The 286,289-nt window shown below is 43.0% G+C and overlaps 5 protein-coding genes and 4 long non-coding RNA genes across 22 annotated transcripts; 6 read left to right on the forward strand and 3 right to left on the reverse strand.

The window, feature by feature from the left end:
* The first annotated feature begins 11,489 nt into the window (after nucleotides 1–11,489).
* On the forward strand, nucleotides 11,490–49,359 carry PPP3R1 (protein phosphatase 3 regulatory subunit B, alpha). 2 transcript variants are annotated; one of them, XM_084515031.1, is made up of 7 exons: nucleotides 11,490–11,742; nucleotides 13,746–13,781; nucleotides 35,228–35,267; nucleotides 42,755–42,931; nucleotides 44,689–44,748; nucleotides 45,708–45,892; nucleotides 47,195–49,359. In XM_084515031.1, exons 1-7 carry the CDS (start codon nucleotides 11,740–11,742, stop codon nucleotides 47,240–47,242), a joined length of 549 nt encoding a protein of 182 aa, XP_084371157.1. In that variant the 5' UTR covers nucleotides 11,490–11,739; the 3' UTR covers nucleotides 47,243–49,359. The 2 variants fall into 2 exon arrangements, with proteins under 2 accessions (XP_084371157.1, XP_084371158.1); XM_084515032.1 differs by lacking the exon at nucleotides 13,746–13,781 and having other exon boundaries at nucleotides 11,491–11,742.
* Nucleotides 49,360–50,835: 1,476 nt separating this feature from the next.
* Nucleotides 50,836–55,349, reverse strand: PNO1 (partner of NOB1 homolog). Its single transcript, XM_084515023.1, has 7 exons — nucleotides 55,093–55,349; nucleotides 54,863–55,012; nucleotides 53,770–53,853; nucleotides 53,133–53,193; nucleotides 52,270–52,387; nucleotides 51,693–51,763; nucleotides 50,836–51,126 (listed from the first exon to the last, which is right to left on the reverse strand). The coding sequence occupies exons 1-7, from the start codon at nucleotides 55,249–55,251 to the stop codon at nucleotides 51,059–51,061; spliced, it is 711 nt and encodes a 236-aa protein (XP_084371149.1). The 5' UTR covers nucleotides 55,252–55,349; the 3' UTR covers nucleotides 50,836–51,058.
* A 1-nt stretch (nucleotide 55,350) lies between these two features.
* DNAAF10 (dynein axonemal assembly factor 10) lies at nucleotides 55,351–62,327 on the forward strand (the record flags this gene model as incomplete). 2 transcript variants are annotated; one of them, XM_084515015.1, is made up of 8 exons in its annotated part: nucleotides 55,351–55,586; nucleotides 55,722–55,822; nucleotides 56,657–56,787; nucleotides 57,254–57,355; nucleotides 58,658–58,773; nucleotides 58,965–59,099; nucleotides 60,565–60,662; nucleotides 61,424–62,327. In XM_084515015.1, the coding sequence occupies 8 exons, from the start codon at nucleotides 55,380–55,382 to the stop codon at nucleotides 61,629–61,631; spliced, it is 1,098 nt and encodes a 365-aa protein (XP_084371141.1). In that variant the 3' UTR covers nucleotides 61,632–62,327. The 2 variants fall into 2 exon arrangements, with proteins under 2 accessions (XP_084371141.1, XP_084371142.1); XM_084515016.1 differs by lacking the exon at nucleotides 57,254–57,355 and having other exon boundaries at nucleotides 55,380–55,586.
* A 3,639-nt stretch (nucleotides 62,328–65,966) lies between these two features.
* LOC311434711 lies at nucleotides 65,967–72,241 on the reverse strand. The gene is made up of 4 exons (XR_014691657.1): nucleotides 71,629–72,241; nucleotides 68,349–71,519; nucleotides 67,912–68,017; nucleotides 65,967–66,676 (listed from the first exon to the last, which is right to left on the reverse strand). It is a non-coding gene; the product is annotated as an uncharacterized lncRNA (long non-coding RNA).
* Nucleotides 71,403–84,659, forward strand: C1D (C1D nuclear receptor corepressor). 7 transcript variants are annotated; one of them, XM_084515024.1, is made up of 5 exons: nucleotides 71,403–71,649; nucleotides 79,360–79,506; nucleotides 80,834–80,900; nucleotides 81,390–81,445; nucleotides 84,013–84,659. In XM_084515024.1, the coding sequence occupies exons 1-5, from the start codon at nucleotides 71,491–71,493 to the stop codon at nucleotides 84,187–84,189; spliced, it is 606 nt and encodes a 201-aa protein (XP_084371150.1). In that variant the 5' UTR covers nucleotides 71,403–71,490; the 3' UTR covers nucleotides 84,190–84,659. The 7 variants fall into 7 exon arrangements, with proteins under 7 accessions (XP_084371150.1, XP_084371151.1, XP_084371156.1 ...); XM_084515025.1 differs by lacking the exon at nucleotides 71,403–71,649 and adding an exon at nucleotides 72,350–72,448; XM_084515030.1 differs by lacking the exon at nucleotides 71,403–71,649 and adding an exon at nucleotides 72,725–73,087.
* A 7,879-nt stretch (nucleotides 84,660–92,538) lies between these two features.
* On the reverse strand, nucleotides 92,539–93,982 carry LOC311434718. Of its 2 annotated transcripts, none has more exons than XR_014691672.1 (2): nucleotides 93,717–93,982; nucleotides 92,539–92,760 (listed from the first exon to the last, which is right to left on the reverse strand). It is a non-coding gene; the product is annotated as an uncharacterized lncRNA (long non-coding RNA). The 2 variants fall into 2 exon arrangements; XR_014691673.1 differs by lacking the exon at nucleotides 93,717–93,982 and adding an exon at nucleotides 93,424–93,506.
* LOC311434720 lies at nucleotides 93,449–161,887 on the forward strand. Of its 2 annotated transcripts, none has more exons than XR_014691675.1 (4): nucleotides 93,449–93,584; nucleotides 104,371–104,548; nucleotides 105,786–106,066; nucleotides 161,595–161,887. It is a non-coding gene; the product is annotated as an uncharacterized lncRNA (long non-coding RNA). The 2 variants fall into 2 exon arrangements; XR_014691676.1 differs by lacking the exon at nucleotides 161,595–161,887 and adding an exon at nucleotides 114,268–114,323.
* LOC311434715 (uncharacterized protein) lies at nucleotides 133,496–147,206 on the forward strand. 4 transcript variants are annotated; one of them, XR_014691665.1, is made up of 3 exons: nucleotides 141,378–141,817; nucleotides 142,064–142,173; nucleotides 143,691–147,206. XR_014691665.1 is itself a non-coding variant. In XM_084515041.1 (3 exons), exons 1-3 carry the CDS (start codon nucleotides 141,523–141,525, stop codon nucleotides 144,281–144,283), a joined length of 489 nt encoding a protein of 162 aa, XP_084371167.1. In that variant the 5' UTR covers nucleotides 141,378–141,522; the 3' UTR covers nucleotides 144,284–147,206. The 4 variants fall into 4 exon arrangements, 1 of the variants encoding a protein (XP_084371167.1); XM_084515041.1 differs by lacking the exon at nucleotides 142,064–142,173 and having other exon boundaries at nucleotides 143,691–143,840; nucleotides 144,240–147,206; XR_014691663.1 differs by lacking the exons at nucleotides 141,378–141,817; nucleotides 142,064–142,173 and adding an exon at nucleotides 133,496–133,621.
* A 44,994-nt stretch (nucleotides 161,888–206,881) lies between the features above and the next one.
* Nucleotides 206,882–232,887, forward strand: LOC311434717. Its single transcript, XR_014691671.1, has 3 exons — nucleotides 206,882–207,000; nucleotides 207,166–207,280; nucleotides 231,083–232,887. It is a non-coding gene; the product is annotated as an uncharacterized lncRNA (long non-coding RNA).
* The last annotated feature ends 53,402 nt before the right edge of the window (nucleotides 232,888–286,289 follow it).

Consider the following 286,289-nt stretch of genomic DNA (forward strand, 5'->3'; position numbering starts at 1 on the left):
TAAAGCTTAATGATCACTATTAGGCATTAGTAAATTAATAATTTAAACCTACAGCAAGAATTAACAAAAAGCATGTGAAAAAACGGGGAAAGAGAATCCCAGCTCTTCTGAAAACTGCCTAACTCCCCAGAGAGGAAGATAATGCTTGGTTTTATGTGTTTTCTCACTTATGAAAAACGGGAATGATTACAGAAAACTTTATTTCATTGTTTAACAGAACTTAAGCAGTAACTATTATTTGAATCAAAAATGAATGAGTCGTTTACTTCTGTGCAACCACTAAATTAATCACCCCTACTTGCAAAACAGAAGCAAAGTTTCCCAACTCTCAGATTATTGTAAAAGCAGTAAGCTGATATACAGATCGATCTAGTTAAAATACTTAGCTCCTAAACTCATGAGTATCTTTCCTTTTCAAAGGCTTATGAATCAGTAATTACAGCAGAACTATTTGCCACAGAGATGAATGCTCTGCCTTGGGTTTGGGGAAATGCTTTGCCACATTTATCATTTATGTATAACTGACTTTTTTTTTTTTCATTCAGAAAATCCAATCCTAAAATCTGATCATTAGTTATATTCCCTGGTATCTAAAATTGCTTTAAACTTACGGAATACTAAATTCAGAGCAGACAAGATGGCTTCCTAGGACTAGCGACTATAAAAACTAATGACAAAATTTAACCGAACCCTGAATTCCTCCCTGAAGAAAAACAAATGATTGGCAAAACGCAGTAGAAATGTTGCCAGCTGATGAGCTGCCTCATTCTTTCCACTATGATGCCATCTGTTGCCAGCTCTTCCCTGTCCATTTGCACTGAACTCCCTCTGAATCTCAGCCTGACCCAGATCCAACACTGGTGTCAGAAGTCTGAGAATAAAATCCAGCTTTACCCACCCAATGGATGTCAATAACCACAGCTGTGGTTGGAGGTGGGGCTTTGGTGACAGTGGGCAAGTAAAGAGGCTTCTGCTCCCAGCCACATATTATCACTCTTTGCTTTCACTGATTTTTTTGTCCATTCTCCCCAGTCCACCAACAGAACTTCATGTGCTTTCACTCCCCAACATGACTGTCAAAGTAACTTTGGACAAACTTCAGCTACACAGAGTAAGCTAACACAGATAATATCTTAAGAACTGAGTTAGGAAGCAGCCACATGCAAGTTCATGCAAATAGATCGTATCGGGGAAACTTTCAGTAAGAGGGGCAGCAATGACAACTTGCATATACTCTTCTTTTCCTGAAGCCCAGCAGGAGCCTGGCATCTATCTGAATATTATAACCTCATAGTAAAGAATAATGAGATCTTAACGAAAGCATTGAGTAACATTTCAGCCTTCGTATTTAGGCTGTAAATTCCTCCAAGGCAAAGACTTTCCTCTCTGCCTTGCATACATTGTTGATACACAAGAGATAATACAAAGATGTACAGCTGTTCATGAAGAGGCAAAGTAATTTTGACTTGCTCTAAGAATAGGCCAAGCTCCTTCCTCCAGTTTGTATGCAAATTTATTACTGAAGACAATGTGGGTATTTGAGTGAAGAAATTCAGCTTGGAATCTGAATGTCTCTTCAGGGACCACTGGAATCAAAGACAGCCTTCTCAAGCAGCACGGTTTAGCCTCTTTCTGTGCAAAGACTTGTAAGTGACAAATATTTAAATATTTATAGAAGAGATCCTCATATCAATTGAATAGTGATAGCTACAAGGAGCAGAGTGCAAAGGACAATAACTAGGCCAAACAATCTCCATTTATCCTTAGAAAACTCGCATTACTCTCAACTCACAAAGCATTCACTGAAGGCTACAGTGAATACTGTAGCTACCCATAGCAAGGGACCAAACTGTGAAATAATACATTGTGGAAATGTTTTAAGTCAAGAAGAAACCTTAATCACTTCTGTTTTTTTCCACAGAAAAGTATTTAGGCTAGACACATCAGGTGATGTTGAATATACCATGGTTGGTACATAATGTATATGACATTCAAATATAAGTAATTATGAAATATACTACGGCGATATTGGTACATATACAAATACACTACGTATTTGTATATGAATTTCTGAATCTTCCATCTAGTATTGCTATTGCCTTACCATTGCAGAAGAGCCCATTAAGTTTATGTGCCCACCTAAGATACCTAATGTGTATGGTCACAAAGCAAATGAGTGACAAAGCTGGTGATAAAAATCTTCTATTTAAACTTGCTGGCATGAACAAAATATTAGTTGAGGTGTTCCTAAAGCGACATTCAGAAAACCATGCATACTAAATAACTTGTCTCGGAATCATAGGGTCAACACTTACCTACCTCACAGAAGTTAAAATGCCTCATTTGTTAATAGCTGTAAGCAAAGAATCACCGTGGTCCTGATCAAAGTTTGGAATACCCAGCTCCACAGGAAACTTTGTACTCCAGTGCTTGGTAATCCCACAAAACAGAACAGAGTTAATGGGGTGTAAACTAAAGCCTATGCAATTAAGAATGTCTAGAGCTTTTCCTGTAGTCTTCATTGCTACAGCATCAGGTAGGAACATATTGCTACAGGATACATTAGGACACACTGTTCCTTACCCACAGATCCCAAGCACTTCACAGGATTTCAGCTCTGACTGCTTTGATGATGGATGGTTTTTTTTTACCTTAATACCAAAAGCTTTGCTGGATTTAGACATTCTCTGATTTTCTCTAGCACTTTCAGGGACCTTGATCAGCTAGCAGCATTTCCTCTTTAAAAGACCACGCACAGGGTCACTCAGACTTTCCAGCAACTGGGAAGCTCTGAAAGCAGGACAGCTCAGATCTAGGGAAGCCTTTGGTTTTATTTTTAAAACACTGCTTACTCCACACAACTATTTCAAAGGCTGTGACCTCCCAAGATGTGTAACAAACAAACAGTTCTAGGCTATATTCAAAGGTTTCTGAGTGCTGACAACCATTTTATAATGAAAATGGCTTCCCTGGAGAATTCATCTAAAACACGCTCTATTTATTGCACTGAGAACTGCAGTGCTTAAGAAAAAAAAAAAAAAAAAAAAAAAGCTACCAGCCCACACAAGAAGGGCTGCAGGTTGTTCAGCAAAGGTGGATTTCCATTTATGTGTCTGAGTGGAAAGAAAAAGAGGAAGCCTCCATACATGCTGGCCAAATTCTGTACCAGATGTACCTGCACCTGCCACGCTGTTGATCAAGACCACCCTGGTCAGCAGAGGGACAACACGGTTCACTCCCAAGAGGATTATATACACCCTCCTCCTACTGCTCCCTAACAGCAGTCCTTTTCTCTTTTCCCCCACACCCCAAGCTAAACCTAGTACACTGCCACTGCATTCAATCAGTAGAAGACTGAGCACGTGTTCCCTAGTATAGAGGCATTAATTAGTCCCTTTCATCCCAGGCTAGGATTACAGTATCCAGGCACAGGGAATGAAAGCTGTCAAGTGCTTGCTGCTGAGCTCCTGAAGTATTGCTAGAGTTAGAGAGTTCATATCTAGAAGGGCAAGGCAGTGTTGATGATCTGTATTATTCTTAGCTATATATGTCAAAATCCCTATGTAGCGTGCTGCCTCACCGTGCCATGAGGGGTGTTTCTCAGAATTGTTCCTATTTGAAAAAAGGCCAGAACATAAACATTTCCCAGACGTGGCCTACACTTTTAGCTCTGGTGGGTAGCAACAGGAAGGTAGCAAAATACTCCTGTGAACATAAATCAGCCAGAAAACTGCAAATTATGTTGACCAAAAAGCCACTAGGGTGTTGTTTATCCTAGTCCAAAATTGGTGGAGGCCATAAAAGGGAAAGGACACCTGCAATGTCACTAGGAAGGCTCGTCAGAGTGGTGACAGTGTCTCACCCACAGGCTGCTACTACCTTCAGGTCCACCAGAACTGGACACACTGCAGCAGATCTTTGTCCAGTGCAATTGTAGGATAACTCAGAGGTGACATGCTTATTATAACATTAAGCAAGTTTGCCTTTTTCAATACCAAGATTTCCATGCTTTACAGAGCCCTCACAGCACTGGGAAATACAGTTATGTACTTCACCTACCTGTGCATCAGCTCTTTGTGGTAATTTTACCAGCTACCCCTATATCTACACAAACAGTTATGCAGCAACTTCAGATGAATGGGAAAAGGCATAAAGAAGCTGAAGTTTTTTACCAGATAACTGTCTTTTTCTTTTCTTTTCTTTTTTTTTTTTTTTCAACACAATACCAATGAGATTATACTACTTAGTTATACAAAAAATTATTAGTCTGCACTGTTATTTTTGTGCGATATTGCTCTTTTAAACATCCATTTGGTTATAGACACATGTATCTACACCACAAAATACGCTGTTGAGTTTTCCACCAGCTAAAAAGCACTAGAACCACTACTGGTCTTATTCTTCCTGCATCAGACAAGACTTACAGGAGGTTTTGTTTTTGTCTCTTTTGGTGCTTTTTGGTTTGTTTTTCTTTTTTCAGTGAAACCACATTTTATATTAAGAACTGCTTGGAATATCTTATATATGCTGCTCAAACTAGAGACAGCACATTTGAGGAGTTTGTCATCAAGTGGTGAAATTGGTTAGGTTGTGGTTGAATTCCAGTGGTGGGTCTTTACAGCACATAACCTGAAGTTGTTCTCAGTGTGCAAAGCAGGGTGCAAAATACAAAGCACAATCTCCAAACAAAGAGCAGAACTCATCCCTATTGACAGAGGGAAGAAAAAGAGTACTGTATAACTAAGCCACCCAAAATTTCGTGGTATTTACTTAGGAATTTATGCCTATCTTTTGTCTGTAGTGGGACAGAAGTAGCGGCGGAAAGTTTGGTAGGAAAGCATGATCAAATGCCTTTGACTTCAGCAAGTCCTTCTGGAAAAGGAAAATCTTCATTCTAGCAACTTCTTGTGGGAGAGTTCAGCAACAGCATGACTGATCAGAAACTGACTTTAAATCCACTGAAGTTACAAACCCATTCCACACCAGAGAGTGGATGGTACTTTGCCAAACAGGTAGGAGGCAGAATGACTTACAGTGTACCACAGTGTAAAGCTGCACGCCACCCCTGGCCAGTGCCCTTTTTCATTAGGCAGTCTTTTGCAACACGGAGGCCCAAAGACTTAAAGCACACAAAATCTTCAGATTAAGAGATTAACAGTGAGACCAGACAAGTTATAATTCCTGAAAGGGATTCTTTACCCTCCCTGCAGAGTAAGAGCTCCCAGCAGCTATAACGACTGTACACAGAACAGTTGCTGTTTCATAATTCCTTTTTCTTCAAGGAAGAGGATGATGCAGGGAAGCTAGATCTTTTAGTTATTCCTTCAGTGACTGTTCTACACTAAATGCATGGACCAAGTATTCAGCAACTAAATCTATCCCTTCCACCACCACAGTGAAAGGATGAAAACAAGGATGTTGAAACTCTTTGGATTCAGAACAAACCCTTTGGATTCAGAACCTGCTTTATGGGAACAGAACAAGGAGACCCCATCCAGTGAGAGAATAACTTCACTCTTCTACTGAGAGCAGCAGAGCAGGACTGAAATTTCACCCACCACCAAAGAGAAAAAGAGGAACTGAGGAAATTCTCTAGTCCAGTGCTGCGGACATCGTATCTGAAGATTGCTGTTGTAAAAAAAAAAAAAAAAAAGTTGTATCCAATGATGATCAAAACACTGACAGACAGGCACAGTTGATAGACCAGGTGCTTTGAACCTTAAGAGCATCTCCAAAACAGTTTTTCCATGTTTAAAGTAGTAAAAATTGTCATAGCTATAAAAATATAGGTGGTATTCTACATTAGCACCAAATGAGTTCCTCAAGTTCTTAGATGCACTTCTGAATTTCCATGACAAAAAATCGCATCCTGTGCCAGACTTAATTGACACCCAGGATTAACTTCCTCCCAGTTCTCAAATTGAAGCTACAAACCATACAGGCCTCAATACATGCTACTGAGGAAGTCCCTGCATGGAACTGAGGCACACAATGGAGAATCACACAAGCACAGTGATCAGAAAAAGAGAGAATATTACTTACCACCGTGTGGTCTCATCTCCTCAGCTGAGGGGATCTTTAAACATTCATTTACATGAATACATGTGATGATGCTGCATCACATTTTTTCTTGAAAACTCTGGCAACTTCATTTTTCACACAGATGATGGCACTGCAAATTAAAACAGATTATATGAGCACTGAGAACGTGTGTGGCAATCAAAGTTATAGAAAAACACACGGCTAAGATGGACACAATTTACTGTATGATACTACAGCGTTTGTTAATGCAACTCTTTTACTCTTCCATGATGACAGAAGGAGATAACACACATAGAACTCCATACTACATTAATTTAACTCCCCACAACACAAACTGGTATGCTAAAAGGTGTTCTACGTGACAGTAACATCTACTTTGATTAGTTTTGAAAGAGTCATGTGACTTACTGGTATTTAAATGTTGTCCCCAACTCATTAAGGGATCAACAAGCAAGCAGTTCCCCAGTTTTCTCTCTGCTACAAGAGAAAGAAGGAAATTGAGACATTTGGGCATTGTTTCAGTTCAGTTCACTACTAAATTATCAGTCTGTTTGTTATTTAAGTCATCACCTTCAGAATTTGTACTGGCCAGAACCTGAATCAGTCAGCCAGTGATAGAAAGAGGTACAACTTTAATATAATCCAAGTGATTGTTTTCACAATATTGAAGTTATGTTCATTAATAGCTCATTAAAATCCTGTGCATGCCAATCTCTGCTTCATAATCAGTTACTGCAGGAAGATAAAATCTTCACAATGCAGACCAATGCATGCACATCCCTAGTAGAATTAAACATAAGCAACAATCCTTTACACCCATGGGAGACAAGTACATCAGTGAAAAATCAAATGCTGTACTCGTGTTTGCAACATTTACCTCCAGTTGCTGTGAGAAGTCAGCTCACAGTTCTTACCAGAGTTCCCCTGAACAAATGTCCCTACCCACTTCCCCCAAAAAAACAGAACAAAACAAAACAAAACAAAAGCAAAAGTCAGTTATACCAAGCCCAGCTATAGCTGGATGCCATTGAGAAACCTTATCAACTGTTAAGCAAATAAGATAACCACATTAAATTATTATGCCAAGAGTATAGTCTCCAGAAAAAAAAAAAGTAAGCTTTTAGTCTCAGCCATCCTTGCAGATTGTTTCCATATATTTGTTCTGCAAAGAGCTATCTGATACAGTGGTATAATCACAAGCAGAGGGGCAAAGATGCAGAAAGCATTTTTGTCCCCAGCTTATCCTAGCCATCAGCACCAAATAAGTATAGGAAATCAGAAGATTAATCTTTAAAACCCAGTTACGATTAAAGAAAAAAAAAATACACTCAGTGATTTTCAAACTGTGACTTCAACTTCTCATGAGCCGTTAATTACCACTAAGAGCTCAAAGGGATACCTAAAGAAATAATCCTACTCTCGGGATATTTAATTCCACAACACCTTGGGCAGCAAGATGCACAGATCAGAAATATTCACTGTTTTAGTAAGCGCGCATGCTCAAGACGACTTCACATCCAAGGCAGTTCTAGCAATTTGAAATCTACTGTCCTGCAGTGCTGCAAAATGACCCAACAGGTTACCAAAAATCACCCTTATCAAGCCACAACTTCCCAAAGATTCCGTGCCTTTCACCTTGCTCCCAGTTTTAAGACAAGTCCCCTTCTTAATTTTCTAGGTAAAGAGAACAGTGTTCCCCTGTGTCCCCAACCCTTTTATTTGGCCATTTTTTTCTATTGTACCTTACTTGATCTGAGAAGTATTATCTCCCTCTCCTCCCAAATCTTGGCAATTTATATACGCTCTCGCAAATATGCAAGAAAATAAGGGCAGACTCCTTTTGATTTCTTTCAACTGAAAAGACAGATGTAGGTGTAAGAGAAATACAGTGAGAGAGGTACTTTATCTTTCCATCTATTTGTCAGTTCCAGTCAGTATTACATCTTTAGACTTGCTTATTATTCTACCCATTATTACAAATGGAAGGAGATGAATAAATATGGTGCATCAGTTTTACAGACTTAACAATTCAGGATCTGCAGCACCAGGGCAATTCAAACATGCTGAGAAAGGGTAGCTTTCATTTCTGCCTAAATAGCCTTCCTCTTTTGCTGATAAAATATAGCCCTCCCCCCAACCCCTGGTAGCTAAAAGTACGTTCCCTCGAAGTCAGGTCATAAAAGGTAGCTTCCCTTTTTACCTTCTAGAGCATTAAAGAAGAATAATAATTTATTTTAAAACAAAACACCACTGGAGCCAATAAGAACATACAGATGCCTAAAAATGGCATATTTTCAAGCTTTACTGCACTGTCCCAAGAGTTTACCTGCTTTGCTGGGAAAAGCTGCTTATGGCCTTTTAAGGGTCAGGACAGAAGATTATTTAATTAGGTGGCAGTCCTAACCCTGGGTTAGCAGAGAGAAGAATGCTCCATACAAAATACATCCTGTGACATCTACAAGTAACGAATATTTTTATGAAGTCCAGCACAAGGCAAGATAAAGGACATGCTAAAACGATCAAAGATACATATATATATGTATATTTATTTTTTTTCAAAATTAGATAGATGAGGCACCACAAACAGCACTTTAAAAGCATGCTATGAAAAGAACTGCAGCTAGAGTCCAGTCACATAAGCAGGGGTATGGAAATTGTTATCCAGCCCAAATTTTCTCCAGGTCAAGCACCATGCAAACCACATCATTACTGTTTACGACACTGAAGAACCTAAACAGGTACCGAGTTAACTTACTTTATTTATCTGAAACTAAAACAGCTTTCCATCCCATGGAAACACATCTTATCCTAGTTTGAATGGTTGTAATTATTCTGCAAAGGAGCTTTATTAAAAACCAGAAAGTGAGAAAATACAGCATTGCCTGGAACTTACTCTAAAAATACATTTGAATATTGCTATTTGCAAGAATGCATTAATGTTGTCTGCATTTCTGAGTAGTAAAGTGTTAAATGCAAGTCACGGCTTTCTACAGATTGTTAGCTACGCTCTAACAAATGCCATCTTGCATTTTTAACATCTTTAAGAAGCCAGATATAAAGGAAAAGTAATTTTGACACGTCGAGACAACAGGAAAAAAAAAAAAAAAAAAAAAAAAGAATTAAAAATTAATTAGCATGTCTTTGTACTGCATCTAGAGGTTCAAAATTGCTAGCAACAACCTAACTGCATAGCAAGATAAAAATTATATTTTCATAAGCTCTTGGCTGTCTCTACTCAAAACCTAAAAAGGTAACAATTAAGGTATTGTATTCCTCATTTCTGTTTTAGTCCCATTACTTTATGCAATAAAAATTCTAGTCATTTCCAACTTCAGTTAGCTGATTTTACTCCATACTTGCATCTGCTAGATAAGGCCACACTGACAGAGATGTAAGCAGCAAGGCTGTTTGACGTCAGAATTTATTTTTCTTTTGGAGTTCTTAAACTTTGATTATTACTAGTTTTGTCTAGCTTTCCATAAAAGTCTAAGATTTTTTTTATTTTTAGACATCCTAACAACTAGATCTGTTTATTTATTTATTTATTTTTCCCAGGAGAATGGTTATCCTACACACCTTTATCTGTCTGAGGAGAGGCAGGAACTTCCCCACCTGGATCAGACCATTTCACACTGTGCAACCTCTCATTGTAGCAAGGCTTAGGTTCTTATCACCAAGGCCTTTTCTCTGGTTTTCCTATTAACTTAAAGCTTACAAGTTATGCACTACTGTTTGTTTTGCTTTCTTTTGGTGCAAATTACTTTTTGTTTGATGCCATTTAGTTTTGCTCATTGCCATGTTGTTCATTTCCTCATCTTTGTTATGTTTTTTCTCTGCAATGTCCCTAGCTTACTCTTTATTCTTTTATTTATTATTTATTAAGCTTCTAGAACAAGCTTTTGTACAGGAGATTCCCTGTTCCTCTTAGTATTTACGCATTAACATTTTAAGATTCTAGGTTTGTCCAGGAACTTTTAAGGTAATGTTTGCTAGCCTTTGACCAGCTCAAACTCTCACAAACACGGCAACAGTGATGAGGCAGTCGGTTCCTTTTCCATAAAGCTAAAGAAAGAGGAAATTACTATTTTAGACTGGGAAGCTCAAGCTCAGCTATGATCCAAATAAATCAGCCTGGTTTTAAACTAATAATCCAGTTTCACCTTTCCCCACAAGTAACGTTGCCATTCACCTCAAAGTTGGCAAGATTGATTTGCCTTTCCCTGGCAAGGCATCTAGCTATTGTGAGCCAAATATCAAATGCCTGAAAAACAACATCAACGTGGTACTGAATCTACTCTTTGGCAGTATTAACGCAGTAATATTTTATATGTAATTATTATTTTCACATCACCACTTCATTTGTCACAGTGCTATGCACTGTTATGGTGCTCCAAAATAAACACATTCAACACTGCGAGCCCAGAGAGAAGAGCAAAAGCAGCAATGAGAATGTAAAATCCACCCATCCTTATTTGCTATTTCACATTACCCTTCACAGAGGTTTTTAAAGGCATCCTCTGGCCTACTTGAAACTTCACAATATAGATAGATCATTCCCTGAGGGTCAGCCTTACTTACACAAGTAGTTACATTGCCCTAAATCTTGCCTCAGAGGTGTTATTAAACCTCTTTTATCTTAGTTTGCATTCAACAGCATCAGACATTTTATTTTGTAAATTATCCAGGATACAAAGCCTAACTACTGGTAAGGAAACCACAGATAGATATGTAAACACTTCAGATTTACCTCATCAAAGCACATCTCTGTTAATTCGGTCTAAGTACCTATTAGTGTTACAGAAACACAATTCACTAAAAACCTGTTAAATAAGGAGCACCTCTTGCAACGTTTATGCTAAAACTTGAGGAAGGCAACAGCCAGAAAATGAGGAGGCTCCAATTAGGAAGGCCTACCTGAGGCTATGTCCCTGCCTGGTTTTCCATGGAGAGAAGTACAACATATTTTAATCTTTAAGCTAGGGCAGCGAGGGCCCTGACAAGGAGGTTTACACAGCAGCTGATGGGGATGAATCTCCATTGAGGTGTGTGGTGTTGGTACAAAGCACAACTGCAAAGCCTTGCAGAGCACCTGAGCAGATCGACAGGGCCGCTCCCTGAGCGAGGGTCTTCATGAAGCACGCTCAAGCCCATCCTGTGGCAACACCCAACCAGCAAAGCTTCCTTACAGTGTGGCAACCTTTCACTTGGGACTCCCCACTACCAGCTTTTCATTTATGTGTGTGTATGTAGGTAACAGATACATTTAACTTCATTTTATTTATTTTATTTGCGGGGAGGGGAGAACCCAGCGCAGCACCTCCCCGCCCTCTCAGCCCGGCCGCCATTTTGTGCTCCCCTCCCGCCGCGGCCGCCATGTCGGCGCCCCGCCCCGTTCCCCGTTCCCCGCTCCCCGGCGCGGTGCCCGGATGTGGGAGGTGCCGCCCCCGCCGCCGAGCCTCAGCGCCGCTCGCCCCCGCCCTCGCTCTCCCTCCTCTCTCCTCTCCTCTCTCTTCTCCGCTCCGCTCCTCTCCCTGCGCCGCCGTTGCGGGTCAGCGCCAGCCGCTGCCGCAGTGAGGGGGCAGCGGGAGCCGGCAGCGGGCCCGGCGGCGACGCCGAACAGGCTGACAGCGAGGCCGGGGCTCGGCGGATTCGCGACCGCAGGGGGGGGGAAGCAGCGCCTGACGCCCAACCGCCGCCATGGTGAGGAGCCGAGCCCCCCGCTGCCGCCCCGGCGGAATATTCCAGGCTGCGTGTGAGGGGGGCGGCGGTCGGGGAAGGGGGGGGATAAAGGGGGGCGACGGCGGACGCTGCCCTGCCTCCGAGCCGGCTCCTCCGCCCCCGAGCCATCCACGTCCTCCGCCGGGCTTCCCCCTTCCTCCCCTCCCTCCTTCCCCGGGGGCGGGCGCGGCCCCCCCGCCGCCGCCCACAGCCGCCGCCTCGCCCCCGCTGTGGGGCTCAGCCCTTCCCTCAGCCCCCCTCAGCCCCGGGGTCCCTCTCCCTTTCCCCTCACCACCACCGCCACCCACCCCGGGTCTCCCCTCAGCCCCCGGGGTGCTGTGGGGGTGCTGCTGCAGCCCCCGAGGCCGCCCCCTCGTTGCTGCGGCGGCGTTTTGCTGCTCGTGTGGAGGGCGGAGAGCTCCCAGAGCACGTAGCCCATGGCAGGAGCCGGGCGATTTTATAATGTCCACGGGGATTTATTTATTTTTTTTTTTGTTTAAAAATGCGAGCGGCAGGGGGTGTTGGGAGCGTGCGGGTGAGGGAAATGTAGGGTGTCCCGGTGTGTGTGTGTGTGTTGAGCTGCTCTGCTGTTCTTATTTTTATTATTATGATAATTAATAATAATCATGGCGATTTAAATTTCCCTTTTACTGCCGTAAAATTAATCCAGAGATTCAGTATGGAGTCCTGTAGTATTTTACGTCGACACTAGGGGTGTCTCCTGCTTGCCACCACTGCCAAGAAATCAACGCCCTTTTTTTTAATAAACATCTATCCTAGCCTAAATTATCCGGTACCCTGGCTTCAGGAAGACTCTGGCAATATTTTGGGTTTTTATAACTGGAGAAATACAGATGGTTTAAGCTTTTCCATTCTGACCTCTTAAAGAGCGAAGCCAGCTGTTTATCACCATTTCACATGAGACCTCACAGGGCCTAGGAGCCAGAAATGGGTTTCCTTTTCTTTTTAAGCAGGGGGTTGCAGCCTCTGCTTTTAAAAAATAAAACTGTAGCCAAAACTGATGTAGCATACTCTTTGCATGTATGCTTCAATGTCTTTTAGATGTGCATTTGAATAAATATTTTGAAACATGCAGAGGTTGGGTTTGTTTTCAGTTGTGGACTAAAGCAATGTATTTAACGAATGCCTTTACACACTCTTAGAATAATATAAGGCTGAGAAAAGAAGGTTTGTATTCTGAGAGCAAGAATCAGTGAGACTGAGCCTTGGAAAAAAAAGTTACGATTAGAAATTATGCCATAGTTGCAGCAATGCCAGTACTGCTGTGAATATACAGATGAATGGTGATAATGTGCTACACAGTGGTTGGGTTTGTACTGCAATTAGTTGGGTCTTTTGTGAAAACATTGCTCTCGAAGACTTGTCTGATGAGACATGCCGACATGCATGAAAGGAAAGAAAATGTTACTCGATGGTGATGTCCATGTGTGTATCGGTGACCTGTAACGAAACTAACTTTCATATATCATTAATTTTATTTTTTTCCCTTTGTTTTGCCTCAGCTGAAGCTACATTAGCATCTTTTGCTGGCATAACCATGCTGGTTATTACTTTGACTTCTTGAACAGTGTTTCTATATGATCAATTACCACGTGTAAATATAGATACGTGAAAAAGGTGTTCTGAATGTTATCTCCACCAGTAAAGCTGTTTCATTGCTACAGTAAGCAGTAACAACAAGTGGAAGGTTTTGACCACAGCTGTATCAGTACATTGTTTGACAGCACCTGATCATAGGTACCTTGTAAAAATCATGCTAAAAGTAAACAGTTAAATGATGGTTTGTTTCTTCTTTCAAATACATATTAAGTTGCCATTCTTTCTACTGTTGTTACCTGTGGATATTTGCACTGAAGGAGTTCACTTTTAATGACAAAATAGAGTAGATCTTGTTTCAACTGTTAATTACATTAGAGCAGCCCTTTTTTGCAGTTTGGAGTAACTTTTCTTTTGTGTTCTTGCAGGACCAGGGAGCTGAGAGTTCTAGTGAAGAACAAGAGGTGAACATATTGTTGTGTTCATAGTAGGTAGCTTAAGATAAACATCTAGTAAGTAAAAGAACATAGCTCTGGATGTTTTGGGATAGCCAGTTCTAAAATAATAACCTATCAAGCAGAGAGCATAATATGATGCATTACGTAATTCTAGAAGTAACACAGATGAGCTGTTTATGTCAGAGTTGGCTTAGAAAATACTGCTCATAGCAAGACTTACTAGAAAAAGGTAAATAGCGCAGATGTTAATAAACAATCTTGGATTTGGTTAAATGTTTTGTTGGGACCATCTGTATTCTCGTAGGTCCTCGTTCGTATCTAGCTCTTGAGCTTTATACTTGTGGGACGGAAAAGACAGAAATGCACTGAAGTCACCCAAACCATGTTACATAATGCACACATCTTTTTAGCAAGCCGAGAGAGTCTTTGGAAAATTGAGGAGACCGATTTAAATTTGGACACTGCTGGTGCTAGACTCTTCTTCGAAGTTGTGACTCACTTGAGTAGTGGTGCTTCTGGCACTTGAGCATTTTCTCCAGATGAAGCGATTCATTCACAGGCTGATCTAGAACAGGGTTTTTAATTTATGGAATCCAAGAACCACCAAAAGTCTTATTTTTCTAAAATGAAACAAAAATACATCAGAAGACCAAGTTGAGTCTTTCTTTACTACTTATCAGTTAAGGTACTAAATAAGTTCTTGAAGAAAAAACAGCTACTCTGCTGCCAAATCGCAATTTGACTGCTATCATTACAAGCATTTGGATAGTCGTTTGAGTTTTGTGATCGTTCTATCTGTGCCTGAGTACAGACATGGATGGTAGGAACAGAGAGGCCATCAAGCAATCCCTCTGTTGTGTTGGACTTGCTGGTGGTCTACTACCACAGGTAGAATAATAGTCTAGGATTCAAGATGGGAAACTCACGTGTAGGTCTTAAGAAAAAAGTATGTGGTAGGCTTATTTAAGCCACTTCGATAAACAGAGGAATTTGTTGTGGCAGTAAATGTTCAGGGGCTGCCTTTTGAGGCTGATTGGAATATTTGAGTTCACTTAGCTTTGTGATCTGCTAAGGAAGAGCCTGTTGATTGAGGAGGAAAGAGACTTTTAAAAAATAATTATAATATTCCAGTGGAATCAAAGTGGAATTCTGTCTTTCTGTGGTGCAAGGTGCTAACTTTTAAATCTAAGATTTAAATCTTTAAATACTCCCTAGGAGGGAAAATGGAGTAGTTTAAGGGAAAATGATGTGTGATGGGCATGCCTCAGGAGCTTTATTCATCTTCTAAGGTACCAGACCTAGCACTAATGCTTTAAGGGAGTGAGATGAATAACACATAAATTAGGATTTTTACTGGTATGTTAAAGATGGGGCTGCCTTTTGCCCATCGGTGCTGCAGGAACAGGCAGTGTCAGTAATCTGGTATTTCTGGGGAAACAAATAAGGCAGGTATGTGCATTTTAATGCTAAACTGTTCTTCAGTCTGCTTCTGCCTCATCGTTTCTTCATTTTTTATGTCATGTAGACATACAAAAAGTTGCTGAGGTGTAGCCAGACTAAGAAATATTTATGAATTTTTGTTGCTGTAATAATACGTGCTGTTAAGAAAAAGAAAATTAATCTAGCAGTGAAGATTTTGCAGCTTTCCTCTAGTTGGGTATTACAGCAGTACCTATCTGGCAGCATCATAGACAGAAGAGATTTTTTAGCTGTAGGTATGCTTTATAGTGTTCTGCTACTGTAATTCTTAAGTTGCACTTGCGTGAGATTTTTCAACATTACTTTGATTTCCCTGCTGGTAAAAGAATTCCTTTCCTACCCTTTTTTTTACGGCCTGTGATTCTTGAAGTTTTGTTAAAGAAAATTGTATCCTTTCCTAAATTGTAAGTCTGAATGGTGATTTGACTGAGCATGAAGCTGTTAAGACCTTAATTTAGTTATAGGAAATGGTGACCAAAAGTTGTGTTCATGGAAGACTTTTTTTTTTTTTTTTTGTAATTTGAGATAATGTATGATTTCTTGAAAGCCGTTTGCTCTTGATTTGCTTGCCCCTTCTCTTTCCTCCCAAGCCTGTTCTCCCTGCTCTGGGTAGTATCTTTTGTAAATTGCTAATAGGGGGAAAAATTATGCTGCACTGTTACTTGTTGTTTACCAGCCAATTCATTTAGCAACACATCTCCCTATTTTTCCATCTTTTCTTTCATCTGGCTTACATTTTTTTCTTCTCCTCCTAACCTTGATTATTCCTGTGTGTTCCTTACAGAAGGACCACAGAGGCAAAGGGAGCTGTTTGTTCCCGTGCTTCCTACATGCTTATTCTTTCCCAGAATCATAAGTAGAAATAGGGAAGGTGCTACTGTGCAAAGGCCTTGTCACGATCAAACTCCTCTGCTTCTGGAGGAGCAAGTACTGGAAGGATGGGGGAGTAAAGATTGGAGTGATGGGAAAGGGATGATGAGAGGCATGGATCTACATCAGAAGAGAGGAGGGAAAAGTGCTTGCACTTAAAGGGTAAGCAGCTGGAACCTTCTGTGCAGCGTATCGTAAGAAAATAAGTATCTTGTTTTACTTGCGTGTAAGTCTGGTAATTAAAACAGAAAAAAAGTTGGAACTCCTTACTTCTGGAAACTGTAAGAATTTTATTGGCTAACTTGATTGTGTAAATTACTTACACGTGTTCTTTCTTTCCCAAAGACCGTAAGAGCTTATCTTGCAGTGCTGTCACGAAGCTGGTAAATATTGCCCTTGTTCTACAAATGCAAAAGGTTGAGGTAACAGCCGGGTAATAACTTATCCAAGGCCCTTCTTGTCATTTAGAAGTTAACAGTAATATGTGATCTGGGAAGTGGATAATGTGTTTGTAGTTCTGAAAAAAATGCTAAGTCTAAATCAAACGAACTGCTCAGAAGTTGAAGTCTTGGGGCTGGTGGATTGGCTTGCGTGCAGTCCTGAGGAATCTTGCAGTACATTGTCCGGTTGGTTTAAGGCATTTGGCATTGACTGTACCTGAAATTTTGGTCATATGCTTCAAGTGTCTTTGTAACCTTGTGTTAGCCATTTTCTTTTAGAGATTAGACTTGGAAATGCACCTTTTATATCCAGTGGAAGCTATTCAGGTGCCTAGATGTCCATGGCCTAAAGTAATCTTAACACCAGCCGTTTGAGAAAAGATCTGCTGCAAAGATTACTTTGCTGTGGTGAATGAAGAGGGACAGACTTGGATATGGACCAACATCTTTTAATCTGGCATAGATAGATATTTTGGTATATGAGTTCAAGTATTCTGGGGACATTTTCACTGATGTTTCCCTAGATTAATTCTCAGTGAGCTTAAATGACTTGACATTCACGATTTCGTAATGATTTAAGTACCGGGCTAGAAGCATTATGTACTGCTCTGACATACAATGTAACTAGATTCTTTTGGTCACCATGTGAAACCTTATTTCCTTAGTAATTCTGAATATCAAGATAAGTTTAACCAGAGTTAAACTGCGGCTTGTCTTCCTGTTCAGATGTTATATACAAGTTGAATGGCGAAAGTCTGTGCAGTGTTTAGAGTGGGAGGTGGAGGGGGTGTTCGGGTCTTTTTAAGAATAAAACCCACATCTTTCAAGTGAAGTCACTTCGGGGGTGAAAGTTCTTTTAAACAAATTGGGAAAAATATTGGTGACATTTAAAATAGCTTTCAAAATGCATAACTAGAAAATTTTAGTTTGGTGCCGAACTTTATTAGGCCTCTTGCACATACAGGAAGGCCATAAAAATGTTTTGTGTTGCTTTTAGATTGTACCTAGCAGAGCCACAAGCACTTTTTTTATTATAACTGCTTGAGAAAACTACATAGGTGCTGCAAAGAGGCTGGAGACTGTATCTGGCTTGCTTGTGATTTCACAACTGGTTGAGCCTGCTATTGATACTCTATTCCACAAGTAGTGAACAGCCCCCAGTTATAGAAATAGTAATTCTTACCTATGTTAAGAAGTCTCAGAAGTCATTTAGATGCTTTGGATTAAAGAACAGCATTGCTCAGGAAGTGCCAATGAAAATCTTGGCTTCCAAGCTGTAAACAGGTTATGGCAGCTAATACTCAGGTGAATATTTGTGAAGTCTGTGTTGATGGACATTTTTAAGCAAACTGTTAAGGCAAAGAACCGGAACTCCCCCAGTAAGCTGATATTGTGTCTATTTTGAAAAGCTTATGTAGTCAGCTTGAAGTTCACGAGCACTTTATATCATTGCCAAAGTTAGTTAAAGTAGGAATTAACAAATGGCTTCCCACAGTTTTAGCTGAAGAACTTCGGGGAGAGTTTGGGGGAGCATGGGGATGGAAGGGGTGAAGGGGTGGGATGGGATAGGAAAACAGATAGAAAGCCCAGAAATTAAAACCAGGGATAATGTGTTTCTGGAAAGAAACCAGGCTACTGGAAAAGTGGAATTCAGCTGTGATGTGCATAAGAATATGATCTTAGTTCCCCAGCTTTTAAAGATGATCCTTTCTTCCTTCAATATGTCTATGACAAATACAGAGGCTTCTTACTATTTATTTTAAGTAGCTGGAAACCTTGGGAAGGAAAACCTCTGCTACAGTATTTGTACCTTTTCTGTCTTCTTACGTCTTTTCATATGTCGTCTTGTGAACAGCTTCTCTGCATTTATCAGGTGTTTTGTTTTCTTCATAATAGGTAGTAAAAGCCAGAACAACTGTTGTTCCACTGCTGACTGCATAGGTTTTGAATAGCATCACTGAAGCTGACACAAGTCACCTGAAGTCCCTCAGCTCAATACTGTGGTTAGCAGAGAGAACTTCAAAAGGAACATTTTGGAAACAAATTCCGTGGGGTTGAAACAAACTGCATGATACAACTTCAGCCCCTTGAATTTACAAAGAATAACTCCTCATACTTGGTAGGCATGATGACTGAACAGCTTTTTCAGTGTTGTAATGAAACTTTCAGTGTGTAATGATGTTCCCTTGGGGAACTTTAATTCAGTATTGGGTCACTGCCTAACAAGCTTAACACCTTGGTGTCTCAGCAGTAATGGGTCAGTTTTGTTGGTAACGCTGGAAGGACACTTTGCAGATTTCACAGATCAAAGCTTGATTATATGTAGCCTGTTAAATTGTAAGCAGCAAAAAGAAAAAAGCCATGTGAATTAAATAGACTTGATTTCTATGATTGACTTCAGTTGATTATATTGGCACTCCAATCACTGTATTAGACAGGGGTATCTGATAAAAATCTGTTCCTTATATGGATTAGGGTTTATAGTGCCAGCAGTTTTCCCTGCTTGGGAAGGCAAAGTGTTTTACTCAGAACACGAAGTTTGATTCTTCTAATAATGAAACAGATTAAAGCATTTGCATGGGATGTTGTTATATTTCATACAGTGTATTGAAAAATCAAGTTAATGACAAAAGTAATTTATAAAACTTGAAAGTTTAGTAAGTTAAATCTTCTGTAGTCGTGAACATTAGAGTGCAGTTCTCATGTTAAAACTGAGTTGCCGGAGCTCAGTTGTGAAAAGCTTTCTTTTGAGAGGCCTGAGTTAACTTGAAGGTGGTCAGATTCCCTTTACTGATGAGAAAGCAAAAGGTCATCTGAGTAAAAGGGACTAAAATTGACAGGATGTAGCAGATGATGTTTTTTAAAATGTCAGTGTTGTATATAGTGGCAGCGCTGGATTGTTTTCCTAATATTAAAGATTCCAGAAGAATTTGGAAGAGTTGGTCTGAGCAAGAGATTTTTAGCAGTGGCTTTATTCTGGGTTCTTTCTCAGGGGTATTGTTTAACATCTGTGCTGTTGTTTGTTTTGTAAAGTCAATTAATCCATGTTTCCCAACATCTCTCAAACAGCACTGAAAACACTCATTTTAAAATTAGAAGTGTTTTATCACATGCCTCCATTAAGGCTTGCAAGCAGTAAACTTCAGAAAGCATAGCCTAGAAGAGAGAAGATGGGAAGCAGCAGAAAGACAGTAGTTTGTGGTTCTGTGGGTAAATTGTGTATGCGTGCACAGTTGTGTCAGTCTTCGGGGGATGGATGCAATTATTTGTGCTGTGCTTTGGACTAGGATGACTAGATTCTTGATTGTGAGCCTCCAGAGCAACTGGTAATTATTACTGGAAGTCACTGGGGCTCTGCAGGGGTGCGTCTACTTGGCTTATTTTGGGAGACTGTGGACCCTATAAATAGCAGTAAATTTTTAATGCTGCTTTGTGTGTACTTTCATGCTTGCTTTTATGTGCGTTTACAACTTAATGTTTACAAATCTTTTTTGGGACGGCTGTTTTTAATCTTACTGCTAGTTACAATTAATGGGCTTTGATTTCAGAGAGGTTGAAGTAATCTTTTCTTTACCAGGTGCTATGAGTCATTACAAAAATGCAAGCTAAAAGTAAGTTAGACTTGTGGATAATTCTTCAAACATCTGACATATCCATCATTGTTTATAAACTACCAAAACAGGGTTTGAATTCTCATCCAATCTGTTGAGTACCCTCATTTTATTAGCTTGTAGTAAAGGCGCTACATGTCTGTATTTGCTACTGAATGGTAAATATTTGCATTTCCTTGTATAAAAACGTGAAACAAGTCAGTCACTGCCCTGCGGAACATAACCTAAAATATTCCTTCTAATTGTGCTCAAATATTATATCACATAACTAACTCTTGAATGGATATCACCTCTCCATTATGATACGAAAAAATCAGTATTTCATCCATCATTCGTGTCATACAAAGAAAACTGTGTCAGACTTCGAAATGTTCCTTAGCTGTGAAAACCTTAATTGAAAGTAGTGTGGTGTTCTTGTGTCTTACTATTTTTCAGTTTGCATTCCTTTGATCTGAAAGACTAATAATCATAATTGTAAGACTTTGGAAATACGCCGTGCATCTTTTTCAGAAAATAAATTCTTAATTTGCTGGAGCAGCAGTACTAGAAATTCTGCAGATTCCCTTAGAAGGTGAGATGGTAATGCGCCCAAAGACCTATTTCATGTTTTGTTAAATTCCTGTTATTTTAATTATACTGGTTTTGATTCCTCTGTATTGGATCACTGTCTTGGTAGGGCCTGTTTTCAAACCATGACTCATCTTTATTCTTTACTGAATTAATTCTTCATGCATCCGTGAGTGTCATAAACCAAACCGGAGCTTGTTAAAATGTCTTAGTATCTGACAGCTGTAAGTTCTGATGAAGTTATTTTCTTTTTGGAAGGAAGAGCTAAGTATTAAGATGAGTTTTAACTATTAGAGACAGGAATACTGGAATACAGTCTTTTTCAGATATTGTATATGAGCAACTGTTCTTCTTCAGCACAGCCTGGCTCTCCTTTGGTTTGCACATCTTGCCCAATTATGTGTCTTTGCCTCCTTGTTTTCTTTTCTTGTCAGTTCATGAATCAAATCCTGTTTCTTTTCTGTTCTCAGATGCATGTCCTTTACTCAGTTCTTTGTAATGTTCTTCAGCCCTTTTTGTGACAGATTGTGAAGGACGTTCTATTAGTTGTCTGCTTTCTCTTATCTTCTTTTGATGTGCACTTTCCATTTTCTCTCTCTCCTTCTGGCCACCCACAAGACTCTCATCTCGTTTCAAACTCAGACTTCCATTTTTCACTCTAAGTGTGGTATCAAACTCTTTGTAAGCTGCTTAAACAAGGAGGGCTGATGACAGCATCTATTTCTGCAGCTTGTTCTGTGCTTGTTCGCTACCATTGATTAAGTACTGTGCATTGACCTGTGTGACTTTCCTGAAACTTTGAAGTTCTTGTGGCGTAGCCTTTGTGAATTGATGATTCTCTAAAATTTGCACTTAAACCTCCCTGCTGAAGGACACTTGCCTCTTTTAAACTGTTACTGGGCTGTGCTATGCTGTAGAGTTGCATCAGCTTTCTTTTTCTTCTAGGCCCTCTCAGATCCATTTCAACGTATCTGTGCAACCGGTCCCATAGCCTTAACTTTTGCAGTCAACACAGTACTGAATAAACTCTTGAAATCTTAAAAACTTGAAGTGATCTGTTGGTAGACAGATACATTGGTCATGTTGTTTTTCAGTATTTATAACCTATTTACTTGAATAGGGAGTTACATTAAACCGCAATACAAAGTAGAGCCTTTAATACCAAGCAGTGTGCTATTGCAAGATGTAGAAAAATCTGTTATTTTTGTTTGTTATAGAATGTATCTTCGCTATTTTTTTGCTCTCCAAATACAACTTGCAGCAGTACAATAATATGTTATGTCTAAACCACACAAAAAAAACGAAGCCTTTATAGCTGATTTTCTGATACCAGTCTCCCGTCTTCAGTTGCACAGTTCAGATAAGTGTTTATGGCAAGAGAACTTTGTTTTGGGAACAAATAAGTTAATTTATATGTTTGTCTGCTGTCAGAGGATAACATGCTCCACTTAATTTCCAGCTAGGTTCTCATCTTTCATACTTGCCTCAGTCTCGTACGTACCTCAGATATATCTGATTAGTCACAAGCAGGACTGTAGCCTTTTCTTGCCAAAGTTAGGAAGATTTGTTTTCTCTCCTGGGAGTTCTCTGACTGCTATAGCTCACTTTCTGCTTTTGGAAAATCCTTTGCAAAGAGAAGTATTATTACTCCTTCCTAATGCTTGTAGCTTTGAGTATTAGTGAAAGTGATCTAATGATTAGCAGTTTTCTTGCTGCATGCTTAGAGTTATGGCTTTGTGTTAATATCCGACTTTGGTACAAGCAAACTAAGGTAGTTCAGAAACTTCAGAAGACTGGACCACCGTTAACTGTGCTCACTTTTTTTTTTTGTATTGTCACAAGTCATATTTTTAAGAGGTAGAATTTTTGGTTCTACAGATACTGAAAATGCTTAGCTATAGCTTTTTCAAAATTGTTACAAAAATAAATGTAAATTTCCAAACATAGTAACAAATAACAGTGATTTCCACAACATACTAGAGCGTGTTTAAAAACAATTCAGAGGATAAAAAAAACTGCTTGTACAGCTCTCATTGATCCTGTGACAAGAGAGTTTGGTTGGAAGTACTATAGACAATAAACATTTTAAAGTTTGTTTTTTTTGTGTGTTTACTATTTCTGGTAAATTTGGAGGGTGGTATTGAAATACCAGTTAACTTGGCCGAGTTTTTGCTCAGATTGTTCTTGAGGAGCTGTTTGCTAAAGCTCCCTGGCTTTTTCTTGTTTTTATAGTACCTGGAAGTGCTGAGAATTAAATTGGCATAATTGAAAGCAGCCTCCTGAGAGCATCTCTATAAAGCAAATTATAGTTCAATATGGCTTTAGGTCAAATTAATATCTTTATAAAAAGTAACTCTTCTGTTCCTATTTTCTATATGGGTCAGCCAGTGATTAATTCTCAGTTTTGTTGGGCCACTCTTTTAAGACTTCGTGTTGGAGAGGAAGTCTCAAACATTGTCAGTTTTCTGGGAGGTTACTTTGTACAAAAACCTTTGTTTCCAGATGCTTACAGAGAAAGGGAGAAGCTGACAGAGCTTTAAGTACCTACTAAATATTTTACCTGCAAAGCAGGTGTTTTGACTCTTCAGTTTTGTTTCATCATTTGACAGGCTGTAAGATGCTAGATAATAGCTTAAGTGCAATCTGTTTTTCATTACTAGCTAAAATTGTGACTTCTATCCTAGTCTGTCCAATTTTTCAGTGATGCTTGTATACTTTGGCCTAATGTTGAATCAAGTCTTGTTTCCTTTGCTGTACAGGTTACTTATTTTTTCCAAATTGGAAGTTGTTATTCTGTCACACAAGTGCATGCAATTTACTGTTTGCAGTTTCTTGGTTTTCCTGTGTTCGTAATCACCAATGAAGAGAAAAACATTCATTTTATAAGTCAAAGCTTTAAACCAAAGAAGATTATAAATCACTATTAATGGCCAATTTATATCCACTCATTTCCCTAAGAACAAGATCAATGTGCTATGCTTTGTGTTTTTTTTTGTTATATATTATCCTATGAAGTATAAGTTGTACTTGCTTTGGAAGGGATTTTTTTTTTTGACATATTTGGTGCCTTACTGTCATTTCTTCACCCTTAACTGTGAAAATCCTGTGATACTTCAGTCACTTGTGGTCTTCAGTCATGTATTTTGCTTTCTCCCATGATGTTAATTACAAGCTTCTGCCAACTTGAAATAAACAAATAAATGCCTTCCTTGAGATGCTCTATAAAACTCTTCAGCACAACTTTGTCATTCATAAAGATCTATGTAGTTTTCAAACGTGTCATTGATACCTCTGTTTCCTTGTAGACTTCTCTGTGTCTTTTACCGGGCTTTGTACTTGGATTACAACTTTTCTGGTTCGGCGGTGGGGTCTTGCTTTTGTTTTCCCTGGCATGTAGCACAAGGTATCCTTGTGTAAGGGCAGTGTATTAGGGTGGGTTGGTGGGGCAACTCCCTTGCGTTTATCTTTTAAGTCCCTAAAGAAGGCTGCTGTGGTCATTGAGTAAATTTCAGTAAAGAGCATTGTGTGTTTGTTTCCTATGTTTCTGTGATAGCATTCCTAAACAGAAAGGATTGTTAGCACAGTTATCTATCACTAGGTTGTTTTTTTTTCCGACTTTGATAATTTCTTCTATCTTCTAGAGTGAGGTGCTGTTTTGGTGCTGTGTTTTTTGGACCCTCTCTCAAGATGTTATGGTGAATGTGTCTGAAAGAGTGGTTAGAGCCAGGCTTTGGAATGTGGGTGTATATCCTCATCTAGAGTATCAGTTTGGAATACAATTAACAATTTTTGGACAGTGCAAATCTGATTTATTTTGTGGTTTGAAAACAGAAGTTGTAACTTGTGAGAAATCATTACTGTTTTTGAGAGCACATCTGGCTTGCCACTAGCAATTGCCTCTGTTTGCCAAGAGTTTTCAAGCCTCCTCGTGGCTTGTATAGTGGTCAACTGGGGAGAACCAGGGACAATATGCCAAGCTCTTCTGGATCTGGGGCTTGAACTTGAGTGCCTGGAAGGTCTCTGCTGTTCCCAGTAAACCTTGTAAGAAGTTTTATGGGTGCAACCAATATGTTAATGTAATCAGAGCAATTAAATTGGCATCTCATAAACTTCTTATGCCTTATCCAGTAGCTATGGAGGACCAACCTGTCTTACTCCAAAGACTTCCTAATGTGAACTCTAAATTGCATCAGAACTTTGATGTAGCGACAACAGAACCTTATTGTTCCCCTACAAAAGGTTGAGTTGCTTCAGCATCTTTCTGGGAAAATGTCCTGTCCTTGGCTTTTGGAGGATTCATTATTTATGTACTGAAAATTACAGGCTTTTGAGATTTTTTTTCAAGACTGATGCAAGCTTTAGAAATGCTAACTCTGCAGTGATTGCAAAGCAGACTGGGTTGTTGCCTCTGAAGAGCAGTAGCTGGAAACTGCCAAAAGTGAAATTGTCTCATAGCTCATAAAGTTACCACTCATGTTCCTGTCAGTATGTTTCTTTCAAGATTCATTTACAGGTCGTGGTACTTAGGTAGGTTTCTGCAATGACAGATCTTGTTCTGTACGGGAGTTTGATTACTCATGCATATCAGGTTTTCATCTTCAAGTAACGAGGATTATTTGTTTCTTTTCTTAATGTAAGGTAGAGGCAGGATTGTACCATACCTTGTTTTAAAAACAGCAGTATGTTTGTCTCCAGTGCTGTTAATCATCTCCCTGCTAGACTTCTTGTAGATGCTTCCAGGGAGTTCTTCAGGTAGACCAGAAGACTTAAACATGTCAAAGATACAACAGTTGAGTTATATTAAGTTTAAAGCAACCCAGTTACCTTTTTAGGTTTTTATGTCTATGTAAACCTGCATAAGAATACATGCGGGGGTAGACACAATAACTGGTGTTATTGATGCTGACTGTACCCTCAGACCTGATGGATCATTTTCACCTGCAGGCTTAGGAAAAGGACTTTGCAGTAGAACTGTTCTGTCACTGATTGTGCTTTCTGCTTCAGTGGTTTTGTGAACTGTTCACTGGCATTTCTGCTGAGTCCTTATAAATCGGTATGTCTTAGGTGACAGGTTTTTTTCTTGGAGGCACCTTTGGATTATCTGCAGATGAGTGTTGTGTGTGCATGTGTAGATACGATTATTTTACCTTTTAAGATCATGAAAGCTTAGATCTTTTTCTGAAAGCTGTGCAGTTGTAATTATATTTAGATTTTAAAAGCTGTGATGTTTATATGAATATAAATCATAGTCCCTGCTGTAACTGCAGAGATTTTCGATTGCTTTTTTGGTCCTGAACACTTCAAATTCAAAGAGAAAAAAAAAAACCACTTGTTTTAAATTTTAATACATATATGCTTTGTTTTTCTATCTTCCCTTTGACACTAGTAAAGCAAGAGGGCATGTTAAAGTTAAAGGCTGAACTTCAACTCTGCTCTTGATTCTTTCAGTTTTCCTGTCTGGTCGAGGTTTTGGCAGCAGCAGCTCTCTCGAATATCGAGTTCACTTCTTGCTTCATTGGTCTAGGGCTTCCCTGTGGTATCCTAGAATAGCTATTTGCCTGTGATGGCCTTAAGCCATTAATATCTCATTTTGGAGGAGACCCCTGGGCAGTGTAGGATTTAAAGCATAGCAGAAGTGACTGGCCAACTGCCAGCCAGAGGACAAGTGGCTTCCCTTGAAATGACTGGCAGAGCCCGAGCACAGCCACGGCTGGTGGTGGCTGAGGAGTAAACTGCGGCCTTACCCTGAGACCTGAGCCGTCTTCCTGGCCTGCTGCACCTTGGAGTTGAGGGTGTGTGTGTAGAGGAACCTGATGTACAAGCAAGAGGACAATCTTCTAAAGAATCATCACCTATTTCATCGTGAACAAATCAAATTAAAAAAAAAAAAAAGTGTCAAAAATAAGTTTTTCATAATACTATTTTTTTAAATGCGTCCAAGTGAACTGTAACACCTCTTTTTGCATTTGTGCAAAGAACAACAATGCCAGAATACTGTAACAGCTTTAACCTGACTTGATCCCTACAGTAATCCCAAATCCAGCAATCCCCTTTGCCTTGGTTCATTATCTCTGATGTCTGCAATTTAAATGCCATGTTCAAGAATTAGGTATTAATCTTTTTTGAATTCCTTTGGTACTGAAGGTCAGAGTGTTTTCTTTAGAGGCAGGATTAATGAATTCTGGCTTTTTTGTAGATAACACATTTTAAACCTGAAATCTTCCAAAGGTAACTTGAAACAAGCTGCATTTTTTCCTAGCAGTGCCCGTTTTTGACTGCAAAATGTTCCTAAGGTTTTTCTTGATGTTTGGTGTTGATTAGTGCTCAGATGAGATGCTGAGTTAGCAACAGCTGTGAGACCTGGCTCTTGGAACTTTGTAATTGTTTCAGTTGTATTAAGATGATTAAAAACTGAGAGCAGGAAGTTCAGAGGTTTATCAGAATTCAAGCAGCTAAACTGAAAGTGTTGAGTGAAGTAATACCGCAGCTACAAGGAACGATGGTTATGGTTGTCAGTGGGTATTTGAGAGGTCACAGTTGATGCTGTGGTCTCAGAGTGGAGTCTGTAGCAAATGCAAGAGAATAATCTTTTTTTTTTTTTTTTTATCCCAAATGAAATGCCTGTTTTTTCTCTTTTAGATTCAAGGTGCGTGTGAGGGAGAGATGTTACTGTCTAAGACATTTAACAATTCAGTTCTTATCTCAGCCCTTAAAAATATATGTAACAGTTTCTTCAACTATTGTAGAATCAATATTTGGAGAATATTTCTGTTTGAGTAAAAAGTAGAGGAGAGCACATTAGCGGTACCTTGGCAAATTTAGAGTTGAAAAATACTTACTTTCCTGCATGAAGATGTGAGCATTATGTGACGGCAGTTTTCAGTTTCTGTTTTTCTTTATTGTGGGATGCATTTGGTTTACTGTCCTCAACATGAGAAGCTTCAAGAACTTGGGTTGTAGCTGAGTCAAAGAGATGGGAATCATTAGAGAAATTCCTAAATAAAATAAACTTTTGTACTAGAACAAACAGCCTTTCTGTAACTTCTATTTCTCGTGCTATTTTCCTAATAGGCAGCAGTCATAGTTGGGAAAGCAAATGTATCCCAAAAGCACTTGTTGGAGGAACTTAAAAGCAAATGACTGAAGTCTGGTTTTTGTTTTTTTAACACTTAGGGAACATCCTAAAACTTGATTGGTTTTAAATCCATTCCTTATCTCTGTATCCCTAGGAGACTTTTTCTTTTATGACTTTTCATAGGAACTGCTCGGTACAGAGACTTTTGGTCAATATGTAACTTCATAGTTCATTTCTGTAGATGTAAGTTCTGTAGACTTTTATTTCTGGTTTACTAAAGAATAAGAAACAAATGGCAGACGCTAGTCTGTTTAAATATATATATATATATATATTTGCTAACAAAATCTTGCAAAATCTTTTTGGTAAAGACTACGTTCTGTTTCTTCCATGACCGATACCATTCTGTGAATTCAATATTGATGGTAACTCCAGCTTTTGCTAATAATCATTATTTTTTTTTTTTAAATTTGGAATTTTACCCGGAGGAGAGCAGGAAAGCACAACTCTTAAGTATCAGATGAATGCCAGAGTGCTTTACTGTCACATTGGGGGTCTGTGCTACTTACTGGGTACCAATACTGCTGCTTTTGTGATTTTCTTTCTTGCCTTTTTTTCCTCCTCCCTAAGTTTATTTTCTGTAATTTCCTGCTTGTCTGGATACCCTGTAAGAATTCCTTGCTTGTACTTCCTTGCTGCTTAATCCCTTCTGTTGCGCCTGTGGATAATCTAAATGCTCACACCAAAGTGTAACGTGGAGGCCGGATCTGACAGTCCAAATGCCAGAAGAGAAATGAGATCGTTGCCAACTTCCAGGTGCTATATTGGACTTCTGGATGGAGAAGGGGCTGGCCATGAAATAGCGGAGGGATTCTTCCACAGCTTTGAGCACAAAAATGAGGGGTGTAAGCAGAGCTGAGGCTCTGAAAATACAAATTCTTGCAGAACATGAGGCATGTTCTGAGTTGGGTTCAGCTTGGAAGTAATGCATCCTGAATTCCTGTCATAGTGTTTTAGTTCCATGAGTAGAGGGTAGTGTTTTAGTTCTGTAAGTTGCCCCTCAGAAGAGTAACAGGATTTGTGGATGGCCTGGAAAAATAATGTAGGATTGCCAGTGCAGTACCACTAGGTGATGCTTCATTTTGGGAACTTACTGGGGCAGCTGTCAGGCATTTTTATGCATTTCTTTAACTCTTTCTGTGGGTCAGAATCTCAAGAATGAGGTTGAGAGTTTGGAGTAAACAGTGAAGCTCACTGCTCTTGAGTTGCTCCAACTTTCATGTATATTTTTAAGATGTTTGATTTCTTGTCTTAACTTCTTTTGCATCACAACATCAAACTCAAAATTGTTATTGTTTTAAAAGGACCTTGGGGTAGATTTATTTGTTCAATATTCTTGGAGAAGTGCCGGAGAGCTGCTAATTCTGAGCTTGTGTTTGGGCTCTGCCTGGTGGATTTCTATGGAAAGCAAGTACGTTGCTTTTATATGAAGCAAGTACTGTGTAGCAACGACCGAGCTATGTTAAATGTTAATGTCTACATTTTGGCAGTTAGTCTGCCGTATTATCAGCTCTTAATTTTAGTCATTGTTTTCCGGTAACTATGCTGTGATATCCCAATTTTAAGTAGACTTTTTTTTTTTTTTTTTTTACTCTTAATGGCTGCAATGAAAAGCTTAAAAGGTAGCTTAATTACCAAACACAAATGCTGAATTTGCTGGCAGTCTTATCTATGACATTATCACAAGCAAACTCGTAAAGAAGATCAGTAAGATCTTTTTCTGGACTTGTTGGTCTTTCTGGTATTACAGGCTCCACTCAGGCTAAGACACAACTTCTGTATGTTGAGTAACTTGTTTAAAAACAAAACAAAACAAAACACAAACCCTCATCCATTGGATTTAAACAAGAAGTATATTTTTGTGGTTTTTGAGTGGGGTGGGTGATGTTCTTGCTGCTTTTTCCAGTTGTACCTTATTCCTGCTTGTCTTGTTCTAAGCCATACTTCTCTGATTTGTTGGGGGTGTCTACAGAAACTTTGGGCGTGTCTTTCCTCTGTGCTGTGGTAAGCTCCTTGTAGGTTTTCATTGCTCTCATAAGTCACATATGAAATATACAAATTACAAAAGGTGAGATCTTGCATGTTTTTCTGACCATGAATTCAGATACTTGAATATTAATGTGTCTTGAAGCCTCTAGGGCTTTGTCTGAAACTTATTTTAATAAATATTTAAACCGATGTGGATGTGTGGCATGTTCTTCTCAGGCAAAAGTTTTTGCAGTCTTGGTAAGAAACACCATTTGTCTTAAATTAGCTTGCCAATTTGCTTGTTGGTTGTTAATGGAGAATACAGTGCCAATCTATATGACAGCCAAAACTCAGGTAACATGTTAAATAATGGTCATTTAAAAAAAAAAAAAAAAAAAAAAAAACTCTTCACCAAGCTGAAAATTCATCATTAAAGCTATGAAAACAGCAATATGTGGAAGATGAGCTTGGAGGAGGAAGAATTCTCTGTAAGAGGTAGTAATTTTCAGTAATTGTTAATTCAGGTGGTATGGAGAATACGGAGAAAAGACAGAGAAGCGCTTTGCTTGTTTGTGAAGGTGGAATAGTTCTTTAAATGCTGACTACAAGCCTCTGCTGTCTTAGCATTTCTGTTCCTCTTCACTAGTAGTAAATGATGGAGAACAGCTTTTTATGTAATTTGATAACTGAAATTATTTATCTTGATTAAGCCCTAGTTCTGACTCCCAGGTGATGTGGCTTGGTTAATTGTTGCATTTGCAGGCTGCATTTTTTCTTGTGAAAAAAATTATAGTAATTTAGAAGATGGAGGAGCAGATGAAGTTCATCATATAGCAATTCTGACAAGACCTCATGATGTGCCTGTGCAGCAAAAAAATGCAGGAACACACTTCTGTGGGAGGCTTTGGTACTTAGGTGTAACAGCCAACTGCAGTATCAAGGCAGTCGGTGTGTTTTAAGGCCATTCACAGCAAGGATGAGCTATTGCACTTGTACTTTGCAGAAGAAATAGCAGATCTCAGACGGCTCCTCCTGTGCACGTACTTAAACATCAGCCACTCGACATTTCAGTGAATTCATTTGTTGTCTGGCTGTAGAAACAGAAGCTTTGAAACAACCTAGCTTCTCACCTCTTGCAGGTGTTTGTACTGGTAGGCACTCAAGCTTAACTTTTTGAGGACTTTCTTTTTAGGACTCTTGCTGACATTTAAAATATTTTATAAAAGCAAAAAAGTATTTGGAGGCTGACACTTCACCCTTTGAACATTTGACAAAAAGATGTGCAGACAAGTTGCATACAAACAGATCCAGAAATGTTGCTAATGTAGAACAGTTTCATTGATTTTGTGAAGTGCAGTTTTGCTTTCGTTTGTCCACAGCTTTTTGTCTTTCAGTAAGATGAAGCTGTCATAAACATAATGACCTTAACTAGCCTGCCGTGGAGGAGTATGTACAAAACTGATCTCAAGAAGAGAGAATGATTAGTATTTGAAATAGTTGCTGAAGAAAGGAATCAAGAAACATATATATTTTTAATGGATAATATATGGGAGAAATAAAGACTAAAGGCCATTGGGTTATCCTTAATCAGTAAAAAGGCAGAGCTGACAAAAGAAGAGAGATTAGTACAGAATATAACTGCAAAGCTCACTTTTTTCTTAAATGAGCAAACTACATGTCATACGAACTTCTGAAATTGCTTCCGTGGTGTGCTTTGATTCATCTTTAGTGAACTGATACTTCTGCAGCATTATGAATTTGGTCAGCTTTCTTGTTACTAGACTTAGGACTGTTCCTTGATAGGTAATTATTTTGTCTAGGAGTCATGATGTTGCTGGTGGTTAATGAGGAAAGAACTTGCAGGGATTTAAGAGTGTTCAAGAAGGTCTCAGGACTGTTTCAAAAGGAAAAGGATTAGAAAATATCAGTTGTTTTCCAGCCACTTGTTTTAATCGCGTAACTCAAGAGAAAAGAGTTAAACTCGAGCAGTGTGGATCTCTGTGAATCCCCAGATGCAGCTAGGGAAAGCACGTTTTACACTAGGTGTAGGTGCCAAATAAAGCTGGTGGGGAGTGTTGATGCTGTACGAGCTGCATTTCTTCAAGAGGCTGCGTCACTCATCTCTAAATGTGATAATATGGTGTACATGACAGGATACTCGCTTATGTGAGGTATGCTAAATATATATCTGGCAGGAAGTACTAATAATACGTGTTTTTTTAATTGGCGATCTTGGAGTTTTGTCAGAACCTTTTACGCTACACATTACAAGTATCGCTGCATCAGAGAATAAATGACAGCCTCTGTTTGGAGATTTTACAATAACTTCTGTCTTTATAAATGAGTATCACATTAAAATCTTAGAAATAAAGTCAGTGCAGTGTCGATTTGCTGAATAAGGTTTACAATTATAAAATGTGATAACTGTCAACTTTTCTGTTAGCGTGCGGAATCTAATATTTTCCAGCATTCTGTAGAATACTGCCTGGTGTTAAATCTTAACCCTGCATTAAAACCATGCAAATAACAATGTGCACCCATTTTTTTTCCTTTTCTTGAAGGGCTCATTTGATATTTCATGAAGTTCTGTAGCTGTGCTTACTTGCCTGCTTGTTTTAAGTCATTAAGGTGGGTGTTGTTGTAGGCCTTAATCTTACCCACCACCTATCTGTCATTCAACAGCAAGAAAATATTCAACCTATTTTAGCACTTGTGTTTCAGGGCTTATGTTTCACTTCATGCTGTCTGAACACATGCTGATTGCATCTGGAGACAAATAAGGGACATTTCTTTACTGCTTTTCAAAACGCAATGAAAAATGCCAGCTCCCAAGACCAAATCATTAAACTCACCTATGAGGAAAAAGTCTTTGGTACATTGGAAAACCTTTGTGTTTGTCCAGCTCACAGGTGTGTAAACAGGAATCTCAGCCATGGCATGAGTAGGTTGAGCCTCTATTCTCACCAAAAAGGGGAATTAAAACATTTTTGAAAATCTAGTGGATTTTTGGATTCTCCTGTGGAAGTGAACACAGCATATCAAAACCAGGTAACTACTTTTTAAAATACCCTAGTAAATACAGCAAATACTGAATAGTCATATATGCCTTGCACTGCTGCTCATTAGATTTTTCTAATTTTTTTTGTAGAGATCCAAGTTCCAGTCCTGGATAGGTAAGTATTCCTAACATTTCTTGTTAGCATTAACTATTTCACAGAAAAACTAAACTGAAGTTGAATCACTTTTTTCTCTACTCTCCAAACAATTCATAGGCTACTTCACGTAGATAACTTGCTTATGGCTTAGCATGTGCATCTAGATGTATAGTAAGACTGCTTATAAACATTATACTTCATTAACTGAAGAAAGCTACTCCCATTTCCTTCCCAGTTTTCAGAAGTATTTTATGCTGTTTTAGCCAGATTGATTTCAGTGGCCTGCACTAGAAATTAACTTTGTCCCAACACCTCAGCAAGTATATAAGTTCCCAGAATAGGCTTTTAACGTAGTTCTGATTGTGTATTTGTATGTGTATGTGCACAAGTGCACTGGTTTTAATTCAACTTTTCTCCTTTAATTTGCAGCCTTCCAGTCTGGTGTCTTTCTTGCCTCTTCATGGCCTCGTGTCTTAAGAGCAGCCTAGCTGGATCCCCTGGTTCCTGTTTCTTCTTGTTTCAAAATTCTGTTTTCCCCAATGTTAAATCCTATACCTTTTTATATTCATATACATACACTAGGCTTTTACTGCTTGTTTTGGTCTTCACTGGTTTTCGAAGACTTCAGTTGGGTTCCATCCAAGATTTTCCACGTGGCACCGTTCTCTTTGATTCCCAGCTGCAGTGAAAGAAGTTGCTCTTGCAGAATAAAGAAGTTTCTCTTGCAGAATATCTCAGTCATGGTTTTTAGGTTTAGGGACCTGACTGTTCCCTCCCTGTCAGTTCCTATTCTGCTACTTTGACTTGCTGTAAGTAGACATTGGGGAAGATGTTAAGGCTCTCTTCTCCTACTCTACTTATAAAGCAAGTGTATGAACTTTTTTAAAGAAGTAAGAAGACTTGTGTGTTATGGGGACATACGGGTAGTGAATGTGTGTTCTGGATGCAAAAAAAGAAAAAAGCAAACAACACACACAACCCAACACATCTCTTCTCAGACATGTTTAGATTCATGAGATGTTTGTTCTGCCTCTTTCCGTCCTTAATAGGAAATGCAGTCGCCTGCTTCCAGGCTAAATGTAGTTCTTCTCTTTTTTTCTTCTGTCAAGTAATCTCTTATTTGTGTATAATTTGCATAATTTTAAGGACTCTTTCTGTGCCAGAGCTCAGCTGTGGAATCCCTTACACTCCACACCAAAAGAGAAATGCTTATGAATAGAATGTGTTCTATATTCATCTTAAATACGTTTTCTTCTATAAAACACTCCCTCAAATAATTTTTGGGAAGGTCTGGTTGTGAATCTCTTCAGCTACATGGTCACTCCTTTGCTGACCGAATCCATATAAATATTAAGTGAGCGTGCATTGCGATCTTCTCTGGCTCCAAGGCATTTGAGGAAAAATACCAGCATATATGTCTACTGTCTTTTGGAATTCATGTTATGGTAGTTGTGGTTTCCTCTTAAGTTCTGTATGTTTCTGTATGATTTAAGTTCAAAGTGACTGTACCCCCATAAAGTTTTAATTTTTGTTGCTGTGGATATTGTAGTACAGCAAGGATTTTAAATCTTAGTGTTTAACTTTCCATTCAGCTACAATGTAGGAACACATTAAGATACAAAATAATATTTGAATGTCAAGTTAATTTCTGGACATGTAAACCTCATTTTCCCATTGCTTTTCCTGTGTGAATCTTTTGGGGAGGGGGAGAACATTCACTGGGATTTTCTTCTGCTAATCGGGTAAAGTTTGTCAGGGCAATTCATAAGGACATGTATGTTTTTGTTCTTAAAATAAAATGGTAAAGCAGCTTCCATGTGTGTGAAGTCTTGAAGTTAAATCCTATCTTAGCTTGAAAAGTAGCATTTGTGTAATTTGGAAGTAACTGGCGACTTCAGTTTTGGTTTTTACAATACAGGGTTGAAGGTACTACTCTGTATCATGAGGACTGCTGGTATTTTCATGGGAATTCTCATCAGAGGGACACATCAGTGGTTTTATATTACTTTGTATATTTCGGTGACATAGAACTATCCAAATAAAATAACAAGCTGGTGTTGTTGGTTTACTGTGTGTGTGTATGTGTGTATATATGTGTGTGTGTATATATATATAAATAAATATGGATAACTTGTATTACCCAAGATATTTACAGTACTGAAACTTAAAATAGTTCCTCGAAGTGAACCTGGGAATAATTGCGGCTTTGTTCTTTTTTGTGTTGCAGGGAAATGAGGCAAGCTACCCTTTGGAAATGTGCTCGCACTGTAAGTTTTTTTGACCACTACATTATATTGTTACAGGATAATATTACTTGTGTACAGCTTCTCATGTGAATTTACAGAATTTGCTGCTTGAAAAGTTAACGCAGTTTATACAGTAAGCGCAAAATTTAAAAGGTGAAAGATTGCCTTTGGAAAATGTAGGCTTTTGCTGTTGGACTGATATTTTTTTTTTCTATGGACTTTATAAGTTTTTCATACTCAGGTGTCCATACAATGAAGCGTTAACTGGTAGTTCAACCAGTCAGGCTTTTCCATGGGTCCCAATGCCAGTTTCTCAGGGCTGTGGAACAGCTTGTGGCGCAGTATGTGCTATCTCAGGAGCTAAGTATATTGCTTAGGCTGTCTTGGCACCCTTGGAGAAAGAGAGGTTGAAGCTGTAAGAGGATTTTTTTTCTCCCCTTCCTGTGTATGCTTGCAGCCAGGCATTTAGGTGAGAAGCCACTTAAGTTGGTGTTATTTGCTTTTGGCCATGTGACAATAAAACTCATTGCTCTGTCTCATGAGGTTAGGCTACCCTGTAAAAATACTGAAATACTTCTTGCCTAAAGCTGCCCAAAGAAAGGGCTGTCTTGTGAAATGTCCTGGAAGCGTTATGCTGAATGTACTTATTTTTAACTGTTTTTTTTCCTTGACCATTTCAGTTCAGCACTAAATCATGCATAGGCCTGTGCATGTATGTATGAACTCTTAATAGAATTACTATTCTTTGGTTAATTGGTTCCTAATTTGAAGATTTTTTTGTTTAAAAATCAGAATTAACTTCTAGACTACTTTCACAATGCTAGTCATTGAATTCCAGCTCTCATCATAAGTCAAGCAGTAATGTGAAATAAGTAGATGCAGAGGCATCTTTTTCTAAGCGTTTTTTCAGAGAAATGAGGCTTTTGTTAATAACTCGCAAGCCTGCAATGCCTAGTGCATGTCCAAGTTAATTAGTTTGTCATCAGCTAGCAAAGACTTGCAGGAGCAGCTTACCCACTTCACTAAAGCACTGCACTGTGGTGTTACGCTCTCAATCTATATCTTGTTAAGTACGTGTATGTGGGTAGAACTTCCTAGGCAGTGAAGACATTATCAGTCTTTTTCTGCATCTTGTATCTGCTTTTATGCTACTGCTCTACTGGTCAGATTTTCCTTAGAGACAAGTTGACCTTTGAAGATTTTTATTAGCCATATCTCTGTGTGAGTTGTAAGCAGTAAGTTGCTATTAACTTTTAATTCTGGGACAAGCTGTATTTATTTGTGGCTACTATTAACCTAAAAGTTCATTGCTGAGCTTGTTTACCCACTTCTATTGCAGAGGAGATCATTTCTGTGTTATATTCTGTGGTTAAACAGTATTTTGAGGATATCATGTAAATCTGAGGTTTTGCATGATTAAAACTTTCTGCTCTGATGGACCTTCTCACGGTAGAGAGCGTGTCACTGCTTGTCTGGGCAACGCAACTACAAACAGTGGGGAAGATGGAGTTATTGTAGAAGTCCCTCTTGTTTGTGACTGGTCTCCGGAATGGGTGCACTGTGCTTCAAGATTCTGCGTGCCTGAGTAAAGTGAAAGATCTAGGGATTGAGGGCCACGGGTACAGACTGGACAGTGTTCTTAAAGATCATTTGATAAGGATTTTTGACTGGAAAACTTCTGGGTGACTGAAAGCAGTAACAAATTTATGCTATTCCCCTGGTGGCAGGGTCATAACCCCCCTACCTGGCCCTGCAGTCACTGCTGTCTTGGTGTCTGACTTTATAAGAATTTTGTTTTGAAGTTTGCAGTAATGGAAAGGAAATTCAGGATATTATGCAGGGTATGTATACCATTAACAGAATACTATTATTTTTCTGTAGGTAAATTGGCATTGCTGGATTTCTTAAAAATAAATAAATAAATAATGTTACTTTCTTGGCCATGCTGTTTGAGAAATTACTGAAAATCTACTGCTGTTTCATATGGAAAAAATTGATTTGAACCAAATTGTCAAATTATCCACAAGAAAAAAAATATCATAGCAAAAAAACTGAAGAAAACAGTTTTATATTTATGTTTTGGTTTTAGGTTAAGGAGACTGGTACCTCTTTTCTAACTTAGAAATTGTAATTGACACATCTGAAGTCATGAAAAGGATTAGACCAGCTGCGTGTAAGCATATACAAGACAAGTGGTTGAATGTGTTCTCAAGGGCGTCATCTTTTTGAAATTTGATCTCCAAGACTGAAATGGCTGTCTTGGTTGCTGCTCTGAAACATTATATTCCTGCACCAGACAAGGCTGTGGCTAGACCTTCAGCAACAGCTCTCACCTCTGTTTTATTTTGAGATCTCTGCAGTCCATTCTTATAGAAAATGTGTAATTTTTTTTATCTGGAAACACTTCAAATTTAGTAATGTTCTCTTCCTATAAAGCTTTTTTCTAATGTTTCACAAGCATGTTAAAGCATTAGAAAAATATTTTCACTGATATTTTAAGAAGTGTAATACAGGCTTTCTGTCACCATATTTTCTCTTCATTTTTTTCTCGTTATGAGTTAAAGTTAGTATTTTAAGAGTATCTGAAAAGCCAATCTTTTATGTGCATCTTTAAATATTTAGATAAACATTTAGATTTCAGCAGTGGACCTCTTTGCTGAGATGTACAGCTTTTCTCAGGTTAGTGCACTGTGCAGATGCCTACATACATATCGTGTATCTGCAACAATGAATGCACAGCACTTTTGAAGACACAAGCAGTTACCCTGTTAAAATACCACTGAATCTAGTGGATTTTAAAGAGATGGGGATTTTAAGGTATTCTTTTACTTGTGGCTCTCACATTAATAGCAAACTAACCATGCAGGTGCACCTTGACTTTGACTGGAAAAAATAACACTAAAACAGATTTTCTGAAATAACTTAATTCGAAGTAGAGTGCAATGCTCTTCAGATGCGCTTTTAATGAGGCTTTTTGAGTTGCCACTTGAATGCCTTTTATAGTACTACTTGAGCATCAGTGATGTGAATAACAGCTTGAAACAAACTTACTTTTTAAAATGCTTTATGGATCATCTTCTCTGCTGTTCTGTGTTGAGGAAAGGAGTGGTATATTCAATAGTCTGTAGCAGCATATTAGATAGCATCCAGCTAGAAGATAAAGCTGGTGTACTAAAATGGAGTTACACAGATCTGTTAGCATGTTGTTTCGTGGAAGTGTGTAGTTGTTGTGTTTTAACCTGATTCATAGCATTTCTAGGTGTACACAAATGAGTTCAGAATATGAAGCAGGTATTGTTGCCTCTGGAATTGTAATACTTGCTTGGAAGAGGAGTCTTTTGGAAATACTGATATTTCTTTAATTAAAAAGGTGAATGAAATAAATTGGATTATGAAAAAACTTAAAACTGAGTAACTTGATATTTTTAGAGGGTTATGAGCAAAGCATTCTTAAGAAAATCATCAGGTATAATTCCTGGCTAGTTAGTATCTTCTGTAAGGCCAGGCGTGAGCGATAAGCTGATGGGATATTTTTCTGTGTAAAAGCCATGGGAAGCACAGAGCCTTACATCAGTGGCTGAGCGGAGCACAAAAAAGGCCAACTTGAGTTTGAGGTTAGAAGAACGCTCGCTGCAGCCAGAGCTCGAGGAAGCTCAGACCACTGTGATGAGTCACAGGCAAGCTCTGCCTCAAATGATGTAAACAAAGCTTGATCCTCCTTATTCTGCTCAGTGATGTTATCACCCTGTTTACACTTCAGTGGACTTGGACCTCCTTGGATTTCCCAGTGTTTTCATCTCTATCCTGGTCTCCTGAGCTTGAGTCTTGTAAAATTCTGCCTGCTACTGCCACCATCAGTCCTTCTGGCTCAAATACCTTCATCAGGATTATCCTATGCCTTGCATTCCAGTAGAGCTTCGGGATGTTTGTGTGAGCATTAGGTTGCCTGTAAGGGGACCTTAGAGAAGAAGGAAAGAAGTATTTTTGTTCAGCCTCTGATAACTTAATTCACTGCTCTGGTCTTTAGTGATAGCTATGTGAAATTCTAGGAGAGTCAGCCTGCTGCTAAATACTAAGGAAAGAGCAGCCTTGTAAGAAGGGGGCATGTCCATCATAGGTGAGGACTGTTGTAGGTGTGTATTTGTAGAGTAAGTCTGAACAAAAAATGCATAGGATAATATTGGAGTTTGCTCTTACAATAAATGTTTGCCTTCTTTCCTTAAAAGCTAGCCAGGCAAAATCTCTATGTGGTTCAGCTCAGCCAGAGAGAATTGTCACAGGTGATGGCTGAACTGAAGGAAAAAAGGATAGGCAAAACCTCTTCAAATTTCAAAGAAAGCTTTAAAAATCAAAATAAAATCAGTTTTATTATTTTTTGAATTTTTGAAAGCCATTTTATAAAGAGAAGCATGTACTGAAATATGACGTTAAGTGTATAAGCTCTTTAAGTTAGGCCTTTTAAAAATCTAGGTGATGCTTGCAGTGTATTTAAAGAAAAAATTGTTCTGATAGGAGACGCTCAGTCAATTAAAATTCAGAAACTGATCTGCAGATGCTGATTTTATGTATATGTTCTTGATGAACAGCAGCTTTTATACATGTGAACTGTTAAAGGAAACTTGCCTGTTGCCATAATTACTCTGATTGCCTTGAATTTTTTTCTCCCAGTATGCCCATCCATGTTGTGTCTGCTGCCAGAAACAAAGCTTTGGACAAAACCTACGCATGGCCAGCTTTGGCAGAGATGCAGTTTCGTTACTCCTGCTTTCTGACCTCCCTGTCCCTGCACGCCCTGCTCTGCCCCTCCCAAGGGTAGCACCTCCTCAGCTCTCCACTGCAGGCAAACGCTTGTTTGAATGTGTCAAAGTTAGGAGTGAAAAATTTCTATTACTCTTTTCTCCTAGAATCTCTGCTCAGCATCTGCATTCTGTACTACAATTGAACTGTCTGGAGACTTGTGATTTCATAATTTGAGTGGTTGCTGCTTTGCCACTGTTCAGCAAAACACACAAAGCATTCTGGAGTAGTTTCCTTAGGTGCCTCTCCAATGTCTTCATATTTCTGATGCTTGTCTTCACTGTCCTTAATCTTGAAATCCTTGACTGTGATCCTCAAAAAAAAAAAAAAATTAAAAAATAGTGCTTCATCTCCTCTTAAGTATTGTGATTGTGTAAGTTGAAGGTCTCATGCATGACTGGTTAACAGCGGTTTGTACGCCTAGCAGCTGATGTTAGAGCACTGTTACAGCACACAATCCTGACAAGCAGTGCTGTAGATCAGTCTCTGAATATCCTAGTAAGATGTGGCTTTTGAATTCATATTGGTAGGTCCTGTTAAAACATAGAGACTAGCTTGAGATAAAATACCCTTGTAGTTTGCCTTCTTAGCACCTCTTGCAGAAGTTCTGCTCTATCTCTTGGAGCAGGTGAGTGTGATGGCAGAACTGGTCCAGTACTTCAGTGTCATTTTTTGTGTAATAAGCGAGTGTAAAGCTGTGTTGGACTGGCTTGTGGATGAGGTGATCAGCGCAACTTAGGGCAGGCTGTTGACAGAACTCTGGGTTTCATTTTTGGTCTCCTCTTACATACTTAAGAGGAAAAATACCATGGACTTCAGCTTCCAAACGAGGAAATGGACTGGAGTTGTCATGAGACAGGACTCTACTGAATGCTGCTTTGGCATTCTGAGGCAGTGATGCTGTGGCTGCTGGTCTTCAGGCCTGGCTCAGACATCTCTTTGTGTTCTAGTTTAGTATTTTTTTTGTAGTTGTTTTTGGATACGCGTGGTTTTCTTAAATGTAACTTAATGGTTCAAAACTTGTAATTCATAGCTCATTGATTTGTGTGGCAGGGGAGGTAAGATCAGGTATATTACTGCTTCTTTAATTTTTCTCCATTGTCATTTTGTGAAATTACAGAACTATAAAGTATTTCAGGTTGCTTAGGGAGCAATAGTTCAATTTTAGTCAGTGTTACCCTTTTTATTAAGACTGGAAGTGACAGACACTTCACTGATCTGGTAAGAGGACAGTATTATGTACACAATAGATAATACTTTGAATTTGCTTTTTAGATATTCTAAAGTGAAGTTAAATATTGTTACTAAATAATGCATGTATCTTCATTGGTTGTAAACACTGATATCAAGGAACTTAATTGAAAGTTTGTGACCACTTTGGTAGAGGAATCTTTTGGTCTCTGAATCTGCTACAATTTCTAAACATAAAGTTCTGCATGTTGGCAGTCCTTAAATATCAGAAAGTGCTATTTGTTTTTATGTTGTGCTTGTGCAAAAGCCTAAGAGGGTATTAATGTGATGTGAAATGGATGAGGTGGTATGCCTGTGCCTCACAGAAGTTGAGAAACAATTTATTTTGCTATCAGAGGAAATGCATTAAACACAGCTAAGAAATTTTGAGGAGATTGTTAATGTTAGGAAAGAAACTTGTATGGCAAGCTGGAAACCTTCAGGTGCTGTAAGATGTATTTGCTGTGGTTGGTTGTATGCTAGCCACTTTCTAGTACTTCCTACGAACCACAGTTCCTCCTTCATACCCAAACATGGTGAGTAATTTGTGAACTAACTTCAGTGTGTTAAATCAAGCTGCTGATAGGAAATTTCTAGGTTGTTATGGAGAAAAAAATTTCAAGCTTTTCAGCACTGACAGGGAGAGAGAGGTGGGGTGTGTGTTTTTTTTTTTTTTTCTTTTAAGGAGTGATTATGTGCTTATAGCTTTAGTCTACTCTAGAAATCAGATGCGAAGTAGGGTACGAGGTATATGCTGTAACTAAGGGTTGCTTTAAACGTGAAGAGAGGTGAAGCAGTACTACTGCAGAACCTGAACCTGTTCTAACTTCTGTGACAGAAAATAGGGGTACGAATATTATGGCTACATGCGTGTCTATTTCCTGTTTGAGATGGACAGACACAAATTATCTTAGATCTGTCAGGGTGATGAGTGAGTAGGTGAGTGGTAGCTGGGCAGCAGCCAGCCTGCTAACCTGCTTCACTTGGCATGTGTGCCAGGAGGTCTCGTGTTTGGTGTGCTAATACATTCACTAATGTAACTGTCTTCATAACTTACTATGTTGTTTACTGTAAACTTAATGCTAGGTGCTTGCAAGGAAATTTGGTCTCTTTTTTTATTTCTTTATACCTGGTATTTATAAGAGCTCTCTGACTAAGAACTAGCTAAGCATCTGCAATCCTTTAAAATGTTGTGTCAGCATGTGGTGTTCAGTGAGTCACAAGGCTAACTGTATTATGGCTGGTGCAGGGAGGAAAAAAGGTAAGTTTTAATTAAAATAAAATGAAAAGGCTTGTTTTTTTTCAGAGTTTGGCATTATAATCTTCCATGCAAGTGTTTTGTGGTCCTAATACTATAGGAGAAATGCTGATTAGGAAGCTAGGGAGAAACGTGTGGTGGGGTTTAACTGGCAAAGGGTTTACTGTGAAGCCAAAAATACTAAGAATAGGTGTTGTGTTTTTTTTTTTTTTTCTCCTTCCAGTTGATGCTGATGAGATTAAACGACTAGGAAAGAGATTTAAGAAGCTTGATTTGGACAACTCTGGTTCTTTGAGTGTGGAAGAGTTCATGTCTTTACCTGAATTGCAACAGAACCCGTTAGTACAGCGAGTAATAGATATATTTGACACAGATGGCAATGGAGAAGTGGACTTCAAAGGTAAGATACAATGCTTTCTGAGAGGTGGTGGCATTTTTATCAGATTAACTGGAGACTCAGAATTTAAATTTCACTTCTGTTAAGAAAGGATGGGTGTAGAAAACTTCTTAATCAAAATAAATACTAATTTCTAATGAAATTGAGTGCCAGTAAAACTGCCAGCCAGAAAAATTCTCTGGTGTGTTAGGGCAACGGTTCAGCCTAAATTGATTAAAAGAGCAAAGTCTTTAGTAATATGCTTTCCTGATCCTATTGATTTATGACTACTCATTAAGCATCTCTTACGTGCACTGATTTAGACTTCCAGTCATGGTGCTATCTGAAGTATTATGAAAGAAAGTGGGGTAGACTGCAAATGCTGTGTTTCTGCTTGAATTGTATTTACCCAAAACTTGCTACAAGATATCCTTTGAAGTATTTTGAAAATGGTTTTCTGAATTGTGAAAGTGATATATATTTTTCTGTTGATACTTCCCTTACAGGAGTCTTTTTTATGGTTTTGGGTAGACACTTGAGGCAAAACCAAGAGACTTAGATTTTTCCAAAGCTTTAGATTTATCTTAACTATTTCTGGTTAAAAGAATCAGCAGTCAAAAAACTTTTTTTTCTACTTTGTTAAAACAACCTTACTCTTGGAAGTGATGGTGTCCAAGCTATTACAGGTCTCTTATAGATCATGAATAGAAAAAGTTGTTCAGATATTTTTTGCTCTTTATTTTAAATTGAAGAAAGTTAATAAATCTCATACTGACAGACTGACCTTTCAAATTATTATCCATGTTAATGAACACAGGAAAAAAATAATGACAAAGATTTTGACTTTACAAACCCCCTCAAACTTCTACAGACTTACAGTATAACTGGAATGTTGATTTTTCGTGACTTTTTCCATTGTATCTGTTTCCAAAACGATGTTTTACAGTTCAAAATCCCCATGTGAAAAATAGGCAGTGAGGAAAGATGATGCTATATTGTGTGTGACATTGAGCTGTGATTAGCAAAATTACCAAGAGCTGTTTCTCTTGGGTGGGAACAGGAAGTTGTCAAAATCAGTTTGCTGTAGTAAAATCATGCTGTTGCAATCAGTGGTAATGAATTCTGCTGTTGTCATCTGGCAAAGTTTGACTCGCTTGACTTCAGCCTCAGGGAAGCTCAAAAAAAAATCACTGGTGTGAGGAAACTTGTATTGCTTTGTTAAAGGACCTGAGATTTTCTTAACCTGTCAGAAACACAATGGTTCAAGAAAGAAAAAATTACTAGCCCAGTATTGAGTTGTTCACTTAATTTCACAAAATTTGCTGAAGCTGTGGCAGGCCTTTCAATCTAATGCTATATTGCCATACCTCTGTTTTTCTGTACCATGGTTGCAGTTTCACACCGTTGTCACTTTCACCATTCAAAGCTCTGGGTAGTCTAGTTATGGGAACTCATCCAGGTGCATCACGTCTCAAGGTTTTATATTTTTGGCGAGAGATTTAGTAGAGATGGGGTTTTATGAGACTGCTGAAAACATAGTTCAGAATTACTTAATACTGACATGGAAAAATCTGTTCAGTGAGTGCAGTGCTGGGTTTGAAGTACATCCCACTAAAGACTTGTCCAAGTACGTGAGTTGAAGTGTTGCAGGGTAAGCAATGTATTAAAGATTTTGCAGTAATTTAGAGTCCTAAAATATCTCCAGTTCTGAACACTGTTTCCTTTGCTTTATTAAAAAATATACTATTTTTGTAAATGTTTTTCTGTGCTGTATCCCTTAGAATTTATAGAAGGAGTCTCCCAGTTCAGTGTCAAAGGAGATAAGGAACAGAAGTTGAGGTGTAAGTATTTTGATTTTTCCTTAACAAAACTGACTGCTCAAAAATGTACTTTCATTAGTTAATATTGATAAAACAGTAAGTCCAGATTGTCCTTGAAAGTGGGAAATTATGAAGGTAGTTTGGAAGCTTTTACTCACATTTTTCATTTGTGTGAGGAGTTTGCTAGCATTCTTTTCTTCATGGAAGGTTTCAGGAGGGTGCCTCAATTGTTTCTGATTTCAGCGGTGGGGGAAGTGCAAATAATATTTAAGTATACTTCAGAAAACTGTTAGCAGTGTGCTTTGCTTTACGGGAGCATAAAAATAAGATGGCTTTTTGGATGCTGCAGTAGAACAGCACTAATTTCTTCTTGTTTGAGAACTGCATCTCAGGAACACGTCCTAAGCCTTTGGTGTGGGGAGGGGAGAGGCTCAGTCATGGACGTAGCTTTCAGTAGCGTAAGACACAATAGAGGTTTAGGAAAGAAATCTGCTCTATTTAAATGTTTAAAAATAAATTCAGTCCTATGTCAAACTGCAGCAAAGCAGCAGGGTGGGATTTTGATTCATCCTTCCTTAGAAGGTTGCAATTTTTTTTGTCTTCCTTGCAAATTAACTGCTACCTCGGTACTTTAATTCTGGTAGTGAAGAGTTTCCAATTTAGTGTTTATAAGGTGGTTCTACTGTTGGGGCTTAAAAACAGTATTAGCTGACACTTCCTAAGTATATTTTCTTCTAAGTCCTGTAGTAACACTGTTCGTTTTGTTCCTGATATTTCATGCTTTTTTTTAGAATGAAACTGAAAAGGTGTTAAAAGTATATCCCACTTAAATTGCAGTATGGTTTTCTGTTTGTGATGACACAATCCTGCACAGCCTTGTTGCAAAGCACACAAATTCTTATTGCTCTTTTCTGACCCCATTTGTTGTTGAAAGTTGTTTTTTAATGTTTTTTTTTTTTTTTAATGTTTTACTTCTGCAGTTGCTTTTCGCATTTATGATATGGACAAAGATGGGTATATCTCAAATGGAGAGCTCTTCCAGGTGCTGAAGATGATGGTTGGGAACAATCTCAAAGACACTCAGTTACAGCAAATTGTAGATAAAACCATAATTAATGCAGATAAGGATGGTGATGGGAGAATATCTTTTGAAGAATTCTGTGCTGTAAGTAACCTCTAAGGAAAACTTACTTTAAATAAAAGGAGGGTAAACAGTATAAAGGGTAAGGTTGTAAAAGCAGAGCGTTTCTTCTGATCTGGCCACAGCTCCTCACAACGCAGCATTATTATAGATGGCATTGTTGTCTTCTGGCTTTCAGTAGAGTGCAGCGTGTCTTCTGATGTGTGAGTCAGTCATGAGTTGGTTCGTTGCGGATGCAATTTTCCCATTGAATCTAGTGCCTCTGAAGGGGAGGAGGGTTTCATTCAGAGAATAGCAACTTTTGCAACACAATTCCTATGCTGTTTTATGGCATACTAAATGCAAGACCAGTTCAAAATAATCTCTAATACAGAGACAAAACAAGCTAGCTTTAAGATGTGTGTTGGTTTCTACCAGGCCTTATGCTGGTAGAAAATGGCAAATTTAAAGATGATTTGCAAGTGACTGGCTTGTCGTAGGAGGCTGGTTTTCTTTGTTTTCAATGGTTTGATTAAAAAAGAAACAGCACTTCCAGTTGTTCTGTCTCTAGCTGTTTAACAGAATAGACTGGAAAAATCAAAGAACAGTGGGCAGGCATGTAAGTCTGCTGAGTGAAGACAAATGCTTCAAACGATCTGGAAGCTGTGAAAGCAGTACTTCACAGCGGATCTCTCTTTTACAAAGTGTCTTCCTCAGAGGTGGTAGCTGGAGGGGAGAGGTGTGTTCCCCAGAGGTTAACTTCAGGTTAATCTCCTGTCTCTAAACTAGGTGTCTGCTCCAAATCACTCTTGAGAAAGGTTTATCTTTGCACAGAGCAGAGAGAGCCTGGGGAGATTATCAGGTCTGCAGCACACAGGGATTTTGCAGAGGCCGGGGTAGTGGGATTTGTCAGTTGCAGGGTGAGTAACTCCTTGAGTGCTGCTCTTGAAACAGGACAGGCAGATGAAAGGCACGTCTTAAAAACTGAGGGTGTTGCTTTGCTGTTGCTCCTTGCTTCTCTTTGTAAAGCTGCACGGTTTTGTAGGATGTTTTAGAAATGAGTTAGTGTTTCAGTTAACATGTAGCAGCATAATACAAGGTCAGACTATGAGATGAGGGGGAGGAAAGCCAAGATGGTGTAACTTACATGATTGTCTAACCTGTACAATATAATTACCTTGGGTAATATCTTATTAATTTGCATATCATGCAGTGTTTAGATTGAAGAGGCCAGAGGAGTATTGTGATTATACTAGAGATAAATGCATCTTTTTGAATGAAGTGTGCTTGTTCTGTCTTGCCAATTTTCAATTCTTGCCTACTTACGAGCGCTTGTTTTTCTCCCAGGTTGTAGGAGGCCTAGATATCCACAAAAAGATGGTGGTAGATGTGTGACTCTGTAGGGCACCACCCAACACTTTTGCTTTCTTCTCCATCTCTGAAGATCTGCTCAAGACGTCCAGCAATGCTCTCTGTGTATTTAAATGGAAGTATTTTTCTCTGTGAAGCCACATTTTCCAACATGAGCCTCATGAAGCCAACTAAGTGTTATTGAACTTTTATTCTCTCAATAACTCGGTGTAGCACTTTAAAGTCTGAAGGACAGCAAAGATGGAAAGAGCATATCAGTGTGGTGGAGAAAGGGAAGGGGTTGGCTTTTTAATTTATTTTTCTTCATCTTTTATAACAAGGAAATATCTATCTATATATATATATGTGTGTGTGTATTTATATATAGATATATATGTAGCTTTCTATATGTAGTAGCTAGGTGGGCTTTAATTTAATATACTTGATTCAGAAACAAAACTAGAGTACAAAGTGCCAAGCAGAATATTAACAGTTCAATATATGGATATACATCCTTACTTTTATTTCACACAGTTTTATATATATAGTAGAAGAATGTAAAATTTTAACTGGGTGTTAGGTCAACTCTTTTCCTTTTCCTGTGACTGTTCAGATGTTTCTATATATTGACTGGCTGACAAAGCATTGCTTCTTATTACTTTACCTTAATGACATTTTTTGTAACACAGGAGACTAAGTTTATTTATACCTGTTAATATATTACCAGGGACTGTGTCTCTTTGCTAAATAACTTAGTACAATTCTACTTAATATGAGAATATAGTTTAATGCTACTGCCAAGAACTAGCCCTCATGTGCATATAGTAACTGCAGAATGCTTCGGTGGCCACTAGATTTTGTCACTTAGGGATCGGGAACAGTTAGAGCTGTCCCACGGTTAGTGCACATCTGCTGTTTTGGATTCATTTTAGATACGGCTGCTCAAGGTGTTAGACACATTCATGATTTTCTCTTGTGCTTAGCTTAATGGAATTAGGACCTACGTAAGTGTGCAGGATTCCCATCTACTTATTTTATACAGTTCTTAGACTATAAAGTGTTCTTGCCATTTAAATTCTGTTGTTTCAACAGTGATAGTTTCCCCTCTGCATTTAAAGAATACTACAGGTAGCATAAATAACTGGTAATGTTTTATATATAATATATATATGTATATAGGATTCATACAGGGGGAAAATCTTGTTAACCTATGCCATAGAGGAGGAAAACTTCACACTATCTAAATTTATACCTCTTGCGGTTCTCCAGTCCTTTGCCTGGAGAATTTTTTTTCTTTTCTAGATTTGTCCATATCATAATTTGTAATGGATGGTAACTTGATATATTTGTGTGATATAAAAGTAGCGAGCCATGTTTTACAACTTTATATCATCCCTTCCCTTTTCTGCAATGGTACTATTGGCTGGAAGACAAACATTTGCTAGATTTTTTTAGGACAGTACATCTTTCCTGTATAGTAGTTTTTCTATTAAAAACAATTGTTTTATAATCAGCAGTGGAAAGTGCAGGTTGTCTGAACCTACTTCTATCGAGCACCTGTCTGCCATAGCTGTTCCTTCAACTGAGTGCTGCACATCATGGGCTCTGTCTGTGAGAGAGAAATCCAGGTGCTTGGTGTCCTTGCATGACATGAAGTTTTGCATGTAGATCGATTTGAAATGTTCCTCTTGTTTACATAATTTGCATAATTTAAGATAATGTTGCCAAACTTTGGTAAATGTTAATGTTCAAAACAAAAATCTCCACTACATGTAACTTTCTTCCTCTGGATCAGTACGTGGCTTGTAATCCCAGCCAGTGGTTGTATCTGTTCCAGTGTCAACTGCCATGTGCTCTGCTTCAAGGGGGAACTAGTCTTTTGTGAATTTTTTGTACATAAGTATTTGTTACAAACATTTTAGCAAATGCTTTTGATTTTCTCTTACTTGCTTGTGCATATCTTGGCTGGCGTTATAGAAATTTAGTGCTACCGTTATTTCCTTAGGGGGATTGGAAGGGGAGGGATGAGGTTTTTTAGTTTGTGTGGGGAAAAATGATTTACGTTGAATGTTTAGTTTTTCCTCTGCATGCTACATCATATGTTGTGGGAACTATAAGAACCTTCATACTATATGAATATAAAATAAAATATTTGAACCTTGGCTGGGGTGCTTCAGTACTTACCTAGATGCTTCTTGTTAACCTTAGGGCAGCTCTGCACCCTGCTCTAAGAAGAAAAGTTGTTCAGTTTTTTGTTCCTTGGTAAAGACTGACTGTCAGCGGCACAGGGTGCAGACAGTCCCCTGAACACTCCCAGGCTTTTCGTGTTTCAAGACCAATCTTTAATGTTTTTCATAAAGGCACACCTGAAACTTTAAATGCCCAAATGAGATAAAATACCTTGTTTAAATCTTACTAAATTGGGAATGATTGCTTTTTAAGCTGTGTCACACCGAAACAACAACAACCCTAACCGAAATAGGTGGAAACCCAATGGCAGCTTCTTTCTCAGGGAAAAGTCTGAGACCCCTGCTGGTGGAACCAACCCTCCCTGTAGGCAGCTATTTCCTTTTACAGAAGCAGCCCGGGAGCCCTTTGCTCTTGCTCTTTGCGTTGCCTCCATTGCTTCATGCATCCTAAAAGGCAGCCTTCAAAGTCTTCAAGTTATCTGGGCATTCTGCATGCTGCCCTGTTGCCTTCCACAGCTTTTGGCCAGGATCAGTATGTACCTGCTGCAGGAGGAGGGCTTATCACCTCTGTGTCCTTGGCTCACTCTCACCTCTTACCTTTCAAGTTAATTGAGATAAATGACACAAGCAACAACCGAACAAACTGCGTTGGTAGCGCGCTGTTTTACCTTGAGCTGCTTGAAGTGGAAGCTCTTTCCTCTCTACAGCTTGGGCTTCAGAGGTAACTGAAGGTAACCAATTTAGGCAACTCAGTAAGTCTTAAATCTCATGAGCTGAAGGCTTGAATGATTTCAGCTGTAAAAATATTGCTGGGCTATGAAGTGCTGCAGTGTTTATGTGGACAAAGAAATGCTTACTTGTTGATTTTTTTGATAATCTCATTTCACTTTCTGTTTTGATTCACAGACCTAAGCTGAGTTATTTTGCAAGATCTGTAACAAGGCTGGTGGAAGGCGGGAGAAAAGAGCCCTTGTTTAATAAATCAACTCAGTATGGTTACTGCAGCCCCCTGTTCTGTCACATGCAGCATTTTAAGAGGCAAGACATCCAGCACTGACAGCTGGTGGTGCTCCAGTCCCTGGCACTGCCCAGCATCTGGACTGGGAGGTTCTCAGCCTCACTAGGCTGCCCTTGCATGTCAGTTCTGAGAACAGAATGAGAATCCTGGTAGGTGCAGATTCTAGAACCAAGTGCAAATAAGCTCTTTACCTCTTAGTCTTCAAACTGTTTCTTTCTGTGACAGCATTGCAGCAGCAGCAGTCTTCCAGTAGCCTGTTGTTAAACTGGGCATTAGCTGACTCTTCTTTTCCCTAGGAAGATGCTGATCCATGCGTGGTTGTAAGTGCTCAACTATGCTGATTAGTTCTGGCTCAAAACTTAAAGGCTTTCTGATGTACCGTGAGCAGTCCCTTAATGCTTAAATAAACGTCAGGCACCCACACCTCAGTATAGCACTTTAAATACACAACTTTTAATGGCTTTTCAATACAAAGACTGTTCAAATCAGATGGTGTGCCTGAAGGAAGTCAGACCGCACAAACAGTCCCATTTCTCTTCTGGGCTTCCAAGGCAGAGGGCTGAGCGCTTCTGCAGCCCCCATGAACGCGCAGCTTGTGCGTGCGGTGAGCACGCTTCCCAGCCCCAGTCCTTCATAAAGCAGCCAGACCGCACCTCAGAACCTTTCAGCTGCTCTGCTGGCCACAGCCCTGATATTGCCATAAACTTTTGATGGAGGACTTCCTGCAGAAGAAAAACCAAGTCAGCAAATGTGGTAACACGTTACAGAAACAGCTCCCCTGCTGGCGTGCTTCAGTCTGTGTTAGTGGGGAGAACTTGCCCAGGAGTAAGAGATACTCATGGTTAGCTACTTCATTGATTACTACAAGCTCTGCATCAGTCCTGCTGGCAGCAGCTCTGCAGAGCAGCACCAAGCACTTTACGGCTGGTGAATGCTCCTTCACGGTGTGTTCAAAACAGCACTGCTCCCTGACACAGAATCCTTCAGGGAATGCAGCAGCAGGAGCAAAAAGCTAAAAATCTTCTGCATCATACAGAGGGCTTTGCAGGCAGAAATCAAGCCCTGGGCTAAAGGAAGGGGGAAGAAAACTAGGAATGAACAGAGTTCCTCCCCATGTCTTCCCCTGACTTCCCCTGACTCTTAAGCGCAGCAGGCAAGTCTCAGCAAGCTCCACACCCCCAAAAGCAGCTGTGGACACACTAGGGCACAACGGGAGTCCCCCAGAAAGCAGTCTGAAACTGCAGAGTCTCTCTTCCTGTAATGGAGAAGGTTAACTAACAGGACTTACCTAAAATTAGATTACAAATTGCTGTCCGTGCCATTTTGATGTTCTGAAAAGATCCTAAAATATGAATTTTCCTAAGAAAAAAATAGAGCAATGTTAACGGGGGATAAAGATTCTCCGTGGTTGCATAGTTAATAGCACATAGCTCAAGCAGGAGTTCAGAAGTGAGTATAGCATTCTGGATCAGTGTACTACTTTTTTCTCCACAGCTATAATTAAGAAAACTACAGCATAGAACCCATCCTCTAAATCTTTTTAGAAATAGATGTTTACAGTTTGCAAGCTTAAGGCTATAGCAGCTTTAGAAGAAAGTGTTGCAGGGTTGGTGGGTTCAACTTTGATTACTCAGAGGAAGGAATTCTTCAGCAGTGTGGAAACAATGCTTGATGAGCTGGTATCATTGTTGCCATAACAAAAGGTCAAATACTCAATTAATGTTCATTAAAAATTGCACTTAAAATATTTGTCTCACTGATGCTCTACCAAAGTTTATGGTAACTTGAACCGTGGTGGTTCCTAGGAGACAAGATAAGTCAGTGAAGGGATTATACTGTCGAGAAGGAAGGAAGTCAATACTTACGAGTCAGCAAGAACTATTCGTGTCCTTGTTACATTTTCTATTGTGAATTTTGTTTTTCCACCTTTCCCTGCTATTCTCCCTATTGCTCTCGACAGATGATCTCCTTTCAAAGGTTTGACTAAAATGAGAACAAAACACTCGGTAAAACAGCAGTAGTACACAGCCCTCTGTAATGCTTCCCTCGTTCAAGTTTTTATTGAAATAACTCACTTTAAGTAACACTAAGGCAATTTTACTATTGGTGAAATATTACCTACGTTCACCTGTGTGACTAGAAGGGAAAAATCACACCAGTGATAAGTGACCATGAGGTCTGTCAGAGAAATCCACAACAGAAGGCATTCCCTTTGTTACAGGGCGATTAAGATTGAAGAAAGAAACAAGCAAGAGCACATGGTTAACATGAGTGGAAGTGACACAATTAAGTTTAGATGCTACTCTTCTTGGAGCCAGCTCCCTGGAGTCCCAGTAATGTGCAAAACAAACACTTTGCCTGCTTCCTACCTCTCTGTCATGATACTTGGAGGAATTTAAAAATTTTAAAAAAATTATATATTCCCCAAAACACTCCTCCATGTGATGTTTATGTTAAAAAAAATAATTCCTGTAACGAGTCACATCAGTGGACAATCTGACAAAGTGCTATACTTCTAAGGATGAAGATTTTGAGCATTTTCTTGGGAAATCATTAAAAAAAATGACAATCCCTTTAAGCCTCCTGTACCTAGACAATAATTCCATGTATTGACATGAAGATTTTCCTGCTCCACAAGGATAAATGACACAAATGGAGCAGGGAAAGAGACAGCAAGAACTCGCAGATGGTACACACAACTACGGGAACAGGAGCAGAAGCCACTTACCGTCTGTAACTTCAAAGGACTCTAGAAAAAGATCATCTAATCTGATGAGAGCAAGAGCATCCTAGAATATTAAGAGATTTGTTATCAGCACAAGTGTTACAGCACCACAACACAGGGCAAGCTTGTGTTTTCTTTCTCAACAGATCACATGAATATTTCTCCATTTGATGTCTCAAACAGCTGGCTAAAGCTAGATCAGCTTCTTTTCAGTAGAAATAAAAACTTCTGTGTAGAGAACCCTGGAAATGCTTAGACCCTACGACATTTACCCAGACCCACCTTTACTACCAGAGTCAGTACAAGCCTGTGACAACAACCTGACTGTTCTGTACTACAAAAGCTTTGTTTTTTTTCCAAGTAAAGTTCGAGTTTTGAACACAAATGGCTATTGGCTTGGACGAAAGCAAAATGAACACTCATACACTACCAGGTATTTCCTTCATTTCACAATTTTACTTGTGTGCTTTTTATTCTGAATTAGTTTCGGAGATTAGCCTCCCACTTCAGTCATAATTCCAAACAAGCTTGTTTATAGAAAACCACCCTGAAGATTTTCGTTTCTTAATACAATTTCTGGAGAGGCCAAAGATTTCAAGCAAGTTCATCCAACCTCCCAATCCAGCTGCTGGGGACTCACCTCTACTTGGAAGCCAAGTATAAATGCTTTCACAAAATCGGCTGCTTTCGTTAGAGCACTGAGATCCTTTGTCTCCTGACAAGTCTGCAAGACACAAAGTTCAGTTCGCAAATTAAGAACATGCAAGTAGGGTCAGGCCTTGAAAATTGTTAGGATATGAAAGCTAACCATAGAGGACACACTGAGGTAACGCCCTTCTATATTGAATAAAAAAAAAAACAAACAAAAAAATGAGACCACAGAACAGCAGAGAGAAGAGATGGACGATGGTGGGAGACAACTTGAGGAACTTATTGAGATGCCAGTAGCATTGAGATGTTTTAGCAGATTACAGAACATGGACAGGTTCAATACAACATACAGAATAAAAAGATTAACAAGGTATTTGAAACATGTAGAAACCAACCTAGCAAAGCATCAAATATTTGAGTTTTTGTTTTTAAGTTTTAGACTTTTTTTCACCCTAGGAGAGGCAGCAGCATTTGCAGTCACGCAGCATTCTTTACTGCTTGTCCTAAAACTCGGCCAAGGCCTTCCTCTGCTGCCAGGGGAAAAAATTGTGTATGCATCTACATTTACAGACCTCAGGGGTGTGTAAACGTAGATGCATACACAACGCAGTAAAAACGCAGGGAAAAGTTGAGAAAGCATAGTCACTGAAGCAGCAGAAAAAGCAAGGCAGGATAACTCACAAAACCCACTGTTAACCTACATTCCTGGATCTTCCGTAAGAAGCCAGAGATACCGAAAGTTTTGGTGCCCCCTCCAAAGTCAGCTGGCTGCTGAGTGCCACATGTGCGCTTAGTCAGCTTCCGTGTCGGGGAAACGCCTCACAAATGACGTTCAGCGCAGACACTGGGGCTCTTCCTTAATGCTCAAGTAAATGTTCTCCTATAAAAGTCCTCCCAAAAAAAACACCACCCAACTCTAGAAGAGCCTTAATGCTTTTAGATTCTACGTGTACAAACCATTTGCTTCTAAACACGTTTATTTTGGCCGCCGGTGCGGGTTTCCCCTCCCGGCTATGCCGCTGGACGCCCCGAACCCGCCGGGCCCCCCAGGGGAGCAGCCGCGGCCATCCCACGGCCCCCACCTTGATCTCCACGTTCCTCGTCTTCAGGTTGAAGCGGATCTGCAGCTGCAGGTGCTCCACCACGGGCGTGAAGATCTTCATCCAGTTCTCCTTCAGCGGCGTGTACCTGTTGGCGGGCACGGCCACCTTCCGCACCTCCCCGCCGCCGACCTGTCGCGACAGAGCCCTCAGGACCCCGCTCCGGGCGCCTCAGCCGGGCCGGCCCCGAGCCCTCCCCGCTCCCCGCTCACCCCCAGGCTCTCTGCGGGCAGCGCGGGGAAGGCCGGCCTCTTGCGGGGCCGCGGCTCCGCCATCTCCTCATCCTCCCCCTTCCTCTCCTCCTCCCGCCGCCGCCGCCGCCTGCTGACTGAGGTGAACCCATCCCCTCCCGGCGCCGCTTCAGTCTCCATGACGACGTCCGTTAGCCGCTCTCCGCGCCTCAACGGCTGCAACGGCCGCACGCGGCCCAACCGCCGGAAAGCAGCCGTGAGGGGGCCGCTTCCGCCGCGCCTCAGCCCGCCCCTTCCCGCCGGGCGCGATGGCGGCGGCGGCCGGTGCGGGTGGTGCGGGTGCGGATCGTCCGCAGGTGGTGTCGCACGTGCAGCAGGCGCTGAGCTACACGCTGTTCGACTGCAAGTGGGTGCCGCGCAGCGCGCGCCTCCTCTGCCTGGGCAGCGCCGCGCGCGGCACCGGCGTCCTGCAGCTGTACGAGCTGCGCGCCGGCCGCCTGGCGCTGCTGCGCGAGGTGAGCGGCGGGAAGGGGAAAGGGCGGGAACGGCCGCGCCTCAGCGCTGAGGGGGGGATAAGGGAGGAGGATGGGGGGGGTCCTGAGGGGAGCTGCGCGCCCCCCGCTGAGCCCCGCGTGTGCTTTCCTGGTAAGATCGAGAAGGCCAAGCCCATCAAATGCGGGACCTTCGGCGCCGCCTCGCTGCAGCAGAGATACCTGGCGACCGGGGACTTCGCGGGGAGCCTCAATGTGTGGTAAGCGGCCCGCCGCTTGTCGCCCCAAAATATGGGTGCTTCGGTCGGTGCTGCCCCTGCCGTGGTCGAAAGCGCCTCAGCGAGGCCCTTCGGCTGTAAAAGGGGCTGCTGCGTGGGTGCGCGGCTCTAGGAGGCTGCCTCCAGCCTTAATGTGACACCTGTGTTGCATGCACTTAGTGGGCTTGATGGGTTTTCCTGGTCCCTCAGTGGTTCGTGTAATAAGTTTTTGTAGGTACATCAGTCATCAATTAAGCAAGAGTGTCCAAAAAGCACTTTTTAAAGAAATTACTGCTGTATTTCATGCGCCAAAGAGCTATTGGTTCTGTGTTGGTGGAACACTGAGAATGGCGTGGATCAGTCCCTCCTTGAAAAGAGATTAAAGATGCAGCGTGATGAGGGGTTCTCCAAGGATGAGAATCAGCAGGAAAGCCACAAAACCCAGAGGTGGATGCAAAGCTCCTTTGGAGGCCACTTGTCAGAGCTAGGTGGGAATAGGTGAGATGGTTGCTGGAAGTAAAGCTAATGAGAGTGTTTTGCAGTAAAGCATTTTGATCTGCAACATGATTTGCTTTGAGCCCAGCATAAAAACCCGTTCCCGAGGGCTGCTGTGGCGAATCCCCGACTGTTTTACAAATAGAGGAATCCAGACCTGAGCAAAAGCTTTCAGACCCGTCTAAAGAATCAGCCAAAAGAATCAAAAATGTGTTCATAACATTGACACCCATTATTTGAGTTCACTTATTTTGTGCTCACATTTCAATTTTTATACAGATCCTGACTGTCAAGGTAAATGCCATATTGTCTGTTCTTTTTTTTTTTTTTTTTCTTGCCTAGGAATTTAGAAGCTCCTGAAATACCAGTGTACTCTGTGAAAGGTCATAAGGAAATCATAAACAGTATAGATGGTGTAGGTGGCTTAGGAATTGGGGAAGGTGCACCAGAAATTGTGACTGGCAGTCGAGATGGTGAGTTAGTGACCTCTACAAGTCTTTTCAATTATTCCAAGAAAGCAGCCTGCGAGCTGTGATGGCAGGGGACGCTCTGCCATCTGAACCAGTTACAAACCTGTTGCAACTGGTTCTCGTATGAAGTCTGTCTTTTGAATCTTGTTTGGGACAAGGGATCTCTAACTCTTGTAGAAGCAGTAGAGAAGCAAAAGATATTCTTGTCACTGAGCGTGGGAGAGAAGGAACGCAAAGCAGAATAAACACAAAATACCAGCTAGAGAACATACATCCTTGGCATACTTTTAATTTATTTCTGTTGTTTTGTTTTGCTTTGCTGTCCACTAAACCAGTCTGGCTTTCTGGAATTTAAAGAGATGCTCCTGTGTTTTGAATGACCAGGCTGAAGAGCAAAGGCCTTTCCTGGGAAAATGAGTGCAGCGTGGCAGCGTGTCCCTAATACAGAATCCCCTGCCCTCCTTTACAGGGACCGTGAAGGTGTGGGACCCAAGGCAGAAAGATACTCCTGTGGCTAACATGGAGCCTGTGCAGGGAGAGAGCAAGAGAGACTGCTGGACAGTAGCATTTGGTAAGGTACCAGATAATTACTGTTCCCCCCTCTAATGTGACCTCTATTTCAAGGTGTTATGGAATGGTTATTTGTATGGATGAGTCAGTAGCAGGTTTTGTTTTTCAGCATTATCAAATTACGTGTTTTTAATGTGTTTTTCAAAAGATGCCTGTTTTGTGATACTTGGATTTGGCCTAATTTTCTTACAGTCTTTGGTCAATCACTTCCCAGATAAACCGTGCAAGCTTTATTCCTAGGTACTTCTACAGTCCTAGGTGCAGGAATTTAAAATTTGTGTGTCTAGGAATGTAAAAGCAGACAAGCTGCCTTGTCCTAACATAGTGTAACTGTTGCAGTGCATGGAGAGCCAGCCGATCACTGGTGTAGCATAATTCCAACTGTCAAGCATTAAGGCATTAATTTAAGAGAAAATCCTCAAAGCTAGGAGCTAATTAAAGACAGAGATGCTTCACTTGGGCCCAGCGTTTTTCCTTTGAAGAGAACAAGCTGTCTGTGTAGTACACGGGCTGGTATTTCTGGATTAGCTCCATTTCTGCCTCCAGACTCAGGCAGTAAGTTTTACAAACTGCGAATAAGTGCATGGATTATAATAACAAAATTGATAGTAGGGAGATGACATTTCTTGGCAAGAAGGTCCAGCTAAGCTATAATGCTCCTTGCTATTGAGACCTTTGTCTTCTGCTTTGACTAATAGAGAGAAAAGTGGCCTCATACTTTCTTCTGCTTGCTTTTGAGTTCCTGCTGGTTGAGCCAAGGCCGGGTCCATCCCGAGCTACGCACTGTCCATGCAGGTTAACTGCTCCCAGGTGCTGATGCGCCTCCTTGAGCCTGTCTGCTGGGAGTCAGGTTTTGGAGGCAGGCTTCTGTGTGTGTGTCTGAGGGCTACTGTAACACCCAGGGCCCCCCTAAATGCCCGTGTCCTCAAAGGAGTCTTGTCCCTGCAACACTTCATGCATGAGGGACCAGTTAGTGAACCGCTGGACTGCTCTGTGCTGCGGGGCCATTGTCCTGCCCGGGGAGCGTGGTTTGTAGCAGCTGAAGCAGTCTGTGCAATTTAGGCAGCGCTTGGCAGGGGAGTAAGAATTTGTTCACGCTGTTTAAAGAAACAGACTGCCAGTGTTGAAGCTGTGTTTGCTGTACCTTTTGGGTTAGAAAACTGGCCTGTTCATTCAGTCTTACTGTCCCAATAGTAATGCTTTTCTGGCGTAAATCTAAGTTGAAATTGCAGACTTAGGAGATCTGAAATTTATAGCCTAAGGAGGGTTTCTGTATTCTAACTATTTCTGTCTCTGTGTCCAGGTAACGCTTACAATCAAGAGGAGCGTGTTGTTTGTGCTGGGTACGACAATGGGGACATTAAACTGTTTGACTTAAAAACTATGTCACTGCGATGGGAGACCAACATTAAGAATGGGGTAAGGTGCCATAAAAATTACAGTTTCATTCCACCTTCAGTGTATCTGTGTTTTTGGGTGATCTCGTTAAGTCCAAGTTGGTAGTGATGTTGTTGTAAAGATAACCAGAGATTTACAGATCTCACACAAAACATTATTTTTAGCAGTGGCTAGTTTGAAGGCTGAATGCATTTAATTTTATGCATTTCCAGGTCTGCAGTGTGGAGTTTGACAGAAAAGATGTAAATATGAACAAGCTAGTGGCTACGTCACTCGAGGGAAAATTCCACGTTTTCGATATGAGGACTCAGCACCCAACTAAAGGCTTTGCTTCTGTTTCAGAAAAGGTATGTGGAGACAGATAACTTCTGAAGAGACAAACTTTTGCAATATATGCTGCTAAAGTAGTTGGAAGCACTGCAGGTGTAAAATTACTGATAGGTGAGAGATGCCCAGGTTCCTAGGAACAAGCTGTGCAGTGGTGTGGCTGGTGTGGCCCAGGTGCAAGCAGTAAAAGGGCTCCTGTCTGTCCTGCCAGCGTTCACTGAAGCTTCCCCTCTTATACCTGGATTTTGGGTCCTGTTGCAGTTTCAAGTTTGTGCACTCAGCTGTGCCCCTAGTCCAGGAGTCTTGTATGTCGGAGGAGTATATCAAAGTGGGATGAGCATGCAGATTCAAATCTTAAATATATCCAAAAATAAAGTAAGCCCTATGCAAATGCTGTTTTATCCTGCATCACAAGACCTTGTATGAGCCACAGAAATCATTATTTCTCTTCAGAACCAAAGGTTTTTGGCTTGCTATACTGAGGGTGAGCAAAAGGAATATGTAGGGGAAACTTAGGGCCCTGGAAGCTCTTTAATGTGGAGAACTTAAAATAATCAACAAGAGTGGTCATAGACAGAAGACACAAGGTTGCGAGTTCTTTATAAAGCCGTATGATTATTTTTGGTGAACAAAATCTGATGTCAATTAGAAAAACTAATTTTTTTTGTGGTTAAGTTCTCTAGGACTGCCTAAATTAGAAAAATCTGAATTTCAGCTGAATATCTTTAAATCCCTATTTAACACATCTCCAGGCAAAGCAGATCAGATGTTGGAAGTATTTTGATTAGATAACACAGAAGTATTTTCCAAATTAGAGTTTGTAATAATCAAAATACGAAAGTGGGATTTGTTATCATTCATTAGTTGCATCTAAGTTTTTTGTTTGTTTGTTTTTGTTTTGTTTTGTTTTTGGACACTTGTAGGCAGGTATGCATAAGGTCAGAGTATGAGTGTTAAGACTTTTCTTCAAGTGATTTCTGTTGCTGTGCGATCTTCCGTGCCCTGGCTGAGATATAAATGTGAATTGTAGGTGTGTGTGTTGTGTTTGCATAGCGTTTCTAGTATGTTCACTTGCAGTAATGATATTTAAGAGTTGTCAGATGTTGAAATTCCCCTTGTGGTGCCCATGTCTTAAGAGCCTGGGAATCAAGTAGTTCTAGAACTGTTCCAGAGGAACTGCAGCCACTTCACCTCCGTTTAGCTTTGCTTAGATGGCCCAAGAAGCTGAAGTATCCCTGGTGGCCTTGGTAGGGCTGCTGCCACCTTATCTCTGTGGAGGAATGGGGCACGCTGGGGACCTGACTTGGCCTTTTCTGTGTGGGGACTGGCAGGAGCAGGGGAAGGGGCCTCAGAATGGACGTTCTGGTGTCCACCGTGAGAAGGATGGGGTCTTCTTGTACAAGTGACTCCAGTTTAAGAGTCTGTGTCCTCGTGAAGCTCATCTGTAAATGACTTCAGTATGATGCTTTTGTTTTTTCTTATTAGGCCCACAAATCCACCATATGGCAGGTTCGGCACCTACCGCAGAACAGAGATATATTTATGACGAGCGGAGGAGCTGGGAGCCTTCATCTCTGGAAATAGTAAGTGATCACTCTCCAGCCTACAACAGGGGAATAAGAAACCAAAACAATAATCTCTTGTTTTAAGAAGGAACCTTTCTGAAAATGGTGAGTTGGGGTCCTGCTTCCAAGCTCAGAATATCAAGTTAAAATTATTGCTTACGAGTACAGTAGAAATGGTGATTTTGGTGTCAGTACCCAATTCAGAATCCTGAATTGATTCCTTAAAAAAAAGAGATTGACAGCAGCACAGGTGAATTCTGCCCTTGTCACTTTTTGTAACATATTCAAGATCTAATTACATCTTCAGTTAACATGGTAATAAATGGAAGAAAATAGGTTTCTTAAAGTTTTTGTGTGGTTGCAGTTGCATCTGTGAAAAATATCGAAAGCCTGGATTTGTAATGATCTTGTCGTAATGTTTTATTATAGCAAAATAACTTAATCATCCCAAATACAGTGAAGTAGGTGCATAAGGTTTCAGAGGGATAGCTCTGAGATGAAATTTTTTTGCCTGTGGCAAAAGCCAAACTGTTAAAAAATAAAGGGCTATAGGAGAGACGTGCCAGGATTCAGAACTTCCTACCTCATTGTTTTGTCATGAAATATTTGCTAAGTACATACTATAGATACAGCTGGATATGATGGCTCATTATTTGGAAGATGTTTCTTTGCCCTATCTTGAGAACAGCCCCTTTTGTGTGGTCTTTTGCAAACAAAAGGATAACGATGTGTTTGTATCGGTAAATGTTAAGTGCGTGTTTTACTTTTCTTATTGCCAGCGAGTACCCTGCTCAGCGCTCCAAGAAGGATTCTGAAGGAGCTGAGATGGGGGTGGCAGGTTCTGTCAGCCTCTTGCAGAACGTGACCCTGTCAACGCAGCCGATCTCTAGCCTAGACTGGAGCCCTGACAAAAAGGGGCTGTGTGTTTGTGGTGCCTTTGACCAAACTGTGAGGGTACTGATAGTTACCAAGCTTAACAAAGTCTGACAGGAGAACTTGGATCTCTGATGAGAAAGCAATATAGTTTGCAGTCTGTAAATATGGGAGGGAGAGACCTCCTGGTTCTAATTTAATTTCTCCCTTATTAAAACTGGATTAAAGAAATAGAAACCAGATCTTTCTATTGAAAGTTCAGATACGTGCACTTAGAGTTGTTTGGCTGATTGCACTGCGATGACTTGAAGTGGCCTGGGCACGCAACTTTCACCGTCTGGAAATGTGAATTTACGTTAAAACAAGATGTGCCTTCGTGTTAACGCAGCCTGTAACTTCAGCGGTAACTTGAAATTGCTTGTGTTGGGTTTAACCGCAGCGCAGATCTGTTGGTGCTTGTTGAATGGTCTGGCTCTTCTGCATATAGTATTGTCCACATGCACTCGTGCAATGGGAACTACTGTGTGCTCCCCATAGGAACTCTTTGTGCTTAGTTAGAATGTTTGTTAAAGTGACTTAGGGGTCTTCAATACACTAGAAACCATAACGAATACTAAAATATTCAGGTTTAATTGAGTAGACTTCTTACTGAAGATGGTATTGCAATTAAGCTATTGAGCAAAATGCACTGTTTAACCATTTTAGTTTGGTTTTGTAACGAGTTTTTATGTTCTGTTGATTTTATATCTGTTTTTAACTTTGTATTCTACAAATAAAATTATATGGAGTGTTGTCTTGATATAAACAAAATATGTTATTCAAACATCCGGACATGTAGGGAAGGAATAGACTTCTGTAGGTTTACAAGAACAGCCTGTAATAGTTAGAAGTTCATCGTTTTGCAGCAAAAATTACTAAAACTTATTTTTTTTTTTTCAAAAGGGAGGTAAGTTTGCCAAATCACTTTTTTTTTTTTTTTTTTTTTTAACATTCAGTATTTCTTCAAAACCTGCTGTGACAAAGTGGCTTTGTGCTGTAGTTGCACCTGAACTCTTTGTAATTTCTCTTACCCACAGTCTGTTTCTGATTTTAACACTGTATGTTGCTGCCAGCTGTTTTAACAGGCACACCCACTTAGCCTCTATTTGTGCGTGTGTGGTGGGGGGCTTCCTAATTTCAGCAAGCATTAGTAATTTCACTGGTCACTTTCTTTGTCTGGTCTTAGCCTACAGCTCGCTTATTTGTGTAAATGCAAGTTTCAGGTAAAAGTATTCAACTGTTTTTGAAAACAGATTGAGGTGGAAAAATGTCAACTTTGTCCGTGCCAACAGCAAAAGAGCCCTTGTGCCCATTTATGAAGAAGTTCAGTTTTCTTAGGCTTCAGAATGAGGAATTGCTCTCTGACAAATCCAGGTGAGCTGCCTGCATGGCTTTTCCAGCCTGGCTTTCTGCTGACAGCTCCTGACAACCAACTAGAGGCTGCTTGGCAGAGAGAGAGGCACCAGCTGTGTCTGTGCTGGTCCTGCCACCAGCTGGAGAACAGGCAAGATGTAGGAAGAACAGGAAACAGCAAAATGTGGAAGGAAAGTTCTTCTGAGGAAGAAGTAAGGAGGTCTGTCCATCTGTCAAAAATGCAGCTCTAACCTCTGGTGTGGCACAGGGATGCGCAGGTTTCATTCTGGCTCAGCAAGCGGCAGGTTGTGTCGTGTGTGAGGTGTGTATTGGCCCGCAAGTGCTCTTTCAAGCAACGTAGGCTAAAGATTTGGCAGAAAGCAGAGATTTATGAGATCCAGCTGTCTTCCTGAGACTTGATGGTTTGCTTGCAAGTGTAATATTTAGCATACTTTTTTTTTTTTTTTGACACAAGTAATCCCATCTGCTTACATACATAGCATAACACTGAGTGTATCCTGAAATTATTTTAAATGTTGTCCTTTTTAACGTGCATCGTGGGGTGGGAGGGATTACAGGGAACCACTGCTCTGCAATCTTGGCTGCAGATTTCTTTGAAAAGCTGGGATCTGAACTTCAAAGAATCGGTTCAAGCACTTGAGTTAAAAAGCATTTTTTAAAGATGAGCTCCATTAGCTTTGTCCTGTAAATGCTTTGTACTCACTGAAAGGTACGCTGGGCAGCACAAGTTTGTGGAAAACAGCTTTTCTCTCTTTAACAGCAATTTGGAGTGAAGTAGAGTGAGGGAAGAAATAGCTCTCACTGTAGGTACCTGTGAGCAAAACCAAACAATTGCAAGTGCAGGACGAGGCTCTCGGTGATATTTCCTGTTACGTACTTAGCCTGCTGCAGCAATTTTCTTTCCTTATACAAGCAACTTCATGGAGAGCTCCTAGTGAGCCTAGATGATAATAATTAAACAACACTTCTTAGTGCTTCGTGGGCCTCAAAGAAGATGAAATTTGTGCTACCTCTAGATGCTTAATTATGGGATTCATTTTATTTGTTACTTTGAGAATGAAGGAATGGTTTTCCCTCATGAGTAGCTTGTTTCATGGAGATGTGGCAGCCTTGCATGGTGAGAGTTTGCAAAAAACTAAGCTAGAGGAAAGCGTAGACAAATGATGGTGCTGCCCCTGTTCAGGAAAGGTGAGTGGCTGTTTCTGTGTACCTAAAAAATGAAAGGTAGTGGTTGGAAGAGAAGAGCTGCTGCCAGTGCCTTTTTCTATGCTTTATCTCCTCAGCAGATTGAATTTCTGCTTCTCCCAGGCTAAACAAGAAACTTAAGCAGACCAAGAGCTGCCCAGAGCGGCCTAGCTTGCTCTATTTATAGCTCTCCCCCTCTCTTGCTGAAGACTGGCACCTTGCCTCTGCAGCCTGGAGGCTGAGGAGCTGAAGTGTGTTCTAAATAAAATCATAACGCATCAGGGATGAAATGCACGAGTCCCCTCTGATGCAGGACCGCGGCGTGCTCTGGAAAACCCCTGCTTGGTCCAGGGGCAGGGAATGGAATGTGCTGCTGGGTTGTTTGGCTTTACCATCAGCGACCACATTTACTAAGTATACCTGCTTGGCAGCTCTCTTCTGCTTCCTGTGCAAAACATCCCCATGTGTGCTTGGCAGAGAAGAACCTGTTTATGGACATGGCTGCAAACAGAACGTAGGTATGCGTCACACAGGTTTTTATCAGGTGCCACCCAGTTATTTCAAATCAGGGGCTCTTCTTTCACATCAGTGACACTGATTTTCATCATTCATACGGATCCTTGGTGATTACAGTTTTCTGTGCAGGTATCCTGTGTGAGGTCTATAGCTCATACTTTTTGTCACCAAAAAAATAAATTAAGGCTTATCCATGCTTTGGGTTGAATTTCAAGCAAAGTAACACAGGTGATAACTCTGTAGGAGAAGCCTCAGTACAGTGCCGGTGAGGGAGATGAAACATCACCTTTTGTCTCTAACTTCTGAAGTTCATCCGTGGTATGGAAGGTATTCAAAACCAGCATCAAAAGAAACATCAGACAAAAGAAAAGACTCTGTGAAAGCTTTTGGAGCATGGCAGCATTTGAGGATTTACCCCAATAAAGCAGCCAATGTGCTGGTTGATTGAGGACTACAGCATGAGCAGGGGCTGCTTCCCAGAGGCAGCCTCCACGTGGCAGCCCTGCCTTGGAGACCAGCTCGATTTTAAGGTGGGTCACAAGCTACCCCGGCTGCTCTCTAAGCTGGGTAGCAAGCCCATCGCTGTTAGCTGGGTACAGCCGCAGTCCCTGCAACAGGTGTGTGTGCTCCAGTTTCCTCTACCTCCAAAAGATGCGTGTCCTGCCCACCTGTACTCCCAGGCCTGCAGGATGTCAGGAACTCTCCCCACCCCCAGTCACCATCTCCGTGTGAGGGGCTACAGAACCACGCGGTGGTACCTCCAAGTTCCCCTGGCAGTAAGAACAGCCTGTCCAGAAGGCGCACACAGGGCTTCCCATCCCACACCAACAGCTCCTTCCTCTCTCGTCAGCGTGCAAGAAGCCTCCCAAGGTTGCCAGCCTCTCAGGACGTTTCCTGATCAGAACATTACACCCTGACCTTAAGCGTGGCAGTGAACCTGAATGTTTTTCATCACTATAAAAAGCCCGTCAGCAGCATAAATAAAACAGGCACAGGCAAGCTCTCCTAGGTTGCCTGGGATTTTAAGGTTACGAAACAGTGAAGACGCTCTGAAGCTAGGGGACGCGCGGTTTGCAGAATGGCAGTAAGGCCCACGGTACTTTAAGTAAAGCACAGATGAGGTCTCTGGGTCCCAGCTGCTTCCAGTTTTTCCTCTCGCAGGTAGGGGCTGCCTACGTGAAACCCCCCCGCTAGCTATGTTTGTGTCTCAGAAAATACTTAGGGCACGATTTTTATTATTTTTGTGTGTTAAAGGTTCTATTAATACAACATAAATGCAACTTCATTCTCACTTTGCACAGATGCGAATGACCACGTGTGGTGCAAAGCCTTAAATTCTTATTTGTGGATTTGCTGGGGGCTAAGGAAGCTGTGCCCTCCTACCCCCTTCCTGATACCCTAGGGCATAACGGGGCTGTGCCCCTCTCCTGCAGCTGTAGCTGTTTCTGGCTCTGATTTTGCTGGGATGTTGCTCCAGCATCTGTCCCTCAGAAATATTCCAACGCTAGTGATGTGCTCTATTTATGAGAGGCTTTTTCCCTCCTGCTATCTTCATTTTTTTTTTTTTTTTGTCTGTTGGAAGATTTCTGAGACAAAGGCAATTTTTTCCTGAGGGTTTCCAGCTTGTAGCACCACGAGGTTCAGGTTTCTAGGCAGCACTGCTGAAAAATAATAAAATGTAGGTGCAGTTAATGAAATCTGCTCAGTTCAGGTGCATCCCATGCTAAACCTCTCATTTTCTGAGTCATCAATCTTCCTGCAGAGCTGACAGAATTTCTCCTTCATGCTTCTTGCTGGTGTAGTTCGGCCAGGCAGGGCTGCCTGCTCAGCAGATGTGGAGACAGACCCCTCCTGCTGCCTTGCAGAAGCGCATGGTGGCACAGGCCTCTGGCATCTTCCTAGCCATCAGCATTTTCCCTTCCTGACATTCACATTCTCTTCCTCCCACATCTGTTGTTGCAGAACGTGTGACAAACACAAAAGCAGCCACAGTGGTCTTCCAGCCCGGCGTCCTGCCTCTTCAGGGGACGTGCGCAGGTAAATAACTACCAAGGAAAAAATCCTTTAAAATGACAAGAGCAATTTGGGTTCTAATTTTGATTTACTCCTGAAATTGTCCCAGGCTTCATGCTAAAATGAAGTTGGAGAATGAAATATATGGTTCTATTGAGTTTATGCACAGAAGCTAGGAAGTGAGAATGGTGGAATGCTAATGCCTTTAGAAACAACATCTCAATTTCTAATACAATTTTCTTTTACAATCTTAGTGAGAGAGACAGCTATAAAAAATTACAGCTTTACATACTAATTGGAAAAAATGCAATCTTGGAACAATATCAGAACAAATACTCCACGCATGGTAGATTGCCTTCCATTTATTTCTCTGGGTTTCATATATAAATACATATAACCTAATAGATGTATCTGCATTCAGCAAATAAAGCTTTGTACGTGAAGTAACCAGATACGGTACCCAGCACTTCACCACATCCTGTCATTTAATCTTGCTGGCATGAACACAAGCTCTTTTGATCTGTGCTAACTATCTTTATCTCAGCAGAGATCTCAGCCTCCCTATCTGTTATGTTCAAAAAGCTTTAATCAGAGAGTTTAAGCTAGTCTTATTGAATTATATTATTTTTCCTCCCTAAAACAAAGTTACGTCAAGCTCAGTTTCCTTCTTTCCATGTACTTTTACATCTGTATTTTGATTAGAAATGTTATGTTTTCAAAAGGGAAAAGAGTCTGTGTTTAGTATGTTTAAAGCCATTCTAATCTAATTTGAGTGCATGGAAAAGAAAAAAAAAAAAGATATTTCCAGAGCATTTTAACTGAAAGGTGAGTCTAAGTTCATCTGGGCCTGGGGTGCCACATACACTACCCCCACACTACCGCAACAGGGAAAAAATTGAGGTTACACTTTGCCACTGCCCTGCATCGCTGGCACAGCTTTTTGTTTGGTTGTTCTTTAGCTCCTGAAGATGTGAGACATCCCTGGGGTTAGCTTCTTCAAGACTATTTCCCTCCTCACTCTAGTGGTTGGGGCACAGACCTGGCAGGTCCGATTATTTTGGTCCATCTTCATTGACTCGCTGTCTGCCTTGTAATAAATCACTGAATTCTCTATTCCTGCCTTGATTTCCTGCTCCCTGCATACCTCTGATCTCTACAGACTGCAGACGGAGACATAAATTACCATAAACGTGCCAGTGAGCTGCCTGTAATCGTCCTTTTGCAAGCGTTTGTCTTGTGATGTGCCAGGGACACGGCAGGTACTCACCCCTTGTCTGCTGAGTGGCAAGCGCAGGCAGGCAGGTACCGGCGAGCAGATGGATGTCGATGCTTCAGCTTACTCCTGCTACACGCTCCTCTGGTAATTGGTTGCTCTGACCAGTGAACAGATGGTGGAGAAACAGGCCTCAAAATCACAAAATGCCTGTCCCAGGGATTTCTTTACATGGTTGAGGCCTTCAGACATGAGTGCTCTACAAAGACCAGGATCTCCCAAACTGGTCTGCTTGCCCTGACCTGGAATTTTAAAAGGTATCTTCTGCTACTCTGCGTTTTAATGCCATTAGGCATAACTTTACTTCAGTTGTGAAATGGTTTGCAGGTCAGGTACCCAGGTGCAGACTAACTCATTCTTTAAATAGTTTAAATGTGATGTTGCACAGTTTTACACAGACACACTTCTTTAAACCTAAGCTACAGACTTACCAGAGGTAGCACAACATTTCACAGTTTAGCTTCAAAATATTGTAGCTGTATCCTCACCAAACTAAATCTCATTTTAAGTCAGAATTAGTTTTGCATTTTCAGCACAGCCAGTGAATCTCTGGAGGTTCAAGAGACTGCCAGAATAAAAGGGAATGCTCTCTGTACTGCCTCTCCAGTAATTGACAGAAAGGGCTTGTGGTGGACACCTGATAAAAATATCCACTTATGCTAAATTATTTAATGGAGTATATCTGCTGCTCTTGCTAAGACTCATTAAAAGGCCAAAAGGAGCAGTTAGTGTCAGAAGAGGCTGGACTTGAAAACAAAGTAATACCATTCCTTTATTTTTCTCCATTAGGATGACTGCAGATGCCTTTTCTTTCTGGTCTGTTTTTATTAATTGAACATTTATGCTGCCAATGATTCATTGACCCTTTTGTTACAAGTGGCTTCTAGTATCCTTCTTTAGATTTACACCAGATTCTCAGAAGAATCCTAACAATTTTTGTATTCATCTTGTCTTCTACATGAGAATCTTCAAATGCTGTGTGAGCTTTTTCAGTGGCATTATTTTTCTGGGCCTTTGGAGTTGCCACAGCTGGTCTGTACTTCAGGCTGTGGTGCTTAGCATGACCCAGGCTTAAGTGATCAGAAGTAGAACTGCGTATTTTTGGTTGGAATGAGATTTTTAACTCATCTGCACCAACAAGCGTGATTTGGACATCAGCTACACTGGCCATTTTCAAGGCACCCTGGATGATTTTTTGTTACAGCTTTCCTGTTGCTGCGGATGCAAAGTGGGGGCTTTGTGTAACACGGCCAGGCTCCATAAAATCATCTGTCCGTCCTACAAGCAGGTCTGCATGCAGCCTTGCTGGCTGAAGATCTCATTCCTTGTGAATCTTTCTTTTCCTGAACAAGGTGATCATCCATAACCTTGCTGATCTTTCACAGTGTGCACAGCCACTGCTAATGCTGTGTTTTGTGGCATTAGCTACAAAGGGCAGAAGGATGGTTTGCTGGGAATCCTCACGGTTGTGGGCTGAGCTGCACCCTGGTGGCTCTTTCTTCCTGCCCAGCCCACAGCATCGAGTCGTTCCTTACTGCCTTCTGCGGTTCATCTTGTAGTGACCGGAGTTCTGTGAAGCTCTGTGCTGTCACACCGTCCCTCCTCGGGAGTATGGAGCCAGTGTCGGGATTAATTTCATTTCCCGAGCTGTGATGTCATCCAGCTTTCGGTGAACAGCAAAGGCGCAGTGCTCTTTTCCACGTGGTTGGCTGAGCCAGGGTTTTCAGCACGGATGGCCTGCCTGCCAATCCAGATTACTGAGTGATGCTGGAGGAACCTGCTGAGAAGGGAGAGGGGCTGTAACCACCTCTCATCCCCTTCAGAGTAACATGGGATGCCTCAGCTGCCCTAAGTGACTAAAAGCTACTCCCCATCTACATGTATGTAGAGCAACACTGTTACTCTTTCTGCTTTATGAGATTTTAATCGTAAGGCACGTTTCAGGAAACAATGAAGTTTACAGATAATCTGGAGGATTTCATTCTAGTATAATTTAATGAGATTCATTTTGCTTTCAAATGTAATAATGTCCAAAGAAGGAGTAGTGTAATTAGTAAATTGTATCATTCAAACCACAGGAATGCAATTGAGGACTCAACAGACATTACAAAGAGTAGAATAGGGAGAGAATTTGGACATAAAAAATGAACAAACTGCAGCAGACCATTTTTTTTTTGCACTGCTGAAGCTGACACAATCTTAGAATTTAGCCCTGGGGATGTCTGAGGACATTAGGGCAGCTTGCACACAGTGGTCTTCTACAAGGACTGTACAAAATCTGTGTTTCTCTGGAGCTCTGATTTTCACCTAAGCAGTGAAAAGCCTTCTTAATCCAAGGCTCAATGGTAATTTACTTGTAATTGTCAGCAAGTCTTTTTATGTAGTCACTGGACACCCTGGGCTTCTGCTGATATCAAAGCATGTGGCTTCTGTCATGCTTGGAAAGATGACGTCTGGCTGTGACTTAAAAGAATCTCATCAATGTCACTATCCTTGATATGCTGAGTAAGTGCTCTTATTTACCACATTTTAATTGAAAATGCACCTTGGAAATACATTTACCAAAAATGTTCTGTTAATACAGATCAGATACTGTTCCTCATTCTTTTAATCAAAGGCATCAGAAAGCTTTCTTTTTCACAAAGTCTGTGGGCCTCACTCTCCAAGGTGAAAAGTCAAGGCAGTTCAGCAGTTTGAAAGAAATGTTTATAAAATATTACTGCATGTCTTAAATACAGCAAATATGTTTATCTTAAATAATTATCGTCCTGATAAGAATACTGCAAGTGACCTCAGAACAGAAATCCTGCTTACATGTAAGCATTATGGTTCCAGCCAAGTGGAGACTACAGGATTTGGCCTCCATGTCTGCTCTGCAAAGAACGTTGACTCTGAAGGGGTCGATATATAGCGTGTGCAATGAATGAGATACATCATAATAAAGGAGTAATTATGTTAAAGATGCCTGTCATTTTGACTGTTTTGGCAAAAATATTTAGGATTGTTTTATGTTGTTTTGGGAATGATAGAGAAAAATCAATAATCATTCATAGTCCTCTCAAATGAAATGGCTTACATTAAGTACTGGATGGCTGTATAGCTTTTCCTGGATAGATTTTTGTATAGATATCCACACATAAAATCATAATATACTTTCACAGTGACACCAACATAAAACAACTGAATTACATAAGCTGTATTCAATCATATTTTGGCTGGGATGAAGACAAACCCTTAACTCATCATTCAATCATTCACTGCTCTGAAAAACAAACAAGCATCACAGTCATTTTAGGCAGAAAACAAATACATGTACATATATACCTAGCAACCTTCCTAGTGAACTGCCTCTAGAAATTCCAAGATCTATGGCACTGAAGTATACAAATTCTCGTTACTCAAATAAAAGCATAAATCTGTAGCAATTTGGAGGCAGTAGCAAATCTATAACGTGTGTAAACCACCAGAAGGCGACAAAGAGCCACACTGTATGACCGTGAAACACTCCAACCTGTACTGTATTAATGCTGTATGTGGTTATCCACAGACGGTTGAATCTGGACGTTGATCAGCATGTGTTGCATTTTCCTTTCATCTTGTAACTGGAAAAAAAAAATAGGCTTTAGGAAATACGACTCTGGCAGAAATGTCATACCTAACGTGATAAATCAATTAGTCTATCGATCAACTTCCCTCTCTGTGCTTCCATACCTGTGGCACGTGAATACAAAGGTAGGAAGGAGTTAACGTATGTCAAGTGTTCTGTGGTTCTTGTAGACACCTTGGCAGTCTGGAAGTGCAAACTTTTTATATTTAGGAGTTCAGGTCTTGCTGTTTCTGTTTGTTTTTGTTGTTGTTTTGTTTTGTTCACATTTATTCTATTGCATTTCTAAGCCTTATAAACTGAATCCCTCTTCAATTTACTTTTACACAGAGTGCACAGTTCTGTAGTTGTACTTGGAAAACTGGACAAGATAAAGGCATTAGGCTGTGTTCTTTAAGAAACGGTTATGAAATTCAGTGAGATGGGTTATACTCCTCTGGTGAGGGACGTGCAGGCAGTAGGGCTACCCCTCCTCACCCCAGTGTTTCCACTATCCGTGTGCGCATCCCCCATACAATCAGAAGGTTCTTAAAGCATCCCCGTGTTTGCTACTTTCATAAGTAATGTTACATCTGAAAAAGCTGCATTTTCAGCCATTTTGGTAGGAACCGCAAACTTAAACCTCTAAACCTCCATGAGGACAAGGCGGTAACAAGACTTAAACAAGTACAACGCCTGAAGGGCTTTAGATACGCTTCCAACATTAGGGGAAAGACTGGTTTGGGCTCACACCAGCCTTATCAGAGCACGGAGCAGCAACCCAAACAATTAATAAAATGCTCATGGCTTGTGCAGGAGCCCCCTGAGGGGCGCCCCGCCCCGCCCCGTCCCGCCCCGCTCCCTCACAGGCGGGGCCCCAACGGCCGCCCCTCGCGCCCAACGGCCCCGGCGTGACGTCAGAGCCGCGCGACGGAGCCGCGCGCGGAGGTAAGAGCGGCAGCCCCACCTGGGAGACCTCCCTCCCCCCACTCCCCTCTTCCCGCTCTGCGGCGCGTGGCGCGGCCGTTGGGCGGCCCTGAGGGGACGCCGTGAGGGGACGGCCCTGAGGGGGGGGCTTCGTGGGGTCTGTGAGGGCGTTTCGAGGCTGAATAACGCTAAAATTGCGCTGCCGCTTGCGGAGCGTTAAATAATTAGCGCTAGTTAGTGATTGCCGTGAGAAAAGCCTGTTTTTTCCACGGGAAAATCCGCCGTGCCCGTGCAGGCCGTGGGTAAAGTGGTTGGGTAGCTCCGTCCCGTCGGCAGGCAGGCAGCAGTTTGTAAAAAGAGCTCTCGTGAAGGCGAAGCTGTGCTCTTCCTGTGTCACAGCATCGTGGTTGGACCTTTAGTTGCCACTAGTGACTTACTAGGGGACTCGCAAACTGAACTTTAGCTTATGTCGGTTAAAAAGCCTTGTTTTTAACAACTTTAAGGTGTTTGTTGGCATTCTTAGGCTTCCTATCAGAAATGCAGGCGTTTGGATAATTTGCAGAAATCCCACAGCCCGTTTTGACAGGCATATTTCTAGTTGGTTCTTCATGCATGCGCAGATGACTGGATTTTTATATAAAATGCCAGCATTTAGCAAAGGTTTGTTTCTTTGTTTTTAATAACATCAGTGGAAAATTGTGGGATATGTATGGGATGCAGTGGTGAGCAGAGAAAAGCATGAAGTCCTCCAAATAAAACAGGATGCTGGAATAGTGCTGGTCACCACGTTTGCAGGCTGCAGAACCAGAGCTGGAGAAGGCAGCACAGAAAGAAGAAATAAAGGTGACTGACTGAGGGGTAAGAATGAGAGCAAAGCTTCATATTGTTAACTTCAGAACTGATGCCAAAGGGATGTGGTAACGGACTAGGAAAGCTTTGAGGTTGTAGATATTACTACATTTGTCTGAGCTTCCTTTGCCCACTCCGTTTACTTTTCTCCATTCTTCGTGCCGGCCTGCTCTGGGTCATCCTGCTGGGCCTTGGGGTGCACACCGCATTTAGTTACCTCTTCACACAGGCAGTGTTCTTCTAAAGTCCCAGTCTTGAATTGGGCAGTGCTAAAATAGTCTGGAGTGTGAGAGCTCTTTGGAAAACCTCTCACTAGGAAGTGTTCTGGACATACCTAAAGAAAGCTGTCTTTATCCTTGTACTTGTTGATGGAAGTACTAACAGGTTCGAGCTGAGCAAGAGCCAGTGTATGCTGCATTTGTCCAGCAGAGGAAATGACGGTGTCATCGGCCTCGTGGAATCCAGGACAGCTGATGACACTCCACAGAGAATAAAAATGTTTTGGGAATCATACAGATCAAGTTGAAGGTTTATATCAAAGCTGGTTTCTGTGTATATAAGGGGCTGAAGTGAATAAGGGCCAGGATGAGATACCCCATGTCTCACGTCATATCCCCCATGGGCTGAAGCGTTAAGGCTCACTTGCAATATTAGTCCTTTCCTTGAAATTTTGATAGTCTTTTAAGACAGAGCAAAATAAACTTTGCGGATCCTCTGAGGCTGAAGAAATTGGATCTCAGTGCAAGAGCCTGTGGCTGTGGGCTGTTTAACAGGGTTTTTTTTGTGCACATTGGGACACAGACTGGAGCCTAGCTTTGGAGGTGGGGTTGAAAATGATTGCTTGGTTGTTGGCCATTTGCATTGTAGCGCAAGGGGCATGTTGGAGAGCTCAAGTTGGGATATTTTTAAGGGGATCAAGGTAAGCCTGTTGGTGCATACTTGGTATTTCATGGTAGGCTTAATTGCTTTTGCAATGGAAATCTTTCTTGCAAACAAGACTGTGAGTTGGTGTTTCAAGAGTGCTCTGGCTACTTGTACTAGATGCACTCTCCAGCTGCCCCAAGCTGGCTTGAAGGGCATCAGTGGCAAAACAGGTCTGTGGACATGGTGATGAGTAGCAGGTAACTAAGGAGTTGTTACACTGCAGTAATGCTGAGGAGTCTCTCTCACAGATCAGAGCCTATTGTACTACAGCTTTGCAAATAGAATGGGTATCTCTGTCCAAAATAAAACGGGTTTCTTTGCCTCAAAGAGGTTTGTAATCAAAGAACTTTGTTGTTATCTCTGGTAGATTTAAATTGAAATGCTTGTTCTGTGTTCCAAGTGCTTGGTCCTACAGCTGTGGCAGGGAACTCAGGTTAGAGCAGAAGGGACAGACTCTGCTGTGCTTGCATATCACCTGCATTTGCTGCAGGTTGTGAGTCGGAACTCCAGAGAGGGAGGACACTCATTCTCCTGAGAGCTGGTGGAGATGGTTGATCATACTGATGTTGCTAGTGCATTTGATTTAAGTTTGAAAGCATTTTAGCTACCCGGATCAAAAGGGCTTGGGTTTCTTTTGGTTTTCTTCATGTAGCCTGCAGATATTAATGAAAAGGAAGAAAGTCTCATCTGATTTTTGTTAGCTGAATGATCTAAAAAAAAAAAAAAAAAAGATTTGAGCTCAATATGAAGATAAGACCTTCTAGTGCTTAAAAAAACACAAGAGTTAACATGAAGTGTTGAGATGCAGTAGTAAATGCAAAGGATGCTGAATTACTTCTGTTTTTTGTTTGCTTGTTAGAAACTATTTCAGACATAATTTTTATCCTGAACATGCATTTTTAATTCCAGGTGAAAGCCATGTGCGTGACACTAAGAGCATATTTTAATTCTATCTTTAGTGGATTCCTGTTACCACCTCGATCTATGCCTGTAGCTTCTGTTACCTTTACCATGCATCTTCAGTGAAATCTCTCACAGGTGTACCCAGGGCCTAATTAGGGTTTATATCACAGATATATCACAGAATCACAGAATTTCTAGGTTGGAAGAGACCTCAAGATCATCTTTCAGTATGAGAGATACGATTTTGGTCTTGGGGTGGGCAGGAGGGAATGTTTGTTTTTTGTTTTTTTTTTTTTTTTAAGCCAGCTGGCAGTTGATTTCTGAGGCTTGTGCTTAAGCACCACGTAAATTCAGAGAATATTCATAAAAGCCACCTGCAAATTATCCACAGTTCTACTTTTTCCTTTTCTTACCTTTGTGTGCCAGCCATGGTTGTGCTTTTCTTGAAAGGAGGAGTCTGCAGAGGTTTTTTTTCCTTCTCCTGGCAGATAAATATGGACATAGACAGTTTTGCTAATTGCTTTGTGTGTAGTCATCTGCTTTTTTAATATAAAATTCCTTAACGCAGAATTTAATGCAGTTAGATCTTAGATCAATAGCCATGTTAGCACTGCAGCAAACTGCATTTAGTCATTTTTATATAGCCTGCAGAAGATGACATTTCTCTTGCTTTCCCCTTTTCATGTTTCTTTTATGTATTTCTTTTCCAATGTTTCTGTCCCTCCCCCTTCTGAATGCTGAGTGTATTCCTCACTGTTTATACTGTGTTAACGGGAGAGAAAACAAGATGTTCCTTGCTTTCTAAGTAGTTCACATAAATGTAGTCATGTTGGTGAATAAATGAGAATTACCACCTGTGAAAACTCATTTTCTGGCACTTCTTAATCAGACTTAAATGCAATTAAACCCTTTTCATGAGAAAACTTGTTACTTTTGTGATTTAAATTTCTTTTCTTCCTCAAGTACAGTATCTCTTCTAGCCTTTTTTCCCCCATAAACTACATGAGAGTTTTTGAGCTCAGAGTTAAAAGGGAGAGGTGTTTTGGCTAGATGTTATGAAGTCATGCCACGTTTTTCATCACCTCTGGTTTGCCTCATTGTCCTTAATCAAAGTAGACCTTTTCTATTTTATGCTTATGGGTTGTGAACTTTCCTTTCTGTTCTCAAAATTAAAGATCTTATAAAGTACTATAATCACGCAACCGCAGTTTATGCGTTCTGCATTATGTTATTACTTGATAATGAAAATACTTTCTTATCCGTATTTCCCCGAGTTTTCCCCATTATTCAAATGTTTATCCAGCAAATATTTTCATTATCTTCACTTATCTTAATATTTGCACTATGTCTAATTTTTGAAGTCAGATCTCTGTGGCAAATAAAATACAGTTGAAATCCAACAAAGAAATCCTGTGCAGTAAACATCCACTTCAGGAACAGAATTAAAATTCTGCTTGCATGAAGTGCATAGGGAAACACTTGCAGTGCTTTGAGGAAATCTTGTTTGTGGTTTAATCACTGAAACATAGCTATCGAGGGCAGCGTAGCCTTTAGGCATGTTTACAGAGCCACTGATAGGTCTTAGTTCCTTGCATCCTTGGCTTTGTCATTCAGCAGGTGTGACTGTGCAGTCTGTGTGTTGATTTTGGCAGAAACACTTTCCGGTGTCCTTGTTTTCTGATGCAGTGTAAAGTTTGTTCTTGTTGATTTAATGCTCTCAAAACTATTTTAGGCTGTTGACTGCTGCCGTATTGTTGGCATGTGCCAACGCTGCAATGTATCCTGCTTAGAGATTAGTAATGCTGAAACAATAGTCTAATGAAAAGAGAGAAGTCCCTACACAGCAGGAGGAGGAACTTGCTCTAGTTCCCATTGAAATGAACAGAAAACACAAGTCCAACAAACTCTTCCTTCTCCCAGGGCAGCAGCAGCAGACAGCCTGTGTGTGGTAGACTTCATGGTAACGTGCAGCCTTGTTCCATGGAAGGCTGAAGCAGTTTTTCCCTTTCTTTGCTAATTAAATGCCAAGTAAATACATCATGTTACCAGGGCAGCTCTTTCTGATTCATGAGGCAGCAATCAGAGAAAAATGTATTTTGGGCTGCATCTGTTCTTTCCTTCTATCTTCCTGTAGTTTTTCTGCCTCATTCTTTAGGTCTAGCTTGGGATACTGAGAAGAATGTCGTGTATGTTGCAGTGCCTGTTTGTCCACGTTTTTTTTTTATCACATTTTTTGTGGTAAAAAAGCTGGGACTAGTTTTGGTGACATATTCCTGCTGTAGGAATTTGCTCTTTTTTTTTTTTCTGTTGTTGCTGGTGCTGGATGGCCTGATACAGGGAGAGAGAAAAGTTGGAATTTGTCAGTGTTTTCACGCGTGTCTGTAAAATTTAGACCGTAGTAGATAAGGGATCGGAGAGAATGGCAAAGCCCCATATATTGTTGGATTGGATTACACCTCTGTCCCTGTGTGAGTAAGTATAGTAACTGTGTGCTGACAGATAGCGTCTAACCAGGCTTAACTGTATCAGCAGCTGGGAGAGTCTAGTTCCTTCTGTAGCTTTGCATGGTTTTTGTGCTGCTTTTTAAGACTACAACACAGCAACAGAGACAGTAGACTCGCTCAGTCAGCGTAAGAAGGGTGCAGGTAGCCAGGACAGAATGAAATGCAAACAATATTATGATAAAGGGCAGAAATAACTGTGTTGGTATCTCGCCTTTCTGTGACAGTATCTCGTCAGTTCAACTCAGCTTTCTTGCTCAGGTATGCTGCAGGTGGCTGAAATGGTATTTAGATGGAGTGAGTTAAGTGCTGGGGTAGCGAGGGGACCTTCAACAAATTGTAACACTATACGAACTCTGACCAGGATGCAAAGTCATGCAGCAGAGTAGGATTATAATTCTAAACCGTGCAAATAACAGCAGTGGAACTGGGCTTGTTAACTGGTTGATCATATGCTTGGCATCGCGCTGCTGTGGTTAAAAACAAGTTGTAGGCAAGCCTGAGTAAAATAGCTCCACACTGTTTTTCCTCCCAATCTTTGTCCTGCTTGACCTCCAGCAGACAACATAAATAAAAAGAAACCTCTCTCACACAAACCAAGCTCCTGCCAGGAAAAGGGAAAGATCAAACCTTTAAAACAAACTCCAGCGATGTGACAGCTGTTTGCTGTTTCCTTGCTGTTTGCATGGGCTGTATGGCTTGGTGTTCATAGATCAAACTTGCAAAGTGCAGTTTCTCCAACCGATGCTCTCGCCCCCTGTACTCAGCAGCTGGCAGTGAGATTATCACACTGACCCCACGTAGAAGGGGCTGTGGTGCTCCAGGTGCTCACGCTGTTCTTGATGCAGCCCAGCAAATGGGCAGGAAAATGATATATTTCATTTCTTTCCTTATAACATTTTTAAAAAAATCATTGCTCAATCAGTAGAAGCTGTAGAAAATAACACAGCTTTAAGTAACATCAACTCCCCAAGATAATAAGTGATTTATGATTAGAGAGGAATTAAGATCTTGATCGTAAGCCAGCAGCCAGATGGCTTGGCAGTAGCCATGCCATGTTACCACGAATGCTGGGATCAAAAATGGAAGGCTCTGGGATTTTTCACATCCTTGCTGATCTCACAGTTGCTTTGCATAGATATGTCCTCAAGATTTGCAGCATATTCTGAAATCAAAATGAGCTCAGCATCATTTACTGGTAGAGTTATATCGCAGATTATAATACCCCATACAGAATTCCAAAAACAGGGTCTACAAGAAGAGTTTCTTGGACCAAATCCTAAATTTAGGATTGGAAGATGTAACTGACCCTGACATAACTGGTGCTGGATAACTGCTCTGAGGCTGAAGTAATGTCTGTTCCTAAGATGGGCTGAAGCCCTATCGCTGCTTTCTTAGTGCTCTGCCTGTTGCTTGGTGCAGCTCTCTGTGTACCGTGATTTATGGAGCACTTTTTTTACACAAGCAAATAATTTCTGTCACAGACCATAAAAGTTAAAAACTGGTTTAGGGCTGGTACAAGAACAGGTACTCCAGTCATGTCATTTGTAGTGCTCCTTCATGCAGTTCTGCGCATTGGTTGAGAGAGATCCCTGAAACCACAGGACCTTTAACTGTGTCAGCACTGATGTTACTTGCTAGAACTCTTTAGAAGATGTTTTTTGTAATGTTTAATGTATAAATGTTAACGCTTTGTATTTTAAGAGTCTTTTTGAGTCTGTAGGGAGGATTATTAGTTCTGTTTCTTTTTTCCAGATGGAAACGTCAGAAGATGATATTAACGCAGAAGAATATCCCACTGAAATTCATGATTATCTTACAACATTTGAAAAATCTCTTAGTTCTGTAGATGAGATGCTGAAGACAATGATGTCTGTTCCTAGAAGTGAGCTTCTCTACAAGGTAAATCATCTTCCTTTTGACAGCCTTTCTGTTATTAAAACAGGAGTAGTTTGGAACCTGAATTGAATAAAAGGGTCTGTTTGGCTAGCCATTGTACAGACAAATAACAAATATGACACTTCCTACCCTGTTTGAAACTCACATTGCTAAGGTACCCAGAGGGCGTTACAAACGAAGCAATGAAATATATGTTCTTCTAAGGTAAAAAGTGATGATTCTACCAGCAAATCGTTTAGGTAAAGGGCATTCCACCTTATTCCAGATCTTCCTGAAAGTGCATGCTAGTTTTCTGGACTGGAGAGCTCACTAACAGTTGTCTGAGACCTTTTTGCTACAAACTTCGTGGAACTTGGTTAATACAGAAGGATGCAAAGATGATTTGGCAACACTGAGGATTGATCTTCTGATTCTAGAAGTCCAGACTTGCAGAATCTGATGCTTGAAAACCTGGGCTATCTCCTCTAGCTGTGTTATAAGCACAAGTCTGAAAAATTTGTGTTGTTTCATCAGGACACAAAGGTAGAGGACGGTACTGCTTGAAGACCTCATACAAGCCTGCCTTTTAACATTTAAGATCTAACATGTAACTTCCTTTTTTTTTTTTTTTTTAAGGCAAGAAAAAGCTAACATGTGAGGGAACTTCTTTATTCTCTGAGGATTTCTAACATAAATAAATGAAGAAAATGGTCTTGACAACACCAATCTTTTGACAGTATCCATGTTGGAACTAGTGCGCTGTACAATGATCTTATCAGAGTTTCTGGAAATCCTATAGGACTAAAACAGTAAATTGACTTTGACAGTTGGATGGGGAAAAAAAAAAAAAACACAACTCATTACCTTTATTCTTCCTTTGCTGTGCAGCCCTAAGTATTCCAGCATGCGTTGAACACAGTCTAACATGTGTAGTGTTAATGTTCATACTTGCATTTGAGCTTCAGCAATTGTAAGACGTTATTTTTAATTCCAGTGTAGCAGAAACTATTTTGAATTAAGTTTCTGTGGAAAAAATAGGGACTTTCCCTGACTATGGGAACAATAGTCTGAGCTATGTGCTAATCGATTTTGTGCTTTTGGCTATCTGGGATTGTGGCATATAATATCGAACTGGAAAAATGGTGTGAATACTTGAAGAGGAGGGAATGGTTCTGTGATGGCAGGAAAGTAGGCTTGGATATGTTCTTAGTGAACTTGTTTGTTGTTGTGTTTTTTTTTTAAAGTGCTCATTCAGTGTATATGAATGCATTCATATACAATTATAAAATGGGAATATTACTAAAATATGTGCACATCTTGCTTAATGTGTAATTTTTTTTTTTCATTCTAGTTAGAGCCTCTTGAGCAAGCAAAGCTGGATTTGGTTTCAGCATACACATTAAATTCAATGTTTTGGGGTAAGTATATGATAAGAAATAGTTCAAATGATCACCATTTGAACATTTCTAGACAGCTGCAAACATTAAATAACCATATTTCATAGCCAAATAATTAGAAACTAGTAATTACCCTGAGGACCCAAATTACTGCTATTCTTGGGGTAAATGATGTTGAAAATCCAAATCAAAAATTGCTAATTACAAAGGCTGACTTTGTACATGCATGAAGATCTTTGTGCCTTTTTTTCCTGTTATTGGCAACCTTTTCAGTCCTTCTTGAAAGGACAAGGTTTAACCACGCTATGTATTTTTATTTATTTATTATATATATATATGCATTTTTAAACTGCAATATTTCGTGACCGTAGTGCATCAGATACTTAACTATACAGTTAACACTAAGGTTAATAGTTTTATGTGGAAACTACACTTCCCTATATAACCAATTGACTGGGCCCTTGGTCATCACAGCCTTCCATTTCAAAAAAATGTGTTTTCTTCTTGTAGTATACTTGGCTACTCAGGGAATCAATCCAAAGGAACATCCAGTGAAACAAGAACTGGTAAGATTCTTACGATGCATGCGTTGCCTACTTTATTTTCCCAGGACAGTTAACTCACACAGAAATAAATGTATATTTAAAATCTATGTTTAAAATTGGTATGTTGCCATAATAGTGCGCATATGCTACGTAGTGTTACATCATTGCCTGTTCATATGCCCTGCTGGGTTCTCTAAATTAAGGAATTCATATTTTCAGTTCCCAACAATACGGTTTAAAGCATCACTGTAGAGCCTGCTGAAATAAGAACAAGATGAACAGTGTCATCATCTTATTTGTTCCCCACCTTTGTTTTGAGAATTGAATTCTGAACAGAATAGCTTTTCACTTGTATCTGTTAAATGGAAAAATGTTACATGTCTGATAATAATTTATCACTTCCAATATGGCATTTTTTTCTTATAAATAATTGGAATCATGTTAATCTCTGAGGCTGCCTTTTCTTGCTTTTGTGTGACTCTGAAAGTATAGTGTGGTTGATTTACTAGCAGAGACGGGAAAGAGCCCCCCCCTTCCAAGTCCTCCATTAATTCATTTTCTCAGCAGTAAAGAATCTAGTTCAGCAACAAAGCTAAAAGCTTTTTTGGCACCAGTTGTATGTGTATTGTCCAGTAACTCTGCATTAGTGACATATTTACAACCTATAATAAATCTTTTAGGTTTGTCTCTATATTCCATTTAGATGCATGACTACAGTATAGAAACCCTGGTATCTTGAAAATTCTGCTGACTTAAAAAAAAAAAAAAAATCAAATCATTTAGTGTGAAGAAAAAAAATAGAAATCAAAACTTACAGCTACACATTTTAATTTCTGTATAAATGAAAACATTAAATCTGGGCAATTGTCATATACTTAGATTAAATGTAATCCTTACGTAACCTGGGCAATGGAAGATAGGACTGAAAAATGTGGAAGGCTGAATAGTAATACTTCTATTTTTAATTTTGTGAGATTTTCAGTAGTCTAGACTGTATCATATTAAAAAATGGATCAGTTAATATTTCATGAGCTTTCAATCAGTTTCTTGTTCCTCCTATATTATATAGCGTCTGAATATTGCGTTAATTTAGCTATACTAAAAATAAATTGTAACTCTTCTGCTGTGGATATTTTATGCTGGTATTTTACTTCACAATTGCCAGTCATTTTAACTTGAAGAATGAGTGTATTATCATAGGCTAGATTCTTATCCAGGTTTCTTTTCCTTTTACAAGTATGAAGGTGAATGAATGTGCTTTCCTTCCTTCCAAGAGCATTGTAATGTTCTTATTTGTGTGGAAAGGGAGTAAAAAAGACTGTTCTGTCATGATTGTTTTGCTTTTAGAATTGCTCCTTCTGTATATACAGACAGTACACTGGAATTCAAACGATATTAATAAAGCTCACATTCAAGCTATCAGAGTTCATTTCTTTTGCCACTTTGACATCTGTCAGCTCCTTCTTCCCATGCCGATACACGTAGGCTTGCCACCTGTTCTCATTCGCCATATCAGTCACCAAAGAAATACTGCAGTCTGTCATGATTTCGGGCTCTGTAAGGCTGTCTTCATTAAAGCTAGGTTTTTGGTACGGAAAGAGTGTCCAACTTTTTGACAAACCATTTGCTTGTATGGGTCACTGAAGGACTGAAAATCAGTTTTGTAGTGTAGATTTTGTAACTTATGTTCCTGATTAAAAAGGCTATCAATGGCTGTGTGGGTTATCAGCATGTATTTAGTTATCAGTATCCTTCTATTAATCCACACTTGCATATTACTTTACCTGACACATGAATTGGATGTGCTTTACGCACATATTACTGTTGTTTATTGTTTGTTCAGTTATACCTAAAGACCCTCAAGTTCAAGGCCATAATTGGACTAAACATCTAAATGTGAAATCTGTCAGCCAAGATATGTATTTTACAGAATTAGTGTAAATGTCCCCTCTACTTAGTGGAGAGAAGCAGGCACTTCAGAGGGTGATTCCTGTCTTAAAGGGTTTTAATTACACCCTCAGAGTACCCTTGTTTATCGATCATGGAACTGGCTGAGGATGACTTGGTACATAGATTATTAAATTGGGACGTGGCTGAATCGGAGCCATGCTTTGTTTAAAAAAGCGCAGACACTAAATTGTTATGATAGACTAAGGATGACAAGAAAGGAAAGTATTCCCTCGCTTTATGGAATGACAGTGGAAACAGACTTTTTAGTTATTTACGGTCATGAAAGAAACCTCTGGTACAGCTGGAAATCATGGGCCAAATTCCTAATCACGTATCTTGTGTTTTAACTTTGCAAGATAAATAAAATTCTGTTGTCTCACTGTAAATTTGTAGTATTTAATGTTCACTTGGTGATGGGTGTCAGGCAAATATTCGTGCAGTAGATATCTGTGATGGAAAATCAGCTAAAAGGGAAGCCTGAAGTTTGCAAAGAGTCTGATATATATTTAGAAGATGTGATTTTTTTTCTGTGTATTACGGTCACAGAAGTATGCCATGTGGAGTGCTTCTACTCATTGATTTTACTTTAGCAGCAATCTTGAAAGAATGGTGTGAAATGTGTGTTGTTTTTTTTCTAGGAGAGAATAAGAACATATATGAACAAGGTCAAAGAAATAGCAGACAAGAAAAAGGCATCTAAACTTGATAAAGGAGCAGCTTCCAGATTTGTAAGAAATGCACTGTGGGAACCAAGCCCTGAAAATGAACGTACCTCCAAAACTCCTGCTAAAGGAAAAAAGAGAAAGATAGACTAATTTTTTATAATATAATAAATCCTTATATAATCAGAGACTCCTAGAATTACCGAAATGTGGTTTGTAAGCTGTATGAGTTTAACAGAAGTGCTATATAGCAACATTTTGATGAAGTTATACTTTAAAAAAAAATAATAATAATAATAATAATAATTTACAGGATTGTATTTTGTCTAGAAGTTATCACTGAGGTAATCACATTATATGTACATCTGATGTATCAAATGTGCCATTTGATGCTAGAGAAGTAACATTTCATTATTCAAATGATGATGACCTGACATAAACTTGCTGGTAATGGATACTAGTGTTGTTTTGTTATAATGCTTAAGAATTATCTTTTTTTACTGCTGAATGATTGACACTTTTTATATGTATTTAATTTCCTGAATATTAAAACTAGTCTCAAATGATGCTGTCCAGTTTGTGGTGTTTATGTTAATAAAAAAAAGTTTACTTTCCCACTGTCAGTTGTGTGAAATGCTGCATTCATAGTGTATGTAAGGTTTATTCACTGTGTTAAACTGTTTCCTTTTCAGCTTCTGGACTTGAATTTGTGCCATATTCCTTTACTTCTGTTGCCTCTGAGGAAACTGATCTTCAAGGGCTATGAGCAAAGAGCCTGAATTCCATGCTAAGCCCCTGTGTCAGTCAATAGAAAAAAAAAAACATAACCCAAGAGGGTTCTTTGTAGGGGCTGAACAAAGGAGCAGCCAGGGGACAACTGTTAGGAAATAGCACAGGCAGGAACTTGATTGGAATTTTGTCTGCAGCGCTCATCTCTCACTGCTGACACAGAGAAATGTGCTGTGAGGTGGTAGGAGTGTGGTCATTCATTGCTATTTCTCAGGTCTTCAGTGGGGAAAGCATTCTCTGGTACAGTTCAAACTACTCTTCTGCCTTGCAAACTATTCGTTTCCCTCAGATAAATCCAGTACACCTACTATAGTACTGCAAGCTGGATGATTTACAATTGATGACTGTGGTCCTTAGAGTTGTACTGCATTGTGCAATGCAGAATCAGGACTAATTTGAATGAGGTGCTAAAATGAAGGTTCTCTTGTCATTGGATATCTGATAATAAATATTTAAAATATTATCAAGTTTAATAAACTCAATTGTGTATTGTAGAAACTTTTTCAGTGACTAATATGAATGTACATGTTTTTGTTTGTAATAAAATCTTGAATAAATAGCACTTCCTTCAATCTGGTTAAAGCAATCTAACTAAGGGAATTTGCTTATATAGATGCTCACGCAGGCACCTAACTGCAGCCTCCAATCTACGGGACTACTTGTGCATATACGTGTCAAAGCCCCGTAAACGTTTGCCAGCTGAAAGCCAAAATTGAGACTGTTTCGTTTCTACAGGTTAATGTCAGAGTTATGCAAAAAAAAGAGCGCTGTTAGACTCATGAGTCTTCTGTTGTGATTAAAGCTAAAAATGTGAAAGACTCCAAGTGTGTTCTCAACAAAGACAGCAATACTCTTGTAAAGCAGCTCTTCTCTTGGTGTGTTCGGATAGGTTTGGGCAATTTATTTGGAAATCTGTCCTGTTCTGTAACCCTTTTGAACTTACTGCTGCAAATGGTGGCTGTAGGATATAATCAGAATTCTGAACTTGTATGGGTGTAGATACTTTCATATGCAAAGCATGAGTTTCAAAATGTCAATCTCAAACACAGTTAATTTTTTTTTTTTTTTTTTTTCTAATTTAGAGGACAGATTTCCTATGAACTAATTAGTAGTAAAATAGGATAGAAGTGGTATAAAGTGGCACAAGCCACAAGCACTATAATACAGAGATTTTCTGGGAGATGGTGTCTTCTACTTTGGCACGCTGTCTTGAGGAAACGGGTAGATCAGTATGTATTTATGCACAATGCTGTTAATTAAAAGGGAATTGAAGGACGTTTCCATTACATGATTTTCCTCTTAAGCTTCTCAATTACCGTTTTTCTTTTAAAAGGTTAATTTCTGAAAAGGATCATAATTCAGCGTCCAGTGAAGTACACAGCTTTCATTGGTAAATGTTTAAATAAGAATAATGCAAGGATATTAGCTAAGAGTAACTGAGGTAGCAATCTGTCTGGTATAATTAATTATTATACAGGTAGCTGGCATTTGTGATAAGCCAGTTTATATACATGTGACAAATGCAACTCTGTAAATGCTTTAGGCTTGTATGGATATTCTGGTGACAAAGCCTGTGTTTGTGGCATTTCCAATGCAAAGAAAACAACCATTGCAAATGGAGGAGCGTCACCATGGTCCTGTTACTGACTCTTGGCCTTAGTAGAAAGAGGCTTGAAATACACGAGCATGAATGCCAAGTATTTTTATCTATCACTGAAGTGTTCCTAGGAACATCTGAACTTCAGGATATGCATTTAATTTTACACATCTCAAATATGAAATGACAAAACAGTCTGTGTGCATGAACGGATGTGAGCCTTAGTTTGTAGAATGGGTCTGAAAAGGCCTGAAAATCTAGGAAAATATCTGGGAGATTTCTAGTCCCGTTGCTTTATGTGCGGAATATGCTGCAGAAATGCCAATTCTGCACTGGTTAATGCAAATGTACAGCATTGCTATTATAAGTTACTGGTACTAAGTATTAATGAACTTAAGGTATTTAAAGAGAGCATTAAGGTACACATGACACCTCCCTGCTCTATCTTGGTTTTGCTACTGCAAGTACATTAAAGCTTAAAACTGCTGCTTCTGAGAATGTTTTTAACCAATGCAATGAGAAAAATATGTAAAAATCTTAATTTATGTTACAGATCTGTACGTCGTTGGACTAACCAGAGGCTGATCAATGATGTCAAACTTAGATGGGTTTATGTTCAACTTTCAAGTTAAAAGTTTAAATAGTATTTACTTTTTAAATCTACATCTGTGTTTTGATACGTGCATTTAATATGTTAGCTGCTGGTCTTTGGACTTTTCTTGCTTTCTAGTCTTTGCCACAATAAAGCGATGATATTGCTAAGAGTACGAGAAGTTAGCAGCTATGACTAGAATTTGATAGAAGGTCACTTGGGGAATTTTCTAAGCTTACCAAAGGAAACCTAGAAAAATGAAAATGCAACTCAAGATTTTAAGCCACACTAGTGTTAGCATTAAATAACTGCATTTAAATAAACAGCACTTGGGGGCTTCCATGGAAGCTGTGTGCATGACCTAATTTGGAGGTCATTAGATGGTCATTGATTCAATCTGCTTTGAAGTCAGTGGGAGAATTTCCACTGACATTAAAGAACTTTGGTCCTTGAATAAGTGTGGCTTCATTGAACTGCTGCAGTTGGACATGAAAAGTAAATTATTCAGTTATCAAATCTATGGCTTGGGACTTCATAGTAGGTGGCTGGCCCACTACTCAAAGTGTTTTTTTCAGCCTGAATTATCTTCTTATTTGCATCTTCAAGTGGCTAATGAGAGAGCCTTTCCCCTCTCCCCCACACCTGTGCTTCTCAGAAAAATATCGCAGGGAGAAAGCTCCAAGTCATTAATTGTCACAGCCATGTAAAGAGATTTTTACCAGAACTAAACAGAAGTTAGACTGTAGAAACTGTCCCCAGCCATGTGAAGTTCCTGCAGATCTGTTCCTAGAAAATAGCTCTTGATCTTCCTCGAAGACAGTAAAACAGCTTACGGCGACTACAAACAAACGAGGAATCTTACTAGAAATTTAATTCCCATTGTTATAAACGTTTGTCATGAATTGGGAAGTCAACATATCACTGGTGTTCATTTCTATTCCTTCAGTATTTTTATTATTGGAGAACTACATCCTCAAGAGCGAATGTTTTATGTCATCCTAATTTCTCCTGGTCGTAAAAATCAATACTAGCATAAAGCCTTGTCAAAAAGTATTAATGTTACAGTTTCATTGGAAATCTCCTCAGAACGTAGTTATCTGGAATGATAAAAGCTGAAGAAGGATCAAATTACCTTGGAAACTTAACTACACAAATAAACTAAATTCTTAAGTATAACTTTCTGAATTCTTCAGGATTAAGAATTTCCTTGGAATTAAGAGGGAGACCAAATTCTATTCTTTAAACTGTGGGGCTGGGACCATTAAAAATGTAAAGAAAAATCTTGGTTTTCATAGTAAATATCATGGGCCAGGGGTTGATGAGGATTTGGTTTTGCAACCCCAGAAGAGTTGTGGTTGACCTGGATGAAGGCTTCTGTCAGCTGCTGACCAGCTGCTTTAGAGAGCTGAGGTGTAAGGGAACAACAGCACACCATTTTTATGTAAATTGGAAGGTGAAAAAAATTAACTTCAGCTGAACATTTTAGTGATATCCAAATCAGAATATAATTGGAGAAGTGATCACGAGACTTTGCAGAGATGTTCTGCTTCTTCAGCAAAGTAAGTCTGGCAAACTTAAAGCCAAAGATACTTTCCAATTTAGAGACAAGATAATTTAAATTGGTTGCAGCCCAAATGTGGACAGGTTATGCCTTTGTCATAATGTACAGATCTGAAAATGGGCATTTGTTAAAAAAAAAAAAACCTGCACATGCACATTTCTTAAAAGTTTAATTGGCAGTGATTAAAAAAAAAAAAAGTTAGGCTACAGCAATTTAAGGGAAAGAATATATAAAGTAAATAATGTGATTTGTCATTTTAGAATTAGCTGTCACGTATTAGGAAAAAATGCATTAAGGTTCTGCACTGTGACACCATCATTTTTCTTTTTGCTTGTTTGCTTTGAGTGCTAATACCTCGCATTGAGTTCCAGAGTATCTATATGAATGCTTTTGTCTTGCAGATCACTCTTATCATCCTCAGCATTTGTGTTTGTCTTTTTTTCCACTTCTGCTTTCCAACATGATGCATTCGTAATATTTTACTGATAGACCTAATAACTTGCCTTTTTGCTGACTTTTAACCTTCCCTTTAGGAGAAGATTACAGACCTATGGAATACTTAGTGCTGGTGATCTAAGAAGCAGACCTTGAATGGCTCAGTTTTCATCAGCTGTACCAAAGGGAAAAGAGAGAAGGCTTGTTTTTACTACTAAGCTGAGTGAATATGGCGTGGAAATCTTGTAATGGCAAGGTATCAATTTTGTAAAGTGATATATTTCAGAGGGGATACTAAATTTGACTGTGAATAAAAAGCTTTATAAATGGAACATTTAAGAGGCTATCTTTTACTTTTCAGTGTAGGGTTGCCTTGAAATGCATCATTTCAATTTGGCAGTCCCAGCAAATGGATGGAAGCAATTCAGTATGATAATTCAGTATTGCCAAGAGGCTTCTTCTCTGTCTAGTGTGGACACATTCCATGGAGGAATTTAAAGCCTATATTAAGTTATAGAAAATGGGTCTCACTCTGTTCCAGCTTTACACCAAGACAATCTTGATTTCTAAGGTACCTAGAGTGGCTATCTGTAGGGTACATCAACAAAATCACTTCCAAGGTAAGGATCACCTGAAATTCGTGAAACATCTTGCACAACAATGATTCAGAATAGGCAGAAAAAGAAATAGAGTCTAGCTGGGCTTGCAAATGAACTCTTATAAAGTAGCAACTCTAAGGGCAAATTTTAGCAGTGTTTTACCAGCACAGTCTGTTAAAGTAAATAAGCAGTTGCTGAGTTACACATGTAAACTTGCCTGGAAAGCAGTAGTATTTGATATCCTCTCATTTGATATGAATGATCGTTTTCATGAAGATGTTTCAGATTTTATTTTCTTCTGTCTTCTAGAATGTTTATTTTTTCTTCATCATTTCAGTGGTTTTGGCCTTGTGGGAACAAATTTATTGTTGTTTGAAGGCACAAAGTTACTGTCCCTATTATTAAAAGGTGAGAAGGAGAGATGCCTAGTAACAAAAGTCATTAAGCTGGACAGCATAAACAGTCTTTTTAATTTGTTGCCCTGGGCTAACAAACCTACTCCCCAACTTGAACACAAGACCAAACATGTTTTCTCGTGCAATGTTTCCATGGAGAGAACATTTCCTCAAGGCAGTAAATCTCACGAGGTGCTGCTGTCTGTGTATGTACACAGTACACATCCACCTGCATGTTACGCATCTCCTGAATGGCAAACAGGTCTCTCAGCGTGTATCAGAATCCAAAGTGTGTATTATTAATGAAATGTTACTGTTGGTGATTGTGTGTAACATCATAGGCTCTATTCCTTTAAGTCACCTCAACTCGATTAAGTTAGAGTCAGAGCAGTAAAAATCCAGCAGAAAAGCACAGAATTTGGTTTTATGAAGGTATGCATGTCTATATGTATTGTATAGCAAAAACAGCACTAAAATCTAGCTGATTTTAAGTCTCTGATTTCCAGTGAAGTTTGTCTGTTAGTTAAAGGCTGCTTCCTTGATGCAGAGACAGAGTTTGTTAAGCTTTGTTTGTCTTTTATTATGTAGAGGGATTACCACTCCTACTTACACAGAGTGCCTCAACTCCGTATTATAATGACCTGTTCCCAGACTTATATAATTTAGCCAGCTTTAAGCTATTTGTATTGTTTGGTCTCTGTCATGGCTGTTTTGTGTGCCTTTTTTTTTTCTTTGCTTTTTTTTCCTTGAAAGTTTGAACAGTTACTCTTACAGTTGTGCTCAAAAACGTGGTTATTTAAGTATAGGTTGCATTGCCAATGTTAGCTAAAACTTCTGTGTTTTTCTTCAGGCTGTAACTTTATTTCCTTGAGGTAAAAAAAAAAAAATGAAATTGTCAGGAGGTTAAAGAGAAAAGTTATCCCAGTGAAAATCTATCCAGATTAGGGCTCTAGAGAAACCTCAGAAAATGACATAGTAGAAATTGGCTCTAAATTTGCATGTGTTCCAGCTTTCCCATGCATGGTCATTGGCATTAATGAGCCCCCAGCACAGTTTTGAGGCCACAAACAGCTTTGAGAAGAACATGGGCTCTACAGTTAAATTCCAATTTATCTCAGATAATGACAGGGCTCTGTAACATCCTGTATTTGCAGAACTGCAGATCTTGAACAACTCCGCAACAGCACTGTGTTAACGTAGCTTTATTCAGATTTCAAAAAGAAATCATGTAGACAAATGATGCTTTCCTATGCATCTGTTTAATTTACATTAAGATCACACTGGAGTTCGTATCAATTTAACTAAATGGAGTTCATTCACACGTCACCTTCCTAAGATATAACTCCAGTGAAAGTGTACTTCTTTTCAAAGTTTAACTATGATAAATGTATTAAAAATCTGAAACATGAGTATTCTGTCACAACTTGAAAAATAACAAAAAGAAACTTTACTGTTGTTAGACTTTTTTTAAAAAAAAAAAAAAAAAAAAAAAAGACTTTTTTTTTTTAAAAAAGACTGTGAAGCCAATCCAGGTTTGAGCTGGTAAAATGGAGACTGAACTCTGGTCCATTTAATTTATTTTTTTTGGTGGTGGTGCTTTTCATTTTTTACAGGCACTCTTTTACAAGACGCTGAGGTCACTAAAGACTAAGAAATCAACCTCATCCCTTAAATACAGGATTACACAAAGGAATTTTGGCAGATGAGTCATTTCTGGGCATAGGTGAATATTTCTAGATTCCTTATAGTGATTTCTAGATTCCTTATGGTGATTTTTTTTTCTTCCTGAAACCAGGACAAACTACCCAGATTGTGATTTGGCCCACTTAAAAGTTTAACAAGAACACAACAAGCTTGGAAAAAGTTTTTCTTTTTGCCTCCTGCTATCCAGGTGAGGTTGTACTAGCAGATAAAAAGTAAGGACCAGATTTTGCCCTCAGATTTGTTTGCACAGGTTTTCAAAAGGCAAAGAGGCTAGATTTTGCCATTAGCTACAGTGACTTCTGAACTGTAGTCTTCTGACCTCATGGAACTTTCAGTCTGTGAGCAAAAAGCCAAGATATAACTGAGCCAAGCCTTAAGTTAATGCACAGTGGTAAATTCATCTCTGTCCAAAAAGAATTTGAGGTTCAAAGTCATTTAAGACAAGGCCTGTACTGCATAGACTGCTGGCCTCAGAAACCTCAGTGGCTACTAGTTCAGCTGGCAAAGATTAGCAATGATTTCCTCTATTCAAGCATCTCAGCCGAAGACCAACCAACATAAAACAAAAAATCTGATTCTCAGCTGGTATTAACTGGAGTGTCTTTGCTGGCACTGTGTGTGTTAACACATCTGTGGGCCCCATGTTCTAAAGCTATCTGAGCATTTCTTTGTGACGTAACTGAAGAATGCATCTTAAAATTTAGGTTTTGGAAGACATCTGGAAAATGAACCAGATAACCATAAGCTTAGAAGTTGGCCATTTTTCCACTTTTAGTGAATCTGAGACTTTTAGTAGGTTAGCTTATTTGTATACATTAAAGAGACAGACATTTTTCAGTTTGATTACACCACAACAGTGTGCAAATCCTTTTGTTTAATTACCTTTGTGGTTAAAGGCCATTTCATCTCTTTTTCAGTCTTTCGTCTGCTTTCAACATAATTCAACTGGGTGTCTCTCCTGTCTCTTAGCTTTGAATGAAAGAAATACTGCCAGAAATTCTTCAGGACTTCTCACAAGTTTGGGTTCCTTGGGCACATCTGTGTGGTATTACCTAAATGACGGTAATTGCAACAAAAACAAGATCTATTAAAACAGAGAAAACATCTTATAGTATGTTAAATTAGTTTAAATTAAAAGGAAAGGTGAACAGTGTATATATCCCTTGAAACCAACATACACTTTGATTCCTTTGTAGCACCTGCACAGAAATGTCTCTGAGCTCTCTCCACTAGGCCCCTCCAGCAGGGGCTGCAGTCCTAGACACAAACTACCCATCTGCACATAAAGCAACAAAACAAGTTTCTTCCTTACTCCTCTTCACCTATCTCAACAAAAAGAAGCTGACTCATCAGTGTTGTAATACTATAGACAGATTTTATCTTTCATGGAATATAATCCCCAGTGGTATCTGCTTTGCCATCAGCTATCTTGTTTAAATACATAGGCATACGTGCATGGTTCAGGCAAACACAACAGGCAGATTAAATGGTTCACTGAAAAAAAAGAACCAGCACTTTTTTTTTTTTTTTTTTTTTTCCTATTAGTGTAACAAATTCCCAGTTGAGCAATCACCACAGCGCTCGAGGGAGGCCATTTCCACGTGCCCCACACGCCCTGTCCCCAGTACAGGGCCCCCTGAGGGATGCCCCCCTCGCCGCCATGTTGTGGTCAGCCAGCGCCCAGCCCGGGACCTAAAATGGCGGCCAGGAGTTACCTCACGGCAGCGCTGCTGGGAGGCGCTGTTTGATTTCTGGTGCGTGTCGCCCTGTCCTTCGGTCCCTCTACAGGAAAAAAAATGAGGATTTTTTCCCCTTTACGCCTTTTATACCCACAAAGCGTCCGCGTGTCACCCAGCGGAGGAAAGCAATTCTGCGGGTACGCGAAGTGAGGGACTATTAGGGAGGAAACATTGTATGCTAAACAGGCCCTTCCTTATGGCTTTCATTCGAGATGTTTTGTGGAGATAGCGTGTGCTTGTTACGTCCCCGCTCCTCTTTTTATATTTACCGGTGCCTGCGTCCCCAGCATGTGCTCGCAATTGCTTTCGACGGAGGCGGCAGCGTGGCCAAGATGGCGGCGGGCGCCGCTTCCCTCCCCTCCCCTCAGGCAGCCCGGGGGAGGCTGAGGTAAAAATGGGGAGAGGAGAGCGGGAAAGGAAAGCGCAGCGAGCCGAGGCCTTTGGCACATGTGCTTTGGCTCCTCGTGAAAATTTTAGCCGTAATTTAGCCGTAGATTCTTTTCCACTTGGTGGCAGCAAAGGAGCATCAAACAGTCCTGAGGCAGCGCCGAGAAGCGCTTTTTTTTTTTTTTTTTTTTTTTTTTTTAAAGCCGTAGAAATCCGATCCTGACGTTCAGGGACAAAAAAAGAAAAAAAAAAATCCAACTCCCACCAAACTCTTTATTTAATACTACAGAAATATTGCTTATCTAAGACAACTAAAGCTTCTGCTCCACCCATCAGGTAGTCGTAGTTAAAAATGCAGCTTTTAAAATTTATTTCTTTTTAACAAGGCTGTATAGTAGACTGCACAGTGTCTTTTAACTTTGGCAGATTTTAGCAGCTTTTTATGAGCAAACAGTTAAATTTCCATATGCCCTGCTTAGTTTCTCTCTGATTTCTTGGAGAGGCTTTAAAAACTGTATATGTGTGTGTATATATGTAATGTAATCTAATCTTTGCATGATTGAAAAAATAATACATTGATTTTTAAATTCAGTTGAGTTTATAGACCTGTTTCTTCTCTCACTTACACCTGTTTTATACTCATAGAAGGCTGTTAACACTGATGGGTTTGTTTCTAATTTATCCTGGCGTAAGCAAGAAGCAGATCAGGTCCTTATTCTTCCCCTCAGGATCCTGATATATTGCAAATATTGACTGGAAAAAGGCAGCATTTCTCAACTGCAGGCTGGAAAAAAGGACCTCAGCTGCTGAAATAAGCCTTCCTCTGTGGACTCCAAAGGGCGATTTGCTCTTCTTTGGGAATGAAGTGATGCAGATTTACCAGAAAGGCTAAGCATGTGTTGACTTGTCTTCCCTGATTCATGCCTATCGGTCCTAGCTGGCATGGTGTGTCATGCCAGGTGTGTTGTTTGAGGTGAGCACATCTGTGCAGTGCCCCATCCAGATAAGAGCTGTGTCCCTCCCTGTAGGAAGGAAAAGATAGTCAAGGGCTGTAGCCTTGGCCAGCAAAAGTGGATGTTCCTCTGGTACTGGAATGATGCTGGTTTTCACTAGCACGGATCAGTAGCCCCAAACATGTACTTTTCTTTATACATCAATTTGGGAAGCTTTTTGAGGCAAGATCCGATTCTCACTGTTACTCTCTGCTTAGCATCTGTTCACTGATGATTTTTATGCCTCTGCTTAGACTAGCAAATGAACACGTCATAGGTCTAAGAAACTTACCTTTTAAGTGTTGAATCTTGCTTACGTTTATCTCTGTAAATCTTGGATAGCCCTACTGACTCCTGTGGATTTACACCATTAAAATAATATGACATTAGTAAAGACTTATTTAAGGGCTTCCTTAGACCTGAGGTTTGATTCTGCTTTGGCTCTAATGAAATAACCAGCATTAAGTGGTCGTGAAATCCCAGTGGGGGCAATAGACCCTGTGTTCTGTTTTACATTCCTTGAACAAAACTTCTGGTGATTCACCCCTCCGGCCCCAGTTTCCCCCCTGAATTTAGGAGGAATGCAAAGTCAAGTCCTTTAGCTTCAGTCACAGCCCATTGACACATGTAGTTACTTGCACATTGGTCATTCCTTTTTTCTCTCCAGAATTTCAGCGGTGTGAGTCTCTTTGAAGGTTTTGCTCCTGAATCAACCCATTGGTATAATATTACACTGGCTGGGTCCCAAGATGAATTCCCTGTTTGCACCTCAGAGTGTGAATGCAAAATGCTCAGCTCCCAGAAGAAATCCAGTAGAGAATGAATACTAGTTGCCAAAGTCTTTAGCTCTTTTTTCATTTTTTATTTTTTTAAGAGGGAAAACAGATTATTATACACATCCACTGAGGAAAAAAGTGGTTTTTGAACCCTGCCTCAGTTCCTCCCTTCTGTTTTTCTTCATAAACAATGTGTCTATACCTGTGCTGCCTCCTAAAACACTTCTGAGTAATGCAGGAGGAGCATCAGTGTAAAAATGAAAGGAATAATAGGACACGACATTAAGTCCTCTGCTAAAAAAATTGTTAAAATGGTTAAAAAAAAAAAAAATCTTGTCAACATCTTTAAAGCTAGTTAGGCTTGTTGGCCCCAAGAAAGCTGTTACAGAGTTGTATTTCTGTATTGAAGTTGTTGGTATAATAACCTTGTTCTTATTTCAAGTCAAAAGGTACCTATGAGCAACTTAAAGCCATTTGTTCATGTGTCATAGTCCTGGTTTAATTTAAATAGGAAGCCACTCTTGCTCGCATTGGAGTGAAATTTGATTTATTGCAATCTTTCCTATTCTTGGCTTTGCTCTGTGATGGAGGCACCAGGACTAACACTGGTAGAAACCTGTCTGTAGGGGCTGAAAATACCATTTTACCACACTTGCCATCAGGACCCAAGCAGAGTTCTCAGTGACTTCAGCATCGTTTTTGCTACCAGAGCTTTCAAAGTCACTCTGTATCTTAGCTCTGGAGCGCGTGCCTTGAATGCAGAGCTTCATGAAGCTTTCTCTTGTAGTGGGTGCTGTTTTCATGTAGTAGAAGAAGCCATTGGACTTGTCAAGCTTGTTGAAAAGGCCTAAAACTTCAGTTTGGGCCCATCATCCTGAGTGATTGGAAGAAAGGGAAAATTAAAGAACAAAACTTCTGAAGGAGGCAAATAGCCAAAGGGGAATAAATATCAGTTTGCCATCTCATCAGTGTTACAAAGTGAGATGTTGCAATGTTACCTACAGGTGCAGAGGCCTAACCCTCCTAACTCTCCCCACAAACCCTCCTGATACCACAGCAAACAACCCTCCTGGGCTTGGATTCCAGCCAGTGGCATGTGTTACAGAGAAAATCCAATGGGAAAAAAAGAAAGATTAACTCTTCTGGCTCCATTTCCTTGAAAGGGCAGGTAGGTTCAGCTCTGTCCTGTGCAGATAAGTCCCCCCAGCCCTGCGGTGCCCTAGCAACATCCAGTTGGCAGAACACTTTGCCACTGGGGAATTGATTGTTGTTTTTTCCACAGTCCCTATGAAGCCATTGTTGCTATTGCTGTCTGCAGCAGGCACATGGAAACTTTTCTTTTTTTTTTTTTCTTCAAATTTTACTAAATTAAATCCATTAAGGCAAGATTGGCAGCAACAGTAGAAGTGATATCATTTTGATTACAAGTTTATTATGCTTTGATGACGGATGGGTCAAGGAAGCAGACATTTTTCATGACAATGCCAGGTTAAATGGCTGGTTGTAGCTAAATATAATTTTCCAGCTGTCTTCGGTGGTTATGGTAGAAAGGCCTCTTAAGTTTGAAGCCGTAAGTTCTGCTCCTCTCACTGCTGACTGAAGGAGCATTATGTCGAATTATGCCAGTCACAGATGTGGACCCTCACATGTGAGGCAGTTTTTGCAGATGAACCGTTTTAAATAGTTTTTCTGCAGCATTTTAACCAAGTTTTAGCTTAAAAACGGTGCTTAAGAAGCCCAGACCTTCTAGTCTCAAGGACAAGGCATCTCCTTACACCTACAGCAGAAGAAAGCATTCTTACTGTGTTCCCTTGTCCTGGGAGCCACGCAGTTGCCCGAGGGGAGGATGAGAAGGACTGGGGCTGGATGTGAGGGGGGAGGAAATGATGGTGTGTGCCAGGGGTGGCCTTTCTGCGATGGCAGCTTCTCAGTTACTGGGATTGTGGCAAAGCAATTCTAAACTTTTGTTTTAATGAGAGATTTCAAGCAAGGAAATGCAGGCTTTATCATTGTGTTGGCTGGTGTAGCCAAGGCATGGGTTTTACTTAGTGGTACGTGTCTCATTTACGCTGCGCTTCTTAATTTCTGTAATCTGAGTGGTGCACATTACAACACCTCTCCTTTACTGTGCACAAATTAGAGGCGCTTCCTTTTTGAGGGAATGAGAGCTGTTTGGCCCTGCTTCAGCTTTGTTCAAGGACTGTCAAAACATCTGTCAGAAAAAGGTGTGAGAGCAGGTAATGCTTGCTTGCTGGTAGACCACCTAGAGTTGCCTTGCAGGTGTTACTACTGCTTGCCTAACCTGGCCTTCTGTCATGTCAGTGGATGTTGTTTCCTCCTCTGAGGGGATGTCTTCTCCCTAGCAGCCACCAGACCGTCAGGGGACTTCTGTGTCCGGCTGAGAGCTGTGGAGAAGCCCTTAGTGGCACTCTGCTGACGTTTTGTTTCTGCTCTTCAGATGCATGGTACTGCACTGGGCTCTCAGTTGTGATTTAAAAAATGACAGTAACCCCATTCCTGTTCTGCTGATTTTGGTTGCAGAAGTCTGAGCACTGAAAGTGTTTCTCCTTCTGATACGTTGGGGGGCTTTGTTTTCTGCACTGACACAGGTGAGGATGGATGGTCACCAAAGCCATGTCTTGAAACAGGCTATTGTGTTGCCCTACGCTCGAAGGCTGTGCTTTTCTGCTGTGCAAATGACAGAACAGTTATCTAATAGTTAATTTAATTGGCTGCCCAAAGTGAGCAAATCAGCTTCGTCCTGCCATTCACAGAAGGGACGAGTTGGCTGGGTTGAGCCATTCCAATCCACTTTGTATCAGTATGTCGTAAGAGAAAACACTGCACTTCAGATAAATCTTCCAGTGTTATCCTCGTGCAGATGCTTTGTTCCTCTTCTTTCTTTTCTTCTGTTTCCCTTTGCTTTTTTTAACAGCTACAAACCCATGATCCTAATGAGAAAAGGTGAACATGGATGATGTTTCTGGGGCCTGGGGGTGAAGGCCAGCACTGCTGTTGTCAAGTAGTGTCACTAGAGATGAGGTGAAAAGGTTTGGCCAGAGCTCAATGACTCCTGCATGTCAAGGTGGGGAACCCCACGATGGAGTTGGTGTTCAGTTTCCCTGAGAAAACCGTATTGCAGACGAGAAGTCCCTGGGCTTCTCCAGATTTCTCTCCAGATTAAAGCAATTCTTGCTTTTCTGTAAAGGCTGACCATGTTTTGTGGGCTCGCTTTCAGAGGCTGTTGCCTAAAGATCACAAATAATGTTGTAATACTAACAGGGAGATTAAAAAGAAGAGAGTAAAGAATTAGCCAAGAAACACAAAGGAACAGAACACATAGCCACTACTTCTCCTCAGTATTTACCCTGGAGTGTTCCCCTCAGAGATCATCCTATAATGTCAGTTCTGTTTACTCCTTGAGTAAATGTCTGGTGTCACTTTAATAAATCAGATGAACTCTGCTCAGAGAGAGATGAAGCCTGTCATTTGATCATTAAGATTATTTACTGTAGGGTATGTAGCTGAAATACAATAGAAATCTAGACACATACAGACGTAACCTCCCAAGCAGGAAAAATGAAGGGCTGAACCCTGCCACAGTAAGTTTCAGTGTATCAGGGTGCTGACACAAATCAGTCAGTACCTGGTTCAGATCATCCTGGTGCTGTTAGATTCAGCAGCTTCTGGATCAATCCAAAATAGTATTCCCTGTTCTAAGTGGGTCAACACAATAGACAGGGCGAATTATTACAGGCCAGCAGGACATGAGAGGCTTCTTTCAGGTGTTTCTGCTGGACTGAACGCTATGGGATGGGACTTTTGGGGCATGCTTACAGTAGCCAAGCTGTGCATTTACCCGTGGGGTTTTCTTTCCTTAGAGAACAGCAGCATGGTGTTGCCACACTCCCACCTGAGGTTCTTTATCTCTCTTCATGGGTGCTTTGCATGTTGTTGAGCTCATTTGCATTTTTGTGATTGAAGTGCTCCTAATAGGTAGGTCCCCAGCTGGCTCCAGAGGCTGTAGCTCTGAAAATGGACTGCAGCAGTAGGAAGAACAATGTTAATCAGTGCATTTTTTGTGTGCGTGTACTGTTTGCTTTCAAACTAGACATAATTTTTCAGTACACTTATAAATGTAGCCAGTCTGATTCCTCGAGAAGCCAGCAAACACTGACAGAGATCTGGCAGCTCTAAGATTTTCCAGTTCTTGCTGCTTAATCCCGATTGAACTCCTCCGTGGCTGAGCAAGGCTCAGAGCAAGAAGGTGGCTCTGGCATCTAGAAGTGTAACGAGATGGCGTAGAGGGCCAGCCCTGATCCTGAGGGAGGATGTGCAGGTGTTCTCTCTGTGATCTGTATGAGCTGGGATCTGTGTGCACCCTGGTGTTGTTCAGAGGTTACAGTTTAACTCTGGTGTGGAGACTGATGGAGTGGAGACTGATGGACCGGTCACACGGAGAGCAAGGCTGTCGCTCCGTCTGCAGCTCTTCTGGCCAGGCAGAAGGGGGACCTGCCTGTTTATGGCAAATGTTTCTCCCCCCGTGCCAGGAATAGCACAGGACTTTCCCCCTGTGTTTCTGAGGTCCTCTGAAACAGCCTGGAGAAGCAACCAGAGAGCTGGGGCAAATGCTGTCCTGCTCCCAACATTTTTCTGAGGCCACTGGGACGCAGCTAATGCCCTCGGGGGCTGAATTACCCCGCGGATCTGTCGCCCCCAGCACCTCACACACTAGTGGGATCCAGTTGCAGGCCTTAGCTGTATTCAGTTTCACATGGAAGCCGTGTTGTCTAAAGTCCTGAGCCCTGGTGTAGCAGAGCTGTTGAAAATGTGCTTAGCTTTATCCATGTGAGTAATCCCCACCTCTCCTTCCTCGGCTGCAGAGAGAAGTGCTGCTACTGCAGGGAACAGAAGTCACGGTGAGCAAAGCGCTGGCGTGTGCTGTGCAGAGAGCTGTTTTGTGAGCCCTGCTCTATCAGCAGCACGGATTGGTGTCCTAATACATCTGTAAGGTGTGTGATTGAAGTAGGGTTTGGTTGCTGTAACCAAGGTAAGGGAGGGTGGGGAGAAGCGAATCCTTTTATTTGGAAAGAAAGCAGCCGAGGTGTTATATCCTGTGTTCTTCTGTTGACATTTCATGTTTGTAAAACCTCGCAGATTGATTTGTTGATCCCATGAAATCATCAAGGGAATGAGATTAAAATACCTGGAAAGATTGTTTGACACAAAAGCGGGCTGTGGGAAATGTGCTGGACCACTCTGCTAGGCACTCGAAACAGTAAAGAATTAAATAAGTAAAAGAAGGAGAAAGGGAGGTAGGGAAGTGACACAGCAAGCAGTGGGAAATACCATTCTAAATTTGTGTGGCCTAGGATCTCTAATGATAGGCTTTTATCCCATTACAGCTAATTGACACAGAACTTTATCATTAACAAATTGAGAAGTATTTACTCCCTGAAATATTTGGGACATTATACCGACTTTCTTTTCATGATGGGCTGTTGAAAGGACTATAATGGCCCGGCTCACATGTAGCCTGGGAAAACGATCCAGCAGTCTTCAAAGTTAATGAAATGTCATTTGTCATAGGCTTTGCAGGTGTGACTCTGTTTCTGCGTTATAATACACGATGGAAGTAAGTGGCTGGATTGCAGGCCTCTTGCCAAATGTAATGCACATTCTGTGAGCGTCACTGGTGCAGCATTCCATAAATCTTACTAATAGCGAGAAGTCTTGAAATGCATGATCTTTCTCTTCTAAGGTCGAGCAAGACTACTCCACAACTTAATTTTAGCCTTGCTATCTCTATAGTCAGATGGGAACATTCAAGGAGGCTTTGTTTTTCAGTGCCCTCTTTTGAAGCACTAATTTTGAAGGGCTTGTTTTTATGTTTGTTTGTTTGTTTTCCAAGTATAAAGTGAACTGGCTCTGGAAGAGGGTTTCTTCAATAAGAATCTTTTTTTGTTTGCCCCCATGCCAGGCAAAGCGCCACGTGGGAGTAGAAGAGGTGGCATTTGCCCTAGCTGTGTGACTGGGGGATGGAGAAGTCTGCAGATGGCCAGCAGTAGCTGTGCCGTGACTTTTGCTGGGATATCGCAAAGGTTGAGATGTGAAAGCTGCTGAAGTCACTTCCACACCGCGGTGTGCTGTTTGCCAGAGCTCCAACTGCAGCTAACATCGTGTTCCTTTTAGGGCCAGATGTTTAGTTCGTCTAAATCATTGACCGTAAATGTCAGAGATGTGCAAAAGAGGAAAAAAAAAAAATCCCAAACCCTTCAGTTTGTCTATCTTGTGAAAGATCTAGCCTGTCTTTTCTTGAAAGTGATGTTTTCACATGGTTGCTGTTTGGGTTCATTATCTGTACTTGCTCTCTCTGATGGAGCAAGAAAGCAAAACAATGGAGAGGGCTGTGTTTGATCCTTCGGTGCTGCTGATACGCAGGGCTGACACCCCAGCGTGCCATTTTCTGCAATTGTTTAGTCAATTATACTCGAGCCTTAATCTTCCAAGCCCGAAGTGCTTAACATGCTTGTTCAAACATGCAATCTGAGGAACCTGGCAAAAGCCAGTCTGTAGAGCAACCTGGAAATACTCTACTCTTTTGTTTGTTTCTGCTACTGCAGACTTGTGACCCTCTGCGTGATGTTGACTCTCACAAATATGACAGGAATAGCTCACCAGCTTGCTTTGATAGCCTCTTTTGAAGTGACAAGATGAGTGCAGTTTTTTTTTTTTTTGATACTTCTTATCAAAAGATAATGTGCTATCTCTTACTGTATTACTGGGTGAAGCCAGGCCCTATTTCTGTAGGTCCCTTATAATGTAAATGCACGGGAGTTTAATTTTGCCAAAGGCATAGCCACTATGCTTTCCCCCAGGGGGAGTACAGCAGTGCCCTGTTGCATGCATGTTATCTTCTAAGTAATCTTTGTCACACAAAACTGCTTCCACATCACCTGTGGTGCTAAGTTTTGAAGGACAAAGATTGTTTTTAGAGCAGCGTCACGTCTTGCCTTGAAATCTGGTTGTGTTACGATCTGTTGTGTTGGTTTTTTTTGGGCACACTAGAATTATCATTTTATTCTAACATTTCTTTGTATTTGTTCAGTATACATATTGTATAAAGATTCTTTTCTAATTTGAGAAGGTTACAGATTCTGTTGTTGTTGAAAGTTTTACTTTCCTTTAGAGGGGCTGAAAGGACCTTGTAAGACAATGTGGATGTTCTGCTCAGAAAGAATGGCGGAGACACAGCTCACTCATGTAGCCTTATTCTGTCTTGTATATTCCGTAAGTCTAATTTGTATTTTTAAAGGTTTAATGTTACAGTCAGCTCCCAAGTAATTCAGTGAGTACCTTTACAAGGAGACAAGTGAACAAAAAACATTTTCTTTTTGCTTTGCGGTCCTGTTTGTCTCATCTTTAAGACTCTTGAGCTGGAAAGAAAATTAAAAAGTTACAAAATGTGTCCCCTGTGGCCCCTCACCTTCCTCTCTCGTTGGTGCTGAGATCAAATTTCAAAAGAATTCTAGAAGGATATTGAATTTCAGGTTTTGTTTTCCCATAGCAGTGATTCTGGCCAAAAAAACTTTTTAATCAAAAGGACCAACTGTAACCTTGTTAATAACTAAGAAAACAATGGCCAAAGGGAAAAGACCTGCCAAAAGCTACAAGTCATTTCTTTTGGCAGAATAATTGGTAGATCGTTATTTTGGTTGAAAACAATGTGATTTGTATTTCTAATTTTGTAAAATTACTTAATTAATAACACATGGCCGACAATGTTGATTGCAGAGTGGCTTTTGACAGAGGACATTTTTAAAGCGACGTTCCAGGGGCAAAGGTAGGATTATGCAATACTTGAGCAAATAAGGCCACAACTGCTGCTCAGCAGATGATTCCGCTTGTCGTAGGAAAACATAAATCACTGCGGTGTCCTTGGCCTCGAAACACAAGCCACTGTTAAAAGGACAGTGGGAAATATCCGTGGCCGTGGGATCATCAGGGGATTCAAGTAGGGTTAATGCCACTTGCAATGGCAAGTAGACAGTTAGGTGGGGATGATATGTGTGGTCAGTTCTTAAAAGAGTCCTTGTTGCTTCTGAATGGATCCCTTCCTGGCTGCCATGGGGACAAATTTCCAGCACGACTTTCCTCTTCCTTGTTGTTTCTTTTGTGCAATGTGCCTCAGTTCCCTTTCACCAAGAAACCAGCTCACAGTGAGCGAGGTGAAGAGGTAGAGAGAAGGAAGGAAGCAGGATACTGGAGTTTGGCTTCAGCTTGAGCTGTACAACCACTGAGAAACTTGCTGCAGTTATCCAGAGCATCATGGCTCCTGTGAGCGTTATGTCTGCTAAGTTATACACAGCACTTGATTAACTATTGTTTCACACTGATGAAGGAAGTCGTTCTCCCCATGATTCAGATCCTCTTCACAACTCCTTTTCTGTAAACCTCTTCTTTTTGCATTATGCGGTCGCAATTATTTCCTTTTTGTTGAGTGTATAACCTAACACCTATGTACGCTGAGTGCCAGGACTTGAAACTGTAATAAGCTGAATGCTCACCTCAGAAGCCATTATTCCAGTCATTACAACACAGTTTATTCCTCTAGAGGACATTAACATTTGAAAATGTGTCAACTAGAGCATGAAATTTATCATGATCATGAACTACCTGCCAACTAATAAGAATACAACGTTCTGATTTCCAGTACTCCAGTATTAATCTAACGCTTGACAGTCACTTATATTTTTAAATTGTTTTAGTTTCTAGCAAACCTCTTCTGAAGGCCAAAGCAGCATCCTCTGACATGGGAGAGAAAGATCCTGCAAGTAAGGAGAAAGTGAAGCACTGAATGAGAGGTCGAAGTGTCTCTTAGAAAGGCTCAATCAGCAATGCAAACAAAGGCAAAACCACTGGGACTGGAGCAAAAGAGAGAGTAAGGTATATTAGAGTGCTTTATATGGTTAAGAAGTAGTCTAGTAGTCTTTTCCTTTAACTAAAAATACGTCAGATGATGAACTTTTCTGCAAGAGTGGAAGTGGGGCTATAGCTGGAAACAGTTTCAGAGTATTTGCTTTAAAATTTCCTGATAGTCTGAGAATTCCTGGTAACTTCTCCCATGAATGAGGGTTCACACCTTGAACTGGAGTGTAGTTTGGGAGTTTGTTCATAGTTCTGCATATATTTTTCAGAAAAACATTGTTATAATAGTAATATTTCTGGTAGGCATTGCAACAAAAGTTTTGTTTTGTTTTTTTCAGAATGTGAATAAATGTCATATATGAAAGTGATTAAAGTTTGAGATGACTCTTATAGGTGAAGTCAGAGTTCCTAAAGATATCTTGGAATGTTGTTGGTACCTGAAGATCCACTCAACAGATGATGTTGCAAAATGGTGTCTTTTAGGGTGTTTCAGTTGATTTTTTTATTTTATTTTATTTTTATTTTTACTGAAAGTGTTGTGTGGTGTTACAAGGCTGAGAGGAAGTATTCTTCAGTTTGAAATTGGAATTTACACTTCAGCTGAATACTCTCTCCCTCACCTTTCAATGACCAGGCTTATTTTTCTGTATGATTTACTATACTTCTCAATTTGCCAAAGGCCTTAATATGAAAGGAACATTTACAGAGAGCTACATTGAATCCTGAGTGGTTAATTATTTGCTGTAATTGTGATCTTAGCTGCATGCTTTGCTTTTTCATCACAGCAATTTCTATTAAAAGAAATTAATAAATATGCATAGCACTGGGGTGAAAACGAATGATGGGACTTGCCATCATCGCTAGTTCTGCTCTGAGGAGTTGAAATAGGTCTGAGGAGGGCAACTTCAAACTGATGCGTAAGGAGCTGAATGAGCTGAGTGAGACCAGTGCTTTTCTGTTGAATTCTGCTCAAACCTATAGTTTTCCCCAAAACATTTTTTTTTTAATTCTTCAGAAAGAGGGGAAGACTGAGGGAATAATTAACACAAATGGACAGAGCTGTGCAGAAGAATTAATGGAAAGGCAATGGCAGGAAAACCAGGGAAATAATTCCCTTCTTCTCTGCATGAAAAGAAAAGGCTTTAAAACCTCTTCCTAAAGAGAAGGATCATGCTTCAGAGTAGCTTCGAAAACAAGACTTTATTATAAAGGTTTAATTTATAAAGGCTGACTAGATGTTACGTGTGTGTTACAGATGCGAGCACCTCCTAACAAGCCCCCTGGTGGCAGGGGCAGCAGCACGTTGCTCGGGAGCTGTCAGAGACACCAGCAGCTTGCCGCAACTGCTGGATGTGTTACGTGTGGTCCAACTGGCAGCCTGCAGGCCAGCTCCAGGCTGCTGCGCTGATCCATCCGGCCCACCAGCTTCTTCTCTGGAAGAGATGGAGAACAGCTGTTTGGAGCAATGACTGCACCCTCCAGCCGCCGAGCTTGTCCTCCAACACAAAGGCAAAACCCTGCTGCTGTTGACAGGAGGTGTGTGCGTTTGGGAGGAGGGGGAAGCAGTGGAGGGGCAGATGTCCATGGGTTTCTTCCAGCATCGGGGGCTCCATCAGGCTGCGGTCCGTGGCAGCACCTTGTTGCAGGTGGTGTGTGACTGGCCCCGAGGCTCTCGGCAGTCGCTGCAGAGGCAGGAGAGGGGCAGCCACTGCTGGGGAGGGAGAGGCAGGATGCAACCCATGGTGGGGAAGGTGGGGGGGGGAATTGTAAACCCAGATCCGGCCCTCACAGCTGTTGAGGTTAGACCACCCTGTATTATCTGCAAGAGCAGGGTTCAGTCAGCAGCAGGCTGTGCCTAGCAGGCATCCATTAGAGATGTGGCATCGCATTGCCCAGGAGGAAAGGTCCAGCCGAGAGGAGCACGGTGTTGTCTTTGTCTCCACAAGAACTGTCCCGGCCACCCCTTCCAAGAGAGGGCCATGTGCTAACCCCGCTGGTTCAGCAGCCCAGGGCCCTCCCTTCAAAGAGCTTGTGCCCCACTAAATTCTAGCAAAAAACCCATTTGCAGTGTGAGGTGGAAAGCCTGCAGAGAGGAGCGTGTCCAGCAGGGAGGTGAGACCAGGAGAGGAAACCCGTGCCCAACTTTCCTGCTGAGGTATGCGAACCAGCAATGGTCTGGCCTTGTGACAGGTGTATGAGGAAGGGCACTGGTGACAGGTCAGCTGCCACGGGGGTAAACAGCAGCCAGAACTCATCACAAACTATGAAGAAAAAAGTCAAAGGTGTATTTTATTTTATTTTTAAATTTATTTCTTTGTACATCCATATCTGGACAAACTGAGGACAGAAGAGAAAACAGTTTTCCCTGTATCCTACTCAGGGAACATGAGTGGGCACCGACACCTGTCAGCACAAGCAGTATGTGCTTTGTTACTGCCTGGTGGTGTCCTCTTCCTGCAGGGACATGGCAAGGGCAATGGCGTGGTGAAGCCATGGGTATAAACACAAGATGACTCTTACATCTGTGCTTCGGGATATGTTTATATTATCGACAATTTATTTTTTGTTAATTGTTATATATGAGCTCGTTCTCTGCTCATCACCAAAGCTACCAGATTTTGCAGCCTGTCATCCATCAGTTTTATAGCAGATAGGACATAAATGCTGGAGCCAGCCCCCTCACAGGCGCGTTGAGGGCTCCAGCCACCCTAGCAGTAGTGAAAGGAAGAGATGGAAGTGCTTGATCCTGCACTCAACAGTTCTGCTGTGGGCTAGAACTAATCCCTCAGTGCATGGGCTACGAGCATCACATCTACTGTATCCTATAGGGAGACCGTTTGTGAAGGGGTTTCTAGTTTCCCTGCTTTGGAAGGGGAGAAGGGATCCTGCTGTTAATGACTGCTGTCTGAGCCCTACTAAATTAGAGCTACTTATCTGCGTACAGCAGGAAGGCTTCGTTCTTGGCTGGTGCCGCAACTGGAAATGAATGATCCAAGTTGCATATGCTCATTTCCGGGATCACCTGTCTTCATACCACAAGCCTTTTGCTGGATCCCAAACCTTTTGTTTTCCAACATCACTATTCCGATTTTCCTCCTTGCCTGGTGCTGTGTGAGAGCTGGCAGCAGTGGGGAGTGAAGCAGAGTGACAGGCACACTTCTCACAAGTGCACAGTAGCGCAGTGGAGGGGCTGAGGCCACGGAGGGAGCAGGCTGCTCTGTTCTTAAGGGCTTTTTTCCCCCCTCTGTAACTTGCCCAGTTCTGTGGAAAACTTGAGGTTTGTAATCCTAGCAGGTTGATGGCATGGTCACAGCACGTCCGGTAATATCCGTGCTGGAATTTCTTCCTTCTCTGAGTTCATGCGGAGTATGTTGGATTGTTGCTATCGGATTCTATTTTCAGGTGCTAATTTAAAGCACTTTATGTACCAGGTAAAGAAAACAGCATAAAGATGTTTACAAACAAGCCCTGTAAACAAGCAGTAAGCAAGGAGTTGGCAGAGGCTTGTGTTGATATCACTCGCTGCTCTGAAGCTCCACTGAGCTCTCCTGGCTCCATCCCAGTTGAGCGAACTCAGTCAAACAGAAAAATCCCACCAAAATATCTGGAAGGGCCTTCTGACATTATTCTTTCAGTGCTGCTACGTCTTGTTGGGGTGTGTGGAAAATGTCCTCAGCTCAGAAGAATGGCGTAGTGTAATGTGATAACAAGCCTTGCGAAGGTTATCAGCACCATAATCAAATCTATCTGTGGGACAAAGACCCTCACTGTACAGCTAATTAAAACTTGTTTCTTCTTCCCCGCCTGTTCCTATTTAGTGGCCATTATTTAGAGCTGAGCTGCAAGGTACTGGAGTGGAAAGTTAACTCTCAATATTTTAAGACCAGCTCTTTTCAAAACCGTGTATTGAAAGAAACTACACACTCTTTTTTCTTGTGGGCTGCATGAATGGCAGGTCACGAAGCCATTTGCAGGTAATTTCTCTCTGCCAATAAGGTCAGTTATAATAGAGACAGATAACAAGGACAAGGTTTTGGTGTGTGTGTGTTTTTTTTTTTTAAAAAACTTTCTTTGAGGTGGTGAGATTATTGTAATGGAAGTATCGAAGCTTCTATTTAGTGGGCAGCTGGATCTCAAATCAATCTGCAACATTGTTTTCTTGCTTATTACAGTACTATTTTCCCTCTTTCCTCTAGTGTCCAACAGTTACTTAAAAAACAGGGCTCCATATAGGGCAGGAAACTTGTCAGTTTTGAGGCCAAACTCTGTGAATGCGATGCCTGTGAGTTGGGTGGCGTATCAGAAGACCACATGAGGTGTTACGTTGTTCCCTGTTCAGCACAAAGAAGAGATCAACACCTGTCACCAGCATGTGAGGAGGTCTTTCTGGTACAGCACTGCTCTGAGTTTTGTTCCCAAAGCAGGATTTGTGTGTAACAGTGAGGCGAGTGACTGATTGCTGGAGTAGGATTGGTCTGTGAATATTATTACGCACAGCATTTGTACTTTAGAAATGCCAAGGACCTCTTGCCCTGCTATGCTAGGCACTGCACAAATGTAGAGCAAGAGTCACACGATGCTCCCCAAGGCGTGCAGAGGCTGATGGAGACACCCGGGGCAGCAAAGGGCTGTTCAAGGTCATGCAACAGGTTTGTGATTCATCTGGGAGGGAAATGGGGAGGGAATGCTGCTGCTATGGCAGCTCCTCTGTTGAATTTCTTGAAGCCAGAATTTTTTCCCTGGACATTGTTTTGCTTATTAAACTCTCTGACAGCATTTGGGGACCCACTGTGGGCATCCCCATGTATATGGATTGCAGCTGCTAATTCCTCGTTTGTAACTCAGTCTTGAGGTACAAGACTGACTACCTCAGTACCTCAGTTTGTACCTCAGTACCTGTGCTGGGCTGTGCAGACCTTTCCCTTCTTCACAATTTAAAATCAGGGAATGGCACAGGGAATTCCTTCCTTCCCAGCTCAGAAGAAGGGAATGTGGGTTACTTTTTTTTTTTTTTTTTTTTTTTTTTTTTGTGTCAGCAGCGGTCAGTATTAGAAATGTCAAGTTCTACTAGCCTAACATTTTTCACAGATACACTCCTGTGCTCTTTCCTGCTTCCTTTTCCACGCTGTGGTTTCACACCTGTGGCTGTTGATGGCACCTTTCTGTCATCTGGCTTCTGGTGTCTTTTCAGTGGTTATGCAGTCTCCGAGAGGAAGTAGCTGAGATCCAAGGTTGGAGGAGATCAAGAGCTTGCTGTTGACTCAGTTAAAGCCAGAAGAGTTTGACACTGAATATGAGCACAGACTGTGCAATGAGTAGTGATTCTTCCAGGAGGCCTGCAACTTGCAGGGTGCGTGGCATCTCTGCCTTTTTAGGTAGACGCTCAGCTCTGTTTCAGTGCCTCCAGGAGGTAGAGAAGTCAGTGTGTCCTGATGTTGCAGTGTAGCAGCTAATGGCCTGCTTTCCCTTTTTAGAAATGGTCACCCACGTGTCTTTGAATTTGCCTGGCTTTGGCATCTGGCCATTAGATTTTGCCATGCCTCTTCCACTAGATCAATGAGACCCTTAGTACCTGAAATCTGTTTGTAAGCTCTTATTAAGAACTTATTAAAGGTTTAATGGAGTCTAGTTCCATTTTCCTGCCATCGTTCAGACCACTTGGCGTAGGTTATGGTGCCTTGCAGTAGCCTACATCTCCACCCCTACTTTTCAAAGTGGGGATGATGATACTCAATGTCTTGCCTCCCCTCTTCCATCGTGTTTATTTTACAAGCTGTTTTATGGCACAGACCTTTTCCTTATGATGGCTCTGCAGCGTTTCTGGCCCATGAGGTCCTGGCCTGGGCTGGGACTTTGGTGCTGTTACCAGGATACAAATAACAAAATCAAAATAAATACATTCTAACTCAGAGCTTGCTATGCTCCCCTCAAGTTTTCCTTCTCATTCAGTTAAGAAAATAGCACATTCCCACAGTGCTACTCAACTCAAATTAAAAAATCATAATGTAAATCATATTTGTATGAATAATTTAATTTCTAGGAAATGCATTAGGGAAACCCTTTCAGATAAGGTTCCAAATTTGCAGTAGTAATGATCTGAGAGGAAGAGATTTTTTGCCATGAAGTAAATTATGCATTAGAGGAGCCTTTTAATATTCTTATTTAACACCTAATATTGATATATTCATTGATCTACAGGAGCTGCAGTACAGTAATATGCTAATCAATTAAAAGTATAATTAAAACAAATATTACGTACAAACCCCAGGATCTGTGACAGTCTATACGTGTATGTAGTCTTCCATTTCCTTGCATCTCCACTCTGCAGTGACTGATGCTATTTTAAGAACAAAAGCAACTTCTCTGGGCATGGAGGTTACAGTAAACAGAGTCATTTGGCTGTTAGCCTGGGTGAGCTGTGGTTGATGCATAGCTTCCATTAGCTTTTTTTCTTAAATAAGTCTGCTTAAGGCTTGCCCAAGCATAGAAGGAAAGGCCTGGAAGGAAGGGCATCCTTCACACCTATTGCATTCCCTGTGCGAAGAGCGTTCATTGAAAAAAAGAGCTGGCCGTGCTGGATGCAGGCAGCTGGGTTTTCATCAGCGTGCAGTAGGCAGCACGTCCCCAGAGGACTGTGGTTGGCTCCCTCTGTTTGCTGTGTGTCATTTGCAGCAGTATTTTTCAGGCAAAGGCCGAGGACTTCCTTGCTCTAAAAGCCATTATCAGCTAGAGCAGCAGGACGCTGCGAGTTGTGGAGGATCTGGCTCCTTTGCTGAGGTGCCTACAGAGGAACCGTCTTCAGAAAATCCTGCCTCGCTTCCTCTCCTGTCAGGGGGTAGCAGGGTCATTATACCTGCTCTGTGCAGGTGGCAAGTTAAAGGTAAAATTCTTCCCACCAATTCACAACAATTTCAGAGTGGCTGTCAAATACTTTGCCTTCTTAAGAAAAACAGCAGTAATGTCTAACAGGCACAGCACGGAGCTCGGAAAGAGCAGTCAGGCACTGGGACGGGTTGCCCAGGGAGGTGGTGGAGTCACCGTCCCTGGGGGTGTTCAGGGAAAGGCTGGGCGTGGTGCTTGGGGACATGGTTAGTGGGTGACGGTGGTGGTAGGGGGATGGTTGGACCAGATGATCCTGGAGGGCTTTCCCAACCTTAATAATTCTGTGTTTCTGTGAAGCTGTCGTACAGGGGGTCTCTGCTGGCTGTGCCAGGGGTACCATGTGCCAGTGGACACAGCAGACCCATGCAGCACGCAGCTGCTGCTCCTCTCTGGCTTTTGGCAGCGTGCAGGGAAGTCCCGGTGAATGCTCCCCTGTTAAAGGTGGTGTCAGTGCTCCCCAAGAAGTGTGATTTTTGGTCTTTGAATCTTCACTCTTGCCTATCACAGACTGGGGTGTGATCCTCCTGTCCTTCTGGAGCAGCACTTTCTGTTTTTTCTGAATGAGAAAACACCAGGAGAGCACGGATGCCTCAGCCTGCACCCTGACACAGTGTCGTACAGAGAGGGCTCCCAGAAGCAGGCTCTTCCTTGCCAATGCAGATACTTTTCCCCAGCCTGCTGTAACAAAAGGATGCACTCATAGTAGCACTGGCGCAATTTGTAGCAATTTTCTCATCTCCTTCCTCTCTGTAGACCTGGAGTGCTTGTAGGTAATTTCCCATTTATAAGCCTAGGCATTTGAGGTTCTTCAGCAAATAAAATCCTGGCCTGACTAGTCATGAGACTATGGTAAGAATTTTGAAATGTTGCAGAATGGTTGTGCCGAGGATCTGCCCATTGTGTTCTACACTCAGTTTGTATCGGAATCGCCCTCGGTGCTTGTGAAGCTGCTTCCTCTCTGGTTGTTGTCTAGCAAAAAGCCTTTTCTTTGTGATGACTGTTCAGCTGACTTCTCAGTCAGACTTTGCTCTAGTAGCTGAAACAATGGATAGATGCAGTCAGATTCCACTTAAATATTTATATACTTGGTGTGTGTGTGTATTTGCAGGGAGATCAACTTTCAAAAACGAGTGTGTAAATAATTGTTCAAAATGAAACGTTTCCGGTAAAATGTCAGTAAAACCCAATAAAATTTCTTTTAAAGCAAGATCGGGTTTTTGACCCACCTGTGGGTAGGAAATATGAAGAACTGTAGCTTTGCTTGAGATGATTTCAGCTGAACAAAGTTGAAACATCATGAGGCCAAGAAAGCAATCAGTTTGGCTGAGTCCTAGATCCAGAGGAAAAGTACACAACGTGCAACTCGGTGGCTGGTGGCTGTGTCCTGCTGAACACTTGCTTCTGTCTCACTGGTGGTGTTGTAGGGACGTACATGAGTGTACAGTAAACGTATTCCATGTTGCCCAGCTCTCCTGGGCTGATATCTCTCTAGCAGGGGGCCCAGCCTGGGGAACTTTGTGACATTTGTTGCCAGAAACAACAGTAGAAGCCCACAGAGAGCCTTCTTTGCCACTTCATGCCCCAGGGTTTATAAGAACTTCTGTAGCTGTCTATCCCCAGCATCACATAACTGATGGTGAACCCTGAACGAAGAGGATAGGAAGCAAGCTTGTGCTGGCTCGTTGTGTTTTGAGCTGGAAAACCAGAACGCTAATCCTAGGACCTTCTGAATCTTGCTTCCTTCACAGCTCCCCAAAATATCTCAGGGGTGTGTGGCAGACTGTGGCCGTGTTCTGCTCCGTAATGATTCGTGGTAGAAGTTCAGGAGATCTCTGGCTTTGGTTCTTGGTTCAAGAACAGCATTTATGGTGGAGTTTGTGTGTAAAAACAGTTCTGCATTTAAAGGTTATTTGGTGGACTTTTTTTTTTTTTTAAAGCAGTTATTACCAAAGTATCTTGAAGAGTTCTAGGGCTCTCCCTTTCAAACTGGTTTGATAGTAAAGTTATCAATAAATGAATTGGGATCCAAGTGGTACTTCTAAGTTTGTATCTGAATTGTGAAACCAACGAGTTACCTCAGTGAGATTCAATGCAGACCCCTTGCTCGACCTAGATTCTGTTAGAAAGAAATGTGATTAAAAACAAGTGAAATAAGACCAGGAAGAAAAGGATGTCTCTGTCACAACGTTTGCCCGGAGCTCAGGTCTGCTTGGGATATTACTTAACCTTCAAGCTGGAATATTTGGTCACAAGAAGACAGTTGAGGTGGAATTTCCTTTCATTTGTCATTTTGCGTTAGTCATTCATGCTTTTTAGAGGTTGCGCAGAGTATTGTGGAATCCCTAGGGTCTTATTTTATGAGTTCACTAAAATTAAGCTTGGGGAGTTTTCCGGCCAAAAACTGAACGTCAGGGTCCCTTGAAGGAACACGATAACAAATAGGGAAGGATAACCTTTCATCTGCAGCTTACGTTCCAAGTCCATGTGATTTTTTTTTCTTTTTTTTTTTTTCCCTCTTCCTTCCCTCGATACACCCTCATGAGTCCTGGTTTGAAGTCATCTGCATGAACTGCCGACCTCAATTGCCCTGCCAGATGCATCACGCCTGCGGCTCGCATTTCGGGCTGGGAGGGAGATGGGGAAAGATAGAGGAAAACAAAACAAAAATCAGCGGTGTTGTTTTCCTGCTTAGTTCCTTAAGATTGCCTAACGTGCCCTCAATGCACGAGGCAAGGGAAGCTGTTCTTCATGTACAAGGTTTGCTGGAAGTTCTGTGCTAGGCACTGAAGCTAAATAAGTAAAATAATCAATGTTCATGGAAACAGAAATTAATTCAGCCTGACTTCCTTAACTAGGTGCCCTGGTGCATGGAAGAGAGATTGTGGAGTCAATGCGCTATTAATCAGGTGAGCAGCAGGCCTATTTCTGACAGAAGTATTTAGCCAGAGACACCTAGAGCTGTAAGTGTGAAATGCTCTGGCTTAATGTAAATGTTTGTCAGTGGGAGCAGCACCTTCTCTTGTCTTGTCCTGTGCGTACACCTTTACCCAGTGTACCGATGCTGAGAAACAGAGCAGGTGAGCGTCCCAAGAAGGGAATTAGGAACTGGGCCTTGTAACTGGCTGGTCTGTGCCAACCAAGTCTAAAAAGGCAGCAGACGTCTGCAAATCTCTGTGGAGATCCCTTAGCTGGCTAGTTTTATCTCAAGAGTTGCTGAGCATGGTCAGGATCCCTAGACTGATGGGTCTGTGTTTGCTCTGGGGGATTTTTTTTTGGATTGTTTTTTAGGTGAAAGCTTTAAGAGCTTGACTTGACGTCAAATTCTGGAGAGAGGGAATATCTCGTGCCAGTATTGGCTTAATCAGCTGCTGGTGGTGGTGGACAGCAGCATAGATTCTGGGAGGGGTAAAAAATAAGCACAAAACACCTTTTTTCGAAGCAGACCTAGAAATAGCAAGCTTCAGGCTTTGGAAGACAACTAGGGTTACCTTTTTTTTTTTTATTGTTAGTGAATCTAAGATGGTTGATGCAGTAACTGAGATGTGAAGTAGGAGACATTGTGAGGTCTTTGTGAGACATTGTGAGACTTTGGGAAGAGGGAAGGAGCCAGCTATCTAGGTGGGTTGGCTGTATGAGGCTTTATGGGAAGTTCAGAGAGACATAAACGGTATCTCTACGTCTTCTGCAATCAATGTGTGAGGGGGTTTAATTTTCATACTGATCTTTTTGAAGGTCATTTGTAGGCTGTCCTCTAGGATCAGAGCTGAGAGGTCAAGAGTGGAGGGGCTGTAACCAGTAAAAGCCCTCTTGCTGGTAGCTGGTTGCTTTTTTGCCTCTGATTCACTGGGTTTCCATCCCAGTGGGTTGTGCGTGCTTGCTTTAACCCCCAGACTTGTCATTTTCAACAAAAATGAGATCTTTTCTGTGCAAAGAATATTATAACAAAAAAAAGCTTTTTACGGAAAACTTTCTTCCAGCGTTTAGTGGGAGGATTGATGAATAAATTTTAAAAGGAAAATGGAGTTCTCTGCTGAGATGAATCATCTTACGGGAGAGAGATTTAAAAAGTACAAAGGGATTTTTAGAGCATGATTTCCAAATAAAGTCACTACTTCTTTCTTCTTCTGAGCATGTCTACCTTGTAATTGGACTCTTCTGACCACAGAGGACTCCAGGCTGTAGGGAGATCTCAATTTTCCAGAAGCAGAAGATGCTGGTAGAGGAGCTGTGTGTTTTCACCAGTCTTTGAGAGATGCACACGAGCTGTTCTCTGGCTGGCTTTTGCAACAGATGTGATAACGTGCCCTCCTAGAACTGCTGGTTGGAGGCTACTCGCTCTGCCTACTGAGCAGAGGATGGTGGTGGAGGCATGGGGTGGGAAGGAGGGTCTGGAAAAGAAACTTCGTCCTTGGCAGAGCTGGGTAAGAAGAAACTGTTTGAAGAAGCTGCTGGCAGGTGTAGCTCCCTGGTACTGCCCGCCAGTACCAGAGACCTGAAGTATAACCGGAGGGCAGGACCGACTGCTGTAAGATGGACTCGACTCCTTATGTGGAGCTCAGAGTTGTTAGGGAAGTGTTATTTTCCTATTCAGTAAGGGAAGTTGACTTTAACATGGCTCAAGAAGTGAAAGTTAACAGTTTATCATACTCTTGTCAAAATCTGAGGGAAAATGAACAGTCTCACAGAAGTCTTGCATGTTTATGCTACGTAGGCAGTGATTTGTTGTTTTGTTGTTGTTTATTTTTGAGGGGTAGGTATCTCCCTTTCCTTCTCTAGTCTTTTACTGTCGCTGTTCTTTCTGTGAATGTGGTTTGAGCAGACTTTTTGCCTGGCCTGGTTAATTTTCACAGTGGCTTTGCAAGGCTGAACAAACGTAATTACAGTCTTTTTAAAACTCCTTTTCAGGTTAGACTCTGGAACTGTGTCAGCCCTAACGTTCACACTGTGAGCAGGAGGTCTGGGCTGGAAGTGGTCCCGGGAACTCCCACACCTCAGGCTGATGGGAGTCAGACCTGCTATCCCCGTGCCAGTATGGGTCTCTTGGGGCACGTTCTGCATCACTGTCAAATAATAAATAATTTTCTTAGCGCTGTGCTGCGGTGACTGTCTTAAAAGAATGAGAAGTCCCAGTGGATCACGAAGTGATAATCCAGTCCATTAGAGCAAAATCACCTAAAAGAAAGTCACAAAGTTGTAGGGGATGGATCTGAATTCTTCTCGTGAAATGACTTAAGACCACAGCCAAAACACCCAGCTTAATATCCCATTAAGTTCTGTTCACTGTAAAATTCCCAGATGTTTATATTTTAAGACGATTATTGTATGCTGTAAGTACACTTCTGTGTAAGATTCTGGGTTAGTATGGACTCTCTTCTTGAGAGGGAAAGGTTTTTCTCCTGGACCCCTTCATGTCTGAACAACTTAAAACTCATGGCTCTGATTTCCTAAGGAATTTGGCTTTGTTTAAGGGAGTAAATTACAAGTAACACTTTCTAGGCAAGGCTTTATATTCTTCCCAGCTTCAAGAATAACTTGTTTGCTAACAGCCTAAAGTATGGAAGGAAGGAAGGAAGGAAAAAAGGAGGTAAAAATGAAATTCTTGGCCTGGACTTCAAGGTCTTTGTTTTTAATGTTACAGTGTGTTGTGATTTTAATAGTCGGCAATGTGGATGCTATTTCAGATAAGCAAATGTGTGGTTTATTTTGATTTATAATACACTCTGGGTGACAATCAAAATAAACTCTGTTCGTGTTAAAAGTAAGTTGTACTGGAGGAAAGTGCTTGGATCGTCACATAGTAGAGTTGGTGTTGGAGTTCTCATACAATTAACCAACCTCATAAAATCCATGGTGGCAAAAGCAGATAATATGCTCATCTCAGTAAGTAAGACTGCATCTGCTTATTGCTTGATGCCATACTTCAGGATTTATCCTGTACCTACATCCAAGAACTATCAGTGTGTGTAGATGTGCCAGCACTAGCTTACTTTCGCTAGCTGTGCAGCTGGTCTGTCTATGTAAACCAGGCCAGGATCCTGTTTCTCACTTGATAGCTTAAAAAAACCATATTGCTGTTCTTTGCCCATAAAGGTGTAATACCTGGCCATGTTTGTGCTAGCACAGATGTAGCCGATCACCACACCTCTGACTGCAGCACGATCACGGAGTGCATGAACATGAGTAATGCCCCGAAGTCAGTAAGAACATCAGTGGCCTTGATATCCTGGCACTGCAGGAAGGAATGGAAACTTCTTACTCTTTTTGTAGGAGTGAGGTGGTTCTTCAGAAATTAAATGAAGACTGTCTGTAACTTTTTGGAGATTTGATCTTACGTTGTACTCTGCAAAGAACATTTTTCTGCTAGTGCTACGAGAAAGCATAAATTATTAGAGTGTAGATGTCTGAAGTGCTTCAAAAGCAGAAGTCTGCTGCCTTCTGTGTTTAGAAGCCGATTACAACTATTTGTTTTTTATTTTCTTAAAAAAAAAAAATTAAATGGAGAGGGTAAATAAGAGGGAGACTGTAGATGAGTTTCTCATGAACTACTCTGCCTAGAGAGCTTTAACTTACTCCATAACAAAGTTAAAATCTTTCAAATACTGAAAAGCTTTAGAATGTAGGTCTGCAATTATTTTTTTATTTTTTTATTTTTTTATTATTTTTTTTTTTCTTATATTGTGTAGTATACTGAACATCCCGATGCATTACAGAGGCAGACAGAACATGTTTTCATGTGTGAGTAAATGGTATTTCCTGCAAAGATGAAAGAGGGGGAAGATGTTCTGGACAAATGACAGTTTTTCCATAAAGGACAAACAAATGGGTGGGTTTTGTAAATCTTCCCAGGAGAGGAATTGAAGCCCATCCTTAACTTGAATATAGTGACAACAAGAAAACTGAGTCCAAATGGATGCTGTATCCAAGCCTAGCGCTCTGAATTCAGACAGGTCGGGTATCTGAGCAGCAGAACGCACTTCATGAACTTTCATTGCCCTCAGACGTACATGCACATTTTATTTACATATTAACTTGAGACAATGAGACTATAAAGACTGCTAGCTAGCAGGATTTCTTCTAATCTAACATCACGAGATGCAGTAAACGCACCTAAATATTTTAGTACCTCATTAATATCTCAGCCCCTGGGAAAGCCCGTTACACCAAGACTGCGCTCTGTGGAGGTGATGTATTTTCAGGACTGGGTGTGAGAGGGGAAGTGAGGAGACCTGCTTTCTGTTCCTTGCTCTGTCACCGAGTAGTTTGGTTAGCTTGGCACAGTTGTTTAATTTTCTTGTGCTTCTGAGATTTTTGGGTGAAAATATTGTGTGTTAGAAGGGGACTTGTAATCCCTCTTCAATATGTGTTCATGCAAATTTATCCAGAGCTGCCATCTGCTTGCTTCTACAGTACCTAAATTGTTTTCTCCAGGTAACTGGGATCAGGTATGGTTAATGTTATTGCTGACTCTCTGGGTTTGTGTAAGCAAAGTCTTTGCAAGGAGCTCCGTCTGCAAACACTCTTGGAAAATTTCTTAAATGAGTCCTATCACAGCTAAATAATAGTATGTACAGAGAGAAAAAAAAGCTAACAATTTAGTAATATGAAAAGAGTGGGATCTAACCTTGTAGCCCAGAAGCTTTTCTTTTAGATACAGCTTCAATCCCAGAAATCAGCCAAGTCTCTTAAAAGTGCAAGTGGATCCCTAGGACCTCTCTAAAGCAGGAATTTGGTTCAGCAACTCTTGTCAAAGACTGCCTGTGCATCCCTTGCCATTCTTTTGACATGGCTGATCAGAAAAGAGAACCCAGAGAACAAGTGACTCTCTGATTTTTTATTTTTTTTTTCCCCTATGCCTGTTTTCTTAGCTGACATTTGACCAGACCTGAACCTGTGTAGCTTGTGAGCTGTGGAGGGATAAAAGCATGAGTAACCCTGTAGGGAGAGGAACCAGGTCAGATTTTTTTACTTTAATAGTGCTCTTACTTTACTGGTTTTGAAATCTTTACCTAATGGAAGGAATAAATCACTCTAGGTCCTAGACAAAAGAAGGGATTTACAACCCAAGGTGAATCGAATGCAAACCACAAGGAACTTCAGCACAAAGTCTGCCAAACAGATCTGCAGTCTTATTTCAAGCTCTGGGGTGTTTTCTTCTTATTTTATTTTTTATTTTTCATTGTGCAATTCCTGTGCCCATTTGACCTGACAGGAAATCAAAAGAAAATGATGTGTAGTATTAACAGTATAAGAGGTGGATCACTGACTAAGAAAGTGCTGGAGCAAATGAATGCTTTCACAAGGTTGGTGCATCTTCTCCATCATCTGCCTCCCAATTACACACACGTGTTAATTTGCTGGGAGGATAAAAATGAGAAGAAAGACAATTCCAGCTCTTGTCAAACTAAGGGGTAAAAAAATAATAAAATTCCATGGCAAAATGAGTGACAACCCAAGCAAAAAGCCACCACTTTTGCCTCTGGCGGACAGGCAGGTTTTGTGAGCTTTTTCCCATCCCTTGGCCTTAAACTAACTAACTAAATAAGTACATCATCCGCCCTTATTAACAAGGACTAGGAAGCTGGTGGTTGTAATAATATCCCCCCTTCACCTAGAGCAGGGCTTCTATTCTATTTCCTTTCACGTATATGGCAAAGGTCAGCTATTGAGAGCGACTTGTCGTTGCTGCTGGGAGCGGCTGTGTCTCTCTATTACTAGCTCCTACTGTTTCAGTCCCAAGTGTTTGTCTTTTTTTTTTAAGCTTCAGCATCCCAAGCTTATTGGGAGAGGAAATATATCAGAAAAGCAACCCACAAACAAGGTTAAAAGCACAAATAAAGATGGAGAGAGAAATAGAAAGGGGAGGAGAAAAAAGGAGGGGGGGGATCAGTCCAATTTTCTTTGGAGACGTATCGCATTGTTGGGGCTGTCTGGCGGTGTTCCAGTGCTTCAATTGAAAGCGAATTTCTTTTATTGAATTCCATCCAGAGATATCATAACCTCAAAAGGCTACTATTACCCAGAGGGTTTCACATGAAACCATCTGAGCGTGACTTTTGAAATGCAAGAAGTCACAATTGTCATTTGACAACACGGGACCTGTCAAGGCCCCTCTTTCCAGACAGGCAAGTTGTTTACATAATCCTTCCACCCCCCATATTGAGGTGAAAACCCTTCCAGTGCTGGACTTTTTTCCTTAGCAGGTGCGCTCAAAACAGTAATAATAATAAAAAAAAAATCCCATGTGAACTCCATAAAACCATCCTGTACCTTGACAAGTAAGATTTAAACATCAGCTTTATGAATGCACAATTGGAGAGGAATTGAGTAGGCAACTGAAAGACTTCTAAGTTTCTATGAACCGTGTCCCTTTTATTTTAGTAATAAAAATAATGATAATCCAGAAATGAAGTGGCAAGTCAAAGATCAAGATGTTGGAAAAAGACACTAAAGAGAATTCAGCCACAGACCTCAGGGAAACTAGAGGGCAAAACAAGATCAGGTGTGAGCCTTCAGGCTGGTGAGACACGTCAGGCACCTCAGCTTCCCCTGGCAGTGCTGAGAGCAAAACAAAGGTGGCTGCTGCTGGCAGGAATTGCTGTCAGGGACCCTTCCTCTTCACAAGGTGAGGCGGGGTGGCTGTGAAAGCTTGAGAACGGATGGCATCCCGAAGGGTAGTGTGTCACGGAGTCTTGCTGGTGGTGTGCTGAGGTTATTTGGCAGTTTGGTGGCATTTTGACTCTCTCCACAGATGGTAAGATAGTGTGTGCTTGTGCGTGTGTGTGCATGCATGTGTGCACGTTTTCAACAGATCGCTTTTTGGCTGTGGATAGGCTCACTACCCAGAGAGCCCAAGGTGGGGTTGTAATGATACTCCCAGACTTCCTAGGAGGTTTTGATGTGAGAGGAATCGATATGTGGGATGTACAGTACCTTTTTTTTTTTTTCCCTGAGGGCAAAAGAAGCTAGCAAAAAAGAAGTGGCCACGTTTTGATACAAGCTGCATTCCTAGAATGGGCTTGTCAAGAGGGTGAAGAAGTCTGCGGTGAAAAGGGGAGGAAGTCGTAAAGCATGCAGTAGACAGGCTTCATAAAACTGTTGGGGGAAGCAAATGGAAATAAATTTGACTACGATCTGGTAAGAAAAAAATACATAAAAATGGCATGTGGGAGAAATCTATTGAAAACCCAAATGGAGTACAGTGTTCTCCTTGTGTGCAGTCACAGTCCGGCGTCCTTGGAGGGCTGGGGGAAGCAGGAGTTCACAGGGGTGCAGCAGTGGACAAGCTGGTTCAGAAATCTTCTGGCAGCAGTTGGAAACCAGTGAGCAAAATGACAACCTGCACTTGGGTTACACTACGTGGGTGAGAAGGTAAATGTCATTTATGATTCACTGCTCTGCAAAATCCCTGGTGGAGTTGAAAGATCCCTCTGAAAATACCTTCTAGGAAAAAAGAAAAGAAGGATGGCAAATGAAAGATTTGTCTTCAAGCAGGAGAGACAAGATGTAGGTGCGATAGTGATCAGTTTGAATTCCTCAGCACGCCCACAAGTACTTACTCGTAATTTTTGTGCAACAGAGTGTGATGAAGATGAGAAGTTGAGTTGATGAATGTTTGATAGAACAAAGTGTTTAAGATCGCATGTAGGACAGACTGGTGGGTGTCAAATGAGCGTAGATACGTGGTGGAGTTACAAATGTGTCAAAAACAACAGCGGGTCTTAAACTGGAAAGGCTGAAGAAAGTGGAAGGTTAAAAAGTAAGCAAGTCTCTGGTCCTTGGCCAAACTAAAAGGAGATACTTGGAAAAGAACACCTGAAGTTTGGGAAATCAAATGAGACTTTCCTATAAGGGCAAAAAGAATATAAAAGAAATCATAAAAATGATGTGCACCGAGATTCTGTTGGCAAACCTCTCCCCAGCATTGTGTTCTCTATCTAGACACCGATAATTTATCACGGGCTGCTCAGAACTGGCCTCCCACTCCAGGTCATTCAGAGGCATCAAAAAGAAAACACGAAAGAACACTATGCAGGAAAAATATGCCCTTAAGCAGTAACAAATTATTGATGGTAAAATGCCTCCATATCTTACGGCTCCATTAAGGAGCTTTGGAACAAAGCCTTCTTTAAGACCATTGCAGAACAAGAACTGATGGCTGCTCCCTCTGTAAATACAGGGATGCAAAGGCAGACAGGAGTAACAGTACACAGAACTGGAATAGGGAGAGGCTTCTTGGAAGAGAAAAGCCTGGAAGTTTATATGTCATAACGCTGAGTAGATTTTTGAAGTCTAAGTGGAGGAAAATATTGATGAGCCATCTAACAGCACCGTAGCAAACCCTGCAAAATCCAGTGCTGTTGGAAATTAGTCAGTGTACGAGATACAATAGCAGATGGAACAGATGCTGGAGTTCCGCTACAAGAGGAATACTAATTCTGGAGATGTGCCTGCTCCAGATGTCCTTTCATAAAGCACAGAGCTGCAGCGACTGCCTTAGAAGTCATAGTAAATCCCTAAATATAATAACGCGCAGCAACAACACAAAATATGCTAGTGGCAAATTTGCAAGGCATGGTGGTTCTTCTACTCCACCTTCATGTGCACGTAATGCTGTTGATCACTCCTTTTCTTTTGTCATGAGGGGAGATCGGGGCTTTAGCACTGCTGGTATTTTCTAATTCATGAAAGCCGTCATACTTCACTCACTGCGAGTTGTATGAAGCAGGTGAGGAGAGTGTTCCTCGAGTCTGCACAAAAGGGAGCTGTTGACTAATTCTACCTGCTAGTCCTGGGGGGACAAAACCCACTATTTTGGGACCCATGGTTTTACTTTTGTGAAGAGCACCCTTGGCAGCACTAGGAAAAGGTGTCATGGCAGAAACTGAGTCAGCTTATTTAGCAACAGGTAAGTTCACTGCGAAGGGCTGGGAGCCCTTACAGCTGTTAGGCATGAAAATCCAACGAAAGCTTTTTTTTTTTTTTTTACTTCATACAGAAAGAATTGTTTGAGTTAAAAATAATAATAAAAAAAATAAGAAAAAAAGAAAGATTTATTTGTGGTTTACATTTTTCACCATACATTATGTAAGGCCATCGCACTTAAACATGATTTGTGAGCATATTATTGAACAAAAAGTATTCCTGGCAGGAGAAGAAAAGTGATATTTTTCTATCGTGTTCATTATTATTAATATACTAGTATATTTTCCAGTGTAATGTGTTACCACTTTATGCGTGGTCTGCCAGTGATGTAGTAGTTGAAAACTGAAATGTGATGAGGCAGTGGAGTAAGTCAAGTGAACTCAAACGAGTGTTGATCCACCTCGAAACAAGATAATTTTGTTCTGATTATCCTAAAAGAAATAAATGGGAATTTCCTGAATAAAAAGTTTATTTTTACAGAACCTACTTGTTTAACTTGAAGCTGTTGTTGGCAAGTTCCCAGCCACGTGAGTGCAGTGTGATTAAATCTCGGGCTCATTGTTATTATAGCTAACAGTGGTCGTTGGGATTTTATTTTATCTGATGATGTGTTGGGTCTCATTCCTAAACTGCCGCAGAGCTCCTTCAGCACCAGGAGGAGATAATAAAGAAGGGGCAGAGTGCTGGCATGCCGGTGTCTGCGGAGCTTCTTGATTGATCAGTCATGGCTAAATGAGTGCAGCACTTCTTGGTGGCAGCAGTGGGTTTTGTGGGATGCATTTCTTCCCTGCAGATTTTAGAAACAATTTACTCCCGGAGGTGGGAAAGAAGCAATTAATTTTGAATCTTGTAAAGCTAAGAAAGAAGAGAACACTGATTTGTGTCTATCCTTAGAAATCTTTCATCAGTACCTCTTTGTATTTCTTGATACCTGTCTAGGCAATGATTTTGGAGTAAATTGTGCATAGAAGCACCATTCTCTATTGCAGGATTAGAAGTTTCAGTGCCCTGGGTTGAGAACAGCAGTTTGCTTTCTCTATTGACTTCATGCAGACCATCTCCTGGGTAGTGAACTGTCTCACAAAACAACAGTAACTACATGGGAGATGCCCACATTTGGGAGTGATACTAGCTGGATATTTTCCTCTCTGAGCAGAGTTTATATTCCCCATAGAGGAAATATAGTTTGAAACTGATGGTTTGTAAAGGAAGGATGGGGCTGTCCTGCTTATACAAGAAACTTTCATTTGCTGGAACACAGGGATTTACTCACCCTTGGGACTGTGCATTAGCACAACCAGTGTTAGCCTCCAAAACTGAGAGTAGCCTGGAGGACTGATGCTTCAAAATACTGGCATTTAAGTTTTTGCCATCGGAATTAGTTTGAGCTGATGTACCTTGAACTGTGGCAGAGCCTCTTTGCTATAAGTGGTTGGGTTGTGAGGGTGATGCCAAAAAGTAAGGGAAGGGAGTAAATCTTATGACTGGTGTTGTGCAGAGTGGCCTTTCTGTGGTCTAAGAGAGACGCCGAGGTGCTGTCTTAGGAAAATAATAAACTGATCTCATTAATTCCTTTCCATCACCACTGAGTTTTCCAACCACAGGGAAATGTGTTTTTTTTTCTAGGGTAGAGAGAACCGCATCCACATACCTGCTGTCAGTGTGTGAAAGTGCAGCAGCAAAAGATGTCTGAAAAAGTAGTGTGTTAATGCTTCTTATTCTCATGGGAATATGTGCTGAGGTGATCTGCAGGTAAAACAATTGAGTGGGAGAGGTGGTCCCAGGATAAGGGGACTCTGACATCCTGGCCTGGCTGAGCCTTCGGGTGGAGCCAGGAGCCATGGCTTCGCACTGCGTAACACATGTTGGGATCTGATAAAACAGGATTCACATGGAGTTCCGTGGCAGCAGGTTACTCAGCTCATTTGATCATAATTCAAGCCATTTGTGTAACTAATGATGCTCTCAGATGTTTGGCAGAATAAACTAATCAGCCGTTTAACAGCAGCACAGCTTCTCTGCGGCTCAACGTGGACCCGAGGAGTTCTCCTGCAGTCAGAGGTGCAGCTCCTATCTCCGTGCGTTTTCGTTAGCTGCGTGGTTCAGTAACCTTTCAGCAGACCCAGCTCTGTAACAAATAGTTGAGCAGGAAGAAAGAATGTGCTGGGGAAAAGGCAGTCTCGATCGGTTGCTGCACATCTGGTTTAATGTCTTTGCAGTGAGGCAGTGTACCAAGTCAGCATGTGTTCTGCTAATTCTGAAACAGTGTGAATCAAATAGGCTCATGGATGAATGACCCGGGATGTGGTTTGCAGGTTTTGTGAGTCTCTCATGCTAATCCAAGGCCACTCCAGGTTAAATAATCACACATAACTTGCCTGAAAGATGAACATGATGATGCAGTCACAGTAGCTGGTTTTCAGCTTTTATATTTCAATCTCTATTTTTTTTTTTTTTTCCTTAAGGGAGGACTGATGAGACCTACTGGCCCTTAATAGCGTGGTATTATAGCCCAGATCCTTAGCTGTTATTAATAGGTGCACTTCTGCGGATGTCAGTGCAGCTGCTTCCAGTTCATACTTGTAAGGAATATTGTTGCCTGATGCATTTAGAAACCCAATTTCTTGATTTATTTAGAGAAGAGTAAAGTCTGATAAATGCTTTTTCTTTCTGTAAAGGTGGGAAACCGCCCATTGCCATAAAGGGCACAATCCTATCCGTAAGCCTGGCTGTTATAAAGGAGTGTTTTGTTCTGTTACATCCACTTCATAGGTCACTGAAAATAGTATTTACAGTGAGGGTACTGGGTTCCTACCTAGTTCCACAACTGCAAACTATCATATAATGCTATTCAAACACACATTTAACACATTTCTAACAACGTGCTACTTTGTTGCTGGAATAAAAAACACAGGTACAGTTAATGACAACTTTTGATGAGAGCAAGATTGCTTTAAAGACAAAGAATTAGGAAGATTAGCTAGATGACTAATTCACCATGGAAGCAAATTTGTCCTTTTATGGGATAATAAGTTTCCTTAGTTTCATGTTTCAAAAGCTTCATTTACGTTTCAACGCAATATAATTGCATGAAAAGAGGAATGTGTTTCCAATAGAATTAAGATCCTTAAAAGTGTCTTTATAACTGGTGTTTATGCTGTAAACAGAGGGAAGGATGGTTTTATTTGGCCTCTGATAGACTTATGAAGAAATAGGTGCCTCCAGAACCCCGCGTACAGTTTGCATGCTAATCATTTTTGTAATTGATCTTTTCGGCTTTTTTCATGCACTGTGGAAGGTTGTCAGATGCCTCTTTGAAGTTAACTAATGATCATGCGAGCAAAGAATCTGCAGTGGGAGCCAGGTCTCTCTGGCGTTGTAGCAGCACAGCTTCCACATGCTGGCGCTCTTCCGTTACCTTGCGGGATGTTTTTCAGGTAAGCGGGCAGGTAGGAAGCTCGCATTGGCATACAGATCTATGGGGGCAGGCCAGCACAATTTATAACTCCCAAAATGGAGGGGGAAAAAATGCTCTTTTTGCTCTTCAGTGTCAAAAGCTGGCATATTTACCATGCAGAATAAAGCTACGCGCTTGTTCTTTACATACTTTGCACTGTGACTTAGGAAGTCTGAAACTGGTCACAGCCTCATTCTCGCTTGAAGATTCACATCCCTGCAGGTTGAAAGGTGTGGACAGGAGCTGCTGGGCTGCCATCTCTGGGAAGCTGTCTGATGACACGGTTGGAGTTGCCTTCTTGAATCAGTCTGTAGCCAGATAGTTGCATAGGGAGTCTTTTTTGTTTCTCCTGTCCCCGCACACTGAGAGTGTATGTCTCTAATAAAACACTCATACGCCGGCTTTTGAACAGATCACTCTGTCTCACTTTATTTCTTCTTTATTTTTCCTTTTTATTTCTTTTCTCTTGCTCTGTTCTCTTCTGCTGTCTGTAAGTACTACAGCAGAGCTCTTTTCTGTGCTCTAGTCACCCCTAACCCATAAAATAAACTACTTTTAAAAGGGCAGGGAAGGAACAATAATAGATGGTCTAATAAAAGGTACTGTGTCTCCCTACAAGCCTTCCTTCACTTCAAAACAACACAGCAGTGTGATAAAATAAACTGCTGTTGCCATATGTTTTGCTGAAGAATCCTCCCTCTTTCCCAAGAGGTGACACAGTTACGGTAGTTTTGAATTTGGTATTACTGAAGGCTGACCTTTAGAGCTCTTAGTTTGGAAAATGATCATTCTGGGATGTTTCTGTAAGTATTTTCTACTCACAGCCAGCTCAACTTGAGCAAGAAAGGAGGGAATATATATATTTTGTTATTTACTCACATCATCACCAGAACACTGTTGTGATCTTGCTTGCTTTTCCCAGGTCCCTTATTCATCTGGAATAGATCTTGCAGAGGCAGAAACAGGCTGTGGGAGGACGGGAGGACATTTGAGAGGAAAATGGGCTGCGTGGTTTCCCCATCGCTCTTGCTATTAAGCTAAAACTGTGTCCACATCTGGCTCATAGTTAACATGCCACTGCCACCATGTGAGAGTAGCACCTTTATGGGAGGAGATTTGGATTCTAGAGACAGCTTGCAATAATTTTTTTTTTTTTTTTTTTCTTTCTAAGAATGTACTTCAGGGAGAGAAAACACTGATTTGGGTTCTTTATTTTTAGTTGTAACAGATAAGAAGTCTGTGTATCAATCACAGCATGAACAAGGCTTACAATGTTAGTCTCCGTTAACAAGCCAAAGTAAACTCTCTGCATTTGTCAGTTGGTGTTTATCTAGCCTTGCTAACATACACTGAATTCCTGCTTTCTAGGACTTGACTGGGTCTCACTTTTGATGTATCAAATAACACTTGATTAGAAGAATGTTTTCAGAGGGAATACTTGCCAAATCAGTAAGTTAACCTAGAAATCTTGGTTACTTTTAGTGGTAATTCATCCTTATATGTATTTGGCTACCACTGAAGATCGGTGAAAACATCAGGAAGCTCTCTAGATTATAATCTCTAGAGTTTACCTCTGTGCCTGCTCTACTGAAGTGACAGTAGGGTGTCTCTATGTGGACGCTAATCTAGGCATTAGCATATCAGCTCCATGCTGCCTGCTAATACCACACTTTTATTAGCTGTCACCAAGCTGAAACAAACCCCAGAAGTCTGTAGTACGGGGTAACTCTGCGTGTGATGCTTGGGGCCTGATGTTCCAAGGACCTCCATACTTACTGTCAGTGCTGAGCTGCTGGGAAGTTTCAACCTGCCAGCTGGTTTTCTGGGTTCTCTCTTTTCTGCACTGGTTAGGTAAATGTGCTGGTAGGGCGTATGGGAAACAAAATCCTTGTATAGTAATGGTTCCCAGTGGATAAAGGGTTACATTTTGTAGTGCTGTGAAGGCTTGAGTCTTCAAAAAGGTCTTGTAGTGCTAGGGGAAGGATTTAAATTGTAGAGTAAAATTATCACCTTATTTTTAACAGTCATTTATGTGTTGCTGTTAGTTTTTCACAGATTTTTGGTTTTGTTAGTGGCATTTTGGCCTGGGGAGCATCACCTGTGGCAATGGAGCTGTCCTACAGTAGCGTCTTGTGAAAACTCTTAGACGTCTAAGCTTAAAATACTAATATTTTTTTTTCCTTCTGCAAATCTGAAAGGAAGGCTTTTTCTTAGGAAATGGGCTTTTTCAGGGCAGCATTTTTATCTACATGTATTCTTCAACTTCTCCTACTAGTTTCCTGCCTTACTCAATTGCACTGCCTTAACTCTAACAGTAGATCTGAAGCTGCACAAGCCTCTGGCATCAATGGAATAAGTTCCTAAAAAGTCATATTGCATCAGAATAGCTGCTCCCAAAAAGGAATGAGAAAAATCTGTTCTGACGTAGGAAAGAAAGAAACAAAACTCGCATGGATCTTTGCTGAATTGACTGCATCCATCTTTAACACTGTCAGATATTTACAAGGCAGTCTGTCGTTCCCAATCTGAACTATTTTCACAGCACATAGATCAAACTTTACTTTCAAATGTAGAATATAAACGTATGAGGTGGGCTGGAATAAAACCATCTGGATTTGGAACAGACATGGGTCACCAAAAACATGGGACTTTCTTCCTTTTCACTATTGTAGGCCTGTTTCTTTTTTCTGCTTGCTTTTTCTCTCCTCACATAGTACATTTGTTCCTATCTACAGGGATTTTCTTTCTCTCTGCTGCGGGATGCTGCTGACACTGGCCTGTAGCTTGTGGGGGTTCTGGGCTCTTCTGGCACCATTCACTGAGATAAAAAGCGACAGCCTGCGAGCCCCTGGTGCACTCCAGAGCTTTCAGCCTGCAGCACAGGGCAGTATATCAAACACCAGCAGGCCAGCCCCTTTTTGTTGCATTAGCCAGTCAAGCATTTTGTGCTGCTGAATGTCATCTTATTTAACATTTTGTTAAACAACTTCTAAAGGTCTTAACAATATGACAGATGGTCCATTGAATGGATGCTTTAATGGCTGAGCATTAGTTTGCTTTGGTTTGATAGTGTTTATTGTTAGTTAAGTACTGTTTAAATAAATCAATCTTCCCCCTCTCTCTTTTGCAGTGCAGACATAGTCAAGAGAGAGTTTTATTCTTCTCGTGGTGGGTGTGTGTTTCAGTCTGTCATGCAGACAAGATATATGTTGGTCTCAGTTCCAGTCAATCTCTGCCTCATAGGATACAACTCCAAGGTCTGGATCATGTCTGTGAAGGTGAAGGATTCTGTGTAGTGGATATTAGGGCTAATACAAACACGATCTATGACAAAGTATAATTTGGAAAAAATGCAATTCCAACCTTCTTTCAAGTTATAACCTTTGTTGCAATCTGACCCATCTCTGGCTTTGTTTTCCTTAACCCCTTAAGCCTGTCTGCTCTTAAAAGTTGAGCCCATGTGAAGGAAGGAACCTTATTCCTTCCAAAGGTGAGAAAACCAAATAAAGCATTTGCTTGCAGGCTGTCCCTTCAGTAGACAGAGAAGTCACTCTGTCACACATTGGCTTGTAACCCTGTGTTCTGAGGACTTAAAATCCTGAGAGGTGCTGTAGCAAGGCAGGGACAGGACCTCCTGGCAGTGTGAAGGTTTTGCTTTATCTGAGGGGACCAGTGCTGTGATGGGGTGAAGCTGGGAAGAAAATCTTTGGAAAGTCAAAGAGAAGCCACCCCTTCCCTGCTGCAGGTGGAAGATTGGCGAGGGGAGGATTAGCATTTCTTCCTGGAAACAGCTGCCATCCCTGTAGCCTCTCTCGCAGCAGCAGTGGAGCCCAGCTTGGGGCCCCAGGTTCTGGCGTGGGCATGCTTGGCTGCAGAGCTACAGCTCCTTTGCAGCTGGCAGAAAACTGATGCAACAGTCAAAGTTGCTGACGTTGCCTTTGCAAGAAGCCTGCACTAGCAGTGGAAGTTTTCAAGCCACTGAGAGGAATCACTGAGGTAGGAAATGTAAACAGTGTGCCTCCTCCTTTTTCTGACAGCACACATTAATGCCAAGTGCCTGTCAGCATTAGTGCTTGGCTCAAGTAAAGATATCAGCAGTCTGTTTCCAGAGTCTAGAAACTGGATACAAGAGCTGAATCCGAGTCATAGGTGCAGTGTGGCTACTGATACTTGGCTTGTTTTGGGCTTCCAAGGAGTACTTAACTGCCTGTAGTATTCCAAAGTATGGAAAGACTGTTTTTTCTCAAGGCAACTGTGAATTTATGTCCTTGATCACATTTTCGGCCTATGGCGGTTGTTACAGATCCAGTTTGAAGATAAGCAGGGAATTACCTCTGGTGTCTTGACTTAATTTCACTTCTGGTAAACAGTTTACCTGTCTCTCATTCCTTCTGCTGCCTCCCCTGGCACAGCTTTTCTTCCTTTCCCTTCCCAGTGAAGCCTTTCCATGGATTGTCAGTAGTGCACAGGTAGTCAGATTTGTTACATTCTGACCATGTCTTTGTTTCACGGTGAAATGTCAAGATGTGACTTAATACTGCTCAGACTGTATGATCCTTAGGGGCTGGGGCTGCTCTTTAGTTTCTACAAGCCTCAGTTTGGTACCCTGAAAGTATGGTCACAAGCCACAATAATTGCTATGTACAGTATTTCTCTTTAAAGACCCAGAAATTGCTAAGATTAAAATGTAGGCTTTTGATGATGAGTGATGTTAGGTGCTGGGTGCAGGCCCTCATCCGTGCTTAAGGTGGCTTCCAGAAGTATTCTGTAGAAGGTCCTGTAGCTGCTCCTTTGAGCCAAGGACACGAGAAAAAAAAACCCACAGTGGAAGCAGGGCCTTAAATTAGAAGAATTAATCTGACTTTAGTATGATTTTGTTCCATAGTGGATATCTGTACTGACTCATACTAAATACTGATTTTATTTTCTTATATACGATACACACACAACTGGGGAAGAAAATACAATTCTGTCTGAGACAGCGGCCCAGCTGTGGGCAAGCAGCATCAGTTCCTCTTTGGGCAAACGGGAGCCATTTCACTTAGTCTGTGAGGCAGGATCTATGCCCTATTAAGCCCCTAGACCATTTGTGGCTTAATAGTGTCCTGGTCTCACTCTAAACGCGTTTCTGAAGACAAGCAGCAGTAACGCGTTTGTTCTGATTGATTTGCAGCCTGACTTTTTTTTTTTTGGAAGTAACTCCATCCCCCAAACTTTCAAAACACTGATCCGAAATAACAAAGTGTTACAGATGAGGTCTTCTGATTATTGCCCTTTAAAGCTTTTTTCACATGGCCAGGCTTCACAAAAACCTATTTTACTCAAAGAAATTAGGTTTCTGGTTAGCAGGAGCCCTAAATAGACATGAATTACAGGAACGTCCTTTGAAACCCCACGCAGTACTTGTTTCATTAAATCCCATGAAGCGACCTTAATTTAGTGGAACACTGGATAGGTTGTTCTTTTAACCTATTAGCACTTTGGCCAGTCCCATAAACCATATTCATGGATGATTCCATCAAGAAGGACAACAGTGGGATTAATATTATTTCAGGATACAGTAAATGCCACAATGATGAAGCTGTTTAAGATCTGGTGCTCACTGTGTCACACTGAATGCATTGACATTTACTCTGCTATCACTTCATTTCCAATATTCCTTCCAAATCAGCCGATGCTAATGTTTCAGCATGTGTGCAGAATACAATTCCATCAGCGCTAGGGACGGGGAGAAATGAGCTTAAAGCAAGTACCTTCTGCCATATTCCATCAGCCTTCTCCCTCCCCGTGCCCACCCCAGCTTGGCAAATGGCATATCCGTTGCAACGTTGTCCATGCCTAAGGAGAAAGCAAACACACGGGTGGAAGTGTGAAAAATTAGGACTTTGTGTTGTGTGAGAGTCTGAGCGTGAGGCAGCCGCTTGTGGTGCGATCAGATGTGTGTGTGCCTGTGCAATTACACGTTTCTTGTCTCAAGTGGACAGTGGGAGAGCCCATTTGCTCACGGTGTTAGAAGTAGGAGCACAGAGGGAGCGTGATGAAAATCTGGCTGTTTTCACAGAACAGGGATGCCACCCGGCTTTGCCTCTTGTCTGTAAGGACAATGAGCTCTTCCCATATATGAACCCCTTCAACATTGTACTTGAACACCAGAAGGCTTTAATGGCTTTCCTCCCCATCACCTCTGGAGAGGCAGCTCGGTGCATTATCCCCTTTAGTGGGATGAGGACTCAAAGGAGATTTCAGCTGTAATTCAGCAAAAAGAAATACATTTTTCCAGGGAAATTTAAGCGGGAGGCAAACTGCTCTGACTCAGGCTGTGTAGGAGCCCCTCTGTTGAAAAAAGGATCACAAATTGCCTTGCTGATGATGTTCACGCAGCAAGCCAGCTGCAGAACAGGGTTTTGCATGCAAGTTTCCCTCGTCTTTGTCCACTCAAATGGCATTTCTTCATGTGGCTGAGAGGTAGTAAGAGGAGCTAGGGGAGAGCTGGGCACGGTGCTTGGCTGATCTGGATGTGCTGTCCTCAGCCATGCTGTGTGGCATCAGCCAGGCTCCTTAGGTTCATCTGTCGTATTCAGTTGCAGTGTGGGGGAGAAGCTTACCCAGCTGCCTTCATTAATCACCACTACTCCCGCAAATTGGGGGAAGCACGAAAAGTCTGGGACCTCTGCGAGCCACCACAGCAGAGGCGGTACAAACTGCAATTCTTGCAGCTTCTCCTGAACCAGCTCAAGGGTAAAAAAATCCAATAAAAGCATTTAAAACTAAAACCACCTCTGGCACAAGAAGATCCTGAGCTGAAAATTTCTGGAGGCTGGGAGAATGCGGTAGGGAAGCATTTATGTCTGGGCCTCATTTTTATGTTCTTCGGGGGGCTTTCTCTGCTGGCCACTACTGGAGATGGGAAGGAGGCAGCTACTTGCTCTGACTTGGGGTGAGCATTCTGGTACTGATGGATGGTCAAATAAACTCCTCCAGAGAGGAAAAGAAGCATTATTTGCAAAGCCAAAACCAGAGAAGAATAAATGCAGAAATTTCCATGAAATCAAGTTGGTCTGTTCTGGGGAATTTAAGTAGAAACCAGAACTGACTTTTGAAAGAATCCAAGTGGTTTTCACCTGCTTGGAAATCATAGGCAGAAAGTACAAAATACGGAAAAAGAGCTGCGTGGTCTGTTTGCTCTAGGTTAGGCAATTAGGGCAGGTCGAGGAAATGCAGTGCTTGTACTTGCCTGAATAGGAAATGTGCTGGGATGAGCTCTGCATAAATAGGAAATGTGCTGAAATGAGCTCTGCGTGCTGGAAATGAACTTACCTATCTGGGCAATCTTTCTTTTGACCGATTCTTTTTACTGATTAATTTTCATTATTCAGTGCTTGCAGTTCTATCAGCCTCCTTGTTTGTCTGCTTGGGAGTCTAGATTAAGTTGTCTTTGACAGTTTTCCTGTGAATATTTTCTAGAGATTTAAAAGCAGATACGTCTTACTCGTACTGCATTGCTCCTCTGGCTTTACTGGAACGGTGTTGGATCAGGTTAGGTAACTAGCTGAGCTGAAAAGACAAAAGATTGTCAAGGATGGTTTAAATGCATTTTTATCAGATTTCAAGGCACAGGCATGGACTAACTCTTTTCTTTAGCGTTACATTCCTGTAATTTTATGAAGCAAAACGTGCTAGAGAACTTCTTGCTAAACCCACAGGTCGCTACTGTGCCTTGTTGCAGCCCCCAGCAAATGCGTTTAGCCCCGAAAACTTGTGGACGGTGAGGGGAGGCCGGCTGTGTCAGCCACCAGGCCCCAAGCAGCTCTGAGCTGCCCTCAGTTTTGGTGCTGAGGGAGTAGAGGTGATCAGTGTAAACCTGTCTGCCATGCTGTTTAGAACTGAAATTTATCATTGAAACATTGAAATGGAAACACATCGGGCTTCAGTATTTTGGCAAGGGTTTTTCCCCTTTCCTTTTCGTAAAGGAAGACTACTCAGCTAATGACTGGAAGTGAGTATTTCCGTGGTTAGATTTCAGAGGCTATGTAAACAGAAGGCAATTTCAATTCGAAGTCCATTTTACCTAGGGCTTTTGGATCCCTGCACACTTTCTTTCTCTCTGTTACCGTTGAGGCACGCTGTTTGCACTACAGGCCTTCGGAACTGCAGTACGGTTGTTTTGGGTGGGAAGCTGGTGCTTAATCTGCTTCTTGTGGCAGGAGCCTGGAAGCAGATTTAAGTGGGGGAGTCTTGAAGAAAGGGCATTTCAGGCCTGGGTCCTGGAGAGAAGCCAGCAGATAGATAAGGTGACCTCGTGACCTCTCTTTACCCTCTTGTCTCTGATTCTCTGCTTGTACTAAGTTTTGGGCTCTTGTTGTGGGATACCAGCACTTCTGAGCTGTTGTTAAGCTGGAAGTGGAAACATGATGCTACTGTAAAGCTGTGTCTCTGTCCCATTCTGCAGGGATTTGGGTGCTGAAAGATGGCACGCTCATATTTTAAGCTATGTGGTTTCAGTACAGAGAAACCATGTTGGACTGCATGAAAACTACTCCCCTGCAGTAGATTCATGGCTTTTACTGGTGCAAGCATGTGAATGCTTCAAAACAAAAATACACTTGGATAAAATGGTTTGCCTCATCAGTATTTCTTGTTAGGAGTTCTCAGGAATATCCCAGCTGTGAGTGCTGACAGATTTAATCCTTCTTGTTTTACAGTAGCAGGCGAAATGGTTGTAGTTGTGATATACAACAGAGGCCTCAGCATATGACTGGAAGTCAGGTGGATGCAGGGGACTTTTAATAAACTTGGTCCTGGCAGGGAACTCTGCCTGTGGCTTTGGGCCCTCTGCTTAATCCCTCTGACTCAGTTTCCTCATCTGTAATGCAGACCACAGTGAATGCCCTTAGCAAAATCAAGAGTTGCTCACAGTTACCCCCTTGTTTAAATACAGGATGGTCAGATTGAAGATGGCCAGATTTTGGAACCATCAGCATGTAGTCCCCTTTTCCAACTTTTTCAAGGCACTGAAGAATAGATAAAGCATCTCATACATTTATATGGGTTGGTACATTGGATGCTTCTGATGTTTCAGCTGCTTTCAGCTTATAATGAGCATGCTTTCTGATAAAAGCACGTGGACCATCCCAAACATAACCACTTTTCTTTGAGGCTTAATGTGCCATGTTAAAAGTCCGCTCCTAGGCTCCATTTTCTTGTTTGCGTGTAGGGACTGTCCATGTAGCTGTGGCTGAGGTTTTCAAAAGGCATAAAAGGGGTGCTTTAGTGCTGAATTCCTCTGGGACTTGGTGGTGATCTTCAGACTCCCCTGAAAATCTTAGGCAAGGTTCCAGCTCAGGAAACAAACCCACAAAAGCCACATTCCCACTAAGTGGTAGGACAGCGCAGGGGGGTTCTCTCTGCTGGGTAACTCGGGCCTGATTTCCTGCTGACAGGGGTCTGTTTGCACATGCTGCTCCCCTGCTACGGTCCTGGCCAGGTAATCTGCACTCTCTGCAGAGGTAAAAGCCTGCACTGAGAGTTCACAGAGCTGATTCTTCAAACCTTCTGCCTTTCCCAGCACATTTAGCACTGAAAGCTCTGCTGTGTCCTTTGCTCTGTAAGGCTTTCACCCTTACCAACACTGATTTTTAGTGATTTTGATTTACTGCCACATGAAGAGATCCAGCTTTTCTCAATCGTCTCCTGTGTTTTCCGTGTTATCATCTCAGCCTTGAGTTATTTAATCTGAACAGTTTGCTGGATGCTTGATAATAATGTGTTGTGGAAACTTTGCTGAATTTGATGGGAAAGGGATCATGCTTATAGAGGCACCCAACATTTGTTGTTAAAATGGAAGGAGTAGATTTCCTAGGTGCTAAACGGTCTGCAGTTACACTTTGTGTCATCAGCATGGGACGCTCGTTGCACATGCTCAGTGTGTAACGACAAGTTTTCAATACCTTACCTCAATAAAAGTCTAAAATAAAAGGAGTGGTTTCATCTTGAGGGGATGACCCTGGAGAGAACAACTTGCATCTTTGCGAAAAGTGGCATTGTACTGGTTTAAATGAATCATGAAAATGTGACCACTTTGTGAATACATATTGTAAATAATTTTGTGGCTTCTTTTAGTTGGGTATTGTGAAGCGATATTGGATTGCACTGCCATAGAATTAGATTCCTTGGTGATGCACTCATTCCAAACTGAGGTTAAGACAGCCTTTTTATAAAATAAACAGTAACTTAGTAAGTTGGAAGCGTCAGGAAAATTTGGTGGGGAAAAGAGAAGTCATTTTTTAAAAAGTCTGCAAGTCCCTACGTGGGTGTTAGCATCTAACATTAGTTCTTTCCTTTAAGTGCCTGAGTCACACAGCCCTGTCAAATGACTCTGTGGGCACTCTAACACAGAGGTGCTGAAAAATAGTTTGCAATCAAAACAAAAGTCTTTGGTGTCTTTTCAAGAGCTTGAAAGACAGCCAGGGACTTTTCAGCAAAGCCACATGTTACTGTATTAACACCAGACAAATAATCATGTTGATTACAGCAGGGAACTCTGTACAGGGCATGCTCCGGAGGGCATCTCTTTCCAACATGGGTGTTAAACACCTTGCAAAGTCAGCGCACTTTCTTCTCTGGGAATATATCTACCCCTATTCATTTTTGCTGATTTCTACTTGATACATTGTCCTTTCTTCTCTGTGGCTAGCTTCAACTTTACTTTGCATGAGATCATTGGTTCATGACAGCTGCTCACAGAACTGCACACAACATTTGGTGCTAGCTGTGCTCGTCGGCCTCCTCACCAACACGCTTTCTTCACAAATTGTAGGACAGCGCTGGAAAGCGAGGGGGGAAGTGGAAGAATGGAAGTGATCAGCTTGCAGCTCGGCACCACTGCAAAGTGTGGCACACTGCACGTGTCCCTTCTGAAAGGTGAGGTGCATCTGCGCTGCCTCTGCCTTAAGGCAAAAGGGAGAGGAGGGATGCTGCATCGGGCAGAAATGTGCATTTGGGCAGAGGAGCTCCAAGCTTTTACCCTGGAATCAGTCCCCATATTTGCTGAGAGCAGTGGAGAGCTTCCTGCTGGCTTTGCTGGGCTTGTGTTCAAAGCAATGCACTGAGTCCACAAGGAGAAACAACTGAGCCTCCTGCATGAACCCAACCTGTGTTTTCCAGTTATTTTGTTACCAGCGCATAGATACTGCTATTTTGGCTTAGCTCTTGGAAATTTGGGGCTTCTAAGGCTTGGCTCTGATTGTCATGGAGACTCTTACTACAAGTAGGAGTGGCATCAAAGATCTGGGTTGGCCTTTTTAATGTTGTCAAAGCAAGTGTCTGAAGTTTCAAAAGGTCAACTGACCCGCATGCTACCCAGGAGCCCAGCTGACTGCTCTGGATGTCTTTCTTGTTTCAGACTGCACTCCACCAAAGTCAGCCCAGGCAGATGTTTTGCTGTTTACGTCACATTTAGCTGCAGAGGTGCACGATGAGGCTCTTTCCATTAGAAAGGGAATGCTTTATTTTACAACTTAGAAGAAACAGGATGATTTCCTGCGTGAGGATTAATGGCTCTGTCAAGATCCATAATCAGTGGCTTAGCAGAGCTGACACATGAAAGGACCGCAGCGGTATGTGAACCACCTTCAGGCTTGAAACTATTTCTGTAGTTCAGTCCCAGAGAGCTGGAATGAACATGAACTCAGAATTCAATTACGTCTTTATCAGCCCCAGTAGGGATCCATCTGTATGCCAGGAGACACCATTACTAAGCAAGAACGTAACGCTGCTCTTGTGGGGACCCCATATTAAGACACACTTGTCCTCCAAAGCCTGCGTGTTTGGCTGGAAGATTTCAAAGATTTTTGTCTACCCAGTGACAAACCTGTCTTTCTCAGCAGTGTGTTGCGTAAGCGTTTTGAAAGCTCTTTCCATACTTTCTAGGGACTTGGGGACAAATCCTGGTCCCATGTGAAGTGATGAAAGAAGCCTCTCCTCCTTGGTAGAGTGGAAGCATGCCTTAGGGAATCTGGGGGGTGAAAGGGCAAAGGGTAGAGCAGGACAGATATTTCTGAGGTCTTTATTTTTTAGAAGGCAGTTGTATCCTCTTGGACTAGAGATTTTGACAAATCTTTATTCAGGCAAGAGTTTCTATTTATCAGTCTTTTTATGGAGAGGAAAAAAATGAAGAAAAATGATCTACAGATAGCTAAGAGTATTTTTTTTTTCTGCAATGGCCATGTGTCTTTCAGTCTACCAGCTGGGGGAAAAGCAGTAGACTACCTTTATAGCATTGTAGAAGAGTAATATTGACCATGCTGTGCTTTTGGCTACAGCGTGTAGCGAGCAGAGGTGGTGGCGGTTAATTTTGTGACTGTAACTCTTTGAGAGGCTGCAGGGAGGGGAGGGGTGAGCTGCTGCTGAATTTCACGCGACACAGCCCTAGAACTGTTGTATCTCTGGGCTTTTCAGTCCAGTATCTCTGACTTTTTCAGTCCAGTAAGCTGACGCAAAAGCCTTTCGGTGGAGTCTTCCACGTATCTTGAATGTTTAATCATATTTCATTTTAACAGTCTCCTTCCTCTGCTTCCTTTGCTAGATAGATTCCCTCATGTGCACTCTTTCGTGGTTCCCACGCCTGGATGAAAGCCCAGCCTGCTCATCTGTGGTGGGAGACTTGCAGGGGGAGCCAGTAAGCCAGTGGTTTGTATAGCCAAACTCCAGGCTGGGTTTGCTTTTCCCAGTGGCAGTAAGGAGCCAAAGGGCTCCTGAAACCCTCTGGGGCTGGGCGTTCAGTGCAGCGTGTGATTTACCTGTCAGCCCCAGAGGGTCACCTCCCATCCCTTGGCTGTAGGTAGCTCCTCGGTTTTCGGTAAGATCACCCGTAGCATTCATCAGGACCTCTAAAAGTTGTTGTTAAGCATTTGCCCGCAGGCATTTCAAATGAAACTGCAGTCCAGCTGGGCAGGTTTGCAATTCCCTGAGAAGGGCTGGTGAATCTGAAAGGTGCTGCCTTGGATCTATTTTTCTTTTGGCTCTCCTTTCACCCTGAGTTTTATTTGTATTTCCCCCTGTGGTGCTGACAGGATAATAATATTGTAACATTGTCACATCTGGTTAGGGAGAGGGGCAGGAGGAGGAGGAAATGAGGAACTCTCTTCTGAACTAACCTCAACTCTGCTCTATAAACAAATGAACACAGGAAACTCTGCAGTGAGTGGGCCACAGCCTCCCTCCCTTCTGCAGGGGGATGTCTTGCATTTTTTGTGCGCCCAGTGCTCTCATTAACTTCAATGAGCTCCAGAGAGCCTGGCACGTGAAGATCCAGAAAATCATTGCTAATGCAATCTTTCATCTAACGTCTCCTTTCCCCTGAAGTCAGTGGGGGACCTGGATGCACGGGAAAGCCCGTTGGTGTCTGAGCGCTGGGGTGGTTCCCTGCTGCAATCTCTTGGGTCTCTCATTTGGACCCTGACAAGGGCAGGCTCCCAGGGCTTCACTAGAGGACCTGCACGACTGGAGTTCTCAGCGAAAAATAAGCAAGATGAGATAACGTTAAAAAAATAAAATAAAATAAAATAAATGAAGAAGAAATCTCCCTGTGAACACATGGCAGCATTCTTGAAAGTTTGCTGTTGACTTAGATGAGATCACTAATTATTATTTGCTTAAGTCAACTCTGAAAATAAGATGGAAGTTTCCAAACTGCCAAAATGAAGCCTAAAGTTTTGCCATAGGTGCCTAAGCTTGGTAAAGTGGGATATCCTTTCTGCTTTCAAAGCTGCAAAAATACAGAGTAATTTTTTTTTTTTTTCTTCCTGACAACAGAAAGGATTTCTGAAAAATCAAAACCCTCTTTTCCTACTCTTTCCCATTCTTGGGACTTAATAAAATCCCTTAGTGCCTGCTCGTGTGACCCTTTTTGCTCAGGGGTTCGGTAAAACCCTTCTGTGAAGCGCAATCTGATTCCAAGCCTATTTTTGGCCCCGTTAATCTTGAAAACGCGGCTTCACGACACGGAGCCTGAGCGGGCTCGCCAGCTCCGTGCTTCTGCTGGCAGCTCGAGTTCAGTCCCTCTGTGCTCTGTTGCCAGGCAGCCATTTAGTCAGGTAGAAGTTCAGGCTGTGTGATGTTAGCAAGCAAGTTTCCCTATCTGAGAGCCTCTTCATCTTCTTGATGGATTTTTGTGTGCGTGTTCATATTAAGCATGAGTGCAGCAGATACGGTCTCATTTTTTTTCCCCCTCTTATCCCCCCCGCCTCCAGCCCCTCTTCTGCTGTGGTTGGGAACCCCTTTATGGCAGCTTCTTTGTCTTTGCAGATGTAGCATGGTTGTGCAGCAAGATGAAATGCCTCTGCTGTCAGGGAGCCAGCCCAGCTGGGTGGGATCAGGTTACTGATGGCATGAAAATGCTCTGCTTATATCATAGTCAGGCTGAAGAATTGCATTCAGGTGTTGCACACCAGTTTTGAATAAATACGGGGCATGTTGGGAAAGATCTATAAAGCAGCTGGTATGTGCCAGTCTCCTGTGTTTCCTTTTTTTTTTTTTTTCTTTCTTTTTTTTTTTTTTTTCTAGGTTTGTCTTTGTTTTGTTAAGAGGTTTAGTTATATGCTCTAAGTTTGAGCAGAGGAAGAAGAGTCTGGGAGGATCTGAGGGGTTTCCTCATCCTCAAGCATTTGTTTTACTCCATTTCATCCAAAGAGGACTCTGTCTGGAACCCCAGCAGAGAGGAGACTTCAGTGGCATGGTGCAAAGCTCCTTGAAAACGTGTGCTGAATCTCCTCTGGGAAGACCAAACGTTTGCCCTGTTTCTCTGCTGAGTAGAAGGGTTGTGCTGAGCTCTGCTCCTGGGGACTCCAAGAAGAGCATGAGAAGAAACTGCGTGGAGGCCCCAAGTTTCTGGGTATGCTTCCTGAAGATTAATGCAGATCTGGGGAACCTGAAGAGTTATGGGCCCAAGGCTCGCCTTTTTCCAGAAGGAAGGAAACGTTGTTTCTCTATACAGAAATATGCAGAAATTCACAGGGGGAATCCTAGAGGTTTGTTCTTGGATTTCATTATTTTTTTTCCATTTTCAGAAAACATTTTTTTTTCCTTTGAATTCTTTCTGCGTGGACATGTATGGCAAATTATGTAATTTAGAACAGCACCTAAATTGATATTTCAACTCAAGAGACCAGGTTGCGTACACAAATCGCTTTATAGCACATAGCCAGGCTGGTCCCCACCATCAAGAAGGCCAAGGCTCATCCAAACTCGTAGTCACGCCCCATGTGTACTTCTAGGAAAAGGTAGCGAGTCCAGGGGAACGGCAGCCAATATTATGGGATGGTGAGAAGTGGGCCTCAGGCTCTGCAAGAAGGAACCACTCTGGCTTATTTTGATGGCTGGGCAGGTGAGTGAAGGACCAACATTTTCCTTGGGAGGAGGAGAGAACTTAAAGGATTACTTTAGAGAAAAAGACATGAAAATCAGCAGAGTATTTCTGTTGTGTGTGGGGTAAAGGTTGTGGTTATCCTGGCACGGAGTCTGGGTGCCACTCTGTGGAGCTGTCAGCGGGCTTGGGGGCGGTTTGCTGATGGTTGGAGCCACTGAGGAGGCTTTGAGTGTGTGTGTGTGTGCACGTGATACATTAGTTCGTAAAGCTGGGGGATAAATGATGAATGCTGTTGGAAGAAGGGGGCTGTTGAACTGCCATCGCTTGTCTGTAGGGCATGGACTATTCCCTTGACAACCAAGATGGAAATGGTCAGAGGTCTGGCAGTGTCTGCTGGCACCTGCAGCGAGAGTTATGTGGGCCGCTCTTTCTGGGCTCAGGCACAATTACTGATGGCGTAACACAGAATTGGGGTGCACGAAGGGTTTTTGGCTGTGACTCTTGAGTTTTGCGTGTTCTGGGGAAAATCTTTGCTTTCAGGTTTGCTTTTTACCTGAGGGGATTTTTTCATTTTTTTACACATTTAGCATCTCTTAAAAATCTGACTGTTCACGGTGTACTTTGCATCCTTGCTGTTGGCTCAGTGCTGATCCCGAATGCCAGCAACAAAGACATTAAATGTTATATTTGCTAAACAAAGCTGACACATTCCTACTTTCACACAAGGAAGTAGCGGCACTCCCAATGCTCCTGAGAGTTAAAAATGATCCATTTTATTGAGCGATATAATGACAGCACTAGCTGAGCAGAGTAGTAATTATTATCTCTAGGAGACCCAGGAGAACAATTTTTTAAAAGGAAAATAGTGTTTTTCATGTATTTCTTTAAATTCTGATATCAGCAGTTCAAGATTTGTCAGGCGTAACTAAAAATAGGAATTGCAGCCGGGCTTGTTTCACGGGACGGATTGTGGAGGCCTCTTGAAGTCAGTGGGCTGGGAGGCGGCTCAGCGTAAAGGTAGGAGCGTTTGTTTGCGTGGTGCAGCCTGGCAGTGCTCAGCGCCTGCGTGAGAGAGGTCTGGAGGAAGGAGAGGGGACAGCGCTGTGGCTACCATGCACTCAGGCCACCTGGGAGCTGGGGGAGGCAGCCAGGTCAACTGCTTTTTCTCCTCGCCTTTTCCTGAAGGCAGGTGGCCTGACTCCTGCCTGCTCTTGGTCTGGGTGTAGATTTTTAAGGTTTGTATTTTCCCAGGGATTAGAGAGTCCTTTTAAGGGCATGATGACAGTGACATGATGTGTGAACCCCTACGTTTAGTTTCTCTATACAACAACAAAAAAGCCTAGAAAACTGTGCTGGTCGGACCCTTAGCTTATGTAGTTGTCCTTTCCGAATGAGCTTCCCCACAGCTAAGCCAAATCACAGTAAGTCAGTATTTGGCTCTATATCAGCGTGTCCTGCATTACTTACACATTCCTTCCGAAATTCAACCAGTTGGCTTTTCATCCATTGTGGTTATTTTTGCCCTTTGTCTCTAGAGGCAGCCTTGTCTGAGAGCCAAGATCCAGGTGAATTCTTGGGAGCGAGCCGCAAGCCAGAGCTTAGGGCAGCGGGAGGCGCCAAGCTGGACAAACGAAGTTCCAACTACTCCTTCCCCACGGTGGAAAATCTCCTGCTTGATGACACAGGTCCTTCATCCCCTAGATTTACACATCATTAGAAACCCAAACCTGCTTCCAGGTTTTCAAGAGCTTGTTAGCTTTCTTAAAGCATTAAGAGCACAGCCTAATTTGCCAGTGGGAAAGCTTGGCGAAGGCAATGTAAAGCGCAGAGCCTTTTATCCAGCCTTTCAAAGTGAAGGTAAATAGCGAAGCTAAGACTTCAGGAGAAAAAAAAAAAAGTAAGGAAAAATAAAAAGCATTGGCACTGAAAAGTAATTTTAGTAAATAAAAGTGGTGCTAATTCCTGGCAAAACAGAGTTAAATCAGTATGGAAACAATTAATGCCACTGTCCCCATGAAATACAAGTTAAGATAGCTGATGGTTTGGGATAAAGTTCTTCATCAATCATTGGTTTATTTTATTAGCATTCATACCGCTGCGCGGTGCGATTACTTCTGATGTCTTGTGACAAGCATAATGAGAAAATGCAGGGCCAAACCCAGACCTGGCGCTGGACCCGCGTACACGGCTCTGAATTTGGACTGTAATGTAACACATGTGAAGGCATAAACCTTTCCTGAAGGAACACAGATTCCACCTCAACCTCTGGCCCTTGTCGAGGTTATTCCCTCCGTTCAGATTTATTGGTAAAGCACCGCTGAAACTTTGTCTCCTCTTTTAAAAATTGCCCTGCAAATGATATGCTGAAAAGTCTGAGGTTCCCATATTGTCTGAGCTGTTCTTTATTGTGTGAACGGCCTGCTTTTGCTGACTAAAAGACCAAATGCTTTGCAGCCAGATGGTATTGATTCTTTACAGTTGTGTTCATACATCAGATGTAGATATTGTATTCCACTTCCCATTACATCTGAAAATGACTGGGTCTAATTGACAATATGGCATCCACATTGAGATGTTTGCTTTGTGAAAACTGGCCGCTGCTCAGAATTATTTTGTATTATTAACTCCTGTACATTGCCCCTGCTGTTTGATCAGTCTGTTTCTCTTTGTTCTAAGCCATATGTGTTTTCAAAACTAATACTTATACACCTTTCAAGGCCTCTGATTGTCGTACAAAAGACGATAAATCTCTAGGGGATCTAACTATATCCTGGAGCATACAACCTAATGAGAAAAATAACTTCAGAACACCATGCTTTGGTGTTCTGATATTCTATCTCCCAGCTTTCAAATTCAAACAACAACAACAAAAAAAAAAGGAAAGCAAAAGATCCGCTGTGATGAAGCATTAGCTGCATGAATAGCAAGTCTAAAGTTTATATTCCCCAGTGGGACTGCATTTAACAGGGGCATTTCAATTGTTCCTGGATTTCTCATCAGCTCTTTGGACACTTTCTGTAGGTGGTAAATATCCACCCCGTTTGCAAGAGGGAAAGAATGTTGCTTCCACCCCTCTTTTAAAAGACCCTGAAAGGCTTTTTGGCTGCCATCTCTGTGGAAGAAGTAGAGGGAGAGGTACAATTATTTGTGAGTCATAAATAACTACTGAATTTGTTTAACAGTGAGCGCACCTCAGAGTCTCTGGAACACAGGTATGTCTGCGATGGGAGAATGACTTGAGTGGGGAAGAGGGGAACAAGCTGTGTCAATCCATGTGCCCTGTTGCACGTCTCATCCCCAGGTCTCTCGTCTGTAGGAAGGCTCTGCAGGTCTCCGTGGCCTTGCAAGCTGGTGACAGGCCTGAATTCGCCCCAGACTGAAATAAACTGCGGCTGGCAGGGCCTGTAGCAAAGGAGGAGGTGCACCTCTGTTCATTGTACATCTACCTGCAAGCTGTGTAAGTGGCTACCCTTTTACAGCTGCAAATGAGCAAAAGCCTTCCTGCCCACGTGAGTAGCAGAAGAACCTGGAGAAGAACCTCAGGACCAAACTGATGGCCATAACAGGGGCTTGGTAAGAAGAACCCTGCAAAAAATACAGCATCAAGGAGAAACGTGTCCTGTCGGGGCTGGGACCATTGCCTGGAAAGACAGAATGTGGGTCTAGGAGGCTGTGGTAAGCTGAAATTCTGTGGAAGACGTTATGCTAAGGGGGAAAAGGTGAAGAAAGCCTTGCTGCTGGTCGGACCAGAGATGCCATGTTCCCCCTCTCTCACTGTTTTTCATTGTTTTCGAATCCTCAGCCCTGAGTTGAAACACAAAGCGATGCTGTGGTTGGGAAGGGGGGAGTTGAACACTAAAGTGAAGAATGACTCTGCTCATGTTCAAATTGACTTTTCGAGACCACTGTAATTTCTGCGGGTTTCAGTGCTTTTACACCAAGGCACAAATGGAGGTGATAAGTAACGCAGGTTCATGAGTAGCACAGACGAAGGCTCTGACTTGACTTTTCCTACACACCTGTGGACTATCAGACTCTTTGGTGGGTGCTGCACCTTACTTAGAAAAGTGAGATTCAAAAAAAATGACTCGCACTATGACTGATTAAATACGATTTGCTTGCCCAGTGTGAACCAAGAAAAAGTACTTCTTAATGCGGGGCTGATAAATGTGTTAAAGCTGATGCAGAAGGCTTCCCTGACATAGGTAAAAAATTTTCTTTGGTGGTGCATTTGCGTGCAAGCTGTTACTTTTGTAAGATGGTTTTCATTTAGAAACTGTTTCTGCACAAAGGATTTTCTAACAGTGCAATAAAACAATCTTGCCTATCCATCTTGAGCCGGAAAAACCATATTTAACTTTTGTTAGTGGAAATACTTTAAAACCCCAGGTTAAAAGCAGTTTGGTGATCTGACTGAAGCTCTGAATGAGAAGCAGTGAACCTTGTTTGCTGCTATATGGGCAGATGCCAGCTGGGAAGGAAGTTTGAACCTCTCTCCTTTGTACTCGCAGTGTCTCCATTAACATTTTACGTGAGCACCTCGCATGCTTCGATATATTTATCCTCATCTCACCCCGGTAAGAGAAGGATGTACCCACTTGTGCGTTTGGGGGGCTGCGTCTCGGAAAATCCAAGTGATGTGAAATCACATTGAGAGTGTTCCCGGGAACTGCCAGTTCAGCCTGTCTTGTCAAGAGTCCTGAGCTGGCCCTGTACTCAGACCCGTTGTTGAATCACTACAGCTCAAAATCTAAAAGGTAATTAAAAGATAATGGGATTGTTCTCAGCATCTTCAGGTTAGGAAGCCATTGTTGTGCCTGGTGGCTGCAAGAATATGTCGACTGCGGGCAGTTGCGTTGCAGAAGAGATTACTCCCTGAATTAAGAAATGGAGGGAGTACTTCTGCCAAATCTTTTTTTCCAGGGCTAGCTGTAATCAAATTCCTTTCTTTACTGTTTTTTGTAACCCCACTAATTGAGATCACCCAAAATGTTACCATGAGCTGAAGTCAACATCAATTAAAAATCCCATTTATATTCCCTATGAAAACACATGGCCTTCAAAAGTGTTTGATTTTTGTCGGACCTTCTCATCTGTTTGTCATTTAAAGTTCAGGCCATTTTCCATATTTCTATCAAATGCTGCCTCACATGGAAATCTGGCAAATGAGCTTGCAAAATAAGTTATTTGAAGTTATAAATAATCTAATACTTGCCTGAAGTTGACCTCTCTATACAATAATATACAAATTAATGTTCGAAGCTGAGGGACGTACAGTGCTCTAGTACTGGCTTATTACTTAAAGGAAAGGTTGCACTTGTACTGTAACAGCACTTGTGGTCGCTCCCACTGGTGCAGACTTGGCCTGGAAGTAGGAGGGGGTGGAGGAGGAAATGGGGCAGAATCTCTAACACTGGCAGCTCTTCTAGGCAGGGGTTTTGGCTCTGATGTCACTCCCAAGTGCAGGCTGCTTATTTATTTAACAAAACAGAAATGGTGAGCAAGCAAATGCTTTTTTGCTGTGATTGCTTTTTCAGTCACATTTGTTCCTTTAAAGTCCATTCATGTTCCAATCTGGGCACGCTTGTGTTTCCTGTTTTAATAAGGAAATGGTTGGGAACCCATGGATTCACAAGAGATTGGATGGTGAACTGGGAGCCCAGCTGGGTACCGGGGCTGCCCTCGACACTTTAAAACCATTTCGGAGGATTTCAGCTCTCAAGGTGTGATGCATCCTGTGGGTCATCAGGTACAGACATCCTTATGTTCCTCTTCCTTTCTGGGTGAGGAGAAAGGAGCAGCTTTAGCCACCATGCGTCTCTAACGTGAAGCAGCCAAGCCATGGCTGAGTCAGCCTTCCCTGCTGCGGATCTGTGACCCAGACAAACGCGGCGAGGTTCAGCAGGTTACAGCAGTGCTTTTAGCCTTGCCTTGCCTGAAAAACGAAGGTGTTCCCACATAGCCTGTGCTGAAATTTCCCAAGTGTGCTTTTCCATGCTGTATGCTGAATTCAGTTCTCAGTGACTACCTTTATGCTGTTGCACACAGCGTGTCTTTGAGCCTGGCCTTGGGGTTGGAGCGATACTAACCCAGCAGCGTACCTGATTCCTGAAGTGGGGCTGGGTTTGGGGCTATCCAGCTGGTAAAGCTGACATGAGAGCCTGGGCTGCATCCTGCTCTTCCAGAGCAGGCTTACTTGCTGTGCAGCCCAGCCCTGGTGTGCCAGGTTTGGCTCTGCAAATTTTTTGGAGCTAGTCTCCTTCATCTGGTGAGCTGGTCTCCTTTGTCTGGACCCTGTTTTGTCTTCAGCATGGACAGGTGAGCTTGAACTTGGAGAGTAACTTCAAACTGCTTACAAATATGAGGTGGAGATTAGTTATCAGATCTCGGGGCTGTTTCAACATCAGGTCACTCCCAGGACCACCTCAGGTACACTGAAGGTGTAACAGATAAGAGTGTTTGAGCATAAAGATGCTGTGCATTGCACATAAAAGTCAAAAAATCTTATTCCTGAAGTCTTTTGGAATGCTTATCACTGACACGTGCTGACACAAGCTTGGCTGTACTGCTTTTTCCCTTAGGTACCCGTCTCTTATGTTGATTACACTTTAGCATATTAGTTAAAGGACCTAAACTAATTTCAGGTGCTGATAATCTCCAAATACATATGTATTGTTATCATCTGTCTTAGAGGTCTCTGCTGTCATGAAGCTCTTGTGCAGAGTTTTCTTTCTCTTCTTTTAATCAGCTTCAGACATAAAGTGCTTTAAGTGAATGACCGTATCTGCTAATTAAATTGAGCCTTGAATGACCAGGTAAGCACTCCAGTTGTCATTATGCTCCCCCTTGATGAATGTTATTTCAAGTTACTCTTGAGACTTTCCTAATGGCAATCAGCTTACTGGGAGCTTGACTTTGCTGGTGCACAGGCTCTTGCTTAACTTAACTCATGTCGGTGCCCCCGTTGAACTCGACACATCTCTTACCTATGTGAGCCTTTCTGCGAGTTGTCAGGAAGCAATTCCATGCAGCATACTGGAAAATGCCAAGTGCTACCCAGGCACTGCGTGGTATCAGCTCTCCTCTGCCGTGCTGCTGGAGAAAACCATTTTAGCATATGGCAGAAGCGGCCCTTGCAGCCATTTCAGGATGTACTTTACATGTCGTGATGCCTCAGTGACTGGCTCGTCTATTTTTGTCTGGGAAGTTGTGGGTCTGAGTTGCATTCAAGGAATTTGGCCTATGTTTATAGCGGAGAGCACGGATAGTAGGAAATTGCATGTTATTTGTAAACACGATTTGGGGAACACACAGGTACTGACCGGAGTTTTCCATTTCGAGCTATCACACTAGTTTGATGTTTAGAGTAATGCATAAGGAACTCAAAGAGATCCATGCTTTGTTTCCCAAAAGACCACAGGACAGGCACAATATTTTCAAAGCTATTTCCAGGAGTAGACCCCAAAGGTTTGTATGCTTAAGAGAGCAGGAGTCCATTCACATCAAGACAACTGTAGTCCTAGCTTGTTCCTTTTGAAATATGAGGTTGTACACCTGAAAAAATGTCTAATTTTTATTTGCTTGCTAAGGTTTTTAGGGAGATCTCTGGGTATGTTTCGATATTTGGTGCTTGTGGATGTATGCTCACTGTCTTTTCTAAAACTTATATGTAAAGCTGCAGTTGGTCTGCAAGTACTATTATATACTTGATAGGATTAAAATAAAGATTCTACACCTTGTTACTTATATGTCCAAAATATCCTAAAAAGCTTAACAAATGTAGAGGTTGAGAACTACCTTTTGGATTCTCTGCACTTGCCTTCTCATGTGTTTGAATCTTTGGAGTTAATCTTTTTCACACTACTCTCTGAAATGAGGATTAGAAGTTAATCAGCCTTCCCTAAATGTAAGTGTAATCACATGACGGCCCAAACTGGAGGTTTGCAAAAGAGCAGCAGATACCACGAGTCCTACGCTAATAAACACGAGACCTGACAACAATGAATTTCTTTGACCCAATGAGAATAATTTAAAGCCATGTGTTTGTAATGCAGATGAGTCACAAATAGGTAGAGGAGCAGAGAGCTCACTGGGGTCTTTGACCACCTGCTATTCTGGGGATTCTGGCTGATAAACACCGCCAGCCCCATCTGTAGATGGGGAGTTATAATTAATTACCTGTGACATTGATAAATTTCTTTGAGGATCTTCTCTTCATCCAGTGGCGCATCTGCATCAGGTCCTCCTTTCCCTCTTCCAACATGAGTCTATTTATGGACTCAGATTGATAATTAAATGGTTCATCTACAAAAAAGAATGGCTCCCAGGAAAATGTGAGCTCTATTTCTGTGCTCGTATTAGGCTTTGTCAGACATTACATAAGAGACTTGCTCATGTTGGTCTGCTGCTCCTGGCTTTTCAGTTAATCCTTTGTATTACGTTTCCAGTGCCTGTAGATAATTTAATCTAACATTTTTCTAAATGCCTGCATGCAGGAAAGCTAACCGTATATGAGCATAATTAGAATTATTTATATACTGTAAAAATTTAACTGAATCAGAATTACTGGAAGATGTGATTTATTTTTTTTTAAAGAATACATTTTGCTGTAATTGAATTAAGTTAAAGCCTTAATTATTTTTCAACTCTTGCCTTATGCTATCCTTTTCCCACTTGATCATGTCAGTTGCTGTAACTGTGTATAAAATTCATTTAGGCTGTGATGGCCATTCTCTTTATCACTTCGTCTCAATGCATTGTTACTCCAGAGCCCCAAAGTTCTAATAAATTGGGTTAGCAGGCCTAAAAACTTGTGCGAACGACGTCTTCGGGTTACTGATACTAACGTAGACTTCCATTTAGATAGCTCTGAAATAAACAGAGCCACAGTCCTTGTTGCTCTAGATACCATTTATACCATTAACCACTGCAGCCTGGCTTGCCTGGGAGGTAAATGTGATCATTGATGGGCAATTAGGAAACAGCTTTGTGGAGATCCAGGCTTTACGGTTCAGGCTAGTGGGACAGAGAAGCAGCTGATTTTTGAAGGTCAGAAGGTGTCATGAGGGGATGAGCTCACACGGGTGAGGAGGGAACAGACACATTTGAAATTAATGTATTTTGGTGGCATTGGGAAAAGAGGAGGCAGAAGGCTGTTCTTTGGTGATGCAAGATTTATGACACTTGACCACAGAAATTTTGATGCCTTTTTTGAACGCCTTCACAGGCAGTTTTTATTTATATATACATGTGTGTTTATATTTACGAAAATAATAATAAAAAAAAATGCAGTGCTAACACTATGCAGTGTGGATGTTCACCTGGTTTTTGGTGTGCTCTAACATACGCAGTGAAGGCAAAACAAACAAACAAAATAAACCCTTCAGGCTGCTTGTTTGGTAGTTATTTAATTTTTAAGTTGAGTAAGTATGGAAGTATTCAAGACAGAAGCATTGTATAATGAGCAGCCATCCTCTGTTCCAGGAAAGAAGAAAACAGAGAGGGATAAAGTAATTTCAAAGCCTGCGTTTTCTGCTCTGCATAAAAATGTAAAGGACGGTTTTAGTGCCACACTCAGTATAGAGAAAGGCAGAGCAATCTCATTTTATCCCAAGCCTTTGCTTTGATTCTGGAACAAGCCAAGCCTGGACTATGGACCTCCAGAAGCTCAGGAAAACATTTCTGTTGAGGCAGTTAAATATCATGCAGCATGTACTGCATTAGCACTTAGAATGCAGATGAAGATACGGTGTTAAATAATTAGATTAGCTTAAACCCTGAAGCCTGGGGTTTTGTGTCTCCCTTCCAAAATATATGTTAGCACTTAGCCTTCTCTGTTATATCTGTAGATGCTCTCATTAACCATTTAAATGTCTAACCCTGCTTTGAATCTTCTTGGCCACTTTTACATCCTGTGGCAATGAGGATTTGGTGCAATTACAAGTTGTGCTCCTTTTCTTTTTGGAATCTTCTCACTTTTAATGCACATCTCACCCTCTGCTTGTGAGTCAGTAGGCAGAACAAGGACAGGAACTTCAGGCCTTATTTCATGATGTGGTTTACTATCAGGCTTTTGTGACACCTTCTTTGTAATTGTATCTCTTGCGAAGTGTAACCTTCTGAGGCTTTTTGGGCACCATTTGGCATCGTAACCTGGAGATCAGGGATCTCCGCATGTATCATATTCCATCATCTTCTGAGAAACTATTTTCTGACTGAGAAAACTCAGGGTTGTACCTGGCTTTCCCAAAACTGCTGTGCAAGCCTCATGCCTGATCCTTGGATTCAGTCTCCTGAGTGACTGTGCAGCTGTCAGGCTGGCCTTTGGGGGTTTAAATCCAAACACTGATCCCACATCTCGGGAATTTGTTAGGATTTGACAATTTGTTTATGGGTGAGCTAGACCAAAAGGAAACAAGTGCATCAGCCTGTGTGCAGAATAAATGACTTAAATCCGTCGTGTTCTGTAGCAGGCAGCAGTGCTTTGACTTGCATGACCAGAAGAAATGGGACAACTGGGCTGGGCTGAAGCTCGGAGTGCAGTGCCAGTAACAAGCCTGACTTCTCTGAAACCAGATCCTGCCCTGACCCTGATTAATTACTCAGGAGTTGTTCACACGACCAGATTCCTCCTGTCAGTGTGCCCTGTGCCTCCTGTCAGGCCTGCCAGTGGAAATAGAGCAGCCGTAATCCCCGTGAATTATCCCTGTGTCTGGACGTAGTGTCCTAGTGAATGATTAGCATGTGATAGGGCTCCTAGTGCTTTCCAGCTCCTCTGGTTCCCCTGATGAAATATATTAATACGCTTTTAACATTTAAGGTTAATATTCTTGTATGCTATACTTCAGGCATATCTTCTCTGCAGCCACCAGGTACTTTGTGGAGCCAAACCACCCGGTGCAGAACACCTCTTTCTGTCTCCCAAGCCAGGCTTATAGCGAGCGGCCTTCACTGCATCGTTATGTTAAGTAACCAGAGTGCTCTCAACAGGCTAACGCGGACCAGAGTAAGTGTAATGCAGTATGAAGTACACAGCTTCTCCCGGAAGGGTTCTTTCATCTCCTTCAAGTTGAAAAGCAGAGGCTGGGGACTTGCTGTAGGCCTGGCTTGCCTGCTGACTTGTAATGAGCAGCACGCAGCAGCTGCACTGTGCCGGGGCCAAGGCTGGCTGCAGACTGCCAGGCGTGAGAGCCACGAGGCAGCGAGACACCCTTCAGGTGCGTGAGGAGGCGAGGAGCTGGATTTGCTGAAATGATGCAGTTTTGGTATCCAGCAAATCCATTTCTAGGTCTGATTCAAGTCTTTCCAACGTCTCAGTTTCCTTTCCTCTCCAAAATTCCCCGCGTGGCTCAAGCTCCTTAAGAGGAATGAAGCAGGTTTATTGGGTTCTATTCTTGTGCTGGGACTTGTAAAGTTCACACTTTCGATTTTCTTCCTTAAAAGGGTGGGAGATGCACATCCAAAAGAAAAAAAAAAAAGGGGGGAAGAAAAAAGACGAGTGAGATGGTCATTTCTGATAATCACCTGCTTCCCAGAGCTCAAAATGAAGAGCAAAACAACGTGACTGTTAGGTAGACCTGCAGTAAAACCTGCAGGCTGGCAACATTTTTATGAATGAGGGAATCCAGGCTTTTCTCAGCATGATGCTTGCTCAGGATAGTGGTTCCTTGCACAAAGGTATTTGGCTTCGCAGGTTTTACCTCTTGCCAGCTTTTTTGGAAAACATATTAGCTGCCTTGATGTCTGAAATTCCCTGGGGAGTACCCAAAGAGAGCTCTTAAAGTGGCACTGTTTTGCTAATTACTAAGGCCAACTGTTGTCTGGCTGAATTGTCTGTGCTAACAACAGGCTCCCTCTGCTTCTCCTCTCCAGTTTTAACTCTAATGCTAACAGAGCGCTGTGATTATGCTAATAATGCTGGCTTTCCTACATAAGGACATATGTGAGGTGTGCTGTGCTTCCTAATTGTTTTATTCCAGTCTTGCTGGTCCACGTATGATAATTGCAGGTTTTACTCCTTCAGTAAGGAAAGGTCAGCCTAGTTGGCATTGCTACAGCAGGCGTTTCAGGAACAGAGAGCACTGGAAAAATTACGGCTTTAGCCTTAATTGTTACTGCCTAGCTAAGGTACTGATAGGGCCATTCAGGGAATGGTAGCAGGGCATGTCACAGCCAGTGATGTAACCTCAAAGCCTCTTCATTGCATAGAGGAGCACATTGCCTGGGTGGAGAACTGAAGTGCCAAGTTTAAGTGTTTCTGCTCAAGGTTACCTGAAAAAAGTTCAGTGGCAGAAAAGACATTGAGCAGCTCTCAGGTGTCCTTAAAGAGCCCATCGTCAGGGCTTTCTCCTGGCTGGGAATGCACCGGGAGTGTGCTTGTCAGTAAAGCCACCTTTTGTGAGGGTAGAAGACAAGTTTCTCCCTGAGAAACTGGAGCTGTGGCTGAACTTCATGAGAGAGTAAGATAGCTTCTTTCTCCAGGATAGAGAAACTGAAAGACCAGAGGCTCCCTACCGCAAACAACTGGCATAGACGTAGGTTTTGCACTTCTGCATTTTTTCTACTTCAGTATATGGTAAAGTCATATCTCTGTGGAGTATTAGGTATGTGGTTAGTGAATGTATGTAGCATAAACATGACTAATACGGGACTGTTCTTATTGCAACGTTAATTTTGAATCCAGTTATCAAAAATAATTTCACCCAGATTGGGCACATCTGCCTACACTGAGCTGTTTTTGGGCAAACTGGATGAAGCCAAGGCTCTGCTATGTGGCACTGGTAAGATACTGAATCTTCGCAGCATCGTAATCGCACTACAGAGGATTGTTGTGTGTGATTTTTTTTTATTTTTTTGCCAGAATTAAAAAATTGTGGCATAACGTGCAGGGCACTTGCTGCACCAGGAGCTGCTAAGAGGCAGAAAGCTCAGCTCCCTTCGGTGGCTGTTCCCCACTACAGCTAACCCTACTGTGGTCCCTCACACATGTCTGTAAGGCACCCTGAACGTGGCCAGAGGAATCCAGTAAGTAAAACGTGAACGATGGGGATTATTGACAGCGCTGGAATTCCTCTGTTGGTGATATAATGACAGTAATGGATCTCAGGCCAATAGAGGCGTTAATAGTGGTCATCCCGACCCACAGAATTAACATTAACCTTTGAAGGACTGAGATGCAACGGGGCAACCCAGATTAGAGCTTTGGCACTGCGACCGAGCGGTCTCGTTTTTGAGGCAGTTTAGAGCAGATTGTTAGCAAATCACTGTTTGTTACAGGTTCTGTGGGTAAGTTGCTTTTTTGTTTCTTAATGTTAGTTAAGGACATAAAAATGAGAAGCCAAAATATAGGTATTTATTTGATTGACAGTAATGGCTTTGAGAGAAGCCATTTAAATATTATTTACATATTATTTGAAGCCATAATAAGCTATCATGTCAATCCATAGCATGGCATTGTTATTAAATGAGTCTCTGGCAGGGTAACTCATAATGGTGTTATGCAAATGAAGCACATTTAAAAAACTTTTGTAAGAACATTACAGTACCAGCAAGGTAACCGAGTTTTCAACACCAGTGACTGTCATTTTAAATTTAAAATGCACAGCCTGTGTATGTGGCTGATGCCTCTGCAAAGCTCTCTAATAAGGGCCAGACTCAGCAAATGCTGGGTATACCTCCCTCCTGAGTTAAACAAAGAATTTAGCACATGAAACTTCTACTAATGTTGCTCTGCTGAACTTAAACTAACAGCTACCCTTGTGGGATGGATAGATAGAAAAGGAAAATATATTTTCTCCTCCCCCTGAAAAACTTTGTCTCTAAGACAGACTTTGTATGCTGAGATCACGAAGATGTGGCTGAAAAGGGGACGGGCTGTGCTTTAACAAGGAGGTGCGGGCAAGCTTTAAGCAGTGTAATGTGTAAGAGTGGCAAATGGCATTTGGCTGTCCATGGCCTCTGAGTGTGCAGTTTGGTATCAGCCGGGAGCCCCGCAGCTGAGAGGTGAGTTCAGCCGGCCGGACAGCTCTGGAGAAAACGACTGCTGCAGGGCTGGTGCTCACCGTCCTCACTGAGGTGCTGAGAGGGCATCGGTGTGGCGTTGTCTGAGCTTTCGTGTGAAAAGACAGCAAAGGCTGCAGTACAGGTGCTCCAGGGTGATGAACTCATCCCTTTCACTGTGTGAAACACTCGAAATCACCTGGCTGGCCAAAAACAAGCTTCAGGAAAGCCTTCTTCAGAGCTGTGTCATTGAGGCAAATAAATAAGGATGGATGGGTACTCGTCCTGAGCATTTGATAAGAATAATTCCTGCCAAACAGGGAGTGCAGCACTGCTGCTCTTCTAGATAGAGACATCAGTGGGAAAGAAGCATACAGGAAGCTAAATCGCTTTGCAAGGTTTCTATTTGGTCCTTGCAAAGCGTATCATGTCCAGCGTGCACCACTGGATAATAGAGATACCCAGAAGAAAAAGTCAATCTGTTTTTTCAAAAGCCTCCTCTGAAATTTCGGAGTAAGCTGCTTCTTGCAGAAGTTCACGTCAGTATCTGAGGAGCAAATGCAGGGGCTCACCACAGGCTGGGGGGCTGTCCAGCCTTTCTTTTTGCTCTGGAGAGGAGGCTCACCTAAAGCCCTGTGAGAGCCCAGAAGAGCTTCTGGCAGAACGGCACTTGCAAGATGACAGCAGTCATAAAGTTAGGAGGTAGGGTTTCCTCTGAGTCCTGGAGTAAGTCCCTCTCAGTCTGCCAGGGCTGCTCAAAGTTTGCAGAACAAGTTTGCTGTTAATTTTGTGAGTTGGGGCTGCTCAGCAGTGTGTTCTCTGGTACATGTGGCCACGTGCAGGAGTCGAATCTCCCTCTTTTGCCACTGCTTTTCTCTCTGAACGCACACGTTCGTGCACATGCGCGCACCGCCGTCTGAAGCAAGTGTTGGGAATAGCCTTCCTGGCCCAGCCAACATGCTGTCAGCACCACTGGAAGCCAAACTTGCTCAGATTTTTTTTGGCTGCAGAGGTTCCTGAAATATAGAAGAAAGCAAAGCTAAAAGTGTATTTTAACCAAGCGAGGATGCATTCTTTCATTGCAGCCGTCCCATGAGGTTTGGCCAGTCCATCATCGTAGGTTTACGAGAGGGATTCCTGAAAGCAGCTGCCAAAAGAGCGGCTTTGGAGTGTCAAGCAAGATCTGGATAAAGCCACCGTGATGTGTCAGCTGCACATTCTGATGGGCACTGATACCGTGGGGGCATTGTAGGACCCCATACTGACACCTTACTGCTGCCCTGCACTGCCTCCAAATATGTGGGCATCGGGGTAAGTTCCTGTGCCACGGGGGGCCTGTGATTCCTTCGGGATACACTGATGCAACTTCCAGTTGTGTTGGTGGTGAAGATCCTGCAACCCGGGGATTTCATCAGTGTTGCAAATAATTACACCTGGTTCTGGTTTGCTTCCTAACTGCAGCTTGACTGCCTAGGAACAAGCAGTAACCAAAATGCATTCTGCATAAAAAGACGCACCTCCTCCTCCACTCACTCCCTCTTCCCTCCCCCTCCCCCCCAAAAAAAAGAAACAAACACCCCCCCTTTATTCGTCATTGCTTTTGAATTACTTCCTGCCCTTGCAACCTCCTTTTGATTTCCAATTCAGTTCTGCCAAAAGGCTTGGATTCCAATCAAGCCAGTTCGCAGAGCATTAATACTCAGATAAATAAATGCAACAGGCAATCAAGCTGCTGTGAGCTAATGGCAGGACACTTGAAAGTGCCGTATTTCAGATAATGGTGTCAGTTTCAGAAAGGCATGCAAACTGGTTTAATCAAATGTTACATTTTATTAAATTCCTGACCATTGGGAAGGAGATTGCATAGGAGAATTTAAAAGATTGGGAGTTTCTGGCTTTATTTCTGCACTGCTGATAAGCAGTAATTTTTGCAGAAGGGGAAGAAGTAATCCTCTGCAATAAAACCATTTTCATAATACCATGGGAATGAGTTATTGCTTGAGGTAAGGCACAGTTTCTAATGGCTGCCTAAGCTTTCATCTCCATCTTTCATGGGCTAGTCAGACATTTTTATAGTGCTGACACAAAAAGAGAGCATTTATGTTGCTTCCATTCTCCATCTGTCAACAGTTAGGTTAAAGTGCCACTACAGGAATACTTTTGATCTGATTTCCATTCCAACGTGGTTCATCAATATACAGTATTTGCACCGTGCGAACTCTCAGGCTCCTAATCACGGATTTTTTATGCACCACTAATGGGTAGCAAACAGGAAACAAAAGTCTGTCTTTTGAATGTGAAGAGGGGTTGGGGTGGTACTTTCTTTTATTCTGTATTTCCCTGATGTACCTCCCTCACAGTTTCCTAAACTGTTGTGAATTGGTTTTGAGTGAATAGTGTTAAAAGTCAAAATGTGTTAGGCCAGAGAGGAAGTGGACTTTTGTTTCACTTGCATGAGATGCAGCTGTAAACACCGATTGATTTAAGCCTGTGCATCAGGTAGAAGCAAAAGGTAAAGAGGGGAGCATTGCCATAAACCTTCTAATCCCTTTTCTACTTATGATTCCTTTCAGCTGATGAACCTTAATGGCACGATCACAAAAGGTTATTCTGCAGAGGAATTTGCAGACCTCCATGAACAAAACTCTTACCGACTCTGTGCTGGTGCAGTTGTAAAGCTGGGCAGGGTAGATATGCTTGCAGCAAACTGAAGACAACTGTCAGGTGCATGGATTTCCTGTTCCTCTCCAGTCACCCTGTGCTAACTCTGGTTTTGTGACTATCTGGAAAAGGTACATGCAATACAAAAAGAAGAATATAAGGGCAAGAAATTTTACCTTTCTTTTTGAGGCATGTTTTCTGGGCTTATTTCTAGGATCATTCTCGAGCATTCCTGTTTTTTCCCCAGCTGGTCCTTACCTGCCTTGTGGAATAGGACCCAAAACCAAGCACCCCAAGCCCCGCTTCTTCCACTTACAGTGAGTAGAACAGAAAAATTATTCCAGCCCTTTGCAGTCTATCCAGCTAGGCTAGACAGTGTGTGGAAAAAAAAAATCCACTCTGTGATGAGAACAAGGTGGATGGGGGATGGCAGAGTTATTTAAAAACAACAACAACAACAACAACACCCTAAGCTCTGAAGAGGGGGAAGACAATCTGTTTTTAAAGGCATTTTCTTCCGAGTAGCCCTGTCCCTCGGGTATGCAATATTTGCTTAGTGTAAATTTCTTTCAGCTTTCTCTCAGATTTCCAGTGCCTCATTTTTCTCCAGCTAATATAGTGCAGTTCATATACTGTTTTATGGGTGACTGGCTTCCAGAGGAAGGTAGGTGTGAAAGAGCAGGCAACCATGAAACTGAGTTATATGGAGTAATCACTACAGGGGAGAAGGAATGCTTAGTCCCTTTCCTGTCACAGTCAGATGAGGCTTTCACACTAAGGAGTGATTGTAAAGATCCAAAGGAGATATTACTTATTTGTTTCAGGTTGTTTTTAGCCCATTGGCTGAGATCCCTGGCTTCTGGAAACTTTGTGTTATGTTTCCTAGCAATCCCGAGGATGCTGTTGGCCACTGGAGCGGGAATTATAACTCTTGCTCCGCGCCTGGCTTGAGCCACATGATTAACTTGTTAGCTGTGGTCGTGTAGCCCATGTGTGTGCAGATGTAACGTACCGCAGCTTGGCTGCGCAGAAACACACGGCTGCTTTGTCTCAGCACCGTGTGTTGTGTTGCACTTCTTGCTGTCAGAGTCTCCGTGCTTGTGTAATGAGGACCGTCCAGCTGGTGCATGTGATTGCCTTTCTGAGCTTGTACGCAGTTGAGATCTCAGTCTGGAATCTTAGGGAATTAAGAGATCAAACCCAAATCCAACATTCCTTTGGCTTTGTTTATATCCAGAGTTTTGATTTCTTTTGTGCAATGATAGGGTGACGCAAAGGATCAGTATCGAAAAAGTGCACCTATTGGGAGGTTTAAGGTGTCAAAGTTGTGCATATTTTTTTGCAGGTCGAATCCTACAGCTTGCTTTTGTGCGACTGGGAGCCTTCAGTTCCCCCAGCCAATCTTTCACCATTCCTGCTGAGCAGGGACCTGAACACTATTAGACATAGGAGCAAAAAATATGCATATTGCACCCTTTTTATTCATATCTACTGCTTTCTGTCTCTTAGTTGTGTTTCTTCGGATGTCTTCTCATATTGTTGTCCACCCTCTGTTGCCTCCCCCAGTGGTGATAAATGGCACGCTCTCCATTTTTTTTTTGAACTCTTGGTTTTTCCTCTTAGTTCCTGATTATTTTAATTCTGCCAGACCCTATTTCATATCCTTTCCTCGTCTGCCTCTAATTTACAGTATATCATTTCTCCTTCTCCGACCCCTCATTTCCATTCCTGTAACGTTCCATGTTCCTTCTTGGAGCCTGGGCTGAGCACACAGACCAGTTAAAATGAAAATATACTTTTCAGATTTTAGTAGCCTAATTATTTTATTTTAAATGAAGCCGAGACATCAATCAGACTGTTCTCTAAATCCCAGTCACATCAGCAGCTAAATGAAAATATCAGTTATTCTCTCCCATTCCCAACCCACTTGCCTTTAAATGGTATTATCAAAGCAAATATTAGGAGTTTAGACATGTCCGTAGTCTTTTGTTGAAAAGCTCTTGCAAACGAGGCAAGGGAGATGCATCTGAAATCCTAATATCTCATGAAATAATATTAACAATGGGTCTGGCACATGTGAGTGTTCAGACAGGAGGCTGTCAGATCCCGTGAGGTTGAAAGTGAGAAATATTTGAAAGACAAAGAGCAAATCACAGAAATGGCAAGTTGAGAAAAAGGAGTTTTGCAGGCTGAGCTCTTCAAGCTCCTGGGGCCGGTTCTCAGCTCTGCCATGGGCTCGGCCTCAGCCAGGGATTCCTCAAGAGTCTCGCAGGGCTCGAGCCCTGGAGATGTCCTGTAATCGGATCCTGTCCTCTCCAATGTCTTCAGCTCTTTTTCTAAGTCCTGAAAAAGCTGTGTTAAGGAGATGAACATTTAGGATACAGTTGGTTTAGAGACCTCACCTGAGCAGTAGTACTCCCCATACAGCAAAAGACAGTTTAGTCGAGATGGTGAGATGACAGGGGATGGGGGAGAGGATGAAGTCATTTATGGCCGGTCAGCTGCAGAGTTAGGAATATAATTGTTCTACCAGGCCTAGTCCAGTGCTTTTTTTTCCAGTAGATGGTGTGCTCTCTCCTTACAACGACTTGCCTTATTGACAGTGTGTACCAGTAGCCAGCTTTGCGTTCGGGATCCCTTTCTGTTTTTTCCAGAACAGGTTGTGTTTTTGAACTCATCGTGGAAATGAAACAAAGAGGTCTGGAGTTTATATTGCTTCCATTTCGCCTCTAATTCATTATAATTTCTGTTTTTATTTTTCTCCTTTTTTCTTCTGCTAGACTCCAAAGGGATGAAGACACACGAGAGGCAACGTTAAGAGCTTTATCAAAGTTCTGTCTAATAATAATGAGCTTTACAATAGGCTTCTAAAGGACACAGATCAGAACCACTTACCATAATGGCACTACAAAGCAATGAAGATTCAAGTGGTTCTTGTTAGATAGGAAGCTATCAGAGCATTGGAACTCGCCTGATATCACGTTGCTGGAGAAAAGTCGCTCATCGATGCTGGGGAAGTTTTACCTCTAATTTCTGTTTCACATCCAGGCAAAGCAGCTTGAAGCCTGCGTTGTTTAGGTTTGTAGGACTCCAGGTGTGCATGCTGGGGCTCTCCCTCCCATTAAATCTCTAAATAAAGGTTCTAATAAATTTCCATTAAAATAAGTAGTAACCACATTTAATGACCAGTTTGTTTGAGTGTTAACAGCCTGTTAGCTAACAAACTTGTCATTAACTGGTGCTAACTTCTCCCGTCTTGTTTAAATAATCCTCTTAACATCAGTCTTGTTTGTATTAGGGTGCTCATGTAAAATCTCTGTCCAGTGCTTCCTTTTTTCTTTTTTTCTTTTTAGCTGAGAACTTTATTATCCAGTTTGATGCCTTTTTTTTTTTTTTTTTCTTTCTTATTTTTCCATTTCCCCTGCTAGTGTTTACTGTTTGTGCACTAGGGTAGCAGAGTTTTATTTTCTCCCGTATTTTTTCCAAATTTATCTTAAAATCTCTGCTTGTTCAATGAATTAGGTGACAAACCCCTAGAGGTAAATTCAACCACGGAACATAAAACTCACAAATCAGTGGAGCTGTGGGCTAAATCCTGATTATGTACAGAATTCAAATGAGCCTGGGGAACCCATTTGTATGCTGTTAGAAGAAGCAGAAATCATGTCTGCAATCCTGCCACAATACAGATAGCTTTCTGTAAATCCACCAGGATGACTTTGGTGTAAAGTTGCGTCACGTTTGCAGGAGTAGATTCTGTGCATCGTAGGCCTAATTTGGCTGTAGCATTTGTTTTATACTGCCGGCTGTGTTGACTTCGTCCTCTGGAAGGGAGAAGAGTCAGCTCAGTTCAAATAAAATCCTAAACTTTGGCTGACATTCAGATCAAAGTTGCAGCCATCTCATCTTGATGGCAAGTCATGGTGGGGAAAAAAAGAAGAGTGGAGAAGGGAAAGAGTCAGCACTTAAGATATATTTAGAGCGTTCCCTCTCACTGATGCCATTATAAAACTGGCAAACAGGGGTGGGCAGGACCTCAGGCAGTTATCAGTATTTCTCCATACCTCAGACCAGGATCAACTAAACCCGTGCCACACCTGGTATGTCTGCCTCATCTTCTTGAAAGATGTCAAGGAGCAGCTGCTCTGCAGCTTTCTTGGGCCTTCTGCTCTTGTGCTTTGCTATTCTTATGCCTGTAAATACCAGTCTGAAGTTTTCTTGCAGCAGTTCAAGCCCACTGGTTGTTGTCATGCTCCAAAGATGTAGCAACAAATGATTCCTCCTTCTTTGCAATAACATGCTATGGACTTGAAGATGTTATTGTATCTCCCCAGAGTCTTCTGCTTTTCATGTTATCTCAGATCTGTCTTGTCTTTGGCTTCTGTCCAGTTGATCAGTATCTTAAGAAACAGGGCTAAGAACTCGACCCAGTGTCCAGCTAAGTACTAACCTGCGATGCAACACAGATTGCTGCAGGTATCTGAGGCGTTATAACTCTGTTTCTTAACCCCAGGAAGAAGTTTTCCTTTTTCCAGGAGCATTACCACATCCTGCTTAACATCAGCTGCAGCCCTCTGAAGCTCATTTGAAGATCTGCTGTCCAGCAGTTGATCGGCACCCTGTGTTCCTGCGGTTAGTTATTCCTGCCTCTATTGCACTTGTCATATGAATTTCATCTCTTTTTCAGTATGTCAAGTTGGTGTAAGGCGGCCCGTAGCAATGAAATTCCCACTGCAACTTTGCACATGCAAAAAATCTGGGTTATTCAGATATGCATGCTTAAATGTGTGTGCTTCCTATCACAAACAGTCTTTTAAGCAGTTTAGTGTCATTCATTGCAGTTTTTACAGCTTAGTTACTGCCTCCCTCAATAGCTAATAAAAAAGACTGTAAAACTTCACATTCTGTAGATCAAAATAGAGCATACTTCTGTTGGTTTGTTTTGTTATGAAAATGAAGTTTGTGATTGAGCTGTCCCTCCATCTGTTTGTGTGCAAGTCCCTCCCTAATAACTTTTGATCCTATTACCCCATTAATTTGACTTGGGGGTAGAGGCCTCACAGCCAGGAGTTTGGGGAAAATGTCTTGAGTGGATGGAGGAAAGGGAATCAGTGTAGTTCCCCTCCTGCGCAAGGGGCACCAGCCGCATGGCACGTGCTGCCTCGTGCCTGGAAGGGGCCAGGAGTGCTGCTGGGGGAGTGGAAAGGGGGTCATGGTGATGGGTTGGGGGGCCAGGGCTGTTGCCCGTTGGAAACAAAGCAGTGATCATGCTGAAGGAGCCATTTGTTTTGCCTGAGATTGATTTTGCAAAACAAAACTCAAAGCCAGGTTTGCTTGTAAGGGTTTGTTTTTTTTTATTCAAGCACTGAAAGGCCCATGCAAGGCAGTGCCCAGGCAGCCGGGGTTTGCCATCCCTACAAAGCCGCGCTGGGCGCTCGTTTGGGTACCCCTGCAACAGATAGAAACAGTTGGCTAAAAATCACCACTTCTAAACTTACAGCATGATTTTTATACTCAGAGCTTTGGGGTTCATTTGGGTCTTTCTGCACGCTATCAGGCCGCAAAGAAGAGAGGAGTGCTTTCTATTTTGCTTTATTTCTTGTCAACTCTTAACCGCTCATGTCTACACATTGCTGGACCATACCTGCTCATGCTTCACAACGACAGCATCCAGTGGTTGGAACAAATGCCCTGCGAGTCTCCTGATCTCGGTATGTCATTTGATTTTTCCATTTGCGTCCTGTTACTTGCAACGGGAATTGCACTGGAAATAATTCAGCAGTTGGATGATTTACTGCTGTACTTGAGTATTGTCTGTCCAGCCGTGTACCGTCTAAAGCTCTTCAGCAGCAGACTCCTGGTGTAAATAAACTGTCCGGCTTAACTGAGATGTTTTGTGGAAATAAACACAGTGCTTAGAGGGCTGCATATGCTTTCACAGAGAAGCTACAGATTGGAAACCTATGCTGCGGATTGTCAAATTCATCTTTAGATACAGATGATGCATTTGGATGATTGCAGGCCCAAAAAACTGTCTTGTAAAAACATTTAAGGACACTGTGACTCTCCAGGATGAAGAGGCTGAGTTCTGGCTCTACCTTTTGTGGACGTTCCATAAAGTAACAATTTCCAAGCTGCTGCTTCTTCCAGGAGAGTTCGAATTGTAAGTTCCTGGAACAGACCGAAGGGCTGAGTCCAGCTACTCCAAAATACCCTGCGTATGAAAAAGTAATGAGCTCCTCCAGTGCACTCAGGTCAACTGGTCAATTCAATGAGACCTTGAATCTCTCTGCATCCCCTACCCCAAAAATGGAAAATGGAGTGGCTTCGAAAAGTTCTCCCTGTTAAAAGCCTTGAGAAAACCCTTGAAAGACCCATCTGAAAATGGAAGTTGTGGCAGAACTGTGTCATTTGATAGATGAGTTTCTTCCCTTTTGGTTTGGGCACTCATCAGGCTTTAAATTACATTCCGATGAGGTAGAGAGAAGTTACTTCTGTTGAACAGCTGGGGTTAGAGAGCTAGAAGTCCCTCTTCAGCAAGCTCCTAGCTGATACTGGATTCCAAGCATCTCAGCAGTCTCACTGGACCTGCACCTAGGTGCAAGCTGCCTTGCCATGCTGAGCGGACACCTAAGGACCAGCCTTGCACAGATAACTCGGAAGGTACCAAAGCACAGCAGGCGCAGAGAGGGGCGAACACGGCTGCCGAGTTTGTGGTGTTACGCTGCTCTTTGTGCTGGCTTACCCCAAGCAGTGACTTACAGATTTTGGGAAAAGGTGGCTGTCTCCTCGTCATTGGAAGAGGAGGTGCATGTATTGTTACTGAACACCATCTTCCTCTTCCTTTTTTTTTTTTCTTGGTTGCCTATCCATGAGCCATATCTTCATGCCACGCTGTCACAACTGTGACTTCTCTCAATTTACTTAGGACACAAGCTTGGGAAAAACTAATTTATAACCCACGTGCAACTCAGGTGAGGAGGAGAACAGCGAAGAAGTTGCTCCCTGTGCCAGCAGAGGTGGGATGACTGTAAGTGATGCGCCTTTCTGCAGTTTCCACGCTAGTGGCGGCAGATGTTTGGGCTATTCTGGTCACTCTTCACCTTTGTCTGCAAGGTGCATCAATCACTGTAATTATAATGGGACACGGAGCCAGCAACTGAAGGAGAAAAATCAACCCAATCCTAGGAACAATCTTTCTTGATGAATTCTCCCCCCTAAATCGAAACAATTCGCCGGGTAACCCAGCTGGGGTTCATATGCTTTTGATTACTGTGGGCTATTTAGCTTTACAAAATGACATGCTGCTTAATGGACTTTTAATGGTTATAGGTTTCTCTCTCTCTCTCTCTCTCTTTTTTTTTTTTTTTTTTTTTTTCTTTAATGAGCTTCACCAGTTTGTTACTAATGCCCTGTAGAAATCTGGCAAAGGGCCAGATTTGATGTTACAAATTTTCTGGTTTTCATGCGGGATAAGTGCAACCAATGCAGCCAGTGGGGATGTCTGTGTTACCAATCACACTGTAATGCCATTAAATAAAAAGGCAAAAAGAGCTAATTGAGTACCCTGCAGTCCTAATGACGGCATGCTCAGAGATGATACAATTAACACTTTGCAGTCGAAGCCTCCCAAGTCCAGTCTGCTGCTCAACTTCTGACAGAGTGAGTTTCTGAAACTTGCTGTGTTTCCCTTGGCTGCTGCCAGGTCGACGTGTCAAACAGAGGTTATGCTGCTGTCACAGGCAGATAAGGCTCTGCCCTTCACAGCACAGCAACAGCAACTCTCCTAACATTAGGCTAGATAGAAGGGCCTACGTTTTCAGCAGGGGCTGTGTTTCAGCTTTCACCTGGCCCTTCTTTTAAGGGGGCTTGTTCATTTTCTGCGAGTGAATACTCGGCACTTCAGAAAAGCAGGCTTATCGATTGATTGATTTATCTCGGTTCGGAGGAGATTCCTGTTCTGCAGTCACTGACTGGTGCGGTACCAGAGCATGTTGCTAACACCAGAGCGTCGTCTGGGCATTGCTTTCGATATGTAGAAATTTACAGTGAAATAAAATTTAATTGCTTAATCTCTTTTACTCTTTTAATTTGCTGATAAGACAGATTTCTTCCTGTTAATTACTCTCTGATAGGGGTGATAATTCTTAATGAATTCTTAATGAATTCTTAGTTCTGTCTAAACCTCTCTTTTGAGCCTGGACCATCAGGATGGCTTGGGCACAAGGCTTGGCTCAGGGGCAGGTTTCAGATGGGCCTGGGGCAGGGGCTTTGGACTCTGCTCCCCCATCAGTTTGACCTCAGTGCCAGGAAAGCTCATGGAGCAGATCCTCCTGAGAGTCATCATGCAGCACTTGAAGGGGAAGCAGGCGATCAGGCCCAGTCAGCATGGCTTTATGAAAGGCAGGTCATGCCTGACGAACCTGATCTCCTTCTATGACAGAGTGACGCGCTGGGTGGATGAGGGAAAGGCTGTGGATGTGGTCTACCTTGACTTCAGCAAGGCTTTTGACACCGTCTCCCACAGCATTCTCCTCAAGAAACTGGCTGCCCTAGGCTTGGACTGGCGCATGCTTCGTTGGGTTAGAAACTGGCTGGATAGCCGGGCCCAAAGAGTCGTGGTGAATGGAGCCAAGTCCAGTTGGAGGCCAGTCACTAGTGGCGTCCCCCAGGGCTCGGTGCTGGGGCCGGTCCTCTTTAATATCTTCATCGATGATCTGGACGAGGGCATCAAGTGCACCCTCAGTAAGTTCGCAGATGACACCAAGTTAGGTGCGTGTGTCGATCTGCTTGAGGGTAGGAAAGCTCTGCAGGAGGATCTGGATAGGCTGGACTGATGGGCTGAGGTCAACTGCATGAAGTTTAACAAGGCCAAGTGCCGGGTCCTGCACCTGGGGCGCAATAACCCCAAGCAGAGCTACAGGCTGGGAGAGGAATGGTTGGAGAGCTGCCAGGCAGAGAAGGACCTGGGAGTGATGGTGGATAGTCGGCTGAATATGAGCCAGCAGTGTGCTCAGGTGGCCAAGAAGGCCAACGGCATCCTGGCTTGTATCAGGAACAGTGTGACCAGCAGGGCTAGGGAGGTGATCGTCCCCCTGTACTCAGCTCTGGTGAGGCCGCACCTCGAGTACTGTGTTCAGTTTTGGGCCCCTCGCTACAAGAAGGACATCGAGGTGCTTGAGCGGGTGCAGAGAAGGGCGATGAAGCTGGTGAGGGGCCTGGAGAACAAGTCCTACGAGGAGCGGCTGAGGGAGCTGGGCTTGTTCAGCCTGGAGAAGAGGAGGCTCAGGGGTGACCTTATTGCTCTTTACAGATACCTTAAAGGAGGCTGTAGTGAGGTGGGGGTTGGCCTGTTCTCCCACGTGCCTGGTGACAGGACAAGGGGGAATGGGTTTAAGTTGAGCCAGGGGAGTTTTAGGTTAGATGTTAGAAAGAACTTCTTCACTGAAAGGGTTGTGAGGCACTGGAACAGGCTGCCCAGGGAAGTGGTGGAGTCACCATCCTTGGAAGTCTTCAAAAGACGTTTAGATGTAGAGCTTAGGGATATGGTTTAGTGGAGGGCTGTTAGCGTTAGGTTGGAGGTTGGACTCGATGACCTTGAGGTCTCTTCCAACCTAGAAAATTCTGTGATTCTGTGATCTTATAGGTGTGCTGCTACGTGGGTAGGCTGAGCATGGGGTGGCTGTGCCAAGTCCTCCATCATGCCCCAGGAGGTCAGGTTGCTTAGAACAGGAAACTGCTTTTCTCTTAATTAGGAAGTGGATGCTCTTAGGAAGTTGAGGAGAATCTGGTAAACTGCCATCCCAGGACAAATGCAGAGGAAGCATAACAAATATTTAAGCACTTCTTTGGAAAGGAATAGAAAATCACAAAAGGATGCGCTTCCGGCTTCATGCTTTGAGCCCAGAACATATTTAAGTCAGATCCATGGCTTTTAGGACGGACAAAACTCAGCTGACTTCAACTGTGTTCCTGCTGGAGCTGATTTTTCTCCTGGGCCTTCCAGCAGGCTACAGTCACATGTGAAGAGGCTGTGGTGCTCGTGCAGCTGGAGCCTGGGCAGAATTTTCCAACCACGACTAACAAGAGCAGTGTCACAGTGTATTTTTGGTCCCTCCCTGAGGGCTCTGGTTTAGGATGCTCTTGGCAGCGAGGCTGATTCCCGATAGTTAAATAATTTCTTTGTATGCAAATTGAAGTGGATGAAATTCTGGAATGCCAAAAGCGCTCCAGCAGCTTGCGCTCAGCTCTTGGTTACCAGGGGCAATGTGCCGTAAAGAGCTGGAATAACCTGCACAAAGGAAAACTGGATGCAGCGACGGATACGTGGAAGTTCAGCTCTCACAACATACTTCCAGCAGCAATGTCGCTGAGAAAAGGAATATCCTTGAAATGGGGTAGAAGCCCAATATTGGCCTGAGCTGGGATGTCTGCATAACCCAGCTCTAAGAGATCACAGAGAGTGCTTCCAGTCTTATTTTGGCTCACGAGAAACCAACTGCAGCATCTCCACTCTCACAGCCCGGTTAATTCCCTGTCAGAATACTTCATCCATGGGTAACCAAGAGTTGACCATACTTAACATTTCTTCTTTGTGAAATTACAATTTATTTTCAGTTGACATCATAAAAGAGAACCCCAGTAAAGTGATAAAATACCTGTTGAGCCTGCTACTTTGCTGAACAATTGAAGTCGATGCAGGTATTTTATTCCCCATTTCCTTTTGCTCTGAGATTTCAGGACTTCTTTATGGTCAAACCAGGAGAAATAAGAGCATTCTTAGGAACAGCATAAACTCAGATAAATAGTACAGGCACGCTCATTTGAATTTTAAAAATAAATTAGTTTGTCCCTTTTATTTTTGCTACAGAAGAATATTCCCAGCAGGAGACGAATTTGGCCAAATACTCCCAGAAACAGCAAGTTAAAATGAATATCAGAGGTTATTCAAAGGGAGGAAATTTCAAATCCTTAATCTGAGTATCTGTGTCCAGTCAAAATTGTTCAGACTTCCAACGTCAAACATTTCCAGAGATATGCTACTAACCAGCTGCAGTCAGGGATCTTGACGGAAATTGTTTGAATTACCATGATATAAATAACGGTGATGGTGAGTGATGTCTGTGTAATCCATCTGTGGACAAATAAAAAAGAGGCATAATTCACGGGGCAAAACAGTTTTAATTACAGGTTGGATTCTGCGGGAGAACAAACAGTGACTAAGATGTACGGGTCTGCAGGCTGCGTCTCCGTGGGTTCAGCAGCAGTGGATATATCCCCTGCTCTGGATGTCCCCATCCTTTCCAGAGAGGTAACACAGGGTGTTTAATGCCACTTGGATGGCCCCAGCTTGCAGCCTTGTGCTGTGGCACAAACCCTCATCTCCTTGAGGATTCCAGCTGGCATGACAGGCCGTGGCAGGGAGCAGCTGAGCCCCCCGTGCAGCTGGGGCTCCTGTCTCTGCAGCACGGACACTGGGCGCTGGCTGGGGCTGGGGCAGAGCCGAAGCTGCTGCCCTCAGCTCTGCTACAGCCTGGCTGCCAGGCACCTGAGGGGCGCGTGGCGTGGGCACGGCCTGCTCGGGAAGCAGCAGGAGTAGTGATGCTGATGTGTGGTCGCCGATGAGCTGCGTGGATTGCTCTGCGACGTGGCTCAGATGCAGCAGTAAAAGCCCACTGAATGCAGAACTTTCAAACACAGCCCAAGTGTTTGTACTGAGATGTTTGGAGCCACTGCTCTCTGCTTTTTGTCATCCATGTGTGGCTTAAACTTTGCTCCCTTCCAGCAGCCCCAGGACTGAAGCATGTGTAAATGCATGTTCTTTTTCCCCCTTTCTTCTCTCTAGGCTGTCCTTTAAGGTTTTACATAATTTACATACAAATAATTTGTTCCACATTTTAATAATTTCCTGTGTAAGGAGGAAGAGCATGGGGCTTTTCTGTTGTGCACCAAATGTATCTGCAAACGCATCTCCAGTACATACACTGCCTGCCTTGAATCTGATCTGTTCTGACCAGGATTTCTCAAAAAAAAACCAACATCTGTTAATACAAGGAGTATATCAACTTGATGGGATTTGTTTTCATTTTTTTAAAAAGCTTTGAAAACCACAGTCGTATTCTTAGGAGATCCTAAGGTGGGAGGAGTCAGTCGGGTGCCTTGGATCCTTGTGCAAATGTTCTAGTCTTAAGTAGGTGAGGAAACCTTGTACATAAACTCACCTGCATTTTATTTCTTAATTAACACCTTTTTTTTTTAGATGATATGAGGAACACTGAAAGTAATGTGAGTATTTCTATTTAATGACAGTAGGTTTTGGGTATGGCTCTCGCTGTAAATATCCCATCTCCTCCTGGCAGTCTTATTGTCAGGACGTTTTTTAATAACTATTCACATAGCATTTAGAGCTCTGCTTCCTCGGTTAAATCAGCCCTCTACCTTCATGACAGGGTTTGAATCTCTCCTGAGTACCTTAATAGCTGCTTCTGTGCCAGCTGGAGGACACACAGAGAGTGGTTTCCCTTGCAGGGCAGAGTTTTGGGAAGGAGACCCCCTACCAAACCCAGATTGGGCTTCTTGCAAGACAGGATGTCGCAGTGGCCATAGGCACACAATTATTTCACATTTCACACAGAAGATGGCAATTTTCTGTCTTTTCCAGTGATTTGTTTTCCTCCTCCCCCTTTGAAACAGCTCTAATATTCTTAAAAACTGACATATTTATTACATTATAGAAGGAGTCTCCCTTCATTCACAGAACAGCGTAATTATATGGGCTGTGACCAGAAAAGCTTTGTGCAAGCCTGCTGGTATTTCCCCATGGCTCAGCTCTTCTTGAAGGAGCACGGCTTGGTTGTTGCACTGGAGGCATCTGGGCTACTGAGACGGGTGGCTGGTGCTGGCCGGCTGGCTGGCCTCGAGCAAGTCTCTTCTCCCCGTTCCTGTGCTGTAGCTGGGAGATGTTTTTAGGGCTGGCTTCAGCTGGTGGCCTTGTGGGTGCCTGGGGCAGAATTAGGTGCCGAACCTACCAGAGGTCTGGCTAGGGGAACCCGTGTTTTGTTCAAGTGGCTTTTTGTCAAGATCGGCTGAAAAATGGAAGGCAGAGCTTTTAATGGAAACGGTGACTTTTTGAAGATCACTTTTACGTGCTAAATATTTTTTTTTTCCCTTTAAAGCCCTGCACATGACTTTATCTGTCAGGAAAAGAACTAATCTGTCACTAAATTGTTGCTGTGACTAATACTCTGTGACTAAACGCCGTGAGTCCTTCAGCTCAGGGAAAGTGCTCTGAAAGCCCTGAACCAGGGATCCTCTGCAGCAGGAAAAAAGAAGGGCAGTGAAGATCCTCCCTACTTGTCTGACACAGGCCAGGTTGGTACCGGGGTATGCAGTGCCCAACACTGCCACTCCAGTGATGTCCCTGTGTCCCCCCACACTGATGTTACTAATTGATCTGCAGTGTGATATCCCCCAGAAGCAGCTCCTTTAAAAAAGTAGTTCTTCCATGAAAATTACCTGTTACATTGTTTTAGAGGTGCTGATTAAAATGGCCTCACTTTGAAAAGGATTTACAGGATTTTTGTGACCCGTGCTCTGGTCGGAGATTTAGGGAAATGGAAATCTTAACTCAGCCACTCCAGCAGACTTCTACCTGTTTTTGTGAGGTTTTGAGGAGAAGTTGGATCATTTTAGCGTGAGTCTTTTCTTAAAGCTAGGAGTTGTCTTGTACTCATACGAAATAATGCATACGTTCACCCAGTTGGATTTTAAATCTCATCACAAAAGGCTTCCCATTCCTATCGAGTGCTTTACCAAATGTGAATTAAATTAATGTCAAGTGGCTTTGAGGTTTACTATGAGCACTGCAGTGCTGTAGGCTGGAGTCATTCTCCTATAGGAACCAAGGAGTTTGTAGAGTCCTATTAACTGTGGAGTAACCTAAATGTAGACAGTGGCCCTTGATCCTAAATATTGTTGTTGTTTTTTTCCCCTAATAGGAACCTATTCTCAATCCTTCCTGCAAATGGTATTTCTAGGTTGATGCAAACAAGCCTGAGGCCAGAGTGAGAGTGGCACACACCGAGGCTCTTATCCTTCTTCTTTTGTACCCCTTTGGGATTGTAGCATGAGACCCCAGGGTGGGATGTGTGTCGGGTGGACATGGAAATCCTGCAGATTTATTTCCACGTCTGACATGAGAGGCTGGTGTTACGGCCTCCCTGCCGTGGCTCCATCCTCACGCAGTTAAAACCCAGCCCTTTGGGATCCCAAACAAAAATCCCTCTGCACTGAATTCTGCCTCGGAAGCATGATTGGAACAAAAAGGTGTACACATCTCCAAGTCAGCGCAGCTCAGCCCCTACCCGGGAAATGCCACATTCCCTCTGGGGGTGAAACGAAGATTGAATCTCCTGGCGACAGAGCTGAACCTTCAAAGCTCCGAACCTCAGAGCTGTGCTCGTACCATTAGCGTCACTATCCTTGGGCTTTGAAAGTGGGTTTTATTTCAGCGCTTTGCTCCCGCGGTGTTTTCTAAATCTCCCCTCATTATGCAGCTCTGGAGACAGGACACCAGCCATGTTGCTGCTTGCTTATTGCAACTCCCGCGCAGTCCGGCCAACGATAAACAAAAGTCTTTTGTATAATATTAATAAGCTTTCAGCACTTCTCGGCGTGGCCTGCTGTCACCAGAGTAAATCATGTGTATCAAAAGCCCTTATATGTGAAAGTTTGGTTTCATAGCTGGCCAGCTTTTCTATTCAGCCCCTTTTATCATCTTGTAATAAATATATTTGTTTGTTTTTTTTTCAGTAGTGCTCCAGTCCTGATACAGGAACCACTTCCCTGAACAGAACAGCCCCGTTCTAAGGAGCTTTCTTTGAAACCGTTCTGACTGGCCCCTCCTAGCTGCACTTTGAATCCTGTTTATGTTAAAACAATAACAGCAGCTTCATAAATAAACAGGGGCACACATACCTCAAATCCATCTTGTAGTTGAAAAGGTAGATTTTTCCTGCTCAGGCTTTTCTATTCTATCTACCTTCCTGTATTTTTGAGCTTAATTTACAATTAAAATTCTGTCTTTCTGCTTAATGCCTAGGCCATAATCTATTTATAGCCTGCAATGAAAGCTTTGAACGAAAACACCGAGGTTCTGCTATGTCAGTATTTTAGAAACAACAGATATTTGCTAACAAAAACTCTTTCCCCTCTCAAGCTATGGGAATAACATCTTGCCAGTATCTGTGAGTAAATAAAACCCTAAAATTGAGCAGCCTTTTATGTGCACTTGAGCTGTTGCTACCTTTCTGTCTGCTCTCTCGCTTTTCCTCTGGCTGGCTGCAAATACCAGGTGATGGAATCAAGGAGCTGCTAGATTTCATGTCTTGGGTTCATAAGGAGTACGTATGTCAGGGATCTTTTAAATCTCTAATATCTCAGGTTCAACTTTTGCTCCTGGACACTGTAGGGATTTTTTTTGTAGTTAATTTGTAGCCCTTTGGTGTTTTCTTGAGTAAATAGATACCTTAATAGATACCTTTATTTATTTATTTATTTATTTATTTATTTATTTATTTTTATTTTTAATATTCGGCAGCCTGCATTTACTTTTCTGCTGAGGTAAGAAGCTGCAGCTCTGCACCTCGGCTGAGGCCACAGGTGTGATAAATGCCTCGTCCAAACGTAGGCATTGGTATTGGTTTTAGGAGCAAATCCTTGTAGTCAAATCTGCGTAACCACACGTTTGCACCACTTTTCGCACACAGATGAGCTTACCCCAGAAAGGCTGCTTGTTGGACCAGGGCCTTAAGTTGTCAGTTCACTGGCCATGGGCTTCCCAGCATCCTCGCCTGTTAGAGTGCAACGCTGAGCTGTGGGTGTAATAAATACCTCTGGATGAAATGTGCTTTATATTTCCTTCTGGAAAAATATGCCTGTAATTCATAGGAAATTTCTTTAATCAAAAGAAACAGAGTCCTTCAAGTTGCACTGCTTATAATCAAGCTCTAGCCTCAGAAACTTGATAAAATACTTTTAGCCTGGACTATTTATATTTTTCCTCGGTGCAAGTGAAACAATGGCATCTCTAGCTGGCCTGACATTCTTCCTGGCACGTCCAAAGGAGCAGAGGGCTGGGAAAATGGCTCAGCGGTTGGTTCAAACACCCCATGCTTCTCTCGTTAAGAGAGAGGTTTGGAAACATTTCCACAGCTCTAATTTGATCTCTGGGAAACCGAAAGGTTAATTGCACAATGTACAGGGGCAAAATAGATTTCCAAGAACATCTGGCACTATATTATTGAGTCTGAAATGAGATTAAAGCCATTCTTCTGGGACACGAGCTCTTGCCAGCCACCACGGGGAAGGTGTACAAACTTTGACTGGGTTTAATGAAGACATGGTGTGTATATTTATACACACATACACACACACATGCGTACCGCGTAATTTTTTTCTTTCTTTTGCCCGTGGCCTGTTGTAGCTGGGCATGGTTTTACAGGCTTTTCTTTTCACCTCATTTCCACCAGTCCCCGTTACGGGGCATTTCGCTTCCCGCAGTAAGTCTGTGTTGCAGGGTGTGTGGCCTTTTTCCTTCTGTTTAAAAAAGAAAAATCATCAGGCGTCTTCCCTTTCTGTCTGCCCACCCCCTTTGCCACCTAGCAATGGCCTGGTGCTGGGGAATGAGGGAGTGTCAGGGGGCTTAGCTGCACCTTTCAAAAGTCACCAACACGTGGGACCAGGGTGAACATTTGGCATCTCTTAGACACCAGCTTTAACCCGAAGATGTTTGGGAGTGTGATTAGGGATGGAAGAAACGCTGGCCAGAACGAGTGAGCTGTGCTTGTGTCCAGGGCAGGTGGGGCAGAGGATGCGCGGGAGGTGCTTGGGGCGGGGGGTGGATGGTGAGGCAGTCCCTCATTTCTTCTCAGGGAGCTTTCCCTCGCCGAGGTTGGCTGTGATCTGCACTCTCTTCTCCAGCCGTTGTAAGGATGAGGGAGGAATCAGGCAGCAGAAGCTAGAGCACTGAGTAATGCTTGCAGGATCATCTCTTGTACCGGAGAAGTCCAAGTGGAGAGACCCTCCCTGAGCCAGCCGTTTCCCTGAGCGGATGGCTCGCTATTACTGGCTTATCTGCCTGATATGCGACACTCCGGTATCTTTAATATGTCACAAGTTCTGACAGATTTGGCAGGTCTTTAGCTTGGGGATCAGCTGCCGAGCTGGTGGGATGAGGAGACTGTAGAGGGCAGTCTGAGACCGCCGGTGATGGGACGCCGCGCCTGCTGGAGGTGCACAGGGCCTAATATCTGCCACCTGTGGGGAGGGCCTTCCAGGGGGGTGAAAGAAAGAAAGAAACATCTAGGAAAGCTGGGCTGTTGGATTTACAGTAAATGTCTATTTGGCTTCACCTAAAAGAAATTCTTTATGAGAGGATTTTTTTTTTTTTTTTTTTTTTTTTTTTTTTTTAAGCTCCCCCCTTCTTCCCCCAGCTTGCTGTGTTTGAAAACAGCTCAGGCTACTACTGGCTGAACAGCGTGTTTTCACACTGCAATCACTCTTCACGGGAGAGAAGCGAGTTGTGTAAATCCTTCTGCTGACAGTTAAGATGATGTTGAGTCCGTTCACAATGGCTTTGCCTTCGCCGCACAGTGAACGAACATGACAGCGAGCGGGGCCGTGCTCTCCAGACGCGCCAGTGCCGCGAGGTAGGCACGGAAACCCCAGCAGCCAAGGCAGGGGTTTGGTGCTTGACCCTAATCCCTTACTAGCCTTGGTGGTTTGACGCTGCCAGGCTCACCAGGGAGTCGTGGCCTGGCCATGGTGGTGATGTTAAGTGCTTCCTTGGGTGGTTGGAGCCCTGTTAAAGGGGGCAAAGTGCTGCGTGGCAGTGGGGTCGGCAGGAAGGGAGCTGCTCAGCATGGTTGCTCCTCTCTTCTTTTGGCCTCTTGGTGAGGGGGAGGCACGTCTGGGGTGCCTCATACTGGTGAAAAAGCAGCAGGCACTGGTATAAGAGAACATCATCTGAACTGATAAGCCGGGGGAAGGATTGATCTCATCTGATTCTGAAATTCACAGCAGTAAAGTTTTTAGCTGCTCTTTGCTTCTTGCAATAGTTGGCAGAACAAAAAGCTACCAGTAAGCACTACTGCCCAGTTTTCTTTCCAGGATCTGATGCTACCAGCTTGATTTCTGTAATTACTCTCCGATGGAGTTAGGATCAGTCATGCAGAACCTGCCCCTGTAAACGCCGTGCATATTCATATTCATGGTAATACAGATTTCTTTGGAACAGTTTGTGCTCGCAAAGTTACCCGTACTCTTCAAAGTCTGCAGAATTTGGTCCAGAACGTGGTTTGCTTTTAAATAGCCCTCCTTTATAATAAGAATTTGTATTTAGGAGCCTCTGCAAGGCAGGGCTTGTGTGCAGCTGCCCTGGTTTTGAGACAGTCCCTCTGCTAACCGTATGGATGGTATTTCTTGCCCGTCTTCTGAAGGACTTAGTAGTTGCCATTATTAATTAAGCTTCACAGAGCTCCCTCGGAGTGGATGAGTAGCTTCGAGCCTGTGTAAACTGAGGCAGAACAAAGCCAAGAGATTGTTTTCCCTTAGGTCTCACGGCAAGCCTCTGGCAGAGCTGGGAATGCAACTCAGCTTTCCTCGTCCCCAGCCCTCTTCTGTAACCATAGGCAAGCTGGAGCAAATTAAACCCAGGCAAAGGCGGGTACGACTCCTATAGCAAGCAGGGAGAGCTGTGCCCATTGCACGAGCTCTGCGTTTGGCCCACTGCCTGCACGCTCCTAGAATAACAGACATATGGAACATGTTGCCAAGTTAGGCCCTTAAATCAGGCTTTTATAAATGAGTTCAGGAGGAAAGGAGACATATTTTATTTCTACAGAGAGAGGGGGGGATTGAAGGAGGTGGTGTTCAGCTAACCCCAAAGGGGGAAAGTTTATTAGGCCAAGTGGCCTTTTCCTTCCCTGTAATGCTTTCGGTTCATAACTAAGAATTCACTTTGCAAAAAGATAACAAAATACCAGCCTCGCTTCCAAGTAGATGTTAACACTTTCATTTCAGGTGATCGGATTCTGGTGGGGACCCACGCTGTATCCCAGCTGTTAGACCAGCTAAGCAAGAGTCTGCGGTACCGCCTGTGCTGGAGGAGGGAGGAGAGCTCCATTTTTAGGCTGGAGAGCACATATTCCACGCGGACCTCTTTTGCAACAGAGTAGGGGTCCAAGAATCCACTTAAGGCAAAAGAATGCTGCCATGTTAAACCCTTGGCTGGAAGCCTCAGTCAATTGCCAGCATCAACAATTGCTTTTCCCATGAAAAAGGACATTTTCTGCTCTGGTAATGTGAACATTTTATATCGGAGTGAAAAAGCTGCCATAAGGCTTTGCAGAAGCAAATGCCTGCTTTTAAATTGAGGCAGACTGCTGATACAGGGCATAGTTTTGCAGTGCCAACCTACGGTGTGTTAAAGCATCTGCAGACCCTCTCTTCTATTCCTTTTACTTCTGGACTCTGCCAGGGTCCCCTCTGTTTTCTTTTTTCCATCCTTCACTGGGTGTAGACTTCTGAAGAGTCTGCACGTAACATTATGAGTTGCTCAGATGTGGCTCATCTACTTCTGCTTGATCTTGTCTTATTAAAAGTGAGCTTTGGCCGAGGGACAAGTTTTAAGTATACGCACTGCTGGTTTAAAAGACTTCTCAGTCCACTGTTATACCTTCATATCCCGTGTGCTTCTGTAAAGTGACAGGGAGCAAGAGGAAGGGATTCAAGCTGATTTACAGCAGGAACAAGATAGATTGGTTGATTGTTTTTTAAAGCTAAAAAAAGGGAAGGAAAGAATCTAATTTGTGTGCATTAGGATCTCTTACAGCCCTCAGAAACATATAATGTGGAACTACGTGCTTAATGTTGGTGTGTCCAGCTAGAACTAGGGGAGTCCTTTGTGCTCGGTCAATGTCTGAAGGACTGTTGGAGGCAGTCACAGCGTTGTGCCTTTCCTCCACACCACTTTCAGACATGTTCTGTCATACTTAGTGACTTAGTAGGTAGAGCAATTTCACTGCTGTTCTGTCTGAAATTAAAAACCAGAATTAGGTCATTCGTTCGGGGTCTACAGGCCGTGTGAGTACAGTGTGCAAGTCAGACTTCACAGATCCTGAGTGCAGGATGCTCCAAATGCACACCTCAAAAGCATCGTGTTGGCTGAGGTATCTTCACGTCTGTTCTTTGGGGAGCAAACTCCGTGTTAACCCCAAATTGTTTTGGGAATAGAAAAACTTAAGTTGTTTATTCATGGCAAAGAACTTGGTCAGCTCTGTTCCTAATAGCTTCTGCAGATTCCTCCCTTTCTTCATATACAAAAGGAAACACGGCACGATGAAGACAGGTTGATGATAAGAATCAAGCTGCATCAAGGTGTCAGCGGAGGCATCTAAAGCCACACTGACCTATTTACCCCATTCATTAATCTAGCAACCTAAAGGTGTTCTTGAATATAGAAAACAGCAGCAGTTTTTATTTATGCAGACATCTTTATTAGGGACTCCCCATAGCAATCTCCATATGCTAACAAGATAAATCTCATCTCTCTCTCCATTCCAGTTGAATAATCATTATTATAACCATGCATAGGTGGCTGCGTATGCAAAGGTCTAGTGACTGCCTAGAGATGTACAGAGTCAGAGTGAATTTCACTTTCCAGAGGAGACTTTGTGCTTGTCTTTCCTAGCAATTGGAACTAAAGCAGTCTTTATTTAGGGTTTAAAACTCAAATCCACCTAAGAACAGGCAAAGGTCATCTTTGGCACTATCGGAGCTGGTGAATCAATTTATTTTTTTTTCTGGTGAATCATTTGATTTAGCGATCCCTTCCTATTTCTTAGCTAGTCCTGACAATTGCAAATGTGTTCTTTGTTTACGAATACTTGCCCAATGATTTAAGGAAATAAATCCTGAGCTATATGCAGAATACACCCTCCGATGAGTAGCTTTTTGGGACTTGTGTTTGAGTTTGGTTGTCTAGGTCGCATGATACTTAATCGACACCTGTGTGGATGACAGAACTAACTGATACCAAGTCTCCAGCAGTCATAACTGAGTATTGACTATCCTTACTTGCACGTGACTGTGTACGTTCATACAAAGAACAGCTGTTCCATGATGTTAGGCTTCTTCAGCTTTCTTCTCTCTAGCGCTCTCCTCAGCCTCCTGTACTTTTTCTCCTTAAGATAAAAAAAAGTGGGGGGAATAAGCTCAGGCCGTTTGTAATACAAGTCATCACCCTACTGAAGAAAATAGCCCCACTCACTGCAGTTACCTGAGTTTTAAAAAGTCCTGCTTAGAACATTCCACAATTACTGCTGAACAGAGGTTGTGTATTGCAGTTACCCTGAGAATAAAAAATACCCTTAGCAGAGCATTTTTGTGCTATTGTTTGGGGAGGTTATTAGACGTATCAAGCATACTTGACCACTTTCTTCTCTGGCCACAGAGCAGTTTGTTTTGGCAATGTCAGGAAGATCCTTGGTTAGCACTGACTTCAGTGCTGATTGAGGCTAGCTGAGAGTCTATCTACTGACTCCCTCAGCGTTTTATTCTTTCTTAACGTTTTGAGTGAATGTTGAAACTAAAAATAAGTAGCATAGGCTCAAAACTGAGCTTGTTTTCTGTTTCTGGAGAAGTCTTCTCTTTGTTGAGAGCTGGGCTTTCTGCATTCTGTGGAGGAATAAGCTAACATGAGGACTTGGAGGGATCCCTACCTCTCTCCAGTATGTCCCAGTGAGACCCTCCATCAGTCAAGAATGTGTCTGGAAGAACTTAATGGGACTGATTCTTATTCTTTTCATATTTATGTACACTATGGCCCCTTATATAAGTGGTGACATGCAGAGGTCTCAAGCTGTAAATGACATATTCCTACTGCTTTAGCATTTCTCTACTGCCGAACTCCTGCATGCAGGGATCGATCCTTTCATGTGTACAATTAACAATCAGCTAACTTAACCCCGACCTGGGGATATAGATTTTTAAATAACAAGGGATAAAAATATTTCACGCTAAGTAACGAGGAAAAGTAGCATATGGGCTCTAGCAAAAGAGCACACGGGGGTGAGACATCCAGCACGGAGCCGCTGGGCGTACTTAAGTCTCAGGCACAGGGCTTATGCTGCATAGTTTGACTGACAGTCTGTACACATCCTCAGCTGGTGATTGATAATACAACTGAGAACATTTTAAATGAACAAAAGTGCATTTAGTTGTTTTTGGCCTCCTTTTGAAGTGCTTTTAGAACGACACGGAGCTGAAAAGCCACTCCCTGCAGCTGCAGTGGGGACATGAAGAAAGCAGCTGCGAGGGTTTGTTTTCATATTTCGTACCCACATGCCTTGAAAATGGGAGTGCTGGAGGGGAGCTGCTGCGCGGTCGTTCACCAACAGGGCATGGCCTGAGCCTGCAGTCTTTGCTCAGGCAAAAGTCCCATTGAGAGGCTTCGGGGTTTGCCCCCCAGGACAAATGTGATCGTGCCCTGTTGGTGAACGAAACAAAAGGTGGGAGCTGAAGTGCCACACAGCTTGTTTCCCCATCATGTCATAAGGTACCACTAGGGAGGAGGGACCTATCTTCAGCCCCTGTAGAAGCCAAGGCACAGGTAAAGACTGCCAATTATTTTTAATTTTCATTTCCCCAAGCATATTGGGAGTCACAGACAGTGCTGCCCTTAGCTTTATTTACAGGTGTCCTGTAACCACTGTGCGTAACCTCTGCAGAAGGTGGCATTTCTGACAGCTGCTTATCCCATCTACCCATGAGTGGGTGCTTCTTTGCTTTGTCTACAGGCAGCACCTTGGACTTGTAGCACGAACTTTTAGACCTCTAAAGTAGATGAAAGAAGCCATTCAGATCAGCACCGTATGGAAGGGACATGCCTACAGAAAGGACAATGCCAGTCTTCAAGAATTTGCAAGAAGTTCTCCTAATACCATGTGAGGACACTTGAGATGAGGTTTTAATAAAAATAATTGGCCCTGCATTTTATTAATACAAATGGAAGGTAAGAAATAGCAGACTGTTGGCAGCATTTCAGTTTTTCTGGGAAGCTGCAGCCTGGGCTTTGAACTGCGTGTGCACTTGCTGCAGTCTGTGTGGTGGGAATGAGTTGTTTGGATCAGTCTAGGGCTAAGCAAACACTTTTTGCTCTGGATGTCTGTTTGCATGGGCTTTGTGCTCTCCCCAGGATGCAGCTATGGTCTCTGCTATCTTTCCTAACCCAAGACCAGTTTGTCTGGCTCAGGGTAGACTTCAGGGAAACTTTTCTGAAAAATGCTTAAAGTTTTCCTCTGAATGCAGCTTTAGTCCTGACTTGAAGACCTCAGGCTAGGCAATATCTCTTTCTCAGTGCATGTATCTTTCTCTGTCCTCCTGTTAACAACCTAGTGGGCAATTTCAATGAAACGTGGCAGAAGGAGTCAAAGGTGCATTATTCCAACACGCCTTGTCGAATAAAGGCAGCCAGGTAGAGGAGGAGAGAGACCTTGGTAGCATCTCCACTGGGGAAAAGGCTGTGGTTTGAGCTCACGCTGTATTAAATCCCAAAGTGTACATGTGAAAGAACATTTGAAAATGCCCCAACCTGGAAGAAGCTTTTACCAGAGCATAGATCTTCCTGAATGTGAAAGAACCTTGCCACGAGGAGCAAACCCATAAAAAAACAGATTTCACACCCCCTGTTGCTCACAGAACTATTCTCTTTCTATGGGGAGTACAATGGCTGATGTTAATAATAGGACTGGCTCAAGAATGAAATCCACACGTGGACACCTGTGGACTCCAGGATTTAAATCGGTGCTGGATCTGGACTTCCTGGAATGGGCCCATTCACAAATAATGTTTCTGCTGGTGGCAGCATGTTTCAGATGAGAAAAAGATAGGTAATTCTGAAAGAGTCCAGTGCTCTGTGTTGAGCACTGAGAAATTCCTCCACTCGCTGCTCAGCTCCAGCTGGGATGAATGGATGGGCAGGCTGACTTCCCAGAGCAGCCTCTGTTGAAGCACAGGAGCAATTTCCTTCACTCAGCTTGTGCTAAGAGAGTTTTCCTTCTCCAGCTCACCTAATTAATTTTACCTGAACCTCATCCAGACTATCTGAACTTCTGCTTTCACAACTGCTCTGAAAACCTCAGACTTTCTCCTGAAATTTCCTTTTCCTTATGTGCCTGCATGGACCAGTAACAGCCCAAGAAGAGCCTTTCTTAGGCGTGTTTGTATTGCTGCTGCTTGGTAATTAGCGTGTGAGTTCTTTAAGATAATGATTCAAAAAGAGTTACAAAGGTATTTTTAAATCTTTCCAAGTTGAAAACTTGACTTGAAATTGAAAACTTGAAAAGTCATTAAAGGGAGCGGGGGCTTTTTCTGCTTCTCAGGGGGAAGTTTGGAAGGGACTTTGAGGCTGAACATGCCCGGCCTTCAAAGTATTCCAGCCTCAGTCTAGACCAACATGTTGAGCTTTAAGCTTAGGATTGTGAAATGACTTAAATGCAGAGAACAGAAAGCTCATCGGCTTGTAATGGAGCTGCCTTCTGAAAATCAGGCTGATGACACTGGCTGCCTTTCAAGCCTTCGCGCTGAACAAGTCAACGCGTGAAACAGAAACCGGAGACCTGATTCCCCCTGCGGTACACGGCCTGGGTCTGGGGTGACTTGCTTGGTGATTACACAACAATGCTGTGAAAGTTTGGTAAGCAGCTAGTTGTAGGTATCCTGTTAGCAGAGAAGAAAGTACAGCCCATTTCCTCCCCAGCATTATAAACAAATAAAGTAGCAAGAAGGATAACCCAACTTCTGCAGTGGATACAAAACCTTGCGGTGATGCACATTTACCCTCATAATGCACTGCATCACGGCAGGTAAAATGGGTGGGCTTCTGCCTTCATTCTTCTCAACTTTCTCTAGACAGGTGTCTTTAATAACCAAATAGTTCTGAATTTTAACCAGGCAGTGTCATTTTGCCAGACATGTTACTCCTTAAAACTGTCAGTTATGAACAAGTTCATACCAAACAAACAAATTTTGTTAGTTACTGTTTTACTTTGAGCCCACTTCTTTCTAATTGTGCCCTAAAATTTTACTGCTTGTTTTTTGCTCATTCTATAGGGGTAGGGGTGTCACTTTTGTTACCTGATTTGACTTTAGTCTGCTTCCCTTAAGCTGTGGGTCATCCATAACACGTAGCCAACACGTCTGCAGCGAGTTGGATGCCCTGCCTTGGCGCTGTTCATCCGAGAAACCTTTTGGCAGGGTTTGTGAAACATCTTCCATTAATCGTAGAAAGTGTATGAAAGCTGCAGAGAGATGGCAGCTGACTCCGCACCGTAACTCCCTACCACAGCAGACACCAAGGGGGAGCAAAGTGGGACATTACAAAAGAAACAAACGTTTGAAATTGGATTCATACTGTTAGGATTAATGATAGGAGGTAGAGGAAAACTGGAGCAGCATTCCTAAGCCAACGCATTTGAGTGATAAATTGCATTAAGGCACTGAAAAGAACAACAGCTGCAGTCCATGAAAAGCCAAATTTATCTAAATTTCTCCAGCTGATCGGTCAAAATCATCATGGAGACTTCTACTCCGTAATCGCTTTTTCGCAGAAAATTAGAGCAAGCAGGGAAGAAAAAAAATCCCTGAATATAGAGATGTCTTCATTTGTTTTGCCAAAACCTTGTAGCTGGTAAGCCCTGATGCTGTGGAATTCCTTCCTGCTGCTGGTGGTGGGCATTTTGGAGTGGAGCTTGCTTGGGGTAGACAGCCTGTTCCCGGGAAGGTGCAGGAAGGGCCCTCTCTAAATAAGTGATGACTGCTGCAGTTGGGAATTTGGTATCTAGAGGAAGTCTGGGGGTAGGCTCTGCCAAAGGGCCAGGGCTTCTCACTGGGGAAAATAGATTGCGCTGTGGACATGAGGCAAGGCACTCAGCGAGGGCTGTCTGGACTTTATTATAGCAGCATTTCTGAAGTCTCCATCAAGGTCAGATATAGGAGGGATCGTTATCTGCATGGAGCAGCAGGGGGACTGAGATGGGGGGTGATAAAATGACTTCTCTGAAGTCTGTTTTGGTTAGCTGGAGCAATGCAAGGATTTGAGCCCAGTATACTTGTGGGTCCTGTCCAAGAACGCCTTTTTTCGCCTTTTGAAACTCAGAAATAAGACTTCCCACCCTTCCGTGGTCCCTCTCCCTAACCATATATGACCTAATGCTGAATCACTCTCTTGCTGTCTGTGCCTCTGTTGGGATCTGTGATGTCTGTGAAGCATTTCCATTACAGCTTACTGGAGGGGAGAGTTTGACTCCTGGTCTTCCCAAGGCAGGGGACAGGCATAGGGTGAGCAAGAAAGGAGAGCAAGAGGAGAGGCTGGTGTTTCTCCCCCGTCTATGCCTCTGAGCCCAGGGTGAATTAAAGTGAAGGCAGCAAGTCCAAACCAGAGCTTTGAGCATCCTGAAGGGCTCAAGGGGAGTAGCAGGGGGGTATCTGATAGAAATCTGGCAGACCATGAATTTGTTGGGTTCATCTTCTGCAGCTCCTCCAGCCCCCATATGTTGGCATGCCGTATACTTGCTTGGGATACCGGCCCTGCTCTGAGCTCCCAGCTGAAGTGGTCACACAAAATCAGTGTGTGTCCAGCCCCGAGAGCAGAGCTGGAGGTGCAGCAGGGTAATCGCAGCTCCTGAAGTGAGGCCGTGGCTCATTTTTGTAAGGGAACCTCTTGAGGCAGCTGAGAGGGAGATGCCTGAGCGAGAGGGAATGGTGGTGGCTGCCTTGTGGAGCTCTGATTTACCCGGCCCAGACTGCTGGCAGCTCTCTGTCCTACACAATCCCACTGTGGGATCAGGGCCAAGGAAATGGCTAAATAAATGAACTTGGGTTTTGGGGCCCCTGCTCAGCAGGTGCGTGTGATGCCGCATAAATCCATTTCAGATTTCCTCCAGTCTCTTTCATTACGATGTGACTTATTTCTCATATTTGTACAAGGATAATTTTGTCCTAGATAAGGATATATTTTTTCATCTTTTTATGGCATTAAGTATGTTTTGTTTAGGGCTGTACGTGTGCATATGTGAATTTTTCTGAGGTTGGCTTATAACATTAACTTCCCCAGAAGCTTCTCAATTTTGTCTTTGATTACATCTAGTTAAAAAATGGAATATAAGGAGGTCATTTTCCATCACTTGGATATTTTTCTACAAAATACAGCTGTGGATCCCCCTAAGAAGCAGTGTTCTTGTGGTATTTTCTCTCATTGTGCTTTAGGAAGTGCTGTTTTCTCTTGTTTCCATCCATTACCAGCCACTTAGCCAGCATCCGGAGCCGGGTCAGTGATACAAGGTTCTGGTTTCCCAGTGCCAAGGGAGAGGAAGCCACCCCAAACCTTGACCCCCTTCCCTGTATATTCACCACTTCGAATTCCTGCAGCAGTGCTTTCATTTCCTGACCAGCCCAGTAACGCCGAGAACTGAGGAGTGAGTGGTTAATTGCCTTTTGTTTCAGCCCATGTTGTGTTTATTTTAGTTTGCTCTTTTTCGGTTGCATTATGCAGGGGGTAACAAGGACATATTGAAGCAGCAACTCAGCAGCTACCCCGAAAGGTTAAAACTGCCCACTTTGGAGTTGCGAAGTCACCGAGCATTTCAGCTCAGCCTCCAGTGCTATTTAATGGCTGAAATTTTCTGCTGAAGAACAAAATATTCTTTCTGTTGGACCACATTTACTGAACATGATCAAAGGGAGGAAATACTTGTTCTCTTCAGAGTAACCGAATTTAAAAAAAAAAAAAAAAAAAAAAACAGCATATTTTGATTTGCCTGTGTTCATGTGTGATTCAATCTTGAGGGCAGATTTTAATCTAGTCTAAACGTGTGTTAACTCCATGAACCTCACTGAAGTTGTGCTGATTTATGGCAGCCAAAAATCTGCCTCCTTGTGCTCGTGTTCCACCAGCGTTTGAGTGACTGATATTTGCAGGAATATTCAGGAAGGACAACACACATACTTGGTATGTTTGTTTGTATTATTTGAGATGTCTGCCGCGGTACTTGGATGACTTAAGTCTTGCAATCAGATATTATGAAGGTCATGAGATAGCAGCGTTTTAAAAACGCGGCCTTAGAAGCAGAATTTGACAGATTTTTTCCAAGAAAGCTGACATGTCTGCTTCAATGGAAAACGCTTTTCATCAAATCGGTGGTGAAAAACAAAAAACCCAAATGAAAAAGAATTCAGCATGTTACTTTTCCATGGAAAATTAAAAAGGAAAAAAAAAAAAAAAGAAAAGAAAAAAGTGTGCTGGAACAAAAAAATATTTCCTGACCAGTCCTGCTTAGAAACTCTTTTTCTTAGCATGCCGGTGCCATCCCTCCCTTGCAGGACTCCTGGAAGAGCTGCTGGCTCTGCAAGGCACTTCTGTGCCTTACTTCTCGTAACGGTGCCGTGAGCCGTGGCACTGGCCGATACACCCTGGCCATTAGGTTCAATCGCTGGACGTACACAAAGATCCCTTTGTTAGCTCTCCAGAAGAAACTCACAAAGGAAATCCAAGTGTAATTAGGATTAACAAATCGGCTGCAGAAATTGGTGGTGTTCAAGCCAGCCCACTCCTCCGGCCAGTTGGGAGCTGTTGTTTCCCTCCCTTCAGTTTTGCTGCCTGCAGCACCGGAGACCCTAAACCTTCCCATTTAGGAAGCAGTCGGAGCAGAATTAATGTCCTTGCCAGCCCTCTGGGCACTTAGTTGAGACAATGTGGTTTTGTCAGGTGTTGTATTTGTTTTCTGTTTTGTAGCACTTTACGTATCGGTAGGAGAATCCTTTTTACTTCGAGTTTCCAGAAGCCCCAGGGATAACCAGTTTGTATTGGACCCTGTTGTTTGGAGAATGGTCTTTTAGTGTCTGCGTGCTTCTGGTGTTAATGTCTGTGCTTCTGTAAAATACGAGGCCCTCATTTTAATTTCACTTCTGCTTCTTCGGATCAGCATATTTACAGTTATCTAAGTACTTTACTCTGAAACCCCTCGTATTTTTGTTAGAAATAACCTGCTTTCATATGCGGTATGATTTTCTTCAGGTGTTTCAGTGGTTGGGATTATTGTCATTTCTCTCACAGGGCACTCGTGTTTGTAGAGTTAAAAAGTCTGCTTTGCATAATTAACGAACCTTCTGCGAATTAATTACTTGCCTATGGTGAGAAAGGTTGAGGAAAAACACTGTCGTTTGACCACGGATAGCAGCTGTAGGCGACTGAGAGGAGAGGCAACTGAACAGGCTGAGGTTTTTCTTGGCCAAGTAGTTAGAGGGAATTAATCCAAAATCTGTGCCTAAGAGAGGTGGTTTCAGTGCTCATTTCAAAGCCTGCCTGATGAGGATCCCGAGTACTCCTAGACACACGTAAACACTCACTGCACAGCTAGTGGGCTCATTTCCTTAGCTTGGGTGCAATCTATTAGTCCCTCAATAAGCCAAGCCACTGTCTTGGAACAGCAACAAAAGCCCCACAAAACAAACAAACAACAACAAAAAAAACACATAGGGTTTGTGGGCTCGTGGCTAAATCTGTAAGCGTGCAAAGTTGAGGAAAAATGAATATTTATGCTGGATCTTGCTGAACGTAGCATACCTGTGGCACAACCATGTTGTTAGGTGTGATGATGACAGGGAAGATCTATGCAGACAGGCAGGTTTGTGTTCATCCTCGGTCACTGTGATCTCTTCTGTGCACTTGCAATAAATGGGGTAAATATTCTTGTAAATGTTTTGTGCACGATAGTTGTAAAATGTGTCTCTCTCCTGCTCAGTGTTACATTTGTGTACACGTGTTGAAGAATGAGTGAGCCTACCCAAAAATGGATTTGGTCACGTAGTCCAAAATTTTTGAACAAATTTCACTGTTCACTTAGGAACGTTATAAACAGGGTAAGATTTTCGTGAAGCTCCTGCAGAAATCCTCATATACGAAAACTGAAAGGTCGGTGACCAGGCTCCTTGTGTAATGAATGGAGAGGTCAATCCCGATGACATAATTCAGGTTTGAGTTCTGTGCTTAGGTGTTTACCTGCTTATTCAGGCAGAGAGCACGAAAAAAACCACACCATATGATTTCTGTGTGGCTGCCTCCTCCTAGAAGAAGTGGCAGCAACTAAACACTTCCAGACAAATCTTTATCACTCCTTGGGAGAAACAGCCAACGTTAAAACTTGAGGTGATATTTGCTATGAATTATTCACCTAGTACTAGAAAATGAATTCTTAATCTACCTCGTCATAGCTATTTGAATGTGTGTTTCCAGAGTCTAATTTTAGATTCAGAGAAAAAAAGCTTTTTACTTGATTCTTGAACATGAAGAATGGGATTTTAGCAACACTGCAGACTGATCTCCCTTTGGCCTTTATCACGAGATGAATTCTTGGCTCCCCTGATGTCAGTGGCTGTTGAACTTAAGTGGGATCAGGATTTTACCCACAGTGTTTTCAGAGATAACGCGTTATATCAAAACTACACGCACTTTGCAAATCCCTGACTAGATTTTTACCAAGCTACTTCATCTGTAGTTCCGAAGGATTTCTGGTGATCTCCTTTCTGGCAAGCTGTTTTGACTCAAACACTTCAGACAGCAGCCTAGCAATATTACGCTTTGTCTTGCCCATCTTCCTGATTGGATTAGTTTTACTGATTTCAAACCTTTGATCCTTGATATCCTGTTACCTAATAATAATGATCTACCTACATCGCAGTTTCTAAGGAGAAGCAGCTTATAAATGAAGTATATACATCTCTTACAGTGTTATATATCATTACTTTATCCAAAGTGACATTGAATTTTGCATATTGAGCTTCGCCTTATTATTGACTAGTATTACACATTTTTTAGAAAGCAACCGTAGCCAAAAGTTACACCCTGAAATAATCCTGCTGTGCGTCATTGCTTGGTTTTGGCCAAATTATCCCTGGTCTCACTCCAATCAGGTCAACAGAATGAATGACTTTGTCCCAGTAAGTGAAAAGAAAAGGAATTTACCCTGTGGTGGAGCAGCAGAAAAGGGAAACAGAAAGACCACAGTCGCCTTTTCTGTAGGAACCTATCGGCCACTCGTCAGCCTCGACTGGAGCTCGGCACGCAGTGGCTCACCCCTCTTTAGGCTGAGTAAGAAACTGCAAGTGGGAACCCACACTGTTGGCACTGAAGTCGCTGCTCTTGTAAGTCTGGCATCCACACAGTTCTTCCAGTTTTTCTGTTTTCAATTTGGATTCATCTCCATAAAGATAAAGCAATAACCTGATTTCGAGTAGTATAAACTGTGCAAAATTAAACCTTGAACGTGGACTTTGAATGCTGATATCCTGGTTTGCTATCTAATGTGGAAGGTGAGGGGAAATGAAAGGAGGAAACATATTTATTTGAAACGAGATCTGCCCTTACGCCAACCCCCTGCCCCCCGCAAGCACACAGCAACTCATTTCCAGGCCAGGAGTGCCTAATGTTACCGCAACCTGTTTGGCCCTGGGGAAGGAAGTGTGTGTGGTGGGGGAAGGCTTTGATTTTGCTGACCTGCGAGAGCTGCAGGAGCCTGTCTTCAATATTGCCTTCGGTAATACGGAGCTTCTCCGACATGCTTCGTCTCTGCCACTGGCTATCAGATCTCCCCCAAAAGACTGTGTCAAGATGTCAAGCCTAACAAGTGGAAATCACAATCGTCAGCTTTACCTCTTTTGTTTTTACTTATATCCTTGTAGCAAGTGGCAGCTCCTGCGAGCGCTGCTGTACGGGGGAAATGTGCTTGTGATGCAGATTGCTTTGATTCTCTGAAGGGTTGCACAGCCTCTGAGCCCGGCCCTGCAGGGAATTCTACTTTTCAACTCTCCGCACAGCGTGTGCAGCTTTCTTCTGATCCAGGTCGTTTTATTAATTAAGATCTTTGTGCAGGGTATCACAGCGGAGCAGATCCTGCTAGTTTACAAGGACCTGCTCGCAGCGTAGAGGAGGTCTCGCTCTCCAGCAGAGGAATAAAAGTGTTTGTATATGGAGGTGGACGCTAGGAAATGACAGATAAGAGCAGGACTAGATGGATCTAGACTGGATGGGAAATTGTATAGGAAATTATTTATTGTAAGACGATTTCTGGAGTGTGAATGAGAACTGATGTCTATAGATCCCCGGTGGCACTTCTGTGCAGCAAGTTTAAATTCTGTTAAACCTGACCTATTTCAACAGGTCGAATTCAACATTTTGGTGTACGAAAAGGAAGCGTGAAATCGGCAGAATAGGTTTCGTTTGTGAAAGACCTAGTTTCTGTATTTTAAGTATACTTGAGGTGAATTATGTTGAATAAGCATGAACTATTTAGGGACAGAATCACTGAGGATTTTATTAAACAAAACAGCAAGAAGCTTTGTCATTCCAAGCTGGAAATGATGCCTAGCTGAGCCAATAAAACACACATCAAAGGTGTACATATGGGTTACATTTTAATATTCTTTCTATATTATTATAAAGAACTGTTACTAATTTTAAACTGCATTGGTAAAAACGTTTTTTTTCTTTTTTTCTTTTTTGTCTTTTCTTCTATATTGCTAAATGATGTAAATCACTAATGTCAATTTTATGCTGATTTATGCCAGCTGAGGATCTGGCCGTGAGAGCCGTTTCCCCTCCATATAATCACCCCAAATAGGGAAGGGAAAAGAGGAGGAAGGAACGGTGTCATCTGGATATGTGAATATTTTGGCTGTAATACAACGCTGGAATAGGCTCTGATACAAAGATGGAAATATGGGGATTATCGTAGAAACTCTTGAGATAATCCTATAAATAGCAGAGGAAATTCTGGCTAGAAGTTGTCTATTGAAACCATTTTGGAATGAGACGGCTGACAGGAAGAGAATTTAAAACCAGAAACCACAAGGCAGATCCTCACCTGGTGTAAATCAGCATAACTACATTAATTTCAGAGGCATTGACTTGAAAGAACTGTAATGATCTCCACCAGCTGAGGATCTACAGCCATAGGTACTGGGTGCCAAATGCTCTCACTCACACCAGTGTAAATCTGGAGTACCTCAGCTGACTTGGTGGCGTTATTTTGGATTAACGCTACTGTAAATGAGTGTAGGACACAGTCGTTTGTGTTTGGAGAGTGAAGACAATCGAAATGTGTGTTTTTAGATCAAGGAATACATTTACTTGAGAGATTGTTTTAGTCTGGTATTACAGATGGAGGCTGTTTAACAACCAGGAATTTCCTCATTCGCCCTGCTGTTACAGAAAGGTGTTGACTCCGTACAAGCATTCACCGTGGTCTTGGCCCCATCGCCAGCACATCAATAAATAAGCTAATAAATCCTCCAAAAGGGGAGTGGAGAGCAGTGTTTCGCTTCTACGCTTCCTGCGTTGCACTGGGAATGACGGCAGGATGTGGCCACTGAGGCTGACTGAGGGCACCAGCCTAACCAAGGGAGAACCTGGCCCTGCAGTGAGTATAAAGGAGATTTTAGTGGGGTCAGAAGTGGGGCTTTGTTACGTACGTGTGTTCACATGTATGTAGGATCGGCAGTCCAAATTCCGCACATCCGAACACGCTGACGAGAGCGGAAGGCTTGGCTCTTTGTTCAAAGCTCTTGCTGAGGGACAGAAGAGTTTTAAAGCATGTTTCCATTTAGGAGAATGCATTTATGGACACATCTAGGGGGTTCTATTTCCTGATATCTTCCAGGAATGTTACATCTATTACCTGCTATCTACTAGCACGTGGGAGCTGGATCAGGCCCTGGGAAAGGTCATGTGTGAAATGCTTCCGAAAGGTCACCCAAACTCTGTCCCGTGTGGCTGCTTCCCCATCCTGCAGGCAGAGGGGCCGTGCGAGCAGCAGGGAAGGACCTTCTTCAGCTGAGACTGCCCTGGCAGGAGCACAACGTGAGGCTGTGTGTTTGCAGCCGGGAATTCCTGATGGATCCATTATTAACATTACTGCATTATTATCCCCCGTGAGCTTGCTAACGTGAAGCGATTTCCAAGCCCCGGCTGGTTACGCGGTGCCTTCAGCTGCCTTAGCGCGCAGCTCTTTTTGTAAGCAGCACGTTTTTTAGCTGCTTCCATGTGATAAGCGTGTTTCAAGGCTACAGGAGAGTTTACACCAGCTGCTTTCATCACTGGAAATAAATAGCATCTAAAGCAAAGGGTCCTGGTCTGGATTACTGAGGCTATATGGAAACATGAGAAGAACCAGAAAAGATAAATATTTCATATTGTATCCGGAGCATTTCCTGTAATTGCTCTGCTTCCTGCTCCACTTCCTACAGTCCTTCTCTACCCTCAACTGGCCTTTGCTTCCCGTTTATTCTATTAACCTCTGCCCAGTGGCCCTGAGCATCTGGCTGGTCCCGGTGGCATCCCAAATCCCTCGGCTCGAGGTGCCTGCCCCTCGCTGTGAGGGGCACTGGTGCCAGCAGCGCCGTACTGAGCTCGGCTGCGGGCTTTTACAGGCAGTACCACATAATAACAGCAACAACAACAATAACAAATGGGCTCTGGATTTATTTTAACTGGTTTTATGGGAAGAGTGGCATCCATTTTCCCCCCAAAGCATTATTCTTCCCCCAAAGCATTATGTAAAACTTATGTTTCAATAGCTGGATCTCTTTACCAACTTTGATTCATCTGATGGTGAGAGGAGACCGAGGTTGCATCTTCTGTGTCTTCCAGGCCTTTAAGAGGCCTGTTTTTAGAGCCCTTTACGTTTTTACTTTTGCTTCTCACTTGCTGGTGACCTTAAAGGAACTGTGGGCTGGGTCACTGGAGCCTGACTGATGATTTTTATCAGCAGAGCCACTGAGCTAGGGTTAACGTTAGCAGCATTCCTTACCATTGAAGCAGCTGTACATTTTGATATTATTAATCCTAACGTGGCACTGGCTGGGGTTTTGGTATGGGTCTGCGTGTACACCCTGCACGTGTACACACAAACACACACCCCTTTGGTGTTCCCATATGTTGGAGTTTACATCACCGATGTAGTTATGGGAAAAGTAATCCAGTGAGGAGGGTAAAGGGCGATGAGCTGGTGGAAAGAGGCTGGTTGTGAGGCTGGGGAGAACTATTTATTTTCTGTCTCTGTCTCAAATGTTTCCTTCTGCAGACTGCGTTGGGAGGGATTCAAAAGGAGGACTTGTTCGCTGTTGTCCGCTTGAGGACAAGGGTACCTGTGATCTCTGCTTCTCCTTTTTTTGTGCCGTTGGCTGCCTCCAGTCAAGCTTTCCTCAGGCCTACCAGGAAGTTCTGCTCTTGCTGAAAGTCAGCGGGAACCAAGTGTTTAGCTCACGTTTGATTGTGTCCCTTTGAGAAGGTTTGCTTGATCTTCTGTTCTGCCCAAATGCAAAAGGAGGATTTCCTGCTGCCATCCTCTTCAGGTTTGGACACTGAGAGGCAGCACCTGGAGGGCTGTACAAGAGGAGAGCAGTGACGTGGCCCATTTGTCTATAAATATTTCAAATGGCATTTATTAGTAGCAGTGGTGCTGCTGTCTCTGGTTGCTGGTTGGGTTGGACCTTTTCGTCCGTTCTGGGTGGGATTTAGTGCTCCAGCCTTAGGCACCAGCAAAACTGGATTAATCCCAGTCTAAATCAAGCACCTAGGCTATGAAGGTTGTGGGAGGAGTTTATTTTTATTTTTATTTTTATTTTTATTTTTATTTTTATTTTTATTTTTATTTTTATTTTTATTTTTATTTTTATTATTTTATAGGAATCTTACACATCTAGAGTGGAAAACCTACTGTTCCTTCACACTGGCAAACCTCCCCTTAGCATCGTAGCCCTTCCTTCTGCAAACACAGGACATTTTTGGTCACAGAAGGTCTGATTTTAAACCAAATCAACAGTGATAGCAGAACGTAGACAAGTATGCTATTCCATCTGATTCCATCCGTGTTTTCCTAGGGAAGTTTTACAAGTGTTCTAGGATCAAAATAAAGCTATGTTTATTTTACTTTTTTCCTGCGTATAGACAAATATCTGAATAGCTGGTGTAAATAATAAATTAGCATGGTAAGGTGATTTCATTCTGCTCTTAAATGCAAAGGGGCTCTTTGGGGATTTTGAACAGGAAATTACTACATTTTTCATATCGCTGCAGATAATTTTACATCTCAACTGAGTGAGGTGCGGTTAAAAAATAAAAAGGAAGCCAGCTGCATGCATAGATATATGTAGGTCTCATTTAAAACATCGTCATTATCTCTCAGTACTGCTGATTTCTCCAAACAAAACCATGTTTGTGAGTGCTTTCAACATCGGAGTTGCTCTCTCAGAAGAGTTTAATGAGCGCTCCTTACTGTGGCTGCTGCTTGCCTGCATTTCTTGTTTCCATTGTGCATAACTCAATTTGTGTTTGTGGCTGTGAGATGGAAGGGATCTGACTGCGGGGAATTCAGGTGGGATCTAAGCAAGAGCTGTCTGTGGGGGAAGAACAAGAAAGAGGTAGAGGTAATCTTGAAGAAGTGTTACAGATAAAATGATGAAATGCAGAATCATCTGTTGTAGGGAGTCGTAAATGAAAAATCTGTTTCAGATTCTCCTTTTTTTCTTTCCTGTGGAAGTTTTCAGAACACCTCCACCATCTCTCTCATACCACAGATAAAAACGGCTCATCTTCTGTGCGAAAACTGGCCTGATGTTTGTAAAATCTAGTGTTGTGAAGCACAAGCTACTACATGCAATAAATAACAGCGGTACTTATATATTTTGTTCACAAGAGAGAAGTCAAACCTTAGCCATTTGGGGTTATGCCCTCAGTGAAGATAAATGACGATGCTGTTTGCTAAAGCAAATTTTTAATCATGGAGATCTTGGTACAATAGGGTCACAAATGAAATAAGATTAGAGCTTTATTTATGGATGTCTCACATAAACCTCTTCATCAGCTGCTCCGGGGTCTATATGGCAGCAATTTTCCATGGAAACATCACACAAAAAGTTACGAAGAGTAACTTGGAGGGAGGAGGTAGGCAAGAATCCCTACAACATTAGGGGCAAGCCCTGGGCAAGTCTGTGGACCGAGCTCTGTTGCTCAGGAGAGAGCAACGAGAGACAAAGCAAAGTAATTATAGGCATGATGATTAGTTCTGGAAAGAGGCGATGCGACAAATATTTATCATTCCCGAATGACGGGGAGGTCTTTCACCTTAGGCTTTATCCTCAAGGTGAACTCTTAACAGCTGTAGCACGATGGTGCCAGGTGCTCTTTGGATCTGTAGATATTGATTACCTCTCATGCAGCAAATTATCATTACAAGTCCAGAAAAATGTGTCTGGTGTTTTTTCTCCATAGCCTTCAGAGAGTTTGTGAGCTGTTCTGGCCGGGGAAGCCCTGCACACACCCGGAGTCAGAGCTTTAGATACAAGGGGAAGCTTGCAGCTCTGCTGGGAAGATACCTAGGGAGATCTGGAGTCACAGTTTTGTCTTTAGGCATGCAGCTTATACCTAAATCATCCACTAGATTTTGCTCTTACATAGTAATAGCACATCAACTTCTTTGCAAAAATGGGTTTCTGTGAGGAGTGCCAGGTCTTGTGAAGAGCAGGGAGGAAAATTCTGGGTTAGCATCAAGCAGCCCCATGCAGCTTGATGCTAACCCAGGAGAACTGGCTGGTGGGGAGCATTGCAGGGCATCCTAAAACAGAGTTCGGGAGGGTGGAACAAAAAATATCCCGGAGGAAAACTGTGTCAGATTTGAATGTGCTGTGCCTTGCATTCTGGTTTACAAGCAACAGCCGGGAAGGTTTCAGGTCTCACGTATAAAAGTGGCAGAGGGCCTGAGCAAACGGAGTTTGGTGGCTGTGTGGCTGGGCACAGGCGTTGGCAGCACAGTCACGAAGGCTACTGGGAGTATTTGGTTAGAAAGGGACTGCTTGAGGAGTGTCAGATTACCAGATATGAAGGCCAGACCTTTAGGGTTATCTAGGTTGTCTTCTTATATGAAAAGAATTTCCTAATTATTTTTACTGCGAACCCAAGAATGTTAAATGTAAGCTCTAATGCAAAAAAACAATAGGTAATCTGTCACACATACCTTTGTGAAATAGCCATGCAGTTCAAAAGGCTTAAAATAAACAAGTTTAAAAGCCGACTGTGTTTTTTTTTTTTTTTCTCTTCATAAAGATTTTTCAATTTTGTGCTCAGAGAAGCTTTTTACTGTACAGTTTCTGATCTGCTCTTGGTTATACATTTTGTGTAGGAAGCGTTACGTGCTGAAGGAATGCAGAAGATAGTGCTTGGTGTAAACTGGCATTGTGAGTAAGACTAATTGAAATACTTTAATGTTTCATCATCCTCCAGCTACTATCTGTTTTCCCAGAAAATATCTGATATAAGCTTCTGGTCTGAGAAAACCCAGGAAGGTTTGTTAGTCATCATCCTCACACGGTGCATGGATAGAAGTCAGCTCTTAGAAGGTGAATCCTCCCTTACGTGCACTGGATCACTCCAAGGCCGTGCATGTCTCTGGTAGGGGACTGTAGCAGATAGGTGAACCCTGAGCAGTTAAACTTGCCCTGTAGATAATTAGATAGGACAAATCTGGGATGGGGTGTTTGCATTTAAGGTCTTAAAGCAACACTTAGGCTACCTGCATCTTTCAGATGGTCATACCTAGGAGTTCTTTAAGAGATGTCTTCTTTGGAAGATCAATCCATGGTGCTGACGTTGATGCAACCAGGACGCTGCCCAGGTGCCCTGCTGGCCTGTGCCCAGCTTGCTGTCCCTTACATGTAGAGCCAGTCCCCAGTGCACAACGTATTCAGGGGCCCTTCCTTCCTGGGGCAGGGCTTTCCCTTTTGTCCTTCCTGAATTTCACAAAGCGCCTCCCTGCCCTTTCCTCCAGCCTGCCTGTGTCCCTTTGGGTAGCAGCCCCAGCCTGGGGGTGTATCAGGAGATCCCCCAGCTTTGGTGTCGGTGAACTTGCTGAGGGTGCTCTCCATCATCTCCTGAAGGTCTCTGACAAAGATGTACAAGAGGTCAGGTCCTAGGGTAGGCTCCTGTAGCACCCAGTTGTCACTACGACCCAATAACTAGTTCCTTCTGAGCACGGTCAGCTAGCCGGGTTTTTATCCATCTAGGTGTCCTTGTAGGTGAAACTGAATTTCTGGAATGCGGCATATGATTAGTGATGCCATGTAAAAAAAGTAAAAAAAGGGAAACAGTTAAAATGCAATAAAAGGAAAAAATAGCTTTTTATTTTTTTTTTTTCTTTCCAGAAGGCTGCGCAGTGTATCAGTTGCATTTAAACAGATTTCATATATTTTTTCCCGAACAGAGGAACAGAAATATATTTCCAATGTATTATACAGAAGAACATAATACTCATCAGCTGCTAAAGAAAAACACTTGTGATACAGGCAACATGTATAATATTTAAAAGCTCTGTCACTGATAATCTTGCTTTATGTCATTCAAAGCTTTTAAAGCTGCTCTCTGAGTAGGGATCAAATTCGTAAATGATATTCATGTTACAGTCAGTCATATAACTCTGATTGTCACCGTGATTTACAAAGAGAAGAGTATCGGCATTCACAGCAGCCTAAATAGTATTTGCTTTTTCTCTTTGTTACAATCAAATGCTCACCTTTAGATTGAAAAAAATCTAATAATGACTAATGGGCAGTGATCTCCTGGATTAGCAGCAGTGCATTCAATATCTCTTTGAGCAGTGATTACCATCTTTTTGGGGGGGATATCAATTTAAAGGTCAAGTGCTTTCATAAAAAAGGTGATTATCCAGTATTTCATATGTTGAACAAAAGCTTAGCAGGATTCATTGTGTGTCAGTTTCTTTTGTATATAGCATATATGCAGAGGAATGGATCGCTTAATTATCTAACTATCTGTCTTCGGGGAAGGTATGTGGCCATGAATAGAAGCTGTCAAATAGGTACTCTGCTTTGCTTGTGATATTTAATCAATTACGGTAATGATTGCAGATTATAAGTTGGCTTTTAAAAACAGGCAAAAATGTAAATTACTTTTGTGCCATCAGCCGGTGATTTGGTTATAAATGGGCGATTTTATCGGGGAACGGAACGCGTAACAGAGACAAAGAGGGAAAAAGGAACAAACAAAACGGGGCCAAACTCGTAGCTGATCCCTTTTTCTTCCCCTTCAATTGCACTGTTCTTTTACAGCCTAGAAAAATATTCCATTTCTCAGATGTGATAAAAATGGCTAGGGCTAAATTTAGAACTAATCCAAGCAAGTGAACTGGAAGCTGGTTTTAGCTACTTTTATTTTTATTTTTATTTTTATTTTCCAGTGGAGTTTTATCAGTTACTTGCCCAGTTGAATATAGTTGAGCTATATTAAATACATTCAATTAAAATTTCTAACAAAACTATCACATTTCTATACCTTCCACCTTGTACTTTTTCCCTCCTGTAAAGTAGCTTTCTTACAGCTGAAGAAATTCTCATTTGTAAAAGTGAATTGCCACACTAGTTGGTACTTTTGCTCTGTTTGTGGATTTGTTTTTTTGGATCAAATCCTTATTTCTACCGATGCCTGCCATTTGCCAAATACCTCACATGTGTCTGATTACTGCGTTTTAAGAAGCATTTCCCATTGCTGATTTACTGATTGTTATTTGTGGCATTCCGTTGGTCATCCTAGTTACATGGCAGTGTTGCTTCTCCCTTCGTAATACTGAATCTATTAAAATAAGATAGTAGGAAATGATCCCCAGATAATGCACTGGAAGCAATGAACTGTTAATTCTTGTTCTTTCCACAAAATTTGGTGTAAGTGGGATAAAGGTATTGGCATGAAGTACGGCTACTGCTTGGACTTAAGTAGGGAGATCAACATTGGAAAATAAAAGGTATGTACCTGAGTGACCTCATGCTAGGAAGATTCTTATCAAATGCTTTTGGCAAGTCAAGTGGTTCCTGTCTTTTTTTTTTTTTTTTTTTTTTTTTAGTAATAGTAATAGTTTTTTTTTAATAGTAAGATGTCTGTAAATACATAATTTCCAGATCAGAAATCCTAGTGCTCTTTTATAGGGTATCTCATTTGAGTATCCCAAGCAGGCTCGGAGTTATAATCTCTCTCTGATTTTTATGGAATAACTGAGGATAACTGGTTTTATTTGGGGGCTAGGGGAGATGAAGGAGAATGATAGTTCTCTAACATTACTGATCAATATGAAACAATAACAAAACCAACCAGAAAGCAAACAGGTTTTTATTAATGTTATTATATATTATTCCCACTCCACACATGAAAGTTTTTCTTTAATTATATGAGAGGTGAGTATCAGCACAGTTAAGATAATTGACTTGATGTACACTGCCAAAAACCTGTGTTTGGTTTGCAGTCCCTGCAGAGTGTTATTACATAGTTCCTAGGTGAACATCCACATTTTAAACAATAGGCATTAGCTATTCTTGAGCTTTGTTGTTTTTTTTTTTTTTCTTCCTTTTTTTTTTTTTTCAAAGGGTTTTCCTTGTGGCTGCACACATGGTAAATCTTTAGCTTCAAGTGTCCTTCTGTGGTGACCAACTAAAATATTAGCAAAATAAATGTTTTATGGGAAAACGTTGGCAGAAACCCCAGCAGAAACAGGTGGTATTGGGTTATTTCAATATAATGTAATGATGCAGCCAGGTTTCCATCTGGACAGCATGTGGTTGTGTCTACTTAGAGAGTATCAAAGAGTGTGAGTATGCACCAGGGATAATGGTGGTGCACCAAAGTGCAGCAGGATGGCTACTTTACAGAATAATAGGCAGGGTTCTAGGTCCTCTGGGTTAAATACTTTTACTGTCAGATTCTGAATTTCTTCATAAAATATTAAAGATGAAGCAAACCTCTGACATGCAATACTGAGCCGTGTAATTATAAGGCAGTTCCTGGAAGCCAAGTATTGTTCACATTATAGCTAGGCGTTTATTATAAAAGAGTTCATTACCCTTGGAAGCTAAGACATATTTCAAAGAGAGTGCCCTGGAACAGAGGCACTTTCAGCAAGCTTTACTAGAGGAGGAAAAAAAGCCCCAAGCAAGCTGATCAGAATAGAGCTGGGAAATGGGAGGGGAATCAGGGGCTGCGTGGCTGCTAAGAGCTGAATCTGTACGGAGTGGACCAGATACTCGGCTGGAGGAAATGGCTCCATCCACACTGACTGAGGTGTCGTCATGCTGAATTACACCAGATAAGGCATTTTAGCCTAATACCAGAGATGATTTTCTTTGTGGCTGGCAGATGCTTTCACAAACCAGCGGGCACGCTCTGCGAGGATGCGCCACAGACTGATCTTCACATCTGTGCGCTCTCTGTACGGGGAGGGAGGCTCAATCTGATTACATGGGGCTGCCAAGGCTTAGCTGTGGGCAGGACTTGGCCTGTTGCATGTAAGGAAAGATTTGGAAGATCCCTTTGTAAAATCTCTTCTTGTGGGCAGCAGTGTAACGAGGGAATTTGTGGGGTAAGAGAAGGAGGAGGAACAAACTCAGACTCCCTTGGGGTGGTCAGCAGGAGCAGAGATGACTCCGAGCTGTCTCCGTCACTTGGAAGCGTGGAGCAGTGTGTCAGCTCTGCCCTGTGTAACGAACACACGGGGCCTGATTCTTCACCGCCTCTGTATTTTGTGCACGTTTATTCCTGGTTTACAGTATCAATCAGCCTGATAGCATTTGCCACCCTGTGTCATTTGCTCAGCACAAGTGTAAATCAGAGACGCCGGGCTGAGGAAAATTAAGACCAGGTCTTAGGCTGCTGTGAATCACACAGCCTTGTGGTCTTCACTGATGATCCAGTGATTTGCACCAGCTGAGCAACTGGCCTAGACACCCTTTCTCCGCTGATATATCACCCCTCTACATGTATGTGTTAACAAATCTCCATTTCTCTTTTTCCCTTGCTCATGGATGACCTGATTACGCTGGAAGCTGTTCTTTTTGCCCGAGTGAAGAACCACCCGAAAGTTCAGGGTGCCGGCCAGCAGCGCTTGGCAGCTGGAGATGAACGTGCCGCTGCCATGAATCGGTAGTACCACACACGGGTGCCAAGAGCCATGGAAAATGAGATGAAATCCAGCAACTGATGAATGTGATGATTAAGAGATCAGCAAAATATTTGATAAAAATGGGTAGCGGACGGTTTTTGGAAGAAACAACCTTTTCCTTTCCATTTGGTTGATACTTAAAAAAAAAAAAAAGAAAGAAAAGAGACAGAGAAACAGGCTGATTTTATTACCTGATGCTGGGTTAATAGCCCTTTGTGTCACATGTAGGTCCTGTTCCCATTTACTGAACAAATCCTACCTGTAGATCTCATTCGTAATGCCTGTGCAGAGAGGAAAGATAGTTAGATCAGGTACTGAGGGCCAGGCATCTCAGGCTTGGATCCAGCAAAGAGCCTGGGAGTATTTGTGCTGTGAGTGGCCTCCATGTAACCTGGCGTTGTCTCCCTTACACTGCCACTGCAGCGTGCCGTTGCTTAAACATGTGCACGTGTTGAAATGCTCCGCGGGGTCAGCGTACCGGCTGGCTCTTCTGGAGCTGAAATGTCTTGATGCGAGCCATGTGATGATCCTGTCTGACTTTCTTGTTCAGCCTACCCATCTTTGCAGTGCCTCCTACGGGATCGTGCCTTGGTGTACATTTCCATTCACGTCGCCCTTTGAGCTCTGTGGATGAGCGACACTGTTCAGATTACTTCTTACAGGTGTTGGGTTGTGCCTTTCCTTCAGCTCTTCAACAAGCTGAAAAGTACTAAAGATTTACCGGGCTCCTGCAAAGCCAGGCCTGTTGCTACTCACGCCATGGGTTTGTGCAGCCTCTTGCCTTCCTCTCTGAAAATCAAGCCGTGCCAGAGGCAAGGCTAACGTGTTCCTTCCCTTGTCATAAGACTGGAGTTGCCCAGGCAGCTGAGAGTTTATCCAGAGCCAATTAAGGGGAAAAAAGCAACAAAACAAGTTGCAAATGGTTCTTTAAGGCTCCAGAGAAGCCTCAAACGAATGACTTGTGACAGCAAACAGGCTGGAGGTACGGAGATTATAGATGGCGATGCACATGGCTGTTCATCTGCATCCTGATTAGGGCACTGATTTAAGGGGTCTGGTTCAGGGCTTCTTGGCTGCGGGGGCTGATTTGAATTTTGTTGTGCTGAGGTTGAGAAGAACTAGAATATGCCTGATCTGAGGGGGGAAAAGCAGGGAGGAGAGTGGAAATGCCCTGCCTGTCTCCCGCCCCCATCACGTTGCAGGAACGGCAATTTGTCGCTTGCTGCTTCCACGATGGGGACGCTGTGGGATGGGGAGCCTGAAAGTGTTAGAAGAGAAGAGATGTGGTTCCCATTTCTCTCCGTGTTGGGAGTTGGTAAATGTGAGATTTGTTTGGAAGGTGCAACAGGTTTTGAAGGGAACAAACAGCCAGAAAATGCATGCATGTAAGGAAATTTTTTCCCAAAGCTATAGGATTTGTCACAGCCTTGCCTCATGTCTGGGGATGTTCTAATTTAGTGCTAAGGTTTGGAGAAAGATTCAGGTAGGAAGCTTCCATTTCCTCTGCTGAACTGAACCCCCATCCCTCTCCGTCACCACAAATGAACCAGTGAATTCGCAGCGCTTTTGTTTTCCTTCCCAATCTGTAGTTTGACCTAGGTAAGTAGTGCTCTAAAAAGGACGTAACCTCCGGGTGGTCATGACCCCCTGAAATGCCCACTGATGATCAGGGTCTCTTTATGGTCCAGAAATCCTGTTCCTACCCAAAAAAGTGTTGGGTATCAGCTGACCTCTGTTCCTGTGTGAACCACAGGCAGCCCAGGGCTCGTGTCCCGATGTGCGATGTGAAGCAGTACGGGTCGGAGTGGGGCTGCCCCGTCCCGTCCTGTGCAGGAGACCTTGAACTTGAAGGCTCTCCGCTCCTGTTGCAGCGCGTGTGTAGCACCTGCTGTCGGCCGGGTTGGGTTTGTGCCCTACCTGCCTTCCTCGTTCGGAGGTCTGCGCCTCCACGAACCTTCGGTTCATTTTGGGTCTATCTGGAGTAGGGAAAGTCTGGGCAGCTGGACTCGTGCCAAAGCAGTTCATCAATCCGTAATGTTTTCAAGAAAGTTTTATTTCGCCGCTGTGTCTACTAAAGAGTCGAAGGCTGCCCTGGCAGCGGATCAAAACCTGTGTTATTTGGTACTCCACTGACTTCATAAGGGTTTGCAGCATGGACTCAATTAAGTCTGAAAAATCAGGAAGGTGTGTCTCTCCGGCCTTTACATTAAATCCATACCGGGTCTCAAGCATTCTGGGGTTGAACACATGCCATGTTTTGAAGCCAGTCTATTTGAAGGCCCACGAAGAAAAGTGCTGTGCTCCATGCCATACATCTCCTGGAAACAGCCTTCTGCTGCCGTACAAGACGCTCGTAAGTATTTCCACTAATAGAGCACATAAAGGTGAATCCTAAAAGCAAGGGCAAAGAATCTCAGCGTGCTGTTATTTATCATTGAGTAACATTGCACAACTCTCCGTCTTCATTTCACTGGAACGCTGACTGGGTGTTGAAAGACATAATAAAAACAATCAGTATATTCTCATTTTTCTGTGTGAAAAGATGAAGTCATGGCATATGGTCAGCTCACCAGTGCTGTTAATAATAAACCACAGATAATTAAGCACTGATTTATTCCTCTACGTAAGTGAAACAAATTGCTTTAACGGCTTTTGCTGAGGACCATCTAGTCAGATGGATTATGTATAGGAAGTTCAAACTAAAAATTATTAGAGATCATATTTCAGCGTGCTGGAGGTTTATGGTAGAAACAATTAGAAACCTAACAGAATGTGTCCTGTATTCTCTTTGATGGAAAATCAGATATTAATCTGGGGAAAAGTCTAATTCTCAACACAGCTGCTCCCCTAGCTCTAATGCTGTGGCTTTAGGCTGGGAAAAAAAAATGGAAACATGTTTAAAAAATTGATCATAGCTTATAATAGCAATAATCACCTTGAAATTGGTTGTTACTACAGTTAATGAACAGAGTATTAGAGCATAAAACGCCCTCGGATTCCCTCAGGCTATTAACTAACGAGCTGGTTGCTCACTGCTGGTCAGATAGTATCTTTATTCGGTGGCTGGCTGTCAAAAGCTTGGAGCACGTCCTGGGCAAGGTGCTTACAGGGCTGCAGTGGCAGGAACCTCAGGCTGATCTTCCTGTAGCTGTCCTCCAGCTCCTCTGGAGCATCGTTACCCCTGCAGGTGAAAGCCTTTTCCCCAAAATGAAGCGGAGCAGCCCGTGGTGGGACACTGGGGGGCACAAGCAGTGCTGTGGTCATCCCAGCACAGGGGTTTGGCTTGGCTGGCTGGGACTGGGAGAAGTCTTCTCTGTCTAGAAATGCTTTCCTGGCACGTCCTGCTCGTTGGCACCAGCAGTGCATTGTGGCAGCAGCGAGGATGGCACCAAACTGCAAGCCTCAGGTAGGATGCAGAAAGAGGGTGGCTTCCAGGCTTTGCCCCTAAACACGTGCAGCAATAGGTGCGGTCCATCCGCAAGAGCAAGCTCCAGCTTCGTAGAGCTTTTCACTGCCTCTGTGGCTGGATTTTTGCTTTGTGTGTTTTGCCTTCATCGTTCATGCGTCTCGTGTTCAAGCTGAACAGATCACCAGGTCATGACACAAACCTTTGCAAATTGTCTCCTGTCTTTGAGTAAGAACATTTGCAGAATGATGTGGTTGCAAACAAAGCTGGGAATAATTTGGTTTATCATACTTAGCTTGGTGTAATCTGTATTTCTTTTCGCATTGCTCACAGTTACTGACAAAATCCCTTCCAACGCAGAGATGCTTCACTTTGGATGCTCACTGCTAACTGAGCTGTAAAGTAGTCAGCTAATAAAATGATATCACAGGAGTTGCCTCTGCTCACCTAAAGATTCGGTGTTTGCTGGGGCTTTCTGGTCTTTGTAAATTTATAGTTTACTAGTCAAAGTTTTGGTGTCTTTGGAAAACTTCATGTCAGAGAGCATTTATGACTAACCTGGTGTCTTGATCCCAGGAGTCTGAAGTAATAGGAGCAAATTTCACTCTTGCACGTGGCTATATTTAGGTATTTTTTCAGCACTGTTGGGGCCCTTGTTCCCAGAGAATTAGCTCTTAACCAGAACGAGTTGAAATTTGTGACAGCAAATTTTTTCCCGTGACATGTGATGTGTCCTCGACATTAAAAACGCATATGGAAAAAAGTGGGTGACTTTGATTAAATTTCTGAGTATTCGATGGGAAAGGTTAAAACAAAACATTTTTTCTTGACTAATACCTGGCTTATAGCACTAGAGAGATTTCTTGTGCAGACCACCACAAGCTTTTTATGGGGCTTAAAAGCAGTTTATATCATGCTGCAACTTCAAATATAATTATGCTAGCTCAGAAAATGCTTTGCAGACATAAAACTCCATGCGTCAGCCCATAGTTTCTGATGTCTTAGGTGCAAGAAAGACTGGCTGCTTCGACAAGGTATTTCTAGCCCTTGCTCCGAAAGTCGGCTCATTTCCAGTTTGCAAATACTCTGCGGTCTGTTGCGACCTTTTAAACTTTTCTAATCAAATTGTAGAGAGGCACCTTGCTGAATATAATCTCTGCAGAGTGGAAGACTTAAAATAGCACGTTGTTTTTTTTTTTCTTTCATTTCTTTTTCCTCCAATTTCTGGCATGAGATAACTTAATTTTCCACGATAGCATCAAGCACTCTTTTCTCCGCCATCCTGGGCCATATTCTCCTATAGGGTCTGCAGGATCTGGAGCAGTGGGGCTGGCCCCATGGCTGGGAGGAGCTGAAGGGTCACTCCACGTGGTGCTTGGCTAGGGGAAAGCTGTGGGGCTCAGCCCCATGGCACTCAGCTGGGGCTGCTGCCAGTGGGATGGGACACAGCAGCGAGGCAGGGCCAGGAGAGATGCTCTCAGTCCATCCCTAGCAGGGCCAGGTGGTTACGAGTCACAAGTGAGGCCCATCAGGGCAATTAAGGCCCCTTAGTGCCCTCAGGAGGCTCACGCTGTGCTGGAGTTTTAATTTGGCTTGGCTCTGGCCATTGGGGAAGTTCCATCTCTATTTAAAAACAGGAGATTCCCTTTTCTAAAGGGAGAGAAGGGTGTGCTGAGGGTAGGTATGGAGAAGGGCCTGCTGTATAGATCATAAAGGTCCTATATAGACCTAAAGGTCCTTCTCTATGATCTGCTTAAATTTTGATGTTATACTATTGTCATTAATAATGTTGAGGACAGTGAGAGTAATCTTGCTACCTTTCTGTGTTTTATTATGATGCAGATGGAGGAGAAGAGAGAGATGAGCTGAAATCTCCCTGTGTGAAAGTGAGGCTGTGACCCCAACCTGCTGCCTCCTCTCTACTTGTCCTGGGCTGCAAAAAGAAGAATCATCCCTGGTGAGTCTGGGTCATCTTTATGCCCTGCGTTCATTTCTTCATTGGAAATGTCAAGTGAAATGGTGTGGGTTTTTTTGGAAGTCTGGTTTTGTTGGCTCAGTGAGATAAAAGTTAAATCCATTCAAATTCAATTCAGCCTGAACTGAAGGGTTTTTCTTTTTTTACTTTACTTTTCATTCAGTTGCCAAATTGAAAATAAATGATTCACGCAGCACTACCTGACAGCTTGTTGGAGAAATAGTCTTCTGAAAAATGCAAAAGTGTGTTTTGTAAAAGATCTGTGGTTTGCTCTGTGGAAGACAAAACACTTCATCCAGAATTGAATGAAAACTCTGGGAGGATGGCAGTAATTTTAATAGGTTTTATCCCAAATCCTGTAACATTTTCTCTGTAGGTGTAGCTACTCATACTACCTAATTAGCTCACTGTGCTGATCTAAATGCCCAGACTCAAATGCTGTTGAAAGTATAATGACGTTGTTAAAATGTAAACAGGTTTTTCTGTTTCTGTATTATAGATTACCTGAAACTTCAGCTAAATAGGTCATTCAGTTTCTGCTGTGCTGTGCTTGGGGTGATGCAGTTTGCTGTAATAAGAAATGAAGTGTGTTCTACTTAATCACAGCTCAGTTGTGGGGACAGATCAAGTCTTGTTTGTTTAAAACCTTGGTTATTAGTGAACAAAACTATTGTAATTAAAACTTCTCAAGAGAACTGGGTCTGACAGTCAAAGTGCAGGGGGAAAAAAAATCTGCCTTCTGACTTAAGGTAAGTTTGGCAAATGTTCTGAAACCAAAGTGGAAGCCTGTTCAGGTCAACTGATCTTTCTGATGATCATATTTTCATGCAGAGAACAAAACCAGGGTATGAAGCATCACAGAAAATCACATATTTAAAAAAACAAACAAACAAAAAAAAACCTTTAAGGACTGAATTTACTTCCATTTATAATTTTGAGTGAGAATTCCATTTACAAATAGCTTGATTACTTCAGTACCTTTGTAACCAAAGGATGCTTCAGTGTAAGCAGGGCTGGTTGATCTTGCCTCCAAATAAACTTGGTTTTGGTTTAGCAACCCCGTCTCTTACTGTAAGTACTGCAGAGTTTTTTCTGGTGGTGTTGGAAACTCAAGAAACACCTTTGTTTCTCCAGACTTCTAATATAATGCTAAGAAAACTGCTGCAATGTAACAGTTGTTACATCTTCTCATCCCCTCAAGTATAATGAGGGGAAGTATAATTTTACTACTTTGCTGTTTCCTCTGCTAACTGTCTGCATGGAGATATTTTCTTGAAAGGTTCCTGAAACCTGGAGGGCGAGGGGGAACAATTCAAATCCTGAGAAACTGAATTTACTGTTGTTTTGGCACCATAATGGTGTGTCTCTTAGTCACTTTATTAAGGAAGCAGCTTTCTGGGAAGAACTGGTAGCACAAGAAATGACATCACAGGTCAGAAAGGAAATCCAGGAATTGGAATGGAGAAACTGCAGGGGCCTCAGTTGGAGGTAAGGAGATAAGAAAGCTGGGAGAAGTTTGAGCCTCTCTAAGCTATGCAGAATAGAACTGAAAGAGACAAAAAGGAGGTCAATACAAATGTTATTTTAGAAACGTTTTTCCCTGTGAAGTTTAAAACCCTGCCTCAATTCTGTGTGGCATGCATCTTAGTTGGAGTGGGTGAATGGTAGGCTGGAAAATCTTCAAGTTTTTGATGAGAGGCTCATGGTGAGATGTAGAGCTCAGGTTGCAAAATAAGAGCGAGGCTTTGAAAAGATAGCCTGCTGAAACTCATGTAAAAATCTATTCTTTAAGCTCACTTTAGGAAACCAGAGGTGTCAAACAGTTGTTGGTTCTTTGTTTGACCTTCGTTGCAATAGTTCTGTGTTCTGGCTTAGACAAAAGCCTAATTCCCCCATCGGCTCTGTTTTGGGAAAATGAGAAATTGAATGAAATCCCAGTGTTGAGTCTTATTACAGTTTTGCTGTTCAAGAACCCTGATGTTAGCAATGCTTTTTTCAAACTGCTCTGTGAGTATTTTTCTTCCCCAATCACTTTCTTCTTTTTCTTGGGTCTGTTTCCAGCTGAGTTTCATTGTGTTTTCACTGGAGTTTTTGGCTGAGTACCACTCCTACTTACCCAGTCCTTACAGTAGCATAGATCGGTTAACTCCTGCTTTGTCCTCTGTACGGTATGTGGCTCATATGTGCATCCTCTCAAGAGACCTACCTGTGTGAGTCTGTACCAAGTGGCTTCGTGATTCTGTACACACTGTTGAGTGGCTGTAGCTGATAGTAGCAAAGGCAAACCAGCGGGGTGCTTTGATGGAAGTACAGGCTTTATTAAAACTAGCTGCTTCAGAGAAACTGCAGGTTCATGTTAAACTCTTACAGTGACTGTTCTCCTGGAGCACTCCGTTTCTTCCTGTAGTGGGGTTTAGATCTGTACTTTAATTTAAATTTCTGCCCATAAATAGTTTATAAAAATAATTAAAAAGTGCTACAGGTATAAACAGCCCGGCCTGCGGCATAAACTCTACACAGATCTGAGAATGAAGTAACCATCTACACAGACATACCTCACATCTGTGTTTTAGACTGACTCACCTCTCTGCCTTACCTTCCGTGCCTCTTCACGAAACGGGTATGTGGCCATACAGCTGTAATGGACAAATTGCTCCCCGTGGACGACAGACATGGCAAGCAGCTTTTTTTTTTTCTTTTTACTTCTATTATAGCTGAGTCTCTCTTGATAATAAAACCGAGCTTAACTAGATCTGAACTTTCTCACCCAAGTCGTGTCCAGCAGAGCAATGTAACATCTACTGTTAAAATCATGCCTGACTCAGGCATGTTGCATGCATTCTAGTGGTTCAATGCCTTTACTGAGATGGCCTGATGGGGGTCATTATGAGAAAACAATATACTCATTGGATCTGCTCACTTAAGGGCTGTCAACACCATGCTTATGGAACTACTCCATGGATTTGGATGAGGGAAGTCACAATCACAGAGTCACCCAGGTTGGAAGAGCCCTCCAAGTACTCACACAACCCCTGAGAACTGGCAAGAGTTGTTTATTGCCTGGACATCTCACAGGCAAGCCTGTGGTGTTGGGTGGCTCCAAGCTGATGCTTGTGATGGAGCCTGAGCAATGAGTAGGGGGCTCTCCGAGCACTCCTGCAATGCTGCTGGTGCTCTTGGATGGCAGAGCATGAAGACGTGCTGCAGTCGTCCCAGGTATGTTCTGGCCGAGGTGGATCCACTTCCATCTGTTCTTCCATATCTGGTGGATTCAGCTCCATTGGCTCCATGGTGTCGGGCAGAAGGCTTAGCCTTATCTACCTTGGTCCACACATTCCATGTGATGTTTTCCAGCTCAGGCTCTAGCCTCTGATCAGTGTAACACGGAATCATTAAGGCTGGAAAAGACCTTCAATATCTGGTCCAACCATCACCCTGCTACCAATGTCACCCACCAAACCATGTCCTTACACACCACGTCCAACCCTGCCTTGAACACCCCCAGGAACGGTGACACCACCACCTCCCTGGGACAGGAGGGGTCCTGGCTGTTCGGGGATAGGCTGGCCATCTGCCTCTCTCTTCATTTTCTACACGACAGCCACAGGCTCACCAATTCTGCTCTGGCAGTTCTTCAGTCTTCCTTTTAAATGGGTTCTGCTGTGCCATGCTCACATTTGTCTCTACTTAAGGAACCCCCAAATCATCGCGAGGCAGACCCTGTATCAGTCCATTACACCAGCAAGTATGCTTTTCATCTTTGTTCTCCCCTGTAGATCTGGTGACTTTAGCTCCTCTTACTTTACAACCATCAGGCTCTTTTCCTTGTTAATGAGTTTGCACTGTTACCTACTGGAGGGACTCCCGTGTCATTCAGGCTTGGAAAAATGTTCACCCTCGATTTTGGCCTGTAGCTGTGGTGCTGGGAATGAAAAGGATACACGTGACGCTGTTGGTAGCACAGGAACAAGAAAATGGCAACGGTCTATAATAATTGTTCCTTCTCAGGAGCAGGACTCACCATTTCAGTAGAATTTAGTAAGTTGTAAACTTTCTCTTAATTATTATCAGCAGGAGTTAAGGATTTGAAAGAGACAGCCTCTAACTTTATAAGAGGCCTGAAGCACCTAATTAATATTCTTTGAAGAATCAACATTAATGTTTCAATTTGTCTTTTACTGAACATAATATTGTTTAAAATGTTAAAATCATTTAAATGTTCTGTGCACCTCAACATTTCTCTAATTGAGGAACTTTTGCACCCTGCTTGGTCCAGGACTGGACTTTGAGTCCCACAAATGCTGGTGCAGCTTTTGTGCTCGGTGTAATTATGCATTTGGCCAACACGTGGGGAAGTTCTGCTACTCCCTCAGACAGTAATTGTCTTCAACCTCCATGTTTTGAAGACTTAACTAATCATCCCTAAGATGGACTTCTCCCCAACCTCGTTAACGAATTAAATGATTGAAAATAAAGAGTTATTTAGGCTGCAGATTATTGCTGAGAGGGCCTTTAGTGCAAGCACGAGCATTTCTGCAGGATCCATAACCATTAGAAAACAGAAGCACGATGCCCCAGACAGCCCTGGCTCTATCCCTTCAGCAGGCTCTGCTGCTACACCTTAGCAGGTTTTACAGAGCGCCTCTCCCCGCTGGACGGGTCCCCGTGCCCCTGGGATGTCACACGTTGCTGCTCGCGGCTCTTCTTTTCTCCGGGTCAGGTTCTGCAGCGAGAGCAGTGGCAGAAGAGGCAGGAGTGTCGCTGGCACCTTGCTGCTCTGCTGCAGCTTTCCTGCACCGTGTTGGTAAGCCTGGGCTGCCTCAGGTCTGCACAGAGACTTCTTTGTCTTCCTCTCGTTGGCAGGAAGAGCAGGATATCAGGGGTTGCTTCCAAAGTTGTATTGACAGCTAGGATGTCAGCTCTGTGAGCTGCAGTTCCTCCAGCATTTCCTAACATTTGAATGTCTATAGGTGAGCTCCTTCCCTTTAGAAAGGGCTGATAGTCTGAGGGCTCTGTAGCTACATCCAGGACCACAGGGACCTCTTGCCCCATCTACCAGGTGGCTGCGTTATTTTTCCTTGGCAGGGTGGTGTGGATTTCGGCTGTTGCTCTCTGTGCGGTGAAATTCAGTTTTTCCCTCTCTGAGGAAAATTCTTGAATGAAAACTCGCTTCTCTCTCTCTTCTCGCTTTCATCTGCGTCAGCTTTCTGTGACTTGCCTTTTTACATCACAGTGCTTTAGGAATTTGTTGTGTGTTTTATGAACCAGGAGCGCATTAGTCTATTTCTTGATGCGCTGTGGCTTCTAATTAGCAAAAGAATTACATGAACTTTATCCTGGGGAATCAACCAGCAGTCTTGAGGAGGAGATGCTGCTGATAGCGGACTTACTGTCTGATCATTTCACTGAAAACGTGAACATTAAGTACCTTAACGGGGGATGTCCTGCAAAAGATGTCATTGCTGCTACCTTAATACTTTGATGAGAATAAGAATAGGGTGCACTCCTTCCTCTGAGCAGGTCTCGCAGAACAGCACTGAAAATCTGTCAGACCCTGAAAATCTGCCCGAGGAGAAAGGTGAGGAAGCACTAACATCATTAGAACATTACCATGTGCAGGGGGACAGAACGTGGGGGGAAACATTTGTGGCAGGGATGTCCAGTAGGGCGTGCAGCTTGCCTGGGCTCTGCTGAAGGTCTGAAAATGGTGTGACCACGGCTGGACCTGCCAGTGGCACGCGGTGTTTTGACAGTGATGTAGAGAGTGACTGATTCACGTATCTAAGAAGGGCTAAATACAGAGTTAAGTTAACACAAAAATGCTGTGGTTTTTACCCTCCCTAGAGCAGGCAGCCCCTCTTGAGTAATTTTTTCTTTTTGGTTGGTGCCAGACACGTCTGAAGAATGGTGGAGAGTGACTGAGATGAGTTTGGGGCAGGTAAGGCCAAAGTTTGAGTAATTGGTGTGGACAGATGGAGAATGAGCTGAGTTGCAAAACGCAGAATTGGGGAGTCCCTCACAACTTGCTTTGCTCAAACTGCCCCTGTGTTTGGAAAAGCAGCACCCTTATCCCTGGGGAACACAACAGCTTTGAGGCAAATTCCAAGCAGAGAATGGTCATTTAAAGCACCAAAACAATTGCCTCGAGCAAAGGAGGTACGCCAGGCTTTGCAGTAACACTTGTGGATCTAAGCCTAATTTTATTACAGCTGCTGGAAAGCTGTGGGCCAGCCCTGCTCCCCGCCAGGCAAGGAGGAAACAGATTTTGGTTCGGTCAGTGGGGTGAAGGATGAAGGAGAAAGTCTGTCCCAGCACCTTGCCCACACGGATCTCTGCCAGTCCTCTCTTACGTGCATGCCTGAGGCTGTCTGCAGAAATTGCAGCCCTGCTTGTGTACGTTTTCCTACTTGTTTCTGTTCCAATGCAGCTTGGTTGAGGATCTTTTTGTATTTATTTTTAAGCTGCAGAGCCGAAATCATAAGCTTTAAATAAAAGGTCACTTTTTATTTACATGCGCTTTACAAGCGTGCTGTTATAGGATGTAATAGCTCTTTGGACGTTAACTTTTATTTATGCTGAGCTTTGATGTAGCCATATGCAAAACATTGGGAATGCAGGAGGGGAAGCAGAAAGGCTGGGTGAAAAATAGCCACGAGGCTGAGCAGGGCGCTTAGCTTTAGAAAATGCCATTTTAGGGAACGGGAAGTATTGGAAGTTGCCTCGCTGTTGAAGGGTCTCTAGAGAAATTGTGAACAAAATTAGTGCACCTGAATGTGCTGCTATTCCTATAATTCAGTGATCCTAACTTTCATGAAAGTTGTTGTTGGTTTTTTTTTTTTTTTCATTTTGCCGTGACAAACACCATTTAGGAAGGAAGGTGGGTTTAGGGTACATCTCCAGGACTTTTAATGTTTGTTACCATCTTTTCTTTGTTCATCTGTATGAAGTACTAACCAAGGATAAGCCGTTCAGTGCTATAAAGCAGTGAAAACTAAAATGAGAGCAATCATACTGAATCAGGCCCAAAGGTTTGTGTAACTACTTATGCATTTGGTGCCAGGCCTTGACAGGTAACTGTGAAGAAATAAAAGAATCGAGCATAAATCTTGAACTGCACATCCCACGAAAAAGTAAACAGCAGAGCTCATAACTTCGTTTTGAGCAATTGTTATCTGTTTTACTATTATTTATCCACACAGACACGTACATTTTATTAAGGGAGTACTAAGAAGGCTGCTGAGGACAGCTTTGCTTACGCTCAGCTCATGAAGGCTGTTGCACTGACAGAGTTGGCTCCCGAGCCAGGGTCAGATTTTCAGCGATACAAATCCTCGTGGTTCCACTGACTGGAGAAAGCTGTGTTGATCTGTTTGGGTCAAGGATGTAGCCTGTAACTTTTATGCCATTACAGCTTATCTAAGTTTTCTATTACTCCTCGTTGGGTTTTATGGCAATGTTTTTGTAATTACACAGATCCTCAGGGTAAGCTCCAATCTGATAAGCCTTTTTAATGGGTTTTGAGTTCTGTATTCCCCTGTAGCCTTTCTTATGGGGCAGTAAAGTCCATACTTGGTAATAAACAACTGAGTCACTCAAAGGGGACACAAGCACTTGAAAACACATTATTCTTTCACATTGTTCTTTGAACTCAGTCTCAACTTCTTGACTCTTTCCTCGTGGCAGAGATTGTGCTTGCTCAGTGAAATCCATTTTTCGCCTTGCAGTCTGTACCCCTCTGTGGCGACCCGATGGAGAGAGTGCTCAGTCTTTCAGGCTGCCAGAGCACTTCATCGGGGAGCTCGGGGGGCTTTGTGGGGCTGCCCCTCTCCAGCCACAAAGTGTCAGGCAGAACTCACTGCCATCAATGGAGAACTCCACAAAATAGGGGGCCACGGAAATGAGAGGTGGAAGAGGCTTACTGAAAAACCATCTCTTCTGCTCCTCGCAGACGCGGGACTCTACCATGCTGTAATTCTCTCTTCATCCTTTGTCTAGGTAATTTCAGAAAGACTCGATCAATAGGGCTCAGCCATTTCCCTTGGGAGATTATTCCACTGCCCTAATATACCTACTTTTGCTAAATGTTTCCAGATATCCATCTCTACCCCCCCGCCCTCCTGTGCTCAGTTTCATCCCATCACTTCTGGTTAGTTATACTTCCCTGAGCCAGCTGATAGAAAATCTTTCCCATTCACAGGAAAAAAAAAAAAAAAAAAAAAAAAAACGAACAACTTTCTTCTTTAGGAGGCAGAACGCAGGGCTTGACTTAAGATGAGGCTTATCCCTTTCCAAGTATGTAAGGAAATTCTTTTCTTTCCCGTTTTCTGGCAAGAGATGAGAAGTGTTAATAGCTGGAGATGCTTCATGCAAACATCCTGAATAATCTGCCTGCAGATTACTGTAAGTACAGGATTTTGCTGTACCATTAGGTAGTTACAGACCAGTAATGAGTACAGCCTGGACGGGACCTTAATAGGTCTTCAGCCTTTAACCTTTGGCAAGGTTAATCTATATCTCTGTCAATCCTGCAGTGGAAGCCCATGAACACCAGCCTCACTTCATTAGTCACTGATTTTTTATTTTTATTTTTTAAGAGTATGCTACCAAATGCACTTGAGCATCCGGACAAGATGAATGGGAATTCAGTTGTACCCCTTCAGCACGCAGGGCAGTTGGTCCTGTCCCAGGGCTAAGGGGTGCTTGTTTCCTCCACAGAGATTTTAGTCGTAGAATAATGAGTTTTGACCAAGCACAGAAATGCGCAGAGAAGGCTACAATTTCAGACTTTGTTGCTGGGAGTGATTGGCTGCTGGCTTTTTATTACTATTATTTTGCAGCTACTAATTAATAAAGCTCTCCTTGAAGGAAGTCAGAGACAGGGGATGTTCTGTGTATCTTTGTTTTAAATATAGCTGCTCGTTTTTATTTTCATTACTGGAAAACTTCTATAAGACACCACAGATCCACTGAGGTATCTTCAGGCAGTGCCCAAGATCCCCAAGATCATGGGGGGAAGCCTTGTGTAGCTTTTTTTTTTTTTTTTCCTTTTTCTCCCAGAACTCTTACGAATATCAAATATACAAACAGCTTTCAACACAGTACTGATGTCTGCTTTGTACATCATCTAGGGTTATTTCTGTGGAGTGACCATAATGTCAAGAGTTATAACGGGATGGTGGAGATGGAGAACAACACAGTAGGATTTATACACAGCTGCTGGGCAGGAAGATGGTGCAGTCTTCTCCTGGGACCGTGTGGGCCTGAATGTTACCCTGAAACCAGATGGCTAACGCTTGCCTTACTGTCCAGTGTCATTTCTCCTCTGTTCATCCTCGGTGTGGCTCCTGTGCTGCCCTTTGTTGCCACTTGGCTTTGTGTGAGTATTCTGGTGCCCCGAAGTGCTGGCTGCTGCCTCCCCGCGGTGGGGCTGCCTGGGCTCATCTCTTCTCCCAGAATGTGGGGCTGAGCTGAGCTGGTAACGCTGCCATTTTCTTACCTGCTTTTGAGTGTCTTGATTTAGTCTGACCTTGCCACAGGGTAGCCTCTGGGGTTGGGAAGTCTTGCAAGCTCTTGTTGTTGGACACTTTGCAGCTCTTGGCTGCTGGAAGTGAAGGTGTTGAGAGGATTTGGGTGGCTTTGAGGTGATGTAGCAGATGCATGGCGTCCTTGCATGCATCAGTGTATCATACTTCATGTAAATGAAGCTGATAAGTAATCAGGTTTGGGTGCAGCTCTCTGAGTACATTATATTTTGACTGAACAGTGGTAAGGAATCACATCGGTTTTTTTTCCTACATATGAGTGCTTTCTGCTTTTGTAGACAATCATTTGGACCTACCAACACTGACTTACTCAAATCATACTGCTGAGAGCATTGAGATCTATCTTACTTTCCTCCAGTTTGGCTCCCCTTTCTGTGCTTCTCCCTTTTATGTAAGAGCCAAGAGGAATGATCTCCGGGAGGAAGAGTATGTCCTAGGAGATGCACTTTATGTACTTAATCAGCCTTGGAACTTTCCTTTTGCTAAAGGACTGAAGTGACAGCCTTTAGAGAATAATTATATGAAACACCATGTGTGAGCAAAGTGTGAAATGTCTCCAGTACCAACCGAAGCTATAGATATTTTTATTAAATATTAATGCCATGCATTTATGAAGGGTTTGCCAAGCAGATGTTAAGCTGGTCTTTGTGGTAATTTAATTGAGCAAGGAACATTTCCTGCCATTTTTATCAAAGTCAGGCTTTACATGACATTTTAAACTAAAAATATAAAACCGAGAGAAAGAGAGAGAAAAAATAATTAATAATCAGTTTCCATTCATGACTATCTGTTAATATTTCCCCTCAGAGGATTTAATGTTTCTCCCGAATGTTTTTCTTGGAGGCCAACGTGAGTCTGAGCTAACCTAGACTCTGTGCAAATTCTTCCACAGGGCCTCCATCTGGAGCCTGGCCCACTCCTGCGAGCGCAGCTCTTGCTTTTCTACTTGTAAAGAGATGATGATGATAAAAGGAAAGCCTAAATTATTCTGAAGACTCCGGCCATCTGGGGCTCTGCAAATACCTGCAGATAGCTCCCTTCTCCCCTACTCGGGGCATTGCTTGATGTTTAAGTATCGCAAAGGGATCTTCCTGCACAAACACCCATAGATTGATTAAAACTTAGGTTACACCCCTGCAGAATGAAGTGTTTTAATGAGATTTAGCATCATAAAGCGTTTGATTATAAGCAACTCATTAGGCAAAAGTAAATAAGAAAAATAATAAAATAAAAATGCAACTGAAATATCTGTAGGTCAGGTGCAACATAATGAGCCCATTCATGAAATATCACCGAGGGCCCCCTCCTCACAAGTATGACATTATTTACATGGAAAAAGTGTGATCACACTTCTGCCTCGTGTGTTTTACATTTATGAACCTGTTTTTTCCCCAAACGTAAGTGGGCTTGTCTCAGTTCTCTTCCCCAGGGCCGACGTCCGTGGTTGGGTGATCCCCGTGCTTCAGGTGACCGCCTCTAGCTCGGGCAGAAGAAGGAAAAAATAGATGGTAATAAATCACAGCGCAGTAAAGCTGAGATGAAATGAAAAATCACCAGCTTGGTTTGCGGGTTTGACCTGTGTGCTTATAATGGCACTGGCTTCCCATCAGCTCTGGGAACTTCTGTAGGCATTTGTGAAATGGGTTCCAGCTGGTTACAGGACCCGCACGAGTGCTGAGGCCCCAGCACCACGCTTCCAACCCCTCCGTGGTGTGCTGTGCTCCTGCCACAGAGGAGGTATTGCAAACCACCTTGATGTGTTGGGTGCACAGGACCCTCCAGCAGGGTCCTACGCAAGGCAGAGAAGGTGCTGGCTGGCTGCTCTGATGGGATGTTGAAGATTTGATCCAGCAGAGAATCATCGTGCTCACTTGGGGCTTCCCTTCCAGCTGGTCATGCAGTGCTTTAAGCAGAAGAGCGAGGAGGACACACAAAGGGGAGAATTTCTCTGCTTTTACCTCCTAAAAACAAGTAGCTGGAATAAGCTTAAGGGTAAAGCAGTAAACATGTCACCTTCCTTTGGCTTCCCCCCCTGTTAATGCTGGTTTGTGTGCATGTCCCCAGGATTGCCCACAAGGAGGGGAGAACTGGAGGGGGATGCACTTTTGCAGGCTTCTCCTGTGCCACTATTTACTGCTGATGTGGGAACGCAGCACGTGTTGACTGCCAGCGTTGTATTTAATAAGGTCTGTACCAACCCCAAATGTTATATGGAAAACCTGGTGTGTTATGCGTGCAGCACAGAAACATGGAGTTTCCCATATTTCCTGGGGAATAAACTTCATTTTCCTGCAGTGCATGTGCTCAGAGATAAAAACACTCATTTCTCCTTAGCGCTCTGTGCAAGAGGCAGCATATCTTACATGCTCTGAATGGGGTTCTTGGTGAATTCTCCGACTAGATTGGTTCCCGATCAGTAAGTCTGCTTGGCAGGATAAGAATGGGAAAGCTATTTATCGGAGCTGGAAGCACATCAAACTATTTATTACTATTTTGAAAGGAGGGGAGGCTTTGCTTAGTTGACATGCTTATTGTCCACTTAGCTTTTTCTACTTGTTTGAAGACACGTCAGCGTGCTGAACAGCATGACCGACCTGAAAATAATAACAAAATGCTGCACAAATACCCGGTGTTCCGCTAAGTGGCAATTGACAGAATTATTCCCCAAACTCTGCAAGCTGACTTTGAGTTCTCCATCGTGCCTGGCGTCTTTCCAGCTTCCCTCACACTTCTTTAATACCACTTGACTGTATTCATAGCAGTGTCTGCAGAAAGCGCTCAGAGAGGCTGCAGCACAATGGGAACACTTTGTATGCTGTAGGAGTCTGCGTGCTGTAAAGAAGCGAAAAAAAAACCAACAAGGAAGGAGCAGGCAGAGCTACCGCGCGTTGCGAATATCTGCTGACCTTTTCGGAGACCAAAGGCTCAGCTTGTAGCTCGGATCTTGGGTTCTGGAAGCGGTCAGCAGCCGTTTTCCCAGCAGACTTTCTCCCTGCGAGCCTGGCTTTAAGTTGTGTGGCTAATGCTGAGTCAGCATCTCCAGACCTGTGATGCTGTGGATGAAACGGGCTTAAAACCCCACAAAGCTGCAAGAAAGTGACTCGCCACTGTCTCTTCCAACCTCCCTGTCTTACAAGAGCCTGGGATTAAAGGTTCTGCTGGCTCTGAAAGCTGAGCCCTTCCTTTTAGCAGCAGAGCCGTGTCAGTAGCAGGTGGAACTCCACATCTTTCGCTTTGCGTGTCTTGTCACTTTTATTTTTATTTTTTCCGAGCAGAGTGGAAATGGCTTTAGGGAATGCAGTGCTTTCTGGGCTTTGATGCAAAGCCTGGAGGATTTAGGATTCTCTTAGCGGGGTTAGGACAGAATAAAAATGGGGGGTGAGGGGGAAGGATGTTAAATATCACGTGTTTTCCCATCTCTTTCTGAACTCTAGCAAACTCCTGGAGGTTTTTCAGGAGGTGTAAGCCATTCATGCCTTGCTTGGTCTTGTCAGTCTCTGGGTAAGGAGGAGCTCTCAGTGCCTAAGTAGGAATTCAGGCCCCGTGTCCAGCTGTCCTGTCAGGTATGGCTTCCCAGCAGGAGGGAAGCCAGCATCAATTGTTTGGGAAATGCTGGGAAACATCTGGTGCATTTTGCTGTTCAGAGTTTATGCTTCCCATGCGATGGGCACACAGCTCCCATTAACTTTTAATGAGACTTACGTGCACGCGGGGAGCATATAGGCCACATCGTGAAGCTCTGGGCTTTTGCTGTTCTGTGCTCTAGGCTGTGATTAAATTAATACGTATCCGAACTGCCTACTTGAGCCCACCAGCTCCGATGTATTTTGCTGTAGTTATTTGACTGTGTGCTGTCCGTTTTGCTCAGGAGGCTGTCGTGATGGGGAAGACATGCCAAACGCCTTGGCCAGAGGCTTGAGTCTGACTGAAAAAAATGATGTGGGGTATTGAAAGGTAGTTAAAGGACACTGTATGCAACCCAAGAGACCGTATGCAGTGTGGACACTTGAGGATACAGGTCAGTGTTTGTTATTTCTTGCCCTGGTCCATGACTCCAGTGCTTTGTTTCTGAGCAAAACACTGTTCAGGCAATCCTTCCCAGCAAGGCACTGAAGAGTTAAACCCCAAACCAAGGTATTGTATGAGAATATTGCTCCGTGGAGTGCCGGGGAACCTGGGGATTTGACACCATGCTTCCAGCTTCCAAAGGATAGGCTGTAGGTTCAGCATCACAAAATAAAGATCCTAAACAATGAGCATCTGTGCCAGGGAGGTCAGGCTGACAGTGCCTGAACGTTGCTTGGGTTCAGAGGCCTGACCGGGCACAGGGAATCCAAAGCACGGGGCTGGAAGCGCAGGCTGGTGTCTGATTGCAGCAGATAGCGCAGCCAGGCCTGTAAAACAAGCCCTCGAGCACACACCGATGGGCTGCTGTAGGTTGCAGGATGCGTGTAAATCAATGGTAAGGGTGTATTACGTGTCCCACCTTTGGCACAACGGGGTATGTGTTCCAGGGTCTGTCTGAGAGTGTTAGTGCAAGCAGTAACGCCTCATGCACATCAGCTTTGGACATCTTCAGCTCGGTCCCAAGGCAGGATGCACAAGCCCAAAGAGGGCTCGCATCTCTGCTGCTCTCTTTACTGCAGCCAGGACTGGGAATTGAGGGCCTGGCTTGAAGTCTGACAGGCATAAAAAGTAATTTCATTTTTTTTTTAAATGGAAAAATACAGAGCCATTAATACAACCAATAAAGCAGTTTTAAAAGGAACACTGAGTCAAGCCGAGAAACTGCCCTTTATTCCTTAGGGTAGCAGCTGTAATCATCCTCAGAACTAACAATGTTTTTTTTTTCTTCTTTTGCTAAGAAAATCTGAAGAGGGAGCATCACCCTTTAAAACAGCCACGAAGTGACCTTGGCACAAGCTGTGCTCCTCGTCTCTTGCGTTATCTTGTGTGCCGATGGCTGTGTATATTTGGGCAGATGCGTACTTCAGGATGTGTAAACTTCCCTTCCGAGCTGTTGGCAAGGCTGATCGTGGGGTTAGGAATCCCTTTTGATGCAAGAAGGTGGTGGGTTTTTTTCTTCCCTTCTCAAGCAGAAATTGGACTTAATCTCGTAGTTACGTTGCTCAACTACGGAAGTTTAGACAAGATGTTAACGCTGGTAATTAGAAGATTAGCTAAATGAGCATATGGCTTAATAAGAAGGAGGCGTTGTCCAGCTCTAGGCAAAGACTGTGGTCTTCTAGAGTGGAAAAAATGAGGCTGGGAAAAAACTGGAAAGGGAAAAAAGAATCAGGGAAAGGTAAAGAAAAAGATGTAGCCCGGGGAGAGATTACCTCAACAACGTCAGCACGTTCATGGCCATTATAGCAAGTAAGTTCACAGAGCTGCTGGGCTACCAGACCTTGGTGCAAAATCCCTCACCCTCATTTAAGAGTAGGATGTGTGTGATCTCTTTGCCCAGATAGTCACGCTCATTTACACATACGAAGGTCAACGAGGTAAACCCTAGGGATGAAAACTGGTTGCATGTTTACTTGTCTCTTGCCAGAGACTATATTGAAAAAAATTCTTGGCTGCTGCGGTAGAAAGAGGAAAAAAAGACGCCATGGTTTCTTGTCCTGACATGGCTGCGTGCTCTAACCTTTGTTCTTCAACTGAGGGCTCCAAAATAATCAGGAACTTGAATCTGAATGAGCCACTTCACTCGGAGAGGATGTGACTGACCTTAGTGTTAAGGAAAGAGGTGACTGTGCTTGGTGCTGAAGTTCCTCATGGTGAAGTATTCTCCTTTTGCTTAATTTTCTGGAGGTCTCAGTTTCATCCCCTTCATGAGGATCAGACCTTCCAGAATTCGGGTGCCCTAGCATCTCTCCTGCACAGCCCCGTTCTTGGAAATGCCCAGTAGCTGTTGAACTTGAAAGCTGTTCCTCTGGAGAAAAGGATGCTGTTAGAACAGGGAAGGGGGCCGGGGGAAGCAGTGACCTGCCTCCTGGTGAGGCTCATCCTTGCTGCAATGGGCTAGTGTCAGGGGAGATGTGAGGCCGCAGAGTCTGCGGGTGGTACAGCTCTGAGCTGGGGGATTAACCCCTGGAGAGGAAGCAGAGCTCCTTTGGATGTCTAAAACCTTTGGAGTTCAATTCCATTTTAACTGCAGGGAAAAAAGCGGTCTGAATAGGAAACAATTTTAAGAAACGATTTTTGACATACTCTTTTTTTTTTTTTTTTTGTGACAACTTTAAAAAAAGTACTTCAAATTTATTATTTTTTTTTTTTCTGATGAATATTGTATGCTAATGTTGGAAGTCAGACATCTCCATCAGGAAAAACGTGTAAATGGCTTGGTTCAAAACTCCTCTCAGGTACATGTATAATACTGATTTTTTTTTTTTTTGATTGGTTCCTGAGGCAGTTGAAGAATGTTGAAAAATGTTGAAACTGCGGGATTGTCAACTCAAACATAGTTGGTAGTCCTCAGCTTCGTACAGCCAGAAGTCAGAGCTGAGCTGCGGCAAACAGAGATGAGGAGGTGATGCTCCTCCACGAGGAAGGTCCAAGTATTGAAAGCTTCCTCCTTTGTATGAATCCTATCAGTTGGCAACTCGACCAACCCAAACCTTCCCCTCCTTGTCCCACGGGGTGAAGTTTCTACCTGCCAAGGTTTGTCGTTTGGCCCAGGACAACCCCTTCTGTTACGGGGCTGTGCTCCAGCTGTAGGAGGCTCCCCTGCTTGCCCCACGCAAGGGGGATCGTTCCTGTACCAGAAGCTCACGTCTTCTAGACCAGTAATAACTTCTTTCTTCAAAAGAACAACTAGAGCAACAAAAAGGCACCCCGTTTGGGAAGCCTAATTATAGCCCTGAGATCGATTTCTGTTCCTCACCCCCAGTTGCCCTGCAGAGGTGACTTTGAGGCAAATTCTCCAGTTATGCGAGTGCATCTCTGTGGAGTGAACAATGCCCTGGCTCTCAAGCCCTTGCATTTTCCACATTTCTGCTTGTATAAAAATTTCTTTGTTAGTTTCGAGCACCCTCTAATAGGCAAAACATCTTTCCATTTTCCTAGAACTACTCAGCTGCATCCTTTTGACGTTATTTATTGGAGGCAGATACATTAACAGTTAACACTGGGTTTAATTTCTCTTTTTCTCCCCCCCCCCCTTTCACAACAAATGTTGATTCCAGCTCTTCTGATTTTGATGAAGACTGGCTTTGCTGGCAGCCGGTGGCTGGCACAACTACAAAGCTGATTTCGGGAACCTTAGAGGTTTATTTAGATTCCTTAAATGTTTTGGCTTGATGGTATCATGGGTATTTTGAAACTTTTGAAGCCTTTTCAATTCCTAACAGCACCGGGCAGGCAGGCATAGAAACACTGCGAGTAGGAGCAGAGTGCCATCCCTGCTTTGTTCTTCAGCCTTGTAAGTATCCCCCAGTGGGCAAATCAGGCTGAGCACAAAAAGAAACAATAATAGAAACTGGTAGATGGGGACCACATTTTTTCCCCTCCCTCGGGAGAGGATAGAGGAGGAAAGATGATGCTTTGTGTGCCTCCTCCAGTGTGGTTCGCACTGCTGGACGGGGTAGTGCAGCTGGGAAATTTGGAGCCTGTGCCTAAAAGCCGATTCCCGGGAGATCAGGTACGAGCATGAACGCTGCCTCCCAGGGCTTGGCTTGCCTTTCGCCCCCAGGTAGCAAAGTACTTTTCTTCTGTCCCTGTGCTATGTGCTGTTTGGATTTGTACACACACAACAAATTCCTATCTCCTGCTGCCTCACCAGTGATTTTTTTTTCTTTTTGTTTGGCTTTTCTGGGGGGGAGGAAAAGTCTTGTGAAGAGCATGTGGAGGCAGCACCCTTTGGCAACACGTTTCCAGTGTGCTACACCTGCACCTTGGGTACTGGAAAATCATGTGCTGCTGCTTCTCGAGCTGAGAGGAGGGAACAGTTTTTGCATAACAGGGATGTTTTTATACTTAACGTTACAAAATCGATTTTCAATGGAGTGACTGAGCAGAAATAGCCACAAATACTTCTGATCCATTTCGAGCCTGCGTTTAGCTCCTTAAAATCTTCCAGCGCTTTCCTGTTAATGCGGTGAGCAACACTAAACACCTGAGCTCCTGTGGAAGAAGCCAGGAAGGAACAATAACGCTGCCTGGGGCCACAGGCTGAGGTAGGGCTTTTTGCCTGCCCTGTTCTTACGTGATCTCGTTCCTGTCCTCTTCCATTACCCCCACACTGTGAGAGATGTGCTCTCCTTGGGGTAAAAAACAGCTCTGACCAAAGCCACTTCTCTGCACGACTGTGAAAAGGGAATGAATGAATGCAGTCAGCCTCCAAAACGTGAGCGTTTGCCCTGCTGGGTATGTAGCTGAAGGATTTTGACACCAGCTGATGTAGCAGGGTTTGGAATGACAGTGGGAAGTGTTTCCCTCACAGCCATAGCCTTGCTCCGTTCCTTAGGAAAGTGTTTTGTGGTGCGCAGGGAGGATGAAATCCCCATCCAGGTGGAATTAGAGTGTCGCTGGAGCTGGAGGGGCCTGGTGATGAGACAGAATATTTTCTTTTCTCTGTCTCATGCAGAATCCTGGAGGAAGAGTGTTGGTGATTACCAACCAGAAGAAGGTTCCTCCTCTTGAACTAGTTAGGCAGTGCCTGCCCCTGCTCTGGAACATGCTCTTAGGCTTTTTGGATGTGCGCTGCAGGCCAGATCTAAAAAGCTTCTATGTTTGTCATGCTGGGAAACCCTGAAACAGGCACTTTGCATACCTTTCACAACTTGGCAAACTAAATATACGAAGCCAGCTGTGGGAAAGGCGGGAGGATGTAACCGCTGGGCTGCTCGGGCTTTCTGCTGGCTTCCTGCAGAGCAGCAGCGCCCAGCCCAAGGGCGGGCTGTCGGCCTCCTGCCTGGATGCACATGTGGCATCTCGGGGAGATGCTGCACGGGGAGCAAGGCGGTGTCTCTCCCTGCCTGTGCTGTGTGTTTGAACACCAATTGCTGCCTTGGCACTGGCTTTGCCTCTGCCCAGACAAGGATGCCCGCAGGCACTTTGCCCTTTGCTGTTGTGCGCTGGGTGCGGTGCTGCACAGAGGTGACTCCGCTCTGACCTGGCCATCTCTGCCTGGGTGAGGCTGCCCCGCTGTGCTTTTTCTCTTCTTTTCCTGCTGTGCCTTTCCTCTTCAGGCTGTTGAGTGTTGGAAGTGCTGCGTTCGGGAGCTTTTGACAATGGGACTGGATGGATGGAGCAAACTCCGCTGCAGAACAGGCGACTGTCCTTAAACAGCCACCAGGTTTCCCTGAACTGGCACAGGTATCACCAGCAGATACCTTCCCTTAAGGTATGCTGGGAGGCTGTTAACATCGGAATTGATTTTCCCGTGCGAAAGAGTGATTAGAAGCAGAATACACGATGACTGCAGGTCGTGGTGGTTAGGGCTGTCGCCTGTAGTTAAACCAGAACCGCGTGGGGACAGGGCAGGCCTGAGAACAGAAACAGGAGCTGTAGCATTGAAAACTAAAACATTCCCCCACCCCCAAGCCCCCAGGTCGCTGAAGATATTGGCAAGGACCCCGTGTCAATTAGCTCCAGTGACCACTGGATGTAGCTGTTGCTTCACAGAAGTAGAGCCAAGGAGACACCTTTCTGGCTCTTTTGAGATGACTTGACAGAGGTCACTTTCATGTGCTATTTCTAACCCTGGCTTCCTTTCTTTCTTTTTTTTTTTTTTTTTTTCCACTCTGTGTATATTCTCTTTTTTCCAGTGTTCCTTAGCATATGCTCTCTTCCAAGTCTCTTATGTTGATTCTCCTTTTTTCCATGGATGTTCTTCTTACCAGCAATGAGGATGACACAGGACTACAGTGACTCTTCTAATAATGAGATAGTTACCTGCTCACAACTGTGCTCACCTCTTAAGTAAGACCAGAAGTGGTACAAACTGTGTAATGTTACAGAAGAACAAGTTGATCAAATGCTGGCAGTGGCCTAATGGTATGGAAATTAAAATATACTTGGTTATTCTTGTGACAAGCATCTCAAGCAAGATGAGGTGCTACAGCCTTTCTTTAGCTGTTTATACCCAAATGGTGCTCTCCACAGCTGAACACAAGCTCTTATTTCAGAGGTAACAACTGAGAGTGTGTCTGTTTTGTAGGTATTCTGTGGAGAGGCAACAGATCTAGCTAGCAGTGAAAACAGAGGTTGAATCATAAAGGGGGAACAAAAAAACCTCCCTAAAGGCCATTTAAAAATAATAAGTAAAAGCTGATGGAATCAGAAGGCCCAATCTGAAGCTTGCCTTCTGTATTTAAAAATGCAAGGCTCGGATATTTCTAAGACAACTAAAAATACCAAATTATTCCCTTGGCATTGTTTGGAAAACCAAGGGCCAAGTTTCAAATGAAGGAGACCACAAGCATTCAGATCTGTTTACCTACCTGTACTAGTGGTTGGCAAACACTCCAAAGCTTTCTGCTTTTATTTGGCAAGATGCAAAAGTGACTAAAAACAATAACAACAAAACAACAACAAACCTCAGCAATCAGGGAGGAATAACTGACTCACTGTTGCAGCGGATACACGTGATAAATTTAGCTTAAACTTGACAACACCATCTTAGTAGTGGTCTAAAGAATTTATGCTGATTCAGGATCTGGTCAGAGCTGCTGAGATTTTTCTTTTTGCTCGCTGTAAGTGCGACCAGCTAGGCTGGGACTTCCTAGCTTTTAACGTTTGTTCTTATGTGCTTTGTATGTTATACCTACACTTGTATGTACCAGGTAGTGACAAATACTGCTCTTTGTGTAGGAAGCCTTCCAAGGACAGCACCATTTTTTCTTACAGTCTTATTCCTGGGGCCTGAAATCGGAAACTGGGGAGGGATTATCAGCACCCAGCTCTGCTCAGGTCTAAGCAGCCTGGGATCAAGGCTCCTGCAGACTTCTAGGTCAGGATCTGTAGAATAAGTTTCTCACTTAGGTGCTATTAAACTCCTTCTGTATACACAGAGTTTACTGGGCTGCCCTACTAGAAGCTTGTGCTTTTTTAATTCTACCTAGTTTAGTGGTTGGTATTAGTATAGCAAGATGTGTCACTGAGCCCCAGCAAATGAGGCTAGAAAGGACAATAAGTTATTTAGCCTTGTCTCTTTCCCCAAGGCAGGATCAACTAGATCTAACCCTCCTTGACAGATATGCAGCAAACCTGTTCTTAAAAACCTCCTGGAACAGAAATTGGACACCCTTCCTCAGGCGGTCTGTGCCAAAGCAGGGACTCTTCTTACTGCTTGAAAGCTTTTCCTAAGGACAAGCCCCATCTCCCTTGCTGTAACTTAACCCCTTGATATCTTGCCTTATCCTCAGAGGACACAGAAAAGAGTTTTTTCCTCTTTGCAGCAGGCTTTTGGCTTATCTCAGGCAGTGCAGTCACTGCCTGTCCTCGTGCTCTTCTGTAGACTCTGCATGCCAAGCCATGTCCCCCCATCCTGGTGCAGTCCCCCCAGCCCAGGACCACATTTTCTGGATCCCCGATGGCTCTCGCTGTTCTCCTGTGGGCTCTCTCAGGCCAGCGCAGTGTGGAGCAGCTTTTTTTCCTTTGCTGGAATGCCCAGAGTTGTATCTCAGCCAAGGCACACTCGACTTTCAGCAACTAAACCATAATTTTGGTTTAGAAGGCTTTAGGGAGACAATGCATAAATAGTGTCTTGCTACCACTGTATACTCACTGAAAGGGGAAAATCTTGGAGAGTTGCCTGGCTGGGTTTTACAAAACAGGATTGCTTGGGTGTTTGCTTCCCCAGCAGACAATAGAGAATAAAGCTCTGCAACAGGAGAAGAGGGGAGCTATATGAGCAGTGTATTGTGCCCACATGCGAACTTAGGCCCTCCGGTGCTAAACATGCAAGAGGCATCTCCAAACAGTGCAGTGTTTGAGCCAGAGCGCAAGTAGAAAATTCCTGGCATCCTAGTGGCCAGGCTCCTCCATTCAGATCGCTCGCATTAGCGAGAGCAAACACTAAAAACATCCAAGAAACGAGGCTAAAAGACCTCAAACACAGCGTCTCTCTGAGCTGCTCCTTTTTATAATGCAGCTTTATTTTTATATGACTGTGAGCGTGAATATGAGAAGGATCTTGCTTTCCCCCCGCCGCCTTCCCTCCCCTTTACCACGGTGCATTTTAAATCAAGCTGTCCTCCGTAGCTCTGCGGCAAATCTGCACATTTCTGGTTTTGCTCTTTCAGAGGATAATTTCTCCTGTTTAATGAGATCTGAGAATGAAGTCAGGCATGAGTTGGAGAAAGGTCACAGCATGTGCTCAAAGGTATATTAACTACTGTTGGAGCTGGCATCCGCCGACTTCCATGAGGACAAAATTAAGCAGCAAACAGTAAATACTTCCACTAGCACTTTATTACAAGCAGGACCATTTACAATGAATAAGAATTTGAGGAGCTTCAAGGATGAAATGGGGATGCTCACAAATAAAAAGAAAAATCTTACTACTTAGGCTTAGAATGCGATTCCAGTCAAGGTTAATGGGAAAACAGTTAATGAGGGGTACAGAATCCAAAGGCTGCGTTGATGCCATATTGTGTCTTACACAGGTAATTAATGCTACTGACTACTGCTAAATGGCTCTACCTGAGCACATTTTCTCTAACAGGAACTTTAAATCCCCCACACTGTATACAGGAGCACTCTCCTGATGCTTTACGACTCCCACTAATGCTGAACAGGCTAAATCGGAACCAATTTCTTCCACTCGTTTCCAAGATGGTGATTTGCATCCGTCACCACCACAACGCATCCATCACTCCGGGCCCAGTGGTGCAATGGCAAGTTTGGCATCGGCTTCACAGGGGGCAGGATCAGACCTTGAATGCATGGAGCGAAAGAATAATGACATTTTGCCACTTAGGCAGCATCTCCCCAGCAGGAAGTACTGTGGAAAAAAGGCAGCTCCCTCTCTGCGAGGCTTTTCTCTATTGTCATCTTCCCCTCATAATTTTTAATTTATTTTTTTTGGGAAAGTCGCTTTTCTACAGCGTCCAGACAAATGTTGCTGCTCGGTGGCCAGCCCAGGGAAAAATGAAAAGCAGCTGAAGGCGGAGGAGGCCTGAGAGCCGTCCTGTGCCCAAGCAGAAGCGAGGATGCAAACCCCACGTAGTGCCCTAAAACCAGCTCCCTCCACTCGCGTCTGCCCACGGGGGCTGACCTGTGCTGAGTGCCAGGCATGGGAAGAGGGGAGAGCAAGATGAGATTATTTTGAGGGAAGGAGGGAGACTGCGTAGGACCGACTGTCTGGTTTTGTTGTTTAAAAATATTTTGTTTTCTCCTCCTCGCGCCGAGGCTTTAAATAAAGTAGGGCATTCGTATAGCCTGTGCTTTCCAGCCAGCGCTCATCGTATTGACAGGAATCGCTTCAGCTGAACAGTTTCATCAATGTGCTCGAGCCTGTTTGTAGGTGGCATCCGGAGGGCAGATTCCACCCTGATCCAAGACCTCGTCCTGTTCCATTACCGCCTGTAGAAGCAGCGCCCAGGTGCACTTAGGCGTTGCTTTTTTCCCCAATCCCCTCTTCCCCCTCCTCTTCCCTTCCCTCGTTTTGAATGAAGCAGTTTGAAAGGCCCAGGCCGAATCCTCGATTTCTCTGGGGCAAGGAGCAGGAGCTTCACAGGCTTCAGCCTCCAGGTTCCACCTGCCCTTGATGTCATACGGGTATGAAACCGGGCAGGGGGGACAGTCGTCGTGGTGCCGAGTCACTGCGCGGCCCCGACAGCTGCCGAATCGCTCCTATTGATTGTGGTGTAAAGAGACGGATTCATCAGCCTTTAATTGGGCTGGTTCCTGAACGGAATAGGGTCAGAGTGACTCAGTGCTGCTGAGCCTAAACAGCCGCACCAAGCAGAGGTAAATATCCCATAAACAGGTCACAATTTATATCCTTTTTGAATTCCTCGGGATCTGGGATTTACAGCCTTCCTGGAAGTTTTGTGCTCTGGCTTAGACGACCAGAAAACTGATGTAAGGATTTGGGTGCAGTTCCAGCACGTGTGCCTTTCCCTGCCTTTAAGTGGTATTTCATTTGTTTTTACTTACAATTATGCACTTCAAAGAGCGCCTGTCTGTGTCCTGCGTAAAATACACAAACCCACACCACGCTAGGAGCTTTCCCTGTGACATCCTAGCAAGTCTGACTCCAGACAAGCTCACCGCTGCTTTCGTCTGTTTACAGGATCTCCCTCAGCACAGTTCCTCCTTGCCACAAAGCAGCACAACAATTTGAGTCAAAGCAGCCTGCACGAGCTGAAAACTTGTCTTCAGCAGATGAGGGGACGTGATGGATGGCACGGTGTCTTTGAGCTTCTCGTCTAGCTTGCTAGAACTTCTGACTATGGGGTTTTATTTATATATTCCCCTTCTTGGGTTCATTCATTGAATCTGTAAGCCACCCCTGAATGCCAATTCTGGTGATGCTTTTCTTTTCCCATCCCTCCCCTTGTCTCATTTTTAAGTGCTGAACTTTGAAACCCCAGACTGAGTTTATACCACTTGAGCTACATCAATATTTTCAGGGAGCAAACTTCATTTTGCAAGCAGCTGAGTGTTCTTTTTTTGACTTGAAGAAATGGGTCAGAATTAGAAATTCACTTGATTCCTTTCCTAATGTGACCCCTTTTTTAACACAACTACTAATTGTGTAGCACTGGTGGCGTAAGAGGCAGGTGAGATGAAGGTGCTAATAAGCAGAACGTGTTTCAGTATGTTGGGAGCTTCTTGTGCAATGAAGTTTGGTCGTGCTAATTCTTCTGCCCAGCATCTGACCCTCCGAGTTCATAAATGGAAGGGCCCTGTGTATTTCCTGCTGTAGCTTAACCTGCCCTAGTGCTTTTCCTGCCAGATTTTTTTTTAGGACACAACCTGTTTTCAATAGTGTTTAGAAGCAGTTTCAACTGTATGAACTCACGTCCTCGGAGGATTTAATCAGTCAATGGAGCGCAGTGTTTGGCCCTCTCTGTTCTAAATGCTGACAGTAACAATCCTGTTCTGGCTAAACTAGCGTGAGGTTAAGGTTAATGCAAAGCAAAATAAATAAATAAAAAGCAACACGCTCTCCCCCGTCCCCCCACCTTGCACTCCCAACTTGCCTGGCAAGTCTAGGAGGAATGCTTGTGAACCTGCTCGGAGGCTGAGTAACCCGCAAACCTTTCTAATCCTGGCGAATTTAACTTGCTTACATTCCTTTGAAGGTCTCCCTCCTTGGTGGGTATTGAGGCTCTATTGCCATGATGCATTTTTATACTGCATTCCCCAGGAGTTAGCACTTGCCATGGAGACCTGCACTTTGTCTTTTAAGCAGATAAAAAGAGAGGTCAGTCAGATGTAATTCCCCAACTCCTCGTATAAACAATTTAACCGCTGCGGCAACATACTTGCTTGGAATTACTCCCTCAGATTCAATTCCCTTTTCCTGCTCCACTTGTAAAAATGGTTAGTGTCCTCTATAAACTGCTGCTCAGCCAGGTCCAAGGCTTGCTGTGGAGTTGTAGAATAAATGTTAATCTAATACAGGTTACTGGGTCAAATGCAATCACAGGCTTGTGGGAAAAGCTTAATACTGTTCTGCTTCTTCTAACACAGTAAACCTGGATATTATATGATAGGTTAAATACCACTGAACCATGGCGAGAATTTTCTTGAAAGTAGGATTTAGTACAAAGGAAACTACACTGGAATAGTGACCTAGGATTGACTTTGCTCTCCGAGAGCATTCTAAGAAGCTGAGGTATGCTGTGAAAATTATCTCCCTGAAAACATTAGGTACAAATATCCCTAGGTCAGGGATACGGCAAGGGTGATTCAGCTAATAAAAGGCTGTGTATTTTTATACTGCTGCCTCCACTCTGTAAGAAAGAACATTTTGCTTTTTTTTTTCCCCCCCTTGTAGCAACTGTGAAGCCAGCATGATGCGGCTAGCTCCAGCTTCTGATATCTGAGATTGTGTAAATACACACTTAAAAATATATATCTTTATCACTCATATGAGTGCTGACAGTTGCTTATTTCCTACAGGCTGTCTCGTGTTATCCCTTGCTGTCATTTACCTCGCTGTCCTGCAGCGATGTCAGTTGGGCACCATATTTCACCGTCTTTAGTGCAGGTTTTGTTTGTGCTCAGTACTGCTGAGGTCAAAGACCGAGTGAAGCCATTTAAGCAGAGGATCGAGGACCAACCCTATGCAAAATCCTGCCTCTGTACGCAGTGATCCCCGACAGCCTGGGCAGGTCTCTCCGTGCTGCACGTTGTCTGCTTGTCATTTAAGGAGTCATCTGTCGTCCTTCTGTTGGGTTACAGACTGCAGGTGAGCAGGCACAAAGATGAGAGGTGTTGGGGGCTCCACCTCACGCCTGTTACTTGAACCAGCTGAACGATGAGCTGCGTTAGCGGGAGGACGCTGGGCGATGCACGGAGAGAGGCCAGGGCTGCGAGAGCAGCTGAGTGCAGTCATCTCTTGGATCAGGCTGAACTGTTAACAGAAATGAAGCAATTAGGCTGTGATGAAACATGCCACGTGGATGTACAGCTTTAATAGGCAGTTAAAAAACACACACACAACAAAACACACACACACAGCCCAACCATCCCATCGTACCACAGCAGCGTAGTGTCGGAGTGCTGCCCCATCAGCCATGGCTGCGTTTTCAGGGTGGTGTCAAACCTTGTTTCTTGTGTGGGTGGTGAGAGCCGAGGTCAAAACAGCCTGTGGCAGAAGCAGGAATATAGCTGTTTATTTATTTATTTATCTATTTATTTATTTATTTATATTTAGCTCTGTTGCAATGTTATATGCTCAAGACCAACTTCCTGCGCAAGATTTCGTATTGAGCACCATGTACAGCCAGCGGTCTGTACCGTAGCAGGGCTCAGGTTGCTTTTTTTTTTTTTTTTTGGACTTTAATCCAGAAATCTGACTTCATTTCTTCAGTCACCAAAGGTGTGTAAAGAGCCTCCAAATGCAGGTGGGAGTGGTGTCAAGGGCTTTACCTCTATTTCATAAAAGAGACAGGCGCGTCCCCCTTATTCGTGCATAGAGTTCCAAGTTTGGGGTATGGCAGCCCCATGTGCCAGTCAGTGGCGTGTCTCCAGCTATGCCCTCACAGATTTCTCAAAGCCAGCAGAGCCTGGGCTGCTGAAATGCCATCCCTTAACCTCATCCTCTGAGCACAGGCTGAAAGCTGATCCCCGGGTGTCAGCGACAGGACCTGGGAAGGGCAGGCACTGCTCGTGCACTTGGTGTGGAGAGAGGAGGTGGGGGAAGGATCTGAAGGACACTGAGGTTTTGGGAGGCCTTTGAGCATTTCAAGCAGAGGGTTTGAGCTTTCACCAAATTATGTCAGAGCTTTTACACAAATGTGGCTTTAATTTTTATTTTATTTTTATGCTGAGGGTGACTGCAGATCTTTGCTTGTCTGGGAAAATGTAAGAGCGTGCTGATCAGAACTCTGCTGGATGAGAGAAAATGCTTTGTCTGTGCAATTTGCTTTGTGTTAGCCATGAGCCCCTGTTAACCTCCAATTCCCAAGCTCTATCCTTCATTTCATCTTCTGTAACCACTTTTGCCAGCATTTTATTACATCCGCCCATCTCCTTGTGAATACCCAGGCCGTCTTCCCCTTTCCAACAACAATGGCTGGTTGTTTTCTCTCCCTGTCCCATTCTAGATCAATACGTACACTTTTCCCTCCTCTATATTCTTCCTCCCACCATATTTCCATCTTCTGCTCGTTTCTCATGTCTCTTATGTGGGTGTCAACGCGTTTCTCGTTACTGGGTCTCCTTTGTCCCGACAGCCCTGATGCATCTAGCAGGCGGCCCTCCTCCGTGCTCCCAGGACGCACCTGCCTCCGTGCAGCTGAGACAGGAGGAGGAGGATGTCTGAAGTGCCTGCTGCTTGGTCAGCCCTTCCTCTCCTTCTCCTCTTTACAGCCAACTTCATAACCTGATTTTTTTTCTTTCTTCCTTGGCCAGTCGATGAAGAAATATCAGCTGTTACACTGGGTTCAGAGGGGAAGCTCTGATTCTGCTGAAAACTGAACTCTTCCTGATTTTTTACCTGTGCTCTCGCTTTTTTCATACTGCATAGTACTGCTGTGTGCTTTTTTAATAGGACAGCCTTGGTTTATGACATGGACCTCTTTACTTCCTAAATCCTTGCTCCACAGGGCACGTGTGCGTATGTTTAGTTTTTTAAATAAATCTATTCTTTTCCCCAACCCACCTTCTTCCTAACCGTTCAATAGCCCAAACCCTGGCGCACCGAAAGGTATCCTAGTTTAAGCTGGAAATGCTGACTGCTGCGTAAGCAGGGCAGGAACCATCTGATGATTTTTCTTCTTCCCTCCAAAAGTCAGAGGGGATACTCGGGGTGAATGGCAGTTCTGATCAACCCCTTTATACCTGGTGCACTGGTTCTGTCTATTAAAATTTCTCCGTGCTTCTCCAGGGGGGATGCTGCTGGCACAGTCAGTGCCTGGGGAAGGTTCACCATGTCTCACTGGAGCAAAGCGTGCACAGCTCTGTGCCTTGTCAAGCCCTGAAGCCGATGCACAAAAGGCTGAGAGAAGATTGCCCAAAGCAGAGGGCACTGGGATGATTTTCTAGATGCTTGCAGGGGTGTTACTTTTCCCTTTAAGGAATAATTCAAAAAAAAAAAAGTGACATTTTAGAAGGCCATTTGCTAAGCTCTGCATGTTCTGTGTATTTTAGTGTGTGAACAAATTAGATTATGAAAGGTAATGTATTAGTGATTTGACAGTAATGTGGAATCTTGGAAGCATTAATCGCTAATGCGTGTTTCATAACTTCAGCTAAATGATCTCAGTTGAAATGCAAGAGAAGCAATTGAAAAATTCCTTGCGATTGCAGTGAAACCTTGTACTGTAATGCAGATTACTTTGATTTACTGCAAAATACTGCAAGGCAATAGGAAATGTTCACAGCAGCTGTGTTTAATAGTTACAGTAGAGATGTGTGATGAAATGGTAAATTCATGTGTGTATTTATCCTCTATAATACGAGCCTCATTCATCATGGTCGTGTTACATATTTTTAAAAAACAGCAACAACAACGACAAAACCCACAACAATCTGTAGAGTACCACACACTACTCTTATAATTTGTTTGTATTACTAAAATATCTAGAGACCCAACTGAGATCTTGGCCCCAGAAATGTAAGGGCCATTCAGGTACCGGAGAAGAGCCGGTGCTTGTCCTGAAGAATAAAACGGGGAGGGACCCGAGCTCAGCTCTGGGGCTGCTCCCACCAAACAAATCCACGAGCCTAGTCGTCAGTGTAGATAATCACCGTCCCTGCACTAATGAAGGAGGGTGACATTGGCATTCGGCAGGATGGAAGCCACCTGAGTTCAGAACCGACACGGCGGATGTGAGCTGTAGATCACCAGGTAGCGCTCAGTCTTTCGGAGAAACACCCCCAAGATCAGCAGGTGGCTGCTTTTTGTTCTGGTTGCAGTGGGGTGAAGCCACAGCCTGACCTCTGCACTGCAAGAACATGGGTAACTCTAAGGGGTGAGAAGTTCCTCTGCTCCTGGGTGACTTCCTCAATTAGCTGGGAGCTGGGAGGGTCAGGTTATGTCTTTTTTTTGAATGGCGGCAGTGAAGTTGTTTTAATCAAGGATGTTATTTGCCTTTGTGTTATCATGCCAATGCCACTGTGTGTGAAGCTGGGAACCTGTGAGGGCAAAAGCAGCTGTATTCTGCCAAGTTCTGCTTTGCCAATACCATAGTGATCTGCTTCTGATGGCAAGCTGTGCAAATCCGAGCAGTGATGTCTGTCCTCCCTTGAAGAACTCAATCAGCAATGAGAGTTGACCACAGCAGCATGTAAAGGGGCACAATTATGTTTCAGAGGTAGCACAGCAGCACAGTGAGTTCCTACCTCTCACGGCTCCCAGCAGATTTACCCCTCCTGTGGGCCCATCGTGTCTGTGAAGTTAGTCATGAGTCTGCTCAGGCTACAAGTTTTTGCAGCTGAGGGGCCAAAAAGCTTTATTTTACTCCAAGTGGAAGCTGAGATTTGTAGGCCTCGCATCTTGTCTACTGTGCAGAAAGACACCTGCTTGCTGAGCCATCCCCAGCGTGTGGTGTTCATCTTCCACGTGAAATGTTTCCAGAATCTGGCATTGTGCATGGACTAAGAGTTGAGGCTTCCCCGGTGCAGCACTTCTTCAAGTAATCCTCGTTCTGCTGAGTAATGTTGGTGACCTCGAGGAGACTTCGCTCCTGCCTCTTTCACAAAACGCCTAATGCACGAGGCAAGGTTTATTTAGGAGAGCAGAGGTGAGAGGCTTGGGCTCTGTTCCAATGGCAGCAATATTGGCTGAGAAGTGTTAAGATGATGTCTGACTCCTCTTCCATCAGAAACCATAGAGTACATCTATTTAATGCATGTTAACTAGTGGAGAGGCATAAAAAAGAAATTTCCACATTGAAATGACTTTATTCAGCATGAGGAAAAACAAGGCCAGCCCTCATAAAATCAGAATTCTCTTCAAATCAATAAAATATCGTGCATAATGTTAAAAAACTACCATGCTTACTGCTGCTAAGCTTCTACCTCACTGTGAACTCCCCCAAGGGTCTGCATTTCCCAAGTCAATTCCAAAAGACCAATAAATAAATGGGCAACAACTGTTTATAAAGAAATTCCAGCAGAAGCAATATGGGCTCTAATTTCCCTCCAATGCTAGCAAGCTGATGAGTTTCTTTGTGTAAAAGCCTCTGAGAGGACTCGGTGGACCCTTTAAGTCTGCCCAAAAAGAGCTTTTCAAGCCAGCCTATGAAGTTATGATTGTACGAGTGACTTCTATAAATGTCTCTCTGTGTCACCATCCCTTTTGTCTCGTGCTGCTGAGTCTTCAAGAAATGTCAGAATTCCTCATTCTCCTCTCTGAAGCGGATGGTGCTTGAAAGAAAAAGGATGTCTCTGCACTTCAGCTACAACGCTGAAACTTCTTGGAGGTGCTCATGGTGCAAAGAGAGAGCAGAGAGAGCAGAGATTTGTCTTCTAGTGTGACATTTTTCAGCACCTTTAATACGATTCATTCATTTTCCTACTTGATTGGTTTCACAGAACCCGAGGAAGCACCTGGTGCTTTTCAGATTTCGTAGAAGGCATCTTCTTCACCTTGAAGAGTTCTGTTTTTCCCACTGGGCATGTCTGTGCTGGGTAATGGAAAGCAGACTCCTGAGCTAGCAGATCGCTGCAAAGCAAAAGCAATATCGCTGTAAAGTACCGTGGATGTGGTAGTTAATTTTGCTGAGACATATGGCTTACAAGTTCTGGCCAAGTGCCACGTGAACGTGGCCCTGCCACTTCGGAGCTACGAGTGAGTAGCTCCAGTAACTCTGCGCGGGGTGGGAGCTGTCAGGCTCTTGGCAGCAAGGCGAGCAGCTGACCGCGCTCTTTCCAGCGAGGTGCAGACACAGCGACATCGGGGTGCTTCTACCCAGATCCGAGTTCCTTGGATCAGAAGAGATGGCCCCCGTCCTGCAGTGGAAACAACCCCCCACTTGCTCCCACTCAGCTGAGGCTTTCTCATTTTGGTCTTCATCTAAGCGTTTCCTTTTGCAGCAGGAAAAACTAGGCTTTCAGAAAATGCTTTAAAAATACCTGAACTGTTTTGGGCATTAGAAGTCAATTTGTTTTTAACACGGAGCTATTATTATTTATTTTTTTTTAACAAGATGTCATTTGTGAAACGAAAGTACAGAAACTATTTTCATTCTTGTGGCTCTTGCAAAAAGTAAGTTGGAGGAGAGACAGATAACCCAGTTACTTGCGTCCTGGAAAGAAAACAAAAACAACAACAAAACAAACAAAACCCCCGCTCCGAGTGGAATAACACCGCGTTGTGTGGTTTTGCACATGTGGGCTGAGTTCATCTGCTGCCCCTGTGCTCTCTTTTCCTGCTCCATTTCAATCCAGAATCAAGTTGAAGGTTTCACTCCTGGTACTTAAGCCCCATGGGATATGGGTGTCTGAGAGATCGATATGGCACGGCTGTTCTTTCTAGATGTGTTGCAACAAACAGCAAAACTCCTTAAGCAGTATTGAGGGGCTTGTGACTATGCTTGGAAACATTTGCTGAAATGGAAAATAGGAATTTTTTGCAGATCGAGGTCACTTTGCAAGGCAGTCTGTGTAGTTTACGTACGTAAAAGCAGAAGAACAGCCAGGTTTTCAAGCAGCTGTAATGAAAAAATGATTTTTTGAAAATCTGTAAGGGCAATATGACAGCTAATGAAAAGTTTTCGTTGCAAACAATTAAAAACAGTACAGGCAATAAACCTAAAGCAAACCTCAGCTTTGCTGCAGAAAACAAACAAACAAACAAAAACAACAACAACAAAACACTCTGAAAACTTGAAAACGAGTCTGCCAAAAATGTGTATTTTTAAACAAAAGCAATGAGACTTTTTATTTTTTATTTTTTTTTAAATTATGCAGCTTAATGGGGGTAAGGACAAAGGATGTAACAAAGAACAAAACCAGTGCTGTAATCAGCAGCTTCCCCACACCTGAAAATGTGATATGGATTGAACCCATCTCCTGGAAGGCTTAGCTTTTGGCTCAAGGTGTCAGTCCAGGGCATGAAAGGCTTTTCTGGAAAGATCCTGGGAGTTACGGAAAGAGTTTGAGAGAAAATGAAAATCTTATTTAAATATGGACAGGTTGAGGCTAAGCTCTCGAATCCTGCTTGAGACTCGAATCAACCCAAAGTAAAAACCTTTCATTTCCTCCTTTTATTTAAGGAGATGCTGCATAGCCTGTACCCTACTCACCCAACAGATACCCTTCGAGCTGCCTGCAGAAAGTTTCTTGAGAACTGGTTGGAGCAAGTCACTGCCTGACAAATTTTCTTCTGGTGGTTGGAGGTACGTGCAGTTCTACCAGCAAGGCTTTGCCATGTAGCCAAACACACAGAGTAATGTTCCTGCCACCTGCCAGCACACGAGTGGTGAGCAGACAGTGGCTGTGCCCTGCAGGAGGCACTCAGTGTACTGGCTGCTCTCAAGTGCACAGGCACAGCAGCAAACATCTGGATTTTTATATCCAGACTGTGGACAGAGGGACAACCTCAAAAGTTGTGCTGTTCTTCATTTCCCCATACTTACACTTCGAAAAGGCTGGTAGTTGATGGTTTGTGCCAGCCTGCACAAATTGCACTCTTGCCCTATAGGGGTGCTCAGAAATCCAAAGGATCCTCAGCTGCCCCGAGCCACGTCCTCACTCATCTCCTCCAAAGCTGCACTGACGTGCAATGGAGAATTGTGCTCGATGTTTTCAGGATGCTGTTTCAGGGGGACAAGTCAAAAAGTGCAAGCAATGAAGTGCCAAAGGGTGAAATACAAGGGTAATTATCTTCATAATTAAGAAGAGATTTTTTTTTTTTTTTTTTTTTTTTTAGTCAAACCTGTAAATGGTGCAAGGAAGGTGGGGAGGGGAAAGAAGTTACACGCGATGATGTCCTGAGCCTTCATTCCTTGGAAAACCAATTCACCTGCTTCATTTGTTGTTTTGTAATGTGTCAGCCAAAATGCACGATCTGATTCAAGGGGGAGTTCAGGAGGTCACACACACCTACACAGCACGAAGCCTCCAAGTGGCTGTGTTGTGGTCCCTGGCCCCCAATATCTCCCCCCAGTATCCCCCAATAAAAGCCATTGCTTTAGCAGACAGTGGTATGGAAAGGTCCAAACAGTTGGATGTGTAAAATAGATAAATTTAGGCTAAAGAAAAGATGCACATTTTTAGTAGTGAAGCTAAATCATCGGTGGAAAAATTTCCCAAGAGATGCGACAGATTGAATATTCAAATGAAGACTTTCTGAATGAGAGAAGTCCCTGAGGTGGATTCTTTGGTCTACATTAGAGGGAAGGTCAAATGATTATCTAGATGATAAATGGTCCTGTCTGGCCTTAAAATTCATGTATTTATTAAAAATAAACAAAACCCAAACAGATTTATAGCCTCATTTTCCCTGGTACTTTGGCGAAGAGAAAGAAAGGCAGCACCAAGATACATATATTGTCTCAGGGCAGGGGAAAGGAGCAGGGCTGGCAGGACTGTCCTTGCCTCTCAGACAGCAGGAGTTTGTTGGTGTGCGTGTGTATAAGGCTCGGCTGAGGTTGGAGCCTTTCTAAAAGTGTACCTAGTAATAATTTAATAATTTATTGAGCATGTTTTGGGGAAGGTCAATCTTAGAGGTGAAACAGGCTGTGCTACGTTACCAGAGGCTTCCTGGCATTGTAGTTTTGTTGTTGCTTTCTTTTTAAGACGTGCATGTACGTTCCTTTATTTATGATTTATCTGGTCCCCTTACATTATAGGTTGTTCACCGGGTGCTCTGTAAGTGAGACTGCGTGGTACGCAGTGAAATTCAGGTATCTTTGAAATATCCGAAGCTGAAGGGCCTGTAAAGAGACACCTGCAGTTACTAGTTACACTAAAATGTGGGCACCACCTTTAAGCACAATCCCAGCATCAAGCAGAGGCTGTTATGTAACCCTCATGGGGATAACATCCCAGGAATCCAGCCCGTGGTCTGTTTGATGTAGGGAGCATGCAGGGCCCTCTGAGGCTGCTGAAAACCTGTAAATAGCACTGGGATCTGAAACATATTGCTAGGCAAAACTTGTTCTGCCTCCCAGTAAGCAGTAATTTTCTGCCACCAGATTTGTGTTAGATCAATCTGTATGAGATCCAGGTGTGGACAAATTCGAAGTTAAATGGGCATCTCACTGTTGCTTGGCTTTAAATGAGGTGAAGAATAACGCATTAACTCATCCAAATAGCGTACCTTATAAATTGAAACCACTTCAGACACAATCTCTTAGGGCAAGGTGTTTTTTTTTTTCTTTTTCTTTCTTTCTTTTTTTCTTTTCTCTTTTTTTTTTTTTTTTTTTTTTTTTGTTTGTTTGCTTTTTTAACTCTCTAGCACTTAATTTCATGAAAGTGTCAGGTAGCTGCAAACCATTCTGATTTTGAAGATTTCAAAGCGAGCGCAGATTTTGGTTGCCGAGTTGGTTGCAGTGATACCGACACTGCTCAGTGTTACCTCCATAAATACCAGTAGGCTGCTGCATTGACATAAAGACAGAAACGAGCTCAGCCCTAGATGAATATGTAGCACGATGTTGTGAATTTGGTAATAACAAATTCTCCTTTTTCCTTGGAGAGCAAAAGAAAGGTGAAGGTGTTTGCATTCATTCTTCTGAAAATGCCATTAAGCTGTGGCAGCATGTACGATGTCTTCTGTTTCGATTTGGGGGAATCATTTATTTATATGCATTAACTACTTCTCTTGCCTGAGAATTTGCTTGTTTGAAGACCTGATCCACCATCCATTGGGGTGAACGGAAAGCTCTTACAGCTGCAAGCAGCTGGATTGCTGTTGGACTAGGCAAGTAGAGTGAATTCAGGGAGTGGCTCACAGTCATGCTCAATATGGTAAATTTTTCATCTTTTTTTGCTCTTGCTGTATCAGTTTTAACTATCTCTCTTGAAAGGAAGTTTGAGATTTTAGTTTATTTACAGAACGAATGTCAGACTTGAATCAAATTCTTCTCTTAGATCTTTACGTCTCATAAGTATATGTCAGAAATAGCAACAAAACCACCTGAAGCATCCGTTCATATACCTAGAAATAGTTTATGGGAACACTGAAAGACACTGATGTTATCTTTTTAATATTGCGAGGAATAATCCTATTAAAGAAGGAACAAGGAAAACTGTTATGCCCACAAGGCAGAATTATCCAAAGTTGATTGGAGCGGCTCAGGTTACTCTACAAAGCCCGATCTGTGCGCCGGCCTATCTTTCCATCAGGGCTTGCTGAATGAGCAATAATTTGTGGATTCTGCTCATCTCTCTTTGCGAACTTTGTTCTGTGGAATTAGATACAACTTTGACAAATTAGAAGTGCCCCTTAGCCCACTGTCCCTGCCCCAGCACAGTCTTCCAATTGTGCCTGTGTTTCTGAAGTTTAGCCGTGTCAGAGCCGTCAGTGGCAGCCCTTCCACAAGGCTACACTTTTTAATAAGCCGATCTGTCAGCGCTGGCTTTGCCAGGTCTTGCAGCCTTCTCTTAATCCTCAGTGCAAACTGCCCTTCCCTTTGCGTTCTCGCTGTCGCGATGTACTTGGGCTCTGAAATAAATATCCCCTTTGTTTACAGCGTGCCCGCAACAAAATTAACCTTTGGGATTAATTGCAGCACAGAACGGGCTGTGTTTCATCTTTCTTACGGCACAGGTTTGAGATTAAATAAAACTCAGCCACCTGCCTAACCAACGTCTGTTGCTTTTCTCCCTGCATCCCTGGTTTTGCTCACAGTTTCTTAAAACGTGGTGCTGGATCCCGAGCTTTTTTTCTTTTTCAGAAAAGTTGATGGAGATTTCACCCAGTGGCATTCAGGACTGATACATCTGCAGATGACTCGAGGCAGAAGGAGAGTGGGATTGGGATTGAGCAGCGTGTCTCCTAACTCTGCGTAAAGTCCATGATCATAACTGAGCCGAGAGGTTTGTGATTCAGCTCAGGAACACAGCACCGCTGAAAAGGCTGCTGCCACTGGCGCATACTGCCCAGTAGCACTGGGAGAAGCAGTCTGGCCCAGTATTTCCTAATCTGCAGTGTGCCTTTTGCCTTCTTCTTTGCCTCCTGTTCAATAAGGGTGTTAGACAGCTGGGACTGGGAACTAGAAGGATATTCTTCGTCACAGAACTGAAAACCACGAATTCTTTGCTCTGCCCTGATGCTTCTTGTGCCCCCTTCCCGACATGGCTCTGGGCACTGCCTGACGGGGCTGGGAAGTTCATTTCTGGCCCTTGTCTGAGTCTGTTTGCTAACGTGGCTTGTTGAAACCCACTGAAGTAATGAAACGTTAGCATCTGCTCGCTAGCCTTGCACAGACTACCACAAGGCAGGTACTTCAGTTCTGCACAGGCAACTGAAATTCTTGCTTGGTCATCGTAACACATTTTTGTGCGTTGCCTTTGGCTCATGATATTTCCACAGTCCATCACCTGTCTGTGGGTCTCACTTTGTACAAAACTCTAGTGTTGTTCATTCTTACATCCATACAAAAGAAGAGTTTCAAGCTCAAAGGTAACCAGGTTCCCATGATGTTGGGGAAAGTAAGAAGCTGGATAGGGAAGAGAGGCACTATTGGAGCCTTTATTGAAAGCATGGTTTCAGTGTGAGTTCATATGTTATTTAACACCAGAGAATCCACACAGGAAGGAATCTCATAATACTCCTGCTGCCAGAAAGCCTTCAGTCAGACTTCAGTGCTGTCGTAGACACAGAAGTCAATCAACCACAAGAACCAAATAAGAAAGAAACCAGACTTCATTAGTTCCAATCCTCCTGGTACTATTTCTTTCATTTATGGTCGTTCTGGAAGCGGAGATGGCTTCCCAGTGATGCATGTGCTCCACGCCTTCATCACCTCGGGGTTAGCGCTCCGTGCTTGGGGCTGCTCGAGCAAAGGACTTGAGCGAGTACAGCCTGTAGCAACCTTTCTCTTGAAGGTCACCTACTATTAGCCCATAAATCTTGAGCTTTGTGCTCTGTTCCGGCTACCTGTTTATTTCAGGATATAATTCAAGGTGTTGGTTATGATCTTATTAAGCCCTTAAAGGCCTGGGACAAGGTTAGCCGAGAAAATTGCTTCTCCCTCCCAGCCCCGCTTCATGCCCTATCATGGGAGTTATGATCTGCTGGGTTCCTGTGATTATTCTCCCTGCAGCTAACAGCACGGCTTTGTCAGCGGAGCAGCCGGTGTGCCTCCGAAACCCACGTCTCTGGCGGCCTGAAAGAGTCCAGGTTTGGTGAACGCAGTACAAGGCAAATCCCGTGTTTGCCCCTCTTGCCTTGTTGTGGAGCGCCCTGCTGTTGCAGTGTACCCTTTTGCAAAAGCGTAATGCATAAAAGCTCATGGAAGTGTTAATGCTCGTTGCTTCGCGATGAAACGTGGCAGATGAGATCGTGCCCTGGGATTGCTGTAGCTTGGGAAACTTGGAGCAGTGAAGCCTGCGAACCGAGCTCTGGAGACCGCTGGGGCGATCCTTGAAAGGTCACTGGAGAGTGCCGCAGGACGGGAGGGCTCCTCTGCAGGCTGGGAGAGGCCGAGGAAGGCATGGTAGGAAAATGAAGCAGTGAGGCAGGGAGAAGCGAGAAGGAATGGGTGCTGTCTCCAGGAATCCCTTGGAAGGTCCCTTGAGGACCTTGTTAAGAGAAAGTTCACTGCAATTCCTAGCACAAAAAAAATGTCCTGATTATGCAAATGTCGCTTCCTACGTTCAACCTTCAAGGTCCTTTGTGTCAACTCTTGTAGGCTTCAAAAAAAGGTGCTTAAAATACCAGTACAAAGCCAACAAAAAGATGATTACTACGTATTAAATTCTTCCTTTTTAAATACATCTTTACCTTGCCATGGCTGATCTTCCTGTATGGGTAGGGTTCCTTCTGCGGCTGGTCCACTGCTGAGCATCGCACCACACCTGTTTGATTTGCTTGTGTTGGGCTGCTATCAAGAAGGAAATGAGTAACAATATTTTACATTTTAAAAAGGAAAACGTTATCCTTTGCACTCCCTTTGTGCACGATACGATGTTAAAGCTCTCACTGAAGCTGGTGTTGTAGCTGTGGATTTCGTATCATTGGGTGGTCTCGACTTAACATTAACGTACTGCCAGTTCTGCAATACTTAGTGCCGGCACACAGAGCCAGCAATAGCTTTTCAGTGCAGAGCCAACCAGAGTAACAGCGTTTGCAACAACTTTTGAGCTCTTAAAATATTTTTCTGCATCATTAGAACAGAGGCAAGGGCTCCTGAGCATTTCACAGGAGGGAATTTTGTGAAAGAAGGCGCGTTTACGATTTCTTTCCTTCCCCGTGATGCAGCGGTCTAGCCCAGGCCTCAGAGATCTTCCTTTTGAAAACTTCTCTGAAATTGATATCTCTGTGAAACGTTCCAGCTTTGACAAAAACAGCATATTTTGATCAAAAAAATATTTTGCTAAAAATTGTTCCAGCCAGTTCCCCTCTGAATGACTTTGATGGCTCAAGTTAACTGTTTGAATTCCAGTCAGTTTTCCACGCCAGCAAGCTGTCTGTGGAGCAGATCCTGCTCCTGCTGGCAGAGGAGTCTTTTCCTTCCTTTAGAGCAACATCAAGAGCTGTCCCTTATTACGTTTACCCTGGGAAGAATTTATTGTTCCATTATTCCATCAAATTACGTAAATGAAATAGCGGTGATAATTGTAGCTCATCAATAGCAATACGTTTACTCATTATCTATGCCAGACTGAAGGTACATAATTAAGCTATATGAAGGACCTTGAAGTGATGTTAGCATTTTAATATGGAGAAGTGGAAAAATTCATGGAAGGCTGAACCTCGATTTGTAATTTTACTGAGGTCACTGCAGAGCCTGTGACCATGTGTGATATTAGCTGCACTTACGGGCAGCATAACGAGCCACACTTAAGTTCAGCTAAAACCCTGCAAGATGCTGGCAATCAAACCTGCAAGCACTTGCAGAGAGGTTATTAACAACTCAAAAATGATCCAGTGCTTAAGTAGAAACTGTGGCATTACTTCTGCTTTTCTAAATACTCCTCTGCTGAAGGAGCTTTGACCCACTTTTGATGTGCATGAGCTCGGTTTCAAGTAACCGCGAGCATTAAAGTCACACCAAATTAGGAGTTCTGGGTGATACTTTAATGAGAACCCGGTGGGAGGCTTGACTGTTCTGACCAGAGACTGCTCGGAGAGTTGGGGCTTGTTCTGACGAGAAACGCAAAGGAGAAACTCACAGGTTGCAAATCCGTGTGGAGGGAAGGAAGCGCTCACACTGAGTTCAAATCAAGTCTCACAGGGCTGTTGGGTTGGGTCCGCAGCTCGGCTCCGCCACGAGCTTTCTGGCCTGGGGGTTTCTCAGATCCCAAACCCGAATGTTCCCTTAATAAGTAACTGCCTCTCCGGCCCAGGGAGCCAACACTTCAGGTGGAGAAGGCTTGGCTTGCAACAACCTACCAAGAAAATGTGTTCCAGCACTGGGTTAAAGCACTGCGTGAGCCCATTTGGGAGCTTATGCAGTAATTCAGCAACCAGCAGGCGTTGTGCTCAGTGCTGGCTGCACTTGGGCTGGTGATACATTGGAAAAGGCCAAACCTGGCCACGTTCTCCTTTGAAATAAATGGGGGTTATGTCACTGATGGACAGCGTCGGGTTCTTAAGTGTGTCATCTTGCATTGGCCTACGTTTACGTGCAGATTATGTGTAGCAGTGAGGATCAGTGTTGTTTTATGCTACAGATGAGCTCTGAGTGGGCTCGGCCTTCTCAGTTCAGGCGATAGCAGGGAAAGGCAGTGGCTCTTCAGCGCCTGTCGTGATGGGGCCTTCACATCACACCCGGCTGGGAGCTCCGGGGGATTTGGGCTCAGGTGCTGTCCCTGAGAGTGACGATCTATGTAGTGTTCTCCTGGTAGCGACAACAGGTTCATATTTTATTCAATCTGACTGCTGAGGCTGGGGTGGTGCCATTGTTTTTGTTTGCGTGTTTATTTTTAACTTGCTAAATTCTCTGGCCAGCTCTGTAACAGCTGTGGGGAACAAGTTATCTCAGACCAGTGCTGCTGCGAAAGATCACCGAGCGTCCTGCGGTCGCTGCTGTAAGCACCAGAAGCAACGTGACGTGCACCTAGCCAAATGAAGCCCGTGGTGGCGTGCTGAGAGGCGCTGACGTGTTCCCAAAGCTGCTGGCTTGTCCCTGCTCGCTGCTGCCCCTGTCCACCCTCATCCAGTGCTTCCTCCTGAGTTGTTGCAGGAAATGGATGCAGATGGGTGGCAGGGGGGCACAACTCCTTAAAAACGTCATTTTATAAACCGGAGAGTTTCTCATCCATCTGCAGCTCAGGGGAGAAGGGACTTCATATACCTGCAGTAGCTTGGAGGTGCAGAGGGAGAGCAGCATGGCCTTTATGCAGCTGTTAACTCGCTGCTCTCAGGGTACGTGCAATTCCTTTCCCCTTTATTTCCTTCCCTCGTGTCTCTGAGATTTGGATAAACTATTTCTGAAAACAGTTCTCCCCTCCTTGTAATACAAAGCAGCCAAGCAATAAGCAGCACGCAAGGATTGTATAAAACTGAGAGCTTTGGCTCCACACAAGGAAGGAGATGAGCATTTCCTCGTGGAAGCAGCATCCACCTTGCTGTCACATCTCTCTCTGAGTGGCACTGAGCGCTTCCTTGAGCCAAGGACCAGGTGATAAGGGGTGGGACAAGAGCAGGAGCGGTGAGCACTGCCCCACAGAAAGGACTGATGATGAGCTTTTGGGGAAGAGGTCAGGAAATTCTGTGTTGACCTCTCTGCCTTTGAACTTCTGATTAATCTACAACCAGGGAGACAAGAAGTCTTACTGCTCCATCTGGTTTTTGTATCTGGTGCTTCTGATATGCTGAGCTGGACATTACGAGAGTTGTGAAAACTACCCAAGGATGCGATCTCTTCTCCCGTTTTACGGTCTGTGCTTCTGAGCTCTGTGATTCCCCAGCTTAGGAATGCTACAAATGAAACGTGAGGCCTGCTCAGGCTCATCTGTGCAGAGTTTACTTTCTTTTCCTGTGCCACTGAGCCATCTACCCCATCTGGATACACAGGCCTGGAAGCAGGAAGAGGCGGGGTACTTGGAAGAAACAATGGCAGAACAGTGAGGTTCTTGATACATATTTCTTACAAATTGATGATTGTTTCTGAATTTATTTGCATGTTGAATTTCAAAAAGTATCTCCCAATATTGATAGGTGAGTTGGACAGCAGTGCTGCAGAAAATTTTGCTGAGGCATATTAAGGAAAATTGAAGCATGTAGATTATGAAGAATCATTTCTGAGGGGCAAGTTTCATCCTTCAAATCTACTGTAATTGTTATTTCCTTCTTTACCTGTGTAGTTCTGCAGTCTCAGAACAAGTAGAGGATACTGCAATGCTGGCCAGGCACCATGGTTCAGATGTGATCTGAGCTGGCATATCTGCAGATACCTGCACGTCTCGCTTCCCTGCAGCTGCTCGTCAGGTCAGGACACACTGTATGCCATGGCAGAATCCCCTGATCTCCATGCTGGAGTTGTTAAGTTGATCACAGAGCTTTTGTTACAACTTCTGACTGAAGACAGAACTGTCTGGTATAGAACATCCGTTCCTGGTGCCTGAGGTGGTGTAGTTAGAATACGTTCTCTTATCTCCATGTAGCACCACACCGTGCCACAGAAAAATATGCTTAAAGGATGACTTCGGCAACATCTGGCCGGACCGTTGCCACTTGAAGTTATCTCCCCAGATGCAAAAAGTGGCAGCAGTCCAAGATCCAGTTTACTTTAACAGCCTCGTGAAATCCTGCTGCACTCTGCCTTTCAACAGCCTCGGTGCATCTTTCAGCCATTTGTGAGCTTTAGCTTCAAATCCCCCCCGTGAAGTACGAGCTCTGTTCGCTAACCGGGGACTCGGAGCACGGGGCAGAACAACACACTACCTGCAGGTAGGTGCAGATATGTCTCAACTTTGTTTGTGGCCGTAGTGAGCTGGCAGCTGCCTGCGCTGTGCTGCACAGCCAAGCTGTAATAACACAGAAAACAGACAAACGACTCAAATCCCAGTGCCCAGTCAGGGCCCTCTTTGCCAAACCAATCCTATTTGTGCTGCCCAGGGATCTTAGGGCAAACACCTTTCTTAATGGCTCGCTCTTCACTAGGAATTGCACTTCTGTGATTTCTGCAGCTGTCCTTGTGGCCGTGCTTATGTTCACAAACCTCTGCAGGACGTGGCTCGGGATTTCCCACCTTCCCAGCCCTCCTGGACGGAGCTGTGAATCACAAGGGGTTCTGGGCGTAGTAACTCATCCTTCTGAATCGCCTCAGTGACAGCAAGGACTAGCGATGACAGCCTGATTTAAAGTTGTCTGTAATATAATGAGCATAACCATAAGTAGAGGGGAATTAGCCAATTACTGCTGCTTAGGGATTGCTTTGTGAGGTTACTCTAAATTAATTGTTTGGGAGCTGAATTAACGTCAGATGCCACCAAGGGACAAGTGGTTAATTGTAATGAGTTTTTGTGCTCTGCCACTCCCTAACAATAAGGCTGTTCTTGAGAACGGGGCACGTTGTGTCTCGAGAAGGTGAGGAGCATAAATAGGGGCTGGAACGAGCTCAGGCTCAGTAGTAGAGGCAGCCTGGAGACAGAACTGAAGAAACTTTAATATATGGAACAGATGTTTATCAGTCCCCGCAATGGGAAGTGTTGGTAAAACTTCTAAAGGAGGGAGCCTGTCCTCCTGCCTCCCCCTCGTCTTGGATGGCAGCTCCCATACATACACAAACCCGAAACATCCAGCTGTCCCAGCTGATGGGCTGTGTTGTGACAAGTCAGCTCAGATTGTGTCAATCATGGTGCCTCATGCTACGTTAAGTGACATGCTGTAATGTGATTGATACAACGTGAAATGACACGTCATTGTGCAAAATATCATCTGGAAAATTCAGGAAGCTACTGAGGAGCAGAAGCTGATCTTGGACCGTGGCCTTTCGTGTTTGGAGGCAGGAAAGCTCAAGAAGTAAAAAAAACTCTCTGGAACCAGACCCGCTGCTGCCATTGATATTAAGGTCAAGTGTGCTCTTCTACCTGAATCTTTTCATGGGTAATTAGTGGCTCAGTTTTAAGAAATGCTCTCGTTCCTTGGGGACTGACAAGTATCTGTGGGCCTGAACTGAATTTCCGTGAGCCACTTGGCACATCATTAATCATTAGTGGAGCTGCACCATGCAAGCAGGGCTGCGGGCTAAATGCAGCCCGTTGCAGTTCGGGGAGGAGGGAAGCCCTTTCAAAAGCAACCCAAACCGCTTCCTTTCTCCATCTGGATTCTGCTTTCTTCCCACTCCTCCTGTTCTTCTTTCCCTTTCCTTATAGCGAGGGAAATCTCAAAATACTGAGCTGTCTCTAGACCCTATTGGTGTGGGGCTTTTGTGCCTGTCTGTGTGGGGTGCTTCGTTCCTCACCTGCACCCCGTGGCCTGGCCCACTGCTCTTTGCAGCTGCAGGCACCCGAGGAAGCTAACCTTGGGAACACGTCTTTGTAGGAGTCTATTACAGCAACTGCTGCAGTTACTGAAGCACAAATTGCCAAGAACCAGGAGTTTGCCTAAAATTCATGGAGCCAGCAGGAACTTTTGCAGCAGGTCAGCTTCACCAGGAGTCTTGCTAGTGGTGTTTGGAGAGCGCTATCTTCCTCTTGCTGGGAAACGTTGTCCAGGGACTGAAGTTTAAGCATAGCTTAGAGCTCCCAATGGATAATAGAAAGTAGAATACAACCAAGTATTTTGAACACACAGGCCATCATCTACTCTAGATTTTGGCAAAAAGAAATCATTAGCTATCTATTTGTCATATTAGAAAATACAACAAAAATAAAGGGACAGTAGTTAAACACTTCTATAAAGTCAGATATTCAGTAAGATTTTTATAAGCCGCAGAGTCCAACATTTTTCCCTGGTAGGGAAAAAATAGTGATACGTTGGCCTTCTGAGGGACGGGGGGGCTGTGTCAGAGCTCCTGTTGTTGCTGCCGCCTCCGAGCCCAATTCCTCCTCTGCCTGGAGGATAAAACAGGAAAAACAGACAAAGGTGGACAGTGACGTTGGGGGAGGTATTTCTGTTTGACGCTGACTGTTGCCCACAACTTCATGTGGCATGTAGATGAGACAGATGGACCATGGTCTTGTTCCTCGGCAATTTTTATCTGCTGTGGGCTGTTCAACATTACCTTTTCTCCAGCATTGCCTACAGCAGTTGGCAAGCCCAACAGAGCTGCTCCTGAAAGAGAAAAGGACAGAAATTATATATATATAAAAAAAAAAAAAAAAAAAAAAGAAGAAGAAGAAGAAAGAAGCAGTTTATCTAGAGATAACTGCAAAAATATTAGTATTTGTATTGGTTGGGTCTTGTTAATTCAAGCAGCATAGGATTTATCTGGCTGGCCCAGGCCAGATTTGTTTTGGCGGTGCCATCCAGACGAGACAGGACAAGCATGACAAGGAGAAGCAAGGCATTTGGGCTCAGCACTGTTTTAAAGGCTCATCTGGGCAGCTTCTGATGCGTTTCCAGCCAGCTCTGAGCACAGGCAGAGTAAGCCGGGTCCTTCTGTACCGCCGTATTGCAGAGACATCGTCTTTGGGTGTGGGCTGCAGGTTTCTGAGGCATGCCACCGGCATCTTTTTATGCCTTTTGACCCTTCCTATCAACTGCTGTGTGCGTGGAGTTTGCTGCTGTCAGCCACAGCCCGAGTCGCTGCTCTGGCTGCGGGTCAGGAGTGCCTGGAGGGTCCAGCTGGAGGTGTGGGTGGTGGATGTCTGCACGGGCATGAGGCTCTGCACAGTGCTCACTTCTTTTTTGGAGCTTATAAAAAGCTTTTCTAGCTTATAATCAGCCTGGAAACATTTATCAGGGCAAGTCTGCTGCTTCCTGCTTCAAACTGGGTCAGAACTAGGGCCCTTCCCCAGGTACCCCGCTGCTGCCTTTCCTGCAAGGCAGAAAATGTTCACAAGGTTAGTGCGTACTGGAGGGTTATGAGAGTAACCGAAGTCAGGTTTGTAAAAGGCTGAATTTGTTTCACTGCTGCTGGATGGCTCTGTCCAACCCCAGGTAACGTGTACCTGGGTACCCATAAAAATATTTGCAAGTCCAAACAGTTTCACAGTCTTTAATTGGGAGCTCATTACTAATTCAATAGTGAACGTTATCATTCCTCTGTGAAAAACAAAAAGAAAAAGAAAGAAAGAATCAGTCATCTGGTGAAGCAGTGGGAAATATGCTATGTAAGCAGTCTTATGGCTGGAATTGTTACCAGCAATTAGGCGAAATGGAGCCTAGGAAGACTACGCAGATAACTTGTGAACTTGGAGACTTAAATATACATCGAGCTTAGTTAAATAAATCCAGCGTCACCAGAGATAATGAAAATCCCCAAGCAAGCTATTCTTTTCCTTAACCCACAGCACCGTCTTTGCATTGATGTGTCATGTGGTAACAATTTCTAAATTCATTAGTCGCTTGTAAGAAAAGGCAAATGGGTGAGAAAGGATACAGGGCACCTTACAGGGTTTGAGCTGCTGAGTGCCACAGCCAATTTCTCAGCTGCTCTAAGCTGGCAATCCCAATGAGCTGCAGTGGTGTATTTTAAAAATTTGGCATTGGTTTCTTTTTGTTCTTCTCATGCGAGATGGCTAGTGCTGTGTACAATGCCTGTTTGCTCGGTAATCGGATGCCCACATGAACTAATTTAATAAATTGATACAGTCTTTTGCTTTTTTTTTTTTTTTCCTTCTCTGCATGTCAGTGCTCTTTTTCTGAACGGGGTTCAATTATTATTATAGCATATATTACTTTGGATCATTTTACTGCACAATCAATACGCGTATCTGTATAATAAATATTGACATTACTTTAATGTTCGACAGTGTTCAGTGTGTCAAGACCATTTCAGTCAGATGCCACCCATTACTGCTTGTTTCTAACATTTCCTGTCCGTTCAATGTGAAAAAATTTCCTGCTAAGGCTTGTCTTCTGCCCTGGTTTCAAAAGATAAATGGAGGCAAGAGCAGTGCCCTCAGATTAATGCACTGGGCGAGATGAATTGGGTTCCTTGCCTCTAACTCCTGCGCGTATCGTTTCATCTTGTCTCGACTTTTTGTTTCTCCTTCCCACTATTTCTCATCTCACCTGTTAGAATTGCTCATTGCTGGGGACTGTCTCCGGAAATGTATTTCTACAGAGCCTGGCACAACAGGGCTGAGATTTCCCCTGTAACTCGCCTAATAATGCTGATACATGAGCTGCTACAGGAGCAGTGATCAATGCATGCGAGAGGCAGCACAACACACGTGGGCATGTGAAAGATGAGAGGTGAGCAGCGGATTTTGGTACTTCTCCCCTGTAATGCCCTACGCTGCTTTCAAGACTAGAGGAACTAGGGGAGAGATGTACCATAAAACAGCGTTAGATGTTGTGCTCCCAACAGCACAAACTATCAATTGGAAGAGCTCTATAGCATCCTTCTCAGTAAACAGAGGCAGATTTTTCTCTTCTTTTGCTCTGATGCAACTGCACGGATTTCAGCGGGCGCTGGAGGTGGTATCTGGCTCAGCGTGCTCAGTGAAACACATATGGCTAATCAGTCAAGTCTGAAAACACTGGATCACGATTCTGTCTGTGTTGTGAAAGGCATGGCAAGAGTACTTGATGACTGCATTCATGTTGAAAAAAATTGCCACTTTTGGTGTTTCCCATCTGGGAGAATGCTGCCTTATTCATAATATCTGTCTGGCATATGTACCACGTTAACACAAACATGCACATATCTCTGCCTATGGAGAAGAAAATATCAAAACTCCACCATCTCCACGGTAGAGTATGGCAACGTGTCAGTAACAAGTATGAAAAATCATGGTGTGTTTACATACAAACACACATATAGTATTTATGTCTGTAAAAAGCCATTTCTATTGCTTGATCTTCCAGGTTACCAGATCCTGGCTCCCTCTGCAGCCTGCAGGTGGAAGCAATCGTGATGGCGTAAGCAAGGTATCTGCAGTAAGGGACTACACGAAGCCTGAGAAGGTGGCAGTAGGGCTGTCATCTGAATCCTGGCCTCCTAATAATGCTTTACCCAAAAGTTACAATTTTTTTTTTCACCCTTTTGCAAAGTGCAGGGAGGACAGTCAAAGAGCTGGAGTTGAAAAAGCGTGTTTAAAATTGGTAGGATGTCACTGGCGCCTTGGAAATGCTGTTCCCAGGTGGCTGCTAGAGGAAAATCTGCATCAATATGTTCCTGCTGGAAGCCACAGGGAGATTCCTCGCTGAGCTGAGGATTTGGGGGCTAGCAATCTTACTGGCATCATTCCTCCAGTCTTTCCCATCCTGTGCCAATGTTTAAGATGCAGTGTACCCCAGACAGCTGTTGTTCCTGCATTGCTTATAGTTGCTGGGTTTTTGTTGTTCATAGCTCTGAATTATCACAATTTTATACAGGCTGTATTTAACTGTAAAGCTGATTTCTGTATGGGAGCACACACTATTTTGTACGATTTGCATGCATTCTCCCTGCACTCCTCACATGCAAAATAGCAGTGAGCTACTAATTCGTTGCTGCTACCGATGAAAAGACGTAGTAAGCTCTGTGGGGGGCAAAGAGGGAGCTGTTAGCAATGTATATCTAGTAAGGCACTTAACGCTGACGACAAGAAACGAAGTGTTAGGTCAGTTTTTCAGAGCTGAGATCTCTGATTTCACCGTGACCTATTTATAACTTTAATTGAAACACGGAACGGGAGGGAGCAGCTACCCAAACCAGTTCCAGTTAGGTATGATGAGTTCAAATGAACATGTATTTGCATCACCGGGTCCCTTATAAAAGCCACGCTCTGTTCTTTTAATATGGCTTGGATGAAAGACTGCGAAGGTTGCTGAGGATTCCTGAGTTAACCAGGAAATGCCTTCTTAAAGCACCTTGTTGATCTCATCCCTTGATCTGACATGCAGCTCGCAGCATCTGTCTCTGGCCTCCACTCTTGTGCTTACTTAACTTTATTTGGCATTTTGACTGCCCCCAGCTTTTGTGATATCTAGTTCAAAGGGTTTGGAACATTATTACAGCATTTATTGCTGGGCCAGCATTACCTTTTGCCCAAGTGACAAGCTGATACGGACCCTATCAAAGACAATGTCAGGAAGTACATTTATTCAGTGTGCCTCAGAGAAGCCCCAGGTCCCTTTTTTTCTCCTTTTAATTTTATGACACTCCACTCTGAGGACGATCAGGTTATTCTCTGCTCCCAGAGAGACATTTTGAACTCAGTCCTCTTGAGTTGTAGTATTATCTCTTTTTTTTTTTTTTTTTTTCCTAGGCAATGCTGATCCAACACTTCCTTTTTACTGAACTTTGCTGACATTGGTGTTCATAATCTGGGAAGGTATTTCTGTTTTTCCAAGGCAAATGAAATTCCATGGACTATTTCTTCCTTCCTAAAAGCAAAGGCCAGCAGAGTTAATGTCGCTTCTCAGCACCAGAAAAAGTGCTGACCCAGCTAGGGGCACTGGGATTCCAACTGGGTCCTCAAGAGCAGATGGTTTAACAGGCTAGCCCATTAATCAACTCCACTTCCCCAAGCGCTATGTTGTACTTCTTGCTTTTTTTTTTTTTTTTTTTTGGTGATCAAGTGCTGGGTAAGAGAAACGTAACTCGATTTTTCCTTTCCGAGAGATGGCATTCAACACGCCGATGCCGTTATATTTCTGTTATTTACACGTACTGAGCTAAAATGCAACAGATGTTTATAAGTGATTACAACTAAATTCTTCAGTAAATATGCTGAATGAATCCCATACATCTTCAAATGCTTTGAGTGCTTCGCAGTGTGAAAACAGAATTTAGTTCAGGTGGACAGGATAACCCAGTCCTGGGATTTACTGGTAGTAACCAGAGGTTTAAAAAAAAAAAAAAAAAAGGTAGCTAACAAAATCTTTAGCACAGTCAGACAGGTAGAGGAGTCCCAGAGCCTCTTAATACACATAACCTATAATGAATTTCTTTCATTTCTGGTTAAGCCCCTGAATACTTGTATAAATGCTTGAAAAAGAATGAAAAGATATTGAAGGAAAAGAACATTTCTATTGCTCCCTGTGAAGGGTCTTTAACTGAATGGGAACGCACTCCTGCCAGGCTGCCTATAGAAGTAAGCTCGTGTGTGATAATTCCTTTACTTTCACAGCCAATGGCTCGTGGACCCAAGGGACGAAATGATATTTTGATCTGACTTTGTTCCCTAACCCCTCTGCATACCAACACCACGCCTGAATGCCTAGAAGCGTGCTGTTTCAGGGCAAGGTGGGCTAGCGCTGCGGATGCTTGTGCAAAGAGTCCTACGTGAAACAGTATCGAATGGTACTTTTATAATGGCTTTTGTTGGTTTTTAAACACTGGAGGGTTTGGAGATTTGTGGAGGTGGTGACTTCCTCAGCTGGCACGTGCTGCCTGCCTCTGGTCCTCCCCAGCTTCTTGCAGCAGGGATACCTTTCAGAGAACAAAAATAGTCTTAAGGATAGCCCCATCCATCTCTGCCCCCGCTGCAGAGACAATGCCATGAGGTACAAGGAGTGAAGGCATTCCGGTTATCAATATCTGATATCAATATTGATATCGATATCAATACCTTTACCTGCTCAGAGGAGATTAAGGTTATCCAGCAAGCATCTATTCTCCAGTTAGTGAGCTCTTTAAGGCAATGTAGGCTGGACCAGGCTGTGCAACCCAGCGCCACACTTGCAGTTTGCTGAATGCACTGCCAGTGACATTTTTTCCCCCACTGAAGGACAGCGTGTATTCCAGTGCTCATGTTCCTCCATCAAGACCCACATCCCTGGTCTGTCAGATGATACAAATAAATGTTGTTCGTATCCTTCTTTGTTCTAAACAGCTGCAAGGTAGGCAAGAGAAACCCGTGGGGTTGTTCTTATCCCTCAACAGTAGGAAGGAATAAAAGTTGCTCTGTAATCAAGGGAGAAAAGCAGTTTTTTTGCTGAAGGGCCAAAAAGATTACATCAGGAGACTTCTCTGTCTTCATTGAGCACGGGGGGATCCTCAGCTCCTAACTCAGGTACCTCAGGTTAATTAGGTGGTAACTTTTTGGAGGGCAGATTGCATACAGCCAGTCCTTGCTAAAGGCAGGTACTACACCCAGGTCTCCTGCGTTGCCGTGCTGATCTGGCCACTCTCATGCAACTGACCTGAGACCGAGGTGAGTCATTACGTGAATGAATAGCTGGGGTTCATGTCTCACAGTAACCTCATGCTGCTGGGTGCAGGCTTTGCCCAATATTTTCAGTCTGTTAGATTAGAAATGCCCAAGGCTTCATATAATGCCGTTCATGACTGACTGACTACATGGGTCACTGAATATTCAAAACAGACAGGAGGTAACTCTGGTTGCACAGTTTCCTCATCACTGCAAGGCTGAACTAAGGTACTCTAGGCTTCAGGCAATATCTCGTCTCAGGTCTTATCCTGAGCCAAATTTGCCTGGAAGAGCCCAGGCAGTTAAAACCTAACTAAGTGAAGATGTACCTAACTTCAGTGAAGACATAACCCTTGTATCAGATGTCAGTTTGACCCAGAATGTGTTTGGGGTTGTTTTGATCTCTCCTGTTTCATTTTATTTCCATTTTTGACAGTCTCTCTCCATGGTTTTGCAGAGCAGAGCTGTAAAAAGCTGCTAAACTTGAGGCCTTCCAGGCACTCGGCAAAAAAAAAAAAAGAGATTAAGCAGATGGGATTCTGGAAGGATGGTGAGGTCTGGATGGGGGAGAAGTAGTAGGAGAAAGTGTCTGTCAGGGATCTGAATGCCTCTTGATGCATGAGTACATTGCTGCTGCTGGAGTTTTACTCCATCATTCATTGCTTAAGCGTTCCTTGACTATTTTTTTCTAAACATATGAATAAAATTAAAGTATTTTTGTATGAGGGATGGAGATTCATTCTGTAACACATTAACCACAAGTAGTACACAGGGTAGTTGTAGACGTGGGAGCTCAGATTGCAGAAGAAATTCAAGCCTCCCGAGAGGAAACATGTGAAGTAAGTTGTGAACCTCCCAAAGAGATGCTCTCTGCAATGACTGGATCTGCATAAGCCCCTAACGTCTTAGATCCTTCTAAGAGGTTTTGTTTGTTGCTATGAAAATGTGTCCAAGCCTGTGTGAAATAACGAAGCTGCTGAACACCAAACATGGCTGGGATGGGCAGGTTCTTCCTTGGAGACCCCTTAGTAAGGGATCTCATGAAAATTGAAGTGGTAATCCTGGTGACAGCAGGTGAGGATCTTAACCAAATATGAGAGATTCAAGACTGTTCTCATATGGCTTTTTTTTTTTTTTTAAATAAAATATAACAATAAAAACATTCTTAGTCTTGAAAGTCAAAGGGGGCTCTCCATTGACGCTAATGGCAGCAGACTCTTGCTCTCAGCCTTTGGTGGCTTGAAGTCTCTGCCAAGAATATCCCGAAACACCATTCCCACTTCATAATGGAGTGGGCTTTTTCACACTGTGATGCCATGGTGGAGACTGCTTCCTCTCACAGTCCCTTGGAAGCCAAGATTGTGAAGAAACTAGGCAGAAATCTCAATTTGGGTCAAATGACCTGTGTAATTTTAATATTTACAATAGATTGTAGAAAACCATATACTAATGACTTTATATTTCCTTGACTCGGAGACGGCCAAAGAGTATTTGTATTTGAAATATGGCATGAAATATTCCCAATCGCTGTCCTAAGTAAACACAAGAGTGTTTGCATTACCTTTTCACCTGTAGCAGATTAAAGTGCTCCTTAGCCATTGGCTGTGAGGGAAACCAAGATCAATCTCTATAATTCTGCAAGCCTTCGTATAAATATGTTCTGACTGTGTTTTTATACATTAATCACAGAAGATTATAAGGCACATGCCATATTGTGCATATTTCTTGCAAGCAAAATAGAACTGTCTGCAGTTCTCACTGCAAACTTACGGAATGGACTGAATCATAAAAAAAACATGCAGGAAAATCTGCTATTTCAGGACAGCTGTTCAGTATTTTTGGACAGCTGACTTTTTTTTTTATATACAAAAATAAAGCATGGATATTTTTTTTACTAGAAATAGTGAGCCAAATTCATTAAGGGGATAATTTCAATTCACAAAATAGATCATTTCCTTTCTTCCCAAATCTTGCTGAGTAAACAACATTCCTTATTGCTATTCCCCAGACTTCTTCTGAGTTTCCACATCCAGGCCCAGCAATAATATCCCGTTTTCAGACATAAATGGCAAGGAAGATGAAAACAGCTTGCTGCAGTTGTAACACCATGGTCTGTGACTGTGCTCTCCCAATCCATCACAGCAGACACTACCACTGGGGGTGGATGGGGAGCAGTGTGCTGAAAAGGGAACCTTGCTGGTAGTACGAGCGTGTTGTGCGCTGCCATATCATGTGTGAAGATCAGTAGCAGATAGAGCAGATAGCACAATGAATATGAATCATTGTGGTTCAGGCTAGAACCTAACCTCTAACAAGGGATTTTTTAAAAATAAATATATTGATCTGCAAGACTGCATGCTCATTAGAATAGTTCCTTGGAGGAGTTAATTTTGATACGGTCTTGAGGGACGCGAGGGTGTGCTCTGAGCTGCTTTGACAGTTTCTGTTGCTGTTTTGATGCAAGCATTGGGCACGTTAATTTGTCTCACCTGCTTTCCTCCTCTGTTATGTCTGGTGTTTTATCAGTTCAGACAAGGCAAGGGCTCCCCCTTCCTCTGTGCTGAACGGGGCCTGGAAGTTTGTATTCTAAGGATAAGCGTGCTTGTAAAGGGATTTTAGTAGTCTGAGGGGGAGCGTGAGTTAGAAGGGTTAAAACATGTGCTTGCGGAGATGGTGTCTCCTTAGATCTATAGGAAAGTGGCTCCAGCTTTCTGCTGTGTAATGCCAAGGCAGGGTGTAAAGTCTCAGCAGAGATGTGAGGATGTAGGTCCTGTTGTGGGAGGGAGGCAAGGAAGGAGAATGATGCTGAATGAAGCACAGGAGTGTCAGGCCTGAGGACAAAACCTGTGCTGGGAGAACAAGGAGGTATGGTGGTTTTCCTCCCCTGGCCAGTAGCTTGTTCTCACTCCCTCTTTCTCTCTGTCACATGCCACCCCATCATTACCTTAACCACCAGGCAGTTATGCTACATTACACTGCTCTACTGTCAACAGTCTCTGGGATATTAGGATTACCACAGCGCTTTTATGAACTAAATCTTGGAAACCGCAGTACATCCCCATTACTGGAATGTGCCTTGCACAGCTTCTAACAAAATGCTTTCAAAATCAGCTAATTAAGCAATATGGAAATGGACATTTAAAGAGCAAACCATGTGTATGAAGGGTGTTGAGTTAGCGGGGTTTGCTCGGTGCTCTGCTCCGCACGGTACTCGAGGCGTCCAAGCACCTCCTGCACCCATTCGGGTCATGGGAAGCTGAGGGTGCTCAGCACCTCTGCGCAGCTGGCTTCAGCAGCCTGCACAGCACTCGGCACCTTTCTGCTCACTCTGCTTCATAACAACACTGTGGGACTTGGGAGGGGACATTTGTACAGAACCTGGGTCACGCCAGCTTGCTTTTTGGCCCTTACAAAAGCACCTGGAAGGTTCACAGCCCAGTTCATTGCTCGTAGGCTACCTCAATGGTAAAAATGCCTCTCGAAATCATTGGAAGATGACTGCTACAGAGTATCCCTGATTATGTTTTATTGCATTAAATTTTGCCATGAAACCCTCTCAGAAAATGGAGCCCTCTTTAGGTCAGTCCTTTTTGCATCTCATCAAGGGCCTCCCTGTTCTTTGAAGGTTTGGGGTACGAGGCAGGAATAAGAGCTGAGGGAGAGGTCTTACTGCTGCTGGAGGTCTAAAGGCCAGAAGGTTGGAGTGATATTGCTAGAACCGAATGGAAAACCTGTGACAAAGCCATTGTATTGAGATGTAATTTCATGAGTTGCAGATAAATAATATCCCTCCGGGCTATAAAGTTGACTCTCCCTGTCAGCTGAGAATGGCAAATGTTGTGGACCAGTGGAATATAAAGCACTGCAGGAAAAACATGGGGTGAAGTAGAAGAAATCTGTCTGGGGGATGTGATAAGGTGTGAGGAACAGAGGAAATAAAAGTGAAAAGGACTTTTACTGTAAATCCTACACAAAACGGGGATGAAGAGCAGAATGACAGAAGCAGCTGCAGTGCATTTATCAGGGCCTGGGAAAAAAAAAAATAATAATAATAATTGTTGCTGCAAAGCAGCCTTTCTAGGAGGGATGGTGGCTCCAGGAGCCTCTCTCCACCCGCTTGTTCTACCATTCATCGCTGCCTCCAGAGCTGAGCCACGGTGTGGTGAAGCTGAATGTGGCTTTGCAGGTGTCTTGTGACGACTTTCCTCACTCACGAGACTGTATCAAACTCAGAAGCAAGCTGGAGTGATTGCACGAATAAAGCTGACGTCTGGCAGGGCAGGTTTTGTGGTGTTTGCACTGCTCCTAGCAGTAACGTTGTATGATCCTGCAGTTTCCTTGCCTTTGTGTTATGGCCCCGTTTTTATATGGCTCAACAGCTGACATAGGCATGTTGTAAATATGTTTGAAAGGTGTCCTAAAGGCAGCCGAGCACCTCTGCTGGAGGCGCTTCGGTGGTGGGCAGTTCATTGACTATCACAGCGAGTTCCTCATCTGTCACAACGCAGATGAATCACGGTCCTAAGCCCTTACAGGCTATTTAGATTTGGCTCCCTAGCCATGGACAAAAGGTAGTCTCTGATATTTTAAAAAGAAGTTCAAAAAACAAGTAACATCAGCTTTCTTCTAAATTAAGCCCCGTTTTCAGCCTGCCATTCGGTTTGTCCAAAGTACTTTGCCGGAGCATGCCAAGATGCTTTGCCTTGGAGGGGTTTTATTAGAGGCTGATGTCCTTCTGGCATGGGGTAGGTTGGGCAGCAAGTTGCTGTCTGCCACCTTCCCATCAGAAGGGTAGCAGGAGCGGAAGGAGCCCATTAATCCATCCACACTAATAATGCCTTTTTGGCCTTAAAATCTAATGATCTAATTCAGTGCTTTGTCCTTGTGATCCGAGCACTTTGGCAAAGACATTTTTCTCTTGTGAAAGCGTTCTGCCTACCTGGATGTCCTTGGGAAAGGCTTTAAAGCCCAGGGCTGCCCCGTCAGATCAGAGCCTCATATTGCATCATTGGCCTGTCCTGGGTGCTTTTTGTGTCCGGCTCTGACTTGTCCCGAGCAAGACATCCATCACGCTGCAGAGGATTCCCGGCTTCAGCGTGTCAGACAGTGCCAGTTATAATTATAGCCAATAAGGTCCACACCAAAGGGGTTAAAAGGAGATGCTGTAAACTTAGACAACCTTGCTACTGTTTCTCAGGGCTAGATTTATTCTCTGGACTACTTCAGTCTCCCTCCAGAGAGTTCATTGTGTAAGTCAGTATGACAGATTTATCCATGCTCACAGAGACGGTGGCTGTTTTCTCACTAGGCAGGTGGAAGGAGAAAGCAGCATAAAGACAGCTGCCAGCTGAGAGGTCACAGTTGAACTCATGCCATGGAACGATCATAAATTATAAATCTTCTGAAGAGTTACAGCTTCTGCTCTTATTTCTGTCTTGTCCTAAATTTCTCAGCTGCACTTCTATTTATTTTAGGCATGTCGTTATCGTCTGAAAAGGTCGCTGAGTGATTGCTGGGCAGAGTTTCACCCGAAGAGTGCAGAGCACAGCCCCTGATCACTGAGGTTTCACACCGCGTGGCTGAAGTCTTTCTGTCGTCCTCCCTACACATGCACTGCACGTACCTGGTGCATCCCGTTGTGCTTGGCATCAAACCGTTGCACTTTTACAGCTGCAGTTTGTGCTGATAGGGGGTGGTGTCAAAGCTGTCCCTGCACAGTAACAGCAGCTACTCGGTGGTAACTGGGGGAAATGCTGTAGCTGATCGGACTGGATATGCTCATTTGAAGTCCACTTCCAACCCTTGCTCCTGATCAAGGTCTGCCCTGGGTGTCGGTGGAATTAGGCCCTGTGCATATCATCGTGCACGATGAAAAATGCTCCTGCATGATGCAGGGCTCCTGATCCTTAGTGCTAGCAGGGGAAGGGAGCAAGGAGGGGCTGCATTTCAACCGGTGTAGATCAGCGTGGCTCCTTTGAGGAACTGGCACTCAGCACCTCGACTGATCGTGCTCTTCAGTCAGCCTTTTTTTTTTTTTTCCTGGTAGCATCTGTGCATATCCTTCAGTATTTACCACCTTTGAGTACTTGTGCACTAAGTTTAGAACAGCCATTCTGAACTTCTACGAATAGCAGCTGCCCCATCGCTGCTCCAAGTGCCGTCTATTCTTAGGAGAGTGAAATTCCCCGCAAATTCTTTTAAGGCCTGACTCTGTCTTTGCTTAAGTGCATGTCATTGACACCATCTCTCTCAAACATTAGCCCTTCTCCTGCTCGGTTTGCTATTTCCATCGAGATGATGTGTGCTGTAGGCCTGGTGTAATCGCCGCATCTTCACTGGGTCAGTAGCGTACGTACTCAGATGTAGGTATCTCAGCGACTCTGTCGGAGCTGGTGGGATCGGCGCGTGCTTCAAGCCAAGCTGGTGCATGCAGGACCGAGTCCTTTGGGGTCTGTAGCCTTTATGGACTGAGGTCACAGATTTTTGCAGTTTAACGTGGATTCTTTCTATCTTTGCGATGTCTTCTGTTTTCTAGACCCGTAACAGACCACAGCTGAAAGGCAGAAATGTGCATCAGGAGTGGTACAAAGCACTGCAGCTCCAGCGGGGGATTTGTGACATGCTGGGGGGAAGCACAGTGGCCCCACAGCTCCTTGGGAATATTCCTTCCCAGGCACCCTTTTTGTCCCAGGCTAACTTTGCAAAAAGCAGGTGGCGGAAAGGAAACTGGGCAAGCAAGAAGGAAGCAGAAAAGACTGGTCTTTTTTATTGCTAGTAAAATTTCCTTTACTGCCAAAAGGTCTTTGAAGCAAAAATACCAGCTTGCTGGGTGGCATCCACAACCTGAATTTAGCTTTAACCATATGGTAGCACAGTGTCAGGTTTCTGCCGGCACATACGGCTTCCCGCCAAGTGCTTTCCAGGTTCTCAGCATCTCTGCACTATTTCTTCCCCTCTCCCTCAGATTTTGGGATACATCACGTTTGCTCCTGCAGGTTTTTTTTTTTCAGTTTCCCTACATTCCACTCTCCTGATCACCAGCACTGGTATGATCTTGATTTCCTTAAGCATTTTTCTTTCTCCTCTGGGAAATTTATGTCTCTTTCTGGCATCTGTCCCCTCTCCTCTCTGTGCACATAGGCGAAGAATTCATTTCATTTTTTCTCATAAACAATGCCCTTACTACTTGTGTCAATAAATTACCCTTGCCATTTTTAAGAGGCCCTTCTGTCTCCTTCACTGCCCTCTCCTTCCGTATGTACTTAAAAAATGTCTTATTTATCTTAACCCCTGCTGTCATCTTGCTCTGTTCAATTCCCCATTTTTGCCTTTGTTATCCTATTTTGCACCAACTTTGCCCTCTGATCTTTACACTCCACTGCTAGACCCCATATTTTATACAGAATTACGCTCATTTTGTAATTATAATTAATCCTACCCAATCATGCGATTCATTGTGAGCGCTTTTTCAGTGCTTTGTGCTTATTTGTGATTAGCAGCCTGTGTTTGTCTTTTCTATCTACTGTCCTTTCTTTCTTCTCTCTTACTTGGTCAAACAAACTTAAGCAAATTCATCTATGATTTTCTGAGATCCTGCAGGCATAGTTCCTTTTGCTTAGTCATTAATTGTAAGCCTCACCACATTACAGATCCTGCTATTTTGCAGCCTTTCTATTCAGGCCTGAGTCTGCAAGTCATTTGAGCAGTGTTTTAAAGTGCAAAGGTGGGTGTGCAATACTAGATTATCTTCATCTGTGTCTTAAACACTGAGAAAGCCTTCTGAAGGCTAGCAAATGTCCCTTTTCCATTAAACAGTACCTACAATAGAAGGGCTCTGACCCCTCAGAGGAGATGGAAGGTACAACTGGAGAGCAAAAAGTCGTCAGGGATTTTGCACTACACCCTCATAGCTGTGTGCAAGACAGTCAGGAGCTTTAAAACCGAGTGCATGAGATAATTTGCTCCTTTGATCCCCTCATTCTTCAAAGGGACAGGGTGTCCACGGGAGCAGGGACAGGAAGAAGTGATCTGCCCAAGGGCAGGCGGACGTGGTGCCCTGCTGTGAGTCTGGGGCGGCCCAGTTCAGTCACCCAGCCTTGCAACCAGGGCAGTAAAGGAGCAGCCTCTGCTGCTGGCTTTCCAGTCCTCTCCTCGATTAAGCTTGCTATTTTCCCTCTGTGCTGAACAAGCAGCACTGGCTGACTCTCACAAGTGTGCCTAGACAGCGTGTGTTTGCATGTCCCCCAGGTAATGTTCCCCACAGGCAGCGTCGCCTTCCTGCTGAGCCTTCACAGGGAGAGCGGTAGGCTTATCCCACGTGAAATCCCAGTGACAGACTTGTAGGTGGCATTTTGGTTCTGAGCTATATCCCAGAAAGTCTTGCTGTTGCAGGTGAACCTGCTCATGCATTACCTCCTGCAACTTCACGTGGATCTTCAGAGCAAGCCGGCTGCTGTAACAGATCAGGTCTCTGAAGGTGCAGATTTGGTGCCCGCCTCCACACTCCTCGTACTTCCTACTCTGATTCACCTCCAAAAATTGTGGTGTATTTCCCTTCCTTAGGAGAGGACACAAGCTGCAAATGATTGAGTGGCTCGGGCCCTGACGTAAGGGAAAAATGAATTAAAATGCTCTTCCCAAGCTTTCTCTAATTTTACAAGTCTTATGTGAAATGCCTTGTGGTGCACAGCAGGTCCAATGTTAGCCCTGATGTCAGGGGAATCCACGGCAATTTCTTTCAGATTTTAAGTGCTGCACTTTCCTCACAAAGAGCTTTATATTTGTTAAATCCCTTAATTCACAGTCAGAAAAGAAATGGCATCCAGAATGAACACACATGTTTTTGCCCTTTACATTTGAAGAAAACATGACAGTAGATTCTCGAGTCTAATTTTAACTAGACACTTGGTTTCAACATGGGTCTCCCCTGATGCCTTCCAGCCGTGAGTCCTTCCACCATGTCGGATCTGTTACGATGCAGCCATGGCCTCCAGACCCACAGCTAGACGTACATCAATGGCAATACCAGGCAATTGGCAGCTGCTGCTGCTGTCAAAAGCTGTACGAGGCAATTGAAAGCAATATGGAACGGAGGAGAGTAAGAAGTTTTTCCCTGCAAACTTTCCTTCAAGCCCTGCTTCTTCCAAGTGAGACGTTTCATGTGTATGTGATCAGGTGTAAACAATTTCAGAGTACGGCTGGGTCACTGTTACTTTCCTACCGAAGATTACTCACACACCCTGATCTGACAGGTGTTCTGCCGTGTTGTATAGAAAAAGCTTTTTTTTTTTTTTTTTTTTCTTTTTTGTTTCTTTTTTTTTCTCCTGACAGTAATAACGAGGGAAACTTCCCACCCTTGTCCTGTGCATCCTGTCTTAGATTTTTTTTAACATCCCTTCAATTTCCATATGGTTGGAGAGATGCCAAAGCTGAATTCAATCTCTCAGAAATCTTTTTATCCTCTTTTTTCATCTGCTTTGTGTTTCTCTCCAGCCCCTTCCCCACTCCTCCACATTAGGTAATTATAGAGCAGACTCCATGGTGGGCATCCAGAGGACCATTTCAGATAAAATAAATCATTCTTTTCCCCACAAGGGCGTTTTAGAAATGCCAAACAGATACAAATCTACAAAGGCCTTGTTTCCCTTCCCCAAAATATAATTATTTACCTATTCAATTCACAATCAACAGGCCGATGTGGATTTGCAGCAAAGCTGGAAGTAGCTGTAGTTGCTGTTTTGTTGGAATAATATCAAATTTCCTTCTATGCTTTGCATAGCTGTCACCCAGTGATATGATAGGTCCGTGATTTATTGACCTACTAAAAGCACTTTCACTGACTTGTCATAATAAACTTTACTTAAAACATTAAAACATAAAACATCAACCAGCAGCTCAAACAGAGATGCCATACAAATACTTTCTAATTTAGTTAAGCTCTGGTGCAGATCCTGAAAACGAAGACCCCAGCATAACAGTTTTCTAGGATTTGTCATGCTAGGATCTGTTGTGTTAAGTAACAGGAATTATAAATACAAATGCCTTGAAGTATGAAGCGCTGACAAGAAGCTTGGCTCAATCTCAAACCCTCATCATTTTTGAAGGTCTTGCTGAGACCATGAAGCTGAACCCAGCTGTAGCAATCACGATAGACTCAAATTGCCAAAAGTTCTTGGGACTGCAGCTTGCAGGAGTTGCTGCTGGGAGTCGTGCCTACTGGGTACGTCCCAGTGACCATTTGATCGATGGTCTGGTTTAGCAAAGCCGTTGTGTTTAAGAGGCAGGCTGCAGATGTGATGTAGACCACGGGCCCATATCTTACGTCAGGGCATTACCTGCTTGGAGATGAGTTCCTTCAGCTTCTTTGATGTAGCTGAATTTATTTATGGTCCAGTTGCCTGGTTCTTTAGTAAACACCAGACAGTTCATTTAATCTTAAGTAGACATCTGTGATGACAAAGAGCAATTGTCCTTTGGAAGCACGTGTATCTAATTGGATGCACATATTAGTGTTTTTCCAGGACTCCCTGAGGTCAGATGAGAAGATACCTGCTGGTTCCAGGTCTCACAGGGTCAGTCTCACCCAAGCGCAGCAGGATCAGGGATGCACCGTGCAACCCCACACTGGTGGTGGCAGTGGTGTGCTAGAGCTGTCCCGTGTGTTAGCTGATACCCCTCGTGTGATGTGGGCTGCACAGGTCGCGTGTCACTGCACAGCGTTCTCATCAGCTCCCTTGTAAGTCCACCCAAGCATTGCCTGCAAAGCTGGAGAATTATATGTTCCTATTTAATTATCCTCTTTGGTGAGCTGCATTCCTCATTTTGAAAGGCATTAAACTATGCTAAAGTTAAAGGTGGACCCTCTCTAAGAACTAGTTTTGTTACTGAATCCTCAGTATAGCTTTGGTAAATGCTAAATAATAGGATAGCAAGGTATGTTCCAACTTTGTTTCCTTCTCTCTAATCTTTATATTTTCTTTCATTTTTTTTTTTCTCGATAAATTAAATTAGATCATTCCACAACCATCTCTGAGACAGGGTATGCAGCTTTCTGGATGATCCAGAAGATGCCTAGGGATTACTTTTTGTGTGTAGTAGTCCACAATTCAACATATGTCAGCTTTACAGACCCTTTCATGTTATCTGATCCATGGAATCCCATGGAGATTTCCTGAGCACATTCTAAAACTGGTGAGAAAATGCTGCAAGAAAAGTATGCAGGTAACAAATCAGGGATCCACAAATACTTTTGTCATCGTGTGACTGCTTGAGGCTGGTCATACACATGTAAAACACTGGTGATGAAAAAAGTACAGATGGGTACGTAGCTGGAAATATCAGGAAATAATAACTGCAGCTTTCTCTTCCAAGTGAAAGGGGTGTTAAGACTGGATGTTTGCCATAAGAGGAAAAGAAAAATGCAGCAAAACTATGTACCGTCTCTCCTGCATGCAAGTGCATAATGTAACAGCAATAACTGTTTATTTCTGCAGCTCTTCTGTACTAGTTAAATGGAAAATGGATGGGGTACTTCAAGTGTGCTTGCAGTGCTGCTGCTTACAGTAATACAAACCAAAGTAATCGTTTCTGTTTTAGTTTTGTAAGACATTCATTCTTTCATCGTTTACAAACAATGATGATCAACCACCTATTGCACAAGGATGCTATGGCTCGAACCAATTTGCAGCCCTGCATGAATGAAATCAATGACAGCTCCGTGTTGGACAGTTGCCCAAACAGATGCTGGGAGGACGGTGATAGGGGTAAGTGCGTGCAGAGCCTGATGGCAGAGATTACTGCCCAGAAGCTGATAAAAAGGTTTTCTACCTCAGTCAGCCATGCACACACATTGCGGCATAGCCTTGGAGGGCTGGTCATGTGTGGGCATCTACTTTAAGGGCCCTGTCTAGGAGCCAAACTTGTGTTTCTGGACAAAAAGACTCCCCTGGAGACAGGTGAAGGGCTCAACCTTCTGTAGTAACCCGTGGTCAGATGGCACGACTCCTCTCTAATCTCTCTCTCTGTGACTGCTATCCCTGCCCTGCTGCAGTCCAGTTCAAACCATTTTGCTTCACATCTTCAAATATTCTCTAACCTAAAACTAGTTTATTAATTAAGGATGGCCATTTTCTAATAGCGTCTTTGCCTGCTCTCAGTTCTCTCCCTCTTCATTCAGTTTCTCAGGGGTGAGGTCCTCACTAGTGATTTGGTAAGAAAGGAAACGTTTCAGTCAGGACAAGGATCCCAACCAATGGAAAACCTAAAAATCACAGCTTGGAGCTTACGGTATCGAGAGCCTCATCCTGAAGGCTTTCCATGGGCAGGTCTTGTGCCAACTATGGTAAGGTTTTCTCACGTGGAAAGGGACAAGGTAGGAAGTTGAACATGTTAATATTGTTAATACCAACCAGCTGGAGGTGTTATTATTATTATTTTTTATTTTATTTTTTTTCAACCCCCTTGAATTCACTTTTGGTGAATTTTCAAATGGCCAAATCAGACCAAATTTTTTTCCATCCAGGTTTTTTGTCATGAGCAAAGTAAGAGAGAGCTCACAAGTTGTATCCATACGGGTTTATTTATCATCATGCATTGAGTTTGTAATTCTGTCACAGGGGGCGTGAGCAGTGGGGTGGGGAATGAAGCCCAGCAGCTTAGATTCAGAACAATAATGTTATTGGAAGAATTAGATCGTGATATCAGTGGGTGAAAATGAATTTATATGTAGAGGGTCAGAAGAAGCTAGGCAGTATCTTGTACTTTGGACTGAAGATTTTACGTGGTGCTGACTCCTTTGCCAAGGTTTCAGGATCTGATGCCTGCTCTGCTCCTTGTTTAGCTGTGTTTGGTGAAACTGTAATTGTCACATGCTGATAGAGAGGGGGATGTTGGTTCATTTCCTTCCTTGCCTGGTTTTTGTAGTAGGAGGATGCATTGATTTTATAAAATGTAATTGCATTGACTGCTCTTGTTATCAGGATTGATTGTATTGACTTGAGTTGCATGTTGTTATTTTTTCACACTCTTGCTTTGAAATATAGTTTTGCTGTTGTGTTTTTCCTCCATTTTGAGGTTATTTATAACACATTTTGAGTTAAGGTTCTTCTGCATGTGATTTATCTGCTTGGATTGCTTGGAAATGCCATGAAAAGTATTCATAGTATCTACGTGACTGTAGCCACTAGAACCAATTGCTGTTGACCCCAGCCATGTCAACCATCGTAACCTTCCCTCAGGTTAGGAGGTTGAAGCTGGGAAATACATTTTGGCTTCTTATTCCTGTGTGTCACGTCCTCATTGCAATCCATTTCAATTGTTCATTAGGGAATTGGGATAGTCGAGAATACCACGGTGAATAAATAATAGCAGCTAGAATTGTGCAGAGAATGACGCTAGCAGCAAAATGCAGGGTCTGTGCCATTGAACCCTCGAGGTGAAAGAAATTACGAAGATTTCATTTGAGATGTGGCAGTACTGCATAAGTTATTTGTGGAAGTGTATATTTACATGGATATGCATGAGAAGGGCTAGGGGGTTAAGGCTGACATTTTTCAAACTTGGACACTCCAAATGAGGTACTTAACCCTAAATATAGGTACTTCAAAGCAAGTAGTGTGGATTTAAGAGCTGATAAATACTGAAATTATTGAAGTCTGGGAGTACTCAGTATCTCTGAATATAGGCCATTTCTATTTGGCTGCTCAAACATTGTTTTAGGGTATGATTTTCAAAGGCATTTTGGCAAGTGTGACAAAATGCCGTAGCCTCTTTTGAAAACCTCCACTCGAAGCATCTGATTTCAGATACTGAGGTGGAACTTGAAAAATTGCACAAGCTGCTCTAACTTTTCTCCTATTCATACCAACAGGGAATTTACCACTGATTTCTGTGGGAGCTGGATTACTCTGATATGCATGTAAATATCTTCTAAAATGAGGTTAACTCTTAAAAGCCACATCCGCTTTCCTTTGTGAACCCAACTGACGCTGGGTTTAAGGAATACTTACTCAATTTCCCCACAACGGGAATATATAAAGGCCTTTTGGATACAGTTCATTAATGCAATTCCCCAACAAATAATGCTTGAACAACAATAATGAAGGGAAAACTTGGCTTTTGCGTAGTTTTTGCTTTTGCTTTCTTTAGGTTAAATTTTCACCCTTTCTCCCAATTTGTGTTCAGTAGCATTTTGAATTCCTTCTTTAAGTTCACATATTTGCAAAGACTTTGAGGAAGAGATCTAAAATGCCTTGGAAAGAGCTGCTAATAGCTTCAAAGACCAGATTAGAGGACATATACATACCGTCTGTGTCATATTAGGTCTCAAGTAAAGTCTTGTTTAAAGTAAAATACCAACTGTCTTTTGAAATGCCATCATTCCCCAAAGTCCTGTTACAGAGCCCTAAATCCCGAATACAGTATCTCTACATCTACAGGCAAAGGACAAAGGGTCAAAGACATAGTTTCTCCTTATTTAAGATTCCTCTTTCATTTTATTACAGGACCCTGGGGTAGACTCTCTCTTCAAGTCCAGTCTTCACCAATCACATGCTAATAACTTCAGCTGAAAGAGGGCTCTACCCTAATGTCATTACACTCCCCAGCAATGATTGATTGTGTTATAGTATGTTTTTGAAACCTAATTACTGTCTCAGTTTGTATTTGAACTCATTAATCTTCTAGCCTGTAAATAAGTAAAATTGACTAAATAACTGAATTTCTTTAATGATGGGTTCAAGTTATCCTTATACCTACTGTTTTGTGTTAACCTTTTTATTGCCAGAAATGATTTTTTTTTTTTTGTTAGTGTTTTCTTCAGTTCTTATAAGCTTGCATAGCTGGAGGTGCACCTGTTTCAAACTCTTGTCTCATCAAATGTGTCTGTGGTAGTGAACAGACAGACCCAGCTTCGTTTGTGGCCTCCTTGTCCCCCTCAACACAGGGGCTGCTCTTAGGGTCCTGCAAGAAGCAGTCCTCCCTAAAATTGCACAAATCCTCTGTTTACCTTAAGAACTGGATAGGAGAAGAGAGGTATTCCTCAGAAAACCTGTTTATTCTGTATCCTCTGTATTGAAAGCATTCCCTTTGGACTGATCAGCAGTGGCACCCTAGTGATGCTGGATGCCCATATCAGTAGCAAGCAAAAAAATTGCAGTCTGCCCTTGGGGAGAGCAGCAAGACCGAACAGCCCACTGCTTAGTCCTTAACTCTAGGACCTTAGCCACGTGTTCTGCCAAAAAGCACCACCAAGTCCTTGTAGCAATATAACCTTATCCTGTGGCCCGCCTGGAGTGGCTCCTGAGTGTGCAGCTTTCCACCGCCCACCTCCACTGCAATATCCAAGCCTCTGCTAGGTTCAACCATAGTTGCTGGAGAGGTCAGCACTCCCAGCAGTCTTTTTTCCTTACAAAAGCTTCATCTGCTGGATCCTAGCCGCTGCTGACAAATAAATGAAAGCTCTGGCAGGAGCCAGGCTAAGGTTGTGGAACAAATTTCCAGGAAAAACAAGCATGACCACTAGCTTCAGCACAAGCAGAAACATATGGCAACTTCATCTCCTTGTTTTGGTTCCCTCAGTAAACTGATTTAATTCACAGATACCTGCACCTACTCAAAGCCTCTTTCTACGTGCCAGTCAGGAAGCGACGAAACGGTGATTGATTATTTTCATTTATTGGGAAGCACTCGGATAGCTTGGACGACGGGGACTTCATAAGCGCCCAGGTGGACGGGACATCTCAAATGCTGTCACGCTTGCCAGATGCGTTAGCTATGACTCCAGGCCCTGGTGAGAGGCTTCAATTTGATCTGTGTCTTGCTGGAGCACTTAAGCATATGCTTATCTCTAGATATATGAATAGTCCCTTGAGAATGCCCGTGTGCTTAAAGTTCGGCATGCATTTAAGTGCTTTGCTGGAGCAGGCTCCTAAGTCTTTCTGGGGATAATTAAGTCATGCCGAAAGCTATTTTACTGCCACATTTTCTTTCTGGTTCACAGGATGAGAAAATCCATTCTCATCAAAATACCAAGTGGATCATTTTTAACCTGATTATTTGTTAAAGGATTCATGTCATTAGAGCGAACTTCTCTGCTCCTTCCTTCCATCCCATTCCGTTCGGTGGGTGCCTGTATTTTTAATACATCCTCTGCTGCTGCTCAGCAATGAGGTATGCTGTAATGGAGCCAAGCTCTACTTATATACCTGGCAGTGCTAATGTAAGGTGGTGACCTTTGGCCACTCCTCCAGTAATGAACTGCTCTACAGTAGGACCAGATGGTGCTTTCACTTCCAAGGGTGCAACATTACTGAGGTTATGCAGGTGCAAGTGTATTTCTGGAAGGGTTTGCTGGCTGGGGGAGTGACGCAGTGGGATTGGTAGCCAGAGGCAGAAAATAGACTTAGGGGGACAAATATAAAAGAAACATGCTCAGAAAATGGAAAATTGCATTTGTAGCATTGGCATTGCGGAGAGCAGTCTTGGTGGTGACTGACTCAGTACTTGCCTTCTGTAATAGGGACCCGAATACCTTCCCAGCTCACGGGCAGATTAAGGGGGTCATTCACCGCTCTGGAAGGTAAGAGTATGGGACCTCAACACAGTCCTGCATGGCCCCCGGCATACCGCTCCTGGAGCGCATCGGGATTTTCGGTGCAACACCAACGAAGTGGAGGAATAGGGACAACTCCGGGTTGGGATTTTGGAAAGGAGCAATGGTCCGGGCTTGGACTGAACACCTCGCTTTACACAGGCGTAGCCAAAGGCTCTTGAGCGAGCGCACGAGGAGCAAGGTGAGGTGAGCAGGGCAGGGCAGGGAGCCGCGGGGCTCACCGCGTCCCCCGGGCATCTCAGCCTCCAGCCCAGCGGTAAAAACAAGCCTGTTCCGCTTCGTTTCCTGTTTTGGAAAATTGGGGGTGGAATGCTAAAAGGCTAATTGCACATTGTTTTTAAAAATTAGTTTGATAATTCATCATATTGTAATTAAACTAATTAGAACACTATTCATTTCCAACCACCTTAATTAGGCCTCAACTTGGCAGGGAGCCCGTGAGACCAAAATGTTGCAATTTGTTAAACAATCGCAAAGACTTTGATAACAAATGACTGTATTCAGCTACATTTTAGTTAATAAGATTTATATATTAATCTAGTTATACTTTGTTCCCTCAGAATTTGGCAGAGCTCGCAGGTCTTCTGATCCCCCTACAAAATTCCTGAGGCCTGAGTTAAAATAGCTGGAAAATGTTCTGAACCTAATGGACTCTCCGGGTTTTTTTGCGCTGCAGCAGGCATTCCTAGGGCCCTGAGGCATTTTATACCCTCCCGATCCCCCGCTGTTAATCGGGTAAACAGCTCTTAAAATCAAATAGCTCAGCGCGGCAAGCGCAAGCCGGGGCTGTAGGCCGCGGTGCCGGGCGGCTGTCCGGCTGTCCGTCTGTCTGGCTGGCCGTGGGCTTGCTTTTGGGGGCGCTGTTGGATCAAGGTTGTGGTTGTTCGCCCAGGAGACTCGGCTGGTGCCGTTTTTGGACCCGCGGCCCCGGTCACCTCGCTGTGACAGACCCCTGGTGTGGGCACGGGCTGGCAGCCCGGTGGCACGCCAGAGGTGGAGGACTTGGTGGCGTTGGGTTCATCAGCGGTGCGTTTGCCGCCTGCTCCCTTTGACAGCGTAATGAAGTGATAATTGCCTAAATGAATAAATGTTGATGGCTGAGATAAATATGCACGTTCCCTTAATCTATTTTCCTCTGAAATTGCGAAAGGAAATTCGGCTTTAATGGGGGGTAGATGTCAATTTTTACAAATGATTGTAAATCTGTGCAGAGAGGACTTAGACGAGTCAGTCTCTGTCTGAGCAGTAAAAGTTACTGGTGTATGAAGGTGTAAGATGGACAAAAAAATTGAACACGATACTGTAATAATTATGCTTCTCTGTGTCACTACCTTTTGCAACATCTGGTTTGTTTCTGCTCTTTCCACATCCTGCAGATGTTCCTGAGCACATGAAAAGCACTGACAGGAGAATATTTTAGCCAAGAAGCAATTTCAGTGAATAATATAAAAGGGTACCCTCTTAACTCTCCAGAAGTCTTTGCTTACTAGACTTTGAGTTTCATTGCTAGTAAAGATCAGACCAATAAGCAAATGGGCCAGGGGCCCTCTAAAAGTGTCAGGAATAATCTGTTGTGGATGAAACAGAAAAGTATCTGGAAACAGTACGAAATAATAAATCCAGGTTGAGTCCTGTTCTGACCCCCTTCCTGAGCTTTACCCCTCAGTATCCCTACTGACAGGAGAGGCTCGCATTCAGGCTGCCAGTGTGGGATTTCCTTCCCTGTCCACCTCTGACTCGTACAGCAGAGGGGAAGGGAGTGTTGCTGAAGGAGGGGGGCTGGTTCTGTGCTTTGCCTTTGCATAAGCGGATCTGGGTGCTGAAGCTGCCCTTAGCTCTGCCCATCTCACCCGAAGCTTTGGAGAGGGCTGTGCCCGCTCAGGGGAGGGAGGATCAGGCTCCCTCAGACCTTTGTTGTCCAGCAGAGCTCTGCCTGGAGTTAGCACCGCCGTGCTGACAAGTGTTTAAGTGCAGAGGTTTGGTGCTGTGGTACTAGGGCTGCTCTGTCATCTTTTGCACTGGCATTTGTGTTTTGCTGATCCTGGTGCAGCTTTCCCCGTTGTGTCTTCCCAGCCAACTGTGTATGAAAGCGTAAGCTGATAGCTCCAGCGAGGAAGTGTGGTAAACTCTGAAACGTACCAAAACTGCCCAGAAATGTTATCAAAAGTAAGTGGGTATGGGCAGAGCTCTAATATTTTCATTAGGCATGGATTTTTTAAATCTGTTTAGTAAAATATGATAATAAATTTAAAAAAAAATTATAATGGTGCACAAATGTCATGGTCTGTCCTACAGAAGGCACAGGCACCTCTTGCCAGTGAAGTGTCTCGGAGCTGCCCCAGGCACAGAAGGGGATGGCCCCATTGCAGGATGCTTGGCACACTTTGCTCTGCTAGCACAGGCAGTCTCAGGAGAAATCACCACTCCTTAGCTGGGCTTACCACACTTCACAGTTTGGGGCTCTTTTTCTACATATTCTGAAAGGACATATTTTATTCCAGACACTCTTGTGCGATACTTAAATATTGAGCACTCTGGAGGCTCAGATTTTGTTTATGTGGGTTTATACAGAACAGGAAGGGTACTGCCAGGGTGGATTGACATCACTGGGCTTCCAGTTTGCAATCTTCTCAACTGTATCTCTCAGAAATAACGATATGTGAAGGGTCCTCCTGCTCTATGCAGCACACTTTCTCAAATGGAAGAGCCCCGTGCCCTGCATTTCCTCTGCGTTTGCTCTCGGTTGTGGTGCGGCAAGCGGTCTGAGCTGCTGGTAACTTAATTTGGCTGAGGCTGCTCAGTAGTTTTCCATCCCGATGACCTGCTGCATCACCTTGTTTCTCTGTTGAGGACAGGACAAAACACACATCCCATGCGCCTGCGCATCGGTGTGGTGCCTCTGACCAGCTGCAGAATAATAAGGTGAGTGCAGAAGAATAAGGTGAGTGGAAAAGCACGTGCCTGGACGAAAGGCCAAGTGCCCGAAACAGCCACCCTTGCTGCCAGAGAAACATCTTCAAAGCCTTTTTCTTTTATGCAGATGAGCATAAATCAAGGGTTGTTTTTCAGCAGAGAAGCAGCGGTAGATGGGAAGGTGCATAAACAGGTGCATCGTTTCTCTCCTCCCCTCACGAGCAGCTCATTTTAATATATGCCAGTTATTGCTGTGCATAATAATGCACATCTGTCAAATGCCTTCCATGGTGCATGAAAACACACCGACAGAGCTAAAAGCCACAAGCTGCTTAGCTGCACTGCTCCCTGCATCGCCAGCGATGCTTCTCCAAGTTGCAGTCCCTCCTTCCCACTCTACCTCTTTCTAGTGAAATATGGCATTCCTCTGCACGAAAAATAAGGAGCTCTGGTGACCAGCCTTGTCCCTGCTGTAATTCCCCAGAAATCCCCAGCTCCCCAAAATTTGAGGCCCTGAGCTCTCTGGAGAGCCCCCCCTTCCCAAGGAAGCAGGCTCCTGCCAGGAAAGAGTGAGGTGCGCTGGGGCAAGCTCTCCTCCCAGATAGAGCCACTGCAGCCCTAATAAAGGAAATGAGGTTGCCAGGGTGTGGCTGGAGAGAGAATTTGGCCATATTTGAAGTGTATGGAGTGACTCCAGGATGAGATCAACAGTTGGCCTCTCCCCCTGCCCCCTTTAATATTCCTCTTTCTAAAGCACCATGAGCTGCCTCACGCTCGCATTCCTCTAGCAGAGGCTAGGTCCAAAGCCCTCTAAAGAAGTTAAGAGTTTTCCTTTTGGAGGCTGGATCAGGTTACTGGAGAAGACACACTATCCAACTGCAATGAACTAATTCCTTAGATGTATTTTTGTTCAGGCAAATCGCAACCTTCGTGCTCACAGCTGAATTTGCAAACTCCTTTTTGCTTTTACTTGGCTCCACCAAGAAGTAAAGAGGAGACGCAAAAAAAATACCCCCAAAAGAAAATCCAGCGCTCGGCTCCGAGAGCCTGTGTTGGGTTGATGATGCTTTGCAGAGGTCACGGGGATTAATGAAAAACACAATTAGAACAACATCAAGCTGGGGGCCCCGCTTTGGCACTGAAGGATCCATTTGGGTATATCGTATTGCATTATGTGATGTAAGAATGTGGGCTAGTGTAATCAAAATGTAACTGCAATCCTTACCAAAAACACCTGTTTAACCTCAGCTAACCCGAGAGAACTTCAGCCTTTTTTTTTTTACTTCTGAACCAGAGGCGTACTGGTGCACGCACAATAATGAAGCTTCTGTTCGCAGGTCTGGAAAATGCAAGGGTTCAGAGCCTGCGCTCAGCCCGGCCCAAAATCTATTTTCTGTTCTTTAGCTGTGTTCTCACTTAACTTTGTGGGAAAACGGCCGAAATGAGGGAATTGGAGGCTGAAAATGAAAATATTTCACCCGAGATTTGATAAATTGTGCTCAGCGGCCATACCAGCATCTCCTGGCCCGAGAACAGAGGACTGCAAGGTACCAACTGCCCCGACGTGCAAAGGCAGCGAAGCCTTTTGGCACTTCTTGGGGAAAAACTGGTTTCAAAGTGAATCAAATGACTACCAGTGACCAGAGCTCGGAACCCAGACCTGAGTTCCAATTGCCAATTTTAGCACTTGGTGCACTGAGCCCCTGAGGGGAGAAGAATGAATGATTCCTGTGCCCTGTTCTGCTGCTTGCACTTTTTGTGTGTGTGAGAGCAGGAAAATTATTTGGGGTGCAATTGATTCCACCTCCTTTTGGCTGTCTATAATTTAGTTTAGTTTTTGTTTGTCAGTTGATGAAACTGACTCTTTAGTACCTGCTCCTGCGGTTACTTGAGGATGGGTTGATTTATCTTCTGAAGGCATTTCTCTCCAACAAGGAGCATTTATCATGACCTGAGCTGGGATGCTCAGCTTTTAGTTAGCTGACACGAGGCGAGGCAAGTCACATCTTTACTTCTGGCACCCCACACGGGATGTTTGCTTCTGCAGAGCAAGGGTACTGACCCTTCCCTGTTTCCTCAGTGTAAGTGTTTGTTTAAAAGGAGCATCTTTCTAAGAGTATGCAGATATCTTTGTAACAGGCAAGGGGTTTCGGGAGTCAGTGGGAAGCACTCACTCATTTGTATTTCACAAAACAGACACCACAGATCCTGCAGATCTTTTCTTCACCTCTGTGCAGATGGATGCTTTCCTTGAGGTCTTGGTGTTGAATTGCTGCGTGTAGCATGAGCATCCTTACCAGCTTTTGTCATGTTGTGGTGATAAATTTAGGGTGTTCGCTGCCCTGTGTAAGATCAGGAGTCCCCAAGGAGATGTCAGGTGTTGACCTAGGAGCCCTGATACAGAATTCAGGTGGCTCAATGAAGACACATGGAGCTGCAACCAAGGCTGTGTCCTGAACAGGTGATAAACCAGTGAGCTTTGTTTGCACCAGCAGAGCTGTTGCCTTTATTCCAGCACAAGGTACCCAGTGGATGTGTGATCATTTTGTACTTCTGAACAGAAGCCTGAGTGAAGCATTGAAGGTTTTGCAAGGTAAAGGTGTAGTTCTGGAACAGCGGTCAGTGATGGAAAGTTAAAAAGGGATTTCTGGAGCAGTGTCAGACAAGTGGGAGATGTGGACTATGTGTTTTAAAGGTTCGGGGAAGCTGCTTTGATGAAAAGGCTCAGGGCTCAGAGGCCACACTCGTGCAGGAGAACAAACCCCATTGCACCACCACCCCTGGTTTGCTGTCCTGTTCTGCTCTGTGATCCACTGAAGCATTTTCTGCTTGAATGCATCCTGAGACCTTGTGCAGGGCAGGGCAGGAAAGAGAAAGAGTATTAGCATAAGCCGAACAAAGTACTGTCACCCCCACACCACCACCAGACCATGCTGTAGGGTTTCTTATAGCGGGTTCTGGCCTTGGTACAGCAGTAGAGTTTCAGGGCCTGTAATCATTGCACAGAGAAAGTCTGCACGGTGCCCATCTGTGCAGTGACTGGTTTACCCAGCACTATATACATCACTTGTTCCCATAGGCATTGGATTGCCAATATTTTTTAAGCAGCTTACCAATTGTGTTTTTTTAATTAAAGCAAGGTGAAACAACTTCCCATGCTCCACTGATGTCTTGTTTCAGGGAAGGGGTTTATCTGAGGCAGACAAGAGTGTATTGAGTTCTCCACGGGCTTGTCAAGACAAATACTTGTCAATGCTCTAAATACTTTTGTGAATATTAGGGAATAATCTTGCAAGAGGGATAAGAGCACAAGTTCCAGCTGACCCCTTCCGCCCCTTTCCTCGGCCCACAAAACCTGGAGGGATTAGTTGCATTTTGAAACAGATGCCCCTATAATTAGGTAGGAAGAAACATGACTGACTGCTTGGAAAAGACACCTTTGGGTAACATATCAGCGGACCCACAGATCCATTACCGAGGTACAATCTGACAAAACAGCTTAAGGTCTCAACTCGCTGCTCCTCTTTCATGCCGGCAGTTTATATCAATGAAGATGCCTCGTAGTCCTTCAGCCTGCAAAGGTTCAGACATGGGAGGGCCTGTGAAAAAATTTACAACAGCCAAAAAGCCCGGTACTGAAATTTCTTTAATCTGATCAGACTTGTTCTTAACCCTGAGACATAAATATCCCGCACATTACACCTTTGATTTACTATTATGCATGTATCAGAGCAACAGTGGTCCTCTTGAATTATGCATTCTCTTAACAGAACATTAAACCTTATGGGGAGCTGGAGTGGCCCACCACATAACTATTATCCTGACAGAGGGGAGGGTGAGATCAAGAGTAATGCTCCCGAGCTACAGAAACCCAGAGTTTTTGTTGGATTGCTTGAATGAGCATTATAAATAGCACTTTGTTCCCGCTCGTTAATAAATAGTGTTTAGATGACTCACAAGAAACCTGATAGATAGCTCATCAAGAGAAGGAGGAGGGATTATTGTTTGACACACAAGAATAACAACATCCCCAAGTCCTGAAACTTGCCCTCAAGTCTTAAAAGCAGGCAGCAGGACGGTTCCTGAGCTTCCGAGGAGAAAACATCCCTTTTAATAACTCCATAATCCATTTCTTATTGGTTCCTCAGATCAAGTTATGACCAAAAGTGTTACTACAGTACTACAGGAAATCAAGTTTGATTTTGTAATATCATCAGATGAGTACTTTGGAGTGCCATGGCTAAGATCAATAAGGAAGCAGTAACTACATTTGCTGTCATATGATGATATTGATGTAAAAACATAATGGTCAAAATTATAAAATCAATTTCATAATTTAATCAGAAATGTTTATTGATACTATTAAAGCTGAATTCAATAGCTCCTGGTATGCAGTTAATTTCTTACCTGTCAGAAAAACGTATTGAAATGTTCTTTCTTTTAAATGCTTGGAGTTAATTCACTGAAAAAACAGCCGAGATCTGCGGCTGCAACAGACGGGGGGACACTTGTGAGATCGGGCGGTGGGTGGAACATTTGCAGCAGTTCGTACCAAAATGCTTTATGCTTTGCAGAGCCCTTGTGTTTTTGTGTGCATACACACACGTGTAATGCAGTTTGGTAATGGCTGGGTGCCGGTAAGTGCAATATCAGGGCATGAAGCCCTGACACAGGGGAAGGCAGTGGAAGCTCTGCCATTGAATCCAGCTGAGCCGGACTGGCTGCTGGTAAAGGCTCAGAGATTTCCCTCTGCCTGCACGACTGTGGGAGCACAGATGGGAAAGGGAGGGTCCAGGCTGGGTTAGCTGCTCATCCTGTGCATCCCTGGGTAGCTGCTCCTCGGCGGTAGGAACAGAGGACTGGGAATTGCAGTAACTTTTTTTTTAATTTTCTTTTCATATGGCTAGTATAAGATTAGTACTCCTTCTGGGGCAGTGCAAAAAAATTACATTATGACTTCCTTACTGTGATTTAAATTTTATTTCCATTCCTTGAAGTGAGTGCATGTAGAGTGTTTGTGTCATGTATAGGACCATATACAGGCATGCACAGATTCATCTGTCCTGCATTTTGCATTCCTCATGACTTGAAATCCGGTGGGAAGCAACTTTCAGTAGGTCAATAGACAGCTCGCTCTGTGTCTCTGGGCTGACTGAAAAAGAAACGTGACTGCTGATCACACTTTCCTGTGGCTTTCATGGCACTTTGCAATGACGGAGAGCAAATTTTATGTCTGGAACAGCTAGGTGTTGAGAACCAAGACTGTTTGTAGGAGGCAGTTTTTTGATGGATAAGATGTAGCTGTAGTTGCTCCAAGTCTACTTAGCTCTGCTACAAGGTTTCTGCAGTTGCTAACCTGCAGAAGTTTTTGTGAAAGTTCTTTTCCTTTGTGAAGTACCAGAGACCATTGGAAGCCAACAATGAAATTTTCTACTGTCATCTTTTCTTGCATTATATTTATCAGTACAGAATCATAGCATCTTTTCTCCTTCCCAGCCTAGACAATCATAGGAGCGAGCATAAGAAATCTACCTGTTTCAAGGTTTGTGGTGTAAGGTGTTTTTAATACGACAAGCAAGAAGATGGATGAGACATATTTCAAAGTGAAAGCAAAGTCACTAAATCACACAGACAGAGCAAGAGCCACCTTTCTCAAACATTTCCAGAAATTTCTCAACATCCTTGAAATGTGACCCTAAAATCTGAGATCAGAAAGAATTCTTTCCTCTTAAGAATTACACGGAGGATTTATATTAAACTTGGCAAGTGAGACCATTTCTTGAGAATGTAGGCTCGTCGTACAGAACTTGAGCTAATGGAGAAATACAAGAAATGCCAGAAAGTGCTTTTTACCTCTGACATCTGCCATAGCATGGGGTGGCCCATCCTCATAACACTCTTTTGGTTTTCGTGGAGGGAGTAGATTAAGCACAACCCTGGTTTTCATATGGCTATAGGAGAGCCATGTGACCGTAGATTTTAGAGGTACACCGACCCAGAGATGTTTTAAGGTAGCAACAAGTGACCTACAAAAATCAGGAGATTTTGATACCTATTAAAATGGGATTGTCGTCTCAATGTGTAAGGCTTTTGTATGAGATTTAACAGAGGGAGTGCAGCCAATTAGTTAAAGATTAGAGCATGGTCTAAATGAGGCTAAGGTCTTTTCATCACTCTGGCTGCTTTTTGGAGTGCTGATTGCTTGTCTAAAGTTTAATTTTCCCTAGCATTACTACTAATAATGTGTAACTAGATGATCTTCTGTAACTGATTTTGGGAATGATCAATAACCACTGTACTATTTTGGGTTGGTGTGCGATCGAGAATTGGGAATGGCAAGATTTGTTTTCATAAAACAAGTAGCTGAGCCTTTGACATCTGATTTGCAGTGTTCTTCTGAATTACGCGTATTAGTATAGCAATTTGTATCCATTTTATATCTGAGAAACTGGGATATTTTCTGACCGATATAACCGATTAAGAAACAGACTCACCAGATTGTAGTGCATACAGTAGGAAGGAATGGAGCGTCTGTGCTGTGCCAGGGCTGGGGAAAAGTGGAGACTTTTTCTTGGAAATGTTCCGACGTTTTGGAGAAGCATTTAGAGAAGAAGCCACAGGAATGCCAGGATTAAGAGCCTGAATGCAGAACATAAGCTTAAGGAGATGGTGATGGATTACTTAATTCTTATATTAAGACCCCATGCTGTGTAGTATTTGATATAGGTTACCATCGTTTTAAAAAGATGCAGTCATAACTGAGAAAGGACAGAGAAGGGCTCTGAGATACAACAAGGACCGAAAAGAATAGGAAGATTGAATACAAAATTTAGTTTTTTAAAGGTAAATCCTGTGTGGCTCAAGTAACCTGTATAAAATTTTAAATCATATAGCCACACCTATGCATGTACCATGGTGTCATAAAGCCCATAATAAACATTTGGTTCTTGTCTGCCACGAAAATGCAGTGCTGGTGCATTTTGCTGTGAAATGTGGTAGACTGAGGTTATGGAGATATTATCAGACCTTTCATCACCATGCATCCAGGCAAATAAAATGTGAAAATCAGTTTTCAAAGCTCAAACCTCTGAAATGTCACAATGGTTTCTGAATTTGAAAGCTTGAAATTGCAGCTCTTAGTGAAATGTCTTGTTAACATTTGTTAGATGGCAGCAAAAAGGCCACGTGGAGCAATTAGGAAGATTTTGTTTGTGTTTGTTTTCATCTTCTGTTAGTCTGTGACAAACTATGGAATTTGCCATTTTAACCATAACTGCACCATTAGGTCTGTCATCTCTTCCCATGGATTATAGGGAATTCTGAATTCGGAGCAGAGCCCATCTAGATGACAATCCTTGGCCTAGCCCAGATCGTAGAATACGACCAAAGGAAAGTATATCCATGACTAAAAGCACGTGGTGAAAATCTGGGCAATGAGAAATTGGGTAATGTCAGAGCATCATGCTCAATCTGCTGTGACACCAAGCAGGGCAGACTGGGTGATACAAACCTATTCCTACGGAGAACTCTTCTACTGATTAAAAAGAAACAAAAGACCCCAAACAAATGATAAAAAAAAAAAAAAAAAAAAAAAAAAAGCCAACAAAAACCTAATACCCCTAAGCAGGTAAATAGCACTGTTGTTAAATTAAACAGAGTGCTACTTTAGCATGGGGGAAAGTCAGCATATGTAAACATACAAAAGAATATTTAGTGTCACAATATGACTTGGGAGTGGTGCTAAAGCTTAATCAGCCATTTATTTACAAACATTCCCGGAGCTAAATTGATGGCCAAACCTAAAATAAATTGTGAGTTGAGCTGAGCTGAATCTGTGAATGCTTACGTGGATCATCTCTCTTCTCCTAAAAGCAGGAAACAATGAAGATGAGAATTTATCAGGGAAGTCCCGTAACTTTTTTGAAAGAGCTGAAAAAATTGCAAGAATGTTTTTGTAGGGTGTTCAGTTTCTGGAGCTGTAACATAAGAAGGTCTAGCAGAAGAAATGTTAATGCGAGATTAGTCTGACAGCTTTGATCCCAAAAGTAAAAAAAAAAATAAATTCGGATTCAAAAGATTGTCTTCAATTTGGTGTTGACTTTTGAATATCTGAGGAAATTCACATACATTAAACACCTAGAAACTTGTAGTCTTTACCCGAATGGTGTAGGCTCTGCGGTAGTTGTTGGGAGAGAAGTGATCACTTCCATTGTGTGATTCATCCGTATTGTCTTTGTTAGTTACTTTAGGATGGGCTGAATCATATCCTGAAGATACCTGTCCCTCTGTTGGCTGGAGGCAGCCTTGATGACTGACCTAGACTGAGACACCTAAGCTCTTGAGTGATGAAGTATGTCCTCCCTCAGTCACTGTGCAAGTCCATCTCTGATCCAACACGTCTGCTTTTAATAATCCAAAGCAAAAACCCTCCCCTCCTTGAATGCTCATATTAATTAGGTGTGAAAAATGACTTTTTGGATGAGTTCACTAGCACTTCAAGATTGTTTAACCATGTCTAAATGACCCAAGGCGGCATGCGAGCCAATACACACCGAGTAGGAAGAGGGCAGCAGAAGCACCGCTTTTTGAAGTAAGAATGGGAGGAAAATAATTCCTTTCCATTTGGTTTAGTACTTGCTTTTGTTCATCTCTTGAACTTGAAAATCTCATCAAACAAGCTGTCAGCACCTGCACGGTGAGCAGGGCCCTTTAGCAGAAAGGAAGCCATCGGTAGTGGGTCCTGCTTGTAAATGTAAGCATATCATGCAACCCATCTGCACCAGCAGGACTTCTCTTGGTGGTCGCTGAACGTGTGCATGGCTGTGAAAAGGCTTTTTCCTCCTTGCTTATATGAATGGGAGTAACTTAGCAGAAGGCAACTGTGTTGAGGTGCCCTAAATACCATCTGCCTCCTTTACCTGGTCAGTGCAGAGAGCTCGCTAGCCTCAGAAAAACAATGCAAGTCTGCTACATAAGGTACTGGACGGGG

The sequence above is a fragment of the Aythya ferina genome (assembly GCF_964211825.1).
Source record: "Aythya ferina genome assembly, chromosome: 3".
Lineage (NCBI taxonomy): Eukaryota > Metazoa > Chordata > Aves > Anseriformes > Anatidae > Aythya > Aythya ferina.

Bases quoted from the DNA above. Each gene is read 5' to 3' on its own strand.
- C1D (XM_084515024.1), top strand. From the start codon at position 71,491: ATGTGTTGCATTTTCCTTTCATCTTGTAACTGGAAAAAAAAAATAGGC. The intron at 80,901-81,389 runs GTAAGTATATGA...TTCTTCTTGTAG, and splicing joins ATTAAATTCAATGTTTTGGG to TATACTTGGCTACTCAGGGA. The intron at 81,446-84,012 runs GTAAGATTCTTA...TTTTTTTTCTAG, and splicing joins ATCCAGTGAAACAAGAACTG to GAGAGAATAAGAACATATAT.
- PPP3R1 (XM_084515031.1), top strand. The intron at 44,749-45,707 runs GTAAGTATTTTG...TTACTTCTGCAG, and splicing joins TAAGGAACAGAAGTTGAGGT to TTGCTTTTCGCATTTATGAT. The intron at 45,893-47,194 runs GTAAGTAACCTC...TTTTTCTCCCAG, and splicing joins CTTTTGAAGAATTCTGTGCT to GTTGTAGGAGGCCTAGATAT.
- LOC311434715 (XM_084515041.1), top strand. From the start codon at position 141,523: ATGGTGCAAAGCTCCTTGAAAACGTGTGCTGAATCTCCTCTGGGAAGA. The intron at 141,818-143,690 runs GTTTGTTCTTGG...CTTTGTCTCTAG, and splicing joins TCACAGGGGGAATCCTAGAG to AGGCAGCCTTGTCTGAGAGC. The intron at 143,841-144,239 runs GTCCTTCATCCC...TTATTTTATTAG, and splicing joins TCTCCTGCTTGATGACACAG to CATTCATACCGCTGCGCGGT.
- PNO1 (XM_084515023.1), bottom strand. From the start codon at position 55,251: ATGGAGACTGAAGCGGCGCCGGGAGGGGATGGGTTCACCTCAGTCAGC. The intron at 53,854-54,862 runs GTGGGGGCCGTG...TGTGTCTTGCAG, and splicing joins CGAGGAACGTGGAGATCAAG to ACTTGTCAGGAGACAAAGGA. The intron at 52,388-53,132 runs GTAAGTGGCTTC...TTCTCATTTTAG, and splicing joins GTCCTTTGAAGTTACAGACG to TCAAACCTTTGAAAGGAGAT.